A 245,000-nucleotide genomic window follows, 5' to 3' on the forward strand; every position below is an offset into this window, starting at 1 on the left:
CACTGCCAGTGGTCCCACTGGGTTTACTCAGGAAGAGAGACTTCCAGTGGTGGGTTGCTTCGAGGCAGCTATGTCTACACTGTCATCTCATGTGCCGAGTGATAGTAATGGAAGAATTCAGGGAGGTGCTTCATTAATGGAGAGACCCTTACCTATTCCATTCATGGACACCGTTAGGTGCGGGTCCCTGAGAAGAGTGGTGAATACGGATACATTCCTGCCAGACCGGGGACTGTTTTTCGGGGCAGGCTACTATACGGCTGCTGGATGCCCCAGCTCTGCTAGCTCCACATAAACCAATTGGAGCTGATGGCAGTTTTTCTGCCACTGAAACATATTCCGATGTCATGTACTGGGGCAGATCTCCTTTCAAGAGGCAATCTATTGTATGTTCTAGGCTGCTATTTTGGCTGCTATTTAAGGCTGCTATTTTGGCTTGCTATGTAGGCTTTGAAGGGGCTACCATTTGAGGCATCACTTCATGTGCCATTTTATGAAAGTAGTGAGACGTCTGAGACATTTATTGAAACAGGTCATTCCATCATGGGTTTTATCTAGAGTTCTGAGGGCTCTGACTTGAGCTCCATTTAAACCTATAGATACTGTTCATATTAGGTCTTTGTCTTAAAAAAGGTGCTGTTTCTCCCTTTAGGGTCTTCTAAGCGAGTGGGCAAGCTACATGCTTTGTCTGATTTTCAAAGATTAGTCTGTGTGGCAGAAAGGTTACACTGCTGCCTACCCCAGCTTTTGTTCCCAAGGTTGTTTATTTGTGTTATAACAACACCGATCTAGAACTTAGTGCTTTTATCCCCCTCTGTTTGCTTTGGAGAAGGATAGTGAATCACACACGCTGTGTCCTGTTCGAGTGTAAAGCCAGTATGTTAACAGGACTCAATCATTCAGAAATAGCGGTCAACTATTTGTTTCATGGGCTGCTTGATGTAAAGATAAGCCAGTCTCTTTGCTACAGCTTTGGAGGCAATTGAGTCAGCCTATACAGCTATGGGTCTTGATTCCCTGGTGGACTTTAGGGCCCACTTGACCTGAGCTATGTCATGGTCTTTGTTCAAGGGAGTCTCGATAAGAGCTTCTCCGCACACATTCATCAGATTTTACCGTCTGAATGTTACTGCGCCTTTTATGGCTCATACAGTTCTCCAAGTCAGCCCATGTGTGTAATGAGAGGCTATCTTTCATTTTCGCCAAGGCTGTCTGGCGGCATCGGAGAGCTTGCACTACAGGCGTGGGCTATATCATTCCCATAGTGATATACGAAACTAGTGTCTGAAAGAGAAAGTGTAACCCCAGTTACATGAGGGAAGATCAGGCTTAGAATGCCGTTGCAGCTATCACAGCTTTATATATACTGTGCATACATGGTGAAATTGGTGCTTTCATAATCTATCCAAGTAACCATACAATATGCTCACATGATAAGAACAGGGTTAATTGTTAAAAGAACAGCAATAACAAAAAAAAAAACTGTGTGGCAGTGTGACATGGCTTCTGTTAATAATAACAATGTGTGTGTGTGTGTGTGTGTGTGTGTGTGAGAGAGAGAGAGAGAGAGAGAGAGAGAGAGAGAGAGAGAGAGAGAGAGAGAGAGAGAGAGAGAGAGAGAGAGAGAGAGAGAGACTTACGTTTATCATCTGTATTGACTCAGGGATGAGGAGGCTATTGAGAAAAGAACTTTCCTAAAGAAATACAGTTCAATCCAAGTCAGTGAACCTTTTAGCTTTAAAATTCAAATATGTAGCTGATATTCAATGATAGGCAATTGGCCAAAATAATCAGCTTGTGTGTGAGAAAGACAGTGTGAGAGACAGTCTGACAGAAAGACAGGGAGATGCATTTACATACAGTACCTTCTATTTTGGAGTAGAATAATTTTGAAGGCTTGTCCACTGAAGTTACAATTAAACACAGCCACAGTTACTCCAGTTACAACAAAGTCAATACACTGAATATTTTTGATGAATGTTTAAAATAATGATCATCTGAATTTGTGTGACACACACTCAGAGAGAAAGAGCGAGAGAGATACAGAGAGAGAGAGAGAGAGAGGGGGGGGGGGGGGAGAGAGAGATGTTGAAACATCATCAATTTGTCTCAACATTCATCCTTGCAATTCCTAATCTCGAACAAGGAGTATCTCTACACCTTTTTCCTTTTCTTTTTTTTTTTTGCTGTTTTGCAGTAAACTATTCCTGATAAATTATCTGATATGGTAAACTACAGTAAATAAGTCTGTAAATAAGCATTACTATCCATTATTACTCACTATTCAATATCAAAACATAAAGCCTGAATCTAACACCAGCTGAACATCCTCTTCAATCATAGACTAAGGGTGCTTTCACATCTATAGTTCGGTTCATTTGTGGTTCATTGGCCACATGTCTTTGAGCGTATTTCCTAAACTGCTTCTCGATTGGTCAGAATAAATGTGCGGAACATTTCAACGAAACGCCCGAAGTAAACAAAAAGAGGAAAATACAGGAAAATACAGCATACAGTACACCATGGAGAGACGACTGCGCGCTGCAATTATATTCGTGGTTGTAATCTACTACATCGCTTGTATACAGCATTCTATGCAAAGTCTTAATTTTCAGAATGAAGCGCGGATGTGGCTTGAAAATATCATTTTAATGCACTGCAAACGGCGAAGACGCATTGCAAGACACTTCAGGAGGCGGCGAGCATTACTTTTGCGAAACTGTGACATGCTCATCTTCCGAAAATATTGCGAACGACCGACTACGGCAGCTGGTTTAGTCCAAAATGCGCAATACTTTTTGCAGTTACTGTAGGTCTATTCGATCTCGGATCGTGTTCTCACCACAAACGAACTGTACCAGAGTTCCCTCTTCAAGGAGGTCTCAGTACGCTTGTTTGGTCCGCTTTTGGTGCGCACCAGGGTTTGATTGCTGCATTCTCACCTGCCCAAATGAACCGCACCAAATGTGCAATCGAACTCTGGTACGATTCAACCGAACTAAACAAGGCAGGTGAGAAAGCACCCTATGTTTGTTAAATTCTAACTGTCCTAGGAATGTCCCAGTCCGTAAAAAGTCAAAGAAATTACTTCCTACTTGCATTTCTTCCCTATGAATATCTTCAACATTAAGACAGACATATTCAATTGTTAAACCTAAAACACATACTCGACAGTTCCAGGAGGAAAATATACATCAAATATCTCGAGAGCGAGATTGCTGCTATTTAAGGATCAAAATGTGGATGTCCAGATTATTACTCAAGTCAAATTTCTGAGGTGGAATTTTCCATCATTACAACCTAAAGATTATAAGTTACAAACTAAGCCAGTCATAGAATTGCATTGTTTAGGCTCCTCGGTTGGTGCAGGGGTGTGAGCAGGAACCGATGGTGGAAAAATCCAGATCTCTCTCACTAAAGAAAGACAGTAAAATAAATGGAGCGTTACATTTCAATCCAATGAAAAGGGTTAATGTGCTATGTATAGTGGTGTGAAAAAGTGCTACTGCATATACAGTGGAAAAGTGCTATATACAGTGGTGTGAAAGTGGTCTGATTTTTTTTTTTTTTTTTTTGCACGTTTGACATACAAATCAGATCAGACAAATCATCTGTTTCAAATCATCAAACGAAATTTAAATATTAGTCAAAAATAACACAGGTAAGCACAACATGAAGTTTTTAAATGAAGGTTTTTATGGTGCAACTGGTTAAGGCTCTGGGTTGTTGATCGGAGGATCAGGGTTCAAGGCCCAGCACAGCCAATTTGCCACTGCTGGGCTTTTGAGCATGGCCCTCAACCCTCCCTGCTCCAGGGGTGCTGAATCATAGCTGCCCTTGCACTCTGACCCCAACCTCCTCAGTTGGGGTATGTGAAGAAAAGAATTCCACTGTGCTGTAATGTATATGTGGCAATAAATAGGCTTCTATGCCCCCCGTTCATTTTAATTATTAACGGAAAACAAAATCGAAACCCACATGTCCCTGTGTGAAAAAGTGTTTGCCCCCTAAACCTAATAACTGGTTGGGCAGCAAGAACTGCAATCAAGCATTTGTGATAACTGTGAGGAATTTTTGTCCACTCATCTTTGCAGAATTGTTGTAATTCAGCCACATGGGAGGGTTTTTGAGCATGAACCGCCTTTTTAAGGTCATGCCACAGCATCTCAATAGGATTCAGGTCAGGACTTTGACTAGGCCACTCCAAAGTCTTCATTTTGCTTTTCTTCAGCCATTCAAAGGTGTCTTTTGGATCATTGTCCTGCTGCAGAACCCAAGTTCGCTTCAGCTTGAGATCACGGACAGATGGACCGTGACCTTGTCCCTCAGGATTTTTTGGTAGACAGCAGAATTCATGGTTCCATTTATCACAGCAAGATCTTCCAGGTCCTGAAGCAGCAAACCAGCCCCAGACCATCACACTACCACCACCATATTTTACTGTTGATCATACCAACAATTCTTTTTCTGAAATGCGGTGTTACCGTTACGCCAAATGTAAAACTTTCCAAAAAGTTAAACTTTTTTCTTGTCAGTCCACAGAGTATTTTCCTAAAAGTCTGGGGACCATCAAGATGTTTTCTTGCAAATCTGAGATGAGCCTTTATGTTATTTTTGCTCAGCAGCGATTTTCGTCTTGGAACACATGGAACACTTTTTTACACAGGGCCATGCAGGTTTGGATTTTATTTTCCCGTAATAATAAAAAAAAATTCATTTAAAACTGCATGTTGTGTTTACTTCTGTTATCGTTGAATAATATTTACATTTTTTGATGGTCTGAAACATAAAAGTGTGACAAACGTGCAAAAAAAAAAAAAAGTCAGAAAGAGGGCAAACACTTTCACACCAATGTAAGTGATATGCAAATTACCCATACAATTAATATAAATATTAATAAAATGTTTATATTAATATAAAAAAGTATATAATCTTTCTTTCACAGAAATTCTCTTTTGAAACTTCAAATGTTGTAAAAAGTTAATTTGGAAATTAATAATTTGGAATAAATAAATAAAGTATTTTAAGGCAAAAAGTCACATGCTGAATTCCTTCTATCAGGCGCCTGCCATTGACAAGTGCCCGTAGAGAAACAGATGGCTTTGTAACCGCAGTTGTAACTTTAAAATAAATAGACAAAAGAGGTACAATTTGATGTATCATAATGAGTTTGAGAGTTTATGAAGTTAAATATTAGTAGATTATTTACTTTTATTTTAATGTGGCTAACAACCCCATTATGTGAAATGTATTTTAAAACAATATAACATCTTACCTCTACTTGATATCTTCTTAAATGATGATGGGTGGGTCTGAAGGTCCAGTGAGGGTCGAGACAGACTGAAACATCTACAAGATGTAGAGATGGATCAGAAAACTGTATACCATTACGTATTTGGATACATGAACATTGTCTCAAAGCAGCTTTACAGAACATAAGAAACGTAATACAAAAGGTTTAGCATTATACAAAGATTAATAGTATACAAAAATTCAAGATTATTATTAGAATTGAACAAGCCTGAGGTAACTGTGGGGAGAAAAAACTCCCTTAGATGGAAGAAGAGAATAGATTGAGAGAAACCAGACTCAGAATAATCTTTATTGCTCAAATAAACATTCAGAACACAATATAAGAAATAAATCATGCATTGTGTCCAGTTATTTCTTGCAACTCCCAACAGTGAACACAGTGTTTTGACTAATGAATAAACTTCATGCCATTTTCTGAAGTCACTACATATGAATATGTCACCTTGTTAGATGGTTCTAGTTATCTATGTATTAGAGCTGGATTCCTAAACATTTTCTTAGGTGAATTTTAGCACTGAAATTCATTGTGAATTGTGAATTTGGATTAACATGTTGAACTGTGTAATTCGGAGCTATTAATCTGAATATGTACATTTTTTACACTGATGTTACCTGAAGGTACTGTATGGGATCTTCAGTGCTGTCACCTCAGATTGTCTACTCTCAATGGCTTTGATAATATAGTTAAAGATCCTTTCGGTTTCCTGAAATGCCTTTTGTAACCAGTAAAGCCAAAGAAAATGTCCCCTCAACTTAAAATTCCTACATGTGAACTTGGGGTAATGTACTCGACTATCACTTCCTCCCAGCTCAAGGAGTTACACTACATTAACAGCATCAGCATTAATATGTTTTAATACAGTATATTGCATTAACATACAAACATATTAACTTCTTAAATCTATAAACTACTAGGTAAGTCAAATGCGGTGCAACTGAACCTGAAACAGCTTTTTCAGCTCTAAACACACCTTGTGAGTCTCGACAGCCTTCCTCAGCTTCTGAAGTTCTTTCTCTCTATCCTGTATTCTCTGCTTCGATTTCACCTGTGTCTACAACAACTGCTTCTACACAGAAACACAGCAAATCATTTACTCCTGATGTGTTAAATTTATGTGTTAAAAACAAGAGAAACAGTACAATGACATTCTGATGCCATCTGATCAAAGCATGTTTACTTTTTGTATTTTTAAAATATGAGTATTTTAATAAGAAAGGGTTTATAAGTATTCTTTGTATTTGTGGTTGAAAGCTATAAGATATTGTTACCTGTTTCTCAGCTTTTCCTGTTGTAGCTGATACTGTATCATGTCCTTTATGTTCATCCATACTACACTACATGCAGGTACACTGCTGGTCAGTGTGACAGTAAACCTCCAGCAGTTTGTCATGCTGAGAACAGATCTGATCCTGGAGTCGACTGGAGGCTTCGACCAGCTTGTGCTTCAGATTTAGGCAGGAGATTTATAGTGAGGCTGGAGATGAGTTTCACAGAAAGAGGCCAGACACACCAGGCAGGACTTAATGGCTTTGGATTTAATCTCAATACAGAAATCACATTCCACGTCTTCAGGTCCAGCTGAACACTGAGCAGGACGTGTAGCTTGGAGTCCTGTCTTCCTCAGTATCTCCACTACTTCAGCCAGCATGGTGTTTTTACTTACAACAGGTCTTGGAGTGAAGGTTTGTCTACACTGAGGACAGCTATAGACTCCCTGCTGATCCTCCTGATCCCAGCAGCCATTAATACAGACCATACAGAAACTGTGTCCACACAAAAGAGCTACTGGATCCTTGACCAGATCCAGACAGATTGGACACCTTAACTGATCTTGAAGTCCTAAAATATTCACTTCTGCCATTTTACTAAAAAAACAATCTCACACAGTCACTTACAGCAGCTCACACTTCCTGGTTCAGTTTATAAAAGCCCTGTGAAAGACAGCTGAGTCTGAATAAATGACTTAACTGATTGAAACTATAGAAAATAAACAACACACGAAGGTTCTCAAAAACAGATAATGATAATAATCCTGCACATGAAGACGTGAAAACCCTCAAACGCAGATAAAACAGATCCAATTCCTGACTTAACAGAAACAGATTAGTTTTACTTTCATTTCTGCTGAAGTAAGAACTGAGTTGCCAGGTGTTTGTCACTGGATTTGTATAAAATTAAAATCAAACCAGTAGTAACAAGTAAAATTCAAGTTTCAATTCAAGTTTATTTGTATAGCACTTTTTACAATAGACATCATCTCAAAGCAGCTTTACAGAACAGCCTATAAAAAAGCTTAAAATCTTAAACAATTCTTAATTTGTAAATAGACAGCAATATTAATTTCAAATTTGGCTTGTAACACAGGACAAAATCCTGAAGCAGGTTGAGTTAAATGTTATTGCAACCCTGAAAGGGGGAGGAGGGAAAGAGATAACTAATAAGGTTAAAAAAAAAAAAAAAACATTATTTACTTCTACTACATAATGTGCATATTTCTACAGTTATAATTCACACGTTAATTCACTACATTTCAATCTCAGTCACACAGCCCATATTCCTACAGTGTCAGAGGCTTTGTCAGAGGCCCGGCTTGTTTTCAACCTGCCAAAGTTCTCGCATACCCCCCGCTGCTGCGATCCCTCCACTGGCTTCCGGTAGCTGCACGCATCCGATTCAAAACACTGATGCTGGCCTACAAAGCCAAAAATGGACCAGCTCCCTCTTACCTCAAAGCCTCCTCATCACTCCTCACACTGCACCCCGCAACCTCCGATCTACCAGCACTGCTCGACTGGTCCCACCATCTCTCAGGTTAAGAGGCAAGTATACTACAAGACTCTTCTCTGTTCTGGCACCAAGGTGGTGGAATGAACTTCCCCTAGAAGTCCGGACATCTGAGTCACTGGCTATTTTCAAGCGGCGGTTGAAGACCTACTTATTCAGGAAACACTTCAACTAGCACTTCTTTCCTTATCTTTTGGGTCCCAGCAGTGGCAGCTTAGTGGATGTGGGAATCGAACTCACAACCTTCCAATTGGTAGCCCAACACCTTAACCACTAGGCTACAGCATCTCACATTGTATAGGTAATTACCCATTGCCTATAAAACTTGAACTTGAACTTCACTCCAGTGAACAGCTAGTGTCTGTGTACCAAATAAATAGAGTACAAGAGGAAGAACCTCTGACTGAAACTTAACCCCAAACAAAATAGTGAGGAGACTTGAATTTGCATCTGATATTTTATATCACCAATTGTTTTAGTCTAACAATCACTAAGTCTAATGTCCCACTATTTAATAAGATAAAATAATATCCTAATAATATACTATGATAATAAATTATATACTGTTATATTGCAACCAAATCTGTAAAAACCTTCAAAGGCTTGTAAATCACGGTTGATTTTTATTGTATATTTTTAGTAGAACATGTGAATCACGACAAAAGAATTTTACAGCACTGCTGATTACAGATAACAAACAAATCAACGTTAAACAAAACAAAAATGCAAAACTGTTTGTCATATACAGTAAATGAATACAACTTACAATCTAAAAAAATAAGCAAACTTCCTTTTTTTATAATCTTGGTAAAAAAAATTATTATTAAAAGCTTTTGGGTCAGAACAACACAAGTACATGTTGCTGAACCAGCTGCTTTAAATACTCATGGAAAGTTACTGTATTACAAGGACATCTAATAAAATTCAATTCAATTCAATTCAAGTTTATTTGTATAGCGCTTTTTACAATAGACATTGTCACAAAATTGGGGAATAAAATTATATAGGTGTGGAGATGATGATAAAGATATTTATTTATAAAACACATCCATTATAGACATCTTTAATTCTAATTCAATCATATAATTATTGCACTGATCATTCCATAACATGAACAAGTTTGACAGAATGATAGATAGATAGATAGATAGATAGATAGATAGATAGATAGATAGATAGATAGATAGAGAGAGAGAGAGAGAGAGAGAGAGAGAGAGACAGAGAGAGAGACAGAGAGAGAGACAGAGAGAGAGACAGAGAGAGAGAGACTGTAGGCTGAGAAGAGCTGTAGAGTGTCAGTGTTTGTGGATCTTCTGGTTTCTCACATTAACCAGGTCCTGAATGAAAGACATTGGAAAAGAGTAAAAAGGAAAAGAGTTATAGTAAAAACTAGTCTTAAACATAATCTCTATTAAAATTATAGGACAAGATCTGACATGGAAACCCAGAAAAGTAGCACTATATTTCCCTGTCTTGATTAACATCGGTTTAATTTAATAAAAAAATTAAAAAGAACACGTTTAGCAAGAAAAAAGCTCCAGTAACATAATAATAACACACAAAAACTATTAACACATAAGTCATGTATACTGAAGTTTGTTCAAAGGGCAAAATAATGTAATTTCCCTAAACACATGGAGAGACAGAGAGATGCACTTACAACACTCATTATTTCTTCTTCTAGGGCTAAGAAGGAAAACATTAGAACGGTCCCGATCTACAGAAACACAAAAAAATACAGTTATGGCTGTGACTGTAATTCTGCGTGTGTGTGTGTGTGTGTGTGTGTGTGTGTGTGTGTGTGTGTGTGTGTGTGTGTGTGTGTGTGTGTGTGTGTGTCTGTATGAGAGAGAGAGAGAGAGAGAGAGAGAGAGAGAGAGAGAGAGAGAGAGAGAGAGAGAGAGAGAGAGAGAGAGAGAATAGGCTGAGATACTTACCACGACCACCTCTACTGTCTCTGATTGTCTCTGATTGTCTCAGAAGCGTATGGGTAAATAACTTTTCTAAAGAAATACAATTAAAGCCAATTTAGAAAAAATGCAATAATTTTTTTATAGCTTGGGGGTAAATGTCAGCCACAGTTTTTGATTTTTTTTTTTTATTCTAGCCAAAATAATTAGAGTGTGTGTACAACAAAGACAGAGAGAGAGAGAGAGAGAGAGAGAGAGAGAGAGAGAGAGAGAGAGAGCTACATGTACATACACTCTTTTTTTTAGTGCTGCGAGAATAAGAGTCATAGTCCACTGAAGCACAATTAAACACAGCTACAAATACTCAATTTTAAACAAGCCTATTTTTATTAATGGTGTGATATGTTGTATGTATGTAAATGTTTTTTATAGGGTTTTTTAAGATGTGCTTCTAAAACATAGAGAGATACTTACCTTGATCAACTATACTGTGTCTGAAACCAGGAACCCGAAGGAGCTTTTCTAAAGAAATACAATTAAAGCCAATTCAGTAAACCTTTCAGCTTAAAATAGTTTTTTTTGGGGAAGGATAAAGTACAAGGTTTCCTGTTCCCTGAAGTACAATTAAACACAGCTACAGTTACTCCAATTACAACAAGGTCAATGCACTAAATATGTGTGTGTGTGTGTGTGTGTGTGTGTGTGTGTGTGTGTGTGTGTGTGTGTGTGTGTGTGTGTGTGTGTGTGTGTGTGTGTGTGTGTTCTGTATATGTGTGTGTGTGTGTGAGAGAGAGAGAGAGAGAGAGAGAGAGAGAGAGCTTTACTATTTATTGAATGTTATCATTTTGTTCGATTCTAGATGTCCCAGTAGTGATCAAACTTTAAATACGACCCGACTGAAAAAAGTGTAGTATACCAAAAGATCCTCAAAAGCTACACATCATGCCGAGATCCAAATAAATTCAGGAACAAATGAGAAAGAAAATAATTGAGACCTATTTGTCTGGAAAAGGTTATAAAGCCATTTCTAAAGCTTTGGGACTCCAGCAAACCACAGTGAGAGCCTTTATCCATAAATGGCGAATACATGGAAGCGTGATGAACCTTCCCTGCACAGCGACGACTCATCCAAAATGTAGCAAAAGACCCCACAACAACAACCAAAGAACAGCGGGCCTCACTTGCCTCAGTTAAAAATGCCCCAGCCATTGAAGGAAAATACCCCTAAATTTCCTGCTTATTCTTACCTTTAAATGTTTTCAATTGTATGTGAAAATTCTTGCTAGATAGCTAGATTATTACTATCAAAGGATGAACATGTGGATGTACAGAATGATGTCCACCTCTCATCTCACTGCAAAATATCACTTACAAACCAAGGCCACGTTCACACTGCAAGTCTTAATGCTCAATTCGGCTATTTTGCCCAGATATGATTTTTTTGTTTGGCTGTTCACATTACCTTTTAAAATGTGTCCTATATCAGATACCAGTGTGAACTGTTTGCTGTTTCGAACTGACCCGCATGCGCAAACAAACAATAACAATGACGTCACACGCAGCACCCCGTTGCGCTAAAGTTGGCAAGGTTATGGAGGAAGTAAACATTTTCGCTTTTCTTTCTAAATGTTTGTGTAATGGCAGCACAGAGACGCAGTGCCGAGGTCAACTTTTGATTATTTGATCCATTTTGTAGGCGTAGTCACGTTTGTGTGCGTATTCGCAGGCGCATAATTTTGACGAATGTCGATGTAGATTGATGTAAAAGTCGCATCAAATCCGCCTTGGGTGTTCACACTGTGGCCATATTAGAAAAAAACAGATTTGGGTCTGATTCAGGAACACATATGGAAGTGGTCTGAATCTGATTTGAAAAAATCAGATCTGGGCTAGATTTGAGTGTTCACACTACTCCTGAAGAAGTCTGAACTGGTCACTTGACCCCCAAAAAAAATCAGATTTGGGTCACACCTGCAGTGTGAAAGGGGCTCAAGTCTGTTATAGCATAGAGTTCTGTCAGGCTGGTGCAGAGGTGTGAGCAGCAACAGGAGTTGGAAAAATCCAGACATTTCTCACTACAGAAAGACAGTAAAATACAGAGCAGGTTACAATCAAGGGGCAAAGGGGTTATTTTTTTCTCTTTAAAGATATGATGTGAATGTACAGTACAGACCAAAAGTTTGGACACACCACCTTTTCAACAGGGCAATGACCCCAAACACACCTCCTGCCATCTGGAAAAAGGTACTGAAGCATTCGGGCCCTCACGACCAGACTGTGTAACAGTATCTTCCCACAAGCCATCAGACTTCTCAGTAACTGAACTGTACTATACTGAGCACAACATACACACACATCATCTGTATGGACTGCATAGACCCTCACAAAACACACACACTGTTTTGCACACTTTTCCTCTGTTTTTGCACATACTGTCCAATATTTCAGCTGTTTTTGCACATACTATACAATATTTCAGTCATTTGCTGTTTTTTGCACAACTCTATATATTATCCAAAGGACCTGCTGCTAAGAAACTGTGTTCATTCTAATGTTACTGCACAAAATATTGTTTGAAAATTCAGTATTTACACTGGTCGGCCGGTGCTGTCTCTGTTACTGTTTATTGTCTTTTGTGTATTGCATTTCTTTGTACTTTTTGTATTGTCTTGTAACTTTATGTCTGCACTGGTTTTTGTCCTGCACTGTCTTTTGTCCTGCACTGTCTTGTTTGTCTTGTCCTGCACTGTTTGCACCAGGTTGCACAGTTGCACTTTATGTGGCTAAGACTACCTACATGTCCTTAGCCCTGTCTTTGTTTTATGTACGTAGCAGCTTGATCCTGGAGAAATGTTGTCTCATTTCACTGTGTACCGCAACAGCTATATGTGGTTGAAATGACAATAATAGCTTCTTGACTTGACTTGACTTGACCTCCAGGCTGTGTAAGGGCTATTTGACCTTGAAGGAGAGTGATGGGGTGCTGCGCCAGATGACCTGGCCCCCACAGTCACCGGAACTGAACCCAATGGAGATGGTTTGGGGTGAGCTGGACCGCAGAGTCTAACAAGTGCTAAGCATCTCTGGGAACTCCTTCAAGACAGTTGGAAGACCATTTCAGGTGACTACCTCTTGAAGCTCATCAAGAGAATGCCAAGAGTGTGCAAAGCAGTAATCAAAGCAAAAGGTGGCTACTTTGAAGAACCTAGAATATGACATATTTTCAGTTGTTTCACACTTTTTTGTTATATGTTTTTGTTATGTACGTATATAATTCCACATGTGTCAATTCATAGTTTTGATGCCTTCAGTGTGAATCTACAATTTTCATAGTCATCAAAATAAAGAAAACTCTTTGAATGAGAAGGTGTGTCCAAACTTTTGGTCTGTACTGTAAATAATCAAACTCTGTGGAATTGTTGTGTCTCTCGATCAGACTCTTAGACGCCGCAGGCTACACATTTAACTACAAATATTAAGTTTGTAGTTTAAAGAGCTATCAATAAATCTTTAAAAACATTAACAAGAATCAGGTAAAAAGTTTGGAAATGACTTGTTTTCAGTCTCTATGCTTACTTATGTCCAATTTTTAAAAGAATATTTGTGGCTTATATTCATCGTTGTTCTGTTATTTGTTAAAATTTTGATTGTTCTCACTGGTTTTCAGTTCACCTTCGATTACTTTGGGTTCTTTTGCCTTCTATCTAGATTATCCTCTGGTTATGTTGACTGCCTGTTATGTGACTACACCATATGGCCAAAGGTTTATCACACCTACAAACATGTGGTTCTTCCTCAAACTGCTGCAGAATGACAAAGTGCACTGTTGTATTTCCTTTCTCTGGAACTAAGAAATTCAAAACACTTGTTCTAGCATGACAAGCACATGCCTCTAGCATGCCTCTGAGCACAAAGTGAGTTCAACCAGAGAAAACGTTTGATACAGAATGTGCTGAAATATTTGCTAATATAACTGATGGAAATTCTAATTATCTATAAGAATCACACGATTATTAGAGTCTGGAGAGCAATAGATGGCTTTGTGATTACTGTACTGTAATCACAGTAGCAAACCCATTATAGGAAGAACCATAAACCTGTGGCACAAAAGGGCACCAAAAATATATGGTATGCAGTTTCACTGGCCTCATTTAAAGCATTTGTCAGATGCCTTTATCCAGAGCGACTTACATTTTATACAACTGAGCAATTGAGGATAAATGGAAGGACGCTGGAAGGACGCTCATATCAGGTAACATGGAGGGGAGTGACATCTGCTCATCAGTTAAAGCTCAATCCTAGCAAAATTGAACTGCTGTTCATCCCAGGTGATTCATCCCCAGGTCATGATCTTGCTATATCCTTGCACAACGATCTGATCTCCCCTTCAGCCACAGCTCGCAACCTTGGGGTAACCAAGGACAATCAACTGTCCTTTTCCTCTCATGTTGCTAATGTGACTCGCTCATGTTGGTTTCTTCTCTACAACATTAGAAGGATTCGGCCATTTTTGTCCACACAGACTGCTCAGGTACTTGTTCAGTCTCTTGTCATTTCTAGACTGGATTACTGCAATGCACTGCTGGCAGGTCTACCTATGAACGCAATCCGTCCTCTGAAAATGATCCAAAATGCAGCTGCCCGGCTTGTTTTCAACCTGCCAAAGTTCTCGCATACCACCCCGCTGCTGCGATCCCTCCACTGGCTTCCGGTAGCTGCACGCATCCGATTCAAAACACTGATGCTGGCCTACAAAGCCAAAAATGGACCAGCTCCCTCATACCTCAAAGCCCTCATCATACCTCGCACTGCACCCCGCATCCTCCGATCTACCAACACTGCTCGACTGGTTCCACCATCTGTCAGGGTAAGAAGCAAGTATACTACAAGACTCTTCTCTGTTCTGGCACCAAGGTGGTGGAATGAACTTCCCCTAGAGGTCCAGACAGCTGAGTCACTGGTTATTTTCAAGCGGCGGTTGAAGACCTACTTATTCAGGAAACACTTCAACTAGCACTTATTTCCTTATCTTTGGCATTTAAAAAAAAAAAAAAAACTTTGACACTTTTTCATTGTAACTTTGAACAAATGTTTTAAACTCATGGTATCTTAAGTATGTAACCTAGTGAACCAGCATTAATGTATACAATGTTAGAGATTTAAGCACTTATGTACATCGCTCTGGATAAGGGCGTCTGCCAAATGCTGTAAATGTAAATGTAATGGCCTTGCACAGGGGACCAGCGGAGGCAGCTTGGTAGACCTGGGATTCAAACTCACAACTTTCTGGTCAGTAGTCCAACACCTTAACCACTGAGCAACTATATACATACATTGCCTCTGTTGCATGGCAGAGACATTCTGTGAAGTGTCTTTCTATCCCAATCCCCCAGAATGTCCTGCGTGGTCTCACGCACAGCTATGAGGCTCCATTCTGACATTGTTTTCTGAAATTTCATAAAGTAAAATGACAATATTCTGGAAATTTTTTAAGTAATTTTCTCACTACTCTCTTTAAAGATTTAAGGAAATGTGGGATGCCAAAAGGTATACAATTTGCAATATACAAAAAAGTAAGCATGAACACAGCTTAAGAATGAAATCAGCACACGCCATTTTATTGTAAAACGGCCAGTTGAATGGAAACAGCAAAAGTTTTTAGTTATTATTTTAAATCCCCACAGCCAGAAGTCCCAGAGAAATGGAGCTCATTAGAACATCAAGGACCCAACATTTTGAGGCATTTCTATTATTTTCAGACCAGCACAGAGCTAAGTGATGTGCTTTACATGAAAGCTTGATTTAGCCATGGAGTTTAAAGGTTGCTACAGTTTCTTGATTCTTTCCTGCTGTTTGTAGCTTTAGTACAAAGCTAAAGCAATAAGGTTTTGACTTATGAAAGGAATCGAATTTGATTCATTGAAAAGTGTTTGAGAGTTTATCAAATATTTGTGGATTTTTTTTTTATTTTCACCTGGCTAACAACCCCATTTCATTATGAATTATTATGTAATTTTAAGACAATATAACATCTTACCTGCACTTGATATCTTCTCAAAATCAGCATTACAGCATTTTTCTATTTTCATTTTCAGCTGAGACACAGACTTTATTACACCCTCAAAAGTTAGAAGAGGATTGATCGTAATGTTGGGTGAGTCTGAAGGTACAGTGAGGGTCGAGACAGACTGAAATCTCTATGATATTTAGAAAAGTAACAAGCAACAATATACCATTAAATCTTTGAACTAAGGCACAACTGAAAAAAATACTTTATTGAATCCACAAACTTCTGGAATATTTTTTTTTTTGCTAAATATTGGCTTAAGTCAAGCATTGTTGTGTGATCCCGAGGCATCCAGAGATTGTAACAGCTTCAGATGTGTTTTGTGTCATGAAGATTTTTGACCTTCATTGAGATTAGGCCAAAGCTGTGAGGATCCAAAGGCATCTAGAGATGAATCAGCTCCAGTTGGACTTTGCTTCATAAAGTATTCCGACATACTAATAGGAGATGCCTACATGTGGTCTTTGAGGACAACCTCCTTATCAATTCACAATTGTCAGACTGTATATTTGTAATCACACCCTACAGTGTCACCCAAATGAGGACAAGGTTCCCTTTTGGGTCTGTTTCCTCTCAAGATTTCTTCCTCTTCCATCTAAGAGAATTTTTCCTCACCACAGTCACCTCAGTCACCACAGGTTTACTCATTTGGGATAAATACAAACACATTTAAATATAAGTCTAATATTAATCATCAATTTCTGTTTTATCTTTGTATAATATTAAAACTTTTGTATTATGTTTCTTATGTTCTGTTAAACTGTTTTGAGACAATGTCTGTTGTTAAAGGTGAAATACAAATAAATTTGAATTGAACTGAATAAGCACGTCACCAACACACTTCTTGTGATGATTTTTTCTGTTTGCCATATTTACTCTTTACCCTTGGACTTACTTACTGGGGATTCTTAATATATTTCATCTTGTTCCTGCAATTGGGTCTTTCTTCCATCACCCATTGACAGCTGTGGTTATTAAGGTCTCTTGACCAAACAGGGCTCAGAGGAGAGAGTACATCAGGACTGAAATTTTATAGTAACCTTCATTTCAAATACTTGAACATTTTGAGCTGATTTCCTGATCATTTAACCTGACAAATCTTTTATCCTATTTTGGATTTGGAATTTTTTTATTTGACAAATCAAATTATATACTGAAAACCATGATGAAATAATTTCATTTTGTTCACACTTTCATTATCACAAAATTTTATTACCTTTGTATCATCTCCCAACAGTAAACACAGTGTTTTGACTGCTGGCTAAACTTCATGTCACAGATTGAAGATATGCATAGTTTGGCTCTGAATTAGCACACCTTTGTCAGTATTGAGAATGACAAAACCTTTAAATTGAAGTTGTTATGGCACCTTGTTGTATGGTTGTAGTTATCTATGTACTAGAGCTGGATTCACTCAACATTGTCATGGGAATTTTAGCACTGAAATACATTGTGAATTGTGAATTTCTATTGATCTGAATATACTGTTTTAACACTGATGTTACCTGAAGGTAATGGATGGGATCTGTTGTGTGTGAAAGTTCCTCCATTTCAAAGTCTCTCTTCTTCAGCTCTGCAATCTCCTGCTTCAGTTGCTTCATGACCCTTTCAGCTTGACTCACTGCAGCTTCCTCCTGAGCTTTGATCAGTGCTTTCACATCAGAGTGTCTTCTCTCAATGGCTTTTATAAGATCAGTAAAGATCCTCTCAGTTTCCTGAAATGCCTTTTGTGCAGAATGCTGTTAGAAGATATAGAGAGTTGTGAGGTTAAAGGGGAACACTGAGAAAGACAGTGAATACATGAGTATTTTAATTCCCAACCTCCAACCAGTAAAGCCAAAGAAAATGTCCACTCATCTTAAAATTCATAATTGTGAACTTGGGGTAATCTACTAATCTACTATCACTTCCTCCCGGCTCAAGTAGTCACATTACATTAACAGCATCAGCATTAATATGTTTTAATATATTGCATTAACATACAAACATATTAAATTCATAAATCTATAAACTACTAGGTAAGTCAAATGCGGTGCAACTGAACCTGAAACAGCTTTTTCAGCTCTAAACACACCTTGTGAGTCTTGACAGCCTTCTTCAGCTTCTGAAGCTCCTTCTCTCTATCCTGGATTCTCTGCTTTGATTTCTCCTGTGTCTCCAACAACTGCTTCTACACAGAAACACAGCACATAGTTTACCCACAATGTGTTAAATGTATGTGTTAAAAACCGCACAATGACATTTTGATCGCATTTGATCAAAGCATTTTTACTCAAGATAAATGTATTTTTAAAATACAAATATGTTAATAAGTAAGGGTATATATGTTTTCTTTGTATTTGTGGTTAAAAGCTATAAGATATTGTTACCTGTTTCTCAGCTCGTACTGTTGCAGCTGATACTGTATCATGTCCTTTATGTTCATACATAGTACACAACATGCAGATACACTGCTGGTCAGTGCGACAGTAAACCTCCAGCAGTTTGTCATGCTGAGAGCAGATCTGATCCTGGAGTTGTCTGGAGGCTTCGACCAGCTTGTGCTTCTTAAAGGCAAGAGATTTATAGTGAGGCTGGAGATGAGTTTCACAGAAAGAGGCCAGACACACCAGGCAGGACTTGATGGCTTTGGATTTTCTCCCAGTGCAGGAATCACACTCCACATCTTCAGGTCCAGTTAAACACTGAGGAGGACGTTTAGCTTGGTGTCCTGTCTTCTTCAGTGTCTCCACTACTTCAGCCAGCATGGTGTTTTTACTTACAACAGGTCTTGGAGTGAAGGTTTGTCTACACTGAGGACAGCTATAGACTCCCTGCTGATCCCAGCAGCCGTTAATACAGACCATACAGAAACTGTGTCCACACAAAAGAGTTACTGGATCCTTGAGTAGATCCAGACAGATTGGACACCTGAAATGATCCTGAGCAATGAAAATATTCGCTTCTGCCATTTTACTGAAAACCAAACACTCTCAGTCAGTGACAGCAGCTCACACTTCCTGGTTCAGTTTGTAAAAGCTGTGTGGGATACAGGTGTGTATAAAGAAAAGAAAAAAATAAACAGGGACAAATTAGTTTCAGTTTTGTTTCCCTGAAAGTTGCCAGCTATAAATAAGAGAAGCGTCTTAATCTACATTTTAAAATAAACAAATAATCTATAAACACAGCCTGATTTCAAAACATTCTATTTTACTCTATACAATCTTGTATTAGACAACAATATATCAATATTAAAGTAGCCCAACATACACTTTTTTTTTTTTAATCAGTGCTTTTTTAAGGCATGGAAATGATCTTGAATAACATTTCAGTGAAACAAGAGCATTCTTAAAGAAAATGTGGTTTACCATATTCATTTTATTAATCCAAATCCAGAAAAGCATCCAATCTACCAACTAATACCTGCAATCCAAACTTGAATGAACATTGACTAAACATTTTCACAAACAGTATGTTAATCACAGATCTGGCAACCCAGATAAGCAGAGAGGTGGAAAAGTGGGAAGGAAAATAACAGAGGTTAATAACAAGATTGTTTTTCAGATAGAAAGGTATATTGGGAAGATTTTGAGATTCTAAATGCAAACCTTACAGTTTATTAATAGAATTAATAACTATAAATAAATATATAAAACAATTCATAAAAACTCACTCTTACTCTCTGGCTTTGGCCTCCAGGCTTGATTAGAGTATGATTCGTATGTTTCTAAAAATCTTAGGAGGGACAGCTGGTTTTAATGATTTATTTTGTGGATCTACAATTTTTAAAAGCAATTTTTTTCTTATTATTTCAGTTTTTATTGATTATTTCAAGTAGACAGAATTTTTAACACAGAAACTTCTTGTTTAACAATGTGATTGTCCTTTCTTTTATTAATTTCTTCAATAATTCACGTTGGGGATGATTGTATACTGTATGTGTACTAGGTATATTTGTTAAGTAGTATAGTAGGTTTTTATATATATATATATATATATATATATATATATATATATATATATATATATATATATATATATATATATATTAAGTTCTCTGTCTTGGTGGATGACTGCATATGCCATTAACTGCTAGTCTGATCTCAATGGAGATGGAGCCATGAGATAAAGCTGGAGAGTGAAGCTCTTGGTTCACTGCTAATATTTAATTTTTGCATCTTTTTCTCTCCTTGCTTCCCCTACACCTAGACTGGGGGAGGTATGCAGAATAACAGTGGGGTCAGAATAATGCATTAGTTCTGCAATTCTAGTTAAGTTTATTAAACATATTAAAGTACATTTCAACAACAAAACAAATGCATTATATGACATTATCTGCAACACTGTTTTTCTTGTTTCTTGAGTTCTATTAGTTTATCCAACCTGATATTAAACACAGTGAGCAGTTTCAGGCTGTAAAAGATAAAACAAAATACAGACAAAGAAAGAAAACAAACAGACAAATACAGAACACTTTTTATTTACTCATTAGATTTTAACATGATTGGAACTTAAATGTTGTGAATATAAAAGTCCAATTTCTCTACAAGATGTTTCATAGGTGTTTCTGTAAAATCTAATCACACTGAATACTTCAAGTAAAAACAGCATCAAAAATCAAAACATTTGTCAATGATAATTAGTAAAAGGAAAATGAGTTGGATTTTTTTTTAATAGTTAAAGTTATAACAATAAAAATAGAACATTGAGAATCCTTATTTTCAAAATTGTATTAAAATGAAGTTTGAACAGTGTTAGCAATAAAGCATTGATGTAGACATGGGATATACACAGATGTGGGTATTTATTAGTTCAGAAATTCATCAGTTGTGTAATAAAGTACAAGCTGGATTGCTGCTTTAAGCTGGAAATGTTTTTGATTTTATTTCCTGATGACAGTAGCCTTCTGAATCATTATCACTATATTAGCATTAATTACATGTACATAGGGTAAATCAGTGTGTTTTATTAGAGGGCATGTGCTTGTGTCCAGGATCTTGCTTGAGTCATTATTTACACTTGGTTTAATATACAACAGCTCCATTATACATCATCCAAGTTGCTCAATCATGCACTAATCTTTATTACTACAAACAGCTGAAAATACAGATAAAGAAAGAAAACAAACAGAAAAATACATAACACCTTGGATTTACTCGTTAGATTTTAACATGATTGGAATCTAAAAGGTGTAAATATAAAAGTCCAATTTCTCCATAAGATGTTTCATAAGTGTTTCTGTAAAATCTAATCACACTGAATTCTTCTCCAAGTAAAAAAATGCATCAAAAATCAAAACATGTATCACTGATAATTGGTAAAAGGAAAATTAGTTGGTTACATTTTGTTTTTAAGAGTTAAAAGTATAACAATAAAAATAGAACATTGAGAATCATGATTTAGAAAATTGTATTAAAATGAAGTTTGAACAGCGTTAGCAATAAGGCATTGATACAGACATGGAATATACAGATGTGGGTATTTATTAGCTCAGAATTCCATCAGTTGTGTAATGAAGTACAAGCTGAATTGCTGCTTTGGGCTGGGAACCTTCTTGATTTATTTCCTGATGACTGTAGGCGTCTGAATCCTCTTTACTATAGTAGCATTAATTACATGTACAATTTGTAAATCAGGCTGCGTTACTAGAGGGCTTGTGCTTGTGTCCAGGATCTTGCTTGAGGCATTATTTACACTTGGTTTCAGTATCACTACAAACAACTGACATGTTAGAGAGAACATTTATCAGAATTTTTCATACAACTGAGCAGCTGAGGGTTTGTCTAGTGGCAATTTGGCAGCACTGGACACCTTTCCAATCAGTAGTCCAACATTTTAACTAGTGAGCTACCACTGCTGATGACACCAGTGCACCAAGTTTGATCACCAGTAATAATGAATGGGTCTACATGGAGGAAGTGTAGAGAGCGTACCTGAACACACATCTCAGAGGATTTCAGATGATACAGCTATTGGAGAATGTACAACAATGCCTGTACTACCTCTTCACACCTCTTTCTTTATAGATTTTAAAGTAAGCATTTTAATTTCTCACCATTATGAAAGCTTTTTATTGTTTGTTTGTTTGTTTGTTTTTTAAAGATAGCATGGCTTATTTTTTATATTAATTTAAGGTGTTTCAATCAGGTATAATCTATTTCAAAATCATCTTTTTTTTTGGTGGCACAGTTGGACTTTTGATTTGTGATTTAGGCCGAATCCAGGGTAAAGAGGCTGAGTGAATGTGGTGTGAACTTTGTGAAGAAGCTTAATCGAGTCAGAGACACTGTAGAAAGACAGAGTTCCTGCTTTGTAATCCACAAACACTCCTATTGTAGAGGATCTGGAGGTTATGGGGATTTTAGTTTTTTGCTTGATGTGTAAGAATAAGTAACCAGATGACTGGCACAGCAAACTCCAGGACTTATCATTACTTCCAAACACACATACATTACTGCTTCCATTCCTGCTGATGTCTTTATAGGACACTGATATATAAACCCCTTTACCCCCACTCCACTCCACCTCCCAGTAACAGGGTCCAGACACACTCTCACTACACAACACCTGGTAGTGACAGTCAGAACTCTCTGAATCTTGATATGACACTTGACATCCAGATGTCTGCTGACCATAAACTAACAAAGAGTACGGTTTGATGCCTTTGTCAGTTGCCATTCTGTTTGAATCACACAGTTCAAGTTGTTTATTTGCTGTCTTTGGATCCAGTGTGAGCTGACAGGCATCTGAAAGTTTTATGTATTTATAATACTCCTGAATTCTCAAATCAACTCTTGAATAGGTTAAAAAAGTGTTAATTAGTTCTCTGTAATGGAAACACAATAATGCAGATGGACTCATATGGTGGACATACCACATAAGTTAAGATATAATAATAAAAAGAAAGAAATGCTGTAATTTTACAAAGAAGAGGTTTAATCATTGATATGGTGAAATTTCCTGTGAACAGATAGTGATTTAACTTTACATACAGTAAGTCTTCACTGGCAGTCAAAAGTAAAGTTCATTCATTCATTCATTTTCTACCACTTATCCGAACTTCTCGGGTCACGGGGAGCCTGTGCCTATCTCAGGTGTCATCGGGCATGCAATCACACACTACGGACAATTTTCCAGAGATGCCAATCAACCTACCATGCATGTCTTTGGACCGGGGGAGGAAATCGGAGTACCCGGAGGAAACCCCCGGGGCACAGGGAGAACATGCAAACTTCACACACACAAGGCGGAGAAGTAAAGTTGTTACTCAAAAATAGAGAAACAAAAAGGAAAGCCTGGTGACTGTTCATAACTTTGTGTAATCTCCGTAAAAAATCTATTTAGGACGGCATAGCTTTACAGTCGACTTGGAACTGACCATGAACCCTGGATAAAGAGGCTGAGTGAATTTGCTCTTGGTTTTGTGGAGGAGCTTCATCGTGTCAGAGACGCTGTAGAAAGACAGAATTCCTGCCTTGTGATCCACAAACACTCCTATCCTAGAGGGGATGGAGCTCATGTGGATTTTAGTTTCTTGGTTGTTGTGTAAGAATGAGTAACGAGATGATTGGCAAAGCAAACTCCAGGACTTATCATTACGTCCAAACGCACATTCATTACTGCTTCCCTTCCTGCTGATGTTTTTATAAGACACTGCTATATGAACCCCATTAACCCCACTCCACTCCACCTCCCAGTAAGAGTATCCAGACACACTCTCACTACACAACACCTGGGAGTAACAGTCAAAACTCTCTGGAGAACTACAGTATGTCACTAATGATGAACAGTTAGTCACCACTGTGTTCCCATCAGACAGACTGAGGTACAAATTTGCTGTATTGGGATCCAGTGTGAACTGAACAGAATCTGATGGAGAGAAAAAAAAAAACACCACATCATTAACATTTAAAGAAGAAAATTCCTGAACATAACTTTATTTAACCCCATGATATGAACTTTTGTCCATTATCTTCTGTCTAATGTGAAGTTAATTGTTTTAAAACAACAATGGATTTACCAAATCAAGAAACTTTTATTTAGTCTACAGTTACAATAGCTACATAATAATAATGAATTTCTTTTTAAAAAAAATCATCAGAATCCACTATAAAACTATGAAACTGCTGCAAGTCCAAATAGGATCCACTTCAATATAATGACTGCATGAGTTTCTGAGAACAGTGTATTTTAGTATAATTGGAGAACGATCATTGAAGAATGACAAAAATATATGCACTTTAAAAACGAGACCTGAGAAAGAATACACAATACAACTGTGCCACTTGTTCTTTTGTTCTGCAAGCATGGTTGCCAGGTCAGGAAAATGAACATTCACATATAGCAGATATTTATACTGCAAAATCAGTAAGTTTGTTTCCCTCACAACAATTTTTAACATTTTATTTGTGCTTTGGCTAGTTCAAAAATTTATTGGAGTGGGAATTTTGCTTCTATGACGATTTTTTTTCGACTGTGTGTGTGTGTGTGTGTGTGTGTGAGTGTGTGTGTGTGTGTGTGTGTGTGTGTGTGTGTGTGTGTGTGTGTGTGTGTGTGTTTGTGTGTTTGTGTGTGTGTCTGTGTCTGTGTGTGTGTGTGTGTGTGTGTGTGTGTGTGTGTGTGTGTGTGTGTGTGTGTGTGTGTGTGTGTGTGTGTGTGTGTGTGAGTGTGTGTGTGTGTTAGTGTGTGTGTGTGTGTGTGTGTGTGTGTGTGTGTGTGTGTGTGTGTGTGTGTGTGTGTGTGTGTGTGTGTGTGAGTGTGTGTGTGTGTGTGAGTGTGTGTGTGTGTGTTTGTGTGTTTGTGTGTGTGTGTGTGTGTGTGTGTGTGTGTGTGTGTGTGTGTGTGTGCACGCTTATGGAAGACACTTACAGTCTAAAAACTCTTCTCTGCTTTGAGGGGGAATCACTCGAACTTTCTTCACTAGATAAACACAGTTACAAGCACACAGACCAATGAACAAAAGTCAAAAAGGTCAAAAAAGATTTGCTACAAATACACTCAATCATGCAGAACATATTTTTACATCCAAATTAGAGGTGGTCTTTCAATTCATCTCGGTGACTTGAATGTTTTGATTGCATTCGCTAAAGTTAAGATTTGCTCACTGACCCTTTCAATAAATGATATTACAGGCTCAGTGTATGTACATTTACATAAACTGAGCCAGAGAGAGAATAGCTAGGACTTACCTTGACTTGACATCTTCTCAGTCCTCTCTTTGTAGTGGTTTTCTAGCGTCTTTCTCAATTGAGACACAGATTTTATTACATCTTCAAACGTTTGGAGAGAATTCACTGTGATGGTGGGTAAGTCTGCATGTCGAAGAGGAGCTGAAATGGCCTGGAAGTTCTGCACAAAGACAGAAAAACAAAGAGAAGCCCATGCTTTGCATGTCATATGTCGTAGAATACTGCTTGTACACATTCAAATACAAATGACAGTAGTTTTCTAATAAAACGTGTCAGTAGATCTTAGACATTAGTAAACGCGATCAAATGCCGAAACTGAGAATTACAGTCAACAGGAATTTAGTATGATTGTAATTGTGGTAATAAAATATATTTATGCATTAAGATTGTTCATCAGTGATTTGATGTTTCTCAAACTCATCCGGTGTTTCATGACTTTGCATACTTGACTGTTAGGGTCCTGTCTCCAGCTTGGTCTAGTTCCAGGTCCATTGATACCAATCCTATGTGGACTTTGCAAAGTTAGTGGTTAACCAAGCCCCCAAATTAACCCAATTTCTACCGGCAAACAGTAATGCAGCTGTCCAACCTTTTGATACATTTTAAGTCATCTATAATGGGTTAATGGAAGCTCAAGTGGTTAAGGCTCATGGTTGTTGAACATGGTTTAAGCCCCAGCACTGCCAAGCTGCCACTTGAGCCCTAGAGCACAGCCCTTAATTACTGTGTTGTAATGTGTTGAAGGAAATTGGAGAAAGAATGAGATGTGGAGTGAAGTTGCAAAGTCCTTTTCTATCATGAAAAGGAACATCTCTATAAGGAAACCGAGAGAGATTAAACGGGCTAGAAGAGCAAAGCGCAAAATTAGAAAAGATAGACAAAGGGACAGGAAAAGATATCCAAATAAAATAAATGAAAACTTGATTAAGATAGAGGCCCATGTTGAGGAGGTGAGGGACTTAAATATTAATATAAAATAAAATGTCCTGACAAATGAAGACATCACGGATCAGACAATGTACCTAGAGAGTTGGAAAAAAGCATGAAGAGCCTGACAAAGAAGATCATACTTTGTTATGTTTTACTTTTCAGAAGTTCAAGAGAACTGATGTACAGCTGGTATGGCTGACAGAAAGGGGGTTTTTACACCTGGTCACTTCATGCGTTTTCTGTGATCCGACAGCTATCCGATCGTAAAAAGACCAGGTGTAAATGCCCTCCGAAACGGTTTCGAGACGGATATAAATACAGATTACACAAAAAGACAATATTTGCTTTCGATTTTTAATTACCTCATTTAAAAGTAGACATTCCAGGCTTTCATTAGACATATGTATCATGTTCGTGTGAAAAGTATTGACGGAGTTATCAGTTCATGTTTGTAACGTGTTTCAGGAAGATGGTCAAGGAGACAGAGATGTCTGAATGCACACCCTGGTTATTTTCTTTATTTGCCAAAAGCACAGCGTTTTGTTGTTATTATGAAGGCAGTCAAATAAAAGTTCACAGTTCACTTCACAGTTTCGAATGATGTATTACATGTATGTGTATGATTATGAATGACAGAGTATTTTAAGTGGATTTCACGTTGAAGAGGAAAAAAGCGCCAAAAACGCGCCTGCGAGCCTGTGGACCCAGAGGGTTAACAAAAACAACAGAGATCTGATCACACTATTAAATCACAGTTCAGTAGTGAAAAAATTTAAAGCATCAGGAACAAAATAGGTGATGTTCAACATGTGAGAGCACCTTGTGACCCAGTCTTATCTAAAGCTCTACACTCACAAACACAGTGCTTTACAAGTACAGGACAAGAAGAGTTAGATAAGCTTATTACTACAGCTAAACCAACAACTTGTTCATTAGACCCCATTCCAACTAAATTACTGAAAGAAGTGTTACATAAAGCTGTTGAGCCTCTTCTTAATATTATTAACTCCTCGCTATCTTAAGGTTATGTCCCTAAATCTTTCAAGTTGGCAGTTATTAAGCTCCTCATTAAGAAACCTATTTTATATCCTAATGAACTATCAAATTACGGACTTACAGTATATCACATCTGATATAAAATACTAGAAAAGGTGGTGTCTGTTCAACTAAGAACACAGAAACTGCAGTTGTGAAAGTTACAAATGACTCGTTCCTAGCTTCGGACCAAGACTGTATGTCCTTATTAGTTCTACTTGACCTTAGTGCTGCATTCGACACTATAGATCATAACATTCTCCTAGATTAGGGGTGGCCAACTCGCGGCTCCCGAGCCGCATGCGGCTCTTTGCCCGGTTTCATGCGGCTCTTAGGTTCATACCGAAGTTTGTATTTGTGTCTTTTTAATATGCATGTTCGTTTCGCTTGAGGTCAATACGGTATTTTCATCAAACACGCATGTGAGTGGATGAAAATACCTCAAAGTTTCCCAGTAGGAGCAAGATCATTTGAGTAAAGAATTTGTGTCAAGTTCGCTCTGAAAATGTCAGGGAAAAAAGGTGATGATCATGTGTGCCCATGTGTATGATGTGGCGCTTTGTGGTAACACAGTAAAAAAATGGTTTGGTCTCTGACTGGTTGGGCACCCCTGTCCTAGATCCCTTACAAAATTACACAGGTATTCATAGACAGACTTTAAGTTGGTTTAGCTCCAACCTGTCTGATCGATATCATTTTGTAGAATTAAATGGTGACTCCTCCAGTTTATTGCCAGTTAATTATGGGGTCCCTCAAGGATCAGTCCTAGGACCTCTACTCTTCTCGGTATACATGCTTCCATTAGGGAACATCATTAGAAGACATGGGATTAATTTCCACTGTTACTGTATGCTGATTATACACAGTTATATATCTCATCAAAACCAGATGAAATAGCAAAATTGTCCAAATTATCTCAGTGCCTTAGAGAGATAAAAGATTGGATGAGCTGTAATTTTCTGTTAAACTCCAAGAAGACAGAAATACTACTCATCTCTCCAAAAACCCGTACACAGAAACTCTCACAATTCAACTTCCATTTAGAGGGCTGTACTGTTACTAGAAGCTCGACAGTGAAAGGTGCTGTATTAGCAAAATCCTATCGCCCAATCTACAAAAACAGCCTTCTTCCACCTTAGAAATATTGGCAAGCTGAGAAACATCCTGTCAGTATCTTACAGTATGCTGAGAAGCTACTGTAGTTCATGCATTCATGACCTCTAGCCTCTTAAGGATCTCCGCCTATATAACTTGCCCAACAAAAAGTGGTACAGCTCCCACATACTTTAACACACAGGGGTGAGCCTGGTCTCATTTGAAAGAAGAGATTCTCTAGTTTCAGATTAATTCTAGGCCTTACTGGCACAAAGTTACAGGGGTTAGAATGCAGGTTTTCATATCCGCCTGGGTTGTTTACCTGATAAACTGATTAATCTTATATTTCTGGAACATGCTAGGGACCAAAAAAAATTTCAAGTCAAAAGACCCAAAATTGGATTTATATGAATATTTTTCTACGGCCATGGTCGTCGGGTGCAGCGTTTTTGTGTACTTGTTTACTATATAACTTAGTAAGGCTGCATGCTCAGTCTGAAATACCTAAAACAAGCATAGACTCTCTCTCTATCACTCTGGTGTGAAAACAGGCCTGTAACTTGACACCCTGAGCTGTGAGAGGGACAAAAGGTCAGGGATTACGCAAGAATTCTTTTGCGCATCCAGTTCATGCAGACACAGTCAAAGAACATATGGCATGCTGCATAGCGTTGGAATCGTCTGCTTATTGGCTAAACAGCTGTATAGGTCCCAGCCCAATTGCTATTGGAAGGAGTAATTGTCAGTCAAAGGCGGGTTCCCAAAAAATGAGGTCATGCCACCATTGGCTTCTCAGCCGTCTATCTCTGCCATACAAGCACCGATTGGCTCAAATGAGGGCTTATTTGATTCGTTAGGACCTGGGCTATAAATAGACTTTGAATTTTTGAATATCCCAATTAGAAGTTAGAGCGGCAAAACGAGATGATGGCGCACTTCTGTTTCCAGTTTTCAGAACACTAACGGAATATTTGCGGCGCGACCAGAGCGTTTTGGATTAAAAGGCTTACAGATTTCAATTCCTTGGACCTGTGTGGATTTTTTTGGATTATGTGTGTTGGAATATATTACCCCAGTGAAGAAAGAGACGCGTCTAAAGTTAAGGGAAAAACCGGTCTAGTGCCACCTAGGTCAGTTTTGTCCAAAAAATTTTTCTAATTGTATGAAGGCTGTGAATCATATTGTGCTTTGTGTGTGGGCTTAAAAAATTATTGAGAGTATAAACTTTACTAGGTAAATAGGTTTTTTCATGTTTTTGGAGGATTGGATGCTTTAAAGTTGAATTGAAGCTTGTTTCTGGGTCATCCCCTAGTGGTCACTTTGTCGACCCGTAAGAGGCTAGACTGGACTATTGTAACATGATACTAGGTGGTTGTCCTAGGACAAGAACGTATGATCATATAACCCCAATTTTATCATCTCTACACTGTCTACGTGTTAAGTTTAGAATTGATTACAAACCGTTGTTACTTGCATACAAGGCTCTTAATGGTTTAACTCCCATGTATCTACAGTAACTAGTCTTCTAACACGTTACAATCCTTCATGCTCTCTGAGAACACAAAAGTCAGGACTTCTGGTAGTTAGAATATCTAAGTCTACTAAAAGTGGTAGAGCGTTTTCTTATTTAGCTCCCAAACTTTGAAATAGTCTTCCTGATAGTGATCGGTGCTCAGACACACTTTCCCAGTTTAAATGTAGATTAAAAACTCATCTCTTTAGTCAGGCGTAAACATAATACATCCCATAATATTGTACACTACATAATATTGTGCATTATATCAGACTTGCACATTTTATGAACAGCAGATATGTTAATCCCTCTCCACTGCTTCTCTCTTTCTACCCATCCCGAGGCATCCAGAAATTGTACCAGCTCTGATTGTCTTCCGTGCGATGAAGATTTTGGACCTCCACTGAGATGAGGTCGACTCTGTGAGAATCCTGAGGCATCTAGAGATCTACGGGTGATACTGTAGAGGAGATGTGAACTCCATGTGATCTTTTGCATCAATACAACATTTGTTTGACTGTATATTTATAATCACACCCTACAGTGTCACCCATATGAGGATGGGTTCCCCTTTGAGTGTGGATCCTCTAAAGGTTTCTTCCTTTACCATCTAAGGGAGTTTTTCCTTGCCACTGCTGCCTGAGTCACCTCAGACTTGCTCATTAGGGATAACTATATATATATATATATATATATAATATTTATCTAGAATTTTGTACTCTATTAGTCTGTATATTATTCTTTATATTAACGTTTTGTTCTATGTTTATGTTCTGTAAAGCTGCTTTGAGACAATGTCAATTGTAAAAAAGCACTATACAAATTACTTGAATTGAAAACTTAACTGTGTATTAACCCATGCATGTATGTTGGCAAGGTCTATCCACAGTACAAGCAGATCTCATTTCCCTCTCCTGAAATAAAGCCTGTGTTATTCTGTGGCGTCTACTCTCTCTGAACCACTGTGTCAAAATAAGCATTCAGGAGGAAATTTCAACCAAAACCACACAATAAGAGTAAATGATGCCATTTCATCCATTCTGTGTATGTCATTATCTAGGTCTTAGCTTCAAGTAGTCATCAAGAAGTATTAACTTACAAGAAGTACAGTAAGTCAATCATACTGTAAATTATGTGATGGCCTAAGTGACATTACCTGGAGAAAATAAATGGGATCCTCGACATTTGAAAACTCCTCCATCTCAGCATTTCTCCTCTTCAGCTCTACAATCTCCTCCTCCAGTTGCTTCATGACTTCTTCAGCTTGGCTCACTGCAGCTTTCTCCTGAGCTCTGATCAGTGCTGTCACCTCAGAGCGTCTTCTCTCAAGTGTTTTGATCAGATCAGTAAATGTCTTCTCACTTTCCTGCACTGCCGTTTGAGCAGAGCGCTGTTAGGAGACCAAAAGAGCGTGAAGATGTTTCTTAATCAGATATTATCCTGGAAGCCCAGAATTGTGACTGTGATTAGGTTTCTGTACAAAGAGACTGATAAAGAAACGGCTTTTTCAGCATCCAGATGTTGTTGTTCCAGAAACTCACCTTGTGAGACTCCACAGCTTTTGTTAGCTGTTGAAGCTCTTTCTCTCTTTCCTGGATTCTCTTCTGGTATTTTCCCTGCACCACCAACAACTGCTTCTGTGCAGTAACAAGACTATATAAATATAATTCAGCAGTGTACAGACTGCAGGTGCATTCATCATAATTATTAAATAAACTCATTAACATTTAAAATAGTTATATAATCTAAATGTGCCTGTGCTCTGTGTTGAACAGTAGTATACATTCACTGAATTCCTGCATATAAACCCTGATAAAAAAAAATAAAAAAAAATCTTAATTTAAAAACCAGTTAAATTTTTGTGATTAATAATTTGCTTCTGCATAGACAGACACTCGAATGCATCAGAGTATGTTTCGTCTCACCAGTCTGAAGTCAACAACATTAAGATTAATATACACAGTAGACTAAACAGAAACATGCATTATGAGAAACAGCTCTATTTATTGTTGTCAAACCTGCAGAGGTGTGATGACCATTTATTCCAATGCTGGAAAAAATGCTGGAGCCCAGTTGGGATTATAGACATACTCTCACCTATGTTGCATATCCTTAAGTAATATATGTAATGGATTTTCAGAAATAAAGTTTAATGAATGAGCAGTTGTTTCAAATTAACCATTAAATAAAAAACTTGTTTACAACATACAAAAGAATATGAATGATTCCTATCTGCCCTTTTAATTCAACTGGCATACATTTTATAGCCTTTTCCCCTGAACTCACACAGAACATGGCTAACGTTGGCCATGCAAAAGATAATAATAAAAATTCATATTGATAAAAATGAAAACATAGAAATTTACTATCACAATCCCTGCAGTCAATCAGTGACTTCTTAAAGATGTCAAGCCTAGAGAAGTATTTATATTATAAAGGAGAGTTTATATATTTAAATGTACAGAGAAATATATCTAAATATGCAGTATGTCATTATTGTATGAAACAAAATAACCAAAAACACACACAATTTCACTGATGAGTTTATGGTGTCTTGACTTATTCTAGCTCAAAATGATTATGGCCTTTTCAAATGCTATTTTTATACTTGACTGCCTTCAAATTATTATTATTATTATTTTATTATTATTTTATTTTATTTTATTTTATTTTATTTTATTTTATTTTATTTTATTTTATTTTATTTTATAGTCTTAAATTGCCTCAATACAAACTTTTTATAAGCTTTTTAAATAACTATAATTATGTAATAGGACAAAACATTGTATATGTTTTCTTTCCAATAAAGTGTGCTACAGTTTCACAGTGAACACATTTAAGCTAAATGTTTAAAATATTGACTGACCCCAACACTGATGCTTCCCCGATTATTAATAGAAGAGAAATATAAGACACGGTTACCTGTTTCTCAGCTTGTCCTGCCGCAGCTGATACTGTATTATGTTTTTTATGTTTATCTATCATACACAACATGCAGATACAATGCCGGTCAGTGTGACAGTAAAACTCCAGCAGTTTGTCATGCTGAGAACAGATCTGATCTTGGAGTCTTCTGGAGGCTTCGACCAGCTTGTGCTTCTTAAAGGCAGGAGATTCATAGTGAGGCTGGAGATGAGTTTCACAGAAAGAGGCCAGACACACCAGGCAGGACTTGATGGCTTTGCATTTACTCTCAATACAGAAATCACACTCCACATCTTCAGGTCCAGCTGAACACTGAGCAGGACATGTAACTTGGAGTCCTGTCTTCCTCAGTATCTCCACTACATCAGCCAGCATGGTGTTTTTACTCACAACAGGTCTCTGAGTGAAGGTTTGTCTACACTGAGGACAGCTATAGACTCCCTGCTGATCCTCCTGATCCCAGCAGCCATTAATACAGAGCATACAGTAACTGTGTCCACACAAAAGAGTTACTGGATCCCTGAGTAGATCCAGACAGATTGGACAGCTGAAATGATCCTGAGCAACGAAAATATTCGCTTCTGCCATTTTACTGAAAACCAAACACTCTCAGTCAGTGACAGCAGCTCACACTTCCTGGTTCAGTTTGTAAAAGCCGTGTGGGAGACAGGTGTGTATAAAGAAAAGGGGGAAAAAATAAACAGGGACAGATTAGTTTCAGTTTTGTTTCCCTGAAAGTTGCCAGCTATGAGTGAGAGAAGTGGCATAATCTACATTTTAAAATAAATAAAAAATCTATAAACTCAGCCTGATTTCAAAACATTCTATTTTACTCTATACACTTCTGTATTAGACAACAATATAACAATATTAAAGTAACCCAACATATAAGGTTTTTGTAATCAGTGAAACAAGAACATTCTTAAAGAAAATGTGGTTTACCATATTCATTTTAGAAAATGGAGTATCCAAGTATCCAATCTAACATCTAATACCTGCAATCCAAACTTGAATAAACCTTGACTCAATATTTTCACACCCAGTGTGATAATCATAGATCTGGCAACCCAGAGAAGCAGCGACTTGGAAAAGTGGGAAGGAAAATAAGAGAGGTTAATAACGAGATTGTTTTTCAGATAGAAAAATATATTGGGAAGATTTTGAGATTCTAAATGCAAACCTTACATTTTATTAATGGAATTAATAACTATAAATAAATATATAAAACAATTCATAAAAACTCAACCTTACTCTCTAGCTTTGGCCTCCAGGCTTGATTAGAGTATGATGTGTATGTTTCTAAAAATCTTAGGAGGGACAGCTGGTTTTAATGTTTTATTTTGTGGAACTCAAAATTTTAAAAGCAATTTTTTTCTCATTATTTCAATTTTTATTGATTATTTCAAGTGGACAGAATTTTTAAAACAGAAACTTGGTGAAAAAAAATCATGTTTAACAATGTGATGGTATTCTTTTATTAATTTCTTCAATAATTCACGTTAGGGATGATTGTACAGTATATGTGTACTACGGATATTTGTTAAGTAGTATAGGTTTATATATATATATATATATATATATATATATATATATATATATATATATATATATATATATATATATATATATATATATATTAAGTTCTCTGTCTTAATGGATGACTGCATATGCTATTAACTGCAGGTTTGATCTCAATGGAGATGGAGCCATGAGATAAAGCTGGAGAGTGAAGCTCTTGGTTCACTGCTAATATTTAATTTTTGCATCTTTTTCTTTCCTTGTTTCCTTGTTTCCCATAAACCTAGACTGGGGGATGTATGTAAAATAACAGTGGAGTCAGAATAATGCATTAGTTCTGCAATTCTAGTTAAGTTTATTAAACATAGTAAAGTACATTTCAAAAACAAATGAGATGCCAATGCATTATATAACATTATCCGCAACCCTGTTTTTCTTGTATCTTGAGTTCTAGTTTATCCGAAGTGATATTAAACACAGTGAGCAGTTTCAGGCTGTAAAAGATAAAAGAAAAAATACAGGCAAAGAAAGAAAACAAACAGAAAAATACAGAACACTTTTTATTTACTCATTAGATTTTAACATGATTGGAACCTAAATGGTGTGAATATAAAAGTCATATTTCTCTACAAGATGTTTCATAGGTGTTTCTGTAAAATCTAATCACACTGAATACTTCAAGTAAAAACAGCATCAAAAATCAAAACATGTGTCAATGATAATTAGTAAAAGGAAAATGAGTTGGATTTTTTTTAATAGTTAAAGTTATAACAATAAAAATAGAACATTGAGAATCCTTATTTTCAAAATTGTATTAAAATGAAGTTTGAACAGTGTTAGCAATAAAGCATTGATGTAGACATGGGATATACACAGATGTGGGTATTTATTAGTTCAGAAATTCATCAGTTGTGTAATAAAGTACAGCTGAATTGCTGCTTTAAGCTGGAAATCTTTTTGATTTTATTTCCTGTTGACAGTAGCCTTCTGAATCATTATCACTATATTAGCATTAATTACATGTACATAGGGTAAATCAGGGTGTTTTATTAGAGGGCATGTGCTTGTGTCCAGGATCTTGCTTGAGTCATTATTTACACTTGGTTTAATATACAACAGCTCCATTATACATCATCCAAGTTGCTCAATCATGCACTAATCTTTATCACTACAAACAGCTGAAAATACAGATAAAGAAAGAAAACAAACAGAAAAATACATAACACCTTTTATTTACTCGTTAGATTTTAACATAATTGGAATCTAAAAGGTGTAAATATAAAAGTCCAATTTCTCCATAAGATGTTTCATAAGTGTTTCTGTAAAATCTAATCACACTGAATTCTTCTCCAAGTAAAAAAATGCATCAAAAATCAAAACATGCATCACTGATAATTAGTAAAAGGAAAATTAGTTGGTTAAATTTTGTTTTTAATAGTTAAAGGTATAACAATAAAAATAGAACATTGAGAATCATTATTTAGAAAATTGTATTAAAATGAAGTTTGAACAGCGTTAGCAATAAGGCATTGATACAGACATGGAATATACAGATGTGGGTATTTATTAGCTCAGAATTCCATCAGTTGTGTAATAAAGTACAAGCTGAATTGCTGCTTTGGGCTGGGAACCTTCTTGATTTATTTCCTGATGACTGTAGGCTTCTGAATCCTCTTTACTATAGTAGCATTAATTACATGTACAATTTATGTAAATCAGGCTGCGTTACTAGAGGGCTTGTGCTTGTGTCCAGGATCTTGCTTGAGGCATTATTTACACTTGGTTTCAGTATCACTACAAACAACTGACATGTTAGAGAGAACATTTATCAGAATTTTTCATACAACTGAGCAGCTGAGGGTTTGTCTAGTGGCAATTTGGCAGCACTGGACACCTTTCCAATCAGTAGTCCTACATTTTAACTAGTGAGCTACCACTGCTGATGACACCAGTGCACCAAGTTTGATCACCAGTAATAATGAATGGGTCTACATGGAGGAAGTGTAGAGAGCGTACCTGAACACACATCTCAGAGGATTTCAGATGATACAGCTATTGGAGAATGTACAACAATGCCTGTACTACCTCTTCACACCTCTTTCTTTATAGATTTTAAAGTAAGCATTTTAATTTCTCACCATTATGAAGGCTTTTTATTGTTTGTTTGTTTGTTTGTTTTTTAAAGATAGCATGGCTTATTTTTTTATATTAATTTAAGGTGTTTCAATCAGGTATAATCTATTTCAAAATCATCTTTTTTTTGGTGGCACAGTTGGACTTTTGATTTGTGATTTAGGCTGAATCCAGGGTAAAGAGACTGAGTGAATGTGGTGTGAACTTTGTGAAGAAGCTTAATCGAGTCAGAGACACTGTAGAAAGACAGAGTTCCTGCTTTGTAATCCACAAACACTCCTATTGTAGAGGATCTGGAGGTCATGGGGATTTTAGTTTTTTTTGCTTGATGTGTAAGAATAAGTAACCAGATGACTGGCACAGCAAACTCCAGGACTTATCATTACGTCCAAACACACATACATTACTGCTTCCATTCCTGCTGATGTCTTTATAGGACACTGATATATAAACCCCATTACCCCCACTCCACTCCACCTCCCAGTAACAGGGTCCAGACACACTCTCACACTGGGGATGGAGCACACACTCTCATTCACTCACACACTCACAGAGGGGATGGAGCTCATGCGGATTTTAGTTTCTTGGTTGTTATGTAAGAATGAGTAACAAGATGATTGGCACAGCAAACTCCAGGACTTATCATTACGTCCAAACGCACATTCATTACTGCTTCCCTTCCTGCTGATGTTTTTATAAGACACTGCTATTATTAGACTTCTGTCTAATATGATGTTAATTGTTTTAAAACAACAATGAATTACCAAATCAACTGTTATTTAGTCTACAGTTGCAATAGCCACATAATAATAATGAATTTTTTTACAATCATCAGAATCCACTATAAAACTATGAAACTGCTGCAAGTCCAAATAGGATCCACTTCAAAATAATGACTGCATGAGTTTCTGAGAACAGTGTATTTTAGTATAATTGGAGAACAATCATTTAAGAATGACAAAAATATATGCACTTTAAAAAGAGACCTGGGAAGGAATGCGTATAACTAAACAGTGCCACTTGCTCTTTTGTTCAGCAAGCATGGTTGCCAGGTCAAGAAAATGAACATCCATATATAGCAGATATTTATACTGCAAAATCAGTAAGTTTGTTTCCCTAACAACCATTTTTAACATTTGTGCTTGGGATAGTTGAAAAAATGTATGATCTTGGAGTGGGAATTTTGCTTCTTTTTTTGTGAGTTAATGTAAACATTAATGTAAAAATTAATGTTTATGTAAACATTGCAACATTTAAAACATCACGCTCGCTTGTGTTGAAAGGATCTCTTAATGAAGCTGATCAGTCTTCAAAAGAAGTATTCCAAAGTTGTGTGTGTGCGCACGTGTGTGTGTGCTTATGAAAGACACTTACAATCTAAAAACTCTCCTCTGCTTTGAGGGGGAATCACTCGAACTTTCTTCACTAGATAAACACAGTTACAAGCACACAGTTAATCACAAACTCACAAATGAACAAAAACAGCATTTTGTAAGGGAATTATTCAGTCAAAGGTGTAATTTGCTACAAATACACTCAATCGTACAGAATGTAGTTTTACATCCAAAGTAGAGGTGATATTTTTAATTCATCTCAGTGACTTGAATCTTTTGATTCCATTCAGTAAAGTTTAGATTCGTTCACTGACCCTTTCATTAAATGATATTACAGGCACAGTGTATGTACGTTTACATAAACTGAGCTGGAGAGAGAATAGCTAGGGCTTACCTTGACTTGACATCTTCTCAGTCCTCTCTTTGTAGTGGTTTTCTAGGTTATTTCTCAATTGAGACACAGATTTTATTAAATCTTCAAACGTATGGAGAGAATTCACTGTGATGGTGGGTAAGTCTGCATGTTGAAGAGGAGCTGAGATGGCCCGGAAGTTCTGCACAAAGACAGAAAAACAAAGAGAAACACATGCTTTGCATGTCATATATCATAGAATACTGCTTGTACACATTCAAATACAAGTAATAGTAGTTTTCGAATAAAACGTGTCAGTAGATCTTAGAACTTAGTAAACGTGGTCACATGCCGAAACTGAGAATTACAGTTAACAGGAATTTTGTATGATTGTGATTGTGGTAAAAATCTGTTTATGCATTAACCCTTGTGCAGACCTGGGGTCTATTTGACTCATCTGGAAAGTTTAATGTGTCATAACTTGGGTTTCCTTCCACATATTTGCCTGAAATTTACCAGGGTTGTTCCAAATTATGAACTTTGCAAGTAAAATTAATTTTGTCTATTTTCGTTGAACTATGTGTTCGTAAAATAAATACTGTCCTCCTCAAGTCATCCCGAGTTTGACTCGGTCACATTTAGTGGGGCAATACAGTAGGTCACACTTTTGCCCTTTTCAGTGGAATGAACATACTCACAGTCACAAAAATGCACGCATAAAATATCCACACACGCACCCAAAACACACAGTCACTAAATATTTCACACTTGTTATATGCATTTGTCCAGCTGGGGACAATATCTTCTCTTCTCTTCTTCTTCTACCAACAAGCTTTACACACACACACACACACACACACACACACACACACACACACACACACACACACACACACACACACACACACACATTGTGTTTTCATATTCAAATCATATTTGTTTCCTCTCTCTTATTAATGAATTTAGTTGCATCAGTCAGCTTTGACCTGGGGATGTTTGACATACACCAGCCAGTGGTTATCCAAAATACTATTTAATCATTTCTGCTTATTTTACTCAAAAACATGGCATAATTTCATGAGGTTTATGGTTTATAAATTAAATATAATAAAAAAAAAAAGCATAAGAGGTGTAAAGAAAGTTTTATTCATAATAAATTATGCCATGTTTTTGAGTGGTGTGTGTGTGTGTGTGTGTGTGTGTGTGTGTGTGTGTGTGTGTGTGTGTGTGTGTGTGTGTGTGTGTGTGTGTGTGTGTAGCCCGTTTTTGGGTGATCAGATGGCATCTGGTAGGCAAAATAGACATAAGTGTAAAATGTTGACAAATGTAAGCTGATCACACAGAATGGTGATCATTGTAGAATTTTTGATTTATAAGCATTTAAGTCAATTTGATTTTGAATTTAGTTTTGTTATTTACTGACATTAAGAATGGTTAAAATGGTTTCAAAACAATATACCAGCCTGTAATTGTGCATTAACTCAACATTTCTGTTGTTTTTTATTTTTACTAGAAAATGAGGCATTTTTGCATATTAATGAGGTTTATTATACCAAATATTACAAAACGTTTTGCTAAATATATGTTAATATGTTGTAAACAAGTTATACAAAAAGGGTGAAAAAAGGCTATCATATATACTTCATTTTGTATAAACAGTCAAAACAGACAAGGTCAACATGACTCAGCGCTCCTAATTTGCTTAGGATTTCTGCATGAGGGTTAAGATTGTTCCCCAGTGATCTGATGTTTCTCACTTGACAGATAGGGTCCTATCTCCAGCTTGATATAGGTCCAGGTCTATTGATACCAAGCCTATGTGGACTAGGGGTTATCCAAGCCCTCGAATTCACCCAATTAAACAGTAATGATAAACAGTAATGCAGCTGTCCCTCTAAGGCTCATGGTTGTTGATCATGGTTCAAGCCTTAGAGCAAGCCCCTTAACCCTTTTGCTAGGCAAAGAAAATACTTTTACTGTGTTGTAATGTAAATGTGGGGAAATAACAAAAACTGCATCTGCATTGAGGGCCTTGCTCAAGGGCCCAGCAGTGGTGGACTGCAACAGCAACACTTGGTGGACCTGGGATTTAAACTCATAACCTTCCAATCAGTGGTCCAATGCCTTAACCACTAGCCACCTGTAGTAGCTAATGACATGGTGTGTATTCAAAGATACATAAATTAAAGCTTAACTGTGTATTAACCCATATATGTATGCTGGCAAGGTCTAACCACAGTACAAGCAGATCTCATGTCCCTCTCCTGAAATTAAGCCTGTGTGATTCTGTGGCGTCTACTCTCTCTGAACCACTGTGTCAAAATAAGCATTCAGGAGGAAATTTCAACCAAAACCACGCAATGAGAGTAAATGATGCATTTTTCGTCCATTCTATGTATGTCATTATCTAGGTCTTAGCTTCAAGTAGTCATCAAGAAGTACAGTATTAACTTACAAGCAGTAAGTCAAACATACTGTACATTATGTGATGGCCTAAGTGACATTACCTGGAGAAAATAAATGGGATCCTCTACATTTGAAAACTCCTCCATCTCAGCATTTCTCCTCTTCAGCTCTACAATCTCCTCCTCCAGTTTCTTCATGACTTCTTTAGCTTGGCTCACTGCAGCTTTCTCCTGAGCTCTGATCAATGCTGCCACCTCAGAGCGTCTTCTCTCAAGAGTCTTGATCAGATCAGTAAATGTCTTCTCACTTTCCTGCACTGCCGTTTCAGCAGAGCGCTGTTAGGATACCAAAAGAGAGAGAAGATGTTTCTTAATCAGATATTCTCCTGAAAGCCCAGAATTGCGACTGTGATTACAGGTAGGTTTCTGTACAAGACTGATGAAGAAAGTGCTCTTGTAGCATCCAGATGTTGTTGTTCCAGAAACTCATCTTGTGAGACTCCACAGCTTTTGTTAGTTCTTGAAGCTCTTTCTCTCTTTCATGGATTCTCTGCTGGTATTTTCCCTGCAGAGCCAACAACTGCTTCTGTGCAGTAACAAGACATACTGTACGGTGCTGGTCATATAATTAGAATATCATCAAAAAGTTGATTTATTTCACTTATTCCATTCAAAAAGTGAAACTTGTATATTATATCCATTCATTACACACAGACTGATATATTTCACATGCACAGAATTCCTGTATAGCATATGAACCCTGATAAAAAAAATGTTCATTTCTTAATTTAAACTCCAGTTAAATTTTTTGTGATTAATCATTTGCATGCATAGACAGCATAGACAGACGCTCGAATGCATCCGAGTACGTTTTGTCTCACCAGTCTGAAGTCAACAACGACTAATAAAGATACACAGTAGACTAAACAGAAACATGTATTATGAGAAACAGCTCTATTTATTGTTGTCCATAGATATATACACACTAGATGTCGCACTGGGGTCCTAAAAATGTGTCAAAACTGCCGCCATCTTTGTACGGTGCTTCTTTCCCTCAAATGCATGGACGATGCCGGATGTCTGTGCTGCATATGGTTGTTCAAGTTAAACAAATCTAAAAACCAGACAGCAAGGGATTACATTTCACAAGTGAGAATGTGTTTTATGATATTGAATGTTAGGAAATTATATTTCTTGTTCTATTGGTTTGTTTTAGTCCTTGGTTAATGACCGCAGCTAATCCATGCTAGTTACCCATTAGTTTTTGACAGTTAGGAAAACAGACAATGTTTGTAGATTCCGAAGCTCTTAATAAGTACATTAAAAATTGGCCCATGCTTTTTTTGCTTAAAAGGTGAAGACCCAACTTTATGTATGTTTTGTAAGATTCCCTTATCTGTCAAACATATTTTATTAGATTGTCCTGGACTTAACACAAAAAGAATGCTCTTTTATCAAGTTACTTCATCATAATGACATTATGTCTGAAAAGGGTTTGGATTTTTTTTATCTTATGTTAATAAAAAATATATATAATATGACTTGCTGTTTATATTTGTTTTGTTTTTATTGTATTTATGATATTTGTGTTTTTGGTACCGTTAAAGTGATTCGCTTGGCTGAGCACTGCATCCGACGGGCCTCTAACATCAACTCAGCAGCCCATCAGTGCCCAGTGTCTCTATTAAACAGAGTCGTGAAAGCAGAAGTAGCCTCTGAGGAAATATTTGGTCTTCGTGATCATGTTGTTGAGCCTCAAGATGGTATAGACAACCATCGCTTTAGCTTAATTTCACTGGTTGTCTGTGCCTTTCATAAATTGAGACAACACCATGTCACAAAGATTCATACTCTGCCGCTGCAGAGCAAAAGTATCATGAAGAAACTCTGTAAGGTTGTGTTGTTGCAGGGATACTGAACTTTTTTTTTTTTAAGTAGTTAACTCAGATGACAGTTCTGGAAGGATGTCACGAGTTAGGTTGGCAGTTCAGCCTCAAAGTCAAACTTTGTGGGGGTTTTTTTTTGGTTTATGTGACTTTACTTATTTAATGTTGCAAACATATTACAGGAAAAGAATAAATAAAAGATTGAACAGTCTTTGGCACTGTCATATTATGTTCTTCTCAAATTTGTGATTTGCTTCCACCTGCATGTATAGTCACACCATTGTAGCAGTGTTGCATGCAGTAGGCTATAAGGTAAGTAGTGATTGTTCATTTGATGTTTACTCTAGTGGAGGAATGTAAGTAATAAACTTACACCTACTAGCACTATGCATTATATTGTGGAAAAAGTAGTTTATCTTAATATCAAAACCTTAAATTTTCTCTGGACTTAATGATAAATACATGTCTGACCTTTGGAATGACCAAAAAAAAAAAAAAAAACCAAACAAGAAAATGGAATTCGTGACGATTTATGGTGATTTTATTCCTTTGCCAACATTGACACTAATGCATTAAGAGGAGGAGGTCCCCTGTACCAAGATGGCGGCTCAGTTGACGCATTTGTTCCAACGTACTGCCGTATACAAGGCGACATATAGTGTATATATCTATGATTGTGGTCAAACATAAACCTGCAGACACCAGGGGCCTGTTTTAGAAAGCAGGTTAAGTGAAAACTCTGAGTATGTTAACCCTGAAATAAGGGAACCTCTGGGTTTCCTGTTTCAGAAAGGGAGGTTAAGTTAAGCCCGTTTCTGAAAGAGACGTAACTTAGAGTCACTTAACATAGTAACTTACTCTGTGGACCTAATCTGGTCGGGAGCAGGTTTTCTTCAGTAAACCCAGAGTTTTTCTGGGTTTTTCTAGTTTTCTAGTTATTCTGATGTCCTGCGTGTTGGAAGTTGTTTGCATAACTGCCTACGACAGACACACGCTTCTAAATATAGGTTCCTATGTCGCGAAACGGAAACCGGACTTTGAGTTCTTGAACGCTGGCGATTTGTTTACCAACACCGCATCGGAGCCCTTTGTCTGGGCCGCACGAACGCGACCAAGGAAACGCCGCCGGAAAAGTGGGAAGAGAGCCGGCATCCTTGTTAGACTCAGACGTCGTCCCCTCCGACCTCCTCTCCCAACTATTTTGCTGGCTAATGTTCAGTCACTAGACAACAATCTCTGTGAACTACGGGCATGTATCTCCTACCAACGAGAAACGAGGGACTGCTGCATTATTTGCCTCACAGAAACCTGGATGTCTGCGGAGGTTCCAGACTCAGCCATCGAGCTCACGGGGTTCTCCATGCACCACTCGGACAGGACGAAATAGCTCACAGGGAAAAGCAGAGGCGAGGTGTTTGTTTTTTTATCAACAACTCATGGTGTGATGAAAGGAACCTACACTCTATTAAATCCTTCTGCTCCCCTCATCTGGAATTTCTTATGCTTCTGTGTTGACCATTCTGGCTACCAAGGGAATTTACAGCGGTCATTATCACAGCTGTTTATATTCCTCCTCAAGCTAACACAGACCAGGCACTCAAGGAACTGTATGGGAATATAAGTGAGCAGGAAACTGGGCACCCAGGTGCAGCATTTATTGTAACAGGGGAATTTAACAAAGCCAACTTCAGAACAATAGCTCCAAAATATCTCCAAAACAACACCATCAACACGCGTGGTGACCGTGTACTGGACCACTGCTACTCTCCTTTCCGAGATGTCTACAAATCCCTCCCTCCCCCACCTTTCGGCAAATTGGATCACTCGTCCATTCTGCTCCTGCCTGCTTATAGGTAGAAACTGAAACGGGAAGCACCCGCCCTCAGGACAATCACGTGGACTGGGACATGTTCCGGGCAGTGTCTGATGACGACATAGAGGCGTACTCAGATTCTGTCACGTGTTTCATCAGGAAGTGTGTAGAAGATGTTGTGCCGACAAAAACAATCTGCGTCTACCCCAACCAAAAAACGTGGATTAATAGCAATGTTCGAACGGCCTTGTCAGCGCAGATGTCTGCTTTTAAATCTGGGAATCCTGACGATCGCAAACAAGCCAGCTACGATCTCAGGAAAACTATCAAAGCCATAAAAAGACAATATATAAACAAAGTTGAAGAACATTTCAACACCAACAACGCAAGAAGCATGTGGCAGGGCATCAACAACATCACAGACTTTAAAGGGAACAAACTAGCGACTGTGAACATTGCCGCCTCTCTACCGGATGAGCTAAATGACTTTTATGCTCGTTTCGAGGCTCACAACCCCACCCACACAGAGAGCGCTCCCGTGGCTGCTGCAGAAGATGTGCGTGCACTCTCCGTCTCCGTAGTGGATGTAACCCGATCCTTCCGAAGGGTAAACATCTGCAAGGCTGCGGTTTCTGATGGCATCCCAGGCTGTGTGCTCCGAGCATGCGCATCCCAATTGGCCGGTGTGTTCACAGACATTTTCAACCTCTCCCTGTGTCTGTCTGTGGTTCCATCATGTTTCAAAAAATCCACCATTGTGCCCATACCAAAGAAAAATAAAATCACATGCCTAAATAACTGGAGGCCAGTTGCTCTCACACCCATCTTCAGTAAGTGCTTTGAGAAACTCAGAGAATACATCTGCTCTGTACTGCCTGCCTCACTTGGTCCGCTACAGTTTGCATACCGCAGCAACCGTTCCACAGACGATGCTATCGCTTTCACCCTACACACTGCTCTCTTCCACCTGGAAAATAAGAACACCTATGTGAGAATGCTGTTTGTGGACTACAGCTCAGCATTTAACACAATAGTGCCTGCCACACTTGTTGCGAAGCTCCAGACTCTGGGACTAAACAGATCTCTGTGCAACTGGATTCTGGACTTCCTGATAGTCAGAAGTCAGGTGGTGAGAATGGGCAGCAATACTTCATCCCCGCTGATCCTCAACACCGGTGCTCCTCAGGGCTGTGTCTTCAGCCCACTTCTGTATTCCCTATATACACACGACTGTATGTACAGCCACACACAGCTCCAACGTCATTGTCAAATGCGCTGATGATACAACCGTGATAGGCCTGATCACCGACAACGATGAGACGGCCTACAGAGAAGAGGTGAGTACCCTGACTAAATGGTGTCAGGAGAACCACCTCTCACTAAACATTGACAAGACCAAGGAGCTGGTGGTAGATTTCAGGAGACAGAGCAGAGAACACAGACCCATCACCATCGACAAGACACCTGTGGAGCGGGTGAGCAGCTTTAAGTTTCTGGGTGTTAAAATAAGTGAGGATCTCACCTGGTAAACACACACTGACGCAGTTCTGAAGAAGGCACACCAACGCCTATTCTTCCTGAGACGGCTGAGGAAGTTTGGAATGAGCCCCAGCATCCTCAGAACATTCTACACCTGCACTATAGAGAGCATCCTGACGGGCTGCATCACTGCCTGGTTTGGAAACAGCACCGCTAGCAACCGTAATACCCTGAAAAGGGTTGTACGAACTGCCAGCCACATTGTTGGAGGTGAGCTTCCCTCCCTCCAGGACATCTACAACAGGCAGTGTATAAGAAAATCTTGGAGGATCACTAATGATCTCAGCCACCCGTCCCACAGACTGCTCTCTCTGCTCCCCTCAGGAAGACGTCTCCGCAGCATCCGATCCCGCAGTAGTCGACCCTGGGATAGCTTTTTCGTTCAGGCCATCAGACTAATTAACAGCCATAACTAACACAGCATACAGCATACTTCCACAATATGGTATGCTACACACTGCACTCAAACTTCAACAGTTCAACACTGGACTACACACACACACACACACACGCACACTGCATTCATACTGCATCTATACACACTGGACTATACACACACACTGCATTTAATTTAATATAACAATCTATCACAGGACATTTCTGTATCTGTACAGTCTGTTGCACCTTACATGTTACATGTATATATTGCATGTATATAATACTTATACTCATATATATTATTTATATTTATACTTATACATTATATATGTACACATATATAATTCATACTGTATATAATGGGTAGTGCATTGCAAATATGTCTAGTAGTACACTGTGTGTACTGACTATGTATGAGCACATTGCATCTTTTCCACATTTTCCGCATTTGCACATTTCAACTGGTACTAAGCATTTTGCACATTTTTAAACCTGTTTGTAAATTGTTCTAATTTCTGTTTCTTAACTACTGTATGTAAATGGTTCTGCAATTTCTGGAGCTCGCTCCCAAGAATTTCACTCACCATGGCACATGAGCTGTGGTGATGTGACAATAAAGGTGACTTGACTTGACTTGATTTTCATTCGGTCTACTCCCCTTTTTAAAGAGGAAGCGGCGTTTAAACACCTCATTCATTGCACACGTTTCAGTTACGCAGTTCGCAGCAAAGCAAATGTGGAATGTAGTAGCTCAGTGGTTAAGATGCTGGACTACTGATCAGAAGGTCATGGGTTCAACTCCCAGGTCTGCCAAGTTTTTGTGGACACACTTGCTCAGTTGTATAAATTGAAACAAAATACTGTATAAGTCACTCTGGGTAAGGGGTCTGCTAAATGACGTAAATGTAAAATGAATGAAATAGCGTGTCCTTTTATGGACGATCCTGTTGATGAAGAGTCTGTATTAATTCTTGTGAGCCCAGAGTGGATTTTTGTCACATCCCTATGAATTTTTATTTGCGCGGTACTGTTTTTCTTTACAGTCAATAAGATCCATAATCTCATCCATCCTTACATCAGCCATCGCGGCTGTGCTCTTGCATCCGAGCAGATGCTTTGCATTGCCTTACATTTCTTTGCAAATGGTAGTTTTGTGTATAACTTTGGGGATGCAGAACATATTATTAAGGCTACTGTTTGCAGAGCGGTCAGGAAAGTGTGCCTCGCTCTTAAGCTCTTTCTGACAATTTTTATGTTGTTTCCTGATAAAATAAAATACTGTTCTTCCGGTTTCACCTCTGATTTTATAACAGTTGGGAAATGTCTCTAAAATAGTTCTTAATTACTAAATACAAATTACATCTTCAACCAGTCTAATTAGATTAATATAATAATTACTATCTCTAGAAAGTATTGGTCTACTTACTAATTTGGTCTATTTATTATTCATTACTTTCTAAATCCCAAATCAACCTTAACCACTTGAACAATAAGGAGAGAAAAGAAACTGCACTTCTAATGCTTTCACATGAACAATATACAATTGCATGAATTATCCTTGAATTGAACAAAGTGTGTAACTAGAAGGAGAAGTTTATGTTAAAAATATACCTTTTTTTAAATATATATATATATTAGGGGTGGCACGGTTCACAAAACCGACAATTCGGTTCGTATCATGGTTTTAGGGTCACGGTTTTCAGTTCTGTACGGTTCTTGTTGTTATTGTTTGTTTTAATATTCAACAATCCAGAAATTTCCTTCAGCATTTGATATATAGCTTATTAGCTTAATTATCCACAATTTAGGATACAATATTAACATTTTTGTAATGTAATCATACACTAACTGAATTTGACTTGACTTTAAGCACATTATTGGGACCATCTCTGAGTAAAAGCTACAGGTAGGTGAGATTTTGATACAGCAAGAGAGAAGACATCGATGATGACGTGCTTTTCATTTATTTGCCAAAAAAAAGGAGAATGTGTATTGTTATCTCTACAGGAACTTGTGCCTTTTTAGCACACAAAGACTGAAATTTATCAAACTACTTCAGTGTAGCTCTTACAAAAAAAAAAAAAAAAATTAAAGAAAAAGAGAGGAACTCTTACAAGCTCTGTCTTTTAAACAAGTCAAAATATTTTAAACATAAATATATAATATAATGCAATAACATAATATAATGAGGCTATAATCATAAAGTCAAGCATAAGTTTAACGTCTTAACACAACTGTCATATTAGAAGTGTTGCCATTAGCATACTGAATGCATTTTGCACAATGTTTGCACACAGTCGCAGTTCTATCTATTGTTTAATTTCCGTTGTCATAATAAGTAACATGAAATCCAAAATGTTCCCACACACCGGATTTCAACAACGAGGGCGCATCCGCCAACTCCAGACAGCCTTCATTATCTCCTCCACATGCCATTTCTGCAGCACCCCTTACTCAACGTTTACTGTCTACACAGACTTTTTTGTCTGACGCTGTTGCCATGGTGACTCGTTATATCTGCGTTCCATTGATAATGGCTTTTTATACAGTAGTTGCGTTGCTGTTCTATAACCAAAAACTCAGAGTTTCCCATCTCAGGGTTTGTCAACTCAGAGTTCAAGTTTAAACTCAGAGTTGGTTGAACCTCCTTTCTGAAACAGGCCCCAGGTGTGATGACCATTTGTTCCAAAATACGCTGGAGCCTGGTTGGGATTATGCACATACTCTCACCCACGTTGCATATCTTTAAGTGATATATGTAATGGATTTAAGAAATAAAGTTTAATGAATGAGCAGTTGTTGCAAATTAACCATGAAACAAAAAACTTTGTTTATAACATACAAAAGAATGTAAATGTTTCCTATCGACCCTCTTAATTCAACTGGCATACATTTTATAGCCTTTTCCCCTTACCTTACACGGAACATGGCTTACATTGGCCATGCAAAAAGATAAAAAATAAAAATTAACATCGAAAAAAAATTACTATCACAATCCCTGCAGTCAATCAGTGATTTCCTAAAGCTGTCAAGCCTAGAGAAGAATTTGTCATCTTAAAATAAGCATGTACTCTATTAAGAAAGATGTCTAGAAGCCGGATATCAAGTTCTCTGTCTTAATGGATGACTGCATATGCTATTAACTGCAGGTCTGATCTGGATGGAGATGAAGCCGTGAGATAAAAATGGAGAGTGAAGCTCTTGATTCACTGCTAATATTTAATGTTTGCATCTTTTTCTCTCCTTGTTTCCTTGTTTCCCCTACACCTAGTCTGGTGGAGGTATGTAAAATAACAGTACAGTCAGAATAATGCATTAGTTCTGCAATTCTAGTAAAGTTTATTAAACATAGTAAAGTACATTTCAACAACAAATGAGATGCCAATGCATTATATAACATTATCTGCAACCCTGTTTTTTTCTGTTAGTTTATATGACCTGATATTAAACAGCGTGAACAGTTTCAGGCAGTAAAAGACAATAATAATAAAAAAAATACAGATAAAGAAAACAAACAGAAAAATACAGAACACATTGGATTTACTCGTTAGATTTGAACATGATTGGAACCTAAATGGTGTGAAATTTCTCTATGTTGCATAGTCGTTTCTGTAAAATCTAGTCACACTGAATTCTTCTCCAAGTAAAAAAAGCATCAAAAATCAAAACATGTATCACTGATAATTATAGTAAAAGGAAAATAAGTTGGATTTTTTTTAAGAGTTAAAGTTATAACAATAAAATAGAACATTGAGAATCATGATTTTGAAAATTGTTTTAAAATGAAGTTTGAACAGCGTTAGCAATAAAGCATCAATACACTCATGGAATATACAGATGTGGGTATTTATTAGCTCAGAAATAAATCAATTGTGTAATAAAGTACAAGCTGAATTGCTGCTTTGGGCTGGGAACCTTCTTGATTATTTCCTGATGACTGTACGCTTCTGAATCCTCTTCACTATGGAAGCATTTATTACATGTACAATTAATGTAAAGCAGGCTGGGTTACCAGAGGGATGTGCTTGTGTGCAGGATCTTGCTTGAGTCATTATTTACACTTAATATACCACAGCCCCATTAAACATCATCCAAGTTTCTCAATCATGCACAAATCTTTATCACTACAAACAGCTGACATGTTAGAGAACAACTTCCATTTATTAGAGTTTTCATACAACTGAGCAGTTGTGTGTTTGTCTAGTGACATCTTGGAAGGCAGGGTATTTGAATTGAAACCCATTCAATCCTTAGTAAGATTTTAACCAGCAACCTACCACTGTTTATTACACCAGTGCACCAATTCTTATCACCAGTAATAATGAATGGGTCTACATGGAGGAAGTGTGAACCCTATAGGGAGTTTACCTTAACACACATCTCTGAGGATTTCAGATGATACTCATACGCTAGTGAAGTGAAGAATGTACAACAACGCCTGTACTACTACCTCTTCACACTGAAAAAAATCTCAAAAATTTGTACCACTGCATTTTAGTAATGCTTGTATTTTAGTATTCTGTTACAGGAACAGCACACTTCCCTTTTGAGGCAGAGGCACTAATGCTAAACAATGCATTACTGTAATGATGTTTCTGGCACTGCAGGATATTTATATCAAGCAAATCAAGGACAAAGTGAAGAAAACTACTTTACAGTAGTAGATTTGAACACTAGACTATACCTTTTAATTCTATTTTTACGAGCATAAAATGAGTTAATTGCATTTCAAGTTATTAATTTTTTAAAATAGAAATATAGACTTTAAACAAGACATCAGCTTTTAAATTTCTTTCCATTGTGAATGTGTTATTTTTAAAGGTAGCATGCAGCATGGCTTTCAATCAGGTATAATCTATTTCAAAATCATCTTTTTTGGTAGCACAGTTTTACTGTTGAATATGGATTTAGGCCAAATCCAGGGTAAAGATGCTGAGTGAATGTGGTGTGAACTTTGTGGAGGAGCTTCATCGTGTCAGAGATGCTGTAGAAAGACAGAGTTCCTGCTTTGTGATTCACAAACACCCCTATTGTAGAGGAGGTGGAGCTCATGGGGATTTTAGTGGGTATATTAGTTTTTTGCCTGTTGTGTAAGAATGAGTAACCAGATGACTGGCACAGCAAACTCCATGATGTATCATTATTTCCAAACACACATGCATTACTGCGTCCATTCCTGCTGATGTTATCATAAGACACTGCTATATGAACCCCATTACCCCCACTCCACTCAACCTCCCAGTAACAGGCTCCAGACACACTCTCTCTACACAACACCTTGGATTGACATACAAGACTGTCTGACACTTGATGTCTATAGTTCTGTTGACCATAACCATACATAGAATGTGATTGGACGCCTGTGTCAGTTACCATTCTGTTTGAATCAGACAGTTTAAGTTGTTCATTTGCTGTGTTTGGATCCAGTGTGAGCTGACAGGTATCTGAAGGAAAGAAATTTTTATAAAAGAAATATAGAAATATATATTATTATATATATAAAAATATTATCTTTTTAAAATATTTTATGCTTTTGTCCTTTTGTAAGTGTAACTGTCACCTACATATCTAGGTTGACAAGTTCCCCATATTATCAAATGATCATATCCTCTGAAAACGGTTGACTGCATCTTTTTGAACTGCAGCTTGTAGAATATCTGCAAGCTTGAGCTCACATATGCCCATGATTAGCTTTGAATATATATTAATATGAAAGCTACTAACTTTCTGCTTGAGATAATATTCCCCTCCCACCCTAAGAGCACGGTTAAGTTTGCTCTCTTGTCATCAGGATTCAAACTTGCAATGTCTGGATGTTAGGAAAATTAATTTCTGTTGTGTGACTTTGCCTGTTTGTATAGAAGAGATACTTACATTGTAGAAAGTCCTCTCTATTTTGGGGTGTCAGGATCACAATATTCTTCACTGGAAAAATAGTTAAACAGAATAATAGGTACAATCACAATAAGACAAATGAACACAGCATGCTTTTTTAATTAACTTTCCAGCAAAACACGTAATATACACAAATGCTTTCAATTAACAAGTACATTTAATCCATTCCTCAATTCATGATTTTTGCACTGTACTGTAGCTACAAGGATAATATAACTAATAAGCAAGCGCAGATTTTTTCTACACCATCCAAACCCTTTGGGTGCACAGTGAGGTCATTTGTGTCTGGCTTGTTAGCATTTTAATCACTCTGCATTCAAGGCTTCCTGGGTATTGTGTATTTATGAGCTGGGAGATAAAATTATGTCTGATGTGATCGTTTTTTGCTCAGAGCGAGATAGTGGTGACAAATACAGCAAGTAGAAGAACAAAGACTGTGCACTAGGTGTGTTTTGCCTTTTTTATGTTTATAATCAATTAATGAAGACAATATGAACTTAGTTAAATACAATATGTTGTAATTGTTGTAAGCACTGTTATATTTTGTTACCCTTTTTAGTCCTGCAATGATGTTTGCACCTTTTTTGTATTTATTTAAGAGCCTTTAAAGACATTCAAATAATTTGATTCACTTTATTTGTATAGCACTTTTAATAATTCACATTGTCTCAAAGCAACTTTACTTATATAGAAACAGACTTTTAAAACAACTTTAGAAAGTTTAAAGTTTAAAGTTTAGAAATAATATATCTCTAAATAAATTATCTCTAATGAGAAAGCCTAAGGTGAGCATTATAAGTATCTAAGCTTATTTATAATAGATTAGATAAATTGCAAAATATCACTGATTTTAAGCCCAACATTTCAGGAGGGTTCTCAACATTTTTCAGAAGAAATAGTAAACTAATGCAGTACACAATTTACTGTCTGATTTATGGATCTATGCACAAACACCAATATCTATGCTTTTAGTAGTTTGACACAAAAATAATAAATGTTGTGTAGGTTTTATTCATACAATGTGGCAATGGGAAAATCAGCCTTTTACAGTTATTTACCAGCTGGTGTTATATTTATTGCAATAATTACTGGCTCAAGCACAAATACTACTGGGATACTGTATTCTGTAGAAAATGTTTAAATGATTTTCATTGTGCTAATCTTATTTGGAGAGAATTTTATGTTAATAACTCTCTCTTACCTTCTCTTGATAACTTTTCAAGCTGCTCTTTGTAGCATGGCTCCAGATTCACTTTTAAGGGAGACAAAGAATCTACTGCATCTTTAAATGAGATTACAGCTGTGTTTGCAGGAGCGGGCACAAAAGCCTGAGACAACTGCAGAGACAAAAGATACAACTTAAATAGAAAAAACGTAAAATTTCTGCAAATTAACAGAGAACAACTTCACATTTTCTCTTTTAAAAAATTAACAGAGAAAAAACATTTAAAAATCATCTTATGATGTGTGACATTTAATGGCAGGAGATGCAAAACAACACAAACTCAGATATTGAATTTTTCTTTGTGTTGAAATTTGAATTTAATAGTTAAATCAGAGCATAGCTTTCTGAATACCTGAAAACTAAATTATTCAATCTGAATTTGTAAATATTTAACTGTGAACATTTTTCTATGTTATTTTAAAAATTAGAATATATGACACAAAGTATATCAACTATGTTAATTCTATTAATACAGATGTGTGGATTCTGACCTTATATATTGCAATACTGTGAATGATAATGTCTTTAATTTTAAATATTTAGAATTTAAAATTAAATTTAAAAATTAAAATACACAGTGGGGACAGTAAGCTAAGTTCAAGATTTAACCAAGAACCCTGTAGCTGTGAGACAGCAATGCAATTCTCTGCCCTACTGCTGTCACTGCTGTATTCTGTGATGTTACCTGCAGGAAATGGATGGGATCTTCTGTATGTAAAAGCTCCTTCATCTGAGCATCTCTCTTCTTCAACTCTGCAATCTCATGCTCAAGTTTTTTCATGATTTCTTCAGCTTGACTCACTGCAGCTTTCATCTTAGCTGTGATCTGTGCTATCACCTCAGAGCCTCTTATATGAATAGATTTGATCAGATCAGAAAAGATTCTCTCAGTTTCCTGAACTGCATTCTGTGCAACGTGCTTTTAAGCAACAGAAAGAATGAGAGAAAGAAATAGATATTACTTATTTTTCCTAGTTAATATCACTGAGATTATGAATAGATAACTAAATAAGCATGTGACTGATCCTGAAGCAGCTCTTCCAGCAGCCAAATTGCTGTTCTTCTTAAAATTCACCTTGTGAGACTCCACAATCTTTGTTAGCTCCTGAATCTCCTTCTCTCTCGCCTGGATTTTTTGCTGCAACTTCAACATCTGATTCTATAAATGAAGAACAGAATTTATATTGCTTTTAAAGTAACACATGCATTACACTTCGACTTTATAGTAAACACTACACTTATGTTATGAGCCAACATTTTATCAATATCATATCTTGAACTACTAAAGTTCTTTAGTTAGCCCTCTGAGTGAAACACTTAAAGGTTCTATGCAGAATTTTTTTCAAAGCATTTGGCAGACACCCTTATCCATTCTTATCTCATTTTATACAACTGAAAATGTGAGGAGTAAGGGCCTTGCTCAGGGGCACAGCAAGGGCAGCTTGATGGACCAGGGATTTGAACTTGCAACATTCTGCACAGTAGTCCAAAACTCTAGACTGTCTGAAAACTGAAAACTCCTAAAGATTTAATGTCATCTAAAGTAATCAATTCTTCCTTTATCTTCAGTCACTTTTCTATCCAAAGCCTAAATGAATAGGCATAATGTAGGTCTATACCCTGGGAAGGATGCCAGACTATTTTAGGCACCACACAAATTCATTCACACTGATGAAAATGGGAGGCAACTAGATGGGAGGAAGAATATGCACAAAAAGCCAAAATAGGCAACACCAAAATCCCAAGACTATACTGGAAATACTACAGTATACCACTTTACTACCCTAAAAACAATTCTATTCAAGCTTAATCTAGCATCACAAAAACTATAACTTTTCCTATTTATAATATTAGAGGGAAATTTTTTAAACTAGTTACCTGTTTCTCAGCTTTCCCTGTTGTAGCTGATACTGTATCATGTCCTTTATGTTCATCCATAGTACACAGCGTGCAGATACACTGCTGGTCAGTGCGACAGTAAACCTCCAGCAGTTTGTCATGCTGAGAGCAGATCTGATCCTGGATTCGTCTGGAGGCTTCGACCAGCTTGTGCTTCTTAAAGGCAGGAGATTTATAGTGAGGCTGGAGATGAGTTTCACAGAAAGAGGCCAGACACACCAGGCAGGACTTGATGGCTTTGGATTTTCTCCCAGTGCAGGAATCACACTCCACATCTTTAGGTCCAGCTAAACACTGAGCAGGACGTGTAGCTTGGAGTCCTGTCTTCTTCAGTGTCTCCACTACTTCAGCCAGCATGGTGTTTTTACTTACAACAGGTCTTGGAGTGAAGGTTTGTCTACACTGAGGACAGCTATAGACTCCCTGCTGATCCTCCTGATCCCAGCAGCCATTAATACAGACCATACAGAAACTGTGTCCGCATGAAAGAGATACTGGGTCCTTGACTAGATCCAGACAGACTGGACAGCTGAACTGATCTTGAAGTCCTAAAATATTCGCTTCTGCCATTTTACCCAGTCACTTACAACAGCTCACACTTCCTGGCTCAGTTAATAAAAGCCCTGTGAAACACAGCTGGGTCTGAATAAATGACTCACCTGATTTATATTGCACAAAATAAACACACAAAGGTTCTCAAAACAGGTAATGATAATAATCCTGCACATGAAGACGTAAAAACCCTCAAACGCAGATGAAACAGATCCACTTCCTGACTGAACAGGAACAGATTAGTTTAACTTTCATTTCTGCTGAAGTAAGAACTGAGTTGCCAGGTGTTTGTCACTGGGTTTGTATAAAATTAAAACTAAACCAGTAGTTACAAGAAAAACAGTCTATAAAAAAGCTTAAAATCTTAAACAATTCTTAAATATTAAATAGACACCGATATTAATCTCAAATTTGGCAGGTAAAGAAAAAACATCCTACAGCAGGTTGAGTTAAATGTTATGGCAACCCTGAAAGGGGAGGAGGGAAAGAGAGAACGAGACTAACACGATTATTTAAAAAAACATTATTCACTTCTGCTACATAATGTGCATATTTCTACAGTTATAATTCAAACGTTAATTCACTACATTTCACTCTCAGTCACACAGCCCATATTCCTACAGTGTCAGAGGCTTTAACGAGATGTACAGTATTGTTGTATCATATTGTTCTGCTCTCTGCTGAAATTAATTCATTCTCAAATCACAAGTATTTTAGTCTTTTACAGAAGAATAGCTATTAGTGACTGTGTACCAAATAATTAGAGTACAAGAGGAAGAACCTCTGACAGAAACTCAACCCCAAACAAAACAGTGAGGATACTTTAACTTTATCATATCTGATATTTTATATCACCGATGGTTTTAGTCTAACAATCAATAAGTCTAATGACCAACTAGTTAATAAGATAAAATAATATCCTAATAATATATTGCTAATAAATCTATAAAAACCTTCAAATGCTCGTAAATCACGGTTGATTTTTATTGTATATTTTTAGTAGAACATGTGAATCGAGATAAAAGAATTTTACAGCACTGCTGATTACAGATAAATCAAATCAAAGTTAAACAAAACAAAAATTCAAAACTGTCACTTAAATAAATAAAATTTACAATCTAAAAAAATAAGCTATAAGCAAACTTCTTTTTTATAATCTTGGTAAAAGACATTATTATTAAAAGCCTTTGGGTCAGAACAACACAAAGTACAACATAAAGTAAGTACATGTTGCTGAACCAGCTGCTTTAAATACTCATGGAAAGTTATTACAAGGACATCTAATAAAATTGGGGAATAAAATTATATATGCGTGGAGATGATGATAAAGATATTTATTTATAAAACACATCCATTATAGACATCTTTAATTCTAATTCAATCCTATAATTATTGCACTGATCATTCCATAACATGGGATAAGAAATTGGGATAAATTTGGTTATATGACAGAGAGATAGAGAGAGAGAGAGAGAGAGAGAGAGAGAGAGAGAGAGAGAGAGAGAGAGAGAGAGAGAGAGAGAGAGAAGAGATAATGTAGGCTGTGGAGTGCTATAGAGTGTCAGTATTTTTGGAATTCCATCATTTTCACACCTGAATGAAAGACATTGGAAAAGAGTAAAAAGGATAAGAGTAATAGTAAAAACTATTGTTAAACATAATCTCTATTAAAATTATAGGACAAGACCTGACATGAAAACCCAGAAAAGTAGCACTATGTTTCACTGTCTTGATTATCATCAGTTTTATTTAATAAACCAGTTAAAAAGAGAAAGTTTAGCAAAAACAAAAGCTCCAGTAGCACAAAGATTATTAGAAAGTATGTCATGTATGCTAAAGTTTGTTCAAGGGGCAAAATAGTGTAATTTCCCTAAACATATGGAGAGACAGAGAGATGCACTTACAACATGCACTTAGTTCATTCCACCACTTTGGCGCCAGAACAGAGAAGAGTTGCCTTTTCCTGTCATACGTGGTTTAGACCAGGGGTCGGCAAGCCACGGCTCCCGAGCTGCAAGTGGCTCTTTCATCTCTCTTCTGCGGCTCCCTGTAGATTTGGAAAATAAATATTTAATTTAAATTTATTTTATTTTAGTTAGTTAGTTTTTTTTTTTAAATGTGTAAAGTTCTCCGTTTAAATATAATAAAATAACAGAATTAATCCACAGTAATCCATTCCATCTATCCATTCCAACTTTTCCCTGCGGCAGACTGTTGAACTTCATGTATACCTTGAGTGACAGTTGTCTTGTCCAATGATCGGTACGTGTTCCAATCACAAACTATACCAACCTCTTTCGGGTTGTCTGAATTGTCGTTGTGTTAACGTGTTTTGCACTTCTCGGCCACGACCATAGATGTCTATACACTAGATGTCGCCTGGGGGTCCTAAAAATGCGTCAAAACCGCCGCCATCTTTGTACGGTGCTCCTTTACTTCAAATGCATGGACGATGCCGGACTTCTGTGCTGCGTTTGATTGTTCAAACGAAAGAAATCTAAAAACCAGACAGCAAGGGATTACATTACACAAGTCAGAATGTGTTTTATGGTACTGAATGGTAGGAAATTATATTTCTTGTTCCGTTGGTTTGTTTCAGCCCTTGGTTAACGACCGCAGCTAATCCATGCTAGTTACCCATTAGTTTTTGACAGTTAGGGAAATCGACAATGTTTGTAGATTCCGAAGCTCTTAATAAGGACGTTAAAAATTGGCCCATGCTTTTTTTGCTTAAAGGTGAAGACCCAACTTTATGTATGTTTTGTAAGATTCCCTTATCTGTCAAACATATTTTATTAGATTGTCCTGGACTTAACAGAAGCAGAATGCTCTTTTATCAACTTACTTCACTTAAGGACATATTTAATGACATTGATTTTTTTTTTGTTAATTAAAATAAAAAAAATTATATGACTTGCTGTTTATATTTTTGCTTTTATTGCATGTATATGATATTTGTATTATTGTAATTGAATTTTGCCATGAAAATAGCTTTTGAATGCTGACATGGTATTCCCAAGGGATAAACAGAGACGCCAGTCATGGACAAGTTGCAGGGACACTAAACACTTTTTTTTTTTAAATGGTTAATTCAGCTGACTGTCCTGGAAGGATGTCACCAGTTAGTTTGGCAGTGTAACACAAGTTCAGACTCAAAGTCAAACTTTTTTTTTTTTTTTTTTTTTTGGTTTATGTGACTTTTTATTATATACTTATTTAATCTGGAAAAAGTAGTGCAGGAAAGGAATAAATATAAGATTGAATGGTCTTTGGCACCTCAACTATCTAACTTTCACATTATGTTCCTCTTGAATTTGTGTATCATATTTAATAAACCAATACGATTTAAATATTTAAATGAACATGTATAGTCACACCATTGTAGCAGTGTTGCATGCAGTAGGCTATAAGGTAAGTAGTGATTGTTCATTTAAAGTTTACTCAAGTGGAAGAATGTAAGTAATAAACTTACACCTACTAGCACTATGCATTATATTGTGAAAAAGTAGATTATCTTAATATCAAAGCCTTAAATTTTCTCTGGACTTAATGATAAATACATATCTGACCTTTGGAACGAACCAAAAAAAAAAACTAGAATCGCATTCATGACGACTTATGGTGATTTTATTTCTTTGCCTACATTAACGCTAATGCATTAAGAGGAGGGGGTCCCCCGTACCAAGATGGCGGCTCAATTGACGCATTCGTTCCAATGTACTGCCCTATACAAGGCGACATCTAGTGTATATATCTATGGGCCACAAAGACAAGTGAGACAACCCGGAAAAGGTAGGTATCGTTTGTGAATGGAAACTCACCGATCATTGGACAAGACACCTGGCATTCAAGATATACAGGTGAATGTAATGTGTCTCTTCAGATGATCGGTAAGTTTCCATTCACAAATTATACTTACCTCTTCTGGGTTGTCTGACTTGTCGTTGTGGCCGAGAAGTGCAAAACACATTAACAAATCCGAAAAAACATTAAAAAAAAAAAAGAAAACAAATTGGGATTTGTTAATGTGTTTTCGTATTTGTTAATGTGTTTTGTACTTCTCGGCCACTGTATCATGATGATCTTGTAACATTGAAATAAACCGTGTTTATTTTATTTTTTTTGTCGCTCAAAATACAATACAATACATAACTGCCAACTTGCGAAATCCGGAACACAGAAGCAGACGCAGTTTTGGTTTGCTGCAGCCGGCAAGTTAAAATTTTGACGTCATGCAGGGCTGTCAAGTGTCACGCATTGAGAGTGACAGTCACACATTTCGGACTTTTCTCACGCTCTCCCGCCACCATCGTATTTCTCACTCAGAAAAACTTTTTGACTATTGCGGCGCGGTTGAAGATGTCACGCTTGCCTGTCTTCAAAACTTGAGAGCCCTGAATACAAACAGGACTCAATTAGACATTGAACATTTTATTTGAAAGTAACCTTCAACCCAGCATCTTTTTTCTTAAGGTTAGTTCAAACTGTTCAAAATATTTTTGTTTGCCTGCAGAAATAAAATTTCATTTACTCGGTAGCAGTTGATTGATTTCATAAATGCAAAACACTACAGTTTTTTCTATACTTTCCATAAAGAAAAAAAAAATCAATATATGCAGTGTTAGCTTCATTTTAGATGTCAAGGGTTTTGTGGCTCCCTGTGGGTTTTTTTTTTTTTTTTTGTGGGAAACGGGTCCAAATGGCTCTTTGAGTGTTTAAGGTTCCCGACCCCTGGTTTAGCCAGTCGAGCAATTCTATTAGATTGGAGGGTGCGGAGTGCAGTGTGAGAAGTGAGACGGCTGAGCTAGAACGATCCTGATCTACAGAAACACAGAAAATTCAGTTACGGATGTGACTGTCGCTCTGGGTGTGTTTATGAGACAGAGAGAGAGAGATTTCTTCAATGCTGCAAGGATAAGAGTCAGTCCACTACTCTTTTTTCAACAAGCCCAATTTTTTTGATGGTGTAATAGTGTTTTTTTGTTGTTGTTGTTTGTTTTTTTTGTTTTTTTTTTTGAGAAAGGATAAAGGAAGAGGTTTTAGGTTCCCCAAAGTACAATTAAACACAGCTACAGTTATTCTAGGTGTCCCAGTAGTGATCAAACTCTAGAAATGCCCCAGCAAGTAAAAAGTCAAAGAAAATACCCCCTCAACTTCCCGATTGAACTTCTTACCTTTAAACGTGTTCAATTGTATGTGAAAATTCTTGCTAGATAGCTAGATTATTACTATCAATCTGTCATCATTGATACTATCAATCAATCAGTATATCTTGATGTCCATAATTTTTTCCAGGTCTCAAGTCAAATTTCTGAAGTGAAAATTTCTGTCATTCCAACCTGCAAAATACCACTTACAAATGTCCCTTGTTGGTGGAGGGGGGGAAGGAGGAACCAGAGTTAGAAAAATCCAGACATCTCTCACTACAGAAAGACAGTAAAATACATGAATGGTTACAATCAAGGAGCAATGGGGTTATTTTTTTTCTCTTTAAAAATAGCTTGATATGATGTGTATGTAAATAATCAAACTCAAGAGGCACCAGGAATTTATGATCTGCAGTTTCACTGGCCTCATTTATGACATTTGTCACAAGCCCTTATCCAGAGCGACTTACATTTTATCTCACTGAGCAATTAAGGATCAAGCGGAGGCAGCTTGGTGGATCTGGGATTCAAACTCACAACCTTCTGATCAGTAGTGCAACACCTTGTGAATAGAAATGTTAGGAGTGGAGTAACTGCCATATCACATGTAACTGCCATACAACGTGCACCTGGTTATCCTTATGTGAAAATCTCATCCAATACAATAAAGAAACAAAGTGAAATTAATGCAGCAAAAAGAGAGAAACGAAATAAAATATAACAAAGACAGAAAGCAAGGAAAAGGGAGGCTGTGGAAAATAAACTAAAAGAAAAGGGTAAATTGTTGTATAACATAAAGAAATTGAATATATCTGATTAAAACTGTAAATGATATACAAGATATTAAGACAGAAAGTAACAGTGAAAGCTTAAAAGGAAATCACAAGGTTTTGTGTCAGCAGCAAAGTCAGCCGTGCAACCTAGGAGACTTCTCAGGATGTTTTGCAGAAGCATGAGATCATGAGAGAACTGACAGGATGCTGACAGAAGCAGAACCGTTATGAGATCATACTAATAAGTGGTATAAATAGGGTTTTAGGACCAGTTATCGGTGTGCAGTCACCTTGAGGCAAGCTCATTGTGTTATACTTTGTTATTGCTTATAGAGAGTGCATCAGGAGAACAAACGCAGGCTTACACTTGGAAAGTGTTTCTTGGTTTGTTTTATCTTTGCATTTTACCTATTTCTACTTATGCTAGAATTGTTTGATTATTTGAAGGAGCTTTTATTTGTAATTTTCTTTTCTTTTACTTTACATATATTACACACATATTTTTGTATTACACTACTTTTAATAAAAACAAGGCCTCACATTGTGAGGATCTTGAAAAGACAAAAAGGTCTAAGTCTGACTCCATCATCTAAAGATTTAATCAATAGAATAGGTAGAAGAACTTGAAGCAGAACCTTTGTTAGAAGACCGAGGGACTTTGAAGGATACCTGCGTTCAAGGTAAAAGCAACTTAATTGTCGATCTTGTGTTTTCAAAACTAACCCGTGCAAACTAGGACACATCATTTAGTGGGATTGTGGAAGGGTTTCCTATGCAATCCGAAAACAAGTGTCACTAGAGGACACGTATGTCAGTATAATAACTTCAACCTTCACCACTGAGCAACTATATACATAGTCTCTGTTGCCTGGCAGAGACTTTCTGTGAAGTGTCTTTCTACCACGATCACCCAGAATGTCCTACTGTTTGGTCTCTCCCACAGCCATGGGGCTACATTCTCTCATAGTTTTCTGATATTTCATAAATTAAAATGACAATATTCTGTAAAATCTTTAATTCAATTTAAATCCCCACAGAGGAAGTACCAGAGGACTGGAGCTCATTAGAACATCAAATACCCAACATTTTGAGGCATTTGTATTGTTTTCAGACCAGCACAGAGCTAAGTGATCTGCTTTACATGAAAGCTTGATTTAGCCATGGAGTTTAAAGTTTGCTAAAGTTTCTTGATTCTTTCCTGCTGTTTGTAGCTTTCGTACAAAGCTAAAGCAATAAGGTTCTGACTTATGAAAGGAATTGAATTTGATTCAGTGAAAAGTGTTTGAGAGTTTATCAAATATTGGTGGATTATTATTTTCATTTTCACCTGGCTAACAACCCCATTTCATTATGAATTATTCTGTTATTTCAAGAAAACATAACATCTTACCTGCACTTGATATCTTCTCAAAACCAGTATTACAGTATTCTTCTATTTTCATTCGCAGTTGAGACACAGACTTTACTACACCCTCAAAAGTTAGAAGAGGATTGATCGTGATGTTGGATGAGGCTGAAGGTCCAGTCAGGGTTGAGACAGACTGAAAACTCTATAATATGTAAAAAAGGAACAAGCAACAATATACTATTACAACTGAAAAAAGTACTTTATTGAATCCACAAACTTCTGAAATATTTTTTTTTTGTTAAATATTGGCTTAAGTCACACTGTTGTGTGATCCCGAGGAATTAAGAGTTTGTAACAGCTTCAGTTGTGTTCTGTGCCATGAAGTTTTTTGGACCTTCATTGAGATTAGGCCAACGCTGTGAGGATCCTGAGGCATCTAAAGATGTACCAGTTCCAGTTGGATTATGCTTCATGAAGTTTTCGGACATTCTAGGAGGAGATGTCAACTACATGTAGTCTGTGAGGACAACAACCTCCTAATCAATACACAATTGCCGGATTGAATATTTATATATCACACCCTCCAGTGTCACCCAAATTAGGATGAGGTTCACTTTTGAGTCTGGTTTCTCTCAATGTTTCTTCCACTTCTAACTAAGGGACTTTTTCCTCACCACAGTTGCCTCAGTCACATCATTTAAATATAAATATACACATTTAAATATAAGTCTAATATTAATCTGGAATTTTTGTCTTAGTTTAATCTTTGAATAATATTTAACTTTTTGTATTATGTTTTTTATGTTCTGTAAAGCTGCTTTGAGACGTCCGTTGTTAAAAGTGCTATAGAAATAAATTTGAACCCGAGAAGTTCGGATAAGCGGTAGAAAACGAATGAATGAATGAATGAATGAATGAATGAATGAATAGCACGTCACCAACAAACTGTTCTTGTGAGATGGTTTTCTCAGATTGCTCACAATTCTTTTCAGCATCCCACCTTTATTGATGTTTCTGCCTTACCTGTTATTGTCTCTGCCCTGACTTTCTACCTGTATTTGGATTACTGGACTATTTGCTGGATTTGATTTATGTACGGTTTTTGACTTTGCCTTGGACTTTTCTGTATTGGATTGTTGAATTATTTCTTTAGGTGTTTCTGTCTGCCATATGTACATATTACATTTCATCTTAGTCCTGCAATTGGGTCTGTCTTCCGGCCTTCATTTACAGCCATCTCTCGACAAAAAAGTGGAGAGAGTACAACAGAATTTAAATTTTATAGTAACATTCATTTCAAATATTTAAACATTTTGAGCAATTTCCTGATCATTTAACCTGACATATCTTGCCCCACCCCTTTTTTATTTGCCAAATCAAATTATATACTGAAAACCATGATGAAATAATGTCTTTTTGTTCACACTTTCATTTCATTTTCCTTTCTTTTTGTTCAAATTTCATTACCTTTTATTCAGCATCATGCAGCCACATTATCGTAACTGCTCATATAAATCATGTGAACACAGTGTTTTGACTGCCGACTAAACCTCATCAGATTGAAGATATGCATAGTTTGGCTCTGAATTAACAGACCTTAGTCAGTATCAAGAATGATATAACCTTTAAATTTAAGTTGTTACATATGAATATGCCAACTTGTATGTTTCTAGTTATCGACATATTAGAGATGAATTCCTAATATGAACATTGTCTTAGGTGAATTTTAGCAATGAAATACATTGTGAATTGTGAATTTGTATTGATTTGAATATACTGTACTGTTTTAAGACTGATGTTACCTGAAGGTACTGGATGGGATCTTCTGTGTTTTTAAGTTCCTCCATTTCAGAGTCTCTTCTCTTCAGCTCTGCAATCTCCTTCTCCAGTTGGTTCAAGACGTTTTCAGCTTGACTCACTGCAGCTTCCTCCTGAGCTCTGATCAGTGCTTTCACCTCAGAGCATCTTCGCTCAATGGCTTTTATAAGATCAGTAAAGATCCTCTCAGTTTCCTGAAATGCTGTTTGTGCAGAATGCTGTTAGGAGATACAGAGAGTTGTGAGGTTAAGGGGGAACACTGAGAAAGACATTGAATACATGAGTATTTTAATTCCCAACCTCCAACCAGTAAAGCCAAAGAAAATGTCCCCTCAACGTAAAATTCCAAATTGTGAACTTGGGGTAATCTGCTCAAGTAGTCACACTACATTAACAGCATCAACATTAATATGTTTGTATAATCAGCATACAAACATATTAACTTTTTAAATCTATCAACTACTAGGTAAGTGAAATGCGGTGCAAATGAACCTGAAACAGCTTTTTCAGCTCTAAACACACCTTGTGAGTCTCAACAGCCTCTTTCAGCTTCTGAAGCTCTTTCTCTTTATCCTGGATTCTCTGCTTGGACATTTCCTGTGTCTCCAACAACTGCTTCTACATAGAAACACAGCACATGATTTACCTTCAGTGTGATAAATGTATGTGTTAAAAACAAGAGAAACAGCACAATGACATTTTGATGGCATTTGATCAACGCAGTTTACTCAAGATAAACATATTTTTTAAAAAAGAATGTTTTAATAATAAAGGGTTTATATGTTATATATCTAGTTGTGGATAAAAGATATAAGATATTTTTACCTGTTTCTCAGCTAGTCCTGCTGCAGCTGATACTGTATCATGGTCTTTATGTTCATCCATAGTACACAACATGCAGATACACTGCTGGTCAGTGCGACAGTAAACCTCCAGCAGTTTGTCATGCTGAGAACAGATCTGATCCTGGAGTCGACTGGAGGCTTCGACCAGCTTGTGCTTCTTAAAGGCAGGAGATTTATAGTGAGGCTGGAGATGAGTTTCACAGAAAGAGGCCAGACACACCAGGCAGGACTTAATGGCTTTGGATTTACTCTCAGTGCAGAAATCACACTCCACGTCTTCAGGTCCAGCTGAACACTGAGCAGGACATGTAGCTTGGAGTCCTGTCTTCCTCAGTGTCTCCACTACTTCAGCCAGCATGGTGTTTTTACTCACAACAGGTCTCTGAGTGAAGGTTTGTCTACACTGAGGACAGCTATAGACTCCCTGCTGACCCTCCTGATCCCAGCAGCCATTAATACAGACCATACAGAAACTGTGTCCACATGAAAGAGCTACTGGATCCTTGACTAGATCCAGACAGATTGGACAGCTGAAATGATCCTGAGCAATGAAAATATTCGCTTCTGCCATTTTACTGAAAAACAAACACACCCAGTCACTTACAACAGCTCACACTTCCTGGTTCAGTGTATAAAAGCCCTGTGAAACACAGCTGGGTCTGAATAAATGACTCACCTGATTTATATTGCACAAAATAAAACACAAAGGTTCTCAAAACAGGTAATGATAATAATCCTGCACATGAAGATTTTAAAAACCCTCAAACGCAGATGAAACAGATCCACTTCCTGAAGCAAGAACTGAGTTGCCAGGTGTTTGTCACTGGGTTTGTATAAAATTAAAACCAAACCAGTAGTTACAAGAAAAACAGTCTATAAAAAAGCTTAAAATCTTAAACAATTCTTAAATATTAAATAGACACCGATACTAATCTCAAATTTGGCTTGTAAAACAAGAAAACATCCTCCAGCAGGTTGAGTTAAATGTTATGGCAACCCTGAAAGGGGAGGAGGGAAAGAGAGAACGAGACTAACAAGATTAATAATTAAAACTTTACTTCTACTACATAATGTGCATATTTCTATAGTTATAATTCACAAAAATAGATAATGAATAGAAATAATTCACACATTAATTCACTACATTACATCTCAGTCACACACCCCATATTCCTACAGTGTCAGAGGCTTTAACAAGATTACAGTATCGTTGTATCATATTGTTCTGCTCTCTGCTGATAAATTAATTCATTCTCAAATCACAAATATTTTAGTCTTTTATTGAAAAATAGCTATTGGTGACTGTGTACCAAATAATTAGAGTACAAGAAGAAGAACCTCTGACAGAAACTCAACCCCAAACAAAATAGTGAGGAGACTTGAACTTGCATCTGATATTTTATATCACCGATCGTCTTAGTCTTACAATCACTAAGTCTAATTTCCCACTATTTAATAAGATAAAATAATATCCTAATAATATACTATGATAATAAATTATATACTGTTATATTGCTACTAAATCTGTAAAAACCTTCAAAGGCTTGTAAATCACGGTTGATTTTTATTGTATATTTTTAGTAGAACATGTGAATCACGACAAAAGAATGCTGATTACAGATAACAAACAAATAATCAAAACAAAAATGCAAAACTGTTTGTCATATGAATACAACTTACAATCTAAAAAAAGCTAAATAAAGCAAATTTCATTTTTAGAATCCTGGTAAAAGACATTATTATTAAAAGCTTTTGGGTCAAAACAATACAAGTACATGAACAACACAAGTACATGTTGCTGAACCAGCTGCTTTAAATACTCATGGAAAGTTACTGTATTACAAGGACATCTAATAAAATTGGGGAATAAAATTGTGTAGACTGAGGAGCACTGTAGAGTGTCAGTGTTGTAGATCTTCTGCTTTCTCGCTTTAACCAGGTCCTGAATGAAAGGCATTGGAAAAGAGTAAAAAGGATAAGAGTAATAGTAAAAAATAGTGTTAAACATAATCTCTATTAAAATTATAGGACAAGATCTGACATGGAAACCCAGAAAAGTAGCACTATGTTTAACTGTCTTGATTATCATCAGTTTAATTTAATAACCGAGTTAAAAAGAGAAAGTTTTGCAAAAACAAAAGCTCCAGTAGCACAAAGATGTTCATGATTTGTTCAAGGGGCAAAATAGTGTAATTTCCCTAAACATATGGAGAGCCAGAGAGATGCAACATTGATTATTTGTTCTTCTTAATAATGACAAAATTGCATTTACATTTACAGCATTTGTCAGATGCCCTAGAGTGACGTACATACAGTAAATGCTTAAATCTCTATCATTGGATACATTAATGCTGGTTCACTAGGTTACATACTTAAGATACCATGAGTTTAAACATTGTTCAAAGTTACAATGGAAAAGTTTCAAAAGGTGTTTTTTTTTTTTCCAGGTGTTTCCTGAATAAGTAGGTCTTCACCCGCCGTTTAAAAATATCCAGTGACTCAGCTGTACGAACACCTAGGGCAGGGGTCGACAACCTACGGCTCCGGAGCCACAAGTGGCTCTTTCATTCATCTGATGTGGCTTCCTGTAGATTAGGAAAATAAATATTTAATTTAAATGTATTTTATTTTAGTTAGTTTAAAAAAAATTGTAATTCTAAATTCTAAGATTATAATGCTCTTGTAACATTAAAATAAACCGTGTTTAATTTCTTTGTCACTCAAAATATGCATCATAACTGCCAACTTGCGAAATCCGACACACAGAAGCAGACGCATTTTTGGTTTGCTGCAGACGGTAAGTTCAAATTTTGATGTCATGAATACGACTCAATTAGACATTGAACATTTTATTTGAAAGTAACCTTCAACCCAGTGTCTTTTTGGTTAAAGTTAGTTCAAACTGTTCAAATATTTTTTGTTTGCCTGCAGATTTAAAATTTCGTTTACTCGGTAGCAGTTGATTGATTTCATAAATGCAACACACTACAGTTTTTTTCTATACTTTCCATAAAGGTAAAAAACGATATATGCAGTGTTAGCTTCAACCTGAAGATGAGGGCTGAGCTAGAACAATCCTGATCTACAGAAACACAAAAATTTCAGTTACGGATATGACTGTCGCTCTGGGTGTGTTTATGAGACAGAGAGAGAGAGAGAGAGAGAGAGAGAGAGAGAGTGACTGAGAGAGAGAGAGAGAGAGAGAGAGAGAGAGAGAGAGAGAGAGTATGTACTTTCTTCAGTGCTGCAAGGATAAGAGTCATAGTCCACTAATCTTTTTTCAACAAGCCCAATTTTTTTTGACGGTGTAATAGTGGGTTTTTTGTTTTTTTTACTTATTTTTATTTATTTATTTATTTATTTATTTATTTATTTATTTATTTATTTATTTGGGGGGGTGTTTAAGGTGTGTTTTTAAAACAGAGAGAGAGAGAGAGAGAGAGAGAGAGAGAGAGAGAGAGAGAGAGAGAGAGAGAGACTTAAACATCCTTTATTTGCAAAAGTCATATATAGTAGAAATCAGAGTAAATAAATACACAATTAAATTAAATTATGAACTGAGTAAAACATGACTGATGATTAGATTATTACTGCTGCAAAGTAGAGTTCTTCTTCTGCAACCGACCACAGTGCATTCGGAGAGCAACACCACACTGCTTCAAACATATTCGTCATTCATGCTTTTGTGGAATTTAAAATCAATCAAAATTCTTGATTTAATCAATCTGTTGAAAATTCTCTTGGCATGATGATCAGTTTTTTGGACAGAATGGACAACCATGTGTAACATCAGTGTTTAAAATGGAAATAAAAGAGTTCACAAAGATAATACAATGTAAAATCATCCATTGGAGATCGGCAGCTTTTTTAGTTAACTGTGGTTTGTACAGTGTCTCTTCATCATTAAAACCAAGTACACTTCTCCATGGGGTGTCTACCTTCCCACTCAGTTTTTTCTTATATAAAACCTTAACACTGGCTCTGTAGAGCAGCTTCTCTGTAGAGCTGACACTGTCCATCTCCCCCTCACCCCATGACTCCAGGAGGGGACTTTAACTTTAACTACCTTCAAGGTCAGAAGCGATGTTCAGCAAGATGGGAAGATGGAGGATGTTTAGCAGAATCCAGTGTAGACTGTAAAAGAAGAAATCCACCAGCAGGGCCTAGATGTTTGCTAGGAGGGACGATGCGGCAAGGTTGTTGATGACCAGCATTCGCCCTCTGTAAGACATTTTTGGGATCAGCCACTTCCATCTGCTCTCTCTGCCCTTCACATTCTCTACAGTGCCTTCAGAGTTTTTACTTAAATATCTTATTCATACCAAGGTAGACACCCAAGTACTTAAAACCACCATCTTTTTTCCACACTAAACCTCCTGCAGACCTGCCAACCTTTACGCATTTTGTGTAGCAGATACACATTTAGACATCAAAGTACGCTGCTACGATTTGTCACTTCAAAATACACATTGTAAAACATTGATGCCTTTGAGTCCAACTGTCTGTGCATTTGCGCACCAGGCAGTGCGCCTATGGGTGTAACCGCATTGGGAAACAAACTGGGAAAATAATAATTCGACCAATCATAACGCCAGTTTAAAACTCTTCAACGCTACAAGCGGAGAGCCGTCAAAACGAATGTGGTTTTCATCTGTCTCTGTCCGTCTTCAGTTCTTCTTACAGTGACTGTTTTTTTTTACAAGTGAGGACTTAACGTTTCAAAGGTAAATGGCCAGAATTGTGAATTTCATCCATTTTAATAAGCCTGCCGAACCACAGGCGTCGTTAGACTCCTTTACTGGGGCATGTGCCCAAGTGTCCGGTGTTGTGCCTCAAGTTTAAGTTTTACGCACAGACCAAGTTTTACTTTATCTGCCAGTATTTATATAGGAAACGTAAGTCATGCCTGTAAACGCATTGCCGTCGTACTTTAACGGAAAAGACAAACTGGCGCGAGCACGCAGAAATCAATATCCGCGAGCGTCTGTATCCCTTTTATAGCACCGCAGTCATGCTATAACATGAAACTAATGTCATTTTTTAAATATCAATCGTATTCTGACTCGATTGTTACTGGCTCCTGTAGATCACATCTGATGGACATCAGATTGTTTTGTGAAAAGCAGGGAAATAGAAGCAGAAAGTAGAAATGATGAGGGAGGTATTATTATATGATCAGCCAGTCAAAACCATAGTGAAGTCTAGAGTCTTGCATTATTGCTGAGAAAATTAACACATGTATGTGTTATCGGATATGAAGTTACTGTTTAGTTCATTAGATCTGATTTATGGCAATACATAAAGAGTTGTTAAAATAGTATGCAGATATTATACACAAATGATCATGCACATAACATTATACTCTTTATTTTAGTAGCAGCCAAGTATTGTTATTGTTAGTGTGAAAATATCACACGTTTTGAGATTTTATTTATTTTGTTCTCTGATATGTGTTCAAAGGACATAGCAGTTTTCAGTTATTTATAAAGTTTAAAAGACCTTTTGAAAGCCCTTTGTTTTTTCTATTATTTATACGGTATTTTTATACAGTATGCTATTTGTTGATTTTTGTCATTTATAATGTCCCATGTATTTAAGTAATGTTTAAGAGACATGTTTTTGTTTTTATGTTGCCTTTTCAATAAAAGAGTTCTTCATGGTCTACTTGTATGTTGAATAACTAGATATGGTGGTGAGTGAGAACTATGTGCTAAGTAAAAAGTGTGATGAGTGAGCATGTGAACTTAACACTGACCAGCAAATGTGCCTGACCTCGCGCCGTGTCGCTGCAGTACTGTAAGTTGCTACTCAAAACTTTTTTCCAAGGTTGGCAGGTCTGCTCCTGGCAGTGTAGGTTGCACACCTCCCCACTCCCTAACTAAAATGGCTTTACTTTTTCCCCAGCTGACTTTTTAGATAAAAAAGAGAAGATAAAATCTGAAAGTCATTTAAAATACCACTTAAAACATTCACATCTGTCTGTGACAACCAGGTCATCTGCATATCTAGCATAAAACACACAACACATTCTATAAGTCATCATCTGGGTTTTTCCGATTCACTTATGTTATCAATTTCTTTACCCGAAAGACTTCCGCATCAATAAAAGCTCCTTCTCTTCTACAATGTTTAACATTGTGGATGAACTGTTTTCAGTCTGGGACATCTTCAATTACAACACTTTTTTGCTATTTTGAATATTTTTTTAAATCTTCAATGTCCTCAGCACTGTATGCAGCACATAGCTGTTCTTGTGAGCAGAAGGGGAAGACAGAATCTGACATACAGTCTTCACTGTCTGACTCACTTTGTTCTACTTTTGTTTCTTTCTTTACCTGCTTTTTCCCTTGTCCCTTACCTTGCATTTTCCTCTTAGTCTGTACTTTAAACATTGGCTCATGTTCTATCTCATCCTGTCCCCCTGTACTAGTGTAGTGGCTGTTGTTTCTGGGCAACGGTCCTGCACCTCTGTGCCTGGCTCTGCCAGCACAGGCAGCTCCAACGCTGAGCCAGACCTCACTGAGCTTTTTTTTTTTGCCAATCTTGTCCTTTCCTGGTCTAGTTTGAATGAGCTGGCCTTTTCCAGGTTGTGTTCCACCTCACTGGGCCTTTCCGAGACCTGTTCGGCCATACGGGGCCTCACCAGAACTGGTGCTGTACTGTAGCCTCAGGAGGAAGGACCCCAGCAGGATCAGCTACATCTTGCCCTGGTTGCTCAGAAACACTGGGGTCACTCTGTCTCTCAGGACACTCTGTCTCTCAGGACACTCTGTCTCTCCCTAACAATATGCCCTATATTGCCACATTTAAAACATTTAATATCAGCATCAGAAGAAACAAAGATACTGTAGTCAAAACCATCAACGTTGAATATGAAAACAGCATTTAGTTCTTCTACAACTTATTTAAAAACCATAAAAAACACTTCTAAAAGACACCAGGTGTTTAACTAGTGGAGACTTACAGCCAAGGGGGATTTTTTCACCCGTATAGAGTCAACCATTTACCAAGAGCTTCATCTGAAATAAAAGGAGGGATATTTGACAGAATAACCTTTTTCGCTGTAATACTTAGGGCAGAAACTAATCTAAGATTGTTATTAATCGTGATGTCTTTTTGAACTAGTTTAGTTGCTTTATTAATATCATTCACAAAAATCACAATTGCACTGTGCATGCGGGAGGCAGAGCCAACGATCTCATGTTCCACCACATTACTGACTGCTAAAACACATTCTTCAACACTCGCCACATACACCACCCTCACACTGTGCTGGCAAGTCAAACTAGTCACATAGCTTCTTATCCGGAGTCACCATACACATGTAATACTTATCAGCACACACACACACACACACACACACACACAGAGAGAGACACACACACACACGCTCAGTTCATTTACACAATACATGTAATAATTCTACAGTAGTGAAGAAATCCACTGGCACAGAAGTGGACAGAGCTATAGCAGAATTTCACCTGGCTTTGGGGCTAAGAGATTCCTAGTTCCATGTGGAAGTATATTGGGCTGAAAGAAATTTGGAGTCTGATATGCTTATTAAACATGTATCTCTTCTCTGAGAGTGACTAACATTGACTAATGATTCTTGATTCTTAGGCAATTATTTCTTGTGACAAAGAGTTATTCGATTTAAATGTAAAATTCTGAAGAAAAAAATAAGTTATGAAAATACATTTAAAAATATATATATATAAACTTCTTTGTAATATTGATTCCTGCCAATAGGATGAGGTTTAACGTGATGTACTGCCCTCTACTGGACACTCAAATGAAAAATCACAATTTTGTTTTAAAGAAATATGAAAAACGATTATTAGTACGTGTTTTTACGTATATTTTGGGTGTATTTCAATAGAATTAATAGCAGACTTTACGTCAACATGTAATTAGAAAATCTCGAATGTTTATTGAACCATATGTACCATCTCTTGAACTATATAACTAAATGTATGTACTGTACTACTGACCATCCCAGACATATGTGTTACCACAAATTAAAATCATAAAATTGTTATTTCCTCTATTTAGTTTATCTCTGACAAAACTTTTTATGTCTCCTCAATTAATAAAACTTTCAGTTTCATTCTGGAGGAGTTTCTACAATCACAGTCCCTTCACAGCATGAAAAAAAATGATGGAGTAGAGAAGAGACACTGGCTCTTATTTCTTATTAGTTAGGAGCAGGGGCGGTTTTAGGATTTTATCTTTAGGGGTTTTAGCCCTCAGTGAGAATTTAAAACAAGAAGAGATTTATATTATATATATTATATGACTACATAGTAAGCCAAAAGTTATGGTATTATTTAAAATGGCAAAACTGGACACCAAAATTTTATGCATGATGTAATGATGCCAGTCTTGAATCAAATCAGTTCATGTATGTGTGCATTCTCTACAAACAGTGTGTCCAATGAATGCAGTCATTAATAAAAAAAATATTCACAAGACAAAGACCAAATCAATAAATGTTATTTTTATTTAGTATTGAATGGATTGTTTGCATTAATATTTTGTTTGTGCTATCAACTCTGGTAATAAGAATAGTGAAATTTCACTGCTTTTGGTTGCCGTCTTTACGGCTTTCCGCCGATTATAGATACTTATAGATATAGAGCCTTCACCTCTGAATGCGCATTTCAAATAAAGCAGGCAGCTGATGATGCACTTTTGATAGGCAACAATGCAAAGTAAAAAAAAATCGCTCTTGGATAAAACTGATAAATAATTTTCTTTCTCAACGATGACATGTCCATTTTTTATTTTTGAAAGTAAAAATTATACTTATAGTTTTAGGGTGGCTGAGATCACAGAGCCACCCTAAAAAAGTCTAGAACCACCCCTGGTTAGGAGACCATATTTCCAGCAATTATTTAAAAATAACAGTAAAATAAACTCTATATAAAAACCTTCATTTAATTTTTCAATTTATGACTTGTGGAGTGTTTCATACTGTATGTGAGAGTCACTGATACACACTATGAGGAGAAATACAGCAAAAAGGCAGCAGTTTTATCGTTAGGTGACATCTGCATAGCAAATCACAGACGTGTCCAGGCCATGAATAAAATAATTATATGGGGTCTAAGTTTGGTGAAAAACAGTAGGTAATTTGGCCTGTAATTTTCTTAGAGGATGACGGCTAAGCATCTAATATGGACAGTATTAAAGTTATAGATGGGCAACTGTAAAATAGGATCTTATGTATATTTAATCCCGATTAGAAATAGGGATAGGAATAATTCCATGCTCCAACATGTTCCAGCTTGACAATGCCCCTGTACACAAAGCTCCATCAAGAAATAATTCACCAAGGTTGTAGTGGAAGAACTCAGGTGGCTTTTAGGTGGCTGGTGGATTTGCAGTGTTGGGCTACCAATTGGAAGGTTGTGAGTTCGATCCCAGGTACACCAAGCTGGGCCCCTGAGCAAGGCCCTTAACTCTCAGTTGTATAAAAATGAGATAATGTAAGTTGCTCCGGAAATATAGGTGTCTGCTAAATGCTGTAAATGCTGTAAATATCTTTTGGGATTTTGAGGAATGAGATGTTCTTCAAGCAAGTGCTGTTATCAGTTGTACACAGGGCTCTCAAGTGTCATGCATTGAGAGTGACAGTCACTTATTTCGTCAAGCTCTCCCACCACACATTGTATTTCTCACACAGAAAAACTTACTATTTGTCATATATTTAATATGCCGCAGCGCCCAAAATGTATCTGTCCGCACCGCTTTCTCTATGGGACCGGGAAGGAATCAAGCGCGTCTCCCCTGGAGCTCTTAGTCGAGTCTGACAGCCAATCAGAAAATAGCACTATTGTATCTAGGTAAGATTTAACGCAACAACCAATGAAAAAAAAAGCATATCCTGGAATTGTTCAGCATCATCCTTTTTCACCTGCAGAATAAACCATTGGAGCTGCGAGCAAGTCATGATCTCCTGTTGTAATGTTACAACAAATTCACAACTTGTTTGACACATGACATTGTGACTGCTGTTAGAGACGTTTCCCAGATAATCAGTATCAGTTTTTCATGAGTGTCTGCAACTTAGCCAACAGTTTTAGAGCCTGTTCACGGACAACACCTGCTCAGAACAAGTAGTCTAGGTCTAGTCTGGTTCTCAAACTGGGGGCCCTGAGATGGTGCCGGGGGGCCCCGGTTTTATGAAATTTTATAAAATAATGTATTGATCATGAATTAAATCTCCGAAAAATAAGTCTACTAACCACCAGCACTACATTTTATATGTTGTTTTGTTTAATTCAAATATTAAGTTTTGGAATGTTTTATGTCATAAATTTTCCTTTATATTTAAAACATGTCACTCTTGACTGTCTTCAAAACTTGGGAGCCCTGTGTACACAAATCCTAGGCCACACTGCTGTACTGTAAATCCACTACAACACTGGGTGCTACTTCAGTAACTTTACTGCTGACGTGAAGGGGTTAAGCATTCAAAACAAACTATCCTCACACGTCACGGATTTGCGCTGCTCTGATTGGCTGAGCGGCTGTACACAGACAGTCAGCTGTACGTCCACGTAACTCTGCTAATGCTAACGCTAACACTAACGCTAACGCTACGTTCCTCACTTCGACTGCCCTGTTGTAACCTTGTGCTACTTTTATACACCGTCTAAAGCAGAGCGCAATCACAGGACGCCGTGTTTCGGTTGTAACTTTTGTTACTCCAGACTTCCGGAAGCGCGCAACAATGTTGCCTCGCACTTTTGGTCGATAATGAAGAGGCTGAAAGCTGCACTGTTCTGTCTGAGCGTCGTGCTGCTGTGTTACTGGTGAGCAAAACTGTCTGATATAGAATGTGTCCTACTGTATATGATGTCAAGTTTTACAGCTTTAATGTAGAGGAGCTTTAAGGAAACTTCGAAAGAGGAACTACTTCTCTGTGACACCTGCTAGCACTAGAACTGGTGTTAGCAGGTGACCTACTGGTGTAAGACTATGTACTGTTTAATCCTTTATATTTACTATCTAATGTATTATATTTAAATATCATCATTCGGGATTGTAGCTTCAGGCACACGAACATGTGTGAGTTAAATGTTCAGCCAAAGTATCTTGTGTCTGTTTCACCTTTTAACTATATAATGTACACTGGCACAGAGCAGCTCTGAAGAAATGCAGAGATTTTCATCCCTAGTAAATAAGCAACAAGTTACAGAGGTGAGGAAAGGGGGGGAAAAGGGAAGAGACTCACAGCTGGGAAACATGTCAGCTGTGTCTTATTTTATACGTCATTACAGTATAGAGGTGTGGAAGAGTTTGTTTACATGGTGTTCGGTGTGATTGTGTTGGGGATTAGTGTCCTGGGATGAGAGATAGGATTCAGTTATTATCTCCAGAGTGAGATACACTGACATGAGGGATAATCAGAGTCAGAGAGAGAGAGAGAGAGAGAGAGAGAGAGAGAGAGAGAGAGAATTGCTGACTCATTTTATTTAAGAGTGAGCAGTGAATAAAATCTGATCTGATGTGTCATGGGGTTAATGGAAAATAACTGAAGTAAAGGCACTTGATTGTTTTATTTCTGACAAAATATCCTGAAGTGGTTTATTCCTCTTATACCTCAGCATCTTCTCTCTCATGAGAGCTTTTATGATTAATAATAAGAATAATAAAAGACATTTGCGATACGTTTGATCCATTATCGCTTACATGTAATGTTGTATAAAATCAGCGAGACAGGTTAGTTTCTGTTATCGCTTACGTTATAGCAAATATCAACGACAGGACGTGTACTCTCAGCAGACTCTTTCTTTTCCCCCCTCTCTTGGAATGAATACAAAAAAAAAGCTACAGCTTTGCGTCTGACTGGCACTGGAGACTCATTTCATAAATGTAAAAAAAAAAAAATGTTACAGAAGACCACCATATCAACGATAATGCTTTTAATTCCTTAATAAGCATCAAGCTGTGAATCAGCTGTACTATAGAAACAATAGCACTATTGATGGAAAGTTACTCAGCCCCATTTGACCAATCAGCACTGAGCATTTGTACAACATTAAGGCAAATATATAATATTGTGAATACTTGTGAAGTCTTTAGAATAGACTACATTTTTTTTCACTGATGATGAAACAAGAAAGTCGTTTGTACTGTAACAGTGGAGTTTAAAAGCTCACATCATGTCTAATGAGATCAGTATGTTTCTAATATTGTCAGTTATGGACACATCACTGAGCCTATGGATATGTCCTGAGTCCTGCTGAAAGCCAGCCATTATCTTATCTAAACCTCATTTATTGCAGACCTTTAAAGTCAGAAGGACACATCATGTATTTCCTCACTGCTGTATCATACATATTTATCCATGTGCTCATTTCCCATGTCCTGAAATATCCCACATGCTCCCTGACTAAATTTATTACCTACAGATGTTATGTTTAATGTACTAGGTTTAATATAACTGACCTGTGAGAATTTGTTTCTCTTTTGTTTCTGAACTTGAGAAGTAGTTTGAGACGATATGACGTGGTTTATAGCGCAGGCCGGCGTGACAAGCTCCCTGTGACATCGACATGGACTTCACACCTGTCTTACACAACCGCCTTAAAACAACTGTTTTTTCTTTGACAGATGCTGTGTTTGTCTGAGTGCAATGTAGGTTGTTTGCAGCTTCAGGATTTGACTGTGTTTGTGTGTGTGTGTGTGTGTGTGTGTTTGTGTGTGTGTGTGTGTGTGTGTGTGTGTGTGTGTGTGTGTGTGTGTGTGTGTGTGTGTGTGTGTTGGGGAGAGTCATTAAGACTGCCCATATGTGGCACATGTTGTCTCACCACACTGAAAGACACCAGATTAAAGTTATTGCAGTGAATATATGAAGTGTGGCGTGTTAAAGACATGGCGTATCTGATGAAGTTCTCTTCATTTGCATATATTATGCAAATAAGGAGCTCAAAATATTGTCACGGTGTCCTACAGTGTCTGTGTTACTGATCATATTTTTTTTTAAGTTCTGCAAACTTCATTGAAATCTACTAAACAACTGACATTTATTCAAGATATTGATATGTGTTTGTTCATTTATGTATTAGTATTTATTTATATATTAGTAATTTTTTTATTGTTTTAGCTATTCATTTAATTAATTAATGTATGAGGGTTTACACACACACACACACACACACACACACACACACACACATATATATATATATATATATATATATATATATATATATATTTGTTGGTTAGTGATTAGTGTTCATTCATTTTCTCTATTAATGTTTGTTCATGGATTCATGCATTTGGTGTTTGTTTATGGACTGGCAATTTTCCCCTCATTCAGGCATTAGTTCATGTTTATTTGTTTAGGGATTAGTATTTATTCATGAGCTAGTGTTTGCTGTATCTGGTTAAGTAGTTATTTCCTCATTCATTTGTTAGTATAAGTCTTTATTCATTTATGCATTGGTTTTTGTTTGTATAGGGATTAGTATTTTTGATTTATTCATGCATTGGTGTTTGTTTGCTCATTTATTTATACATTAGTCTTTGGTTATTTATATGTGCCTTCAAATATTACTCAATTATATAGGGATTAGTGCTCATCAGTTCATTTATGTCTATTTATTATCATCAGCCAATGTATAATATATATTGATATTTAAGATTTACTGTTGACTGAAAAAAAGGCTTCAGTGAAGTGTTGTGGAACTGAGAGCTATAGTTAACCGTGTTGATGGTTTACTGATTTGAAGTTCAGAAGCAGTGTGGTGTTCTCATTCAGTGTGAAACCTGTAATAATTTAATAATTTAGACAAATGTTTGTTACCCTGGTAGCTGTGCAGTTCACTAGTGGTTTTAAATCTGTGTCTCCCGCTGACAAGAGTGTGAGATATTGTACATGGATGTTTGCTTTTCATTCTTGCTGTAAAGCTGAAATAAACATTACGGCCTGTTTGCAGGAATCCTGTTCATCATGGCCTCTGCTCCGAGCCGAATCAGCTCGGCTCACAGAATCAGCCGCAGGCCCCATCGGACGTCCCCGATCAGCAGGACGAGTCTGAGGAGAACAGAGGAAACGACAAGGTACAGTCTTTTCCTAAAATAGTAGTGTTAATCATGTACAGCTTTTAGAAACCGCTTAAGGCCACCATTAATTGCAGGCTTCTCCTTCTGGTGTTAACATTGATCTGTATCTGGAAAGCAACTTTTTACACATTAAGACCTTTTCACATGGGAGACCATTGTCTTTTTGTTTCCCGTTGTCTTTCAATAACAGGGAGGTAAGTAAAGTCACCCAGGTGGAGCAGCAGGTGGTGCAAACTAATGCGGTCCTAAGAGACTTCCGCTTCTGTCTCTGAGCCAGAGATATCCTCAGCTGTAGCTGACATTACATATTTTACATCATTTCTATAGAAGCAGAAAATCCATTACTATTAATCTTTCCTGGGCATTTATTCATTAATTATGTAATTGGGTCTATAACATCTGTATGATGGTATGATGCACCAAATGCAGTCAGTGGTGTATGCACATGTGGTGTGATATGTATGTGAGTGTATTATGCTTTGCACTCACATACTCTCATGTTTAATGACATACTTGCTTTATAGTTAGTTTACGCATAACAAAATACATGTTATTCTTACTAAACACTTATTATACACATAATTACAGCTTTACATCTGACTGTCAGAAGCACTGACACTGGAGACTCCTTGCATTAATGAGAAATAATTTGCATCTTTCATTGCAGAAAACTTCACAGCAATATATTAGGTGGAGCTTCTACAATATCTGCCTATTCCTGAACAAAGCTAAATTTTTTGAGCGAAGGCCTGTACTTTCTTCTAGCTCTAGAAATTTTCCTTCCAAGCTCTTGACTGTTTAAAGACAACCAGAACATGACTATAATTGTTAGCATTTTGGCTAAAGTGGATTATTTACTGAGACAACGCATTTTCTGTTAGATACCAGGTCATTGGGCCATGTGATAATGCTCAAGACCTATTATACAGTACATCTTTCCAAGTTCTCCCACACCACCCCATTATAATGCTTGTACTGGTTTTCAGTAGCTTCCTGCATCTGATTTATAACACCGATGCTTGGCTACAAAGCCAAAAACAGACCAACACCCACCTATATTAAACCACTTCTCCATCATCGCTCAGGGTACAAAGATGGTTGATTGAGACTCCAAAGCATTTTTGTATGTCCCTCTGGATAAGGGAATCTGAGATAGTGAATAAGTATCTCACTGGAATGTTGTGCTTCTAATAATATGAGTCTGTTAGGATTTTTATCACATATTAGACTGACGGACATTGCGTACCATTTATATGTCTGCTGAAAGATTGTACAAAATACTATAAGGTTTTATTGAATGTCCTGTTTTGCTGATTGTGATCTTGACTTGGAAATCACCATTGATGCTGACATGGCATTTAGAAGAACTATAGATGGATGGATGGATGGATGGATGGATGGATGGATGGATGGATGGATGGATGGATCGGATAATTGGATGATCATTGCCATGTTGTGATAATGTTAGCTAACCCTGTGGTTGTTTAACAGGATCTGCTTCAGGATCCTCCTGCAGTTCACACAGTAGAACATCAGACACCGACAGATACACCAAATGAGCCACAGACTCAGGAAACCACACTGCAAGACAATATCCATAAGGTAGTCCTGTACTTTGCTCCGAACTGAAAGCCTCAATATTTTCTTCTGAAAATAACGTTTCATATCTCAGTTTTACTATGTCATTCAATCTTCTCTTAATCCTCTGCAGGAGTTTCAAGTGAACGAGGCCCCAGCAGAGACTGAGATACCTGAGGCTGATCCAGAGTCTTCCGTTCCCCCTGAGGATGATGCTGGTTCTCAGAACACACCCGTCTCCACCCTTCCTGCTGCTTCTATAACTGAAAGTCAGACTGCTCATGTCTCTGAGGATCTGTCATTCACTGCTACTGTCTCACCTGTACCAAGTGTATGCAGGTCAGAGGCTTGTAACTGTACCGCTTTAAACCTTTCTACGAAGTACACTAGACGGGTCTTAAAATCAGGAGCCCACACGGATTCACAAATTCAGATTGGTTTTCTAGATTGCAGAAGATTTATTGTAATATTTCCTGCTGACTTGTTGACTTATTTATCTTCAGTAAGCAGTAAGATAGGAACCTGACCCAAGGATCAGCTTCTGTATATATTTTAGCACATTTATTCAAATATCTGATGAGAAGAGAAACACTGGTGTTCTCCTTGGAGGAAAAAAATAAATTGTGGACCAATAAAACACTATCTGTCTGTTACAGTATATTGCCACTATACTATTAAACCAGCATTCAGGTGTTTTAAGACCATGGAGGAAGGACTAGAGGGTGGGGTTGTATTTTGTTTACAATTTGTTTATAATTTGAGTACAAATTTTGGAAGGACTAAAGGGTGGGGTTGTATTTTGTTTACAATTTGTTTACAATTTGAGTAAAAATGACATCATCTTTGTCCTCCTCACTTGTCCACATATATTCTTTTTGTTTAGAAGGGAAGCCCTTAGACATATTTAGACACAGCTTGTAGATTAGAAGTGTAATTAGGGTCATTTCTTTTTAAACTTTCTCTCATGTTCACTGGTGTTTTCTTTCTCTTCAGTGACGGTGATGACTCCTGCTCTTCCTCTCCTGTCAGTCCTGTCTCCCCCACCGCTGCCTGTGATGCAGGAGAAAACCCTTCATATGATGCAGACATCAACAGGTACAATGCCTTAAGTCAAGCACAACTCACTGTCCAGTTAGTAAGTTTTCCATGAGCTGAACAGCAGCAGGAAAAACTCTTCTTATGGAAAATATACTATTTACTCATCACACTGGGCCTCATTAATCAATCTTTTATTACAGCTGAGTGTTACTGAGCATTCTCTACATTTTCTAGTGATGTAGCTCAGCCACTGCAGCGCATCAGACAAGCACTAATAGTGTTTAAGTCATGTCAGAAAGCTCGTATTTATGAGTTGAATGTTCAATTATTTCAAAAAGTAGGGAAATGTAGGTTTCCTTTAAGCTCAGGGTTTCATGCAAACATGGTCAAAACCAGCATTTGATAGCATTGCTCAATTATGATCAAGACGAGAGTCAAGTAAAGAAGCTTTAAATGTCATTTCAGTTATAGATAGCTCATGTAGTATTTGGTGAAATGAAACAAATGTTCTCCAGGACCATGGTGCTACATAAAACAGCACAAACTTAAATAAAACCTAAACAGAGCTAAGGACTGAAATACTGTTTAACATTACTTTTCACTGAACTGAACTGACACTGTACTTTTACAATGGCTTCATAATTTGATTAAATACATTAAAATTAAAAACCTGCCTGATTTTTTCATTTAAAGTTTGCTTTATTCTAATATCGTATGTATAAGTTGCACATACTCAGGAACATCGGTTGTGAATGTTTTTCTGAACTTGTATTGATGTTTTTTTTAATAATTTATTGCAGAAATCCTCTCATGAATAATGAATACATTCATTCATAAAGAAGTCCTAAATATTGGAACATGTTTAAAATAAGTAGCTCACATTTTAATAATACATTTTATTTTATTTTGTTTAACTCGGCCCTTTTTACTTTTCTCCCCATGTCTTATAATCTGTATAGTCTTCCCCTGGTCTTGGATAACGGCAGCAGTCCTGAAACAGGAAAGAGTACGAAGGCAGGTTTAGGCCGAGCGAGTCAGGGAACCAATGCCTCCAGCATGCTGAAAGAACAGGTTAGTGTTGCGAGGAAGTCTATAAAGAAATTCAGAGGTTTGCCCCAAAGATGTTTCAATTGTATAAAAGCCACACTATGAAATCATCCCGGTTGCCTTTCTTTTAAACATTTGTAGCAACCAGCCCCTGTTATTCATTTGAAATTATAGGTTAAAGCAGAATAATAATAAAACACTGTTTTTCCAAGTTAAATTTTAACTTTGAATCCATCACCCCAAGCAAAGCGTGGTTTCTAATGTCATTCAGTGCGACTTGGATAAACAAGTCTTCTTTATTGCAATATTCAACAGAATGTTCCAGTATCGACAGAAACAGATCCAGCTCTTCCCAGCAAAGATCCAGAAGACATTCCTACATTTGACGAGTGGAAAAAGATAATGATGGAGGTAGAGAATGAAAAAAGTAAGACTTGATCTTATCGTGAATTTGCCTTCATTTGCCTTCATTTGCCTTTGTGTCTTCATTACTGTAGTGTTCGTTACTAAGAACGCTGTTGTTTTGCGTGTTCTCTCAACTCCACCAGGTCAGACCACACACACGTCCTGTAACGGGGGCTCTAATGCTGTGAAGAAAGTGCAGAAAACCACCAACTATGCCTCCGTGGAATGTGGCGCTAAGATCCTGGCTTCTAATCCTGAAGCAAAGGTACAGAACCAGCTTAGGGTATTTGCATGAGTGTTATTTTGCTCTGAAGGGAAATGAAAAAAAATGACTCCAAGGTTCATGACTGTGCTTCTGCATCTCGCATGATGCATGTGTGGAGATTTTGAACCATTACAAGCTTACAACAATCAAGAAGAAACCATTGTACTGCCAGTTAGAACTAACAGATTGGAAGATCTGTTGTTAATGTTAACACTTCTCAAAGCAGCTACACACAGATTAAAGAGGTAAAATATGTTACCATTAAAACACATCACCAGAGCATACTATCATCCCTGGCAGCACTGACACTGGAGACTCCTTCCATGAGCACTATTAAGATCAATTTGCCTTTCAGCTGGCACAAATTTCCACAGACGTGAAGCTTCCATAGTGCACGCTCTTATCTCATTTCTGCATTTTGGACTATCTATAACCAGGATGATGCTTATTGGCATGTTTGTTCTTTTTAATTAGAGCACGTCTGCCATCCTGATGGAGAATGTTGATGTTTACATGTTGAACCCCTGCAGCAATAAGATCTGGTAAGCCAAGCCCAGCATTCACTGTATGTGCTGCTCATGAAGAGAATTGTGTAGAAGTATTAGGGCCACGTTCATGTGATTATGACACTTTAACGTATCCCTCACACAGATTTCTTCCTGTTTTCTTTTTTCTCCATCACACCTCTTCTTCATCCAACAATCACATCCACCCTTTCTTCAAGCTCACCCATTGTGTTCCTCTGTGTGCACCTCCAGGTTTGTCATTGAGTTGTGTCAGCCCATTCAGGTGAAGCAGCTGGACATTGCCAATTTTGAGCTCTTCTCCTCGACCCCCAAAGACTTTCTAGTCTCAATCAGTGACAGGTCAGAACAAGAGAACATTTGGTTTGTTAGATATGTGTGACATGTTTGCCTAGTTCATGTAAGACTCTGTTAGCCTCTGACCTTTGAGGACTTTTTTTGTCATAAATGTCAGCAGACATTAATAATTTTCCATATTTTTCATTTTTCTGATCTAGAAATGTAATAGCTACAAGAAACATAAATGTCATTCATATTAAATTTCCCTGCTTTTAGCATTTGTAAATTGTTCTGGCTCCTTTCCATTAAATGCTGTTTTTGCCCCCATATTGTTCATCATTATACCACAGCACCACTTCATGTTTGATTTTGATTGGCCAGTTGGTGTTAAATTAATCATCTAAAATGTAGAGGATTTGCCAATTGTGCAGCTGCACATTTCAGAAACATATTAAATCACTCATTCTAAAACTTGACGGTTTCTGCACAATCAACATACACAGCAATTATTCCAGATTAAATGGACATTTTCATGAGGAGATTAATAGATAACATTTATGAATGGAGTCTCCAGTCTACCAGCAAAGATGTCCACAGAATAAGAGGAGGTTAAACTTTGTAGGGGTAATGAGACACGTTTAGTGTATTTTTCTTTCGAGAGCCAAAGAAGTCTGGAAACCTGAAACAAAATTACATCACCAAATATGAGCTTTTTCTGTTTAAGTGTAGAATTTTGGTAAACATTGGATTATGCTAATAGGACCGGTAAATGGTGATGCTGGGTGTAAGATTTTACAGGGAAAAGAGAAAATTTAAAGGCACTGAAACTAAATTTAATGTTATATTTCTGATAAGGCTAACTGTATAATATTATGGGATACTGTATGTTTGTTTAGAGATCCACACCTTTCCCCTTTTGGTTAATTCTGATTTTTCATCCAATTGCACATTAACAACACAAATCTATTGTGCAAATAAACTGTTTTGTCTACAGATATCCAACCAACAAATGGTCCAAGCTTGGGACCTTTCATGCCAGGGAGGAGCGCACGGTCCAGAGTTTTCCACTGGATGAGCATTTATATGCTAAATATGTCAAGGTATGGGAGAAAAGTCTACTTGTTTTTTGTTAACACTCATCTGTGTGCTTGATTTAGATCCTGTTTCAGTCCTGCAAGTCTACATAGAAATGACTATGAATGAATCAATCGCGAATAAATTCACAAACAAATGTGTTTTGTGAAGCGCTTAAAGGAACGGTTGTTATCACCGACTGTTTCTTTAGTATGCAGTAAGCAATTTTGCTGCTGCTGCTCACCATTATTTTCTTTTTTTCTGTTTTTTTTCTTTTCTTGTGACTCGTTAGTGATTCAAAGGTTTTAATGTCTTTATCTCTAAAACCTTCAGAACTATAAATAATTCAGAATTATGAAGTATAAGCAAACTATATTCTCAACTGTCTCTGTCTTTTTCCTCTTCATCATTGTTTTCTCTTCTGCGTCAGATGTTCACCAAGTACGTTAAGGTTAGCTCCTTCTTCTTCTCAGCTGTGCTTGAATGACTGGGTGAAGAAATGAATAGTGCTCAGTACTACAGTGTCAGTCAACCGTGGAATTATTGATTGCACCACCTCTTTAGATTCGAGCTAGAAGTGTCTAGCAGGGGATTGTGTGCAGAATTTATTTTCCACATGAGCTGCTTTACAGTAGCTGTGCAGCTCAGTGGTGTGGGTCAATTCATTTTCAACAGTTAAACTTCTATGCTATTGAGAACCTTTGTGAATACAAATTGAATCATGTTCACTAATATTGTAGTACACGTAAAATGCCAGCACTAAGGGGCTTAAGTACACCTCCATAGTCCAAGCAAATATCTCAGTACTACCATGTTCTGTCTTAGAGTGTTGTTGGGATGTATGGGAGTGTTTGTGTTTAAACATAACCCAGCTAATTTATTCATGTTCTAGGCAAGGTTAAAGTGTGTGCCTGTTTCAATTAACTGCAACTAACAAACCTGAATGAAAACACTTGCTCTCATTTGCTTTGTGTCACATATAACACGAATCACATATAATGGTGTCTGGTTAAGTTCATGCACTAAGTGGTGAATAGTATTTATTTCCATTTCTCTACTCCAATGTCTTCTGTTGATTATTCGAGTCTGGTGATCAGGATTCTAACAGTCTTGTTGCAATCCACATCTATCACTGTGCCTGAGGGGAAACTGAATTCCCACCAACTAATCTTGAAACCAGCTATATTATTATTGTCCTTATTTAGTCATGTGAAAGACCTATTCCTGCTAGAATGTGCTATAATGCTTTTTTGTTGTTGTTGTTGTTGTCACATTTCCATACGACTATAGGTGGAGCTGTTGTCGCACTTTGGGTCTGAGCATTTCTGTCCTCTCAGCCTGCTGAGGTATAACAAAGAGCCTTTCTCAAAATGTATAGATAGATTGATGGATATCACTTACCATGAAGTGTTAAAGTCCTGACCTGTCAGTGTTTTGTGTGTTAAGGGTTTTCGGCACAAGCATGATGGAGGAGTACGAATTGAATTCTGAGCCTTCTGAGAGACTCAACTTGGATGAGGACGATGGTGAGAATCTGCTTTAGTAGAAGTCATGGGCCCATTTATGTCAATATCTTTCCTCTGTTTTATTTAAAAGTAAAGCTATACTGCAAATTTCATGCTTTTCTAAATCCTGCAGATTATCCTCCAGGATATGTTCCATCAGATGACAAATCTTCAAAGAATCTGATTGGGTCTGCCAAGGGTGAGTTCCAATGTAGTATTTCATTTATTCATTCGTTTATTCATTCATCTTCATTACACACTTCATCCTGGTCAGGGTCTTTGGTGAACACTGGGTATGAGGTGGGAATCCACCATTAATGTGATGACATCCCACACACATTAGCACCTGGGGCAATTTTATTGTAACAAACTCACCTAAGAGCATATTTTTGGGAGGTCGGGGTAATACCTACATGGATGAGGGGAACTCGGATATTAACCAAAATTTTCGATCAATCCAGAGACCCCTGAATTGAGAGGCAGCAAATCTACCTTTTTTTAAAAAACAAGGGGTTTAGCAGAACACCTAATATTTAATCTACAATTAGATTAACAGACATGATGTACAGCTGAGTTCAACCACCAAAGTATATTTAGTATGAACCCTCTTGATACAACCACATATTTACTACAGCTGTTTGCAATGTATTCATTTACAGATGCTATTCTTAACATGGTGAACAACATTGCTGCTAATGTGTTGGGTGGAAATCCAGAAGATGGAGCTCAGAGTGAAGGTAAATCTATACACACAATCCTTTAGCTACAAACGTTTCAACGATGATGTATGCCAGGGGAATTTTGGTGTTATCTGAAAAGGTGTGCTTTTATCTGATGTGGCAGCAGGTTTTTATTCAAGTGACATGACATATGGCTAAGTACGGTGACCCATACTCAGAATTTGTTCTCTGCATTTGACCCATCCAAAGTGCGCACACACACAGCAGTGAACACACACCCGGATCAGTGGGCAGCCATTTATGCTGCGGCAACCGGGGAGCAGTTGGGGGGGGTTTGGTGCCTTGCTCAAGGGCACCTTAGTCGTGGCCGGCCCGAGACTCAAACCCACAACCTCAGGATTACGAGTCAGACTCTCTAACTATTAGGCCAGGACTTGCCCACAAATGATTTGCCCACAAATAATTATCCAAACAAGCCAAATAATAGTACAAGTACAATGAAATTAGATTTGCATCTCACATCTGTTTTCACAAAGGGGTGTGTGTGTCTGTGTGTGTGTGTGTCTGTGTGTCTGTGTGTGGTGGTGGTGGTGGTGGGGATTTGGTAGTCATTTGGTTTTGGTTTAATTTCTACATTTTGTATAATAGGCAACTATACCTCCTTACCTTTAAATTTGACCGAGACACCAGGAACTCCAGATCAGACAGTCTCCCTGACCTCATCCAAGATTATGTAAGTAATGTGATTAAAATGTTTTATAATTCACAGACCATTCCAGTTACCAGTGAAAACACTGGACACAACATATTTGTAACCAATATTTGTACACAACAACTGGACACAACATTTGTAACCAATACTACAGTAATACCCAAAGTTGGAATGTTTGCTTATGACAACAAAGGATCAGGTAGAGTTAGTAGTGTGCAAGAGTTGGTCTCATACTCTTCATTTTTTGCAAGGTTTAGTTGTTGTTGTCTTGAGTTTTACATGAACCTTTCCTTTATTTCCCTTATCTTACATAATTCAGAATGGACAGTTTGGAAACGGACCAGCATGAGGTCACTGCGACCCCCTCGGTGACAGAAGGTATAGACACCGGTCCGATCGTCCCCACCACATCTCTCTCAGAGACTGCAACGCTTTCAGCTACAGAGCCTGTCGGGACAACACCAGTCAAAGAAGAACAGATTGTTACTTTGCTAGCTGAGGATTTGGAGGAGTCAGACAAGTCTGCCAACACTATACCAGAACAGGCAGAGATTGAGAGAGAGAAATCTCCACAGAATCAGCAGTATTCAGGAGTAAAGGAGGTTGTGAATTTCAGGGAGCACACTCCTGACTCCTGTTCTTGGGTTGTTTCGCTTAAAGAATACCTCCTGCAGAGATGCAGTGCCCTTCCAGTTCATCAGGGGAAAAAATGTAAAAAGAAATCTAAAGAATCACATTCTCAACCCAACACTTCCCACAAAATGGAAACCTCAGTCCCAGTAATAATCTCATCATCCCTGATGCAAGAGCTCCACACCGCGACTGTGGAGACGACAACTCCAGTGGAAGGTTCTGTTGTGGTTGTTCCAGCTTTTTCTGAGAGTGTACCTGAGAACAGACCTGAGGCTGGATCTGTGGATCTTGCACCAAGTCTTATTTCAGCTTTGGTGACGCTTGCATACCCTGACACATTTGCCTCTAGAGCCACTCATGTTGTGGATTTTTTGGACCCTTTGGATGTCGAGAGTTCTTATTTGACACCGAACGGGAAGAGGAGAGATAAAGCAGAGAAAGGAAAAAACACTCCCATTCTCACCTGCAACCTGGAACTGACCTCCACAGATTTAACTACTGTTAGTGATGAGGTGGCTCATGTCCAGATGTCTGTATCTACAGTAGAGAAATCTACCACTGAAGAGAACAATTTGACTCCAAGTATGATGACCAGCACTATAGAGCATGCAACATTAACCCCTCTATCAACCTCCACTGATCAGTCCTTTGTCCACCCAACCATAAGCAAGAGTCCAACTCCTGCCATAACACTAGCAGCTGTCTCTGTAACAGAACCCTTAGAGGAGGTTTCAGTTCTAGCAGAACGTAAACGTGAAGAGCTGGTAGAAGAAGTTTCCCTCGGAGACCAGAGTGGTAACATTCAAACAGGACAATATAGTAATGGCCAGCCATCTTCCAATGACTTCTATGCTGAAATCCCAAGTTCCACCGAGGCACCAATGCATGGCTCCAACCAGAAGGAGTCAGTCTTCATGAGGTTGAACAACCGGATCAAAGCCCTGGAGGTGAACATGTCGCTCAGCGGCCGTTACCTGGAGCAACTGAGTCAGCGGTAACTAATGCTCTTGCTGATAATTCTTACAGTGAAAAAAGAAACTCTTATTATTTCTCATTAGATATTTTTGCCCAAGCTCTAGTCATGGAAAGCAATATATTTGATCAAGGAAATTCAATCTACAGATGTGTTCTTCCATATTGATTTTATTCCTACTTGCTTGTTTCTTTTGGTTCATGCTTTGTCTTTTAACAGATATCGAAAGCAGATGGAGGAGATGCAGAAGGCTTTCAACAAAACCATCATTAAACTCCAGAACACTTCAAGAATGGCTGAAGACCAGGTCAGGAACTTCATCTACCTGCTCATTAGCTCTATAATATATCTAATGGAGGTCGTTATTTATGCAATAAAATAATATAGAAAATGTTATATTTATTTAGAGATTTATATACGGTATAACGGTATAACCTCATTCAAGATTCATCCAATCACCGTTTTAATCCATTGTCCATATTACGCTTTTAAGTATGCAATGGTGGTGACACAAGAGGCCCTTCTGTAAATACAAAATTAACTCAATTACAAGTTTGCATTCATTAATAGTACACCACAATCAGTGCCAGAGATATAACAGTCGTTCATATAAAGTCAAAACATTGCGGTAAAAATACTCACAATGGCAATAGAAACAACTGTTTCCCATCAAGAGGCCTTTCACTGAAGCCAGCACAAACCCTGGTAAACCCAGACTCAGGTGGAAGCCATTTTCTTCTCCTCTACTAGTCTACCCCCTTATATACATTCAACATCTTCAAGGTTGCCCCCTATATGTAAGGAATAGAACAACTAGTAGCAGGCTAGACCTGTTACAACGGGTGGAGTCATGAATTTAAACACCAAAGTTGATTATTTTCCTATTACCACATGCCCCAAATATGACAGCAGTTAATTAATTTGAATACCAAATGCAGAGGGTATGATATCAACTGATGAAACTTATGATTACATTTGAGGTTGAGCTGAATGAAATGTTGAACTTTGTGGTTTTCATCAGAAACTGCCTAATGCTCAGCTATATTAAAGTTTTGACCCGGAAGCCAAGACATGATCTTATTCTGATCTTATTCTTTTCTTTTCTCCTGTAGGATCAGAAACAGACCGAGTCTATACAGGTGCTGCAGAGGCAGCTGCAGAACGTGACTCAGCTTGTTCTCAAACTGTCACTGCAAGTGAGCCAGCTACAGAGAGAGGTAACGACCTACAACCTTCCAAAGACTACTGTAGATTTTTATGTGTTTAAACACGATAAGATAAATTAATGTTGATCAGTAAAGAGTTGCTGTGTGAATTCTGCTCGTTTGTGCAGGTCTCTGACAGACACAGCTACCTGCTGCTCTCTGTGATCCTGGGCTTGCTCATCTGCACCGTCATCTGCGTTAATTACTGCCGCATGTCTGCTGGGAATCTCTCGACAGAACCAGACCCATCCGTACCAAACTCGCACAGCTCCTGCTGCCCTGACAGGTGATCCCCGACACTCACACAAACTAAATAAAAAGTGTTATTTGAGCTGGCTTTGATCTCATTCAGACATCCTGTTGATTTTCAGAGATTCCCCTGGTTATGAGTATGTAAACCCAAAAAGAAGAGCATCATATCCATTTTCACAGTCATCCCTGCACATCACTACTACTGAAGGTAGAATTGCCATACACTTTCAAGCAAGATTGTGTCACCAATGGCAAAAGGGTTCAACTGCAATTATGTGTCTACAGGACATAGGCATAGACTTGCTGACTTCTTGTCAAGATTTGTTGGAAGGGGATAATGAAAACTACTTTACATTGTAACTGACAAGTGTCGTTTCTTCAGTGGTGTCACATGAAAAGATATAATGAAATATTTATAAAATATTTACGAAAGGGGCGTACTCGCTTCTGTGAGACATGGTATATAAACAATTAATATTAGTCAGTCTGTAATAAAGCAAATAAATAGTTAAGTCGCTCGACACATTAAAATACAAAAAACATTTTTGAATATTCACTTCAATAATAGAGTATTGGCTAATAAAAAGAACCAAACTAAAATTGTATTCATTGTTGTGAGGGCTCACTTTGATTGGTAAATCAATCAATAATGTGCTTAGATGGGCTAGAAGTAAGAGGTTGGTTAGGAAGCAAAGCACAGGCACATGGGCCACATTGGAAACAACAATCCACAATGAGGATTTTTTTTAAGAAACCAATGACATTTTATTGGTCATTCCTTTATTTTACATTCTTGTCAGTAATAGTTTGTTTTCTTTACAGGTCCAAGTGAAGCATATAACGTAGAAACTCGTAGGAATTCAACCGGGACTAAAAAGGTATTTAGGTGTTTTTTTGTGTTCTTTATATTTATTACTTATATTCTGTGTACTGTTTTCAGTGAGGTTATAACTTTTCAGTGAATAAACACTTTGTCTCTCCTACCAGAAAAAGCGTTGCAAAATGAAATCCGGCAGAAAGCCCGAGACGATAACTCCAACATTATCAGTCCCCAATGGAGGACTGCAGTGTAACCAGCACTGTCCTCACAGTCAGGACTTAAAGCTGGCTTCTTATATACCTGGCCCTCCTCCCTTTTCCTTTAGAGACTCTCCATCAGAGGGCAGCTCTGAAGACTCCTCCCAGTCAGACGAGCCTTCGTTCTGCGGTATCACCTCCTGCAGCCACCTCTGTGATCCTCTGCCTGCTCCAAAGAGCCGCTCAAAAAAGAGGAACCGCTTAAAAAAGAAGAGCACGGTACTAGAGCAGCTTCTTCAGCCTGTGGAGTGTAACGGCCCTCCTGTCGCGTCTAAATTCACCCTTCATGGCTTAATCACAGGCTCCACAGAGCTGAACATGAACAGGCCAGGAGTCCCACTGCTTCCGAGAAAGAACAGTTTTGACTGACAATGTTAATGATGCTGATATCTATAGCCCCTGCTGATTGGTAGCTACTACGTAAGCTACACTGGTGGCTTTAACTCCTGTGGTAATAGGATTTTTTTGTGGGTACAGGAAACATGCTCACAGGGTTGTGGACACTGGGACAATCATCGACCATCATCTGCTTAACAGAGAGGAATCAGCTGGAGTCAAAATCACGACTACAACCTGATATAATATGTCCTAATACGCTGCTGTTTTTATAGGGAAAAATCATTTGCACAGTTTTTAAATTGGTAAGGCTTGCTTATGCTTTACATAGTTTTATAGAATTTAAGTTTAAAATTAATTGTGACTCAAAATCAGGTTTTTTTATTAATTGCAGAATGCTGTTTTTATATTAAAATAAATCAGAAACTTTTATAGTCTGACAGTGTTTTTTAATTGGTAGACTACATACTTGGTATTAGGTATTAAACACACTTGAAAACAGGAGCACAAGCTTGCACCACAAAAAAAATGATAAATAGTGCAAAAATTTGGATCTATCCAAATCCATGACACACTGAACAGAGTTTTTAACCCCAATCATGCTGTAATATTAACATCATATTAAACAGCACTGGAGACACTTGAACTACAAGTGAACTGACTACTGACTACCTACATTTTCACTTCTCACTAAAATAATTACAGAACAAATGCAGCATTGTTCACCAGAATATTTGAATTATTTCTACAATGTAAACCAACAAGAAAACTACTACGTGATGAAAGAAAAAAGAATCATATTTTACTATTGAAATGAAAGTAATTGCTCTTTAAAATCATTAGATCAATAGACTTGTTTGTCAGCTCTCTAGCATGCTGTAACTACCTTCTTTGAGTCTTTGGTGACTCAGATAATATCTCACTGTAAGTTCTTGTTTTTAAACCTAGTTACAGCTCACACACTGAGGTTCGTTGGCTGGGTTTTAACACTCGCGTCTGATTCCCTCATCAGCTGACCATAAATTCTACCTGTTAAAACACAACAGAGTTATAGTTATCTGCCACACTATCACTTATCTTCATGTTGCTGCTGAAGAACATTTCTTACACATACAATTTTGCAATGTACTTTTTTCTTTTCTTTCTTTTTTCCATCCTTTTTTAAAAATAGAAATGCAGTTTTATTTACCAGAGTAATCTACGCTTGTTTTACCATTTTAGCGCATTTGGTTTTATTAGAAGGATAATTATTTAAATAGAAGTTAAAACCATATATATCTTAAATATAAAATATATGACGTTAATATGATATATAACTTAACAAATAGTCATAAGTACCTATAATTAGAGAAACAACAGAATGAATAATAAAATAATAAAAATTTGTCAAATTTCTCTTGAAGCACAACACATTTTTCTCCTATTGCTTAGTCTGTATTGCATGACATCAGCCCTCTATTTCCTATTACACTGTGTATAGCAAGTATGAACAGCATATGTACAATTACATATCCTTAATAACAAAAAACTATGTAAATGTATAAATGTACATATAACGTTGATTAGAATGTTGCAATGTGTTCAAATTGAACTTAAATAGTTACTCCTAGACGGGAAAAAGACTTGTTTTGTTTGTTGCAAATGCAACTAAATGCTGTTGGGTGATAGGTCTCATTTTCACCGCCATTATACTGTATTTCTTCCATACATATATACAGTACTGTACATAGCTGTTAGCACTTGAGCTTATTTGAGCTTATACTGTATTTGGCAACTAGAGGTCCTCGTTGTGTATTCTTTTTTTTTTAACCATAATATTTTTAGGTTTTTGGTTGTCTCTAGAGAACAGGCAAAATTACTCTGATTAATGCCATGACTAATTATATACTCGGGGTGAAGTTTAGAGATGAAGTGTGGTTTGAGATCCCAGAGGAGGGAGAACAGAATCAGTCAGATCAGTCAAAAGCACAAACCGAAGAAGTCACTATGTATGATGTCTTTACCCAGAACAACCCAATCTGTCTGACTGTCATTGACACTCCAGGTTATAGAAACACCAGGGGAAGAGATGAGGATAAAAAGATCACTGAGAATCTATACAATTTGAATCTGTACAGAAATTGATGCAGTGTGTCTGTAGTGAAGGCATCTGAGAATCAGCTCAGTGAGGAGAACTGTCATAAAGGTTGTGAAGTCATTAAAATGCTGCATTTCACCCACATATTGTATAAATATCATTTCACTAAACTTGTCAGAGAGAACAGAAAATGATAAATGCAGAAAAGAAACCATAATGAATAAAATATAACAATCTGAAATCTCAAAACAAAAGCAGCAATAATCCAGCTTCAGATATGGAGTTGCATTCAGAGGACTTGGTGAATGTCATTGGGACCTTCGATGTAACAAGAAACAGGACGAGGAGAAGAAAAGCATAAATATGAGAATAAATGAAGAACTGAATGAGACTGAAAATGAAAAAGTTGAGCTTGTGGTAGAAATCCACCATCACCAACATGAAACTGTCTAAAACTCAGCTATCATTCGTCAGCATCTGGACTTCATCCCTAAAACTGAAGAAACAGGAAACACTTCCTTGCTCAGAAACTATCAGCAGTGAAAAATTCAACCTGAATCACAGGTAAGTGTTAATGTTTTAACAGAGTATGAAAGTGCAGGTTTCAATATACTGAAAGATTTTTACAAAATAAAGCCAGGAGCTTAAACATGGCCATGTAACATAACTAAAAGGATTCATGAACATGTATGAATGAAGGGTTTTGCTCATTTTATAATTTTGTTTATTTAGTATTGCTGCTGTTTCAGACTAAACTTCGCATTTACAGTACATAGTTATAAATGAGTTTAAAGTATATTATGAGATATTTGTCATTTTAAACCTTATACCCATTTCTGAATACATAGTGATAATAAAGAGATATTTTATACATAATTTAGATAATTATCTTAATTTGTTAGTTTCAATATTATTATTGTATCTTCTGTTGCTATTTGTTTATCTGGCATTGTGAGGTAAAGAGGCAGAATGGATACAAGTTTGGTTAGCAGTTTATTAGGAATAGATCAAGCAATATATCCAAAATGTCAGGATCAATCAATCAATAAACAGGCAATGGGTAGGTGATCAGAAAAGAGAGTATTAAAGGCAAAAAATAAATCAATAAGTGTTAACAAAAGGCTTCGTATCGACAGACTACAACAGAAACTGAACAAATACTTTGCTTGCTTTGTATATTTAAATTCTAAAGTGTCTTTTTTTCAAGCCAAAGGGCCTCCAATGCTTGGTGTTTGGTGGACACTCCGTTTGGTGGCCTGGTATCTCATCACACATTCCTCAGGAGGTAGAACAGTGTCACACATGCAGTCACCACAGAATAGTTCACTGCGAACCACTCTTACCTACTCCTCTTCCAGCACGTCCATGGCAGAAAGTGGGGATGGATCTGTTTGAATGGAAAAAGAAAACTTACCTTCTCCTTGTGGACTATTTTTCCAGATATATGGAGGTTGCACACTTTTCCACAAATACAGAGAAAACTAGATCCAGGGTGGCCTGACTTTCAAGAATTTAGAAAACAACAAGAGGACGCAAGAAAACGCCAGGCAATGTACTACAATTGTCGCCATAATTTTCACTCATTGCCCCCCCTGCAGAAAGATCAAAAAGTGTGGCTTGCCACAGAGAAGATCTATGGAACTATGTAACAATCCTGCTCAGACCCCAAGATCTGAGGGGTACTGCAGAGAAAATACAAAACACCTTCATCCCATTGAAGGTGTTTCTAGAGCAGGCAGGGTTTACAAAGCCCCAGAAAGACTGAATTCATAGTTCAACTGAGTGAGGGATTAAAAACATGGACAGATGGATGAATGAGAGTGTTATTAAAAAAAAAGTGAAAAAAAGTGTTGAATCATTAAGGTGTGTTAGCAGTTTTTACCAGAAAAAAGGATACTTTCATTCATCTTTGATTCTGTACATTGACTTAGTTGAAAAGTCAAGCAGTAGCAAACCTAGTAAAACCTATTAAATCTTCTTTCAGTTGTGACCATTTTTTTTTGTTATGGTTCTGTCTATTCTTTTATTTAATGTGAGGGCTTAGAAATCTTACTGAGGGTAAAGCTATTTTCTTGTCCCTTAACAGCTTAATTTTGATTTATAAGATCTTTATTTTTTTTTATATAAGAATATCATTCAGTCAAAGAAGATTTTAAAATCTGGATATTACAATAGGGCATGGACCATCAGCTGGGGTCTGCGTCTTACTTCGTCACCCTTTTATGAGAAAGTTCTGTTTGTTGACTGTGATCCAAATGAAGTGTGGTTTGAAATTAAAGAAGTGGAGGAAAATGATTACATGTCAGATCAGTCAAAAACACCAGAAGTCACTATGTATGAGGTGTTTGCCCAGAACAACCCAATCTGTCTGACCATCATTGACACTCCAGGTTATGGAGACACCAGGGGAACAGACTATGACAAACAGATCACTGAGAATCTGTACAAACTGTTTCACTGTGATGGTGGAGTGAAATTGATGCAGTGTGTCTGGTAGTGAAGGCATCTGAGAATCGAGTCTCTGACAGACAGCAATACATCTTTGATGCAGTTTTGTCTTTATTTGGTAAAGACATGGAGAACAACATTGTGATATTTATCACACGCTCAGATGGACTGCCTCCAACAAATGCTCTTAATGTCATCAAGAAAGTAAACAAAATCAACCTAAGCATTTCTTATTTAACAATCACCAAACTGAGGAAAGGAGACCGGAGTATAGCAAAACTCTCCAGACAGCTTGGGATCTAACAGCACACAGTCTGAAAATGTTCTTCATCTCCCTGAATGAACAGAAGAGAACAAGCTCAGTGCAGACTAAAGGTGTTCTGAATGAGTCTAAACGACTTGTAGCCTGTATTTCAAATCTACAAAACTGTATTGAAGTTACAGAGTGCAAAGTTAAAGAACTGAATAAAATTCAGAAATCTCTTGAAGAAAACTGAGAAAAGATTAAGAGAAATTAAAATTTTCCTTTTAACATCAAAATAAATTGTAAAGAAAACATTTCCACTGAAGATGCTTCATGGTGGAACAGAATGGTGACCAGTTGCTCTGTCTGTGAGGAGAACTGTCATGAATATAACTGCAGGAGTGCCTGGGATGCTGGGTGGTGTGAAGTCATGCGTAATAACCACTGTACTGTATGTACAGTACAGGTAAATGTCACTACAGTAAACATGTCAGCGAGAACAAGAGATATGTTCGACGCAGTATAGAGAACTTGGTGACATTTGATGAGCTTAAAAACCAACATGAAGGCATCAGTAAATCAACCTCAGATATCAAGTTTGACTCAAAGTGCTTTGAAAATATCAAAAAGGATACTGAAAGCAACAGAAAACAGGAAGAGAAGACAAGAATAGAGAAGAGACTAAAGGAAGAGATGTCTGAGAATGAAAAAGAAAAAGCTGAGCTGGTGGACGAAGCCTACAATATCATAATGAAACTGTCTGAGATTGTTTTAAAGCCAGACTGCTTTCATTCTTCATTCTGTGGACTTCTTGATCCCTCGAGCTGAGGAAACTGGAAGAGAAGATGTTGTTCAGAAACTAAAAGAGCTGAGGAAGATTCAGCCTGAAGCAGAAGAAAGAGTTAATGTTGCAATGGCATATAGAAGAGCAGGTTGCAGTAAACAGAAATGAACCTTTTAATGTTGTACACAGGTCAGCATGACCAGAGTGGGGAGAACATTCCTTTCGACAGAGAACGAGAGATGTGGAAAGAAAATGAAATAAGCACAAAAATTAATTAACATAAAGAACATTCATTTCAGCAATAGTGTTCAGTACTTTTTAATAAATCTCAATAAGAAGAATCTATTGCAGTCTATTATTTAAGATTAATAATGACGGTTATCAAAGTACATTATAAAATCCCATTATAAAAATGAAAGTACCTGGTATTGATCAAAAAGAAAATAACTGTTATCGCAACCTCTACTGCCTAATAATAGTAATGTAATATTTTTCTAAGACTTGTGGAACAACATAACTGATTGCAGTTCGGGTGAATTAAATTTAACATAATTTTAATCTTTTAATTGTGCACACACTTTGTTTGTTGTAGGACTGTATGTGTGTACATAATTATAAATTGTGTTCAGCTGTAAATGGTTGAATTTTTAACATGTATCTGTCAGACCCCGGAAAGAGGAGGATTGGAGACAGACCCATACGCAGGATAGCTTCAAATGAAAGGGGTTTAATACATAAGGAAGACAAACAAACATTTCCACACTATACGGGGAACTAACATAAACTAATTACAACACGTAACTATATTATTAATGAAGCCGTGCTGCCCTCGGCAATATACACAAACGGAACATCACACACAATGGGGAACAGGTGTGATGACCGGGAGGAGTAAACGAAGGTGGGTCAATCACGTGACACAAACAAACACAAACGCACATGGCCAAAAGTCTGCGCTGATCCCTGACAGATCCACGCTGATCCCTGACAGTATCCATCGTTAATGCAGTTTTAGATCAAATCACATATAATGTTCATGTTAAGATCCTGTGACAAAAACTCCCTGTGGCTATGAAAATAAAACCTAGAAATAACCTTTAGAGAACCTTTAGCAACTTTTGTTGTGATCCTGTAATTGGAAATTCAACATCTATTTTATTGTATTTATTGTATTACAATTGCAATTGGTTATATTCAAGATATTTTACCTTGCAATTGTGAAATTTTTACTGTGCATGAGCAATAAACACAGAATATATTCAACACCGTACTTCAGCATATTAGCACTAGGACTATGCAGAGAATTAAAAGAGAAAGTCTGTGAAATGAAAGAGTTCCATAACCTTTTATGTGTTTGTCTAGTTACAGCTTACACTGTGATGCTCATTGGCTGGATTTGAACACTAAACGTTGACTCCCTCATCAGGTGACCCTCACATTCTTGCATTTAATAAAGTCACAGCAGAGGGATGTATCACTAGTCTCCACCTTGCTCCTGAAGGACATTTCTACATTTGTAAAGCAGGTACAGTAAACTAAATACATTTACACTTACACTTGTAATTATGTATTTAAAACTTTATTGTAAGTAAGATGTTTGTATGATGCAGTTTTCAAAAGAGAAATTAGAATTAAACTTATTTACATTTTAGTTCATTTTGTTTTAATCAAATACGTAAAAGTGAGTGTGGTATTTAACTTTCTAAAATAATCAGTCCTAATGAGAGAGAGAGTAAAAAATATTAATAAGTCTTAAGAGCAGAGGAATGACTCAACAAGCTGGACTACAATTTTACAAAAACTCTTGACTATTGAATTCTGACAAACTTTACAAACATCAAGGCAGAGGTTCTATTTATTTATTTATTTATTTATTTATTTACAGTTATGAACTATGTTAGCTAAAAAGAATAAGACTCGACACATTGGAAAGAATGTGAACTTAAATGTGTACAATATAAATGAGAGTTGTGGGTTTTTTTTTTAACAAATTAAATCTGGTCTTTTAATTCATCTTTTCAAAATTTCCATCAATATTAAATGATATTTTGTTGGATTTGTACTAACTCTGTACCTGAATAGAGAGTTGAATGTATGTGGCTTTGTCTGGAATACAGATAAGTCTGTAATGTTACTGTAAAGTAATGATCACTTTACTTCTGTCTGAATCAATGCAGATCCAAAAGATAACATAAGATAAAGACACTCTGTACATCTCAGGAAAATCAACATTGTTTTATCTTTTTGTACATCAATTTCACAAATGATTCACATTTATTGATTAACCACAAATTAGCTAAGTGGTTTTCTCTTTCAGAAATGACAGACAGCAAATGTAATGGCTACTCCTTCTTATATGTAGCCACTTTTGTAAAGTGTATTTGATGCTTGTGACCGTGTTATTATTTCTAAATTGTTCCTACAACAAAACATGTATCACTTTCTTTCAGGGAATCACCATTATTTTATTTTAAAGTTTTTTTTATTTTATTTTATCTATTGCTCAATTCAAGAATAAGATTAAACACACAAAATATCCAAGGTGTATAAATAGGCCAAGGTAAAGTACTAGGACTTTCTGGAAAAACATTAAAATCAAACTTCCTTTGAGAAGTAAATTTTACAGATGTTTATTTTAATAAAATTCAAAATTTCATTATTAGGTCCTGCAATTGTGACAGAATCTTCTGAGACATCTGTGGCAATCGAAGTAGTATTATGGCTGCAGGGTAAGTGGACTTTTTTATTTATTTATTTTTTTACAATGATTTTCTTTCAAAGCAAACAAACAACAAATGCTGGAAATTGCTAAAAAATATTTACTCTATAGTACTGTTCAAACATATGCTCTGAAATGACTGAAGAAATTTTAAGAATAAATTTTCATGACATTAAAAAATATTTTTATTTGTCATTGGATTTAACAGAATCAAAGAGTCATCATCAACTGTACATGATTTAATCCAGAAGAGTACATTAATCAGTGAAGGTCCACCTGCACGATATCGTCTCCTCACAACCAGAAGTGATCTTTATGAAGACGGATCAGTGAGAAAATGGACATTTGGACAGAGAGACATCAATATGCAAAACAAAATTGTACTGATAATAGGAGAAACTGGAGCAGGCAAAAGTACTCTGATTAATGCCATGTCTAATTATATACTCGGGGTGAAGTTTACAGATGAAAAGTGGTTTGAGATTACAGAGGAGGGAGGACAGAATCAGTCAAAAGCACAAACCGAAGAAGTCACTATGTATGATGTTAGTCAGTTAGTCAAACAACTGAAATCACCGTGTACGAGGTGTTTAACCAGAACAATCCAATCTGTCTGACCATCATTGACACTCCAGGTTATGGAGACACCAGGGGAACAGACTATGACAAACAGATCGCTGAGAATCTGTACAAACTGTTTCACAGTGATGGTGGAGTGAAAGAAATTGATGCAGTGTGTCTGGTAGTGAAGGCATCTGAGAACCGACTCTCTGACCGACAGCACTACATCTTTGATGCAGTTTTGTCTTTATTTGGTAAAGACATAGAGAACAACATTGTGATGTTTATCACTCACTCAGATGGACTGCCTCCAACAAATGCTCTTAATGCCATCAAGAAAGCAGGGATTCCTTGCAGTAAAGATGAAGATAATGAACCTGAGTATTTCTTATTTAACAATTGTCAAACTAAGGAAAGGAGCAAAAAGTATAATAGAGCTCTCCAAACAGCTTGGAAACAAACAGAGGACAGTCTTAATGATTTCTTTGCCTCACTGAAAGAACAGGACAGAAAAAGCTTAATGAAGACTAAAAGTGCTATGAAAGAGTCCATGCGACTTGAAGCCTGTATGTTAAATCTACAAGCCCGTATTGAGTTTATAGAGTGTAAGAGTAAAGAACTGACTCAGATACAGAAAGCTCTTGAGGAAAACAGAGAAAAGATCAAGACAAATGAAAACTTTACTTTCACAGTCACAAAGAGTTACCAAGAAAAAGTTACCATTGAAAATGCTTCATGGTGGGACAGAAATGCCACCAGTTTTTCTGTCTGTGAGGAGAACTGTCATGAGCTTGGCTGCTGGTTTGCTCTTACTGCCTATTATTGTGAAGTCATGAAAAATGACCACTGCACTTCATGTACACGTAAATGTCACTACAGTAAACATGTCAAAGAGGACAAGAAATATGTTAAAAAGAGCAAAGAGACTGTAGTAAGTTTTGCTGAAATTAAAAAGCAATATGAAGATTGCAATAAATCAGAATCAGACACCAAGGTTGATTCAAAGGCCTTTAAAAATGTTGAAGAAAAACTTGCAGACAACATGAAAGAGAAAGAAAAACAGATAAACATAGAGGAGAAACTGAAGGAAGAAATTAGTGAGAAAGAAAAGGAAAAAGCTGAGCTGGAGGAAGAAGCTTATAACACCATCCTGAAACTGTATGAGATTGCTTTAAAGCCAGACTCTGCTTTTATTGTTCAGTCTCTTGACTTCTTGATCCCTCGAGCTGAGGAAACTGGACGAGAAGATCTTACTCGGAGATTAAGAGAGCTGAGGAAGATTCAGCCTGAAGCAGAGGAAAGAGTTAATGCTGCAATGGGATATGCAAAAGCAGGTCTAACTAAAGTGAAAAATTATTTTAGTGGTAAATAAAAGAATTCAGGAGACTAAATATAGCCATAGAATACAGATATTACATTAATGCATATCTTACATTACATATTATACAGATATTACATTACATATGATAAAAAATGAACATGTCTACATCAAGTATGCATTTATTGTTCAGTTAATAAACTGCATTGTGTTTATTCAGTAATGATAATGTTCAAGATTTAACATTGTACTTTGTTGACAAGCCATAATGATGGAGTTTAAAGTACAACAGTGGAACATATACACATGTAAATCTGTACTGTTCATAGATAGATATTCATTTCTTTAAAATTCATGGAATCTGTTAATCTGACTTCATCATTAAATATCTGATAACTGCAGTGTGTCTAAGTCACTTCTTTCTGACACAAACCTACATCTATCAATAAACATTCAATCTTCAATGATTCATAATCCAGATCATTATTACTATACAACACTCATCAATACAAATACTACTAATATTATTATTAATGATTTGTAAAATTTTGATCTAACACTTAAAATGGGTGGAATAAGATTGAGCTGCCCTTATTTTAAACTCATATAAACAAAGCTTATGGTCCCCAAAACTTAGAGGTTCAACTAGAGTTGGAGATGAAGTAGAGGTGAAGTACAACCAGTAAAAACACCCTTTCAACACTCCTCAGCAAATTGAGGTAGTCTTCTCATCTCTCAGGTCAAGTCAAGAGTCATGAACCTTTTATTGTCATTTCAACCATATATAGCTGTTTCAGTACACAGTGAAATAAGTGGAACTTGTTCTCCAGGAACATGGTGTTACATAAAACAAAGACAGAGCTAAGGACTTAGTAAGTAGTCCTAGATACATAAAGTGCATCTGTGCAACCTGGTGTAAACAGTGCAGGAAAGAAGACACAGTGTCATAGCAGCAGGTCCCTGAGATAATGTAACATGTTGTGCAAAACAGCAAACAACTGAAATGTGAGACAGTGTGTGCAAAGAGCAAAAATAATGTGCAAAAACAGCATGTAAACAGGTTGATCGATGTATATTGGAAGTGTATATTGGTCTGTGCTGTCCATACAGTTGATGTGTGTGTTGTGTTCAGGTCCTTCTTACATATTCTTACATATGCTTTTTTTAGTTAATTGTGTTCAGTACTTTTAAAGTGTTTCTAGTCTCACAGACATCTCTGGTTTGATTTTCAGTTTGTTCCAGTCCAGTCTTTTTTTAAGGTTTTGCTCATTTGATTTTTATTTTATTTTTATTTTAAAAGCAAGAGAGTTGAACATTCATTCATTCAATCATTTTCTACTTCTTATCTGAACTTCTTGGGTCATACACACACACACATATATATATATATATATATATATATATATATATATATATATATATATATATATATATATATATATATATATATATATATATATAAAACCCTCCCCCCATCATTCAGAGGCGATGCTTCACCATTGAATTGCGAGAACTCTCTCTGAACTGCACACGTGGCACACACACACACACCCACACACACACACACACACACACACACTTCCAGCTATGTGTTTATGCCTCCAAGAGTTCAGGACACCGAGGCATTTAACGTACTACACAGCTTATCCACAAGGCCTGTCTACTAAAAACCTACACCTGAAAACAAAATTCCACAAGCTCAGCCAAAGATACATAGGCCCATTCAAATTACTGAGGCAAATCAATCCAGTAACTTACCGCTTGGCAGCCCACCAGAGAAACCCTGACATCTCAGAACCCTTATCACCACCACCACCCATTGAAGTAGGGGCACAAACTTACTTGGTAAAATCTATCATCAATTCTAGGAGATCCAGGGGCTGACTACAGTAACTGGTGTACTGGGAAGGATGTGGCAACTAGAAACAGTCTTGAGCTGACCCCATAGACATACTAGTCCCATCCCTAATGACAGAATTCCACCAGCTGCACCCAGACCGCCCAGCCCCAAGACCTTGGAGACATCCTAGAAAGAGGACATTTGGAGGTGCCCCTAGAGGGGGGATTCTGTAAGAACTACCTCGCCAGTCCACCTGAGGAAGCTCTCACAAAAATACTAACCTTTGGGTCTACGGAGGTTACTTTCACTTTAAACCTTCGGGTAGGCAAATTAAAAGCTAGCACACACGCTAATTAGCATCGTCAACCCAGCCATGACCATTGTACTGTTTAGTTAGCTTTGACAGCATTGTTAGCCTAGGCCTTGTCTGCATGTTTTCTCCGATTCTGCTATTGTATAGGTTACAAACACTTTTCCCTTGTTTCTTGTTTATGATTCTCCCAGCTGATTTGAATTGTTTGTTCTGGATTTTCTCAATGAAAATCTGCATATGGATTCTTCCGATTCCTCATTACAAACCTTAAGTACACAGAATATTAAAAACATAAGTGTCCTTGGTTCTTATTTTTTCTAGATTTTTTCCCACCACCTAGGTCTATTAAATAGCTCATTCTTTGCTGAGAGATCAACATGGTGAGTTTTCTCTGCACAAAACTGTGTTCCTTTATTTAAATTTTTATTTCTACTTCTATGACCGTTATTTTACTTGCCTAATTAATCAAGAGTGATATGGCATATTGTAAATATAATTTAATTGAAAATGTTTATGTTGATTATATTTAATCCTTTAATCACTGAACATCATTCTTTTTAATCCACATTCCTGACTCAATCTTCTGTTCTGACCAGTTTATCTTCTTGTGGACATATATTCCTATAAACCATGTGATGTGTTTTGAATCTAGTTTAGGAGTGGTTTCAACCACTCCCTTCTGGATCAACCCATACAGTAGGTGTGGCATTACTGTAACTGTGTGATCATACAATACATACAGTAACCAGCAGCATAGTGATTAAAGTGATTATTGTTTTGTAGGTGCAAAGTGCATGATGATATTTCCAGACATGCATGAATGTGGTGTAGTAATGAATACAATTGGAAAGCAAAAGGAAAACACGTTGTTATTGAAGGACTAGCACCACCTTGGCAGTGGTTGTGGTGGCTGCTCCAATCTAGCATGAATAAGGGGTATAGGCTTCTAGACTAAAGCTGCTTCAATTGGAGCAGAGCCAGAAGCTTGTCACAAGGATTACAGTCAGCTGTGAGAAAATACATTTTCAGATTTTTTTTCTTAGATGTGTTCTTTTACCTTTTGTATAATATATTTATCAGAATGTTATATTCCTAAGGTATTTCCATATTACAATGTCTGTCCAACATGCTATACCAGTTTGTATACTAAATACATTAAAATATATTCAAAAATAGTTTTTTATGTGCAAAGTAAAACTTTTGCAGTAAATGGGCAATCAACACTGTTTTTCAGCATATATGAACAATGACTGATTTCTGAAATGCAAAGACTCCTGATCATGGCCATGGTGATAAACTGGCAAAGACCAACGATTTGGGGTGGTTTTGAAAACAAAAATAGACAGTGAATCATTTGAGAGGAAAGAGATGGCTGTTATTTATGATTATCTTAAAGAATCTGAAAAAATTTTGAATTAAAAAAATAATAATAATTTTATGTAAATGCTCTTCATCTGTCAATATAATTGTTTATACGCAGGTGTCGCTAGCCAGCTGTCACTATGGAGAAATGAAAGTCTGAGGGAAAATACGGTCACATAACCTCTTGTGTTTTTGTGTTTTGAAGCCTGGTAACAGCTTACTCAGTGATGTTCATTGGCTAGGTTTTAACACTCAGGTGTGTCTCCCTTATCAGGTGACCACAAAATTGCTATTAATAAAGTCACAACAGAGTTAAGTATCTCTAGTCTTTATCTTGCTCTTGAGGGACATTTCTACATTTCTAAAGCAGGTAAAGTATACTTAAATACGATTACACTTACACTTGTAATTTTGTATTTTATTGTACCTTCATTGTAGGAAATTTTGAGTGATGCAATATTTTTTAACAGTTTAGTTCATTTGTTAGTTAATCCTGTAATAATCTAAATCTGGATCAATCAGAACCAACCATTAAAAGACAGAAACAATGAAAGCTTCTATTGTGTAGTACTGTACAAAGGTATGGTGTAAATGTCTGTAAATATACAGAATTTGATCTTTTTGTTCATCAATTTCCTAATGGTTCACACTTATTGTTAACACAAATTAGATTTGTTATTTTCTCTTTCAAAAAGTTTAGATAACGTTTCAAGAATCCTAACCCTAATTTTATTTTAGAAACCAAATCAATATTTTATCTGTTGTTAGAATTAAAGATTAAGTATATTTAAACAGATGAAATACCCAAGATGTATAAATGGAATTTTTGGAAATTTCTAAAATGAAAAATTGAAAAAAAAAAAAAAAATGTCAGAGAGAGTGAGTGAGAGACGGAGAGACTAGGCCGAGGAGCTCTGTACAGTCTCAGTATATGGAGATCTTCAGGTTTCTCCCATTTACCAGGACCTTAATGAAAGACAAGGGAAAAGAGTAAAAATCTAGTTTTAAACATGGTCATGCAGCATTATAGAATGTTTAATTTTACAAAATTATAATGTAACTTCTCTATAGATTTTCTATATGTTTCTGTTAATAAAACTAAAATTTCTTTAACAGGTCACGCAGTGTGCAATTTGTGGAACTTGAACTAGCATAATGGCTGCGGGGTAAGTGGATTATTTTTTTACACTCAAATGGTAAACAAAAAAACAATACATTTTCAGAAGAATTCATGTTTGGATGATTTGAAATTATTATGGACATTTTACAGATGAATTTTCACAACATTAAACCAGATTTTTATCCGTCATTGTATTTAACAGATCTCAAGAGACATCATATACTGTACATGATTTAATCCAGAAGAGTGAATTAATCAGTGAAGGTCCACCTAAACGATTTCATCTCATCACTACAAGAAGTAATCTTGGTGAAAACGGCTCAGTGAGAAAATGGACATTTGGACAGAGAGACATCAATATGCAAAACAAAATCCTGCTAATGGTAGGAGAAACTGGAACAGGCAAAACTACTCTGATTAATGCCATGACTAATTATATACTCGGGGTAACGTTTACAGATGAAGTGTGGTTTGAGATCACAGAGGAGGGAAGAGAGAATCAGTCAGATCAGTCAAAAAGTCAAACAACTGAAATTTCTGTGTATGAGGTGTTTGCCCAGAACAACCCAATCTGTCTGACCATCATTGACACTCCAGGTTATGGAGACACCAGGGGAACAGAATATGACAAACAGATAGCCGAGAATCTGTACAATCTGTTTCACTGTGACGGTGGAGTGAAAGAAATTGATGCAGTGTGTCTGGTAGTGAAGGCATCTGAGAATCGACTCTCTGACAGACAGCATTACATCTTTGATGCAGTTTTGTCCTTATTTGGTAAAGACATAGAGAGCAACATTGTGATATTTATCACTCACTCAGATGGAGCGCCTCCAGATGATGCTCTTAATGCCATCAAGAAAGCAGGGATTCCCTGCAGGAAAGATGAAGATAATGAACCTGAGCATTTCTTATTTAACAATCGCCAAACAAAAAAGAGAAGCAACAAGTATAACAAAGATTTCCAGAGAGCTTGGGATCTAACAGAGGACACTTTAAATGAGTTCTTTGACTTACTATGTAAACAGATCAGAAAAAGTTTAGTGCAGACTGAAACTGTTCTGACTGAGTCGATACGACTTGAAGCCTGTATTTCTAATCTACAAAACCGTATTGAGTTTATAGAGTTCAAAAGTAAAGAACTCACTCAGATTCAGAAAGCTCTTGAGGAAAACCACGAAAAGATTAAGCGAGATGAAAACTTTACTTTTACAGTGAACAAATGTTACAAAGAAAAAGTGCCCATTGAAGATGCTTCATGGAGGAACAGAAAGGTGACCAGTTGCTCTGTCTGTGAGGAGAACTGTCATGAGTACAATTGCTGGTGTGCCCTGAATGCCAGGTTGTGTAAAGTCATAAAAAAAGGCTACTGCACTGTATGTACAGGCAAATGTCACTACACTGAACATGTCAAAGAGAACAAGAAATATGTTACATGCAGTGAAAACAGCAACATGACATTTGATGAACTTAAAATACAATATGAAGGTTGCGGTAATCCAGAATCAGATACCAAGTTTGACTCTGAGTCCTTTGAGAATGCAAAAAAGGACTTTGAAAGCAAAAAGAAAAAGGAAGAGGAGAAGAACAGCATAGAGGAAAGACTGCAAGAAGAACTGACTGAGAAAGAAAAAGAAAAAGCTGAGCTGGTGGAAGAAGCCTTCAACAGCATCATGAAACTGTCACAGATTGCTCTGAAGTCAGACTCTGCTTTCATTGTGCAATCTCTTGATTTCTTGATCCCTCGAGCTGAGGAATCTGGAAGAAATATTCTTGCTAAGAATCTAAGAGAGCTAAGGAAGATTCAGCCTGAATCAGAGGAAAGAGTTCACGATGCAATTGAGTATGCAAGAGCAGGTTTAAATAAAATGAAAGATTTTATTAGTGGTAAATAAATGAATGCAAGAGATTAAATATGTTCGTGTAACATGATGTAATACATATGGTATAATGAACATGTCTGCATCAAGAAAGCAAAATTTTCTTCAGTTAATCAAATACATTGTGTTTATTCAGTAATGCTAATGTTAAAGATTTAATATTTTACATTAAACTGCTAACCATTTAAGATTTAATGTTACTTTTTGATCATAATAATAACTATTATTATTATGATCAAAAAGTAACAATAATAATAACTATTATTATTTTAATTTTTTTGTATGAGCTTTCATGATTGACTTTAAAGTGTAACAGTGGGATTTTTTTTTGTGCCATATTTGTCACGATGATTTAATATACCCTAATGCAGGGATAAAGACGAGCCATGATTTATATAACAAAATATAATATAACAAAAGTCAACTTAAGTTGAAGAAACGTAAGATAAACCAAAACGAGAACACATAGAAACTACATGACATGACTAAGACAAAAACAAAGTTACTTCAAACATGGAAACAAAACATAACAGGACAGCACACAGTGACAAACATAGAACCTTTTGTGAACAATGAATCAACAAACAAGCAATCTAAAATGAAGGGTATAATGAACAAGCCACATTAGGAGTAATGGGGGACAGTTAAACTTATACAAGACATAAACACATGTTGATAACAACAAAACACCTGCCAGCACACCCTATAGACCCAGAATTTGACAATACTACTTGTGAAGCTGTACTGTTCATGAAAAAGATGTTCATTCTTTTCTTCATGTATTCTTGTAATTTTGTGTTCTCTATGTATCTGTTTATCTGGCTTTCTTATTAAATATGTGGTAACTGTATGTGTTTGAGTCACCACTTTCTGACACTAACCTACATCAATCGAATAACATTCAATCTACAGTGAATCATAATCAAGATCATTTTTAACAGTGTTATTACAAATAAAAAATAACTATTATGATTGAAGGGTAATAGAATAAATTATTTTTAAAAAACAATTATTTGTTAGATGCTAAAAATCCCAGCATATTCACACAAACAGTCTTCTATTTCCAACATATTTGTATTAAGTTTGTATTGTATTTTAAGTCTATTTTCCAAATTACCTTCTGAAACTGCAGTGGCCTAAAAATTCAAAATATTTGCTTATTTTCTGCTGTCACACACTGTAAGACTCCATGTCTCCACACTGAACAGAAAAACAACAATTTATGGAGAGAATTAATGTAGTACAAATAAACGATGAGCTCAAAACTAAGTTACATATAACTCGCAAACCACTTTGAGTGCAAGTTATTTCATTTATCAGTGGAGTATAATTATTAACCTGTTTGACTTGTTCTTTTAATTGAATGTCTCATCTACATTGCAGTAATTTAAAACTGGAGTATAAATGTTAACTCCGTCCAGGGTGTATCCTGCCTTGATACCCGATGACGCCTGGGATAGGCACAGGCTCCTCGTGACCCGAGGTAGTTCGGATAAGCGGTAGAAAATGAGTGAGTGAGAGTGAGTATAAATGTTATAAACTTTAGTCTAATGTGTTTTGTTTGTGGGAATTTAAGAAAAAATTGAATTAATTAACAAAATATTAATAGGCATCTTGTTCAAACATATGTACTGTCTTTAGATTTAACAGATCTTAAGAGACATCACTAACTGAATGTGATGTAAACCAAAAGGATAATCTAATTAGTGAAGGTCCACCTGCATGTTATCATCTCTTTACTTCCAGAAGACATTTTTATGAAGACAGTTCAGTGAGAAAATGGATTTTGGACAGTGAGACATCAATATGCAAAACAAAATCCTACTGATCCTAGGAGAAACTAGAACAGGCAGAACTACTCTGATTAATGTCATGACTAATTATATACTTGGGATGATATTTACAGATGAAGTGGGGTTTGACAAGAGAATCACATGCCAGGTCAGTCAAAAAGTCAAACAACTGAAATCACTATGTACTGTATGAGCTGTTTGTGCATAACGACCCAATCTGTCTGTCCATCGATGACACTCCAGATTATGGAGATATCAAGGGAATAGAATATGACAAACAGATCACTGAGAATCTGTACAAAGTGTTTCATAGTGATAGTGGAGTGAGTGCAATCTATGATGCAATTTTGTCCTTATATGTTGGCATATAACATGACATAACAACATTGCTTTGTCATGCTTTTTACTCATTCAGATGATGCTCTTAATGCCATCAAGACAGCAGGGTTTCCCAACAGGAAAAATAAAGATAATAAGCCTGAGAATTTCTATTCAACAATATTCAAACTGAGGAAATAAGACCAAAGTATAACAGAGCTCTCCAGACAGCTTGAGACCGAATAGAGGACATTTTAAATTATTTCTGTTCCATACTAAATGCACAGAACAAAAAAAGCTAAGTGCAGACTGCAAGCGTACCGACTGAGTCGATACGACTTGAAACTGTATTTCTAATCTACAAAACCATGTTAAATTTATCAAGTGCAAGAACTAATGCAATTTATTAAATGAAAATGCAAATGTTTACTTTTACAGTCACCAAATATTAGAAAGAAAAGTTTCTCACTGAAGATGCTTAATGGTGGGACAGCAAGGTGACTAGTTTCTATGACTGTAAGAAGAAAGTGGTTGTCTTGTAACAAGCCAACAATGGTTGGCTTGTAATTCTGGGTGGTGTTATGTCAGGAAAATGGCAGCAATAATTCAGCATCAATAATCAAGATGGATTTAAAGTCCCTTGAAAATGTAGCAAAAGACTTTGAAAGCAACAAGAAACAATAAGAGAAGACTAGCATGAAAGAAAACTTAAAGAGGAACTGATAGAGAAAGAAAAGGAAAGAGCTGAGCTGGTAGAAGAAGCTTACAACATCATGATAAAACTGTATGAGATTGCTTTAAATCCAGATTCTGCTTACACTGTTCAGCCTCTCGACTTCTTGAGAACTGAGAGGATATATTGCTCAGAAACTAAGAAAGCTGAGTAAAATTCAGCCTCAATCACAACAAAGAGCTAATGCTGAAATGGGGTATTCTTGAGCCGGTGTTGGCAAGCAATACAGATGGAATTATAATATTGAGTTTAGATAGGGCCGATGGAGAGCAATACAGATGGAATAATAAACATGTGTGTATCAAGTGTGCATGTGTGGTATAGAAGAATGCGTAGAAGCCTTTATTATTGCAACATATACACTACAGCACAATGGAATTCTTTTCTTCACATACCCCAACTGAGGAGGTTGGGGTCAGAGTGCAGGGGCAGCTATGATACAGTGCCCCGGAAGCAGGGAGGGTTGAGGGCCTTGCTCAAGGACCCAGCAGTGGCAGCTTGGCTGTGCTGGGCCTTGAACCCGAATACTCCGATCAACAACCCTGAGCCTTAACCAGTTGAGCCACCACTGCCCATATACATATAAAATCAAAGATTAGATGAAAACAACCAATAGTACTCAAAAATAGGCTGACTCCAATCACCACATTGACCCATCTAGCCCAATCTACTATGATAAAAATAAAGAAAAACCAGGTTAGTCATACTGCATGATGTAAGGTTAAATAAAAGTTTATTGAAAATCAGCACTGATCAAAGACGACATCTGTGCTTCTACAAAATGAGGTTCACCCTCATGCACCACATATCCATTCTCATATCCATTGTCCTTATCAAAATTGTGGTTAGAATCTAATGGAAAATGTTTATGTTTATTAAATTTAATTCTAAATACAATTCAATATTTAATTTAATTCAAATCACCCCTTATGAAGAACTCAAAATCAAAGTCTGTGATGTTGCCTGGTATGGCGCAACCGGGGTCCCACGCTGGAGCCAAGCCTGGGGTTGGGCTCGCATGCGAGCGCTTGGTGGCCGGGTCTTACCTCACGCGGCCCGGCCCGGCTCAGCCCGATGGGTTGACTTGGGGCTGATCTCCCATGGGCCCACCACCTGCAGGAGGAACCCCAAGGGACCGGTGCATTGTGGATTGGGTGGCAGTGCCCCTGTGACAACAAGCTTGGACCCCCTGGTGGCCCCCCCCTAAATGTGGAGTGTAAATAATTTTAAAAATTTTTTTGTGATCGTTTTTTAAATCCGTTATTAGACAGTGGCAATGTGGAACAGAAATGTAACCCACACATTTTTTAGAGGGACTGCTTGAAGCTTTTGGCCTTTGGTTACATGGCACCCTCTGAGGCAGACATGTTTGCTCACTCCGCGCTAAAATGTCGGATTTTTCTTCTTTTTTGTGTGTTTCTTGTTTTTTCTGCAATGCATAAATGTCATGCACTGCTTACATACAATCAACAGGAATTACTAGACATCGCCAACTCACAACACATTGACTTCACTAGTTTTATTCCTCTGGAGGTACAACACATTGTTTGCTCCCAAAGTCACCACCGAAACCACCACCAAAACCATCAGCTACATACTCACTCAGCCGCATCCGGTAAGGCTAAAGGGGGAGGTGGGTGTGTGTTTGTAAACAACTCATGGTGTGGAGATATACAGACGATTGATAAACACTGTTCAAAAGATGTGGAGTTTCTACTGCTGAAATGCCATCATTATCTACCGACAGAATTTACTGCTGTGTTTTTGGCCGCTGTTTACTTCCAAAACCCCACCCGCCACCCTTGCAAGCGAACTCCACGGCAGCACTCGGCAAACTCCATGGTGTCATCAGCGTGTTAGAAACGGCTCATCCTGACGCTGTTTTTATTGTTTCTGGTGACTTCAACCAGTGTAGTTTACGGACTGTATTCCCCAAATACCACCAGCATGTGGACATTCCCACCCGTGATAAGAACACTCTGGACCATGTTTACAGCAACATATGTGGTGCATACAGGACTGCACCCCACCCCCACTTGGGACACTCAGATCACATCTATTTGTTCCTGTACCCAGCTTACAGACAATGACTGAAACAAGCACACCCTGTCACCAAACAGGTTAAACACTGGACCCCAGAGACTGAGAGCACCCTGCAGGACTGTTTTGCTTTGACAGACTGGGATGTGTTTAAAGCTGCAGCCACTCTGGAGGACTGTTCCGTCAGCGTACAGGACTATGCTGAGTATGTGACTGGGTACATCAGCACTTGTGTCGATAACATTGTGCCCACCATCCAAATCAGGAAGTTTCCAAACCAGAAGCCCTGGATAAACACTCAGGTACGTCACATGCTGCATGCTCGCTCTCTTGCATTTAGAGCAGGCAACAAGACCGAGTACAAAGCTGCAAAGTATGGACTGAGAAAAGCCATCACAGCGGCCAAGAAGCAGTACAGAGAGAAGCTGGACAGCTTCTATTCTACTTCTGACTCGGGGCGGATGTGGCAAGGCCTGCAGCAAATCACAGACTACAGGACCACCACCAACACTGGCGGTTCTAGAGCATTTCAACCCCCCCCGAACGTCAGAGGTCGACGATAGACTTTGTGGTTGTTTCATCTGACCTCTGGCCTTATGTCTTGGACACTCGGGTAAAGAGAGATGCGGAGCTGTCAACTGATCACCACCTGGTGGTGAGTTGGATCCGATGGCGGGGGAGGAAGTTGGAAAGACTTGGCAGACCCAAAAGTACTGTGAGGGTCTGCTGGGAACATTTGGCAGAGTCTCCGGTCAGAGATATCTTCAACTCCCACCTCCGGCAGAGCTTCAACCAGATCCAGAGGGAGGATGGAGACATTGAGTCTGAGTGGACTATGTTCTCCACCTCCATTGTCAACGCAGCCGCTCGTCGGAGCTGTGGCCGTAAGGTCTCTGGTGCCTGTCATGGTTGACCCTGGATGTAAGGGATGCTGTCAAGCTGAAGAAGGAGTCCTATTGAGCCTGGTTGGCTTGGGGTACTCTGGAGGCAGCTGATAGGTACCGGAGGGCCAAGCGAGCTTCAGCCCGGGTGGTTGTGGAGGCAAAAACTCTGGTCTGGGAGGAGTTCGGTGAGGCCATGGAGAAGGACTATTGGTCGGCCTCAAAGAAATTCTGGCAAACCATCTTGCACTTCAGGAGGGTGAAGCAGTGTCCTGCACACACTGTTTACAGTGGGAGTGGGAATCTGCTGACTTTGACTGGGGACATCCTCGGACGGTGGAAGGAGTACTTCGAGGATCTCCTCAACCCCACCGACATGTCTTCCACTGAGAAAGCAGAGGCTGAGGGCTCAGTTGTGAACTCTTTGATCCCCCAAGCTGAGGTCACTGAGGTAGTTGAGAAGCTCCTCAGTGGCAACGCATCAGGGGTGGATGAGATCCGCCCTGAGTACCTCAAGTCTCTGGATGTTGTGGGGCTGTCTTGGTTGACACGCATCTGCAACATTGCATGGCAGCTAGGGACAGTGCCTCTGGTCTGGCAGACTGGGGTGGTGGTCCCTCTGTTTAAGAAAGGGGACCGGAGGGTGTGTTCCATCTATAGGGGGATCACACTCCTCAGCCTCCCCAGAAAAGTCTATGTCAGGGTACTGGAGAGGAGAATTCGCCCGATAGTCGAACCTCAGATTCAGGAGGAACAATGCAGGTTTCGTCCCGGCCGTGGAACACTGCACTATCTCTAAACCCTCGCCAGGTTGCTGGAAGGTTCATGGGAGTTTGCTCAACCAGTCTACATGTGCTTTGTGGATCTGGAGAAGGCATTCAACTGTGTCCCTCGTGGTGACCTGTGGGGGGTGCTCTGGGAGTATGGGGTCCGGGGCCCTCTGCTAAGGGCTGTCCGGTCCCTATATGACCGAAGATGGAGTTTGGTTTGCATTGCCGTCAGTAAGTCAGACTTGTTCCCGGTGCATGTGGGACTCCGGCAGGGCTGCCCTTTGTCACCGGTCCTGTTCATTATTTATATGGACAGGATTTCTAGGTGTAGTCGGGGGACGGACGGAGTCCGGTTTGGAGGCCACAGCATTTCATCTCTGCTTTTTGCAGATGATGTTGTCCTGTTGTCTTCCTCAAATCAGGACCTTCAGCGTGCACTGGGACGGTTTGCAGCTGAGTGTGAAGCGGCGGGGATGAGAATCAGCACCTCCAAGTCCGAAGCCATGGTTCTCAGCCGGAAAAGGGTGGCTTGCCCCCTTCAGGTTGGTGGAGAGCTCCTGCCTCAAGTGGAGGAGTTTAAGTATCTTGGGGTCTTGTTCATGATTGAGGGAAGGATGGAGCAGGAGATCGACAGGCGGATAGGTGTATCTTCTGCAATGATGCAGTCCATATATCGGTCAGAAAGAGCTGAGCCGCAAGGCGAATCTCTCTATTTACCAGTCGATCTATGTTCCTACCCTCACCTATGGTCATGAGCTTTGGGTCATGACCGAAAGGACAAGATCCCGGATACAGGCAGACGAAATGAGTTTTCTCCGTAGGGTGGCTGGACGCTCCCTTAGAGATAGGGTGAGGAGCTCGGTCACTCAGGAGAAGCTCAGAGTAGAACCGCTGCTCCTCCACATCAAGAGGAGTCAGCTGAGGTGGCTCGGGCATCTGTTATGGATGCCTTCTGGACACCTCTCTAGGGAGGTGTTCTGGGCATGTCCAACCGGGAGGATCCCCGGGATTAACTAGGACACGCTAGAGGGACTATGTCTCTCGGCTGGCCAGGGAACGCCTCGGTATTCCCCCGGAAGAACTGGATGAAGTGTCTGGGGAGAAGGAAGTCTGGGCATCCCTGCTTAGACTGCTGCCCTGTGACCCGGCCCCGGATAAGCGGTAGAAGATGGATGGATATTTAATCCTTTAATCGCTGAATTCATCATTATTTTTTATCCACATTACTGACTCAATCTTCTGTTCTGACCAGTTCATCTTCTTAGAAACATATATTCTTATAAACCATGTGATGTATTTTGAATCTAGTTTAGGAGTGGTTTCAACCACTCCCTTATGGATCAACCCATAGGTGTTAAATTACTGTAACTATGAGATCATACAATACATGCAGTAATCAAGGGTTCATAAGAACTACCTGAAGGGTTCCTGGAACCTCTCCCAATACCCCAACACCCATGGTCCCATATTGCTGTGGACTTTGTCACTGACCTCCCAAATTCACAAGGTTTCACTACCATCCTCATAGACAAAGATTTTCCAAAGCATGGAAACTGATTCCAGAACTCTGGCATCCCAGAGAACATTGTTATCACACTTGACTAATTAACCAAGTGTGATGTGGCATATTGTGATTATAATTTAATTGAAAATGATTATGTTCATTATATTTAATCCTTTAATTATTGAACAACATTACATTTTAATACACATTCCTGACTCAATCTTCAGCTCTGACCAGTTCATCTTCTTTGGAGAAAGGACATATATTCCTATAAATCACATGAGGTGTTTTGAAATTAGTTTAGGCGTGGTTTCAACCACTTCCTTCTGGATCAAACCACACGTGTGAAATTACTGTAACTGTGTGATTAAACATTTCATACAGTAACCAGCAGCATAGTGATTATTGTTGTGTAGGTGAACAGTGCATGATGATATTCATGAACATGCATGTAAGAATGTGGTGTAGTAATGAAAAAAAACATTATTTTCACCTTGACAGTGGTTGTGGTGGCTACTCCAATCTAGCATGAGTTGGGGTATGGGCTTATGTTATATTCCTAAAGTTACCATATTATGGTGTCTGTCCAATATATGCTATACTAGTTTGGTTTGTTGTAAGAACTACTACATACATTTGAATATATTCAAATATATATTGAAGATTTTTTTCATTAGCAAAGTAAAATTCACTTTTGCATTGAATGAGCAATTAATATAGAATAAATTCAACACTGTTTTTCAGCATATATGAACTATGACTGATTTCTGAAATGCAAACCTCCTGATCATGGCCATGGTAATAAATAAGTAAAAAAAAATGTAGGCAAAGACCAACGACTTGGGGTGGTTTTGAAAACAAAAATAGACAGTGAATCATTTGAGAGGAAAGAGATGGCTGTTATTTATGATTATCTTAAAAGAATCTGAAAATTTTTGAATTAAAAAAATTATAATTTTAATGTAAATGCTCTTCATCTGTCAATATAATTGTTTATACTCAGGTGTCGCTAGCCAACTGTCACTTTGGAGAACTGAAAGTCTGAGGGAAAATACGGTCAAATAACCTCGTGTGTTTTTGTGTTTTGATACCTGGTAACAGCTTACTCAGTGATGTTCATTGGCTAGGTTTTAACAGTCAGGTGTGTCTCCCTTATCAGGTGACAACAAAATGTTTGCTATTAATAAAGTCACAACAGAGTTAAGTATCTCTAGTCTTTATCTTGCTCCTGAAAGACTTTTCTACATTTCTAAAGCAGGTAAAGTATACTTAAATACGATTACACTTACACTTGTAATTTTCTAAAACCACTTTAGTTAATTTGGTTTTATTCAAATAGGTTAAAGTAAAAAGATACATACCTTTCTAAAATAAAATAATTATTCATAATGAAGAGAATAATTAAAATTAATTAGTTATAAGAACTTAGGAGAATGAATAAGAGAAAAGTAAGATGATGTAAATGTTTATTGATGTAAGTTTAAAAACACATAAATATCATTAAAAACATAAAATCAATTCTTTTTTTACCTTGTGGGGAAAAAACAAACAAATAAACAAACAAACAAAAAAGTCTCCTGTAATAATCTAAATCTGTATCAATCAGAACCAACCATTAGGAGACTGAAACAATGAAAGCTTCTATTGTATAGTACTGTATAAAGGTATGGTGTAAATGTCTGTAAATACACATTATTTTATCCTTTTTTTCATCAATTTTCTAATGATTCACACTTATGGTTTTAACACAAATTAGATTTGTTATTTTCTCTTTCAAAAAGGTTAGACAACAAATCATTCCATCACTGTATTTCAAGAAATGTATTACCCTAATTTTATTTTTAAAACCAAATCAACATTTTATCTGTTGATAGAATTAAAGATTAAGCAGATAAAAAATAAATGGAAAATAAAATAAATGGGCAAATTTAAAGGATTTACTGAAATTTCTAACAAGAAATTTTGAAAAAAAGGACACAGAGAGAGAGTGTGTGTGTGTGTGTGAGAGAGAGAGAGAGAGAGAGAGAGAGAGAGAGAGAGAGAGAGAGAGAGAGAGAGAGAGAGAGAGAGAGAGAGAGAGAATATAATGTAAATTCTTTATGGATGTTCAATGTGTTTATGTTAATAATACTAACATTTCATTAACAGGTCATGCAATTGTGACTCTTGTGTGTAATTTGTGGAAATTGAGATAGCATAATGGCTTCAGGGTAAGTGGATTACTTTTTACAATCAAATGGTAAACAAAAACATTTTTCAGAAGAATGTATGTTTAGATTTCCTTATGTTTTGAAATGATTATAGACATTTTACATATGAATTTTCACAACATTAAACCGGAATTTATCCGTCATTATATTTAACAGATTTCAAGAGACATCATATACTGTACATGATTTAATGCAGAAGAGTGAATTAATCAGTGAAGGTCCACCTAAACGATTTCATCTCATCACTACCAGAAGTAATCTTGGTGAAAACGGCTCAGTGAGAAAATGGACATTTGGACAGAGAGACATCAATATGCAAAACAAAATCCTGCTAATGGTAGGAGAAACTGGAACAGGCAAAACTAATCTGATTAATGCCATGACTAATTATATACTCGGGGTGACGTTTACAGATGAAGTGTGGTTTGAGATCACAGATGAGGGAGAAGAGAATAAGTCAGATCAGTCAAAAAGTCAAACAACTAAAGTCACAGTGTATGAGGTGTTTGCCCAGAACAACCCAATCTGTCTGACCATCATTGACACTCCAGGTTATGGAGACACCAGGGGAACAGAATATGACAAACAGATAGCAGAGAATCTGTACAAACTGTATCACAGTGATGGTGGAGTGAACGAAATTGATGCAGTGTGTCTGGTAGTGAAGGCATCTGAGAATCGACTCTCTGACAGACAGCATTACATCTTTGATGCAGTTTTGTCCTTATTTGGTAAAGACATAGAGAACAACATTGTGATATTTATCACTCACTCAGATGGATTGCCTCCAGATGATGCTCTTAATGCCATCAAGAAAGCAGGGATTCCCTTCAGGACAAATGATGATAATGAACCTGAGTATTTCTTATTTAACAATCGCCAAACAAAAAAGAGGAGCAACAAGTATAACAAAGATTTCCAGAGAGCTTGGGATCTAACAGAGGACACTTTAAATGATTTCTTTGACTCACTTGGTGAACAGAACAGAAAAAGTTTAGTGCAGACTGAAAGTTTACTGACTGAGTCGATACGACTTGAAGTCTGTATTTCTAATCTACAAAACCGTATTGAGTTTGTAGAGTACAAAAGTAAAGAACTGACTCAAATACAGAAAGCTCTTGAGGAAAACCACGAAAAGATTAAGCGAGATGAAAACTTTACTTTTACGGTTACCAAATATTACAAAGAAAAAGTGCCCATTGAAGATGCTTCATGGAGGAACAGAAAGGTGACCAGTTGCTCTGTCTGTGAGGAAAACTGTCATGAGTACAATTGCTGGTGTGCCCTGGATGCCAGGTTGTGTAAAGTCATAAAAAAAGGCTACTGCACTGTATGTACAAGCAAATGTCACTACACTAAACATGTCAGAGAGAACAAGAAATATGTTAGACGCTGTGAAAACAGCAACATGACATTTGATGAACTTAAAATACAATATGAAGGTTGCGGTAATCCAGAATCAGATACCAAGTTTGACTCTGAGTCCTTTGAGAATGCAAAAAAGGACTTTGAAAGCAAAAAGAAAAAGGAAGAGGAGAAGAACAGCATAGAGAAAAGACTGCAAGAAGAACTGACTGAGAAAGAAAAAGTAAAAGCTGAGCTGGTGGAAGAAGCCTTCAACAGCATCATGAAACTGTCACAGATTGCTCTGAAGTCAGACTCTGCTTTCATTGTGCAATCTCTTGATTTCTTGATCCCTCGAGCTGAGGAAACTGGAAGAAATGTTCTTGCTAAGAATCTAAGAGAGCTAAGGAAGATTCAGCCTGAATCAGAGGAAAGAGTTCGCGATGCAATTGAGTATGCAAGAGCAGGTTTAAATAAAATGAAAGATTATATTAGTGGTAAATAAATGAATTCAAGAGATTAAATATGTTCGTGTAACATGATGTAATACATATGGAATAATGAACATGTCTGCATCAAGAAAGCAAAATTTTCTTCAGTTAATCAAATACATTGTGTTTATTCAGTAATGCTAATGTTAAAGATTTAATATTTTACATTAAACTGCTAACCATTTAAGATTTAATGTTACTTTTTGATGATGATAATAACTATTATTATTATCATCATCAAAAAGTAACACAATAATAATAAATATTATCATTTTATTTTTTTGTATGAGCTTTCATGATTGACTTTAAAGTGTAACAGTGGTATTTTTTTTTGTGCCATATTTGTCACGTTGATGATTTAACAGACCCTAATGCAGGGATAAAGACGAGCCATGATTTATTAGACACAAATATAACAAAAGTCAACTTAACTTGAAGAAACCTAAGATAAACCAATATGAGAACACATAGAAACTACATGACATGACTAAGACAAAAACAAAGTTACTTCAAACATGGAAACAAAACATAACAGGACAGCACACAGTGACAAACATAGAACCTTTTGTGAACAATGAATCAACAAACAAGCAATCTAAAATGAAGGGTATAATGAACAAGCCACATTAGGAGTAATGGGGGACAGTTAAAGTCATACAAGACATAAACACATGTTGATAACAACAAAACACCTGCCAGCACACCCTATAGACCCAGAATTTGACAATACTACTTGTGAAGCTGTACTGTTCATAAAAAACGATGTTCATCCTTTTCTTCATGTATTCTTGTAATTTTGTGTTCTCAGTGTATCTGTTTATCTGGCTTTCTTATTAAATATCTGGTAACTGTATGTGTTTGAGTCACCACTTTCTGACACTAACCTACATCAATCGAATAACATTCAATCTACAGTGAATCATAATCAAGATCATTTTTAACAGTGTTATTACAAATAAAAACTAACTATTATGATTGAAAGGTAATAGAATAAATTATTTTAAAAAAACACTTCTTTGTTAGATGCTAAAAATCCCAGCATATTCACACAAAGTCTTCTATTTCCATTAACATATTTGTATTAAGATTCTGTGTCATTATTGACAGAACCAGAGCTACTTTAATAATGATCTCCGCCTATATGACTTGCCCAACAAAAAGTGGTATAGCTCCCACATACTTTGACACACAGAGGTGAGCCTGGTCTCATTTGAAAGAAGAGCTTCTCTAGTTTCAGAAAGTAGTAGAATCAGATTGATTCTAGGCCTTACTGGCACAATGTTACAGGGGTTAGAATGCAGGTTTTCATGTCCGTTTGGGTTGTTTACCTGATAAACTGATTAATCTTATTTTTCTGGAACATGTTAGGGACAAACCAACAACTGAGCGTCATAGCCACATGTCTTGGCTTTCACCAAAAAAAATTTCAAGTCAAAAGACCCAAAAGTTTTTGTGTACTTGTTTATTATATAACTTTGAAATAAAAGGCTGCAGGCTCAGTCTGAAAGGCCATAAATAAGCCTAGACTCTCTCTCTATCACTCTGGTGTGAAAACAGGCCTGTAACTTGACACCCTGAGCTGTGAGAGGGACAAAAGTTCAGGGATTACGCAAGAATTCTTTTGCGCATCCAGTTCACGCAGACACAGGCAAAGAACATACGGCATACCGCATACCGTTGAAATCGTCTGCTTATTGGCTAAACAGCTGTATAGGTCCCAGCCCATTTCATTGCTATTGGAAGGAGTAATTGTCAGTCAAATGCGGGTTCCCAAAAAATGAGGTCATGCCACCATTGGCTTCTCAGCCGTCTATCTCTGCCATACAAGCACCGATTGGCTCAAATGAGGGCTTATTTGATTCGTTAGGAACTGGGCTATAAATATGACGTAGGCTTTGAATTTTTGAATATCCCAATTAGAAGTTAGAGCGGCAAAACGAGATGATGGTGCACTTCTGTTTCCAGTTTTCAGAACACTAACGGAATATTTGCGGCGCGACCAGAGCGTTGGATTAAAAGGCTTACAGATTTCAATTCCTTGGACCTGTGTGGATTTCTGTGGATTATTTGTGTTGGAATATATTACCCCAGTGAAGAAAGAGACGCGTCTAAAGGTAAGGGAAAAACCGCTCTAGCGCCACCTAGGTCAGTTTTGTCCAAAAATTTTTTCTAATTGTATGAAGGCTGTGAATCATATTGTGCTTTGTGTGTGGGCTTAAAAAATTATTGAGAGTATAAACTTTACTAGGTAAATAGGTTTTTTCGTGTTTTTGGAGGATTGGATGCTTTAAAGTTGAATTGAAGCTTGTTTCTGGGTCATCCCCTATTATGGCGACCCGTAATCTTTGGGTCATATTTAATAAATATATAAATATATATCCTAAATAAATTATTTATATGGTAAACAAAATTATATAGACTATAACATAGTCTGCTCGAAATGCTAGAGATTATTAGAGCATGTCTAAAATTCTAAGAATATACTGTTGTGTGAAGGTAAAAAAAAAAATTGGATACCTTGTATTTTAAGTCTATTTTCCAAATAACCTTCTGAAACTGCAATGGCCTAAAAATTCAAAATATTTGCTTATTTTCTGCTGTCACACACTGTAGGACTCCATGTCTCCACACTGAACAGAAAAACAACAATTTATGGAGAGAAAACCTGTTAAGGATCTCGCCCCCTATTGCACGTTTTTTGCCTACATGACTTGCCCAACAAAAAGTAGTACAGCTCCCACATACTTTGGCACACAGGGGTGAGCCTGTCTTGAAAGAAGAGATTCTCTAGTTTTAGAAACTATTTTCAGATTGATCCTAGGCCTTACTGGCACAAAGTTACAGGGGTTAGAATGCAGGTTTTCATGTCCGCCTGGGTAGGTTTTTTCGTGTTTTTGGAGGATTTGATGCTTTAAAGTTGAATTGAAGCTTCTTTCTGGGTCATCCCCTAGTGGTCACTTTGACTTCCGTGCTGTGCACGGCACGGTGACCCGTAACAGTTAATGTAGTACAAATAAATGATGAGGTCAAAACTAAGTTACATATAACTCGCAAACCACTTTGAGTGCAAGTTATTTCATTTATCAATCGAGTATAATTATTAACCTGTTTGACTTGTTCTTTTAATTGAATGTCTCATCTACATTGAAGTAATTTAGAACTGGAGTATTAATGTTATAAGCTTGGGTCTAATGTGTTTTGTTCGTGGGAATTTTAGAAAAATTTGAATTAATTAACAAAATAATAGGCATCTTGTACAAACATATGTACTGTCTTTAGATTTAACAGATCTTAAGAGACATCACTAACTGAATGTGATGTAAACCAAAAGGATAATCTAATCAGTGAAGGTCCACCTGCATGTTATCATCTCCTTACTTCCAGAAGACATTTTTATGAAGACAGTTCAGTGAGAAAATGGATTTTGGACAGTGAGACATCAATATGCAAAACAAAATCCTACTGATCCTAGGAGAAACTAGAACAGGCAGAACTACTCTGATTAATGTCATGACTAATTATATACTTGGGATGACATTTACAGATGAAGTGGGGTTTGACAAGAGAATCACATGCCAGGTCAGTCAAAAAGTCAAACAACTGAAATCACTATGTACTGTACGAGCTGTTTGTGTATAACGACACAATCTGTCTGACCATCATTGACACTCCAGATTATGGAGATATCAAGGGAATAGAATATGACAAACAGATCACTGAGAATCTGTACAAAGTGTTTCACAGTGATTGTGGAGTGAGTGCAATCTATGATGCAATTTTGTCCTTATATGGTGACATTAACAACATTGCTCTGTCATGCTTTTTACTCATTCAGATGATGCTCTTAATGCCATCAAGACAGCAGGGTTTCCCATCAGGAAAAATAAGGAAAATAAACCTGAGATTTTCAAACTGAGGAAATAAGACCAAAGTATAACAGAGCTCTTCAGACAGCTTGAGACCGAATAGAGGACATTTTAAATTATTTCTGTTCCATACTAAATGCACAGAACAAAAAAGCTAAGTGCAGAATGAAAGTGTTCCGACTGAGTCGATACGACTTGAAACTGTATTTCTAATCTACAAAACCATGTTAAATTTATCAAGTGCAAGAACCAATGAAATTTTTCAAATGCAAATGTTTACTTTTACAGTCACCAAATATTAGAAAGAAAAGTTTCTCACTGAAGATGCTTAATGGTCGGACAGCAAGGTGACTAGTTTCTATGACTGTAAGAAGAAAGTATACAGTAAGTGATGGTTGGCTTGTAATTCTGGGTGGTGTTATGACAGGAAAATGGCAGCAATAATTCAGATGGATTTAAAGTCCCTTGAAAATGTAGCAAAAGACTTTGAAAGCAACAAGAAACAGTAAGAAAACTTAAAAAAGAACTGATAGAGAAAGAAAAGGAAAGAGCTGAGCTGGTAGAAGAAGCTTACAACATCATGATAAAACTGTATGAGATTGCTTTAAATCCAGATTCTGCTTTCACTGTTCAGCCTCTCGACTTCTTGAGAACTGGGAGGATATCTTGCTCAGAAACTAAGAAAGCTGAGTAAAATTCAGCCTCAATCACAACAAAGAGCTAATGCTGAAATGGGGTATTCTCGAGCCGGTGTTGGCAAGCAATACAGATGGAATTATAATATCAAGTTTAGATAGGGCCATGAAACTTGATGCAATACAGATGGAATAATAAACATGTGTGTATCAAGTGTGGTATAGAAGAATGCATAGAAGCCTTTATTATTGCAACATATACACTACAGTACAGTGGAATTCTTTTCTTCAAATACCCCAAATGAGGAGGTTGGGGTCAGAGTGCAGGGGCAGCTATGATACAGTGCCCCGGAAGCAGGGAGGGTTGAGGACCTTGCTCAAGGACCCAGCAGTGGCAGCTTGGCTGTGCTGGGCCTTGAACCCCAATACTCCGATCAACAACCCTGAGCCTTAACCAGTTGAGCCACCACTGCCCATATACATATAAAATCAAAGATTAGATGAAAACAACCAATAGTACTCAAAAATAGGCTGACTCCAATCACCACATTGACCCATCTAGCCCAATCTACTATGATAAAAATAAAGAAAAACCAGGTTAGTCATACTGGATGATGTAGGGTTAAATCAAAGTTTATTGAAAATCAGCACTGATCAAAGACGACATCTGTGCTTCTACAAAATGAGGTTCACCCTCATGCACCACATATTCATTCTCATATCCATTCTCCTTATCAAAATTGTGGTTAGAATCTAATGGAAAATGTTTATGTTTATTAAATTTAATTCTAAATACAATTTAATATTTAATTTAATTCAAATCACCCCTTATGAAGAACTCAAAATCAAAGTCTGTGATGTCGCCCGGTATGGCGCAACCGGGGCCCCACGCTGGAGCCAGGCCTGGAATTGGGGCTCGCATGCGAGCGCTTGGTGGCCGGGTCTTACCTCACGCGGCCCGAAGGAGCGACTTGGGACCGATCTCCCGTGGGCCCACCACCTGCAGGAGGAACCCCAAGGGACCAGTGCATTGTGGATTGGGTGGCAGTCGAAGGCGGGGGCCTCTGCGACCAGATCCCCTGACACGGAATCTGGCTCTAGGAACGGGGGCAGGGGTTGGGGGGGGGGGCAGTGCCCCTGTGACAACAAGCTTGGACCCCCTTGTGGCCCCCCTAAATGTGGAGTGTAAAATAATTTTCAAAAAATTTTTGTGATCGTTGTTTTTTAAATCCGTTATTAGACAGTGGCAACGCAGAACAGAAATGTAACCCACACATTTTTTAGAGGAACTGCTTGAAGCTTTTGGCCTTTGGTTACATGGCACCCTCCGAGGCAGACCTGTTTGCTCGCTCCGCGCTAAAATGTCGGATTTTTCTTCTTTTTTGTGTGTTTCTTGTTTTTTCTGCAGTGCATAAATGTCACACACTGCTTACATACAATCAACAGGAATTACTAGACATCGCCAACTCACGACACATTGACTTCACTAGTTTTATTCCTCTGGAGCTACAACACATTGTTTGCTCCCAAAGTCACCACCGAAACCCAGCTTACAGACAACGACTGAAACAATCACACCCTGTCACCAAACAGGTTAAACACTGGACCCCAGAGACTGAGAGCACCCTGCAGGACTGTTTTGCTTTGACAGACTGGGATGTGTTTAAAGCTGCATCCACTCTGGAGGACTCTTCCGTCAGCGTACAGGACTATGCTGAGTATGTGACTGGGTACATCAGCACTTGTGTCGATAATATTGTGCCCACCATACAAATCAGGAAGTTTCCAAACCAGAAGCCCTGGATAAACACTCAGGTACGTCACATGCTGCGTGCTCGCTCTCTTGCATTTAGACCAGGCAACAAGACCGAGTACAAAGCTGAAAAGTATGGACTGAGAAAAGCCATCAGTAAGAGGCAGTACAGAGAGAAGCTGGACAGCTTCTATTCTACTTCTGACTCGGGGCGGATGTGGCAAGGCCTGCAGCAAATCACTTACTACAGGACCACCACCAACATCACCTCAACAGACAGCCTGCCGGACAACCTCAACACATTCTACACCCACTTTTCCCTCCAATCATCATGAAGTGTTCCGAGAGAGTGGTGCTGGCCCACATTCAGAGCAGCATACCAGACACTATTGACCCCCTTCTCATATGGAAAATAAGAACTCATACCTAAGGATACTCTTCATCGACAGCTCCGCCTTCAACTCGGTTATCCCAACAAACTCACCCACAAATTGTCCAACTTGGTCTGCACCCCACTCTCTGTGACTGGCTCCTAGACTTCCTGACTGGCAGGCCTCGTTCTGTCAGGATTGGTAATAGGACTTCAGCCAGTATCATCATAAACATTGGAACTCCACAGGGTTGTGTACTCAGCCCCATCCTCTACACCCTGTTCACTTACGACTGTGTCGCCTCCCACAAGGACAACATCATCCTGAAATTAGCGGATGACACTGCAGTGATAGGACGCATCACTGGAGGTGACGAGGCAGCCTACAGGAGGGAGGTGGCCAGGCTGGTGTCATGGTGCGAAGACAACAACCTCACCCTCAACATGGACAAGATGAAAGAAATGATAGTGGAGAAAGGAGAAAGGAGAATGCATCAGGCACTGTTCATCCGGGAGCTTGAAGTGGAGAGGGTGAGCAATTTTAAATACCTGGGTGTCCACATCAGTGAGGACCTCACTTGGACACCTCACGTCACGCAGCTGGTCAAGAAGGCCCAACAGTGGCTGTTTTTTCTGAGAATACTGAGGAAGTTTGGCATGTCGCCTAAGATCCTCAGCAACTTCTACAGCTGGGTCATCGAGAGTGTCCTGACCAACTGCCTCACTGTGTGGTACGGCAGCACTACTGTCATGGACCGCAAACGCCTGCAGAGAGTGGTGAAGACTGCGCAGAAGATCATCAGGACTCCACTGCCCTCTCTGCAGAGCATCTACCACCACAGAGTCCACAGGAGAGCTGCTTCCATCCTCAAAGACCCCTCCCACGCCCAGCACGGATTGTTCACACTTCTACCCTCAGGACAGAGGTAAAGAAGTGTGATATGCAGGATCTCAAGACTGAAGAACTCTTTCTTCCCCTCTGCCATCAGACTCCTAATCAGCTGACAGGAGTTTGCAATCATGGACATAACTGCTTAACTGTTTATATGGACATAACTTTTTACATTGAACTACATTTTTGCACATTCATTTTCTCAGAACTGCACTACCTCACCAAGAACTGCACTACCTCACTTTATTGCCTTATTTGGCACTGCACTTCTTATTGCCTCTATTAAGAACTGTACCTCACCTTTATTGCATTTATTGCTCTTTTTTTATTCTATTATATTCATTTTTCATTCATTAATGTTTATTTTATTTTATTTTTTACTTTACTATATGACATTTAGTGTGGACACCAAAGTAAGAAATTCATTGTGCAAGAAAACATGCTTTCTGTCTGTGCGTATGATAATAAACAGTTTGAAGTTGAAGTGGAACATAACAGTATGAAATTGGTGAAAGTTTTGTGTGAATATTATGGTTGAAAACTTCTAGCAAAGAAAGAAATATAGAGGTGAGTAAAGTTGTTAATGTGTTGTATTTGTATTAAATGCATTTCAGAAGTAATCCATATATAAATGTTAGATCAGCTAATCTCACTTAAGTAAAGTTGGATATATTCACAGATTCGAGTTTCACGAGTCAATAATTCCTGAACTAAATGCTCTTTAACACAAATAACTCCTCTTTTTTATACAGTAGTAGTAATGTAGAGAGGCAGCTACAACCCAATTTTCCTAAAAATCAGCTTTTCTCTGTTGTGGACAAAATACACAAGTCTCTATGTGCAGATGACTAAGAAACGGATTCCAAGGCACCATCTGCAAAGTGTAAAACCCGAAAAGCGAATACTGTATTACAGTGAAGTTAAGACATTAAAAAACAAACAGACATTTCCCCAAAATAAATGTTGTAGTATAACTATCAGGACATCAGTGATGTGTGAGCTCAATTTGGTGACAGTACAGTGTATTACAGTGAAGTTATTGACTGTTTTTTGTATTCGCTTTTTGGGTTTTGCACTTTGCAGGCGGTCCCTTGGAATCTGTCTCTTAGGTGTTCGCACATAGAGACTAATGTATTTTGTCTAACTCGGAGGAAAGGATATTGAGGAAAATTGGGTTGTAGCTTCCTCTCTACATTAATATGATAAAAAAAGATGATAAAAAAGTGTTATTTGTGTAATAAGAGTGTTTAGCTCAGTTATTGATGAGTTATTGACTCGGGTAACTCCAATCTGTGAATATGCGGCCAACTTCACTTAAATGCTAATCTCAACCTGGCCATTTGTTAGTTTGTGGCAGTTTGAAAAGGGATAAAATATGTGATCAACAAACTCATGGTTCTGAGTTAGTTACCTAGCAAATCAGTTATTTTCATTAAATTAATTCATAAGCTTCTTGGTCCCCATTGCTTTTGCTCTATACATCTCACCAAAATGAAGAGATAGAAGGACATCATGTCGTTCTTCAAAAGAAAACATAAGGTAGACAGTGAGACAGACCCAGATGGTTCAGGTAATAGTAATACCAACAAAATAGTTTCCTATATAATTGTAGTAATAACAACAAAAAGACATGACAGAGTAAAAATGATGGTGGTAAAATAAATATATAAATACATTCTCATCAGCAAATAATGGAAAACTGAAAAATACTAAGATAGACAGATGAACTAATAAGTGCACTTAAAACTTAATTCTCAATATTTATGTAAATGAAAACTATTTGCTGAAATGAAAAGGGTGTATATATATATATATATAATATGAATTTGCTGATCTTTTTGCAAAAAAAATACAAAAATCGTAGAATACTGTTACTGTGACAATATGTAATGCAAATGTAAAAAATAAACTTGAAATGCAAATACATTGTTGAATGATTATAAGCATGGTATTTTGCCTGTTAATGCCTGCAGTGCAGTGCAGAAAATGATATGACAACAATAATGTCTAAATGTAACTGGCCCCTCTAACAATACAACTGCCCCCCTATCCCCCTCCCTCCCATTTGAAATGGTCTAGAACCGCCACTGCTCAAGACAGGCTGGACTCTCTACTAATCTGGAGTTGTCCGCGGTGAGAGGCAGCGGGCTGGTGTGGGATTGCTCATAGCCCCCCAGCTCAGCCGCCATGTGTTGGAGTTCACCCAGAACAAGAGGGTCCTTTCTCTGCGCCTTCGGGTCAGGGATAGGACTCTCACTGTTATTTGCACTTATGGGCCAAATGGCAGTGTAGAGTACACAACCTTCTTGGCATATCTGGGAGGGGTGCTGGAAAGTGCTCCGACCGGGGACTCCATCGTTCTACTGAAAGACTTCAACGCTCACGTGGGCAGCAACAGTGACACCTGGAGGGGCGTGATTGTCGTGGTTGACCCTGGATGTAAGGGATGCTGTCAAGCTGAAGAAGGAGTCCTATTGAGCCTGGTTGGCTTGGGGTACTCTGGAGGCAGCTGATAGGTACCGGAGGGCCAAGCGAGCTTCAGCCCGGGTGGTTGCGGAGGCAAAAACTCTGGTCTGGGAGGAGTTCGGTGAGGCCATGGAGAAGGACCATCGGTCAGCCTCAAAGAAATTCTGGCAAACCATCTTGCGCTTCAGGAGAGGGAAGCAGTGCCCTGTACACACTGTTTACAGTGGGAGTGGGAATCTGCTGACTTTGACTGGGGACATCCTCAGACGGTGGAAGGAGTACTTCGAGGATCTCCTCAACCCCACTGACATGTCTTCCACTGAGGAAGCAGAGGCTGAGGGCGCAGTTGTTGACTCGTTGATCCAAGCTTAGGTCACTGAGGTAGTTGAGTAGCTCCTCAGTGGCAAGGCATCAGGGGTGAATGAGATCTGCCCTGAGTACCTCAAGTCTCTGGATGTTGTGGGACTGTCTTGGTTGACACGCATCTGCAACATTGCATGGCAGCTAGGGACAGTGCCTCTGGTCTGGCAGACTGGGGTGGTGGTCCCTCTGTTTAAGAAAGGGGACCGGAGGGTGTGTTCCATCTATAGGGGGATCACACTCCTCAGCCTCCCCAGAAAAGTCTATGCCAGGGTACTGGAGAGGAGAATTCGCCCAATAGTCGAACCTCAGATTCAGGAGGAACAATGCAGGTTTCGTCAAGGCCGTGGAACACTGCACCATCTCTATACCCTCGCCAGGTTGTTGGAGGGTTCATGGGAGTTTGCTCAACCAGTCCACATGTGCTTTGTGGATCTGGAGAAGGCATTCGACTGTGTCCCTCGTGGTGACCTGTCCCTCGGAGGGTGCTCTGGGAGTATGGGGTCCGGGGACCTCTGCTAAGGGCTGTCCGGTCCCTATATGACCGAAGGTGGAGTTTCGTTTGCATTGCCGTCAGTAAGTCAGACTTGTTCCCAGTGCATGTGGGACTCCGGCAGGGCTGCCCTTTGTCACCAGTTCTGTTCATTATTTATATGGACAGGATTTCTAGGTGTAGTCGGGGGCCGACGGAGTCCGGTTTGGGGACCACAGCATTTCAGCTCTGCTTTTTGCAGATGATGTTGTCCTGTTGTCTTCCTGAAATCAGGACCTTCAGCGTGTACTGGGACGGTTTGCAGCCGAGTGTGAAGCGGCAGGGATGAGAATCAGCACCTCCAAGTCCAAGGCCATGGTTCTCAGCCGGAAAAGGGTGGCTTGCCCCCTTCAGGTTGGTGGAGAGCTCCTGCCTCAAGTGGAGGAGTTTAAGTATCTTGGGGTCTTGTTCATGAGTGAGGGAAGGATGGAGCAGGAGATCGACAGGTGGATAGGTGTATCTTCTGCAGTGATGCAGTCCATATATCGGTCAGAAAAAGCTGAGCCGCAAGGCAAATCTCTCTATTTACCAGTCGATCTATGTTCCTACCCTCACCTATGGTCATGAGCTTTGGGTCATGACCGAAAGGACAAGATCCCAGATACAGGCATACGAAATGAGTTTTCTCCATAGGGTGGCTGGACACTCCCTTAGAGATAGGGTGAGGAGCTCGGTCACTCGGGAGGAGCTCAGAGTAGAACCGCTGCTCCTCCACATCAAGAGGATTCAGCTGAGGTTGCTCGGGCATCTGTTCTGGATGCCTTCTGGACACCTCCCTAGGGAGGTGTTCTGGGCATGTCCAACCGGGAGGATGCCACGGGATTAACTAGGACACGCTGGAGGGTCTATGTCTCTCGGCTGGCCAGGGAACGCCTCGGTATTCCCCCGGAAGAACTGGATGAAGTGTCTGGGGAGAAGGAAGTCTGGGCATCCCTGCTTAGACTGCTGCCCCGTGACCCGGCCCCGGATAAGCGGTAGAAGATGGATGGATATTTAATCCTTTAATCGCTGAATTCATCATTATTTTTTATCCACATTCCTGACTCAATCTTCTGTTCTGACCAGTTCATCTTCTTAGAGACATATATTCTTATAAACCATGTGATGTATTTTGAATCTAGTTTAGGAGTGGTTTCAACCACTCCCTTATGGATCAACCCATAGGTGTGAAATTACTGTAACTATGAGATCATACAATACATGCAATAATCAAGGGTTCATAAGAACTACCTGAAGGGTTCCTGGAACCTCTCCCAATACCCCAACACCAATGATCCCATATTGCTGTGGACTTTGTCACTGACCTCCCAAATTCACAAGGTTTCACTACCATCCTCATGGACAAAGATTTTCCAAAGCATGGAAACTGATTCCAGAACTCTGGCATCCCAGAGAACATTGTTATCACACTTGACTAATTAACCAAGTGTGATGTGGCATATTGTGATTATAATTTAATTGAAAATGATTATGTTCATTATATTTAATCCTTTAATCATTGAACATAATTACATTTTAATACACATTCCTGATTCAATCTTCAGCTCTGACCAGTTCATCTTCTTTGGAGAAAGGACATATATTCCTATAAATCACATGATGTGTTTTGAATTTAGTTTAGGTGTGGTTTCAACCACGTCCTTCTGGATCAAACCATAGGTGTGAAATTACTGTAACTGTGATTAAACATTTCATACAGTAACCAGCAGCATAGTGATTATTGGTTTGTAGGTGAACAGTGCATGATGATATTCCTGAACTTGCATGTAAGAATGTGGTGTAGTAATGAAAAAAACATTATTTTCACCTTGGCAGTGGTTGTGGTGGCTACTCCAATCTAGCATGAGATGGGGTATGGGCTTCTGGACTAAAGCTGCTTAAATTGGAACTTACATTGATCTAGAAGCTTGTCACTCTCAGCTGTGAGAAAAAACAATAAAATTTCTTCTTAAATGTGTTTTTATATGTATTGTATATTATATTTATCAGAATATGTTATATTCCTAAAGTTACCATATTATGGTGTCTGTCCAATATATGCTATACTAGTTTGGTTTGTTGTAACCTGTATAAGAACTACTACATACATTTGAATATATTCAAGATTTTTTTATTAGCAAAGTAAAATTCACTTTTGCATTGAATGAGCAATTAATATAGAATAAATTCAACACTGTTTTTCAGCATATATGAACTATGACTGATTTCTGAAATGTAAACCTCCTGATCATGGCCATGGTGATAAATACTGTAGGCAAAGACCAACGACTTGGAGTGGTTTTGAAACCAAAAATAGACAGTGAATCATTTGAGAGGAAAGAGATGGCTGTTATTTCTGATTATCTTAAAAAATCTGAAAACTTTTGAATTAAAATAATAACAATTTTAATGTAAATGCTCTTCATCTGTCAATATAATTGTTTATACGCAGGTGTCGCTAGCCAGCTGTCACTATGGAGAACTGAAAGTCTGAGGGAAAATACGGTCACATAACCTCGTGTGTTTTTGTGTTTTGATACCTGGTAACAGCTTACTCAGTGATGTTCATTGGCTAGGTTTTAACACTCAGGTGTGTCTCCCTTATCAGGTGACAACAAAATGTTTGCTATTAATAAAGTCACAACAGAGTTAAGTATCTCTAGTCTTTATCTTGCTCCTGAAAGACATTTCTACATTTCTACAGCAGGTAAAGTATACTTAAATACGATTAAACTTACACTTGTAATTTTCTAAAACCATTTTAGTTATTTTGGTTTTATTCAAATAAGTTAAAGTAAAAAGATACATACCTGTCTAAAATAAAATAATTATTCATGATGAAGAGAATAATGAAAATTAATTAGTTATAAGAACTTAGGAGAATGAATAAGAGAAAAGTAAGATGATTTTTTGAGAGACAAGTTTAAAAACACAAATATACCTTGTGGTGAAAAAACAAACAAATAAACAAACAAACAAAAAAGTGTCCTGTAATAATCTAAATCTGGATCAATCAGAACCAACCATTAGGAGACTGAAACAATGAAAGCTTCTATTGTGTAGTACTTTATAAAGGTATGGTGTAAATGTCTGTAAGTACACATTATTTTATCTTTTTGTTCATAAATTTTCTAATGATTCACACTTATGGTTTTAACACAAATTAGATTTGTTATTTTCTCTTTCAAAAAGGTTAGACAACAAATCATTCCATCACTGTATTTCAAGAAATGTATTACCCTAATTTTATTTTTAAAACCAAATCAACATTTTATCTGTTGATAGAATTAAAGTTTAAGCAGATAAAATAGAGAGAGAGAGAGAGAGAGAGAGAGAGAGAGAGAATATAATGTAAATTCTTTATAGATGTTCAATGTGTTTATGTTAATAATACTAACATTTCATTAACAGGTCATGCAATTGTGACTCTTGTGTTTAATTTGTGGAAATTGAACTACCATAATGTCTGCAGGGTAAGTGGATTACCTTTTACAATCAAATGGTAAACAAAAAAATTTTTCAGAAGAATGTATGTTTAGATTTCCTTATGTTTTGAAATGATTATAGACATTTTACATATGAATTTTCACAACACTAAACCAGATTTTTATCCGTCATTGTATTTAACAGATCTCAAGAGACATCATATACTGTACATGGTTTAATCCAGAAGAGTGAATTAATCAGTGAAGGTCCACCTAAACGATTTCATCTCATCACTACAAGAAGTAATCTTGGTGAAAACGGCTCAGTGAGAAAATGGACATTTGGACAGAGAGACATCAATATGCAAAACAAAATCCTACTGATGGTAGGAGAAACTGGAACAGGCAAAACTACTCTGATTAATGCCATGACTAATTATATACTCGGGGTGACGTTTACAGATGAAGTGTGGTTTGAGATTACAGAGGAGGGAGAAGAGAATCAGTCAGATCAGTCAAAAAGTCAAACAACTAAAGTCACAGTGTATGAGGTGTTTACCCAGAACAACCCAATCTGTCTGACCATCATTGACACTCCAGGTTATGGAGACACCAGGGGAACAGAATATGACAAACAGATAGCCGAGAATCTGTACAATCTGTTTCACTGTGACGGTGGAGTGAAAGAAATTGATGCAGTGTGTCTGGTAGTGAAGGCATCTGAGAATCGACTCTCTGACAGACAGCATTACATCTTTGATGCAGTTTTGTCCTTATTTGGTAAAGACATAGAAAACAACATTGTGATTTTTATCACTCACTCAGATGGATTGCCTCCAGATGATGCTCTTAATGCCATCAAGAAAGCAGGGATTCCCTTCAGGACAAATGATGATAATGAACCTGAGTATTTCTTATTTAACAATCGCCAAACAAAAAAGAGGAGCAACAAGTATAACAAAGATTTCCAGAGAGCTTGGGATCTCACAGAGGACACTTTAAATGATTTCTTTGACTCACTTGGTGAACAGAACAGAAAAAGTTTAGTGCAGACTGAAAGTTTACTGACTGAGTCGATACGACTTGAAGCCTGTATATCTAATCTACAAAACCGTATTGAGTTTGTAGAGTACAAAAGTAAAAAACTGACTCAGATACAAAAAGCTCTTGAGGAAAACCACGAAAAGATTAAGCGAGATGAAAACTTTACTTTTACAGTCACCAAATATTACAAAGAAAAAGTTCCCATTGAAGATGTTTCATGGAGGAACAGAATGGTGTCCAGTTGCTCTGTCTGTGAGGAAAACTGTCATGAGTACAATTGCTGGTGTGCCCTGAATGCCATGTTGTGTAAAGTCATAAAAAAAGGCTACTGCACTGTATGTACAGGCAAATGTCACTACACTAAACATGTCAGAGAGAACAAGAAATATGTTACACGCAGTGAAGACAGCAACATGACATTTGATGAACTTAAAAAACAATATGAAACTCTCAGTAATCCAAAATCAATTACCAAGTTTGACTCTGAGTCCTTTGAGAATGTAAAAAACGACTTTGAAACCAAAAAGAAAAAGGAAGAGGAGAAGAGCAGCATAGAGAAAAGACTGCAAGAAGAACTGACTGAGAAAGAAAAAGAAAAAGCTGAGCTGGTGGAAGAAGCCTTCAACAGCATCATGAAACTGTCACAGATTGCTCTGAAGCCAGACTCTGCTTTCATTGTTCAATCTCTTGATTTCTTGATCCCTCAAGCTGAGGAAACTGGAAGAAATGTTCTTGCTAAGAATCTAAGAGAGCTAAGGAAGATTCAGCCTGAATCAGAGGAAAGAGTTCACGCTGCAATTGAGTATGCAAGAGCAGGTTTAAATAAAATGAAAGATTTTATTAGTGGTAAATAAATTAATTCGGGAGATTAAATATGTTCGTTTAACATGATGTAATACATATGGAATAATGAACATCAAGCATCTGCATCAAGAAAGCAACATTTACTTCAGTTAATCAAATATATTGTGTTTATTCAGTAATGCTGATGTTAAAGATTTAATATTTTACATTAAAATGCTAACCATTTAAGATTTAATGTTACTTTTTGATCATACTAATAACTATTATTAGTATGATCAAAAACTAACACAATAATAATAACTATTATTATTATTTTTTTTTTTTGTATGAGCTTTCATGATTGACTTTAAAGTGTAACAGTGGAATTTTTTTTTGTGCCATATTTGTCACGTTGATGATTTAACAGACCCTAATGCAGGGATAAAGACGAGCCATGATTTATTAGACACAAATATAACAAAAGTCAACTTAACTTGAAGAAACCTAAGATAAACCAAAACGAGAACACATAGAAACTACATGGCATGACTAAGACAAAAACAAAGTTACTTCAAACATGGAAACAAAACATAACAGGACACAGCACACAGTGACAAACATAGAACCTTTTGTGAACAATGAATCAACAAACAAGCAATCTAAAATGAAGGGTATAATGAACAAGCCACATTAGGAGTAATGGGGGACAGTTAAACTTATACAAGACATAAACACATGTTGATAACAACAAAACACCTGCCAGCACACCCTATAGACCCAGAATTTGACAATACTACTTGTGAAGCTGTACTGTTCATAAAAAAGATGTTCATCCTTTTCTTCATGTATTCTTGTAATTTTGTGTTCTCAGTGTATCTGTTTATCTGGCTTTCTTATTAAATATCTGGTAACTGTATGTGTTTGAGTCACCACTTTCTGACACTAACCTACATCAATCGAATAACATTCAATCTACAGTGAATCATAATCAAGATCATTTTTAACAGTGTTATTACAAATAAAAACTAACTATTATGATTGAAGGGTAATAGAATAAATTATTTTTAAAAAACAATTCTTTGTTAGATGCTAAAAATCCCAGCATATTCACACAAACAGTCTTCTATTTCCATTAACATATTTGTATTAAGTTTTTGTGTCATTATTGACAGAACCAGAGCTACTTTAAACATCTTTGTGTCATATTTAATAAATATATAAATTTTTAAATTATATATATATATATATATATATATATATATATATATATATATATATATATATATATATATATATATATAATTTAAATATTTATAATTTATATATAATTATATATATATATAGACTATAATATAGTCTGCTTGAAATGCTAGAGATTATTAGAGCATGTCTAAAATTCTAAGAATATACTGTTGTGTGAAGGTAAAAAAAAAATTGGACACCTTGTATTTTAAGTCTATTTTCCAAATGACCTTCTGAAACTGCAGTGGCCTAAAAATTCAAAATATTTGCTTATTTTCTGCTGTCACACACTGTAGGACTCCATGTCTCCACACTGAACAGAAAAACAACAATTTATGGAGAGAATTAATGTAGTACAAATAAACGATGAGCTCAAAACTAAGTTACATATAACTCGCAAACCACTTTGAGTGCAAGTTATTTCATTTATCAGTGGAGTATAATTATTAACCTGTTTGACTTGTTCTTTTAATTGAATGTCTCATCTACATTACAGTAATTTAGAACTGGAGTATAAATGTTAACTCCGTCCAGGGTGTATCCTGCCTTGATGCCCGATGACGCCTGGGATAGGCACAGGCTCCCCGTGACCCAAGGTAGTTCGGATAAGCGGTAGAAAATGAGTGAGTGAGAGTGAGTATAAATGTTATAAACTTTAGTCTTTTCTTTTTTGTGTTTTGTTTGTGGGAATTTCAGAAAAAAATTAAATAATTAACAAAATATTAATAGGCATCTTGTTCAAACATATGTACTGTCTTTAGATTTAACAGATCTTAAGAGACATCACTAACTGAATGTGATGTAAACCAAATGGATAATCTAATTAGTGAAGGTCCACCTGCATGTTATCATCTCCTTACATCCAGAAGACAGTTCAGTGAGAAAATGGATTTTGGACAGTGAGACATCAATATGCAAAACAAAATCCTACTGATCCTAGGAGAAACTAGAACAGGCAGAACTACTCTGATTAATGTCATGACTAATTATATACTTGGGATGATATTTACAGATGAAGTGGGGTTTGACAAGAGAATCACATGCCAGGTCAGTCAAAAAGTCAAACAACTGAAATCACTATGTACAGTATGAGCTGTTTGTGCATAACGACCCAATCTGTCTGTCCATCGATGACACTCCAGATTATGGAGATATCAAGCGAATAGAATATGACAAACAGATCACTGAGAATCTGTACAAAGTGTTTCATTAGTGATAGTGGAGTGAGTGCAATCTATGATGCAATTTTGTCCTTATATGTTGACATAAATAACAACATTGCTTTGTCATGCTTTTTACTCATTCAGATGATGCTCTTAATGCCATCAAGACAGCAGGGTTTCCCAACAGGAAAAATAAAGATAATAAGCCTGAGAATTTCTATTCAACAATTTTCAAACTGAGGAAATAAGACCAAAGTATAACAGAGCTCTCCAGACAGCTTGAGACCGAATAGAGGACATTTTAAATTATTTCTGTTCCATACTAAATGCACTGAACAAAAAAAGCTAAGTGCAGACTGAAAGCGTACCGACTGAGTCGATACGACTTGAAACTGTATTTCTAATCTACAAAACCATGTTAAATTTATCAAGTGCAAGAACTAATGCAATTTATTAAATGAAAATGCAAATGTTTACTTTTACAGTCACCAAATATTAGAAAGAAAAGTTTCTCACTGAAGATGTTTAATGGTGGGACAGCAAGGTGACTAGTTTCTATGACTGTAAGAAGAAAGTATACAATAAGTGATGGTTGGCTTGTAATTCTGGGTGGTGTTATGTCAGGAAAATGGCAGCAATAATTCAGCATCAATAATCAAGATGGATTTAAAGTCCCTTGAAAATGTAGCAAAAGACTTTGAAAGCAACAAGAAACAATAAGAGAAGACTAGCATGAAAGAAAACTTAAAGAAGAACTGATAGAGAAAGAAAAGGAAAGAGCTGAGCTGGTAGAAGAAGCTTACAACATCATGATTAAACTGTATGAGATTGCTTTAAATCCAGATTCTACTTTCACTGTTCAGCCTCTCGACTTCTTGAGAACTGGGAGGATATCTTGCTCAGAAACTAAGAAAGCTGAGTAAAATTCAGCCTGAATCACAACAAAGAGCTAATGCTGTAATGGGGTATTCTCGAGCCGGTGTTGGCAAGCAATACAGATGGAATTATAATATCGAGTTTAGATAGGGCCATGAAACTTGATGCAATACAGATGGAATAATAAACATGTGTGTATCAAGTGTGCATGTGTGGTATAGAAGAATGCATTGAAGCCTTTATTATCGCAACATATACACTACAGCACAGTGAAATACTTTTCTTCACATACCTCAACTGAGGAGGTTGGGGTCAGAGTGCAGGGGCAGCTACGATACAGTGCCCCGGGAGCAGGGAGGGTTGAGGGCCTTGCTCAAGGGCCCAGCAGTGGCAGCTTGGCTGTGCTGGGCCTTGAACCCCGATACTCCGATCAACAACCCTGAGCCTTAACCAGTTGAGCCACCACTGCCCATATACATATAAAATCAAAGATTAGATGAAAACAACCGATAGTACTCAAAAATAGGCTGACTCCAATCACCACATTGACCCATCTCGCCCAATCTACTATGATAAAAATAAAGAAAAACCAGGTTAGTCATACTGGATGATGCAGGGTTAAATCAAAGTTTATTGAAAATCAGCACTGATCAAAGACGACATCTGTGCTTCTACAAAATGAGGTTGACCCTCATGCACCACATATCCATTCTCATATCCATTGTCCTTATCAAAATTGTGATTAGAATCAAATGGAAAATGTTTATGTTTATTAAATTTAATTCTAAATACAATTCAATATTTAATTTAATTCAAATCACCCCTTATGAAGAACTCAAAATCAAGGTCTGTAACGTCGCCCGGTATGGCGCAACCGGGGCCCCACGCTGGAGCCAGGCCTGGGGTTGGGGCCCGCATGCGAGCGCTTGGTGGCCAGGATTTACCTTGCGGGGCTCGCCTCCACGCACAGCTTGGGCTCTGGAAGCCAACTCCTTGAGAGCACTGGCGGGGCAGGGGGGGGCAGTGCCCCTGTGACAACAAGCTTGGACCCCTTTGTGGCCCCCCTAAATGTGGAGTGTAAAATAATTTTCAAAAAATGTTTGTGATCGTTGTTTTTTAAATCCGTTATCAGACAGTGGCAACGCGGAACAGAAATGTAACCCACACATTTTTTAGAGGGACTGCTTGAAGCTTTTGGCCTTTGGTTACATGGCGCCCTCCAAGGCAGACGTGTTTGCTCACTTCGCGCTAAAATGTCGGATTTTTCTTCTTTTTTGTGTTTTTCTTGTTTTTTCTGCAGTGCATAAATGTCATGCACTGCTTCCATACAATCAACAGGAATTACTTAGACATCGCCAACTCACAACACATTGACTTCACTAGTTTTATTCTACAACACATTGTTTGCTCCCAAAGTCACCACCGAAACCACCACCAAACCATGCCAGGGGTCACTAGGCACCATTCAGCCACAGCCTCACTCAGCCGCGTCCGGTATGGCTAAAGGGGGAGGGGGGTGTGTGTTTGTCAACAACTCGTGGTGTGGAGATATACAGACGGTTTATAAACACTGTTCACCAGATGTGGAGTTTCTACTGCTGAAATGCCGTCCTTATTATCTTCCGACGCAATTTACTGCTGTGTTTTTGGCCGCTGTTTACACCCCCAAATCCCCCCCCCCCCAACCCCCCGCCGCCACCGCCGCCGCCGCCGCAAGCTAACTCCACGGCAGCACTCAACAAACTCCATGGCGTCATCAGCGTGTTAGAAACGGCTCATCCTCACACTGTTTTTATTGTTGCTGATGACTTCAACCAGTGTAGTTTACGGACTGTATTCGCCAAATACCACCAGCATGTGGACATTCCCACCCGTGATAAGAACACTCTATACCATGTTTACAGCAACATATGTGGTGCATACAGGACTGCACCCGACCCCCACTTGGGACACTCAGATCACATCTATTTGTTCCTGTACCCAGCTTACAGACAATGACTGAAACAAGCACACCCTGTCACCAAACAGGTTAAACACTGGACCCCAGAGACTGAGAGCACCCTGCAGGACTGTTTTGCTTTGACAGACTGGGATGTGTTTAAAGCTGCAGCCACTCTGGAGGACTCTTCCGTCAGCGTACAGGACTATGCTGAGTATGTGACTGGGTACATCAGCACTTGTGTCGATAATATTGTGCCCACCATACAAATCAGGAAGTTTCCAAGCCAGAAGCCCAGGATAAACACTCAGGTATGTCACATGCTGCGTCCTCACTCTCTTGCATTTAGATCAGGCAACAAGACAGAGTACAAAGCTGCAAAGTATGGTCTGAGAAAAGCCATCACAGCGGCCAAGAGGCAGTACAGAGAGAAGCTGGACAGCTTCTATTCTACTTCTGACTCGGGGCGGATGTGGCAAGGCCTGCAGCAAATCACAGACTACAGAACCACCACCAACAATATCACCTCAACAGACAGCCTGCCGGTCAACCTCAACACATTATACACCTACTTTGAGGCCCCCAGCTACACTGCAGAGAGGGGGCTCACCCACACCTGGACCACCCAACCCCCCTCCCCTCCAGTAACCATCTCAACAATCCAGGTACACAAAGCTCTGAGGAAGATAAACCCCTGCAAAGCAGCAGGACCAGATAACATTCCTGGGCGGGCCCTCAGAGCATGTGCCAATGAGCTGACTGATGTTCTCACCTCCATCTTCAACCTCTCCCTCAGCCAGTGCACTGTTCCTTCGTTCTTTAAGACCACGAACATCGTCCCTCAGCCCAAGAAGAGCACACCCACCTGCCTGAATGACTACAGGCCAGTGGCACTCACTCCAATCATCATGAAGTGCTCCGAGAGAGTGGTGCTAGCCCACATTCAGAGCAGCATACCAGACACTATTGACCCCCTTCTCATCTGTAAAATAAGAACTCATACCTATGGATACTCTTCATCGACAGCTCCGCCTTCAACACGGTTATCCCCAACAAACTCATTTTGTCCAAACTTGGTCTGCACCCCACCCTCTGTGACTGGCTCCTAGACTTCCTGACTGGCAGGCCTCGGTCTGTCAGGATTGGTAATAGGACTTCAGCCAGTATCATCACAAACATTGGAACTCCACAGGGTTGTGTACTCAGCCCCATCCTCTACTCCCTGTTCACTTACGACTGTGTCGCCTCCCACAAGGACAACATCATCATGAAGTTTGCGGATGACACTGCAGTGATAGGAGGCATCACTGGAGGTGACAAGGCAGCCTACAGGAGGGAGGTGGCCAGTCTGGTGTCATGGTGTGAAGACAACAACCTCACCCTCAACATGGACAAGATGAAAGAAATGATAGTGGAGAAAGGAGAAAGGAGAATGCATCAGGCACTGTTCATCCGGGAGCTTGAAGTGGAGAGGGTGAGCAATTTTAAATACCTGGGTGTCCACATCAGTGAGGACCTCACTTGGACACCTCACGTCACACAGCTGGTCAAGAAGGCCCAACAGTGGCTGTTTTTTCTGAGAAGACTGAGGAAGTTTGGCATGTCGCCTAAGATCCTCAGCAACTTCTACAGCTGCGTCATCGAGAGTGTCCTGACCAACTGCCTTACTGTGTGGTATGGCAGCACTACTGTCATGGACCGCAAACGCCTGCAGAGAGTGGTGAAGACTGCGCAGAAGATCATCAGGACTCCACTGCCCTCTCTGCAGAGCATCTACCACCACAGAGTCCACAGGAGAGCTGCTTCCATCCTCAAAGACCCCTCCCACGCCCAGCACGGATTGTTCACACTTCAACCCTCAGGACAGAGGTAAAGAAGTGTGATATGCAGGATCTCAAGACTGAAGAACTCTTTCTTCCCCTCTGCCATCAGACTCCTAAACAGCTGACAGGAGTTTGCAATCATGGACATAACTGCTTAACTGTTTATATGGACATAACTGTTTACATTGAACTACATTTTTGCACATTCATTTTCTCAGAACTGCACTACCTCACCAAGAACTGCACTACCTCACTTTATTGCCTTATTTGGCACTGCACTTCTTATTGCCTCTATTAAGAACTGTACCTCACCTTTATTGCATTTATTGCTCTTTTTTATTCTATTATATTTGTTTTTCATTCATTCATTTATTTTTATTTTATTTTATTTTATTTTTTACTTTACTATATGACATTTAGTGTGGACACCAAAGTAAGAAATTCATTGTGCAAGAAAACATGCTTTCTGTCTGTGCGTATGATAATAAACACTTTGAAGTTTGAAGTTTAAGTGGAACATAACAGTATGAAATTGGTGAAAGTTTTGCGTGAATATTATGGTTGAAAACTTCTAGCAAAGAAGGAAATATAGAGGTGAGTAAAGTTGTTAATGTGTTGTATATGTATTAAATGCATACAGAAGTTATCCATATGTAAATGTTAGATCAGCTAATCTCACTTAAGTAAAGTTGGATATATTCACAGATTCGAGTTTCACGAGTCAATAATTCCTGAACTAAATGCTCTTTTACATAAATAACTCCTCTTTTTTATACAGTAGTAGTAATGTAGAGAGGCAGCTACAACCCAATTTTCCTAAAAATCAGCTTTTCTCTGTGGTGGACAAAATACACAAGTCTCTATGTGTAGACAACTGAGAAACGGATTCCAAGGCACTATCTGCAAAGTGCAAAACCCGAAAAGCGAATACTGTATTACAGTGAAGTTATTGATTTTTTAAAATGAAAAATCATAAAAAAATAAACAAAAAGACATTTCCCCAAAATAAATGTTGTAGTATAACTATCAGGACATCAGTGATGTGTGAGCTGAATTTGTTAACAGTACAGTGTATTACAGTGAAGTTATTGACTGTTTTTTGTATTCGCTTTTTGAATTTTGCACTTTGCAATCGGTCCCTTGGAATCTGTCTCTTAGGTGTTCGCACATAGAGACTTATGTATTTTGTCTAACGCGGAGGAAAGGATATTGAGGAAAATTGGGTTGTAGCTTCCTCTCTACATTACTATGATAAAAAAGAGGTGTTATTTGTGTAATAAGAGTGTTTAGCTCAGGGGTTATTGACTCGGGTAACTCCAATCTGTGAACATGCGGCCAACTTTACTTAAGTGCTAATCTCAACCTGGCCATTTGTTAGTTTGTGGCAGTTTGAAAAGGGATAAAATATGTGATCAACAAACTCTTGGTTCTGAGTTAGTTACCTAGCAAATCAGTTATTTTCATTAAATTAATTCATAAGCTTCTTGGTCCCTATTGCTTTTGCTCTATACATCTCACCAAAATGAAGAGATAAAAGGACATCATGTCGTTCTTCAAAAGAAAACATAAGGTAGACAGTGAGACAGACCCAGATGGTTCAGGTAATATTAATACCAACAAAATATTTTTGTATTTAATTGTAGTAATAACAACAAAAAGACATGACAGAGTAAAAATGAGGGTGGTAAAATAAATATATAAATACATTCTCATCAGCAAATAATGGAAAACTGAAAAATACTAAGATAGACAGATGAACTAATAAGTGCACTTAAAACTTAATTCTCAATATTTATGTCAATGAAAACTATTTGCTGACTTGAAAAAGGTGTGTGTGTGTGTGTGTGTGTGTGTGTGTATATATATAATATGAATTTGCTGATGTTTTTGCAAAAAAAACACAAACACGGTCGGCCTCAAAGAAATTCTGGCAAACCATCTTGCGCTTCAGGAGAGGGAAGCAGGGCCCTGCACACACTGTTTACAGTGGGAGTGGGAATCTGCTGACTTTGACTGGGGACATCCTCGGACGGTGGAAGGAGTACTTCGAGGATCTCCTCAACCCCACCGACATGTCTTCCACTGAGGAAGCAGAGGCTGAGGGCTCAGTGTGGACTCGTTGATCCAAGCTGAGGTCACTGAGGTAGTTGAGAAGCTCCTCAGTGGCAAGGAAAAGGGGTGAATGAGATCCGCCCTGAGTACCTCAAGTCTCTGGATGTTGTGGGGCTGTCTTGGTTGACACACATCTGCAACATCGCATGGCAGCTAGGGACAGTGCCTCTGGTCTGGCAGACTGGGGTGGTGGTCCCTCTGTTTAAGAAAGGGGACCGGAGGGTGTGTTCCAACTATAGGGGATCACACTCCTCAGCCTCCCTGGAAAAGTCTATGCCAGGGTACTGGAGAGGAGAATTTGCCCGATAGTCGAACCTCAGATTCAGGAGGAACAATGCAGGTTTCGTCCCGGCCGTGGAACACTGCACCATCTCTATAGGGTGGCTGGACACTCCCTTAGAGATAGGGTGAGGAGCTCAGTCACTCGGGTGGAGCTCAGAGTAGAACCGCTGCTCCTTCACATCAAGAGGAGTCAGCTGAGGTGGCTTGGGCATCTGTTATGAATGCCTTCTGGACACCTCCCTAGGGAGGTGTTCTGGGCATGTCCAACCGGGAGGATCCCCCTGGGATTAGGACACGCTGGAGGGTCTATGTCTCTCGGCTGGCCAGGGAACGCCTCGGTATTCCCCCGGAAGAACTGGATGAAGTGTCTGGGGAGAAGGAAGTCTGGGCATCCCTGCTTAGACTGCTGCCCCGTGACCCGGCCCCGGATAAGCGGTAGAAGATGGATGGATATTTAATCCTTTAATCGCTGAATTCATCATTATTTTTTATCCACATTCCTGACTCAATCTTCTGTTCTGACCAGTTCATCTTCTTAGAGCCATATATTCTTATAAATCATGTGATGTATTTTGAATCTAGTTTAGGAGTGGTTTCAACCACTCCCTTATGGATCAACCCATAGGTGTGAAATTACTGTAACTATGAGATCATACAATACATGCAGTAATCAAGGGTTCATAAGAACTACCTGAAGGGTTCCTGGAACCTCTCCCAATACCCCAACACCCATGGTCCCATATTGCTATGGACTTTGTCACTGACCTCCCAAATTCACAAGGTTTCACTACCATCCTCATGGACAAAGATTTTCCAAAGCATGGAAACTGATTCCAGAACTCTGGCATCCCAGAGAACATTGTTATCACACTTGACTAATTAACCAAGTGTGATGTGGCATATTGTGATTATAATTTAATTGAAAATGATTATGTTCATTATATTTAATCCTTTAATCATTGAACATCATTACATTTTAATACACATTCCTGACTCAATCTTCAGCTCTGACCAGTTCATCTTCTTTGGAGAAAGGACATATATTCCTATAAATCACATGATGTGTTTTGAATTTAGTTTAGGCGTGGTTTAAACCACTTCCTTCTGGATCAAACCATAGGTGTGAAATTACTGTAACTGTGTGATTAAACATTTCATACAGTAACCAGCAGCATAGTGATTATTGTATTGTAGGTGAACAGTGCATGATGATATTCCTGAACATGCATGTAAGAATGTGGTGTAGTAATGAAAAAAACATTATTTTCACCTTGGCAGTGGTTGTGGTGGCTACTCCAATCTAGCATGAGTTGGGGTATGGGCTTCTGGACTAAAGCTGCTTAAATTGGAACTTAAATTGATCTAGAAGCTTGTCACTGTCAGCTGTGAGAAAAAAGAATAAAATTTCTTCTTAAATGTGTTTTTATATGTATTGTATATTATATTTATCAGAATATGTTATATTCCTAAAGTTACCATATTATGGTGTCTGTCCAATATATGCTATACTAGTTTGGTTTGTTGTAACCTGTATAAGAACTACTACATACATACTACATACTACATATTAGCAAAGTAAAATTCACTTTTGCATTGAATGAGCAATTAATATAGAATAAATTCAGCACTGTTTTTCAGCATATATGAACTATGACTGATTTCTGAAATGCAAACCTCCTGATCATGGCCATGGTAATAAGTACTGTAGGCAAAGACCAATGACTTGGGGTGGTTTTGAAAACAAAAATAGACAGTGAATCATTTGAGAGGAAAGAGATAGCTGTTATTTATGATTATCTTAAAAGAATCTGAAAATTTTTGAATTAAAAAAATAATAATTTTAATGTAAATTCTTTTCATCTGTCAATATAATTGTTTATACGCAGGTGTTGCTAGCCAGCTGTCACTATGGAGAACTGAAAGTCTGAGGGAAAATACGGTCACATAACCTCGTGTGTTTTTGTGTTTTGATACCTGGTAACAGCTTACTCAGTGATGTTCATTGGCTAGGTTTTAACACTCAGGTGTGTCTCCCTTATCAGGTGACCACAAAATGTTTGCTATTAATAAAGTCACAACAGAGTTAAGTATCTCTAGTCTTTATCTTGCTCCTGAAAGACATTTCTACATTTCTACAGCAGGTAAAGTATACTTAAATACGATTACACTTACACTTGTAATTTTCTAAAACCATTTTAGTTATTTTGGTTTTATTCAAATAAGTTAAAGTAAAAAGATACATACCTGTCTAAAATAAAATAATTATTCATGATGAAGAGAATAATGAAAATTAATTAGTTATAAGAACTTAGGAGAATGAATAAGAGAAAAGTAAGATGATTTTTTTTGTGGGACAAGTTTAAAAACACATAAATATACCTTGTGGTGAAAAAACAAACAAATAAACAAACAAACAAAAAAGTCTCCTGTAATAATCTAAATCTGGATCAATCAGAACCAGCCATTAGGAGACTGAAACATTGAAAGCTTCTATTGTGTAGTACTTTATAAAGGTATGGTGTAAATGTCTGTAAGTACACATTATTTTATCTTTTTGTTCATAAATTTTCTAATGATTCACACTTATGGTTTTAACACAAATTAGATTTATTTTCTCTTTCAAAAAGGTTAGACAACAAATCATTCCATCACTGTATTTCAAGAAATTTATTACCCTAATTTTATTTTTAAAACCAAATCAACATTTTATCTGTTGATAGAATTAAAGATTAAGCAGATAAAATACACAAGATGTATAAATGGGCAAATTTATATTTATAATTTATATATTTATATGTTAATAATACTAACATTTCATTAACAGGTCATGCAATTGTGACTCTTGTGTGTAATTTGTGGAAATTGAGCTAGCATAATGTCTGCAGGGTAAGTGGATTACTTTTTACAATCAAATGGTAAACAAAAAAATTTTTTCAGAAGAATGTATGTTTAGATTTTCTTATATTTTGAAATGATTATAGACATTTTACATATGAATTTTCACAACATTAAACCGGAATTTATCCGTCATTATATTTAACAGATTTCAAGAGACATCAGATACTGTACATGATTTAATCCAGAAGAGTGAATTAATCAGTGAAGGTCCACCTAAACGATTTCATCTCATCACTACAAGAAGTAATCTTGGTGAAAACGGCTCAGTGAGAAAATGGACATTTGGACAGAGAGACATCAATATGCAAAACAAAATCCTACTGATGGTAGGAGAAACTGGAACAGGCAAAACTACTCTGATTAATGCCATGACTAATTATATACTCGGGGTGACGTTTACAGATGAAGTGTGGTTTGAGATCACAGAGGAGGGAGAAGAGAATCAGTCAGATCAGTCAAAAAGTCAAACAACTAAAGTCACAGTGTATGAGGTGTTTGCCCAGAACAACCCAATCTGTCTGACCATCATTGACACTCCAGGTTATGGAGACACCAGGGGAACAGAATATGACAAACAGATAGCCGAGAATCTGTACAAACTGTATCACAGTGATGGTGGAGTGAATGAAATTGATGCAGTGTGTCTGGTAGTGAAGGCATCTGAGAATCGACTCTCTGACAGGCAGCATTACATCTTTGATGCAGTTTTGTCCTTATTTGGTAAAGACATAGAGAACAACATTGTGATGTTTATCACTTACTCGGATGGACTGCCTCCAGACGATGCTCTTAATGCCATCAAGAAAGCAGGGATTCCTTGCAGGAAAGATGAAGATAATGAACCTGAGCATTTCTTATTTAACAATTGCCAAACTAAGAAGAGGAGCAACAAGTATAAGAAAGATTTCCAGAGAGCTTGGGATCTAACAGAGAACACTTTAAATGATTTCTTTGCTTCACTGATCGAACAGAACAGAAAAAGTTTAGTGCAGACTGAAAGTGTTCTGACTGAATCCAAACGACTTGAAGCCTGTATTTTTAATCTACAAGCCCGTATTGAGTTTATAGAGTGCAAGAGTAAAGAACTGACTGAGATTCAGAAAGCTCTTGAGGAAAACCAAGAAAAGATCAAGAGAAATGAAAACTTTACTTTTACAGTCACCAAATATTACAAAGAAAAAGGTCCCATTGAAGATGCTTCATGGAGGAACAGAAAGGTGACCAGTTGCTCTGTCTGTAAGGAGAACTGTCATGAGTACAATTGCTGGTGTGCCCTGGATGCCAGGTTGTGTAAAGTCATAAAAAAAGGCTACTGCACTGTATGTACAAGGAAATGTCACTATACTAAACATGGCAGAGAGAACAAGAAATATGTTAGACACAGTGAAACCAGCAACATGACATTTGATGAACTTAAAAAACAATATGATGGTCTCAGTAATCCAGAATCAGATACCAAGTTTGACGCTGAGTCCTTTGAGAATGTAAAAAGAGAGTTTGAAAGCAACAAGAGACAGGAACAGGAGACAACTGGCATAGAGAAGAGACTGCAAAAAGAAGTGACTGAGAAAGAAAAAGAAAAAGCTGAGCTGGTAGAAGTAACCTACAACACCATTATGAAACTGTCAGAGATTGCTCTGAAGCCAGACTCTGCTTTCATTGTTCAGTCTCTTGACTTCTTGATCCCTCGAGCTGAGGAAACTGGAAGAAATATTCTTGCTAAGAAACTAAGAGAGCTAAGGAAGATTCAGCCTGAATCAGAGGAAAGATTTCACGCTGCAATTGAGTATGCAAGAATAGGTTTAAATAAATTAAAATTTTTTATTAGTGGTAAATAAATCAGTTGAGGAGATTAAATATGTTCATGTAATGACATAATACATATGGAATAATGAACATGTCTGCATCAAGAAAGCAAAATTTTCTTTGGTTAATAAAATACATTGTGTTTATTCAGTAATGTTTCGGTAAGATTTAATATTTCACATTGAATTGCTAACCATTTAAGATTTAATGTTTTTTGATCATAATAATAACTATTATTATTATTTTTATTCTTGCTTATTCTTACTTAGACTTAACAGATCCAAATGCAGGGATAAATATGAACCATGATTTATTAGACAAGAACATAAAAAAGATGACTTAAACTGAACAAATATAATAGAAACCAAAACAATAACACTTAGAAACTACATGACATGACTAAGACAAAACAAAGTTACTACAAACATAGAAACAACACATAACACGACAGCAGACAATGACACTCATAGCGCCTGTTGTGAACAATGAATCGACAAACAAGTGACCCACAATGAAGGGTAGAAGGGTATAAGGGTATAGGTATAAGGAGCAATGGGGACAGTTGAATTCATACAGTACAAGACGTAATCACATGAAGATAACAATACACCTGCTAGCGCCCCCCAGTGCTCCAGCAGGGCATAGTCCCAGTCTCTGACAATACTACTTGTGAAGCTGTACTGTTCATGGATAGATGTTCATTCTTTTCTTCATGTATTTGTGTAATTTTGTGTTCTCTGTGTATCTGTTTATCTGGCTTTCTTATTAAATATCTGGTAACTGTAGTGTGTCTGAGTCACCACTTTCTGACACTAACCTACATCAATCGAATAACATTCAATCTACAGTGAATCATAATCCAGATCATTTTTAACAGTGCTATTACAAATATAAAAATAACTATTATGGTTGAACGGTAAACGAATAAATAATTTTTTTAAACAAAAATTCTTTGTTAGATGCTAAAAAATTCAGATTTAATGTGTCATTATTGAGCATCTTTGGGTCTCATTTATTAAAAATGCAACAAACAAATCCTAAATCTTTGTGTACAGCCTCAATTTACAAGTAAAGCACTATTTATTACACATTGTTAGACACAGCTGAACACAACGGATGTGATGTGCTAGTGCGTGTCTTCATTTATTTACAGTATATGCACCTTATATGGTAAACAAAAATACAATATAGCCTGCTCAAAATGCTAGAGATTAGCATGTCAAAAATTCTAAGAATATACTGTTGCCCGTTTTTTTGACACTCTATTGTCAAAATTACCTTCAGAAACCCACATTTTTGCTTCTTCTGTCACACATCGTAGTACTCCATGTATCCACATTGTACAGAAGTTAAATGACAATTTATGGAGAGAATTAATGTAGTCAAAGAGATGATGAAGTCAAAACTAGAGTACGTAATATTTTTACTTAGAAATCACCCGCAAACTACTATGAGCTAACAGCAATCTATTATATTTATTACTGGAGTGTAAATGTTATAAACTTGGGTCGAAGGTGCTTTGTTTGAGGGAATAAAGATTTGAGTTAATTAACAAAATATTAATAGTCATTAATATTGGTTGTCAGAATCAACCGTTTATTTATTTTATTATTTTTGCCTTCACCAATTTGAAAAAGGCTACAAAGTCCACCCACATACACAGTCACTAAGCAGCCCATGTGGAAGATACTACAAAGTCATTTACTTTTATTTATGTTAGAGTTAATGTAATATATGTGGTTTTATGAAATTTCCAAACCTTTGTCTTTACATTCTTAATCATTTAGTCACTCAGCCCAACACAAAAGGAGAAAACGTACATTATAATGGTGTTTTCATACATAAATCATGTTTTAACATTGATTACTGTTGACGTTTTACCATTGATTAAATGTTGCATCGCATTATGTATCCCAACCTCAGGTAACTGCTGCCATTATACTAATGTGTTCATTCCAGTATTTCCGCACACGTAATATTGGTTTGACATTCAGTGTAAATACAGTACTTTATCTCTGCCTTTGTTTTATGTAGCACCATGATCCTGGAGAAATGTTTCATTTCTTTGTTTACTGCAACAGCTATATACTGTATGTTTGAAATGACAATAAAAGCTTCTTGACTTGACTTGACTTGACATTTACACAGTTGTAAAAACAGCATGAATAAATTTCAGTCCAAATGGTTTGCTATTATTTAAAAAAACTTACTTTCTTGTATTCAGTATAATGGGGTCTCATTTATAAAAACTAAATATGTGTGTAAGACTCACCTGAGTGTACAATAACATTGCTATTTATTACACATGGGTAACACAGCTGTATACAGATGTGCTTGTGCATGAACCACATTCATTTGTATAAAATAGGCCTCAAATCTCTAACATCGCCTTAAAATGTATGGCAAAAAAAAGTTGTTGTTTTTTTTTGTTGTTGTTTGTTTTTTCGCTGAAGTAAATGCGTAGCTACACTCTACAGAAAATAAATAAATAAATCATTTGTGGACAGAATTCATGTAGTACAGAGAATGAATGTATTCATACCTAGGATACAGTACCTAACAAATAAGTTGCAATTATTTCTAATGATGTTTAAGGGACGTTCAGGGCATGTCAATATAATGTCTTGAACTGTAATTGTTTTGTTAGCATTTCTACATATATTTCTATATTATTTGTACTAGTAAGCAGTGAAAAATATTGACTATTCTTCCTTTAAAAGGGTTTCTGGTAGAGTAAACAGTTTACCATCCCATTTAAAGCACCTTTACAGTAGAGGGCAGTGATCACGATGCACAAGGAAGAAGAAAACCTCGAAGAAACATTTAACGTGTTAAAAAGAAACACAATAGTTTTGTCACATTTTAAAGCTGTGGATCAGACTTGAGACTCTATCTGAAGCATGTCGTGGAGGTGCAGTGTCCCTGGATGTGGGAAACGCAAACAAGCCAAAGTTAAAGGCGTCATTTTTCACCGTTTCCCTGAAAAAGACTTGGAGCTTTGCAGTAAATGGTTAGCGGCTATCGGGAAGGTTGTAAACAAAACGGAGAAGAAATTCGCGTATTTACGAGTGTGTAGCCAACATTTCAGACCTGACGACTATGAGAGGGATTTAAAGGCAGAATTACTGGGATGTCCACCAAAAAAGGTTTTAAAGAAAACAGCAATTCCGACTTTATTCCAGACAAAACGCAAGCCGGGTAGAAGACCCTCTCAGATACATAATAAAAGTCAACCTGAGGTAAAGTTGTGTTTGTTTGTTTTAGAGCTTTCCTGCTATATAAATATAAGTACAGTACATACAAAAACATTAGTTTTTACTTCTAGTATAACTAGCAACTTTTCCTGTGACAATGCAAAGTATAACCTGACATTAGAAAATATGTAGAAAATAAATAACTGTGTGACGTTGTGTAATAGTTCAAAAGATGGCTGAGTATGTAGGCATCTCACCATCACACATGTATGTGGTGCTTCTACAAAGTTGGAAGATGATCGTGTTGAATGTCTTTTCAATTCAAGTCAAGAGTCAAGAAGCTTTTATTGTCATTACAAACATATATAGCTGTAGCAGTACACAGTGAAATAAGACAACGTTTCTCCAGGATCAGGGTGCTACATAAAACAAAGACAGGGCTAAGGACATGTAAGTAGTCTTAGATACATAGATAAAGTGCAACTGTGCAACCTGGTCCAAACAGTGCAGGACAAGACAAATAAAAGTGCAGACAAAATGAATGATGTAGTCTCCCTTTACTGTAACTAAGCATCCCAAACTTGTCCCAGTAAGACAATGCCCCTGTGCACAAAGCACACTCTGTTGAGACATGTTTGTTCATGGCTGGAGTGGAGGAATTTCAGTGTGAGCACCTTTGGGATAAACTGAAATGCCGATTGCCAACCTGACCTCGTCACACAACATCCCTAAAGGAAAAGCCTTCACGGAAGAATGGAGCTTATTCCAAACATCGAAATGGAACTTAATTTGGATCGAGATGTCCGAACAAGCACACATGGGTCTGATGGTCAGGTGTCTACTGTACATACTTTTATATAGTGTATCTGGAGGATTCACGGATATTTGGAAGATGTGTTTTTTTTTTTTCAATTTGTGGTTAAAAATGTATTATATTTAATATTTGTTCTTGATAGGTGTCTTCTGAAAAGGAAAATGCACCTGCTCTACACTTGACATGTTCTGAGGTCGAAGAAATGTCATGGCGTAAAGGTAGAGACCTGAGATTAAACCTTGTTGAACACAATAAGCTAAGATTATTACGTACTTGGCTTGAAGTAGATGGTTTTATTATTTACTTCTTTCCCAACAGCTATTAGGAGGCTTCAGACTCCTCAAGGATCTAATATTTTCAAGTAAGCAACTCCTGTTCAAATCTGCTGTGCATCTATTGAAAATGTCTTGTGTATTTGTGTCCAATTTTAGCTCAGAATAATTAAACAATATTCTGAATAAACACTAAGCAAGCCTGTTTTTTCCAGGAGTCGCGAGGTAATGGTGAACACACAGTGTTTGCTAGAGCTCTTCCAGTTCTGCTGGCTTTGCCATAAAGAGTGCTGTATTACCATTGAGGGCAGTGAGAGGCTGTTTTCAATCACACAAGACTGTCAGAGCTGCAGCTACCACAGAGACTGGAGGAGTCACCCACCTTCTGATGAAACTACACCGACCGTTCATACTGAGATACAACATACAGGGAAGCATAAAGAGGTGTGTGTTTATTTAATCAGCTACTCTAAACTCACAAAAAATAAAGGTACTGTAGCACCATGGACTAAAGCACCATGGACTAAAGCATCCATCTATGTTGATGTCAACATCTCTTTATCCTGCAGATGGTGGTACAGACTGGATCTACAAGTAACAAGTGCAGTGAGCCGAGCCATGAACAAGAGCTCACCGAAGAGGATGGGTCATACTTATCTAGTAACGATGAAGACACAAACCTGCAGGAAGAGGAAGTGAAAAAGAAAAGAACGATGTCTAAAATGAAAGACCGTTCAGACGAACAGGAACTACATTTAGACGAAGAGGCCACAGATACTGATGTGTCCATGGATGAAGACATGTTCACAGCTTTGAAGGAGGACGGTCAGGGTAAACTTGTGGTGTGGTGTACACAATGTGGGACCGAGGCCTCGCTCTCTTGTTCTGTCCTTCGACACAAGAAAGTCTTCTGCTGTGCTCAGTGCAGTGCAGGTGATGACATTGAAGCACTTTCTGTTCGGTTTGATGACATTGCCGGTTTTCAAAAACATGCAGAACAGGAGCACGGATCCAAACCGTTTTATATACTGTGTCAGGACTGTGGTAAGTTTGTCATAGCAAAAAAAGAGCATGTATGTGAGCATAAAATCAAATTTATCATTTGTCCAGAGTGCGGAAAAAGGTTCCTCACTGAGGGTGGCCTAAAGACACACTACACTCAGCTCCACTCGGATTATGATCACCCGTGTAAATACTGTCTGAAGGTCTTCAAAACCAGGTCAACAAAACTGGAGCATGAGCACACTCATCCTAAAGAAAATCAACCGTACAGGTGTCCGGACTGTTCAGAGAAGTTTGACAATATTCACAAAAGAAATAGCCATGTTAAGTCTCACCGAGGACCACATAAATATGTGTGTGATGTTTGTGAGAAAGGCTTCAGGGATATTAACAGGCTAAGGAGACATAAGCTAATTCATTCCGGAGAAAAGCCTTTTAAATGTCAAGTATGTGAGCGTTCCTTTAACCGGATGGAAAATCTTGGTGCTCACATGCGTGTCCACACAGGAGAGAGACCTTTTGTGTGTGAGGAGTGTGGAGAGTCGTTCAGTCACAACGTCAGCCTGAAGAACCACAAGCAGAGACACCATGACTCTGGTTTGACTCAGCAGAAAGAAGTGCTTAATGATGTAGAGAATAAGGTGATGAGTGCAGCAGTGGGAGCTCCATAGTAACGCTCTGACTTAACGAGTCTGATTTATATCAGCAGATCATGTGAGACATTTTGGAAGTTACAGATCTTGATGCTCTGTTTGTCGTCACTGACTTAATGATATCCATAGAGCCTGTACTGTGTACCATCATAACAAAAGTTTTACCCCTGAAGACTCCTGCAGTGTCTTTGTAAACCAGGCACATAAATAAACGATAAACACAATTACTTTACTTCATCTGTTTCCTTTACTCTAGTAACAGGTCACATGGTTATTCTTATAGCTTCACATCTTCTTATAGCTTCAACAGTGTCTAGTGGGAACAGCCATCATTGCAGATATGAGGAAGGACAATGCTTAAAAATTTTGCAAATTCCCCACAGGATGTCCAAAATATTCTCCATACACAATCGAAAATTAACCCTTTTTAACATCCACTACATTGCTATTTCTCTATAAACACACATCTAGTCATCTCTCCTGCTTATGCAGAACTGTTGATCTTTTCCTCATCCACCATGGCCTTCTTTTACCAAAGTCATTCTTAAAGACTATGTGAAATATAGGAGCAACCTGTTGTAAGAAATGACAGATTGTATGCACCTAGATTCCACTCCCAAGAAACACATCGGAAAGAAATTAGTGAATTAATGAATAAATTTGATTAAATTGTTAGTATGGGAGCGGCAGCACGACATCGAGGATCGCCACTAACAAGGGGACTATGTGACCGTGATTATCATTTAAAGTGACCATTTGCGTGATAACTAACAATACCAAGCCAAAGTGTACTTGACCACGATTAACATTTAAAGACATCCTCCTAGACGACAACGTGTGACCCAGCCATTTGGGAGACACTCGTTTCTTACCCGGAACTTCATTTAAACTACAAAAAGGGAAAACAGTATAAAATGCTTCAGCACGATTTGTCCTGTGTGTTTTTCTTGACTCCGATGAGCCCAAAGTACTTCATGTATTTTGTCATTGCTACATTGGAATAAACTTCTTGTTCTTCATTAAGATCACCCTCATTTAATTTTCTTACATTTTTGTATTTCTTACACTGTGTATGTCCAAAAGTATGAGGACATCCGATCACATCTAACAAACTAATACATTGATGAAGTTTTTGATATGAAAATAAACAGTTTACTCAGGTGTCTAGAAAATGTGTGAAAGTGTGTGTGTGTGTGTGTGTGTGTGTGTGTGGGGGGGAGGTTTTGTTTTTGGTGGACGTGGCAACCCTGCTTGCGTTATACGTGTTTATTTGAAGCATGTCGTGGAGGTGCAGTGTCCCTGGATGTGGGAAACGCAAACAAGCCAAAGTTAAAGGCGTCGTTTTTCACCGTTTCCCTGAAAAAGACTTGGAGCTTTGCAGTAAATGGTTAGCGGCTATCGGGAAGGTTGTAAACAAAACGGAGAAGAAATTCGCGTATTTACGAGTGTGTAGCCAACATTTCAGACCTGACGACTATGAGAGGGATTTAAAGGCAGAATTACTGGGATGTCCACCAAAAAAGGTTTTAAAGAAAACAGCAATTCCGACTTTATTCCAGACAAAACGCAAGCCGGGTAGAAGACCCTCTCAGATACATAATAAAAGTCAACCTGAGGTAAAGTTATAGCTTTTCCGACTCAAACATAAACTGTGTATTTGTAATTGGGTCAGTTTTGTTTTGAGAATACGTTAGTTTACCTCACACAGTATTCTTAGCTTACAAATACTTATCATTTTTACGTCATCATGCAGCGTCAGAACGTCCGCCATTTTTAAAACCCATTTTTTATTCTAATTTTATTTCCCCTTTATATATATATATATATTTTTTTTTTTTTTGCAAATATCAAAACTGGTATTTCAGAGCTTTAGTCTCTTAGTGCTTTGGACATTAATTACCATACTGGTGTCTATAACAGGAGATTAAACTCACATTTCTCTAGTATCTCCTTTACAAGGTCACAACAAACCAAACATAAGATTAATAAAAAAAAGTTCTGGACATTTTTCATGGCTTCTAATTTGATTTGTATAATACACAACCACGTACACAGGACAACACTCAGTGACGGCTTTTTTAGAAAGTCCAGGTCATAAAAAAATGTTCAAGCATAAAATTAAAATGTTAGAATAAAAATAGAATTTAACTATAAATCTAGAAAAGTGAAAAATACGTAGGAAGCATAACTGTAAACTAACCCAGGCATAACCCAACTGTTTAATCCCATACAGGGACATTTTGTTTATGTATTTGAGCCGTTCTTTTTTTTTTTTTTTTTTTTTTTTTTTAATCCACTAACCGAACACATTAATCCCATACTGACATTATTTATAAACTTTTTTGCTTTATAAGCTTTCGTGTTTGGACAAGTGTTAAGTCAGTTCCTATGACCTTAATAATGAAGATAACTATGTGTTGTGTTATAATAAACAGTCATATAATGAAGTATTCTCCGGTTATTCTTAAAGCTGGGGTGTACAATGTTTGAGAAATGCTACAGAAAACTGAGTCGGGCCGGCTAACAAAACAAACGTAGCCAATGAGCAGAAAGGGGCGTGTCTTGTCAAAATGCGGTGGAGAGAGTGTTCAGTGTGCATGTCTGACATTAGCAGAAAGTAATTGAAAGATTGACATGGCGAATACCTGCCGTTACCTCTGCCGCGGGTTCTAGGTGTTGTACGTCGTCTTTCGTGTGAAACAGAACTAAACCTTTCACGGTACAACACACAGTACTACAAAAACACATTTTTATTACCATAGTATTACCCATTTATTGATAAAAATATCCCCTCGGCCAGCTGCCCCAGCAGGTGACCCATTATAGTTGCCTGGGTTACGTATGTATGTGTGGGGTGAGCTATCAAAACAGGGGTGACACCCATTTGGGTTAGGGGCGTGTTTGTTTTGGTGAATTCAAATGTCAACATTGGTTCAAACATCATACACCCCCCCTTTAACAGCATCGGTCACCACATGGTAGTATAATTTCTTCAGGGCCAAACTTGCTGATAACTAAAGATGGAATGTACTACGTATAATCTTTATTTTTTTATGTTAAAGGTGTTTTCTGGAAAAGAAAATGCACCTACTTCAGTCACAACATGTTCTGAGGTGGAAGAGAGCTCATGGATTAAAGGCAGGAGGAACTTCTGATTATGCATGTTAGGATTTTGCTTCAAGTCATTATCTACTCATGGATTCATTTGGATTTCTTTTTTAATCCTCACAGCGGTCAGAAGCCTTCAGACTCCTCAAGGATGTAACATTTTTAGGTAAGGGACATGCCTTCTTTATTTCTCTCTTGGTTTTAAACAGAAATGAATAGTTTGTGTAATTTCACTGTGTATGATTTTAACTGTGACACAAAAAAGGTATAACAATGGCATTTGTTGGCTGTGTTTCTATTCACCCCTCTGAGGCAGAAATTTAGGATTTCTTGTAGGACTGCCCTCAATTCTGCCTAGATTCCTAGCACCTGATGTCAACATTTATACTACCACCAACATGCTTCACTACAGAGTAACCCGTCTTTGGATGAATCTACACAGACATTTCAGAAGAAATATTAATGCATGAAGAAGCTTATGAAACGTGCCACCGCTGCCACCACCACCACCACACACATACAGTAAATTAAACTAACACCAACATGCTTTATTGCATGGATTACTATCTCTGGTTACTAAGAAGTGCTGTGTATCTCATAAGGCTTTGTTTCAGTTCTTACATCTCTTATGATCAAATCACCGAAATTTTGTGCACAGCCTCCTCTTGGCAGAGTCACTAGTCTGCCATATTCTATCTGTTTATTTTCTTAAGGGATATAATGTGGCTCTGTTTTCATAATCTTTTAAGTTTGTGGTTTCTGATTATATATCCAAGCTATGATTAATACATTTACAGAACTTAGATTTTCCATCCTCTTGTAGTGCATTCCAGGAATCTTGTAAAAATCTTGAAATCTTGTAACCTTTAAATTGCACACAAATTCACTCCATTCTACCCAGACTCCTGACTTCTGGTGGCAACAATAGGGGTTTTTATTCACAAGCACTGATTTTCTGCTAACTTCATATTATGGGCTATCTTGTAGATTCCTAATATACAATCTTTATCGGTTCTCTTGCAGTTCCAGAATGTAACACAATAAGAGTAAAATAATGAGAGGCTTTACAGGGCACTGAAACAGAAATGATTGAGAAAATCTGTTCTTATTTTTTTTCCAGGAGCAGTGAAGTGATGGTGAACACACAGTGTTTGCTGGAGCTCTTCCAGTTCTGCTGGCTTTGCCATAAAGAGTGCTGTATTACCATTGAGGGCAGTGAGAGGCTGTTTTCAGTCACACAAGACTGTCAGAGCTGCAGCTACCAAAGAGACTGGAGGAGTCACCCGCCTTCAGCTGCACCTACTCAGATCACTGATACTGAGATAGAACAGTCACTGAAGCATGAAGACGACGAGGAGGTGTGCAGAAGTATTTGATCTTTCTCAAACAACACAAGCACATATTAAAAAGTGAAAAGTCTTAGTAGTAACTTTTCATAAAATAAATTAGATTAAAAATCGTAAAATAGAAAACAGTTTGCAGTAATAATAATATTATTATTCTAAATGTCCTTAACAAAAGCTTTCTGTATCCTGCAGGTTGTGGTTCAGATTGTGTCATCTGATAACGAGTGCAGTGAGCAGGTGTTTATCGAAAAGGATGGGTCATATTTACGTGATGATGATGACGAAGCAAGTCTGCAGGAAGAAGAAGAAGAGAGAAAGAAAAGAAAGTTTAATAGTGAAGACAGTTCAGATGAGTGGGAGCCATGTTTAGATGAAGAAGCCACAGACTCCGATGTGTCCATGGATGAAGACATGTTCACAGCTTTAAAGGAGGACGGTCAGGGTAAACTTGTGGTGTGGTGTACACAATGTGGGACCGAGGCCTCGCTCTCTTGTTCTGTCCTTCGACACAAGAAAGTCTACTGCTGTGCTCAGTGCAGTGCAGGTGACGACATTCAAACGCATCGTATTGAAACGCTTCCTGTTCGGTTTGATGACGTCGCCGGTTTTCAGAAACATTCCGAACAGGAGCACGGATCCAAACCGTTCTATAAACTGTGTCAGGACTGTGGTAAGTTTGTCATAGCAAAGCCTGAATCTAGAGGTTTTAAAAAACATAAATGTGAACACAAGTCCAAATTCTATATCTGTCAAGAGTGCGGGAAAAGATTCCTCACCGAAGTCGGTTTAAAGTCGCACCACACGCAGCTCCACTCGGATTATGATCACCCGTGTAAATACTGTCTAAAGGTTTTCAAAACGAGATCGGCAAAACTGGACCATGAGCAGACTCATCCTAAAGAAACCCGACCGTACAGCTGTCCAGATTGTCCAGAGAAGTTTAGCAGTATTCACAAACGCAATAACCACGTCTCATCCCACAGAGGGCCACATAAATATGTGTGTTATGTCTGTGTGAAAGGCTTTAAGGATATTAACCATCTGAGGAGGCATGAACTCATCCATTCTGGAGAAAAGCCTTTCAAATGCCAAATGTGTGAGCTTTCCTTTAACCAAACGGACAACCTCACGTCTCACATGCGTGTCCACACTGGGGAAGAAACCTTTCACATGTGAGCAGTGCGGAGAGTCGTTCAGTCACAACATCAGCCTAAAGAACCACAAGCAGAGATGCCATGAATCTGGTTTGACTCAGGAAGAGGAAATGATAAATGATTTAGAATAAGATGTTTATAATGAAAGTTTATTAAGTATATTGAGGGTGCATATATTAAGCATGTAATAAATAATATTTTACTTTTAACTCAGTTGTACTTTCTCTCCTGTGCCTGCACAATAAACACAAATTACAGAACCATTGCTGGGAAAACTTATTTGTATTGCTTGATGATTACACTCAAGTGTGTTTGAAGGTATTTCACAGGTAAATCATTAGTAGTACCTGTAGTAGGTTTATGAACACAAAAGAAAAACATTATACACAAATTTATGGAGTTCAGAGATCATGGCTGAAGTTGTGTTAACATAAATACTAATATTTTTCTAGATAGAGACAAGATATATATATATATATATATATATATATATATATATATATATATATATATATATAAACCCATTTCTCTCCTTTCTCTGGAACTAAGAAAGAACCTGTTCCAGCATGACAATGCCCCAGTGCACATAGCTCTATGAAGACACGGTATGTTTAAGTTTGACATGAACAAACTCGAACCCTGACCACAATCCCTCTGAAAACCTCTGGCATGAACTGGATCTTGCCGGACATCATTGTTGGGCCACATTACTGCTCTAATCCCCATAGCCATGGAAACACTTCCCACAAGAGTGGAGCTTATTATAACAGCAAAGATAATGGGATGTTCAAGTGTCCATATACTTTTGTCAGTTTTAACCTTTGTGTCTTAGACAGATTTCTATACTGGTTGCAACACCGTATCTGACAAACATTCGTTTATAGACATTTACAGAAATTAGGGTTCATCTAGGACGTGACGTAATTCCACGGCATATGATTGGCTCTTGAGCAGGAACTTCGGAGGGCAGATCTGCAACCTAATTGGCTCATCAGCTTGGCTTCAGATAACAGAGCTGTGTTGTGGAAGTTGTATACTGGAGATACTGGATGTACTGGAGATACTGGAGAATGGTTTGTCAGGTCTGTTGTATGTGACATGGATGTTACCTCTCTGCACTGACACTGAGGTAAATAAACATTGCTTACTTTGTTTGTTTTCCTCCATATAGACCCGTAATTCGGCTTTTAATTAACATAATTAAAAAGCTGCGTGCACGCGCGCATTGGATTGCTGTATTTATTAAATGTGATTATTAATATAATCAGTTAATTAATATTTTAACGTTAGGTATATTAATATCAGTGGCGCTGAAAAATGGCTATAATCCAAACCATGTAATTGGTAATATAGTAAATATTTCATTATTAGCATCTGTAACTCTCAGTATTTTTGTTTGTTTGTTTGTTTCTATGTTTTTGTTAAAATATTTATTTATTTATTTATTTATTTATTTATTAAGTTCAGGTATACAGAGAGGCTGGTGCTGGAAAACGAAACAGGAACTAACTTGTATTGCGGATTTATACACAGGAATGAATTCATTCATAAAGCTGTAACAAGCATGTCGTTTCATTCATGTGTAAATGATACCGTTTGAATGTCAGTGAATCGCTATAGTGGAAGAGGAATAAAGGTGTATATAAAGGAATAAAAGGATGTGCAGTTATAAGTTAATAATCCTAAGCCTTAAATCATAAGGATGAGAACATATGTATAACATGAGCTATTTGTGTATCTTCCATGTACACATGCACCCTACTATAAACAGTAAATAATGACCCCAGCAGATATAAATGCATTATAGTGTCTAATGTTTGTTAACGAGTAGGATAAAAGTGGAACAGTTCTTTGTGAAATTTCAATTTGTAAAAACATGGGAATGTTTATTTATGCTTGTTTACCCAGTGCTGTCACAACTGTACATCAAGACGTGTTTATCTATACAGACTTTTTTGAGCTATCCATGTTCATTTGTGATGTCACACTCCACAGCAGTAGTATAAAAGTATGGTTTTCTGTCATTTAATGTCAGAAATGAGTTAGTTGTGCAGTCTTCATTTATCTCTGTACCAATGTTATTGTGTAGAATACAGCAAGTCATGGTACTCTACACACCGAAACCCAACAATGTTCTAAACAATCTTCTTAAAGACTTCTCATGATTAAATAATTTATTTGTTTCTACAGATTGAACAAAGTCAGATAGTTCATTTACCATTATGCCAGCAGATGGTAATGTACACAGGCTCCCAATTACAAAAAAATGTATTTAGAGAGATAAGGGAAAGAAAATTGCTTTCTGAGATTCCTGAGAGTTTTGTGCTGGAGCTATGAGCTTAGTATTGGACAGTCTGACAATGTATACAGATTGTATTGTTTATATTGTTTCCAAAAAAATAAAATCTACAAAATATATTATGGTATGCATTATGTATAATATATGGAGTTCAGCCCTCAGTACTAACTCTGACCTCCACCAGCAGCCCAGAAGAATGGGTGGAAGAAGCCCAGCTGAAGTGTGACCATACAGTATGCAAGAAAGAGAACATTTGAAGAAAGAATCATGAAGAAGGTATGAAAATTATCTTTCGTAATCCATTCATCCATTTAACGTAGCTTCCTAGAAGTAGCCATGTTAACTGTCTGGCTAAAGTGTTGATCAGGGAGCTAGTTTAATGCTATGAGAAAGACATATGGTATTTTGTAGTTATTTATGACTTTGTAAATACTAATACATATAGGTACTGTAGGAAAACCAACTCCAGCATTAATGTAGACCTGTAGAGCTTTCTAAAGGTGCTGGAAAACGAAACTTGGATTGTAATGTGTTTCTGGTGGTCTATAATGGTAGGTATAGGTATTATAATGGAACGTGTTGTGTCTAATAGTTCCTGATGGCATACACTACTGATGATACAGATGACATTAATCAAATTTTACTGCAGTCCTCGACTGGATTTTTCTGTCCTTTTCTTTTACAGCTGCATGTTACAATCCAAAACGGAGGGCCGATTCAGCTGGCAAAATGTCTGCAGTGCTGCACTAAATATCACTGTCCATTCTGCAAGCCTGAGATTTTTAAGCCAACTGTGAAGAGCAAAGTGAGGAAGCACATTAAAGCCCATGAAAAGAGAGCTGTCAAATTTAAAGGCAAGCAGCTACCCGGTGCTCATGCTGTACAGGAAATGAAATATTATTACCATGCAACGATTGTACATTATTTATATACTTTTATTCTATATAAAAATATTATCCATAATATACATATTTCTTTCCAGAATATGCAATCTTTAAATGTGGCTTGAACTGCAAGGCTGTTTCACATTTTCACTGCCCAAGATGTAGTAAGCTAGTGGAGAAAAAGAACAAGTTTCTGGAGCATCTGGTGAAATGTGTGGGCACAGTGGCACATGGGGATAGAGAGAATCTCTTCCTGTTAAAGGAGGACATGCGAAATGTGTCTATTAAGGAGGATGTGGATAGTATCTCTGAAGAGCAGGAGAGTCACCCAGCTGTTATTCTTGAAGAGCAGGTGAGGCTTATTTCCTTTCTTTTCTCCATCCATCCATCCATCCATCCTTCCTTCCTTACTTCCTTCCTTCTTTTCTTGTTTTATATCAAGGGCAGGAGAGCAATTTCTGCTCATCTGCATCAAGCATGTATCATGAAAAAGATGATGTACATAATGTTATAAAAGGGAAAAGAAAGTAAAGAGCAGGCTGATTAAATCGGTTACTATAGTGACAGCTATAGCCATTAAAATGCCTGAAGTTTTCTGTTAATAAATTCAACATATAGTGAATTATGACATGACATATATATCCATGCTCACAAGAAGAAAAAACTTCTAGAAACATCCTCACACCATGTTTATGTATAGCTGTCAAGATGAGAGTTTAATGACAGAGTAGAGCGTTTAAACTACGTGGCAAAAAGTCTGCGTACCCCTGACCATCACACCCATTTGTTATTGTGCATCTCATTGGGGTTAAGTGGTGTTCAGTGAAAGAACCACATATGGGTGTGATGGCCAGAGGTAATACTTTTTAGACTCACTTCATACTGGAAACTTGATGACAAGGGCTTTATTTTGGTCTTTTATTTTATTCTTATTATTTTACAGCTGCATGTTACAATCCAAACTGGAGGGCCGATTCAGCTGGCGAAATGTGTGCAGTGCTGCACTAAATATCACTGTCCTTTCTGCAAGCCTGAGGTGTTTAAGCCAACCGTGGAGAGCAAAGTGAGGAAGCACATTAGAGCCCATGAAAAGAGGGCTGTCAAATTTAAAGGCAAGCGACTGTTTTTGTGTGTCGCTGCTGCTACATATTGTTGCACAAACACTCAATTAGATATTATACAAAAGTTATCATTGTGTATTATACATTTGCTACAGAATGATCCATGTGAGAATAACAAATACCAGCTTCCTCCTTCCTCTTTTTTCATGTTATAGTTGTTTTGTTGCAGGATTTCTAATCTTCAAATGTGGACTGAACTGCAAGCCTGTTTCACATTTCCACTGTCCCAAATGTCACAAGTTATTGGAGAAGAAGAACAGATTTGTGGATCATCTGAACAAATGTGTGGGCACATTGACAAGTGATGGTGGAGGACAAAACCTACCTGTAAAGCAGAAGGCTGACAGCCATCATGTGTCTGAAGCAGAGGAGAATATCCGGGTTCCTGAAACAAAGGTAGTAGAGCTTGTTCTTGGTCTGTTGTGTTTTTTTTTTGTTTTTTTTTGTCACGCCAACTAAAAATTGGGTCACAGTTTGTTGTATGATGTAAATGGAACAAGGTATTTAGCTAACTTTTTTAGCTTTTACATTTTTACAACAGCAACAACAGTGACTGGCTTCTTTTATAACGTTATAACAATAATCAATTCGTCATTCAGAGCTGCTGGCTTGACTTTTAATTATTGGGAAGCCATTAACACACAATGTCAGAAATATCACCATTGTGAAGTCAGTGAACATCAGTAACATCGCAATATCGTGGCTGGGTATTCTGTTGTTCTGTTGTTCTTCCCAATTAAGGGCCGTATCAATACCAGACAGTTGTCATGGTCACGTTGTATTTCAGAAAGGATAAATATGCTACTTGTCGTTAAATAAATAAATACATAAATAAAGGCAAACATCCAAAGCACCTGAACACACACTAGGTTACAATTACCACTATTTCGTGTTACACAGCTATGTTACGTGGTATGGTAGGGATGTGGTAGTTTAGTGTTTAAGGTGCTGGAGTACTGACTGGAAGGTTATGAGTTCGAATCCCAGGTCCACCAGCTGCCACTGCTGGGCCCCTGAGCAAAGCTCTTAACCCCAAAATTGCTTAGTTGTATAAGTTGAAATAAATTAAGTCACGCTGGATAAGTGTGTCTGCTAAGTGACAGAAATGTTAATGTTGCGTTATAGTAAACGAGCCATGGTGTTGACAAGCTGTCTGAGATCTCGCATAATTGTAACTCTACATTTATTATAAACATCAGGTTGATCGTTTCCTAAGCCTAAGTATGTTTTATATTATTGTGTATGTAAGTAAACATAGTCAATGTCACTCTGTGTGACTTTTATTGTGAAAATCAGCCCTGGCTAAAGCTTGTGAAGCGACTTGTTTCTGAGGTAACGGTGGTGCTTTCACTTCTGTCAAGAAACATTAATGTCAAGCGTGTTACCAAGATGGTGACTAAATGTTGTGTGCCTGAATGCAGTAACAAGGGAAGACGTTCTTCTAGACAACATTTCCACAGATTTCCGAAAGATGTTGAGTTTTGCAGGCTGTGGCTTGTAGCCATGAAGCACCGACTTGCCGCCGGTGTTATTAGCAGAGACAGTGTGAAACACCTCCGAGTGTGCAGTGATCACTTTTTACCTCAGGATTATAAAAAACTGTCTTTATATAACGCTCTTGAACCTTCCGCCGTTCCGTCTGTTTTTACGCAAAATTTACCTCAGAGCAGTAAAGCTAAGGTAAGCGCGCGTGCGCACGCGCTCGTGCGTCTGTCTTTAACGGGCTAGTACACTGTCAGAAATAAAGGTTATAAATACAGCTATTGTTCATGCCTCTGTGGTGGTAATAAACAACTTTAAACCTTTTAATAAGTCTATTCTAGAGTAGTTCAGTATTAAGTGGTGTATATATATATATATATATCTGTTTTGACTGCTTATAAAAAATAACGTATATATGATAGACTTTTTTTTCACCTTTTTAGTCTAACTTGTTTCCAACATATTAACATATATTTTGCAATTTTTTTTGTAATATTTGGTATAATAAACCTCATTAATATGCAAAAATGCCTCATTTTCTAGTAAAAAAAAAACAACAACAACAGAAATCTTGAATTATTTTCACTATAGAGGCACAAAAGTTAATGCACAATTACAGGCTGGTATATTTCAAAGCCAGGGGTTTGTTTTGAAACCATTTTGACCATTTTTAATGTGTGCAAATAATGAAACCTGTTTTTTCCAGGCCAAATTGACTTGAATGCTTATAAATCAAAATGCAATGCCCAGTGTGTGTGTGTGTGTGTGTGTGTGTGTGTGTGTGTGTGTGTGTGTGTGTGTGTGTGTGCGCACGTGTGTGTAGCATCATTTTGGTAGATCACATTTTGCCCTCAGCTTGGCAAAGACATATCAAAAGTGTCAAATATTTACAAATATGTAGCTTTTTTTTGTAGGCCTAATGAAATGCAATGCCCTATTTGTGTGTGTGTGTGTGTGTGTGTGTGTGTGTGTGTGTGTTTATGTGTGTGTGGTGTATGAGTGTGTGTTTTGGGTGCGTGTGTTAGTTGACATTTTATGTTTGCATTTTTGTATCTGTATGTATGTTCATTGCACTGAAAAGGGCAAAAGTGTGACCTATAGCCCCAGTAAATGTGGCCGGGTCAAGTTGGCCCTGGATGACTTGAGGAGTTTTACAAACACATAAGTTCAACGAAAATAGACAAAATGAATTTTACTTTCTAAGTTCATAATTTGGAACAATCCTGGAAAATTTCAGGCAAATATGTGGAAGGAAACCCAAGCTATGACACATTAAACTTTCCAGCCGAGTCAGATTGACCCGAGGTCTGCAGAAGGGTTAATGACACCGGACACAGAAAATAGAATTTAAACAGGGATCTTTTATTTCAGACTGCACGTTAAGAGGTGCAGAGTTAATTATGCAATCTTTGGAGTTGGTGGAGTTGGAAAGGTAGGACTAGTGAATAAAACTGTTGACAATCACAAAGTCATCTTTACTCCTAACAGTGCATATATCATTTTTTAAACCAACTAACATAGACCTAACATAGACCTAACATAGAACTAACATAAGCCCAACATAGACAACGGTAGCAACCATTGATGTTAGAAAACAAACAAACAAACACATAAATATAACATCTGAATGCACTGAAGACTAAATAGGGCTGCTTAAGTAACACGAGAGTACATGAAAATACACTCTTTCATAACATATTACATTATTGTGTGTGATTAATACATAATACAGCTCAACCATTACAAATATCATTACACAACATAACACATGCTCTTACACTTAAACCTAGGTATTACAACACAGTAAATAACTTCAAGAGAATGATATTAATTACAATGCCTCAAACTTAAAGTTGTGTGTGTCTATACAAGGGACTGTGTACACTAGTCTCACTTTGGTCCTTGACAATTTTAGGGCACTTCTTTTGGAAGTTGGTAATATGTTTGATGCTCACTGTGTTTCCTGTTAAAGGTCATCTTTAACCTTGTGGCAGCTTCCAGTTCCAGCCATGAGAAAGATTTCTATATGTTATTCTTTTGCCGTTCTTAAACGCTATCTGATAGTGACTTTTGGGATATCATGTAGTATAACAAACATATATACATTATATGAGTATAATGGTATACACACATCTGATCATGATCTTATTCCATATTAAGTCATTCCTTTGCTGTTATAATAATCTCCACTCTTCTTTGGAATTATTGAGTTCATATCTCCAAACTTAACAAGCCATGTCTTCGTGGAGCTCTGTGCTTTGTGCACAGGGGCATTGTCATGCCGTAACAGGTTTGGACCACTTAGTTTCATTAAATGGAAATTGTTATGCTTCAGAATACATACATAGATATTTTAGATAATTTTGTGTGGTTTAGGGAAGAAACACATACAGTATAGATGTATACTGTAGATGTGATTATCCGGTGAGCAGGTAGGCCTCTTTGTAGTGAACAATTATCTTAATTATAATATATTGCTCTGTAGATAAAGTTTTATAAGTCATTGAAACTGAAAATCTCTGAAAAGAACTCACAAATAAAAACTTAGCTTGTTTTAGAGCTGATTTACTAACACAGATTGACAATCTGAAATTTCCTTACAGGATTTCCGCCTGTATGTTGACCCGAGACCAGCACTTCCAGTTCAGTCTGAGGTTGTACCAGTTCCTCAGACCGATCACAAACCCGCGTTGACCAATCTACATGATTCTGCATCATCTTGCACTTTTGTTAATTCGAGGATGACCAGAAAAGGAAGATCTCAGAAGGTATTGTATAGAAATTTGTAATGAATTTAGGATTTATTTATTAATGAAATGAACTGCAGGTGGGTTGAACTGCAACTGCATTGTCAAAACAAAATTTCACTGCACAACATCTAATGTTTATTCTTTATTTTTAAAGATGGATTTTGTTGAAGAAAGCACTCCTGATCCACTGTCAATATGTTCCAAGGTGGAAGAGAAGTCATGGCGTGAAGGTTGGGAATAAAATCTGTGGCTAAATTATTCAAAGTAAGCAGTTATAGCGAAAGGATTTTCATTATTGTGTTTTTCTCATATTCTTCTATAGCTGTCAAGAGCCTTCAGACTTATCAGGAAACTAGCATTTTTAAGTAAGTAATTCACTTTTTTTTCTTTTTCTTTTTACTTGTATTTCTTTCTCTTTATATATGTGTGTGTGTGTGGGGGGGGTGTTTGTGGCCTAATGGTTAGAGAGTTCCCCCCCCCCCCCCCCCCCATGCAATGGAAAATGAATTTACAGCCTAGACAGGATCGGCTGGTTTGAGCTTTTCAGAAATTGCTGATCTCACACACAATGGTCTCTAATACAAAGTGGTAGCACTGAGTGTTGTTGACCATCTGAAAATGGACAGATTGGATTTGAACTGCCAGAAAGTCTGAAGGAACTCAAATATTCACTTTTTACAACTGTGGTGAGCAGAAAAACATTTTAGTGTGCTCAGAATGTTGAACCTTGAGTTGGATGAGCTACAACAGCAGAAGACCACACTCTTAACTCTTAAATTATCATAGCCACGTTTTCATAAAAAAAGGTAACAGTTATTGTGATACCTGCAATATACTAAACAAATATGTGTATGTCACAAAATTGTATCGTATCACGAAAAACTTATGTCTATACTTTGTGCTATATTTTAAACCAAATTCAGCCATGTCAGTTTTAGGTTTTGTAAATTCTTTCCAATAATTCAAATAAAGGAATGGCATTTTTTCCAGGAGCAATGAGGTGATTGTAAGCACACAGTGTTTGCTGGAGCTCTTCCAGTTCTGTTGGCTTTGTCATAAAGAGTGCTGTATTACCATCGAAGGCAGTGAGAGGCTGTTTTCAGTCAAGCAGGACTGCCAGATTTGTGGCTACCACAGAGACTGGAGAAATCACCCGCCTTCAGCCGATCCTACACAGAACTTTCATACTGAGGAAGGACGTATACTTGAGGATGAGGATGGTGAAGAGGTGTGTATGTATATGATCAGTACCATATGTATAATTACCCACAATCCCATTGATTAAGCTGAACCTTTACATGAAGCTTTCTGTATCCTGCAGGTTGTGGTTCAGATTGTGTCATCTGATAACGAGTGCAGTGAGCAGGTGTTTATCAAAAAGGATGGGTCATATTTACGTAGTGATGATGACGAAGCAAGTCTGCAGGAGGAAGACGTGAGAAAGAAAAGAAAGAGAAAGTTTAATAGTGAAGACAGTTCAGATGAGTGGGAGCCATGTTTAGATGAAGAAGCCACAGACTCCGATGTGTCCATGGATGAAGACATGTTCACAGCTTTAAAGGAGGACGGTCAGGGTAAACTTGTGGTGTGGTGTACACAATGTGGGACCGAGGCTTCGCTCTCTTGTTCTGTCCTTCGACACAAGAAAGTCTACTGCTGTGCTCAGTGCAGTGCAGGTGACGACATTCAAACGCATCGTATTGAAACGCTTCCTGTTCGGTTTGATGACGTCGCCGGTTTTCAGAAACATGCCGAACAGGAGCACGAATCCAAACCGTTCTATAAACTGTGTCAGGACTGTGGTAAGTTCGTCATAGCAAACCCTGAATCCAGAGGTTTTAAAAAACATAAATGTGAACACAAGTCTAAATTCTTCATCTGTCCAGAGTGCGGGAAAAGATTCCTCACCGAAGTCGGCTTAAAGTCGCACCACACGCAGCTCCACTCGGATTATGATCACCCGTGTAAATACTGTCTAAAGGTTTTCAAAACCAGATCCTCAAAACTGGACCATGAGCAGACCCATCCTAAAGAAACCCGACCGTACAGCTGTCCAGATTGTCCAGAGAAATTTAGCAGTATTCACAAACGCAATAACCACGTCTCATCCCACAGAGGGCCACATAAATATGTGTGTGATGTCTGTGTGAAAGGCTTTAAGGATATTAACCATCTGAGGAGGCATGAACTCATCCATTCTGCAGAAAAGCCTTTCAAATGCCAAATGTGTGAGCGTTCCTTTAACCAAATGGATAACCTCACGTCTCACATGCGTGTCCACACTGGAGAGACGTTCAGTCACAACGTCAGCCTGAAAAACTACAAGCAGAGATGCCATGAATCGGGTTTGACTCATAATGAAGTACTGACAGAGTGATTTACAAAAATACTTGTGAAAGAAGGATGTAGTAAATTATGTACTGAGGGATTAAAACTGTTGCCCAGTGAAACAGAGATGTGGCCTCGATTTACTTTAAAAGGATTGCAGAGAAACACTTTAATGAATCCAATTGATACTGTTCAGATTGAAGATATAAATATGTCTGATTTCACCTTTTTTGCCAAATTACATTTTCACACTGCACACATCATGGATCAAGCAGGATCAGTTGACGTTCATAAGCAATACATAATTTCCAACACTTACAATGTATGTTATTCTGTACTTTTTATGTATTATCATACAGTAAGTGGTTGTTTAATTACTGTTAACAAAAATTTATGGAGAATGTGGGTTCAAGGCATTCGACTAGCCTGGACATAGAACAAAGCTTTCTGCTCTCTATATAAAGGGTTCAACAGGCTTTCTGGTGTTATCAAAGTACATGTTTTTACTTATCATATAACAAAGAGATTATTTTATCGATTGTTTTGTAACTAGATATAGACCACGACACAAAGATGTAGATTTTTGACAGTTTCTCAAACTCAACTAGGCATTTATGATTTTTAAACTGTGTCCGTTCAATTCAATTCAAGTTTATTTGTATAGCGCTTTTTACAATAGACATTGTCTCAAAGCAGCTTTACAGGACATAAATATAGAGCAGAAGGTAAACATAATTAATGGTAAAGGAAATAACGAATAATAAAAGTAAAAGAATTGACAGAATAAAAAATTCTAGAGTATTATTAGATATAAATAGTTCACAATCTGTATGTATTTATGTGAAGCATTAGTGAGATCAGGCACTGTAGTTGAGTAAGAAGGCTTGTTGTAGTGCATCCAAAAGTTGTGCAGAGGTGTTGGGGTCATTGCTCTTGAGTTCTTTCACTCCAAACCTGGGAAACCATGTCTTCATAGAGCTGGATTTGTACACAGGGACACAACCATTCTGGAACAGGCTTGAGACTCTGGGGTTTCAGCGAACGTAAATTTTAACCTTGAGATGTTTTAGACACTAGTGTGCTTCGTCGTGTTTAGAGAAGAACCACATGTGGTCCTGCTGCTCAGGTGTCCATATTCTTCTGGCCTAAAAGTATTTTAGTATATATATATTTTGTAAAGATGTGACTTTTATTTTGACAGTAATCTTACCTATATCCACCCGGATGTTAAAACGAATTAATTTGCTTATTACTCTTTCTGGTGTAAACATGCAATAGAGAAGAAGCACGTGTTTTTAAATCATATTAATAAAAAATAAATACATAAATAAATAAACAAACGCAACAATGGTCCGCGGTTGTGCTTTTCCCAACTGCACCAACAAGATGACTAAAAGAAGTGGACTCAGTTTTCACCGTTTTCCTTTCCACACTCCGAAAACCCTGCACTTGTGGTTGCTCGCCCTGAGGATGGATGTAAACACACCGCTTTATAAACTCCGCACTGCTGATTTCAGAGTGTGTGGCGCTCATTTCACGGATGATGACTTTTTCACAGAAACCGCACGCAAAACCACACGCAAACTCAGATGTCTCAAGAGATCAGCTGTGCCTCATTCGGACCTGGGGCATATGTGGGGCATCAGTGCACCTGAGGTAAAGTCACACTTACTGTACACTAATAAGTGATAGTGTGCCACGTAGGCGCTATTATATATATATATCTATAGATATATATAATGTACAATATAATATCCGAACAAATTCGAACCCAAAACAAACGTTTGCCATCAATCCAGGGAACTGTCTTGTGATGTCGCGCATTGATACTACAGAAAGTCTAAGTAACCGGAACTACTTTGCCCTGTGTCCTGTAACTCTATGCAATTCGCCTACCTCAAAGAAAATTAACTATATATCTGTGTATTTGTAAACACTCGCCGTCCACTTTATTAGGAACATCTGGATTCATGACATCTCCCAAACTTTCAGATACATGTCAAGAGCTTTAGTTAAAAGTCAACAAACATGAGAATTGGAGAAAAGTGTGATCTCGCAGATTTTAATCTCTAGATTTTATACAGACAGCAATGTTACACTGGCTGTCAAATTGTACAAATTCCATTCAGTCATTTCTATTTATTCCAGAGCTGTGTTATGAGCCAGAGTCCTGACTTGGATGTATTTTTTTTCCACACAGGATTGTAACCTAAAAGATGAGCCACATCCAGTTATTATAGGACGGTATGAGATTGTTACAGCGCCTCAAACTGATCACAAAGGTAAGGGAAATTGTTTAGGATTAATACTGTCTAACGACAGAGCAGGTTGCTGGCCGAAGGTTATTGCTGGTTTACACCATTTTTTTTTTGTATATTTATTTTGCAGTGCAGAAAGGGAAATTATGGGTTAACTAATGGACTGACATGCAGTCCAAAGTCCTAACTGCACTTGGAGTGTATCAGTGTGCATCAGTGGTGCGAATGCTGATTGGGTGAGGCAGGAAGTTTTGTCTGGTTGTTTATCTATTATAAACAACCAGAGATTATAGTGAGTGAATTTCTGCTCTCGCAAAATATTTCAATAACAAAAACTCATATGTGCCTATTTTTAGGCCTAGCTGTTTATTTAAAATGAAAGTGACGTGACATACGGCTAAGTACGGTGACCCATACTCGGAATTCGTTCTCTGCATTTGACCCATCCAAACTGCGCACACACACACAGCAGTGAACACACACCCGGAGCAGTGGGCAGCCATTTACGCTGCGGCACCCGGGGAGCAGTTGGGGGGTTCGGTGCTTTGCTCAAGGGCACCTCAGTCGTGGCCAGCCCGAGACTCGAACCCACAACCTTAGGATTACGAATCAGACTCTCTAACCGTTAGGCCACGACTTGCCCTGATTATTCTGTTAATAAGAACAACCAAATGAATAACTGGTTACAATACAGGTCACTTGGCCATGAAAGCCACAAAATGTTGCCCCACATATTTGTTATTGTACCACCAACCAGCCCAATGGAAGGATTCTAAAGCTAATCTATGGATCCTTAACTCCAGCTGCGAAGGAGGAGAGTTTGACTCCTGAGTTATAGGCCACCTTCTGCTGTAGTTGCTTACACTAATTTAGAAACTTTCATGTTTTCATAGCGATAGAAAATGGGTAAACATTCATTTTATTTCTGGTCATTCTTGCATTTGGGCTAAAAAAATATGTGTTGCATTTGAATTCCTTAATATTTTTCCACAGCTGTCAAGAGCTTTCAGCCTTCTTATCAAGGAACTGTCATTTTTAAGTAAGACATTCTCTTTGGTTGTTTTTTTTTATTCATGATTTCAAATTACATTGGTACAGTTGTATTAATTCAGTATTTTATAGTGAATGCCTTATTCTTTTATATTTTTTTTTTTGTTTTTAGAAGCACTGAGCTGCTGGTAAGCACGCAATGTTTGCTGGAGCTCTTCCAGTTCTGTTGGCTTTGTCATAAAGAGTCCTGTATTACCATTGAGGGCAATAAGAAGCTGTTTTCAGTCACCCAGGATTGCCAGAACTGTGGCCACCAAAGACAATGGAGGAATCACCCACCTTTAGCCGAACCTACAGAAACATTTCATAATGACCCCAAAGACCACGTAGAGACATTTGATGAAAGACAAGAGGACAGTGATGATGCGGCTTCATATGTAGAGGTGGAACACACATTGGAGCCTGGGGATGAGGATAGTGAGGAGGTGGGTATTTTTTCTTTTACAAACTATTATTAACATCACAGTCATCTGGTGACAAATGCACGCCCAGAAAGCATATTCACGCATGCATCTCCTTGACTTGTGCTTTGTGAAATTTTTAAGGCAGTACTAATTTTAGTAAGACCCTAGAGTGTCTTTCATATTTGAATTAATTATTGGGTAGCTGTGGACTTGCTTATGTTTAGCCGTCCCAAGCCTATGAATTAGATTGAACATCCTTTAAAGAACATTAACAAACAACATTAACAAGCACTATTTTGCCAAGGTTATTTAATGATGGGAGATGGTTAAATGCCCCTTAAATGCTTATCAAAAGTCTTGGGTTGTGTATTATGCATGTACAGGTACAGGGGTACAAAGCTAGCAATGCATTAAGGCAGCTGGTTTTTCAGGAGTGTATAATAGGAGGGTACTTAAAAGTAATATAAAAATAATTAGTGGTTGTGCCAGTCAAAGTGCCAGTGATCAGTAGAAATACTTGGTGCAAGCAGAACCATGTCTTTTAAATTTGCAGATATACTTCACATTCTCCATGCAAACATTTTTGAGACACTGAGGTATTAACATATTACCTTTTAACGGCATTGTCGTTTAAAGCCTTTTTTACACGGAAAATTTAATACACATTAGCTCCAATGCCCTAATCCAGGGTTTTATATCTTGCAGGTTGTGGTCCAGATTGGGTCATCAGATCATGAGGGCAGTGAAGAAAGCTATGAGCAGATGTTTATTGAAACAGATGGGTCATATTTTTCAAGTACTGAAGAGGAAACAAGCTTGCAGGAAGAGAAGATGAAGAAGAAAAAAGATTCTAAAAGACTTGACAGTTCAGATGAGTGGCAGCCAGATTTGAGTGAAGAAGCCACAGACTCCGATGTGTCCATGGATGAAGACATGTTCACAGCTTTAAAGGAGGACGGTCAGGGTAAACTTGTGGTGTGGTGTACACAATGTGAGACCGAGGCCTCGCTCTCTTGTTCTGTCCTTCGACACAAGAAAGTCTTCTGCTGTGCTCAGTGTGATGCTGGGGATGATACTGAGATGCTCAGCTTAGAAAAACTATCTGTTCATTTTGATGACTTTTCCAGTTTTCAGAGACATGCTGAACAGGAACATGGGGTCAAGAAATTATATAAGTTGTGCCAGGAATGTGGCAAGTTTGTTATAGCGGACCCTCAAACAAAAGAACATAAATGTGAACAAAAGATCAAATTTGTTGTATGTCAAGAGTGTGGAAAAAGATTCCTCACTGAGGTCGGCTTAAAGAGGCATTGCACTAAACTCCACGAAGATGCAGATCATCCTTGTAAATACTGCTTGAAGATGTTTAAAAACAGGCCAGCGAAACTGCAACATGAGCAAACTCATCCTAAGGATAAACAGCCATACAGCTGTCCAGACTGTCCAGAGAAATTTGACAATCTTTACAAACGCAACAGCCATGTCAGATCCCACCGAGGTCCATATAAGTATTTGTGTGATATATGCGAAAAGCGCTTTAAAGACCTCCACAGGCTTAGGAGACATAAACTCATCCACTCTGGAGAAAAGCCTTATAAATGCCAAGTGTGTGAGCGTTCCTTTAACCAAATGGAAAACCTCACTTCTCACATGCGTGTCCACACTGGGGAGAAACCTTACATGTGCGAGCAATGCGGAGAGTGTTTTAACCACAACGTCAGCCTGAAGAACCACAAGCAACGGCACCACCACTTGGTTTTGAGTCAGGAGGACGATGGAACAGGGTAAACTAGAAAACACGGAACTGAATCCTATAAATGAAGGACATTCTAGAGCAGGGGTGTCAAACTCTGGTGTAAGTATATTTGGCCCGCGAGATCATATCAAATGGCTAGCCGCATGCTCCGCTAATACTACAAATCCCAGAATGCCTTGCCACTGTATTGATGCGTAGTCACAAACAGCAAGCGCCCCTCATTCTCTGTTGACAGTCGTTAAAAACCATGTTACAGTCACATCGGGCAAGTTAATTCCACCCTCCACAAAAATGGCCAACGGAAGATGAACAATATGAGCTTTCAAGATGCAGATTATCTGTTCACGATTATAAAGGACAGACCTGTTTGTCTTGTGTGCTAACGGAGCTAACGTGTCTGTAACGAAAGAACATAACATAAGAAGACACTATGACACGAAACATTATGAGAAGTATAAGGAACTGGACATAAAGCAGAAGCTCCAGAAGGCGGAGGAGATGAAAATAGTCTGGTTTCCCTTCAGACTATGTTCATGAAAGCAAAATCAAAAAGTGAAGCTGCTGTAAAGGCTGTAAAGCTTTATTGTGGCAGCAGAGATTGCAAAATCTGCCCTTTAATGAGGGAGAGTTTGTCAAAAAGTGTATGGTCAAAGTTTACGAAACGAACACCACTGATGTGTCTTTTATTTCAAATTTAATTTCTTATGTGTTTGTAATATCAAGCTCTGGTTGTTCCAGATCCTGTATTTAAGCAAAACTAAAGTTTGTTTCCATATGAAAAAGGTTGAACATTACAAATCAGTTGCAGTTCATTTTTCAATAAATATTCAGTTTGGCCCGTGACTTTATCTCAGTTTTATATTTTGGCCCACTGTGAATTTGAGTTTGACTCCCCTGCTGTAGAGGACATGATTGAAATGAGTACAATGGAGCATGTTGCTATAATGTGTTACAGTAGTTTCATCTCCTCTTGGAGCTCGATTAGTATTCAGACAGAAATGTTGCATTTCTAATGAATCATTATTTGTTTGAGTAGGAAGCAGTACAAATAAGCATGTTCAGGAGTCAAGAAAATCAAAAACATGCAGATATTTACCTCATCTACCCACGTGAAACTAACATGGCATTAACTGGGATTTAACAGGACTCCCTGGAGCTAAGACCTGTAAAGAAACCAAATAGTATTGATCAAAAGGCAAATTCTGGGTTATTTAAAATGATTCCTCTAGGGTTTTTTGGCTGGCTATGGCTTTTAGATTCTGTCATTTTATTTTATAAGCATTTTTTATAAGACAGGAAACCTAGGTTGTTTTTACATGTCATTTCCCCAAATGTTTGGGACATTTTCTGTCTAAAGGCTCTTTTTGAGCTTAGGTCTATTAAACTGAGCCCTCTTATAGTCCACTCAACATCTCAAAACTGGATGTTGAGTGATTTGATGGGTTTATTGTGGTACTTTCTGTTTCGAATGATGATGGAAAGAGGGATGTTATAATTAGTAGAGACAGAAAACCTTATCATGGTGTTATACATGCAAATGGCAGCTTCACCTGTAGAATTGTGTGATTGATCTGTAGTTTGGAAGGAATTCATTTGTGTTTTGGAAAACCACAAGGCAAACCACAGGGTTTTTTTCCCCTGAGAACATTTAGAGTTCTCTGAAATCTACAAAGCAAAAAATGTTATAGGTCCTAAAGCCGGGCTCACGCTGTGCAATTAGGCACGGTGGCTTAGTGGTTAGCACGTTTGCCTCACACCTCCAGGGTTGGGGGTTCGATTCCCACCTCCGCCTTTTGTGTGTGGAGTTTGCATGTTCTCCCCGTGCCTCGGGGGTTTCCTCTGGGTACTCCGGTTTCCTCCCATCGGTCCAAAGACATGCATGGTAGGTTGATTGGCATCTCTGGAAAATTGTCCATAGTGTGTGAGTGTGTGAGTGAATGAGAGTTTGTGTGTGCCCTGTGATGGGTTGGCACTCCATCCAGGGTGTATCCTGCCTCGATGCCCGATGATGCCTGAGATAGGCACAGGCTCCCCTTGACCCGAGAAGTTCGGATAAGCGGTAGAAAATGAATTAATGAATAATAATAATATGATGATGATGATTTTTTTTTTCTTTTTCTAAATATACTCCTGACAGGCATAAGAAGAAGTCAAGATTACTCATTTTGATTACTCAAATGTTTAACATTTAACAAAAGAGTTCTGGTTCTTTCCGTCTAGTCTTTCCTACTAGTGTATAACCAACACATCAAAATCATATGGGCTGACTATTCTAGGTTACATTACATTAAATTACATTACATAAAATCAGTAGTTTGTCACTGGAGATGGTAGAGTATTTGGAAATTAGCACTCCTGCTATTAAAAATGTAATTGAGTAAATAGCTTTCCTTCATGTAGCTAACTAGATCTCAACAATGCATAACAAAACATATAAACGCTAAATAAAACGTCTAAGTAACGTAGATAATAAAACTAATTACATGTCCTAGAAATTAAGTAAGATGTTGAGATGTTTAGAGAGAAATGTCTGATCTACAAGGATCGCTCTGGTTCTCTCAACACTACAATCTTCCATTCTGCTTCTGTTACTGTACCTGGAGCCTAATTTTAGTAGCAGATCATCTGTGATGATATGAGTAAGAAACCTTGAGAGGAACCAGGTCCTCATTGGTGAGAAACTGGGCAGTAAATAATGCAAATGTAAATTATGTGCATTCTACAACAGATTGTAGGGGAGTGGAATTGTGCAACCAAGAGCTCCTGAGGAACTAAGAGGTCATTTCTAAGTTCATTAATTTATATTTCTATGCAAATAAATTTAATCTAAAACATTTAATACGATTTAATAAATAAAAGTGACTGTTATAATGAACGATTCATTCGGCCTCATTCATTTAGGAGCAGATAATTATAATAAAACTTGTTCAATCTTCTATGTAATTTCTAATTCATGTCATTTGAATGGTTTTCAAACATCGTACATGATAAAATCGTCCCTAAAAATGTATTTTGATGGACCGGGGGTGTGGTCAAGCGAAGAATTTCTGACTGAAGAGCAGAGCCGTGGAAAGTCTATGGCTGTAATCACATACAGTATCTGTGCTCAATAGTTATAATAACTTTTCCTGTGTAGAATTGTAAAAAAGAGGGAGAGCCGAGAGTGAAAGGCGAGCACACAGTGCCGTGTGTGTGTGTGTGTGTGTGTGTGTGTGTGTGTGTGTGTGTGTGTGTGTGTGTGTGTGTGTGTGTGTGTGTGTGTGTGTGTGTGTGTGTGTGCATTTTATCTGATCAGTTGTCTATCTACACTTATATCTATACCCTTACCTAATGAATTGTGATATTATACAATTCTGACCCCCAACTACTTGGTGTTTGATTTCATTTTAAAGTTACATATTCTCTTACAGTGTGTGTGTGTGTGTGTGTGTGTGTGTGTGTGTGTGTGTGTGTGTGTGTGTGTGTGTGTGTGCTCTTTATGGGCATTCCTATAGCTGGGCACAGTGCCAACTTTTTTGTAGGTTGTTACCCATTCTCAGTTCTTCCTTCTCTCCCTCTCCCTCTCCCTCTCCCTCTCAGTCACTCCTATTCACTTCAACAGAAATGAAACCAAAACCAATCCTCGTGTGTTTGTGTGTAAAACTGTAAAGTGTTAGCAGTCTGACGATCTCCCCCCATTCTTTTTACTTTTTTGATTGAGATTATAGCCCAAAATTTATCTCATACTTGTTTTTTTTTTGCGTTCGTGAACAGAGTAAAATGGCAAAGACTAATATTTCATTGGCTCAGGATCAGTTCAGCTGTCCAATCTGTCTGGATCTACTCAAGGATCCAGTGACTATTCTCTGTGGACACAGTTTCTGTATGGGCTGTATTAATGGCTGCTGGGATCAGGAGGCTCAGAGGGAAGTTTATCGCTGTCCTCAGTGTAAAGAAACCTTCACTTCAAGACATACTGTGAGTAAAAATGCTGTTCTGGGTGAGGTTGTGGAGAAACTAAAGAAAGAACTCCAAGCTACACGTCCTGCTCAGTGTTCAGCTGGACCTGAAGACGTGGAATGTGATTTCTGTATTGAGAGTAAATCCAAAGCCATCAAGTCCTGCCTGGTGTGTCTGGCCTCTTTCTGTGAAACTCATCTCCAGCCTCACTATGAATCTCCTGCCTTTAAGAAGCACAAGCTGGTCGAAGCCTCCAGTCGACTCCAGGATCAGATCTGCTCTCAGCATGACAAACTGCTGGAGGTTTACTGTCACACTGACCAGCAGTGTATCTGCATGTTGTGTATCATAGATAAACATAAAGGACATAATACAGTATCAGCTACAGCAGGACGAGCTGAGAAACAGGTAAAAAAGAAAAATAATTCTACTGTTGTGTTAGTGACAGTTACCCCCAATGTGTTTAATTAAAATGATATTGTTGTTGAACATATTAATATTAGCTTCATAAATAATTACATTGATTTACCCAAACAATTCCGGCACTAGAGATAGATAGTAAAATAACTCGATGTATACACTGCAGCAAAAGTAAAAAAAAAAAAAAACACATGCAATGTAGAACATAAAGGGACATGAACAAAGAAACCGAAAGGGAATGCGTTTTGAACGTCAGAAAAATGTCCATGCTCAACACAGTACACAACTTAATTCCTTCCCAGTGTTAACAAGGGAAAATCAACACTCATTAATTTTTTTTTTTTAAAAGAATAAACAATATATGCTGGCATAATAAGTTAAAATGCCATAAAGCATGAGGGAAAGCAGATACGAATATAGTCATGTTGAAACAAGTCACTCACAGGGAAGTGCTTAACCAGAGCCTGAAATAGAAAGCTAACTGTTCCGTCTTTTCTCTTCGATTTGTTTAGGAGCAGCTGTTTAAGATACAGAGAAAATACCAACAGAGAATCCTGGATAGAGAGAAGAAGCATCAGGAGTTAACAGAAGCTGTGGAGTTTTATGAGGTGAGTTCAGAGGAGTTCATTCAGGATTTCCTTTCATTCAGAATCCACTTTAGAAGCCATCATTCTTATTCACATTGAGATGTAAAGAAATGTAAAGTATTATAATCGATTATAATGGATCGATTAATATGTTCTTATGTACAGATTTAATTCTCTGTTTTATTTTACTACTAAAAGTGCTTTTCTGCTGAAGGTGACCTGCTTTAGATTCACTTCCTGTCTTCTTCTCTCTATCTCCTAACAGCGCTCTGCACAAAGAGCAGTGCAGGAAACTGAGAGGATCTTTGCAGATCTTATCAAATCCATGGAGAGAAGACGCTCTGAAGTGACAGCACTGATCAGAGCTCAGGAGAAAACTGCAGTGAGTCGAGCTGAAGACGTCATGACACGACTGGAGCAGGAGATAACACAGCTGAAGAGGAGAACTGCGGAGCTGGAGGAGCTTTTATACACAGATACCATCCATTTTCTCCAGGTAATGTCACAGTTTCTCAATAAACCACTTCTCATAATGTTGATTTATTTAAAAGCAGCTCTGACAAGAGCGGAGCTGCATGTCACAGGTTTATATAAACCCGATCATTCTGAAACATTATTATTCAGGGTCGGTCTTCTATATTGTGTCTTTTTGTGCTGTTTTTTTTTTTTAACTAGAAAACAAACACGATCTCCTATCGTTTAATAAATGAAACATCATAATTGTTGGAAGATTGCTGTCATGTAAAAGGAATATAAACAGCACACAATGTGCCGTTTTACTAAAATAATATAGAAATAACTCTGTATTTTGTAAAAATCCATACACATTAACTACACTGCACTTCCATATACAAGTACAGTAAAACTGTACAATCGTTTTTCAGCTTTCTTTTCCACACTTTATTTTAACCCTGAAATTTTTCAAATGAACAAAAATATTGGAACATGTAATTGACAAGTGTTCTTGTTGCACTTGTGATAGACTGACTCTTTTAATATTTAATAGCCCTGAATGTGTACTTTTGGTCTGAGGCCTGACTTTATATCTGTAAAGACTATTTGTTGTTAAAAAGGATAAACCAACCTTTGCAAAGTATGGAGAAAGAATTTGGATCTGCTCATGAGTTCATGTGTCAAGCTCAGTGGGGGTCTGGCTTGGTCTTGTTGGCCGCTTCAGGAACAGGCTCACTAATCTTTATTGATAATGGCGTGCATGATATGATGATAGCAGTACTGTCATGCACTCATGGAGTTTATAGACAAAACACACTGCTAAGATCAACAAAGACTACCTCAGGGGAAAACGTTGAAGGTTATAGACTTGCCAAGTCAATCTGCAGACCTTAACCTAACTGAGAAACGTTTATCTTCTGGAGAGGTGACAGCAATGGTTGTTTAACATCTAGACTAAAGCTAAAATTCTGAAATATATCGTATCATATTCATTGGTCAGCTGAATGTACTATACCATCCACACCGAGCTCCCTGACCTGCAGGACATCTACTGTACAGCACGCGGTGCCAGACCAGGTCCAGTAAGATTGTAAAAGATCTCAGCCATCCCAACAATGGACTCTTTTCTTTGGTGCCTTCAGGGAAATGCTTCCGAAAGCAAACACAGAGAGAATGAGGAGAAGCTTCTTCCCACCGGACTTTCGGAGTTTAAACCTGGAAACACCCAGGATCTAATACTGGACAACCTTCTTTATTGACTGGCATTTTATACACTTTATACACAGCATACTGCACATAGACACTTTAAGGACAATCATAAAAACATTTATGTATGTACACTATTTTTTTACATATATTTTCTTATTTTATATAGTTTCTTATATAGTGTATACTTTATTTATCGACCTCTTTTTGGTTTTATGTTTTTTATCCCAAATTGCATTCCTTTTTCCTTTTATGCTTGAATACCGGACAGATGTAAATAGCATTTCACTGCATGTTGTACTTTGTATGTATGTGTGACAAATAAAATTTGGTTTGATTTGATTTGTTTGGTCTCAAACCCAATGTCTTTAATGGAAATATACACTCTGATGTGCATTTTGACAATGTCTTTATCTCTCATTTTGTAGCGTTTTCCATCTCTCTTGGACATTCCTGAATCTGCAGACCTACGCTCCATCAAGCTTAGTCCTCACCTTTCTCTTGAAGATGTGACAGCATTTGTTTCTGAACTGACGGACAATGTGGAAATATTCTGCAATGAGTTCAAAATAATATCCAACGCAGGTATATCACTGGAATTTTCTAGAAAGACAAAGAAGTGTTTTTTTTCCTGCTTAAAAATGGCTTGAAAAATGGCTGTGGAACAGTGGATATATTCTTATGTGAAAATGTTTTTCAAATGTCTTAAGGGTGGTTTGTGGTTCAACTTTATAAAGGGTTTCTTTGTGGAGTCTTCTGTGTAAGATAAACTTCCTACATTTAGCCTCCTGGGTTATGTATGTTTGGAGTTATTTTCTCCCTTTGCTATGGTCTGGTGTACTCCGGTTTCCTCCATGCAGATTGCCGTCTCTAAATTGTCCATAGTGTAGAAATGACTGTGAGATTGTGCATTATTATACTGTATTTCTGTTTAATTGTTTTTTCTGTTGCAGTAAAAGGATTCCACATTATCCCACTTCCTGAACCCAAAACCAGAGAAGAATTCCTACAGTGTAAGTTTCATTCTTTACACCACATACTTAAATCAAATCAAATTCAAATTTTATTTGTCACATACACACAGAGTACGACATGCAGTGACATGCTTTAGGTTTTCGCATGCCCCAGGTTATTATGAGCCTGGGGTCAGAGCACAGGTTCAGCCATAGTTCAGTGCCCAAGGAGCAAGTGAGTTTAAAGGCCTTGCTCAAGGACCCAAAGTTGATGTCTCAGCAGCTTGTGGGCTTGAACCCCCGACCTTCTGATCAGTAACCCGAAGCCTTAACACCCTTAACACAATATACTGTACATAGTATATGCAGGGACATTGAAATTCTATAGACCATGTTTGTATAAATGGTGAAACTGAAAATGACAATGACAACAAAACATTGAAGGAACCTCTTAAGCATGACATGTGATAAATCAGTAATACAGTCATTAAGCTCAGCCCCTGAAGCACATAAGCTCTCATAGACACACACTTGCCTTATATTTATGGCTTATTTTCTAAGTATATTTATATGAAATGATTTTTTTACAAAATGTTCATTAAATGAATCAGTCAGCCAGCGATTTCATCTTGACAGTGAACTCGTAGTAACTCATCAATTATATGGTTAAAAATCAACCAATTAACATTCACATTTTTGAGTCTCTTTATATGTAAATTTACACACAATTAAACTGAATATTCAGGACACCACATTTCTTCTGTAAATAATCTTGTGACTAATTTCTGAATGAATTTGTTCATATCCAGTTTGATGAATAATGCCCCTTGTCGTCTATCTCCATCAGATTCCTGTGAGTTCACACTGGATCCCAACACAGTAAATAAACACCTCTGTCTGTCTGAGAAGAACACGGTGGTGACCTGCAACGAAACAGTACAACAATATTCTGCTCATCCAGACAGATTTGATTATTATCTCCAGGTGTTGTGTAGAGAGCGTGTGTGTGGACTCTGTTACTGGGAAGTGGACTGGACTGGACATCGTGGGGTTTCTATAGCGGTGTCATATAAAACCATCAGCAGGAAAGGGAAGGGTACGGAATGTTTGTTTGGCCGAAACTATCAGTCCTGGAGATTGTTTTGCTATCCTTCCTACTACTCATTCAGACATATTAAGGAAGAAATTAAAATCCCAGTCGTTCCTAGCTCCTCTAGAATAGGAGTGTATGTGGATCACAGGGCAGGAACTCTGTCCTTCTACAGCGTCTCAGACACCATGAAGCTCCTCCACAGAGTCCACACCACATTCACTCAGCCTCTTTACCCCGGGTTTGTCGTTTGCTCAGGATCAACTATCAAGCTGTAATTATCAGATACTTATTGTATTTTTATATAATATGATATATATTACAGTATTTGATCTTAATGGATGAGAAATTATGAATTTGGATGTACAGATATACTGGGGCCTTTTAATTGTTTCCATCTTTTCCATGTATTAACAAACATCTCATTGCTGGGTGTATATTGTGTGCAGGATTGTCTATGCTATGGAAGTCTCTGGTTATATGAAAAGCCCTATAGTTCTAGACACATGAATAAAGCTTCTTTTAAAATTAGTTGGCTTCTCTAAATTTGTACCTGCTCACTTCTTTATTAAGCAGGAAAAGTAATAATAAAAAAAAAAAGACGACACACTCCAACTAGCAACAATTTTATTATTCAACCATTTAAAATCTGAATTTTCACAATAAAATCGCAGAGAGAGATATATTTATAATACTTTACCAAACAATCCAAATCGCAAATTCAATGTCAGGAGAACAGGCACAGGTCAGGCAATCAGCGAACAGAACAAACTTGGCTAGGTACAAGGTCAATCCAGAAAAGCATAAACAGAAAACAAAGACTGATTCTAGACAGGAAATAAGGGGAAACTGAGTATATACATGTGCATGTTGTGGACACTGGTATTTTCTATTCATTAGGCCTGGCAGCACTTTCCCCTTCCATTTGGTACTAGAGCTGGGCTTTTTTTGCAATGAAAGTTCAGGATGGATCTGAATAGGTACTGTAGACTGGCTGTCCCTTAATGTTTAAAGGGAGGCGGCAGGTGTTTTCGGTTTTGAGGAAATGACTGGTTTTCAGATAGGATGTGTAAAATAATGTGGTTATGCTCCTATAACAATTGGGATCAAGCTGATACATAACTTGTTTACAGAGTCTGAATGGGCTGGGCAGCTGAGTAATGGCAGTGTGGACCCAGGTGACTGGAGCAAAGAGATTTGTGAGGTGTGTGGTATTTGGCTTGGTACTGTATAGCTGCTAGTAAATGGATATATGTACCTCATTGTAAAACCAGTGCATGCAGAAGAGTGGATTTGCCTTGATTTACTTAGAATGGGTGCTAGGACAGGGGAAAGTGTACAGGGGAAAGAATAGAGACCAGCAGGCTTGTCTATGGTTTAGACACTTTGTAGTTTGGAGTTACCAAAGGTTCTTGTGATCACTGCAAATACTACCTCATTAAAACCCCCATTATAGTGGCTGACCTCCCTCCATCCCTCCTATAAACCTCTTCCTTCCATCTTCATCAATCCTGCAGACGTCCACCAGATGATGGAACAAGCTTGCAGGACTTTCAATAATTAGGTTTCTGACACCCACATTTCTTGAGATTAATGGGCACAACCCCATCACACACTAGCCACTTTAATCACTAAGCAGTTGTTAAGTAATTACATTGTTTTCATTACCATACAACATTTATAGATACATACTCAGGAATTCTCAGCATTTACGTTTTGTGTGAATGCAATAAAATCAGGCATTTGGTGATATTCTTTGATGTTCAAGAGCAACCCCTGTGGCTAATTGTGGTACTGCAGACATTGTACTTTGTTCCCTTTTCTGTTATGAGCTTACAGACATACTGAGACCTTTTATTCACTTCTCACTTCTCCATGAGTCAACAGACATCTGCTTGCCCTTCCGATTGTGGTCTGGCATTATTCAGTGCTGTGTTATTTCATGTGGTGTCCTGGATTTTAATGCTGTGTTCAACACTTGGAAACTGAGTCACATTAAGTCAAGGCGCGAGGTTTCTGTTTTTTTTTTTTTTTTAATTGAAATCAATTTTGTATTTTTTATATTCACAGGATGTTACATTATCAACTGATATTCCTGTGTTTTTGATAAATGTTTTTCCAAAATCAATTTTGAGTGATTGAGTATTATTGTTATAATTATTTTTTTTGTTGTTGTTAAAGTATGAATTATTGAAGATGTTTGTCTCTGTCAAAATGAGACGACTCAGGCCCACTGCCTCAACCAGTTATTTATTGTGAGAAGATAGACAGATAGACAGATAGTTACACAGTAAACACAAAAGTATGGAATTAACAATACAAGCTAATTAACTAAATCAATTGATAAACATCTAGCCATTAACTGTATAGCTTTACATGTACCATATTTCATGTAAAGTGCCATAGTTCTATGCGTTCAACAATCATAATAGTTCATCAAAAAATTTTAAATGACTACCAAATCGTATAGTAAAATATTAATGAATAAACAACACATTTTAATTGAATAGAAAACACTTGATACAGATGTTCATTATTCCATTTAATCTCCTGAATTTATTTATTTGTTCACTTTAGTGAAACATGCCTTTGCATACCTCATTACAGCTTTAACTCTTTCCTCTGATTCAGGCGGAATCTGTCTCAGCTCTCTTAGTTTTTTAGCACAGTTCATTTTTCCAGTTTCCTCAGCTCGAAGGATCAAGAAGTCCAAAGCCTGAACAATGAAAGCAGAGTCTGGCTTTAAAGCGATTTCAGACAGTTTCATGATAGTGTTGTAGGTATCTTCCACCAGTTTAGATTTTTCTTTTTCATTCTCAGACAGTTCTTCTTTCAGTCTCTTCTCTGTGCTTGTCTTCTCCTCTTCCTGTTTCTTGTTGATTTCAATCTTGTTTTTGATCTTTTCATAGCACTTTGAGTCAAACTTTATATCTGATGCTGAATTATTGATGCCTTCATGTTGTTTTTTAAGATCATCAAATGTCACCAAGATCTCTTTACTGAGTCGAACATATTTCTTGTTCTCTTTGACATGTTTACTGTAGTGACATTTACCTGTACATATAGTACAGTGGTTATTACTCATGACTTCACACCACTCGACATCCAGGGCACTCCAGCAATTATGCTTATGACAGTTCTCCTCACAGACAGTGCAACTGGTCACCTTTCTGTCCCACCATGAAGCATTTTCAATGGGAACTTTTTCTTTGTAATACTTTGTGACTGTGAAAGTAAAGTTTTCATTTCTCTTAATTTTTTCTTGGTTTTTCTCAAGAGCCTTCTGTATGTGAGTCAGTTCTTTACTCTTGCACTCTATAAACTCAATGCGGTTTTGTAGATTTAAAATACAGGCTTCTAGTCGTATGGACTCTTTCATAACACTTTCAGTGTTCATTAAGCTCTCTTTGTTCAGTTCTTTCAGGGAGGAAAAGAAATCATTGAAACTGTCCTCCGTTTGTTCCCAAGCTGTCTTGAGCGCTCTTTTATACTTCAGGCTCCCCTTCTCTCTTTGATGATTGTTAAATAAGAAATTCTCAGGTTCATTATCTTCATTTGTCCCGCAGGACCCTGCAGTGAATAGTGAGGACAGCTGAGTGTATCCTCAGAATCACTTTTCCCTCTATCACTGACATTTACACCAAACGCTGCATCCTCAGTTCATGTCAGAATGTCCTTAGCTCTCTGTGGTTTATGTAGCATCATGGTCCTGGAGAAAGTGTTTCATTTCACTATGTACTGCGGCAGCTATATATATGGCTAAAATGACCATAAAAACTTCTTGACTTTTGCTAAGAATAAATTCTCAAAATTAACAAAATGATCTAACAACAGAACAAGAATATTTCATGGTTTAAACTTTTAATATCTTGTATCTGGTTTGTTGTAATCTTGTAATGGCAAACACTACACAAATTTGATCATATTCAAGATATTTAAACTCGATTAGGTGCAATGCATGGATAGAACAACATTGCAGTGCACCATTGTTCATCAGCATATGTGAACTACGACCATAAACGTAAATAAAAAAAAAACATTTTTGAAGGAGGGACACAAATAATACAGTCTAATTGTACTTATAAAGACATGTCCCCACAGTGAAAAACTTTGCTTTTATCATTATTATTGTAGCATGGAGACGCGTCATTATGGTTATTTTCAAAGATTTTCTCAGGTTCAATGACAAAGCGGATTTTTCTTCAAAACTATTTATTGCATTGTTTGCGTTGTTTACAGTTAAGCCATCAACATACAATAAAATATAAACACGACTGTTATTGTGAAAAATATATATAAAATATGTAATGTTTTGTAACAAAATCAATTATTAAATCATCAATTTACAGTAACTGCTCTATGTATAAAAACAACAAAACGGCTTTGGCGTGTTAGTTACAGTGACCTATGCAACAAGCTATTGTAAACAAGCTAACGTTAAACTAATATAGCAGATTCATGGAAAATTACGTCAGTAATCAGCATTTTTGCCGCAACTAATTTATGAATAAGTCTGCATCGACTACATTAAAGAGAATCGCTTTATTTAAAGTGAATAAAATCCCCTACTTAATGGAGTTGAACATTAATTGAGCCGCTGCCACACACCTGACTCGTGTGTGCAGAGTAGGTGAGATGAACTGGGAAAGCAGGCAGTGGGTCAAACCACTGTGAGGAAGGGGAGGGGGGAGGGGGGGGGACTCAACAGTTCTCAACAGACTCAACTATTTTATTTTATTTTTATCTTTTGCAATTTGTGAAAATTTTGATCCTAATCAAAATTTTTGTTTTTGCAAGAAAACAAAAACTGAAAGTGATTTGTTCTGAATATTATTTTTGTAGAATTGTGAAGTAATTCTCTTCTCTTCAATGCTCTTCTTCTTGTATATACGTAAGTGTAGCTAGCAAACTGTCACTACATTCTTGGATTCTCAAGCTGTTTAGACATGTTAAAGAATGCAGATAACTGAAAGTCTAAGGAAAAAACAAAACCTTCCATGTTGTTTTATGCCTAGTTACAGGTTACTCGGTGATGTTCATTGGCTGGGGTTTAACATTCAGGTGTGATTCCCTCATCCAGTGTCCACAAACTTCATTCTCATCATCTCGCTCCCGAAGGACATTTATACAAATAAGGTACAGTCAAGTAAATTTCACTTACATTTACATCTATAACTTTGTAGTTATAGAGTAGTAATATTTTAATGATGCAGTTTTAACATTTACCATTTTTTTATTTGTTTTTTTCTTACTGTATAATATTTAAAATTATAAGAATAATGAAATCAGCTCTCTAGCTCATGTTTCACGTCAATTTGATAGTTGTCTTTCTTTATAATTTGGAACAATCTGTTTATATTTTTGGGTTAGTTCTAAAAAAGATCTTAACTTTTTTAAACCTTACCTTTTGGGTTAGTTCTAAGATGGATTTTTCTCTTGTCATGGGGAACACCAAAACAAAGAAACATTCAAAGAAATAAACAAAAAAACTAGAACTTTCCTGTGTAAATGTCCAGTAAATAATAATAAACACTCTTTTTTACTCTTTCAAAATGGCAGGGGAACAAATAATGTAACAGATTTAATTAAAGCAAATTCAACCAATTATCTATTTGATGTATGATTAAAAAGATAAAATAGCCAAGATGTATTAATGGGCTATGATAAAGTAATAGGATTTTTCAAATCTTAATTTTAATAAAATTCTAAATTCCATCAACAGGTTATGCAATTGTGATTGGATTGAGAGGAATGAGGTAATTGAACTAGCATAATGGCTACAAGGTAAGTACTTTTTATTCTCAAATATTACAAAAATAAAAAAATGACAGCATTTTACATCTTATTCAGACTTACGTTTTGAAATGATTGAGGGCATGTTAAGTATAAATTGTCATCACATTGAACCAGATTTTTATCTGTCATTAGATCTAACAGATTTCAAGAGACATCATCAGTACATGATTTAATCCAGAAGACTAAATTAATCAGTAAAGGTCCACCTGCACGACGTCGTCTCATCACAACCAGAAGCAATCTTGAAAAAGACGGATCAGTGAGAAAATGGACATTTGGACAGAGAGACATCAATATGCAAAACAAAATTGTACTGATGGTAGGAGAAACTCGAACAGGCAAAACTACTCTGATTAATGTTATGACTAATTATATACTCGGGGTGACGTTTACAGATGAAGTGTGGTTTGAGATTACAGAAGAGGGAGAAGAGAATCAGTCAGATCAGTCAAAAAGTCAAACAACTAAAGTCACAGTGTATGAGGTGTTTGCCCAGAACAACCCAATCTGTCTGACCATCATTGACACTCCAGGTTATGGAGACACCAGGGGAACAGAAAATGACAAACAGATCGCTGAGAATCTGTACAAACTGTTTCACAGTGATAGTGGAGTGAAAGAAATTGATGCAGTGTGTCTGGTGTTGAAGGCATCTGTGACCGACAGCAATACATCTTTGATGCAGTTTTGTCTTTATTTGGTAAAGACATAGAGAACAACATTGTGATGTTTATCACTCACTCAGATGGACTGCCTCCAACAAATGCTCTTAATGCCATCAAGAAAGCAGGGATTCCCTGCAATCTGAGACGGTGCAATTTCCTAACCAGACAGTGATGCAACTGCTCAGGATGCTCTTAATTGTCCCTCCAGAAGTAGCAACTCTGCTGGGCTTTCTTGGTGATGAAGCTGGTGTTGAGTGACCAGGTGAAGTTCTCCACCAGATGAACACCAAAGGAATTTGGTGCTCTTGACGATCTCCACGGAGGATCAGTCGATGTTCGGTGGGGAGTAGTCGCTTTCCTGAAGTCAACCACCATCTCTTTAGTTTTCAGTGTTCAGACACATTTTGTTGGCTCTACACCAGTATGTTAGCCATTGCACCTCCTCACTGTATGCTAACTCATTATTTAGAGTAAACAGACTATTATCAAGATATTTTCACTTACTAAGGTGTGAGTTTTTTGCAGTGTGACAGGATGAGCAGCCAAGCAATCTAATAGCATGGTTGATTTTTCTTAATGGACATCTTGCTGTATCTGAAGGAAATACATATTACCTGTTCTTTTTTTTTTGTTTGTTTTTTTACTGCACTATAATTTCTAGTCTTCCATCTACCTTATTTTTGTGTATATTGTAGGCATTGACATTGTTGCATTGCAGAGGTATGTGATATTCACTCTACACTCATTGTTTATGGAAAGAGAAAAAAATTAATTACAATTAATGCCAAATACAAGCTTATGGTAAACATCAGTAATTTACGGGATTTTTTTTTTTTTTTTTCTTTTTTTTTTTTTTTGACAACAGTCTTCGGTGTAATCACGAAATTCTCAAATTAATTCATGTCAAACAGATCACGACTTTAACACCATGCCTGCACACCCATATGTCTGATTGTCCTCAAGATGGCAGCATTGTTCAGTTCACTGACCCAAGAGTACAAGTAAGCCATTTGCACTGATTTAAGCAGTCAGTTTATTAAAATGAAATTATTTCTTTTCCTGCTCGCTTCCTGCCTTGTGACATGACATGTAAAGTTACAATAATCAGATATATTCTGTATCACATCTTTTTATTTAACATTAATGTATATTACAATACATCCAAAAGACATTGTGGTGTTGATTTATTTTTTTTATTTTTAATAACAGCAGCTGCACTTTACTGGTAGCTGTGAATGGTAATGTTTGGGTTTATTATGTAGATGTCTATTAGATATACATTTATCACAGTCAGTCAGTCAGTCTTCATGACAGTTAAAGGATTTTGGTTGCTTTATAAAATAATAACAGCATTATTTGTTTAAGACTCTGTCTTATTGAAGAGTGAGTAAAAAAAAGTAAGGCTGGTGCGAGAATGAACATTCAGCAACATTACATTTATAAAATGTATATTATCATTAGTAGTAGTATAGTAATATACGCAACTGTCCGGTATAAGAATAAAAAAAATATATAAAAAAAAAAGTATAAAAAAGCAAAAAATAAAATAATAAGAAAGTATAAACTATATAAGAAAACTGTATAAAAACTATATAAAAATATGAAATATATGGAGAATATGAAGAAATAATATATATATATATATATATATATATATATATATATATATATATATATATATATATACATACATAAATATACATATACATAAATGTGTATGGTTTTTAAAAATTGTCCTTTTTAAAGTGTCCATGTGAAGTATGGTGTGTAAATAGTGTATGGAGTGTATAAAGTGTATATATATATATATAAAGTATATATATATATGAGAGGATGAGCTGAAGTCTCAGAAACCCATGCAGCAAATATGATACGATCGGTGTTATAGGGTTTTAATTGAGGTGATTACCTCAACATCTTACTCATTACACAGGTGTGTGACCTCATCCCAAATTCCAGCTCACCACTGCATTAATAGCTGATCTCTGTAGGCCCATAAACACTGCCCAAGACCTTCCCACCCTGAATGTATACATACATATCCCATAATGTTGTAGCATTATTTAATCCCTCCCTGCTGAAACCACCATTTCCTCAGTCAAAGCCTAAATAAAAAGGCAACATCCGAACCACACGTGTGACTGGACAGTCATTTTGGGCCTTTTTTTTTTAAACGTGAAGGGATTCTGTAATAAATGTTGTGCAGCTTACTATAAACCATGTCAGTTCCTTAGCACATTTACTGCTATGTTTGCGAGACCCCGAGGGATGGCATGAAGTACAGGTGTGTCGAGAAGGTTGTTAAGATGTAGTGAGAGGATTATAAAATATCCCCCTGGACATGCTTTTTATGCATTCTGCTTCTGACTCACAAATTTAGGAAATAAATAAAATATGACGTGGAGCGAATTACGCGAGTATGAAGTCACCCACGCTAGCACACAGGAAATGTAGATTTATTAGTAATAAACATAGATTTATTAAGCCTATGTTGTAAAAGCACTGCATCACCACATAAGAATTTGTGTATATTAGAAAAACATGGTCACTATGACAAACTTTGATGGATGTAGAGTGAAAGTTACATATTAGTCAGGAGAGAATAAGGCATATAATCTGCCTATGTCTGTGTATATATGTATTGGTTTTTTTTTAAGGAAAACTGGTAGAAAGGATCCAAGTGTAAGCCTCTGCTAGGGAAATAGGGACAGTAGGAAAGGAGAGCAGGGAGTTGAACTTTTTTTGAATGTGTGCTCATGCTTTATGTTTGTAGGTCATGTACATGCAGGAAAGTCTGCAGTGAAGAAATGCACACATGTTCAGGTTCATGTTCTCCATCTTCACATACATTCTCCAGGTTCAGTCTTCGTTTTTTTTTGTTCGTTTGGTAACAGTTTATTTGTAGGGCACAAACACGGGGCTTTCATATTACATTCATAAGCATAAATATTAAGTAAAGCAGAAATGGTGTAAGGCTTATATCATGGCTTTTGAGATGCCATGATTTGACATGATCCTGGTCATGGATTCCTCATTCCTGTCATGGTTTCCATGGCAACAAGCCCAATGTGCATTTGTTTTGGTTTCTGTTTCTTGTTATTAGTTTATTCCCGGATTTAACAAATCTTTCTTTTCTTTTTTTTCTCATAAATTGTAAATCAAATCCTAGTATTCGGTTTATGTATAAACTAGGCTATGATCACACTTATGTTGACCTCTGGGTAGCTCAGTGTTTATTATTTGTTGTTCCGGTGATCCATTAGTTTTCTGTAGGCAAGGTCACAGGAGCCTGGAGACTATCATGGGACTCGGGGAACAAGATGAGGAACACACTTGACAGGCTGCCAACTCAACGTAAGGTACAATCGCACACACACACACACACACACACACACACACACACACACACACACACACACACACACACACACACACACTACAGACAATTTAGAGATGTCAGGCAGCCCACAACACCAGTCTTTGGATGGGGAGGAAACTGGAGAAATTGGAGGAATAACTGAATCACTGGGAGAAGATAGAAACTCTACACATGCGCACACAAACATATTCTGTATAAAAAAACATATAAAGTCCATATCTATCTATCTATCTATCTATCTATCTATCTATCTATCTATCTATCTATCTATCTATCTATCTATCTATCTATCTATCTATCTATCTATCTATCTATCTATCCTTACAGCTTACAGGTGTTATTTAAGAAATACATTAAAATTCCATTTTAACATTAAAGATGACATGTGAAATGTTTTAACAGACATTATTATGGAATTTTGTGGAACTGTGCAACAACAGAACAACTGGGTGTATGAAAAATACACAGAATCCAACATAATCAGAAGGGATTGAGAAAAACATGGGGAATATAGTTGAGTGTGTAATGAACAAAAACAAGATAGAACGGTAGTTAATTTTATCATCCATTTAAGACTGTGGATCATAATCATTATGCATTGGCAAGACCTTGTAATATATCATATTCCTGAACACGCTTAGTTTTTATACTATTCTAGTCTTATGATGTGACAGTGAAACACGATGAGTCAGAAATGCTGTAGCAGTGAAAGCATTCCCGCAGGAGTGATAATCGATTTGTCTGATGTAATGTTTCTCAGAGTGCATGCGATCCAACACTGGCTCCTTTCTGCATGTCTAATCCACATTTATATTCCTGACTAACATTAAATCTCTTTTTGAGATCTGACAATGTTACTGTGTTTTGTAAACATGGAGCTCATGGAGCTTGGAGGTCAAATGATTCAGACCACATTCATGTTCTTGTATAAATAAGCTCTAGTGTTGTCATTAAACAAGACATTCCTCTTACTTCCCCAGAGAGCTGAGCTCATATTTACCACACATCTTGACCCAAGGTCTACATCGTAGATTTTACTCTTATTATGCACCCCAGATTATTAATCTTACTTTTACAGCATTTGCCAGACATCCTATTCCAGAGTGACTTACATTGATTGCATACAACTGAGCAGTTGATTGTCAAGGGACCAGCAGGGGCATCTTGGTGGTCCTGCTATTTAAACTCACAACCTTCTAATTAGTAGTCACTGATAGAAGTCACTGTGGTGGTGTACTGTATCTAACTTATTAATAATAAGTCTTCCATGAATAAAATCAAGAACAGCTGTTTGCTGTGTGTTTTCTTAATGCACTAATATTAACGCATTAACAATGACCAATGAATTTGAATGCATCTAATTTAAAGATTACATTTATTATATATATATATATATATTCAGTCATCTTCAGAGACTGTTTGTAATCCTGGTCAAGGCTGGTGGTCTGGTGACCTTGAGCTGGTGACCAGGAACACCATTCAGACCTAGGGTTGTATTTAGAGTTCTGTTTTTGGACAATGGTAGGAGACCCAGATGGAAACCCACTCATACACAGTTAGAACTTATAAACAGACAGTTACTCAAACATGAAGCAGGGATCTTTGGATTTTGCTTAAAACTGTACTGAATACATTTGGAAGGGGAGCACGGTGGCTTAGTGGTTAGCACGTTTGCCTCACACCTCCAGGGTTGGGGGTTCGATTCACGCCTCTGCCTTGTGTGTGTGTAGTTTGCATGTTCTCCCCGTGCCTCAGGGGTTTCCTCCGGGTACTCCGGTTTCCTCCCCCAGTCCAAAGACATGCATGGTAGGTTGATTGGCATCTCTGGAAAATTGTCTGTAGTGTGTGTGTGAGTGAATGAGAGTGTGTGTGCCCTGTGACGGGTTGGCACTCCATCCAGAGTGTATCCATGTGTTCTAGGCTGATTACCATCTCTAAATTGTCTGTAGTATGCGATTGTGCCCTGTAAGGGATTGGGATGTCCAGGGTGTCCAGGGTGTCCCCTGCCTTGTGACTTGAGTCTACATGCTCTACAGTATGTTCCCCTATGACCCTTTGTGGGTTAAATGCTACAAAAAAAATAAATAAATGTTTGACTGGATAGAAGTGAAATTATGATTATAATTACAGCTGGAGATCTGTTTAGCTGCAAGGTTTAATCTCCATTGCTGAAAATCTAGGAAAGGAGTGCAATAGTTACTAAGAACAAGTTTAATACAATCAGGTCACACAGTGTTTACCAGAGAGCTTTAAATTGAACAGGCCATGATCATGTTTTCATGGGTATTTTTCAGCACATTCTGGCAGTCAAGAACTGGAAGTCTTCAGGCTTTACTTCTGTCACACTCCATTCATAATGCTGCCAGACTGGGACATTCTTGGCCAGCAGACAAGGTGAAAGCTGTGAGTGGGGAGTCTTTTACTCCAGAAGAGTGTAATGAATCAGACATAGTGATTTGCTGAAATTCTGGTACAAATGGAATGGGCTTACAGTATCCACCCAGTCCATTGGGACAAAGCTAGAAATTGAAGCTTGGAGAAACAACCATCTGTTTTGTTGACTGTGAGGGGCATTAAGTCATTTGGTTTTCAGTTTTGTTTTTATTAAATAAAAAAATTAAACCATTAATTTCTTCAGGAATTCATTTTATTCCGGTTGAGGGTGGTGCTGGATCTGGAACCTGTCCTAGAAAAATTGGGCACAAGGAAGGAAGCCATTCTAAATGTGACACTGGTCCAGAGTAGGATACTTTAACTTAATTTGACATAGTTATTTATTTATTAAGTGCCTATTTAGAGTCACCAGTCAACAATAATAGATTGTTTCTCAAAGTAGACAATGTGAATGTCCACACAGACATCAGCATGGTGTCAGGATCTGAACAGGTATCATGAGTCCATTGTCTATTGCAATACTCTGCATTGATTAGGACAAGAGTTCTTAAACTTTCTGCATTCAGGGATCTTTTCAAGTGTACAAAAATTTCCACAGACTACTGTATAGACTACAATATGTTGAATGAGAGATGTTTATTATATCATATATCGTATATTATATCATATATCGTATATTATATTATATTATATACACATATTAAAAAAAATACTGAAGTTTTTCATTGTGACTTTTTTTTTACGTTGTCATCTCACATCATGGGTAAAAAATTCTGACACGATTTTATCTTCGTTTCATTTTTTTTTTTTTTTTTTTTTTACAAAAACCTGCAATTTTCAGTGTTTCATTTTTCAATTTTCATCATTTTACTCAAAGAATCAAAATTGCCAAAACATTTGTAAAACCTTCGTCTAAGTTTCTGACCGGTTCTTCCATACAACTTTACTAAAACATTCAGGCCGATTGCACGATTGACTTTAAGCATGAGTTTTGTCAGCTTTGTTATTCTGCACTACACAGGAACCTCAAAGGCCGATTTCTGATCTGGTTTCTAAGCACATATCAAAATATGTTGCCCGTTTCATCTCAAACCGCATTTCCCGACACATGGTTTGAATTGTCCCGGTGACAGAAGGGTCGCCACATGATGGGGTTTGTTTTTGTGTCCAGTCAGCAATATTTCGCTGCTGGTCTGCATCCCCTGGGAGCTTCTCTGTAACATGTGGAGGTCATTTGTGCAAATTCCTCACTGGAAGCAAAACAGAAGAAGCAAAACAGAAAATGAGGAGCGTCGGAGGAGTATGGATTTACTGTTTCTCTGGGTGTGGGTCTGCAGTATGATTTCCTTGCACAGACCCGGTGTTATGATAGAGAAGGAGATGTTTTTGTCTACATTCCTGTACTTTTATTTCTACAGGAAGAGTTATAGATTTTAGCGTAGAAACTCAAGACAAAGATTCTAAGCATAGTAATGCTGTTTCTGGGTTTGAGTCTAGAGTTTAAGTGTGTCAATTGTTGAGTCTTTTCTTCTCAGCCTTTATTCTTTCGAGAAGCATTGAAATCTGGAATGTTACCCCGAAATCATTTATTGTGGTTAGCAAGGAACGTATGTGTAACGTCACACTGGTTAAAACCCAGACATGTTTGGTAAACACTTTTCCATGTTAGTGTTTTGTCTGCTTGTAATGCAAATCGAGCCTTAGCATCTGTAAGAAATTTAACAAGCAACAGTATTAAAAGGGGGGGGGGGGGGACTAAATGAAGAGCAGGCTGACTGAAGAGCTGTGTACAAAACTTTCTCACAAACAGTGATTCATAGACGCACAAGATAAACATTTTGTTATGTCTTTGAACTCGGAGGAAGTCCAAAAAAACTAAAGAAACAGAGTGTGGAAGAATGCAGGGTTGATTCTTAAGCCCCCATGTCCAGTGTTTGGGGGTTAGTGGGGGGTTGGTTTGTTGAGGAGGGGGGTAAATTAAGGTAAGTTGGATGTATGAGAAAGTAAGTTGTGAGTTTACCACATGAAGGGCATTCCATGGTCTGGGGCCAGTTAAAATACCACACGAGTAAAAAGCACTTCGGATCAGACTGCGATTTTCCGGAGAAACCCACTTCCTTTTAGAATTCCTGTCTACTGCATCAAACAAGTGACCAAAATGGCCCAAAAAAGAAATGTTTTTCTCCGGTGGGTGTCTGAAGTGCATAATGAGAATGATTTGTAGGTCTAGAGCTCTACTATAAGAAAGAATACCAAAGTTCAAGTCCAAGCGTACACTCACCCTTCACTTTATTAGGAACACCTACACCTTTACACCTGCACGTTCCTGCAATTATCATTGCATTTTCTCACTGCTGTACAGTTGTTTATGTCAGATATGCTGGTTAGGAATTTCAGAAACTGTTTATCTACAGGGAATTTCACACAAAACCATTTTTTCTACAAAAAACAAACGAAAAACATCCAAATGATTCCTTATTCCTTAGGAGAAACTGCACTGAAGAGGTTGAAGCGAGAGAGAGAGATCAGTGAAACATGACTTGATTTGGTTTGGACTGGCAGGAAGGATGTAGTAAAATCAAACGCTCTTTACAACCGCGGCGAGCAGGAAAGCATAACAAATGCCCTACAAGAGCAGATGATCAATTCACTCTAAGAATTTGATGCTCCAGTGGACACAGCTTCACATAATCTGGACAGATTTAAATAAAACCAGATATCCTTCTTCTAATATTTAATTGCTCAGAATTTGGATTATTTTTATCCTTTTGTTACTATTGAGACATTACTGGAAGAATTCTATATGGAGTGTTTTTTTTTTAAAAACAATTTAAAAACACTGGCATAAGTGTACCAAACTTCTTTACATAAAATGCCTCAAAAATAATAGAATGATTATGAGTACTGAGTCCAAAGGAAAAAGAAAACCACAAGGATTAATATCCTTGGACAAACTCATGATTATACTTCAACGTTATGATTATACACAAGTGGTTGTGTGGGTTTAATTTAAAAAAAATATATATAAGTAAAAAGTTTGTACCACAAAAGCAGTAGTTTCAGAAGTAGTACAGTCTGGATCATACAACATTCTGGCACTTATGACCGAGTTGTCATATACTGTAATACATTTAAATTGTGTCAACAAACCTGACATTAGACACTGTTTCTACATAGACAAGACACAAAGGAGAGCAGAGGTCTAAAGAAATACCTGTATACCAAAAAAGTACAATGATAGTGTTTTGTTTAGTATTTAAACATTTAATATTTAATGAATTAACAGTAAATGAATGAGTTTAAAAATCAGATTTTTACTTAATGCATTTTTATTCAAAGTGGTATCACAACATGTTTCCACAGTCTTTATGATTACATAAAAATATATTTCATTTAAAAAAAAGAAAAAAGTATTGTAGGTTCCCAGCCACGAAAGTTTCACTGAGACACATTTATAGTGGTCTCTTACACTTACGGATTTATATACATCATTCAGTACATACATGGAGTAAAAGAATACTGGCTTTAAAAGGAAAATAATACAGGAAGTGTGTTTCTTTGTTTAGGGATTCATCTTAAACCAGCAGATTGAAACCCCGCTCACGTGACACGTCACACACCTCAGTGGCAGATGAACACTGTTAAAGGAATAATACACTCAGGAAAAAGAGGCACTGGTGGTGATGATGGTGGGGCAGATATGGCAAAAATATGGTGGTGGTGGTGGTGGTGGATATGGTGGTAGTGATGGTGGATATGGTCGTGGCAGTGGCGGTGATAAACACCCAGTATGAAAGAGATCTGAACCCAAGCCCTTGATATTCATATTCATTACCAAAGCTCTGAAAAGCAGCTGGTATGCTTCATATGATGTGCTTCAGACAATAAAGTCGGCCTAATCCTATCCGATACCAAAATAATCCTGGTCAGTATCAGTCTGATGAATCCGTCCAGTACCATTACCTAATCTCACTGAAAGCCCTGAACCGCAAGTTGTTGTTTTTTTTGTTTTTTTTTCCAACTTAATATATCTCATTATATTTATACTCATTTATGCAGCTGAAGGTTAAGGGTCTTGCTCAAGGGCCCAGCAGTGGAATCTTGGTGGTCCTGAAATTTGAACTCATGACCTTCTGAACCTAAGGTCAACGTCTTAACCGCAACCCTTAATTTGTTTCGTCTTGGCCCAATGTCTCAAGAGCAAACAATGCAAATAATCGCACTAGGAACTCCATTATAAAACTGGCTAACACTGCGTGTTTGTTTTAGGAGATGCTTTTCTGTTCATGAGTGGTGTAAAAAGAGATGATTTAAGTTATTGTATCCTTCCTGTCAGTCAGACAATTGTGTTCACTCACAGAAATACTGCTTACTGAGTGTTTTTTTTTTCCCTTCTCCACACCATTCTCTAGTGTGGGGTCTAGAGATAGTTATCTGTGAAAATTCCAGCAGATCGGCAGTTTCTGAAAGATGAACCAGTTTGTCTGGCACTAATAACAATATACCATAGTCATTGAATTCACTTTTACCCCAAGTTTGATCTAAAGAAGCTTTTGACTCACACTTACATGAATTTACACACTGAGCTGCTGCCTCATGGTCCCTTGATTAAATATGGGCTTCCTTATAAATTGTCCAGTCAGTATATTAAATAATAATAATGATAGCTTTAACAAGTATCAAGATACGTCACGATATCTACATAACGCCTCGGTTATTTTCTACAACATGCTGTTCAGGGCTTATAAGTACCAGATCAAGGTATTTTCTAATTCACTGAACATTCAAGTGTAGTTAGACATGAGGTTTGAATAGTGTGCTACATTCACAAATCTTATTCACAGTCCACCGTGTAGCGAGTCGATAAAAAAAAATAAAAATCCTTCCCCTTGGCTAGGAATTTGTTTCAGGTTAAATGACCATGTCTTCTCAGAAATAGCTTTTCCTTTCCGTTTTAGTTTCCATTCAAGATTGAAGAGATAAACAAGTAGCTCCTTCTTCTTAGTGTTGCGGCTCTGGAATGGTTTCTCAGCTTTAACAGCTAGCGTTTACATTTTTTTTTTTAAACATGCAGCCGATTTTTGCCACGTTAATATTCACATGTGGTTTACATCAGTCCAGTGTAGGCCAGTGTGCTGGGGAGTGAAGCCACCTCTAGCTCAGTGACCAGTCCAGTCCGTGTGGACGCCCGGACACCTCTGCATGTCCCCGGCTGTTAGAGTCATGCTAAAGTGAGGTGGTTGTTTCGTTCCACAGTTGGGAGAAGCTCTTTCTTTATAGGGGTTGGTGGAAGGGATGAACCTCTGTCCTTTGACCTGAAGAGGTCAGACACATAGAAAGCCTGGGAGGAAAAAATTAAAGAACAAATATTTTTATTATTATAGCTACTCGGAGGAACAGAAAAGATTTACAGCTAATGCCGGACCAAAGATTTACAGACAACAGACATTCTCTCTGTGGAGGTCACGGAAGAGCTTCCGCTGCCTGAAGACCAACATGGAAAGAACAAAGATGAGCAGAATGTTCGAACCCTTAACCACGTGACTAGAGCTTGGACTGTTCTAAACAACACTGATTCTTCAAGCAGAATATTTTACACAAAATATAAACACACTAATTTCACACATCTGCACTTTAAAGAATCAAGTAAAAATAACTGTACATCTTTTTTGACTAATATTAACTCAAAGTACACTTTATTTATTTATTTATTTTTACAATACTCTAGCTTTAATTTGAAGAAGAAGAAGAAATGTTTCTGTTGTTATTTGAAAGATAGAAATTCTTATCAATATCAATAGAAAGTCCTCACAATGTTAATAAGACTGTTTTGAGAATGTGTGTGTGTGTGTGTGTGTGTCCTTACAACGCAGTAGGCCACCAGGGCTCCTTGCACAAAACCAGCCAGCACATCAGTGGGATGGTGCTTGTGGTCAGAAACCCGTGATAAACCAGTGTAGAAGGCCATCATGAGGAGCGTGAACTGCACCAGAGGTCGTAGCAGCCTCGCTCCTTCCCAGGTAAACCTCGACTGCAGGTAGAGCTACACAAACAGACATCGGACTGGAGTTAGTACACAACAACAACAACAACAACAACAACATTTTTGTTTCTGTTAACAACTGTAACAATTAAAATTTTAAATTTTAATAGATTTGAGATACTTACAGCTAAATAAAGCATGGTGTACATGGAGAAAGAAGCATGGCCTGAGAAAAAGGACTTCCTGTGGGGGGGGGGAGAGAGAGAGAGAATGCTTTGTCAATACCGCAATATGGATGAACAGAAAAGGTATATAGTGGACGTGTGCATGTAGAGAGAGGGAGACAAACATTGTACAATAGCTATTTTGTCTCTCTGAGAGAGCATCAGATCTTTAAAGCTTAGAACAATTCTTATAATGCTAACAGCTGCACTTTTGCACATCCATCAGTTTGCTTAAAGGCATTAGCCTAGATAATACAGCTAATACAGCTCAACATGATAATATCCTTATGTAACTGCAAATACAGTGACAAGACACGATGGATACTAGAAAGACAATAATGCAGCATGTTTACATTTACAGTTATGTGCTTTATTGCTGGAGTCAAAATTGCAAAAAGAAAAGAAAGACAGGTTTTGTTAGACAAACCTGGATATAAACTCTGACACAAATTCAGCATAGATTTATCGGTTGTAATTTATTATGTTAGTTTTCCTATACCTAACTGAAAAGTGAACCAAATATATGAGATGCACATGAACATACCTGGCCTCTTGAACCCTGCTGTCCTCTCCGGTGCACATGTACTCGGTGATGTATCCCATCGAGCAGTTAATCTTGGAGAAATCCGGCTTGCACACGTCCAGAAAGTGAGGACGCAGACGACCCACTGACACCTTGGCGATGTCGGTGAAGGACTGGCTGATGGCACAGCCAAAGAGGAAAACCCCGACCTGTTTGTAGAGGGCTGAGATGTAGGGGTTCCTGACGAATGCGTTGGAGCCCTCGTGGAGGAAGTGGATCCGATAGCTCTCGCCTATCGTGATCTACATATGGGGGGAAAGTCAAAGTGAAGGGGTAAAAGGGTTACGTTTCATGTTTCAATTCTCAGTGAACCTATAGGCTATGTACAATCTCAATACTCCAGGATCTGCTGGAGAACTTTTGGTCACAGAAATTAAATCTGCGTCTGCAAAGTCCATAAAAGGAAATGCTTACAGAATGGAAAGCCGAAATGACTACCGAAGTGCACGGAAATCCAGTCATGGATAAAACTTATACAATCACAGAAATAATTCAGAACTGAACTGAGGTATAACCGAGATTACATCCTTTGGGAAAACTATTATCTATTATACTGTAATACGTGTGAATTTATAGCTTGCATTTACTTCAGTGTAACCAAATGCAGTAACTCCTTTGAAGCTTTGTGTACATTTACACACACTCAGGAGCACGTGTTGAATACGAATGTTTGTATTGTGTAAATGTAAATGAGGCCTAATGTAAAAAGCCACTGCATTTACACATTCAGTATTTAAACTGAGGTAAAATAAAGGGGAGAAATCTGGCAGAAGCTTACTGCTTGACCGGACTTAATAAAAACAGCAAAACAGGCAAAACCGTACTTTTTCCTCAGCTGTAATTATTAAAACAATAAAACTGACAGCGTACATCTTTCTGACCCTATTCCTGAGCTGTAATTATGCTGTGTGTTTTGCTAACATTAATCTCCAGAAGTATATCTGGAATTTTAGACATTTGTGTTACCAAAGATGAAAACATCATTTTCTTCACTTATATATAATTCAAACCATATGTCTCGGCTCGGCTCGGCTCTCCCTCCCCCCCCCGGTCGAGTCTCTGCTAAGCTGAGAAGCGTGTGCGAGGGAGAATAGGGGGATGTGGCTGGTTTTAATAAAGAGAATCGCTGAGCTAGCTGCTGAATCTCACGCTGATGGTATGCTGTTTGGTTTCCAGTCTGACGTCTGGGGCCTCTTAGAGTACTAGCGCTGGTCTGGGATCGGTTTCACTTTGACGAAGGCTGTAATACAATCCTGCATCAGACCTATTCCAAGGAAACACCTGGACTATACGAGTCCGGGCTCTGCGCCGTCTGAAAATTCCTCAGACAAGTGAACTTACCGTCCACCGCAATGCACTCACTCTGTTCTAGGAAATGAAAATGTCTTTTCAGAAAAACAGGACAGTTTCGAGAAAGAAAAAAAAAAAATACTCTGAGAGACTGCTGAAGGTTTCTCGTCTATCTATCTATCTATCTATCTATCTATCTATCTATCTATCTATCTATCTATCTATCTATCTATCTATTATTATTATTAAGTGTATTGAAGGATGTTTTCTATTGTAAGCAGCATTCAACAACATTCCTGAGACTTTTAGGGTAAAGTCCCTTTGTTTTTCACTCAATTTTCAGATCACCAACTTCCTCAGGGTTCAATAACATTTAATTAAAATTCTTTTAATTCAGTTGTAAGTTGCTATGAAGAAAACAAATGCTCCAAATGAGTACATTTACTTTACAGAAATGTGAACATTTGGATCCAAAGCCTATCCTGGTATGGGAACCCTCCCTCACACCCAATAAACGTACCGAGAGGATGACGATGAGTGTGCCCACAGCCGATAAAACCCCATCACTGATGGTCTCTCCATCTTTGGCTGGGTAGTTTATAGAGTCATCGCCACAGTAGAAGCCACGGTGGTACGGCCGCACGGCGCTGGATTCGATGATCAGGAACGGCAGACCGGCTAATGAAACAGAGGAGATAATTGCTAAGTTAATTACCTGGAGATAATTTGCCTGACGTTTACCATATCTGCTAGGTTATATATGAAAATACACACTTACTGGCCAATTTACAAATTAAAATTCAATTCAAATAAATCGCAGACAATCGTACACAATACATACAGTAAAACAGCTTTAAAAAAATAGTGTCAAACTTATAATATAACTAATTTAAAATAAAAAAATAAATGAATCCATACAAAAAAATCTGCTGGAATTTTCATTAACTGACTCTATACTTATTATTATCCCTGAGAGTGGACACATTTTGTTAAAGAAACAGGTTAAAAAGAAAATATGTTCAGATTGACAAGAAGGGTAACTCAAATCATCACTCTTTACGTCAGTCGTCAACAGAAAAGCATCTCCATGCTCAGAGTTATACAGTGTTAAAATAGAGTGTTTAAAAATTGGTTCTCATTTTCATTAAGTTTGAACCTTTTACTGTATAAACCCTCTCTTTTTTAGTGTCTTACTCTAAACCCTGTTCCCACAGCTGGTTTTCTATCAGCTCTGCACTGGTCTACGTTCATTAGTGCGGGAAATGATCGCAGGAGCGTTAAATAGTCTCCGAGTGTTTACGGCAGGCTGCGTTTATTGTGAAATTGAACTCTCTTTCGAAATCACGAGCAGATCGTAAATCAGCAGGTCTGAAGCTATAAAAGTTAAACATGCTGATGGGAACTTTGATAAGGATCCAAAGTAGATAACTGAGAAAACCAAACAATACAAAAAAAAAAAAAAACCCACCAAAAATCTCTCCCTTTTTTTCTCTCTATCAGCCACGTTGCCTGTCTTCAGGCTTAAAAACAAATTTGTAATCAGCACAAATCAAAGCTTCTCAAAGCTATTGCAAAACTCTTAGAAAAATTAGTTCTTATGAACAAACGAACAAATAGACTAACCAAAAAAAAAAAAAACATTCCATGTAAACAGTGTAGAAATATTTTGATTTACAAAACATTGCTTATGTTTTAGGACAAATTTCACTCATTTTTAAGCTTAAAAACAATTTAAAAAGGTTAAAAACAACCAGGGGTTAATAAGGTGTTCATTGGAATGTAAAAGAAAATCTGTAAAGATAGAACAAAGACAAAATATTAAAGATTACTTTAATTATATTCTGAAGTGATTTAGTCTATATACCGATATTTTCCTGTACTGTGGACAGTGTGTGTGTAAAGAACATTTGATATTATCTTTTCAAATACACAAAGCGAATGAAGAAGTTCATGCTCTAACCAATCAGTGACCTTTAGGTTTCCACACACGTGTGAAATACTTCAGTAAATACCAGGCGCTGGTTCACATTGAGACTAATCGCACCACCCTGGCACAGCTTTACCTGCACACAGATGGATATAATTCTGAATGCTGCTTGAAATAAACATGGGTTACATTACTCTGGACTCAGATCTTAGCTTTTCTCCAAATGAGAAACCTGAGGTAAATTAAACTGCATTCTTTGCAAGAATTCTGCTTTACATCCGCACGCAAGTTTTTATCCCTGTACGGTGAAGTCGTCATTAGGCGTACCTATTCTACTACTGGTTACCATGGTGATAATGCTTATCGGTGGGTGGAGCAACTCGTTTTACAGTTTTCTTGCGGCTAAAATAAAATAATTGATTGGGGTTGATGTCTTGAAATGTAGCCCATCCACAATAAATTCAAAAATTGTCCAAAACTTATTTATTGATGATGGTGAGCCTCCATGTGCCTGGTTGATGTTGTATAAAGAACATGATATGGTCTGAAGCGGTAATGTTATGTATAAAAGCTTTCGGGTGAGACAGATATCCGGTCGTTGTCACCTGGAGGTTATTAATAATCAATGTGAGTGTGTATTTGCTCTGATGAGCAGACTTGACCAGGTTTAGTAATAGTAATCTGCCTCAGCTGTGTGGTGTGAACTCGAGCATACTCAGCACAGCAGCCTACAAAGCTGATTAGCAGTGTTTAAACCTGTGCAGAAACATGTGCAGCCTTTATAAAAAGCCACACACAGCTCATGGTGAACTCAATAAAATAAATACATGCAGCCATTTTGAAGTTTCAACAGCAAGAACATCCAGTGGAGTGGAAATGGGCTTCGATGAGTGTAAACAAATGATTTTAATCTCCACAAGTCCGATCTAAAATGAGTCAGGAGTAAACACGACTCTGTAGATAACCTTGCAGAGAATTTTAGTAGTTGAAGATAAAATATTAGCTGCTTATGAACAAGCACTTGGGGCATCTCCTAGTGCAGAAATGGGTATGATATCACCATTTACTCAGCACAAACATCTGTGTGGAAAAAAAAAATCTTTTATTTACTTTATTACTTTACTTTATGCCCCTATTATTCTAAGGAAAAGCAGCAATGATTATGAAACACTACAGAAAGTCCCAAGTGTAGGGAAGTTTAGACCTCATAGTCTTGTGATGACAAGAGAAAACGTCAGCTAACTGGACCAACTTAATACCTAGATTTCTTTCATAGCTGTATGTTTGAAAGGAAAGAAACAGAGAGCTTTTTAAATGAATAAAATCATAAAATGCATGAAATTAAATGAAATTCTGTTTAAATAATAAGGGATGAAAAAAAGAAATTTTCCAGACAATTATAAAATTATTTGATGATTGAAAGAACTGTCTCATCTGTTTGTCCTGCTGTGTGTGTGTGTGTGTGTGTGTGTGCGTGTATGTGGACGAGTATAATCACCCCAGCATTTCCGCCATGTGGTTACTCCTCTCTGACCACATCAGCGGCTGAAACACGGTCTACTTATAATCAGGTAATCACTGAGGGCAGCTAAAAGCCACCGAGGCCACAACATGGCTAGCCAACAAAACAAACATGTAGTAAACAAAGAACACATGCAATGTGTATATCTTCACTATAGCTCTGCTAAATCAGGACATGGTTTCCTGGAGAATCTCAACTCACCTCCCTGTGATTCATCAGTTAACTAACTTCCTGGCTGTTAAGAGATAAGATAAAGAGTGAACGCAGCCAAAAGTAAAGGATGCTGAAATGAGCTGCAAACTAACAGCATCTGCTTACTGCATCCAGAGCACAAAAATGTAACACCAAATTCCAGTTAGCGGGCGAGAAAGTGGCCACAGGAATGTGTCGGATATATAAAAACCTATAAAAACAACAAAATGTCAAGTCCCACCTTTTCCTTCCTCCTCTACCTTTAAATCACATTCTCTGTCCTGGGTTTGAACCTAAAACAACAGCTCTATAAGCGGCTCACGGACCCAAACGTGAGGAATTCTTCTTCTTAGCAGAAATCCTTCTCTCCTCTAAAACAATGAAGTCAAACAATGAGGTGATTGTTACAGAAATGTAAAAAAAAAAAAAGGAATAAATCTCGCATGGATCTTAAAACAAACCTCAATAGTGTCATTACAGCTTGACGGTCAGTTTTAGCGTATGATCCGGTGTACCCTTACCTCACTGTTCACATTATACTAATTAAGATGCATTTCTGGTTATTACCATCGTTTTCTTTTTCCCCTTTTTTACCCTATCGGGTTCCTTCTTACTCTCGATTCTCGTGTCTTTTGTGTCTGGTTGGGACTCCGATTAAAAACCTATGGTAGGATTTCACTCCTACATCTCAAGTCAAGTCAAGTCAAGAAGCTTTTATTGTCATTACACCATATATAGCTGTTGCAGTACACAGTGAAATGAGACAACGGTTCTCCAGGATCAGGGTGCTACATAAAACAAAGACAGGGCTAAGGACATGTAAGTAGTCTTAGCCACATAAAGTGCAACCTGGTGCAAACAGTGCAGGACAAGACAAACAAGACAGTGCAGGACAAAGGACAGTGTAAACATAAAGTTACAAGACAATACAAAAAGTACAAAAAATACAATACACAAAAGACAATAAACAGTAAACACAAACAGCGCCGACCGACCGGTGTCTATACTGTGTGTGATTACTGAATGTTCAAACAATATTTCATGCAGTAACATTAGAATGAACACAGTTTCTTAGCAGCAGGTCCTTGGGATAATATATAGAAATGTGCAAAAAACAGCAAATGACTGAAATATTGTATAGTATGTGCGAAATGGCTGAGATATTGTACAATATGAGCAAAAACGGCTGAAATGTTGGAAAGTTTGTGCAAAACAGCAGAAAAGTGTCCAAAACAGCATGTAAACAGTTTGATGGATTGTAATCTGAATCAATACTCTAGATAAATCATGCTTTTTTTTAAAAGACAAGGTTAAAATACCATAGAAATAAACATCTTCCGCCATCCGTGATGTTTGTCCTGGTTTTCTTCCTGTGGTGATACTTGTGAAATATCAGATCACTTTACATGACTGAACTAATACCTCTATGTAAACACCCTTATTCCAACATACCCACAATTCCCAGCTGACTTCTGGATGCAAGATCAGGAATCATCCTTGTCCAGACCGAAGCAGCTTTACTTTCTATCCCATATATTTAAAAAAAGAAATCGAATGAAATCTCATCACGATAAAAACGTCAAGATTACCAGTGATGCTCCTGTATCTCCTTCAGCACATAAGATAACGACACGTACCGTGCACTAAAGTTACGCAATCTTCTGAAATCTTCTGATGAAAACTATATAAGGAACTGAATTAGTCCAGAAGTCTGAATTCTGGTTTGTAGACAGAATACGTTTAGGTAAATCTTTTGTATTATTCTAAATATTGTTTCTTGTTTACTTGACTACAATAAATAAATAAATAAATAAACAAACACACACAATTATTGCACACATTTTGATCGCTCCGTTCGATTTTTATTATAATTCTATAATGATGAATGATTAAACAGATATTTATTATGCAATTTAAAAACAATGCTTTGCTTCCAGTCAGCTTTAGCTCACAGGATTACGATTTAAACGGGTGACTTGTGCTCAGAAAATATGTTTTTCCGATATTGTCCATTGATGGTTACAAAATAATGAACTTTGGAAAATTGAGGTTGAGATGGAGATGAATGCCAGCCATTTACAGCATAGCTAAGGAAGAAAGAAAAGTAGAGGAGAGGAGAGGAAGAGGAGAGGAAGAGGAGAAGAGAGGGAGAAAAAGGAGAGCAGAGCAGAGGAGAGGAGAGAAAAGGAGAGAAAATGGGAGAGAAAAGTTGAGAAAAGTAAAGGAGAGGAGAGAAAAGGCGAGGAGAGAAAAGAAAAGGAGAGGAGAGAAAAGTAGAGGAGAGGAGAGAAAAAGAGAGAAAAGGAGGAGAGGAGAGAAAAGGAGAGGAGAGAAAAGGAGAGGAGTGAAAAGTAGAGGAGAGAAAAAGAGAGAAAAGGAGGAGAGGAGAGAAAAGGAGAGGAGAGTAGAGGAGGAGAGGAGAGGAGAGGAGAGGAGAGAAAAGGAGAGGAGAGTAGAAGAGGAGAGGAGAGGAGAGGAGAGAAAAGGAGAGGAGAGTAGAAGAGAGGAGAAACACTCACCCATGAAGAGGCAGAAGAGATCTAGGAAGACGAGGACTTTCCTCCGGCTGGTGTCTTTCCCCTCACCGCTGGGGTTCCTGCTCTCAGAAGCCATCACTTTCTCACACAGTAACCGCTGCATGGACACAAACTGTTTCTTCCTTTATACAGAAATAGGCTTCACTCTGCCCCAAAACACGCGGAGACTGAATAGTGACTGCACACAAACTGTACGAAGCGGTTTAAAGTTAGAACAGCAGCTACAACAAAGACCTTTACTGATTCTCTGAGTTTCAGCGGTTTCACACAGCTTTACTTTACTCTCCCTCAATGAATGACCACGCCCACTATAAAGTGACACGCCCAGTGTCGATATAGCACCGCCCACATTACGTGCTCATCCAGCCAAGCGTGTAGGACGACGACTACTACTACTACTACTACTACTATTACTACTACTACTACTACTAATAATAATAATAATAATAATAATAATAATAATAATAATAATAATAATAATAATAATAATAATAATAATAATTTTATACTACGTACTTTCTGATCTTTTTAATTTCACTCCAGGTCCATTTATGTGCCTGAAATAGATTTTTTATTAACATCATTATCCACGTTTCCATTTGAGGAACCTATTAAAGGCACAAAGGAAACATGGGAAAGTTTACTACAGTTCAGTACGAGTTGTTCTGAGAGTAAACAAAATAATAACAGCAATAATTCATATATAAATCTGGAGATATCTTTTTATTATTTTATTTATATATGATATCGGTGACTTTTGTGCTGTATTATGTTGCCTCGTATCGTGTGTGTTTGTTTGTGTGTGTGTGTGTGTGTGTGTGTGTGTGTGTGTGTGTATGTACTGTAAGTGTGCGTATATGTATGTATGTGTGTGTGTGTGTGTGTGTTTGTGTGTGTAAATGCAACAAAAAGCTCACGAGAGATCAATAAATGTTTAAAATGTATTCATTGTAAGAACACGAGTCATTTTTTCATGAATAAATCAATGTTTTGAAAAATAGTTAACATACAAGTACTCTTTCTTTCTTTCTTTCTTTCTTTCCTTAATTATCACATGGAATGAATCAGCATATCATAAAAAAATACATCAGATAAAAATACACAAACAGCAATCTTAATTAAATCCAAAATAGTATTATTATAAATAAAGAAATATTGAATGTTTAGTAGATCTTCATCAGCTGTGTGTTAATTGAGATGGCGAGCAAAACTTGGGCACAATTAACACTAAATGACTGTCAGTAATTTACATTGTGTGTGTGTGTGTGTGTGTGTGTGTGTGTGTGTGTATGTATTGGGGGCTGGGTGTTTTGCCTGCCACTTTAAAGTAGTTTAGCGTCTCCTAGTTGAGGATAATAATCTTGGGCCACAGGTTTCCACAGTAAAATCTCCCTTCAGTATGAACAGCTGCTACACAGACAACACAGATGGATAAAACCACATATGATAAATACCCTAAAACCTGGCAAAGGCAGTAGAAGATGTGCGATTAGCTTGAATATTCGGTGAATATTTCAATCATGTCTAAATTCCTAAACTTGCTTCACATCATCCATCATAGTGAACCAGCCCTAAAGGCATAACATACAGCCACAGCATGTAGAGTTAGAGATCATGCTTACATGCATTTATGGAAATCAAGCTAAAAACCAACACGGTAGCTCTTTATCACCTGCTATGTCTTCTGATCATCAGCTTTCAGGTTGTCCAACAAGGATATCCTTAAAAATGTCATTTTATAACAGTTTCAATTCTCCTGCTTATACAGCATTAAATCTCACCTGGGTGGTGGGAATTTGTACCTAATTGTTCCTTGTGTTATCGTAAACATCCTAAATGATTTCCACTGAACTTCCTGTAAACATACAATCAGCGTTGTCTTTAACCTTCCACATCTGTATACGGTTATGATCTTTCCTTCACTCTTTTTGTCTTTTCTGGTTTGTTCATTAGGGATGTAAAGCCACATCTGGATTTCTATAAAGCTGCTTTGGGACAGTAAACGTTGTTAAAAGCTGAATAAACTTTATGACGTACGAATAAAGCTACAAGCACATATGTAGATGGTCAACTTTTTCATTTAGATGTTTTATCCTTTAACGTTTGCCTTTTTACAGAATCGAGTTGTCGATTCCACCACCTAGTGGTTGTTTATCAGCACTTCAAGAAGCTGTTCTTTAAAATTTGTCATCAGGGACCCTTTAAATTACACAATAAAAAGCCCAGGTACAAAATTATTTTATGAACGAACATGATTTAAATGTGTACAATAACATTTTGGCTTTGTATTGTTGAAGTTTTCAGCCAGTTTAAGTTTACAGTTCTATTATATATATATATATTCACAACCGAGATTAGGTTTAAACCCAGTTATTTTAAGAGATCGGCCGAACAGGATATTAATAATAATAGTGGAGTTATTTCTACCCTTTAAAGTAAACACTGAAAACCACTGAATTAAAGAACAAAAAAGAGATTCCAAGTGTTTATGTATACGAATGTTTATTGTTTGCATTCATTCAGAAATTAGTTTTAATACAAACATAAAAAAATGATGCAGAAACGGTGCAAAAACAAAAAAAAAAAAAAAAAAGAGTGTTCAACTGAAAACACAAATAAAGTTTTCACAGCCCAAACAAAGTGCAATGTTTTTTTTGTTTCTGTTTTTTTGCCACAATATAATACACACCCATTAAGTGCAAGCCCTCTTTTACTAAACTCTGCTTTCTTTTACAACTGAAGTTAAATCACACACACACACACACTTCTGGCTAGAAGAGTTCAGGGACTGTATTTCCTGAATAATGACAGGATTCTGGAGTCTGAAAGAAATAAAATAACACGAGCAGTGTGGAGATCCAGTGGTTTTGGGTTTAACAGGAGCACAAAAGGTCAGGGTTTGCATGCACTGACCTCATTTTTCAGCTGTCCAGTAAAGAAAAACATGAGCTATGTGGGGGGAAAAATAGCTAACTTTATTACAACGACATTGTACTGAATCAGCAGAAAGTAGAGAACTAGAAAGAACAGAAACTAACTTGACGGCTCATGCGTAGTCGGCGTAGAGTTCAGGAGGAGGCAGCAGCTCGACGTCTGTGAAACTGTACTGGTCCTCTTCGCTAAAGAACACAATGGACAGGCACAGAGAAATGATCAGTGTGTCTCAACAGATCTGGATGTACTGCCTTACATACACAGGTCTCAGGCTTACACACACACACACACACTTACACATACGGAGGCTCGTCCATGTCACACGGCAAACCTGTCAGTAAACACATGCAAAAATGTTAATATTAAGAGCACGAAATAAGGGCTAGGAGCTGCTTTAAACTTTGGGTTGTTGCTTATCGTATCTGAACAATCACCCCACAAAAATAAATAAATTAATAAAGTCACCAAGTGTTCACATGCACGTGGAAAGAAAAGACAAACTGGTGAAAACGTGAACTATTCTGGTCATGCAGAACCACAAGCGAATATGAAATCACACTTACCTGGAGCGTTAATGCTGTAAAACCACAACATATATTAGCATATTCAGAGAAACTAAACTTTGCTTTAAAAAAAACAAAAACAAAAAAAAAACAACAAAGTAGAAACTAGTATGAGTCATGTGACCCTGTCTGAATCGGTCTGTTAAATAAATCTTACACAACTTGGTTTATAAAACAGATAACGCACTACCGAGTCAATATGGTGGTCACAGAACTAGGGGCATAATATGTGAGGGTAATAAAATCCTGGGGCATTAACTGACCTGTTCACAGAGGGTGTAAGCATTGAAATACAATTGAATCCTTATGCTAGATTTGCCGACTGCTACCTACTGAAGGTTAAATCAGAATAAAATCAGACTGTTGTGGCCAAAAATGTTTGATGCATAGCAAGACACACATCCTGTCTTTCTGATCAAAGTTAAGCAGTCATTCTGGCTTTCCACCGTCATTAGCATTTCTTATTATGGAGAGTTGTGTGTGTGTCACTAAATGCAAACAAGCTATGACTTTCACAACCCAGGCATTTTTATTTTGGTTTAGCTTGTATGCAAATATTTTCTCACACACACACACACACACACACACACACACACACACACACACACACACACACACACACACACACACACACACACACACACACACACACACACACACACACACACACACACACACACAAACACACAAAAAAAAAAAACACCCCTACTACTAATAATAATTGTATAATATGTAGTTTCTGATCTTTTTAATTTCACTCCAAGTCCATTTATGTGCCTGAAATAGATTTTTTAATAACATTATCCACGTTTTCATTTGAGAAACCTATTAAAGGCACAAAGGAAACATTTGGAAATGTTTCAGTACGAGTTGTTCTGAAAGTAAACAAAGGAATAATAGAAATAATTCATATATAAACCTGGATACATCTATTTATTATTTTATTTTTATATGATATTTGATTTTTATTTTTATATGATATCTGTACTGTATGCATGTGTGTGTATGTGTACGCGTGTGTATGCGCGTATATTTAAAAAAAAAAAAAAAGATTTCAGGCTACTCTAGTTTTTTTTCCATGATTGATTGAATTTGAGTATAAAATTTGCACTGCAACGTGGAGTATTTTGGGCCTTCTAGTTAATGACCAGGTGAAATCACATGCACAGGATTCTCCTTTTAAAACACACATGTAATGACTTTCTAAGAGAGGTGTACTCATGTTCCACACACACACGAATGTTAGAGCTGAATTAATCATTAATAAAACTAAAGCCGAGTGAGTAAACTGCACCTTGTAGAAAGGGGGTCAGGGATTTCTGCCACAGTGTTCAGATCATCTCTGGTGTTCTGGAAGAAAACTGCAAGCTTCTGGAGAGCTTCATGATTCACTCTGGGGGGGAAAAAATAAATACACAGGTGTTTTTGTTGGTTTCAAAATCATGAAAAGGTGACATTTCTTTGTGTTTTAAAACAGCTGAAACAATAGATTTAATACTAAGGAACAGGAACAACAACAACAAAATAAACTAATTTTAATATTATAATAATCATCAAATTGCTGATACTTCAGGTTAACTGCTAAAAACATCCAAGGTTCAAATGACTTGTGTTTTCCCTCCTCTGTGATGATTTTTTTTTTCCTGCTGCTGGTGTATTTCATATAAATACAGAGAAAATATAGCTTTGCACAGCGAAAGCTTTAGCGAGTATCAGCTCATTTATTTCAGCCTGGAGCCGCGCTGCAGCACCGCACTGTAGCATGGGCTAGAAATCAAACGTTCCAAACAATTCTGTCAGAGTTCAAGAGTGAAAATCATGCTGAATTAATAATGCATGTGATCTCAGTAGCAGAGATATAATATTCAGTACAGATACACTACAGTGACTATCTGAACCCCTGATCATCACACTCATATGTGCTTCTTATACTGTACATCTCATTCCAGATTAACACACACACACACAATGTGCGAATGCAAACACACTTAAAAAAACAAAACCACTTGTGCACAAATACACTCTCATGCATACAAAAACGTACACAAACACACTCTCCCACACACTCTCAGTCGCACTAGCAGACACACAGGGTGTATGTTTAATGCCGATAATCCATTTACTGGCATGTTTTTTGGTGGTAGATGAAAACTAGAAAACCCAGAAAAAGAAACACAGACACAGAGACTGTGTGGAAACTCCGCATGAATGTAACTCAACCTCACAACCGAATTGGGAAGTTTGAGCTGTGACGCAGCACCACTACACCTCCTGCTGTACCTCCTGCTGCTCTACCCAAATATTTCCTTTCAGCATTTAAATCCTAGTGCTTTAAACTTTAACAAGACTTCCACCTGCCCACTAGATCTCTATAAAGTCCAGGATTCGGTTCGGTTACTCATTCAGAAAGCTTACTGTGAGGGGATGTCCTCCACACTGTCTGCATTCGGAGCATGCTGGTCACTGCCCAAGGCGTTAACTACAACAAGAACGGAGATAAAACACGATGAGTGCAAAGTTAAATTATACTCGTGTAGGGGGAAAAAAAAAAACAGACACAACTCACACATGTCAGGCAACGAGACCGCTCTGTTTGGACACCTGGATACCGGGGAAAAAAAAGAGATGATTAAACTGTCAGTATGAATCACAAAAATTAAATGAACATTAAAAACAGATGAATAAGAGGAGCAGGGCTTCATCTGGAACATACGAGTTATCCGCAAAATGAGACAGGGTTTCTTCATCATCAGGGGTCCACTCCTCACTGTCATCAGTGACTGCAGCACAAACCATAAAGATATACCAGGTATTTAGGTTACAGACCAGGTCTGAGCTACAAGATCAACGAGAATCCACTTAAGTGGTTTCATTATAATTCTCACACACACACACAAAACTTACAGCTGCTTGTGAGAACCGGGTTGTATTGCGATGACCTGCAATGGTAAAATGAAGTTAGCAGCATGTTCTTGTCTCATCATAGACTTTCAAAATCAATGCTAAGTTAAAAAAAAAAAAAAAAGTCACTGCTTCCACATTTTAATTAAAAAAAAACATACAAGATCTATCAAATAAAATACTGTATAATGTTTTGACCTCAATATACAGTTTATATAAATAGTCACAGTATTATTTTTTTTTCAATTTTGACCTCAATTCAATCATTTGCTTTCCAATTGTTTGTTTTTTTTAATTGTGTCAGCCTTGTGAAGTTTATAAAATACATTCAGCAAATTCGTTACGTTATAATTGTTACAATAATGTGTTTACAATAAAATCTTAAAACTTTACAAGATTGTCAACAGCAGCAGCTAGACGAGATCCTTTGCTAGCTAATGACATGGACGTGACATTAGCTACCAGATGGCTGCATTCTACTGTAACTGAAACCTAAACAAATGTGTGTTTCATTAGGGAGTTTGAAGCGGATTTAAAAAACCCAATAATAATTAAAAAAAAAAACAAAGCCAGTGATGTAATAGTGGTGAGGTGTGCATCAAACCAGGAAGTGTCTGCACACATGACCACATCAATAGACAAGCACAGATGTGATTGGCGAGTCAGAAAGGAAACCAGATAAATCCAACAGTGCCGTAAAACAAGCTCATCTGCCCTGAAAACTTTCCTATTATGTTTTATACTGTGTCTACAGTGGTGTGTGTATGAAGTACATATCGGTAATGTGTGTGTGTGTGTGGGGGGGGGGGGGGGGGAGATCGTCATTCACCTGCTGCTGAGACTGAGAGTGTCTGCCTCGCCGTGTCCTCTCCCGATAGCCTGTGAGGCTCGCTTCCCCAACTCCAACATCTCCTTCATATTCAACTCCACATTCATCACTGAAATATAACCATCTACACACACACACACACTCATTTCAGACCATGTTAACAGGAGTTACACAGCAATAGGTTGTTTTGATTACATATTAAAATAAACTGCGAATATTAATTCTCGGATCTTATTTTGAAAAATATAAAATTGCTCATATAACAAAGATCATTAAAAGTAGCCTTAAAAGTTTTGCACCACATAGAGAACACAGAGAACATTGTATTAAAGAGCCTCGGTGGAGGTGCAGCTTTACCACATGGCCTCCTTACACTTGTTCTGCGAGTCCCTGGCCAGCCATTTGCCCTTGGGGCAGTTGGTGGTGCGGATGATGCTGACCGTGTCTCCGCTCTTCACCTGCAGGTCGTGTTTGCGCAGTTTGCTGGCCAGCAACACGCGAGCATGATACATGGGCTCCTCCTGTCCGGTGATCTACTGGGGCAGAGAGAACCGAGAGCAACAAAATAACATGCTATGTGTGCAAACTCAAGAGTATAATCTTTCAGTTTCATCATGTTTTTTATGCTATTCCTAAGTTTTATTGTTTAGTTCAGTCCAGACATTCAGTCATGGCTATCCTGACATGGCTATCATGACTTTACCTGTTGAGGTGAGATGTCTGTTGCTAAGCAACTGTAACTTTTTAAACACCATGTCATTTCACACTGTACACATCAAGCACTGCAACGTGGGATTCGAACCTCAAAAGCCATTACAAATCTGGGGATTCACGGGATTTCATAATCCTGGAGTAAACGTTCATGCTAACCCCTGCTACTAAATTACACATGTAAAACTTCCTACCTAATCTACCCTGGTTAAAACTGGTGTTTAGAACAATGAGCTTAAATCAACTATACAGTAAGGTTTTACATTCTTGTACAGATTCTGCTCAGACATTCTACTAGACTTTCAACCTGCTGTGTGTTCTTTTCTTTTAAAACAAAGCACTTCAGAGAGAGTTTACACTTATTAGTAAAATCAACACGAATGAACATAAATTTATCCGAAACAATAAAATTAACCCATCAATCTCGTCATCCACTGAAGGTAACAGCGGCTTAATCTACAGAACAGCCGACAAAAATAAAAGACAGGACAAAGACTGAATTGTTCATGCTGAACATCACGGCAGCATCGGAGCATTGACAAGACTCGAGTAATTGAAAGGACACAGAAATCCGTGCTGAGCCGCGCTGCTGCTTTGACGGGTAATAATTTTACATTTTCTAGTGTACTTTGTTATCCTTGGAAAAAATGTGCCAAATATAATAAGCACAGCACAGTTAGATAGAGGAGGAAAAAAAAGAAAAAACACTCAGATGTCTGTGTACAACTGTGAGCTCCGTTTGCTTGAACGAAGCTACAAAAAGAACTGACGGAAGTGGGTGGGTTTAGATTTGAAAAATGAAACAGACCACCAAAAATCCATCAAATCCACTTTAAGACTTTGTGAACAATCTCACAAAAGCAACGGTTTTTGGATGTCTGTGATGTCATCACTCACTTTAAACTTCTTTTTCATCTCGTTTTCCTTTTTCTGCTCTTTCTTCTCTCGCTCCAGACGCTGCTTCTCTCTCTTCCGAGCCTCTTTCTCGTCATGGTGGTCAGGGCTCCAGCGCTCCTTCCTGACTGATGCACCACTATAAAGACAGTACAACTTGCTTCAGACATGGCACAACAGTGACCGTATCTAAAAAGGGACAACGTTTTAAATAAATGTTTATTATTCACAAGAAAAAAAATAACCAAACTAACTAAGACTTGGTGTACTTTAGAAGAAAAACATCTGTTCTGAAGGCTTTCCCATGTCAAAAAGCAAAACAGTTGCCAACACTGGAGACTACTTCCATAAATGTTATAGAAACATAATCAGTTATTATTTCAAGTATAGCAGTTTTGTTTTTGCTTTGCATCTTGTGAGCCATGATACTAGAGAAACAATCACCAAAAAGCTCATTGATATTTGCAGGGGCACTTCTATGGGAGCTGCTGTTATGTTGTTCTATATTCTCAAAATATGGGCAGCATATCAACAGGTAGCTGCTGTAAATGCATCAATGGGAAGATGCTGCATTGGCAGGATGAGGTGGTGAAAAGCTTTTTGTACACCAGGAAAAATCTTTTGTAGTACCTGTCCCAGACAGCAGGGGTCACACCACTGGGTTCAGAAGTCACACTAACCCTGTAAGTAATTAAGACAGCATTTAAAATATTATATTATACATATACATATATATATATATATATATATATATATATATATATATATATACGTATATATATATATATATATATATATATATACGTATATATATATATATATATATATATATATATATATATATATATATATATATATATATAAGTATATATATATATATATATATATACATATACGTATATATATATATATATATATATATATATACGTATATATATATATACGTATATATATATATATATGTATATATACGTATATATATGTATATATATATATATATATATATATTTCTCAGATTGCATGATTAATATAATGAGGCAGATATGACATCAAGTCTAAGCGACAAACGCTACATACCCCTGTTGGACATGGCACACACTCTTGCCCGCTTCCTCCTTCTGTAATAAGAAATAAAGCAAAAATAAAAATACTACACATCTGATCAATTATAGACAAAAAAAATAATTGTATATAAATGGAACCTGACTCACAGCCATTGACTCTGCATAGGGATCTGAAAACAAGACAAATAAAGAGAGGTCAAGCAGCTGTCCAAGTTAACGTCATTAGCAACAGATGTGTTGGCCCCTTCAGGATTATTTATTAGTGGCATCAACACTTACTCTTTGGAGCACCTTTCCGTTTGCGAGAGTTTTGTCCAAAATTGAATTTGCTGATCAACTCCACCTCTTCGTAGACATTATCACCGACTTCGTAATGATCGTCCCTCTGCGTGATGCTGAAACAAAAACAGACCTTACCCTCACAAACCAGTATATAAAGTGCTAGATTTACCAGCATAATACAAAAAACATTTAAGCTCAAAATACATCACATGCCTATGGGTTGAAGACGCTGTAGCTAATTTTTGGCCCTGATACTGCAGAGTTGTGACTTTTGTGCCTGTCAGCAACAGTGAAGGACATCTCTACAGTCTACAGTGGCCTCTACAATAGTCAAGCCCATTGAAAAAGGCATGGCCATTATGTATCAGTTCTAGTCAAGGGAGTGTGGCCTCTATACCGGTCAGTACCAGTGATGGAGGTGTGGCCTATATATATTTATGAATATAATTATATAGACATCCCAAATCCAACCTAATGCACATGCAACAATTCAAAAAATAACAAATGTGCACATTAAGAGTCTTTGCTAACAACCTAGCAGACTAAGTGAACATAAGGACATGGAAACATACCTTGGTTCAGACGGAACTTCATTGCTGACATGGGAATTGGTCAGTATGTTATGAGGAACAGTCATCGATGTCTCAGCAGTTACAGCTTCCTGTTGAGGAGAGTCACATGCTGAGACTGACTGGGAATCAGCCACATATCCTAAACTGGATCTCTGTAGATAAGCATCTCCCAGGTCCTGAGGACCTGTACCATGATTCTGGTTCACAATGTTGTGACGACTGCTATAATTCTCCTCTTCTGGTCCAGATAGCGGGGCAGTGATGTCTGTAGGCTCCATCTCCAGAGCAGCAAGATTTATTTCGTTGGTGTTAAAAGCTTCTAATACAGAACTGGCAAACTCCAGGAAGTGAGGAGCATCAAACTGAGGAGGTGGAGGCGTTGGTGTTGGTGGATTCTCAGCATCCACAGCTTCAGAACAAGGAGCCAGTGCTGGAACAACAAAAACCTTTAGAATGTTTTCTACAGTTTTAACTCTCTTAAGTTACATTTTTAAGGTCTTCAGATGAACAACTTACTCATGGGGGCATTTTCAGTTATGTTTTCCAGCTCATGGGTCCTATAAGTGCTCAAATCAACATGTGGTGGTCTTGGTGGTTTCTTGGGCAGGGACCCCATTGAAGTTATGTCTGGCAAAGCTTTAATAAGAGGAGGGACATGGACACCAGGCCATACAGGCTTCATATCACCATTTAGGTGCAAAACAGGTCCTGGTCCTAAATAAAAATCATAATACAATAAATGTTTGGAAAAAATAGGGAAAAGCAAAACATTTTTTTTTTAATCTAACAGATTTAGAGCTAATCATATAATATTATAATACCTATTAAGTCTTAAAATATTTTCACAAATTGTAAAATATTTTGTCATTAAAAGATACAAGCTTGAATATTTAAATATTTGGTTTGATAACTTGCAAGCTGACTTTCTAAGCAATATTGGCAATTCTAAGCAATAAATCTAGAAACCTACAGATTCCAAACATGTCATGCAACAGTTGCTAACCAAACAACATTGCCAAACACATAAAATGTCTGATAATCAAGTAACCATGTTGAGTCCACAATAACAATACAGCATTTGTAAATGTATTTGAATATGGAAATAAGTCATCAATATATGCTAAATATACATATTAATGATCCGTTTGAACAAACATACCGAGGCACAGCTCTAATCCATTACCAAGCTTTTCATTATGTATTAACTGAACTGAACCAAACAGCCCTCACCCCCTCCAGATACTCCAGTTTCCATTTATCCAACTTACTCTGGTGTATACCGTTGGGTTGTGGTAGACATCGGGCAGTGAATGTTGGGGAGTTAGTAGGTTGATGTCCTGACCTGAGAGATAAAGATTCTGCATCACACTGAAGGTTTTCATACTCTACAGGAGGAGGAGGAAGAGGAGGGCTCTCCGACAGTCCTTTACTGGAGTAGAAGCTCTTGGGTCGGGTATAGACCAGGAGATTCTTGGGTGAGAACTTTTTCTTGGCTCTCTCCAGAGTGCTAAGGACATGAGGAACACTTCCTACACTGGATGAATCTTCAGATGTAGGCGAAGGCGTAGATGGATACTCTGGGCTCGGACAGGAAGAACCCGAGTTTGACCCCCCATTTTGATGGCTGAATCCATTCTCCACAGTGTACCGATCAGACTTACCGTGTACAGGATGTTCGGCATTTTCCAAAATGTCCTTAATTGACTTAGTAAACTTGGCAGGCTTGAATGGTGTCGGCATGGCCTTCTTTTTGCACTTGATCGGTGACGTGACCAGCTTGGTAGGAGCACTGGCCTCTTGCTTTGGATTGTAAGAAGAGGAAGAAAATGTGGGCAGCACAAGAGGCAAGTGGCGATCTTTGAGTGAGCGTCTCGAAACTCCACATCCAACACCGTTTGCATCTGGTGGAAAAAAAGAAGACTGCACAACACTGGGTCGTTTGCCAGAGAGCATCTTTTGGTCATCTCTTAAGTTGAAGGGTAGGGTGGCTGGACTATTTTCCTCTAATGCGGAAATAGGTAAAGAACTGGAACGAATTGTTATAGGTGGCAAACGTTTTGGTTTATCCAGAACTACAGGCCGGTCTTTCATATGGCTCCCCTCCTGAAACTTGGCCCTGAGGGATTTGAAATCAATGGCAGCCTCCTGTAAGGCATTAAAAACAGAGGAAATGTCACTTTAAAGTGTTAGTAAAGCTTTAATACCTTTAATGTAATAAATAAATAAATAAATAAATGTAAAAGTGTTTAAGTTACAGATATCTAGACTAAAGCACCGGTTAATAGAACAATAAACAATCGCTAGTTTTGTATTTAAAAACAATAACCTTTAGGGAACAGTGCAAACAATCAAATGGTGACCGTGTAAACCAGTTAAACAGCCTGTGTGGGGAAAGATCTTCTTACCATTTTGCTTTTTCTCTTCATGTACTAATAGTAGTGATAAAAAAAAATGATAATAATCACGATTTGGAGAGAAAAACACCGCCTCTGCGTCTTCACTAACAAACCACTCACTCAAAAGTCGCGTGCAAACGTCCACTCGTCGCCAATTAATGCGCGCGCTCCATGGAAGTCCCGTGAACGCGCATTTGATGGGCGCACAGGTCCCGTGAACGCGCATTTGATGGGTGCACAGGGCTAATTATTGGGTTTAAACGGGTTGGACCTGTTTTTCCTCACAGTTTTGTCCTCTAGCACAGTATGACAGTCAGTTAGAGTTCACTGAATCGGATCGATTGGAATAGGTCACCAGACTGAGTCGATTCTTTCGACTCTTCCTTAAATAAATCAACAAAATAAGACTTCTCACAGTTTACATGAATTCAAAATTCAGCTTTGAACGAGTGATGAATAAAAATAGTTTTTTGTAAAATAATAATAATAATAATAATAATAATAATAATAATAATAATAATAATAATAATAATATATGCTCTCACCAAAATGATTCGGTTCAGGAAGTCGACTGGTCCACAAACCCTCTTTATACATTATTTTTGTCCTCTTACGTTTTACATAACCTATATTGCATTGTTGCTGTATTATTACCCTGGCAACTTATTTGTGTTAATGTATTTTATTTTTATTTATTTATTTATTTATATATATTTTGTGTGTGTTTTTCACGTGTATTGGTGTAATTCTCTGATCTTTTGTACTGTTTAATTATTATTATTATTTAAAAAAAATGTAACAATAAATAAATAAATAAATAAATAAATAAATAAATAAATAAATAAATACAACACATCCCTGAAGCTTATAAGCACAAAGCTTGTGTATATAGTGTGTCACTATAAATAAAAGCCCTCTTCCATTGACATGTGTGGAACAAGAGTACACTGTTGGTTTGCACTCAAACCAAAGCAATAAACAATTCCCATTTTACACAATTCTAGCAAATGCAAAATTCATTTCATATCTCTTGTGAGTGATTGTGCTGTACAATGTCCAGAAAAGAGTTGTTTATTTATTTGGAGGAGGAGATTTACAGGAACGTGTGCACCAAATCTGAGCAGATTGTTTACTTCCTGTCAATCATTTACCCTGAGTGATATTCACAAGTGGCTCTGAATCACATCTAGCTTTAGCGATCATCTGAAAACCAGCCATTTTAGCCATGAGGCAGTATATCTCTACTTCTGGCTCTTGTGTTATTTTGTTTCTGCTTTTTGCTGGCCAGTTTGCTGAGTCTGCTGGATTCTTCTGGAGTTCAGGTCATAACCGGTAACATACAGCAATCTTCTGTTTTTCTTCTTCAGTAAAAATCTCTGATCTGATACAGTCATGTGTTACTGTTATACTTTTATACTTAATGATCTACTTTCTTTCTTTCTTTCTTTCTTTCTTTCTTTCTTTCTTTCTTTCTTTCTTTCTTTCTTTTAACATTTCCTTCCTTGCTTCCTTCCTTCCTTCCTTCCTTCCTTCCTTCCTTCCTTCCTTCCTTCCTTCCTTCCTTCTTTCCTTCCTTCCTTCCTTCCTGTCTCATTTCCTTCCTCTTTTCTTTCTTTACTTCCTAACTATAATTTGTAAGCGAATAAAACAATGGAAAGCAAGACAAAACCAGACAAACAGCTCCAGGTGTTTAAAACATCTGGAAAGATGTTTCTGTTTTTAAAATGAAATAAAGTTTCTGCTCATTTTTTAATCTCAGACATAAACCTCCTCTCCCTAAACCTTAAAGACTGTGGAATACTGAAACAGCAATCTAAAGGTGGAAGAGAAAACAGAGATTACCTGCAACTTTGTGTGATATTTGTTGTTCTTTATTTACACTTAGAGCAATTTATTTCCGTTAATACAGCAGCGATTACATCACTGTCTCTATGTCTCTGTCTGAAGGACTAACGTTTTCTCCAGAAGTACTCGAGATGCTGATTCACCCGCTCCTATAGACTGTAAGCTGAAGAGTTGGACGCCGTGGGCAGCATGTACCTCCTGCACTGAGGAAACGGTAAAGATGGGAACAGAAAAAAAATATATTTACACACTGTACAGTACCTATAGTTATTAATCAGCAGCCTGTTTCACTCATTCCTGACTGTTCTGAAATTGCTGCAATTCCAAAAACACATCTCATTTTTTTGTCCTTTACACTTCTGCCTGTATTGTTGATGGTTTGACATGGTCCTGGAACAGATTTCTGACCAAGATCAGAAGACAAAAGTGAACTCATCCTCTTCTGACAGCAGACGATGTGACTAGAAATCAGTAAATTGCTCAGTGTAGGTATACCGTGATGTAGAGCACGCGTTTTGTATCGAGCTGTTTTGTGTTTGCAGGTGCGTTTTCAGTACGTGGAACGACCCTCGCAGTTTGGAGGCAGTAAATGTGTTCACAGCCAGTGGGATAAAAAACTGTGTCCTGATCAGGGCAACTGCGAGCCTAAGGATGAGTGTGGGAACATGTATGCCTGCCCTGAAACAGGTCTGAGCCTCCATTTAGCAGTCACTCTCTTTGTCTTTCTTCACCGTGACTAGATATCATAGATTATAAGTGCTGTTTTTCCATGTATTTGAGGTTAAGTGATATGATTTGGGAAACAGAGAAGCAGTCTGTGTTTATGTGTACATTCCACACAGGCCGGTGCATTAGTCAGAATCTTCTCTGCAACGGTGATTGGGATTGTGAGCTCGGGAGCGATGAGGAGAACTGTGAAGAAACAAACAGCCCAGAAACCAAGTGTGTCAATATGATCTCCATCCCAGGAGCTGAGAAGGCCACACAGGGGTAGGAACACGGGAGTTTGGAGTTAGCATGATGGTAAACTGGCAGTTTCATCTGCCAGTTCATCCTTATATATATATATATATATATATATATATATATATATATATATATATATATATATATATATATATACGTATATATATATATACGTATATATATATACGTGTATATATATATATATATATATATATATATATATATATATATATATATATATATATATATATATATATATATAAGAAGCAAATCTCAGACATAAAACAACTAGCTACACTACAGTCTGTATATTAGCAGAATATTTACTCACCTTTACGGAATGAAACTCTGATTCTAGACCCAATCAACGTTTTCTGGGTATTCTTTTTTATGTCCCAACAGCTTCCCTGCAGGATTTATTATTTAAAAAACAAAGGAATCACAGCAATTGTGTTATGTTTTCATTGATGTTAGATTATCTTAACTGTACAAAATGTTTATAGCTGCTGTAACATGTGTGATAACAGGAACTAACTGTGAGACCTACACTACATGTACAGGGAGGTCAAAATTATGACATCAGTTGTGTTCAAGTCACTTTGGTTTGGAGCGAGATGGAGGTGAACTTTAATTAACCTAATTGACGACAAAAAATTGACAGAAAGAATTTTAACTGTACTGCTTATAAAATGAACAAAGAATGTGCGTCAAGTGTTATTTAAAAAAAATATGTTTTTAAAGGCCCTGAAAACTATGTCATTGTTGTCAAACTATTGCTCTGTTATAGATACTTATATCTGAACTTGTATACTTCTGAGTCTAGTAAACATTCGCTTTCAATGAATCTAGTCAACAACTACAGACACTGCATCCAGTGATCTCACCATGTTTTCTTCCATAACAAAACTTCGTTTTGAGAAGTTCATTAGTTTCCTACTGGTAATTAAGACTTTGTGGTGGGGTTCATGTGCGTTTGATTCGTAAATCCCATCTCTCCAACGTGACTTAAACACACTATATTTAAACAACATTAAATGTAACTATACAGTTGCTTGTAAATGTTTTCATCCCTCTGGAATCTGATCAGATTTAATAAATTTCACCAATTTTCATTCAAATCTGATGTTCTCTTATAGTGAACTGTCAACTTCAGGATGAATTATTGGTCAAAAGTACAGTATGTCAAAGAACATCAGAAACCTGCATAAATATTTCCACCCTCAAGGTTCCCAGAGCTCTCAAAGTATGCAGTTGACTTATATATTAAAATAGCTGCATTATTTAAACAAAACCCCACCTGAGTTGAGCTGACATTCTGAAGGAAAGGTATGAAAATTAGATTAATGAGCATTTCAAAGAAAAGATAATAGAATTTTTTTTTATCTTAGGGATATTTTATTCTTAAGATCATTTATTATCTTTGGAATAAAATGTTATCTAAGGGTTGGACATCCCAGTAAACACTGCTGTACTAATACTTCCTCACCACCCAAGCAGAACCTAGACAAGACTGTCCCAAGGCAAAAGACTTATACAGGTGAAGGAAGCCACAGTGAAGCCAATGGTGTCTCTAAAGAAGTTACAGAGGTTACAATGGTGTCTCTAAAGAAGGTACAGAGGACAGTGACTGAGCATGGAGTGATTGAAGGTATGGGGGAAAAAATGTCTAGAAATAATCTGTTGCTCAAGAAGAATCACATGAAAGCAAAGTAAGTAATGAAAGAACATTTTTTGAGCAATGAAACCAAGAGATCCTGGCAACATCAAACATCAATTAATACCATTCCTGTAGTGAAAAATGGTGGTGGTGGCATCTGGTGAAGCAAAATCCAGATCTGAATCAAATTGTGAAACATGAATCTATTTTCCAGGGAGAATGGGTGAAAATCTCCTAAACTGTGTGCAGAGCTGGTAGGAACTTACCCCAATACACTGAACTACTAGTCATCAGGGGTGAATATTTATGCAAGTAGCATTTTTTTTTTCAGTTTTAAATTGTTTAATGATTTACTGACAAATAATTCGTTTTGAATCTGAAAGGTTACTTTAAGAGCATTTAAGACTGCAGTAAACACACATTTGGAGAAAAATCTGTTGACTTTTAAGGGGGTTGAATACTTCTGCAAGGCACAATATGTTTACCAATATGACATTTACACTAACTTCTCTTCTGATATAAGCCGCAGAGCACAAACCCCATTGTAAGTCATGCACTTTTCCAGCTATAACGCTCTGTCAGACGTTTTTGTGAACCCCGTTCTGGACCATAAATACTTCGGAGGCATATGCGAATACATCTACAATGGAGAATGGAGGGAACTGACATACGACGCCTTCTGTGAGCACATTTACTATAGCGACGATGAGAAATATTTCAGGAAGCCGTATAACTTCTTATCATATCGCATGTTGGTACGTAAACACTGCTGTAAAAAAGATACTGTGTTGACCTATTGTGCACATCAGTCTTTTTGTATTTATCTGATTTTAATCTGCCTGCTTGTTAGTATAGTTAGTATTCATGGGAAAAGTTTAAGGAACACATTAAGGATCAGAATCTGAGGGTGTTTTCAAATGGGGTGGACTTAAGTTTAAATACCTGTTTCTCAGGAACTCTAAGTCAGATTGAGCTTTAATTTGGTGGAAGTATCACTGTTAAAATATGTACAATTATGGATGGATTTGTTAAAAAAAAAAAAACATGGCTAGAAACAGCCAATCAGAATTCAGCAAGCATTCCGCTCTAATGGTTTTCAACTACTATCACACATTTCTCTTTTGTGCTACTTGAGATGCAATTTGCAACTCAAAGGGTGCTTGGAACCCTCAGATAAGCTCCTATGCTGTTGAAATATATAACCATATACCACCCCCAAAAAAATCCCAAAGGTCATAATTACACATACTTTGCATAAATATATAAAGGATCAGTCTGAAAGCTATTCCAAGATCCAAGATTTGTTTTTCTGGTCATATTCCAGGCACATTCTCTTAGCCAGGGATCAACAGAAACATACAAAGATGCTGCAAGTTTGTTATCCGCTCAGAGAACAGAGTCTTCCTATAACTGGGGTGTGAGTTTCGGCGTCATGTATGTGGAAGCTGGCCCAACTGGGAGTCATTCAGAGATACTGCTGAAAAACATCTCGACATACGACAGTAAGGTAAAGTACAACATGCTTCCTTATTATACTAGAGAGATTTATTATATAGCGATCTTTAGTATTCTGGAGTCTGATTGCAGCTCTGACTGTAGTGCAGCTGCGGTTCACAGATGTATATAAAACACTCCGTTTTCTCCAGAAGGAATTCTTGGCAGATATTTTGTACAACTGAGTATTTGAGAGTTAAGGGTCTTGCTTTATATTGTGTAGAAAGGTAAAGAGAGCTCACACAGTTTCTCTGCCTCAGAAGAACAGAATATGAACTAGAGGTCTTCACTTAGATCCGAAAACCCGAGGTCCGACCCGAGACCTGAGCGGGTTCGGGTCTAAAAGTTTCACGTGTGCCTCGGACACAGGTCGGGTATAATAATAGCGGCATCGGGTCTCGGGTCATTTAAAATAAATGTGTTTTTACCGAACGGACCCGAGAAGACCTGAACTACTGTATCTCACGTGTGTGCATTGACTTGAGTCCTTTTCCAACCTCTCCTCTGTTTGCCAAGACTGCTTGCAACATGTGGCTGGTGACGTGAGCTGGCGGTAAGCTCATTTTCGTTGAAACAGATCTGTCAATCAATTTTGAATCCACGCTGTAGCAGTTACTTTAGTGTAGAGTTACGCAACATCCGGGTCCAGTCGGGTTAAAAAAAATGCCAACGGGTCGGCTCGGACGGGTCTAATTTATTCGTGTTTGTCTCGGGTCGGGTCTTCCTTAAAAAAAAAAATAAATTATGCATGTCGGGTTCGGGTAAAAAGTGATTCGGGTCACTTCGGGTCAGGTACATTTTTTTAGACCCGAGAAGACCTCTAACATGAACCTGCTATGTGTCTGTGTTTAAAGTGCAATCTCCTGGAACTGATATTTCCAGAAACTGTACACTATTATCAAGATTAAACTGTTCACCCTGATCTCTCTCTTTCTTTCTCACTATCTATCTCTTTATTTTCTCTCTCTCTCTCTCTCTCTCTCTCTCTCTCTCTCTCTCTCTCTCTCTCTCTCTCTCTCTCTCTCTCTGCCTCTTTGCAGGAAGTGGAGTTTATTCGGCTGCTCTCAACGGTTGAAACGGCGCACTTTAAGATGAGGAGTCGGGATCTGATGCTACACGAAGACATGCTGCAGGCGCTCATGGACCTGCCTGAGCAATACGACTTCGGCCCTTACTCGCGCTTCATCAACGATTACGGCACTCATTATGTAACGCAAGGCATCATGGGAGGCATCCTAGATTACATAGTGGTGCTCGACAAAAAGGTCATGGAGGAAAAAAGTAAGGAACGGCTCACAGCAGCACTGTTAGGGAAGGACATTAAGACAACCGGAGATAGGACAAACATCTAGTAACACAAACAGAAACAGTTAGGTAACACACATACATAAGACAAGACAATCCATCCATTTTCTATACCAGGGGGCACAAGTCGGGGCACAAGGCAGGGGACACCCTGGAAGGGGAACCAACCCATCATGGGGCATAAAGACACACAGACTCACACACTCCAAACAATTTAGAGATGCATATCAGCATACAATCTTTGGACTGGGGGAGGAAACCAGAAAACCCAGAGGAAACCCTGAAGAACAGGGAGAACATGTTAACTCCACACACAGGTCAGATGTGGGAATCTAACCTCTAATCCGAGAGTTGCATTTAGCCGTCATATCTCTTTTTTTTATTCTTAGTTTTCAGCATTGAATATAAGAAAACCTGCATATAACCTGCATATAAAACCTGCATATAACCATTTAACCATCATCTCATTTTACTTCCATTGTACACAAAATGTTATGTACATGATATGTATATGTATATGTAGTATGAGCTGTAAGACTCTTAATCAACAAGAGTGCTTTATTTATCTATCTATCTATCTATCTATCTATCTATCTATCTATCTATCTATCTATCTATCTATCTATCTATCTATCTATCTATCTATCTATCTATCTATCTATTTATTTTCTCCCTGAAACATTTGTATATGTTTTTCTTTAATTTCTGAATTTGGAAAATGATCTGATAATCTTTATATCACTAGGGGGAATAATCTTTTAATATCCATCATACATACAGTACAGATGTGTACATGTAACACCAAAAGGACTGAAATGACACAGCAGTCACAGTCTCACACTGCAAATAACACTCTCTATCGAGTGGAAATATACAATATAACTATTATTATTATTATTATTATTATTATTATTATTATTATTATTATTATTATTATTATTATTATTATTATTATTATGAATATAATAGTATTTCTTACTAATTGATGATTCTAAATGAAATATATGATTATTTAGCTTAATTAGATGACTTTTATTACTTCAGTCTTCAAATGTTTTGCAGTTTTCTTCTTTCTAGAAATTGGAAAATATAATCTGCCCACAGAAACATAATTGCAATAGGGAAAGAAGTAGAAATTTCAAGAAATAATCTGTTTCAGATAAAATTTTTATTGCCAATATACCCAATCATACATGACATGACATGCAGTGAAATGTTAAATAAATAAATAAAGGAAGAACTAAATATAATAAGAAATATTATATTTAAAATATAATAGGTTTAAAATGGGGGGTTAAAAATTTTAAATAGAATGCAGTTAAGTAAAATGAAATAGAATAAGATAAAAATTTGAAAAAAATAAAGCAAGCTTAGGGGGGCACGGTGGCTTAGTGGTTAGCATGTTTGCCTCACACCTCCAGGGTTGGGGGTTCGATTCCCACCTCTGCCTTGTGTGTGTGGAGTTTGCATGTTCTCCCCGTGCCTCGGGGGTTTCCTCCGGGTACTCCGATTTCCTCCCCCGGTCCAAAGACATGCATGGTAGGTTGATTGGCATCTCTGGAAAATTGTCCGTAGTGTGTGTGTGTGTGTGAGAGTGAATGAGAGTGTGTGTGTCCTGCGATGGGTTGGCACTCAGTCCAGGGTGTATCCTGCCTCAATGCCCGATGACGCCTGAGATAGGCACAGGCTCCCCGTGACTCGAGGTAGTTCGGATAAGCGGTAGAAAATGAATGAATGAATGAATGAATGAATAAAGCAAGCTTAAGTGGAAATAGCAATGCAAATGAAATAAAGTGTACATTGGAAAATGATATAATGAGTTGTATTATATTATTGCACTTTATAGAAGGGAACGCTCAATAAATCCTCATTATGTTCATCTTTTTTTACTCACTAGGATTATTTTTTTAAAGTGAATCAGGAACCTAAAACTTAAATTCATCAGAAACATATTGACTAATAACTAGAATCACTGAGATAAAATTTTTCCGTAAATAATCAGGATGCATTTTTATCCATATAAACTATACTAACTACCTGAATCTTTAATATCACAAGGTCATTTCTGAGGTCAGAAACTCAAACTTGTGGGTTTTTCACTCAGAGCTGGAGTCATGGGAAGTGAACGAATGCCTTGGTGTTTCTCTGGGCCTCAGATCTCCCTCCATTATGGGATTGAGTGGCAAGCTCACAGTAAATCACCAGAAATGTCAGGAATCAGGAGACTTGGAAAGAGGTAGCCTACAGGTTTATATAAATATGTATATATAGATTCATCTTTTATTACTTTAAAAAAGATTTTAAAATCCTTAACAATGGCGTATCGCTTTGCAGAGAGAAATGAAGACTTTAGCCTGATCAGGGACGTGGTCGGATTTGTCAAAGGAGGAATCATACACCGCAGCGCCGCTCAGTTAGCCATCCGCAACGCAGACACCTACAGGTCTTGGGGCAGATCTCTCAAGTACAACCCAGCCGTCATTAAGTTCGAGGTAATATTTCCTTACTTTACATATTTACACACAAAGTTAGCATAAACGCTGTGAGGACATTAAATGACATATTACATTACAAAAAAAAGCAAAAATTAATTTGAATGAATTTTAAAATAGTGAAATTTTCTATTTTAATACTGAATATGGATTTTTTTTATTGTGTCCTTAAAACTAAAAGTGATGTATCTCTCATCAATTTACGTGTGTGGAGCATGAGTACAGCTCTTGAGGTTTGAAAAATTCATTCATTCATTCATTCATTTTCTACCGCTTATCCTAACTCTCGGGTCACGGGAAGCCTGTGCCTATCTCAGGCGTCATCGGGCATCGATACACCCTGGACGGAGTGCCAACCCATCACAGGGCACACACACACTCTCATTCACTCACACACTCACACACTACGGACAATTTTCCAGAGATGCCAATCAACCTAACATGCATTTCTTTGGACCGGGGGAGGAAACCGGAGTACCCGGAGGAAACCCCCGAGGCACGGGGAGAACATGCAAACTCCACACACACAAGGCGGAGGCGGGGAATCGAACCCCCAACCCTGGAGGTGCGAGGCAAACGTGCTAACCACTAAGCCACCGTGCTCCCCATGGTTTGGAAAAATTATTTAACGAAATCAAAAAGGATTTTTGTCAACAAAAATGTACATATTTTATTTATGTCAGTCAGCATTTATGTACCAGCATTAACCTTTTTATTTCTGAATTCAGTGCTAAAGTAAGAAAACACTTGCTAATGTGTGTACAGTACTTATAATCAGTGGATATTATTGTGTGCGTTTCTTTCTGGGTCAGGGTCTTCCCATCTATGAGCTGGTGCGGTTCAGCACAGCAGAATCTCAGGCTCACACGAGGATCCCGCTCCTGAAGCAGGCTTGGGAGGAGTACATGCAGCAGTTCAACCCCTGCCACTGCGCCCCCTGTAGGAACAACGGCGTGCCTGTGCTTTCACAGACCTCCTGCAGTTGCCTCTGCAAGCAAGGTTTCAGTGGTGTTGCCTGCGAGAAGTCTGAACGCAAACGTGAGAAATTTAACGTATATCAGCCAATTAATCATATAAACCAATTAAGATTTTATCGATTATTTTAAGTATTGTAAAAGAGAAATGATTCATTCTAATGTGTCAACAAATCGATCCATTATATTATATTGAGTAGTTCATTTAAAGTATGAATTACTTAATATAATTTATCATCAAAAGTAATTACTTTTCTGGAAATAATTTTTTTTTTTCGAATTAAATGAAATAAAATGAAATGTAAATAAAAATATTATATATTAATTTATATTTAATTTTACATATTTCATTTTATGGAACTCACAGATGGTGATTATTCATGATAATAATAATAATAATAATAATAATAATAATAATAATAATAATAATTATTATTATTATTATTATTATTATTATTATTATTATTATTATTATTATTATTATTATTATTATTATAGAAGAAACTAAGAAACTGTTTATCAAGTGTGCTTCTTATTGCTGTTACTCCAGCAGGAGAATTCTAGCATTGATATATTTCTTGATGTAACTGTTAAAAGAAATGTTTTAATGCTAATTAAGATAAGAAATACTCAAATATGCTTAATCTGCATCTAGATCTATTCCATATCGTATATCGTCAACATTATAAACGTTTTCCAGCACATACAGTACACACCTCTGACGGTACCAGGCACTTAGGGATGCTTTAATAAAGACAGAAAAATAGGGAACTCATTTTTTAACATGTGTTTCTTCAGCTGGTCCTGTTCATGGAGTGTGGAGCTGCTGGAGTTCCTGGTCTCCCTGCTCCTCGGGAACAAAGACAAGAAGGCGAGAATGTAACAACCCCGCTCCTGAAGACGGCGGCTTCCAGTGTGGAGGGAACTCGGTGCAGACAAGACGCTGCTGAAACCAATGTGCTAATCAGGATAGATCAAATGTATTGTATAGAAAAGAAAAGGTTTTGATGGTTGAAGAATTATAATGGATGAATCTAATAATGAATAAAAAAGCTTTAGTGGAAAGCACTACACCAACAGATAGTCTTTATTGTGTGGATAAAAATGCCAGACATGATTTTTTTTTTTTTTTCAAGGGATAGATTTATTTCACAAAAGCAATGTCAATGACTGTGCAAGACATAAATATTCTGATCAGTGTTTTTAATCAAAAGCAATCAGTGGAGTCTTCTTGTTTCCCCTGACAGGAATTTCCACTATTTTGCGGCATCGGATTGTTGCACTGACGAGTCCGTTTTTTGGTCCCACCAGTACAGGTTGACCATTCGGACCAGCAGCTCCAGTTTCCGTCCACTGGTCCTGCTGTAATCAAATCCATGTATGTTAATATACAGTAAAGAATATAAATCGGCCATAAGTAAGATTCCATTGCGAGTCTCAGGGGACTGACCTGATCGTTTTGTATCTTCACAACTCAGCCCTTTGGTGCCAATAGGACAGATACATTCACACCGAGTACCTGAGCAGCAACATAAAGCTTACAGTTAAGAGTCGTTAAAGAGGTCCAGGGTCAGTCAAAGAAGGTCGAAATCCACTGTTTATTTTATCATCATCATCATCAACTCATTATGTGGTGATGAACGACACGAAGTTTTCTTCAACCAAAGTGTTTTACTCTATAAACGTCATTCCTCAACAACAACCTTTTCTTTCTACTCTAGTTACGTTAATAAGCTGAATAAAAAACAAACAAACTAGCAACTTGAAGGTAAAGTGGAGAGTGCGAACTGACACTGGAAACTCCTTATAAACAATAAATAAATGCCTCCTGACAAAAATCTTTAGTTGTAAACAATGATTACACGCATCCCCGTGAAGGAGCCGTTGCCGTAGCAATATAACGAGAAGAGTTGAGTGCAGTAATATAAAGCTGTGAATATAGGAAACGAATCAACACCTTCTGACCAATCAGAATACAGAACTCAACAGGTTGTAAATATAAAAATGTTTGCATGTGAGTGCATGTTGCTAACAGCCGATTAGTCTGATTAGCTAAGTCGTTATGCTACGTCTACGGATCATGTATTAAATTTGCTTCTGCTTTTATGAAAATAAGGACACAACTGATTACTGATGAAATGAAAAGAAATGAAATGTGTGATGTATTTGTTAGTGAAGTGAGGATTCTCACTAGGATTTGTGTTCTAAAGGATCTGACCTTTAAGCACAGCCACTCCATTGTTGAGGCAGGGAGCACAGCGGCACGAGTCGGTCTCACTCTGGAACTCCATCAGCGCACGCTTCAGGTTCTTTTTCAGCATGTTGGCATTGGTGAAATCCTTTCCTGTCACAAGTTCATAAAGCGGTGCAATCTGCAAAACAAAACACAGGCTGCATCTCACAATCAGTAGTCAGGGCACTGATCATGGAGTTGGCCATGTTAAGGACTCTCTCTCTCTCTCTCTCTCTCTCTCTCTCTCTCTCTCTCTCTCTCTCTCTCTCTCTCTCTCTCTCTCTCTCTCTCTCCAGTGCACTGGAACTTTTGTTCCCTAAAAAACCCATGTTCTATGTCACTATGTTCTAAAGTGTTTCAGCTGAAAAAAGAGCAGTAGTGATGAGTGAGTCTGTGACCTTAGTGCTGATGAAGTCAGGGTTATAATGGACGGCTTCTCCCCACAGCTGCATGATGTCTGACGTTGGGAGCTGCTTGGCAGCCAGACGCGAGACTGTCTCGCTGTCTCCTCCTCTGACCATGGCCACATAATCCTCCACAAAAGAAGACTGGTCATTAGAGCCTGAGGAATATAACACAAAATCAGAATCAGGGATCAGAGCAATGTATATTGCACATTAACATCATCATTAACTCTTTTCCCCAGAGACCAAAATTCTGACTTTCCTTCGGTTTGGTTGTGTCCATGTTCAACAGCAAATGTCTTTGTCATGTCCCACTCCACACTCTTACACTCAGGACACGTAAAATCAGAATTTGCAGTGTTTCATAAGTGCTTCTTTTTTTTTTATCTCACTAGATTCAATATTCATAGAAAAGTTGCACTGCTTAGTTTCTTTCGACACAGATGTTCGTATCTTCGTAAGCCAACAGCGTCCTGACTCATATTATAGCAGACTTGCAGCCAGATAATCACTTATTTGTTTAAACTGATTAAAAAATGTCCCATAATTCCATTTCTACAGCAGTGTACTGGCAAAAAGGTTCATGTCTGATCTCGTGATCAAGCTCACATCAGGTGTGAATGAATTTACACTCTTCAGAGAAGCACATCAGGATCCAATATACTGTATTTATTCAGGATTCAAGAGCTTTGTTGTTTATTAAGGTTTATTATCTTCTATTTAAAAAATAAATAATTAAATAGATAGATAGATAGATAGATAGATAGATAGATAGATAGATAGATAGATAGATAGATAGATAGATAGATAGATAGATAGATAGATAGATAGATAGATAAATAATAATAATAATAATAATAATAATAATAATAATAATAATAAGAAGAAGAAGAAGAAGAAGAAGAAGAAGAAGAAGAAGAAGATGATGATGATGATGATGATGATTTATCTGGATTCGGCTGCCCACACGTTACCTCATTACTACATGTCTGCACCTTACTCACAATAGTCACACTGTTCTATCACTTAAACATTCAACTGAAAAGACTTCATGTTAAAAGTCAAATCAATTCAGAAATGACACCCATGAGATGCTCATACTCATATGTTTCTCAAAAGCCGGTTACACAACAGCACATTTTCACTCTCTGCAGTGTTTCCCAGAAGAGCAGGGCTTAGTGAGCTGACCTTTTTTACAGTATATCATTCAAACTGCTCTATTTAGTCTATTATGGAAATATATAATATACATACAATAAAATCTCATCGGTGAGCCAGCCAGGATGTACAAAATGACAAGACAAAAAACTCCAGGACATTTTCATAGAATTAAACAAGAGTGAAAATAGAAACTGAGTTAGATGAGTTGTGTAAAAGTGATCCTTACTTCCAGACTCTTTCAGCAGGCCTTCACAGGATCCACCCTCAAATCCTCCTGACACATACACACCCTTGATGTTGATTCCAAGATTAAAGCTTTGCTGCAGGCAAGACTTGGCATCGTTTAGAGAATACTCTAAAGAAAAAAAAAAAAAGACAACGATACAACTGCTTAGAGATGTGAGTGCTAATATTATTAGCTACAGTATATTGAGCTATTTTCACTTTTGCTTTGCCCTCACTAGATTTTTCAATGTTTTCTTTGTTGAGGATGAGGGTGTGGTCAAAGGTTCCCCCAAGCTTGGCCTCTGTGATGTAGTGTGTGCCGTAGTCACTGTACAGCTGCCGATACTCTCCGTACGTGTACTCTAGTGGGAGAGTTCGCAGGCGTGACATGAACTCAGAGTGCAGGATCAAGTTGTCCACCTTAAGGGCATAACGCACCACGTCGAGCTGAATGTGCGCATGGATAAAGCTGTTTGTCTGAAACGACAACGTGACCAGAATGATATTACAGTATAACATCAAACCAACTGGGAAATTTATAAATAAAGCTCAATGTGTATGTTTGCTAATTCTAAGTTAGCAGTTTGTTATCTAGTCTAAAATTCCAGAATTGTGTAGAATTGTGTGTTGAGCTTTACCTTTCCAGCATAACTGCGAAGCTTCTGCACAGATTTCTTATAATCGCTTACATCAAGGTTATATCCGATATCAAATATTCCAGGAATGCTGAAGGCAAAGGAGACAGTGGTCCTGGACTTGGAGGCCTTCATGGTATGTTCCGAAAACTCTCTGTACGATTCATAAAATTCCTGCTTGTAATCATAGGAGCCTTTTGTCTGGACAATGAGAAAATAATAAGGGGGTTTTGGTTTTTATTATGTTTTTTAGTCGTAGCTACAGTAAATGGAGCTGAAAAGACTGTGACCAAGAATTTATTTATTTATTTATTTATTTATTTATTTATTTATTTATTTATTAAATATACTCATTTTACTTACTTGTTTTATTTGCAGAGTTTATTTAGTCATTTATCCGAACCTTAAATACAATCGTTGTTTGTTGATCATATCATTAAACCATGAAATGTTTAGCTTAATTGATCAGAAATGAAAGCCTAAAGCCTTGACACGTAGATAACCACTAATCAGATTGTCATTAAACAATCACTCCTGTCAATCAATAATTCTCTATTTGAATTAAATATGCTGGTTTAAGACATTTGAGTACAATGTTCGAGACTTCCACTTAATATCTTAGAATCATTAAATCATCAGGGGGGACACGGTGTCTTAGTGGTTAGCACGTTAGCCTCACACCTCCAGGGTTGGGGGTTCGATTCCTGCCTTGTGTGTGTGGAGTTTGCATGTTCTCCCTGGTTTCCTCCCCCGGTCCAAAGACATGCATGGTAGATTGATTGGCATCTCTGTAAAATTGTCCGTAGTGTGTGAGTTTGTGAGTGAATGAGAGTGTGTGTGTGCACTGCGATGGGTTGGCACTGCGTCCAGGGTGTATCCTGCCTTGATGCCCGATGATGCCTGAGATAGGCACAGGCTCCCCGTGACCCGAGAAGTTTGGATAAGTGGTAGAAAATGAATGAATGAATGAATGAACTCTGTGCCAGTAGAGGGCGAAGTCCTTTGAGTGTTAAACTGCCTCACTCATTTCTCTTTCTCAGTCATTTTCTGTTTATAAACTTTTTCAGAGTTCACAGAGACTGAAGCTTCTCCCTTTCCCTCTGAGTGTTTGTAGTTACAGGTTACAAGTATATCATATTGGCTAACAGAAGTGTACTAATGTTTGAGAACAGATGATGCTGGTTATGATGGTG

The 245,000-nt window shown here is 37.7% G+C and overlaps 19 protein-coding genes and 3 pseudogenes across 32 annotated transcripts in view; 14 read left to right on the forward strand and 8 right to left on the reverse strand.

Moving 5' to 3' along the window:
• LOC113662323 (tripartite motif-containing protein 16-like) overlaps positions 1-7,175 on the reverse strand; it is a 22,576-nt gene extending 15,401 nt beyond the window's left edge. Inside the window, exon 1 of the mRNA XM_047812787.1 lies at positions 7,101-7,175. Within this exon, the coding sequence (XP_047668743.1) occupies positions 7,101-7,175 (75 nt within the window). The remainder of the gene's footprint in view (positions 1-7,100) is intronic.
• A 2,109-nt stretch (positions 7,176-9,284) lies between these two features.
• Positions 9,285-19,094, reverse strand: LOC113643287 (tripartite motif-containing protein 29-like). Its single transcript, XM_047812795.1, has 8 exons — positions 18,445-19,094; positions 18,150-18,245; positions 17,581-17,814; positions 16,046-16,205; positions 10,483-10,530; positions 10,036-10,101; positions 9,759-9,815; positions 9,285-9,435 (listed from the first exon to the last, which is right to left on the reverse strand). Coding segments are annotated over exons 1-8 (1,245 nt in total). The 5' UTR covers positions 19,027-19,094; the 3' UTR covers positions 9,285-9,433.
• A 4,099-nt stretch (positions 19,095-23,193) lies between these two features.
• LOC113643299 (E3 ubiquitin/ISG15 ligase TRIM25-like) lies at positions 23,194-33,430 on the reverse strand. Its single transcript, XM_047812759.1, has 6 exons — positions 32,738-33,430; positions 31,357-31,452; positions 30,972-31,205; positions 25,243-25,402; positions 24,923-24,973; positions 23,194-23,923 (listed from the first exon to the last, which is right to left on the reverse strand). The coding sequence occupies exons 1-6, from the start codon at positions 33,326-33,328 to the stop codon at positions 23,391-23,393; spliced, it is 1,665 nt and encodes a 554-aa protein (XP_047668715.1). The 5' UTR covers positions 33,329-33,430; the 3' UTR covers positions 23,194-23,390.
• A 15,983-nt stretch (positions 33,431-49,413) lies between these two features.
• Positions 49,414-66,598, reverse strand: LOC113648491 (E3 ubiquitin/ISG15 ligase TRIM25-like). Of its 9 annotated transcripts, XM_047812724.1 has the most exons (11): positions 64,740-64,907; positions 62,980-63,139; positions 61,287-61,378; positions 61,027-61,092; positions 57,574-57,716; positions 55,097-55,740; positions 54,294-54,377; positions 53,904-54,137; positions 53,195-53,330; positions 51,973-52,023; positions 49,414-51,542 (listed from the first exon to the last, which is right to left on the reverse strand). In XM_047812724.1, exons 6-11 carry the CDS (start codon positions 55,685-55,687, stop codon positions 50,965-50,967), a joined length of 1,674 nt encoding a protein of 557 aa, XP_047668680.1. In that variant the 5' UTR covers positions 55,688-55,740; positions 57,574-57,716; positions 61,027-61,092; positions 61,287-61,378; positions 62,980-63,139; positions 64,740-64,907; the 3' UTR covers positions 49,414-50,964. The 9 variants fall into 9 exon arrangements, 8 of the variants coding, with proteins under 8 accessions (XP_047668680.1, XP_047668682.1, XP_047668704.1 ...); XM_047812726.1 differs by lacking the exons at positions 61,027-61,092; positions 61,287-61,378; positions 62,980-63,139; positions 64,740-64,907 and adding an exon at positions 57,962-58,014; XM_047812748.1 differs by lacking the exons at positions 53,195-53,330; positions 53,904-54,137; positions 54,294-54,377; ... (2 more) ...; positions 61,027-61,092; positions 61,287-61,378 and adding exons at positions 65,278-65,373; positions 65,581-66,175; positions 66,277-66,593 and having other exon boundaries at positions 64,740-64,973.
• A 9,528-nt stretch (positions 66,599-76,126) lies between these two features.
• LOC113648495 (SUN domain-containing ossification factor-like) lies at positions 76,127-93,689 on the forward strand. 3 transcript variants are annotated; one of them, XM_047818841.1, is made up of 25 exons: positions 76,127-76,417; positions 79,550-79,673; positions 81,168-81,278; positions 81,388-81,593; positions 82,248-82,349; positions 83,252-83,363; positions 83,655-83,766; positions 83,888-84,009; positions 84,484-84,551; positions 84,768-84,875; positions 85,807-85,912; positions 86,317-86,337; positions 87,177-87,232; positions 87,333-87,412; positions 87,525-87,590; positions 88,051-88,128; positions 88,720-88,804; positions 89,103-89,951; positions 89,988-90,410; positions 90,609-90,696; positions 91,502-91,606; positions 91,723-91,880; positions 91,966-92,054; positions 92,669-92,724; positions 92,834-93,689. In XM_047818841.1, the coding sequence occupies exons 1-25, from the start codon at positions 76,362-76,364 to the stop codon at positions 93,290-93,292; spliced, it is 3,840 nt and encodes a 1,279-aa protein (XP_047674797.1). In that variant the 5' UTR covers positions 76,127-76,361; the 3' UTR covers positions 93,293-93,689. The 3 variants fall into 3 exon arrangements, with proteins under 3 accessions (XP_047674797.1, XP_027011504.2, XP_047674793.1); XM_027155703.2 differs by having other exon boundaries at positions 76,128-76,417; positions 89,103-90,410; XM_047818837.1 differs by lacking the exon at positions 86,317-86,337 and having other exon boundaries at positions 76,128-76,417; positions 89,103-90,410.
• Positions 93,690-94,072: 383 nt separating this feature from the next.
• LOC125141170 lies at positions 94,073-99,098 on the forward strand (annotated as a pseudogene).
• A 1,097-nt stretch (positions 99,099-100,195) lies between these two features.
• Positions 100,196-103,811, forward strand: LOC113648485. Its single transcript, XM_047821585.1, has 4 exons — positions 100,196-100,337; positions 101,476-101,541; positions 101,740-102,038; positions 102,080-103,811. The coding sequence occupies exons 2-4, from the start codon at positions 101,531-101,533 to the stop codon at positions 103,462-103,464; spliced, it is 1,695 nt and encodes a 564-aa protein (XP_047677541.1). The 5' UTR covers positions 100,196-100,337; positions 101,476-101,530; the 3' UTR covers positions 103,465-103,811.
• Positions 103,812-107,993: 4,182 nt separating this feature from the next.
• On the forward strand, positions 107,994-110,103 carry LOC113648484. The gene is made up of 2 exons (XM_027155688.2): positions 107,994-108,091; positions 108,248-110,103. The coding sequence occupies exons 1-2, from the start codon at positions 108,081-108,083 to the stop codon at positions 109,938-109,940; spliced, it is 1,704 nt and encodes a 567-aa protein (XP_027011489.2). The 5' UTR covers positions 107,994-108,080; the 3' UTR covers positions 109,941-110,103.
• A 10,238-nt stretch (positions 110,104-120,341) lies between these two features.
• On the forward strand, positions 120,342-122,038 carry LOC125145887. The gene has a single exon (XM_047820549.1). The coding sequence runs from the start codon at positions 120,365-120,367 to the stop codon at positions 122,021-122,023; it is 1,659 nt and encodes a 552-aa protein (XP_047676505.1). The 5' UTR covers positions 120,342-120,364; the 3' UTR covers positions 122,024-122,038.
• Positions 122,039-136,324: 14,286 nt separating this feature from the next.
• LOC113648496 lies at positions 136,325-138,962 on the forward strand. Its single transcript, XM_047813313.1, has 2 exons — positions 136,325-136,335; positions 136,493-138,962. Exons 1-2 carry the CDS (start codon positions 136,325-136,327, stop codon positions 138,183-138,185), a joined length of 1,704 nt encoding a protein of 567 aa, XP_047669269.1. The 3' UTR covers positions 138,186-138,962.
• Positions 138,963-150,363: 11,401 nt separating this feature from the next.
• LOC113648489 lies at positions 150,364-153,040 on the forward strand. Its single transcript, XM_027155692.2, has 2 exons — positions 150,364-150,437; positions 150,595-153,040. The coding sequence occupies exons 1-2, from the start codon at positions 150,427-150,429 to the stop codon at positions 152,285-152,287; spliced, it is 1,704 nt and encodes a 567-aa protein (XP_027011493.2). The 5' UTR covers positions 150,364-150,426; the 3' UTR covers positions 152,288-153,040.
• Positions 153,041-155,040: 2,000 nt separating this feature from the next.
• On the forward strand, positions 155,041-158,422 carry LOC113648497 (zinc finger protein 85-like). The gene is made up of 5 exons (XM_047819507.1): positions 155,041-155,494; positions 156,406-156,481; positions 156,582-156,624; positions 156,751-156,979; positions 157,105-158,422. The coding sequence occupies exons 1-5, from the start codon at positions 155,156-155,158 to the stop codon at positions 158,206-158,208; spliced, it is 1,791 nt and encodes a 596-aa protein (XP_047675463.1). The 5' UTR covers positions 155,041-155,155; the 3' UTR covers positions 158,209-158,422.
• Positions 158,423-159,467: 1,045 nt separating this feature from the next.
• Positions 159,468-164,007, forward strand: LOC113648498 (annotated as a pseudogene).
• A 765-nt stretch (positions 164,008-164,772) lies between these two features.
• LOC113648481 lies at positions 164,773-174,980 on the forward strand. 2 transcript variants are annotated; one of them, XM_047800860.1, is made up of 11 exons: positions 164,773-164,927; positions 166,282-166,373; positions 166,783-166,951; positions 167,080-167,333; positions 167,925-168,093; positions 168,272-168,498; positions 172,188-172,352; positions 172,489-172,564; positions 172,657-172,699; positions 173,325-173,562; positions 173,656-174,980. In XM_047800860.1, exons 2-11 carry the CDS (start codon positions 166,365-166,367, stop codon positions 174,709-174,711), a joined length of 2,406 nt encoding a protein of 801 aa, XP_047656816.1. In that variant the 5' UTR covers positions 164,773-164,927; positions 166,282-166,364; the 3' UTR covers positions 174,712-174,980. The 2 variants fall into 2 exon arrangements, with proteins under 2 accessions (XP_047656816.1, XP_027011486.1); XM_027155685.2 differs by having other exon boundaries at positions 166,285-166,373.
• Positions 174,981-175,839: 859 nt separating this feature from the next.
• On the forward strand, positions 175,840-180,586 carry LOC113648487 (zinc finger and BTB domain-containing protein 17-like). Its single transcript, XM_027155689.2, has 5 exons — positions 175,840-176,318; positions 176,863-176,944; positions 177,914-177,959; positions 178,083-178,395; positions 179,080-180,586. The coding sequence occupies exons 1-5, from the start codon at positions 176,010-176,012 to the stop codon at positions 180,160-180,162; spliced, it is 1,833 nt and encodes a 610-aa protein (XP_027011490.2). The 5' UTR covers positions 175,840-176,009; the 3' UTR covers positions 180,163-180,586.
• Positions 180,587-183,710: 3,124 nt separating this feature from the next.
• On the forward strand, positions 183,711-189,309 carry LOC113648503 (tripartite motif-containing protein 16-like). The gene is made up of 6 exons (XM_027155707.2): positions 183,711-184,477; positions 185,002-185,097; positions 185,342-185,572; positions 187,164-187,320; positions 187,689-187,748; positions 188,536-189,309. The coding sequence occupies exons 1-6, from the start codon at positions 183,890-183,892 to the stop codon at positions 189,054-189,056; spliced, it is 1,653 nt and encodes a 550-aa protein (XP_027011508.2). The 5' UTR covers positions 183,711-183,889; the 3' UTR covers positions 189,057-189,309.
• Positions 189,310-189,905: 596 nt separating this feature from the next.
• LOC113648513 lies at positions 189,906-192,772 on the reverse strand. Its single transcript, XM_047813381.1, has 3 exons — positions 192,763-192,772; positions 191,376-192,348; positions 189,906-189,960 (listed from the first exon to the last, which is right to left on the reverse strand). Exons 1-3 carry the CDS (start codon positions 192,770-192,772, stop codon positions 189,906-189,908), a joined length of 1,038 nt encoding a protein of 345 aa, XP_047669337.1.
• Positions 192,773-194,551: 1,779 nt separating this feature from the next.
• LOC113648512 lies at positions 194,552-196,054 on the forward strand (annotated as a pseudogene).
• A 9,348-nt stretch (positions 196,055-205,402) lies between these two features.
• LOC113648480 (phospholipid phosphatase 3-like) lies at positions 205,403-215,563 on the reverse strand. The gene is made up of 6 exons (XM_027155684.2): positions 215,253-215,563; positions 209,613-209,770; positions 207,764-208,044; positions 207,181-207,238; positions 206,879-207,055; positions 205,403-206,353 (listed from the first exon to the last, which is right to left on the reverse strand). Exons 1-6 carry the CDS (start codon positions 215,371-215,373, stop codon positions 206,234-206,236), a joined length of 915 nt encoding a protein of 304 aa, XP_027011485.2. The 5' UTR covers positions 215,374-215,563; the 3' UTR covers positions 205,403-206,233.
• Positions 215,564-218,042: 2,479 nt separating this feature from the next.
• On the reverse strand, positions 218,043-228,614 carry si:ch211-188c16.1 (uncharacterized protein LOC562677 homolog). Of its 3 annotated transcripts, XM_027155687.2 has the most exons (21): positions 228,426-228,613; positions 227,289-228,165; positions 226,537-226,734; positions 226,021-226,450; positions 225,446-225,561; positions 225,314-225,336; positions 225,180-225,220; positions 224,733-224,783; positions 224,106-224,241; positions 222,871-223,030; positions 222,498-222,621; positions 221,672-221,706; positions 221,481-221,547; positions 221,334-221,368; positions 221,183-221,246; positions 220,062-220,160; positions 218,768-218,781; positions 218,502-218,535; positions 218,309-218,389; positions 218,184-218,219; positions 218,043-218,092 (listed from the first exon to the last, which is right to left on the reverse strand). In XM_027155687.2, exons 1-19 carry the CDS (start codon positions 228,444-228,446, stop codon positions 218,317-218,319), a joined length of 2,598 nt encoding a protein of 865 aa, XP_027011488.2. In that variant the 5' UTR covers positions 228,447-228,613; the 3' UTR covers positions 218,043-218,092; positions 218,184-218,219; positions 218,309-218,316. The 3 variants fall into 3 exon arrangements, 2 of the variants coding, with proteins under 2 accessions (XP_027011488.2, XP_027011487.2); XM_027155686.2 differs by having other exon boundaries at positions 218,043-218,219; XR_003441916.2 differs by lacking the exon at positions 218,768-218,781 and having other exon boundaries at positions 218,043-218,219; positions 228,426-228,614.
• Positions 228,615-229,583: 969 nt separating this feature from the next.
• c8a (complement component 8, alpha polypeptide) lies at positions 229,584-240,226 on the forward strand. Its single transcript, XM_027155705.2, has 11 exons — positions 229,584-229,748; positions 230,364-230,475; positions 230,804-230,948; positions 231,104-231,251; positions 233,450-233,639; positions 234,209-234,391; positions 235,419-235,659; positions 237,788-237,919; positions 238,018-238,175; positions 238,988-239,213; positions 239,948-240,226. The coding sequence occupies exons 1-11, from the start codon at positions 229,642-229,644 to the stop codon at positions 240,097-240,099; spliced, it is 1,794 nt and encodes a 597-aa protein (XP_027011506.2). The 5' UTR covers positions 229,584-229,641; the 3' UTR covers positions 240,100-240,226.
• The window catches only part of c8b (complement component 8, beta polypeptide), a 7,221-nt gene continuing 2,439 nt past the window's right edge, over positions 240,219-245,000 (reverse strand). The window contains exons 6-12 of the mRNA XM_027155704.2: positions 243,811-244,008; positions 243,409-243,649; positions 243,174-243,302; positions 241,781-241,944; positions 241,368-241,521; positions 240,600-240,668; positions 240,219-240,511 (exon numbers count right to left, since the gene is read on the reverse strand). Coding sequence (XP_027011505.2) covers positions 240,357-240,511; positions 240,600-240,668; positions 241,368-241,521; positions 241,781-241,944; positions 243,174-243,302; positions 243,409-243,649; positions 243,811-244,008 — 1,110 coding nt within the window. The 3' untranslated portion in view covers positions 240,219-240,356. The remainder of the gene's footprint in view (positions 240,512-240,599; positions 240,669-241,367; positions 241,522-241,780; positions 241,945-243,173; positions 243,303-243,408; positions 243,650-243,810; positions 244,009-245,000) is intronic.

The sequence above is a fragment of the Tachysurus fulvidraco genome, chromosome 1 (genome assembly GCF_022655615.1).
Source record: "Tachysurus fulvidraco isolate hzauxx_2018 chromosome 1, HZAU_PFXX_2.0, whole genome shotgun sequence".
Taxonomy (NCBI): Eukaryota; Metazoa; Chordata; class Actinopteri; order Siluriformes; family Bagridae; genus Tachysurus; species Tachysurus fulvidraco.

Coding starts and splice junctions, on each gene's coding strand:
- LOC113643287 (XM_047812795.1), bottom strand. CDS start 19,026: ATGGCAGAAGCGAATATTTTCATTGCTCAGGATCATTTCAGGTGTCCA. Junction 10,531..16,045: donor TGAGAAGATATCAAGTGCAG/GTAAGATGTTAT, acceptor GTATTTCTTTAG/AAAAGCTCCTTCGGGTTCCT. Junction 9,816..10,035: donor AGACAGTAGAGGTGGTCGTG/GTAAGTATCTCA, acceptor GTGTTTCTGTAG/ATCGGGACCGTTCTAATGTT.
- LOC113643299 (XM_047812759.1), bottom strand. CDS start 33,328: ATGGCAGAAGCGAATATTTTCGTTGCTCAGGATCATTTCAGCTGTCCA. Junction 31,453..32,737: donor CAGGACAAGCTGAGAAACAG/GTAACCGTGTCT, acceptor GTTACTGCACAG/AAGCAGTTGTTGGTGGTGCA. Junction 24,974..25,242: donor TGAGAAGATGTCAAGTCAAG/GTAAGTCCTAGC, acceptor GTGTTTATCTAG/TGAAGAAAGTTCGAGTGATT.
- LOC113648491 (XM_047812748.1), bottom strand. CDS start 66,171: ATGGCAGAAGCGAATATTTTCATTGCTCAGGATCATTTCAGCTGTCCA. Junction 63,140..64,739: donor ATCCCATCCAGTACCTTCAG/GTAACATCAGTC, acceptor TACATATTATAG/AGTTTTCAGTCTGTCTCAAC. Junction 52,024..62,979: donor TGAGAAGATATCAAGTGCAG/GTAAGATGTTAT, acceptor CTATTTTTCCAG/TGAAGAATATTGTGATCCTG.
- LOC113648495 (XM_027155703.2), top strand. CDS start 76,362: ATGAAGAGGCTGAAAGCTGCACTGTTCTGTCTGAGCGTCGTGCTGCTG. Junction 84,552..84,767: donor CCCTGCAGCAATAAGATCTG/GTAAGCCAAGCC, acceptor GTGCACCTCCAG/GTTTGTCATTGAGTTGTGTC. Junction 87,413..87,524: donor CAACTTGGATGAGGACGATG/GTGAGAATCTGC, acceptor TAAATCCTGCAG/ATTATCCTCCAGGATATGTT.
- LOC113648485 (XM_047821585.1), top strand. Junction 102,039..102,079: donor AGAGGAGGGAGGACAGAATC/AGTCAAAAGCAC, acceptor ATGTATGATGTT/AGTCAGTTAGTCAAACAACT.
- LOC125145887 (XM_047820549.1), top strand. CDS start 120,365: ATGCAGAAGAGTGAATTAATCAGTGAAGGTCCACCTAAACGATTTCAT.
- LOC113648497 (XM_047819507.1), top strand. CDS start 155,156: ATGTCGTGGAGGTGCAGTGTCCCTGGATGTGGGAAACGCAAACAAGCC. Junction 155,495..156,405: donor ATAATAAAAGTCAACCTGAG/GTAAAGTTGTGT, acceptor TGTTCTTGATAG/GTGTCTTCTGAAAAGGAAAA. Junction 156,625..156,750: donor CAAGGATCTAATATTTTCAA/GTAAGCAACTCC, acceptor TGTTTTTTCCAG/GAGTCGCGAGGTAATGGTGA.
- LOC113648481 (XM_047800860.1), top strand. Junction 167,334..167,924: donor CTGTTATTCTTGAAGAGCAG/GTGAGGCTTATT, acceptor ATTATTTTACAG/CTGCATGTTACAATCCAAAC. Junction 168,499..172,187: donor TCCGGGTTCCTGAAACAAAG/GTAGTAGAGCTT, acceptor ATTTCCTTACAG/GATTTCCGCCTGTATGTTGA.
- LOC113648487 (XM_027155689.2), top strand. CDS start 176,010: ATGGTCCGCGGTTGTGCTTTTCCCAACTGCACCAACAAGATGACTAAA. Junction 176,945..177,913: donor GCCTCAAACTGATCACAAAG/GTAAGGGAAATT, acceptor ATTTTTCCACAG/CTGTCAAGAGCTTTCAGCCT. Junction 177,960..178,082: donor CAAGGAACTGTCATTTTTAA/GTAAGACATTCT, acceptor TTTTGTTTTTAG/AAGCACTGAGCTGCTGGTAA.
- LOC113648503 (XM_027155707.2), top strand. CDS start 183,890: ATGGCAAAGACTAATATTTCATTGGCTCAGGATCAGTTCAGCTGTCCA. Junction 185,098..185,341: donor AAGCTGTGGAGTTTTATGAG/GTGAGTTCAGAG, acceptor ATCTCCTAACAG/CGCTCTGCACAAAGAGCAGT. Junction 187,321..187,688: donor CAAAATAATATCCAACGCAG/GTATATCACTGG, acceptor TTTCTGTTGCAG/TAAAAGGATTCCACATTATC.
- LOC113648513 (XM_047813381.1), bottom strand. Junction 189,961..191,375: donor AGAGTTAAAGCTGTAATGAG/GTATGCAAAGGC, acceptor TCTTTGCTCCAG/TCACCTGGGTCCACACTGCC.
- LOC113648480 (XM_027155684.2), bottom strand. CDS start 215,373: ATGCAGCGGTTACTGTGTGAGAAAGTGATGGCTTCTGAGAGCAGGAAC. Junction 209,771..215,252: donor TCTCTTCTGCCTCTTCATGG/GTGAGTGTTTCT, acceptor CTGTTTCATTAG/CCGGTCTGCCGTTCCTGATC. Junction 207,239..207,763: donor AGCAGGGTTCAAGAGGCCAG/GTATGTTCATGT, acceptor CCCCCCCCACAG/GAAGTCCTTTTTCTCAGGCC.
- si:ch211-188c16.1 (XM_027155687.2), bottom strand. CDS start 228,446: ATGAAGAGAAAAAGCAAAATG. Junction 225,562..226,020: donor GAAGTTCCGTCTGAACCAAG/GTATGTTTCCAT, acceptor TTTTTGTTTCAG/CATCACGCAGAGGGACGATC. Junction 218,390..218,501: donor ATGGACGAGCCTCCGTATGT/GTAAGTGTGTGT, acceptor TGTGTTCTTTAG/CGAAGAGGACCAGTACAGTT.
- c8a (XM_027155705.2), top strand. CDS start 229,642: ATGAGGCAGTATATCTCTACTTCTGGCTCTTGTGTTATTTTGTTTCTG. Junction 229,749..230,363: donor TGGAGTTCAGGTCATAACCG/GTAACATACAGC, acceptor CTCTGTCTGAAG/GACTAACGTTTTCTCCAGAA. Junction 237,920..238,017: donor ATCAGGAGACTTGGAAAGAG/GTAGCCTACAGG, acceptor ATCGCTTTGCAG/AGAGAAATGAAGACTTTAGC.